The 288,358-nt window shown below is 39.3% G+C and overlaps 3 protein-coding genes across 4 annotated transcripts; 1 reads left to right on the top strand and 2 right to left on the bottom strand.

Annotated features, from left to right (window-relative positions):
• Window positions 1-26,638: 26,638 nt before the first annotated feature.
• On the bottom strand, window positions 26,639-29,934 carry LOC131721491 (E3 SUMO-protein ligase KIAA1586-like). The gene is made up of 2 exons (XM_059014738.1): window positions 27,776-29,934; window positions 26,639-27,333 (listed from the first exon to the last, which is right to left on the bottom strand). Exons 1-2 carry the CDS (start codon window positions 29,462-29,464, stop codon window positions 26,833-26,835), a joined length of 2,190 nt encoding a protein of 729 aa, XP_058870721.1. The 5' UTR covers window positions 29,465-29,934; the 3' UTR covers window positions 26,639-26,832.
• A 101,727-nt stretch (window positions 29,935-131,661) lies between these two features.
• LOC117394426 (thioredoxin domain-containing protein 5-like) lies at window positions 131,662-154,448 on the top strand. Its single transcript, XM_033992687.3, has 10 exons — window positions 131,662-132,164; window positions 135,813-135,962; window positions 137,197-137,302; window positions 141,284-141,380; window positions 141,825-141,940; window positions 142,719-142,805; window positions 144,404-144,559; window positions 149,347-149,429; window positions 150,378-150,507; window positions 151,342-154,448. The coding sequence occupies exons 1-10, from the start codon at window positions 131,977-131,979 to the stop codon at window positions 151,462-151,464; spliced, it is 1,236 nt and encodes a 411-aa protein (XP_033848578.3). The 5' UTR covers window positions 131,662-131,976; the 3' UTR covers window positions 151,465-154,448.
• A 47-nt stretch (window positions 154,449-154,495) lies between these two features.
• Window positions 154,496-242,221, bottom strand: LOC117394425 (bone morphogenetic protein 7-like). Of its 2 annotated transcripts, XM_033992685.3 has the most exons (9): window positions 241,856-242,221; window positions 241,418-241,499; window positions 240,766-241,227; window positions 179,732-179,924; window positions 174,503-174,651; window positions 173,829-174,026; window positions 165,442-165,518; window positions 157,409-157,519; window positions 154,496-156,060 (listed from the first exon to the last, which is right to left on the bottom strand). In XM_033992685.3, the coding sequence occupies exons 1-9, from the start codon at window positions 241,910-241,912 to the stop codon at window positions 155,911-155,913; spliced, it is 1,479 nt and encodes a 492-aa protein (XP_033848576.1). In that variant the 5' UTR covers window positions 241,913-242,221; the 3' UTR covers window positions 154,496-155,910. The 2 variants fall into 2 exon arrangements, with proteins under 2 accessions (XP_033848576.1, XP_058870720.1); XM_059014737.1 differs by lacking the exon at window positions 241,418-241,499 and having other exon boundaries at window positions 241,856-242,211.
• Window positions 242,222-288,358: the final 46,137 nt, after the last annotated feature.

Genomic DNA, 288,358 nt, shown 5'->3' with positions numbered 1-288,358 from the left:
TATTTATTTATTTATTTATTTATTTATTTATTTTAAACAGGTCCAATTCACCCAGCTGACTACTTGCACTTGGTTTTTGACAATTTCACCCTTGGTTCAATCTATTTGTTCAACTCCACCAAACTTTTATTTACCACTACACCACTGATAGTAATGTCTGATAAAAAGTGTAATGGGATACTGGCCTACTTTTCTGTCGTTAACAAGAAGCCTAAAAACAACTTTAACGGGTAAGTTCAATTTCCATATTTCCACATAAGTGTACAATACTGTATTTATTAACAATAAATACATAAAAACAGCAGGGGTGTAACTGTTGCAGTATGTACACTTTAGCGCTGTACGGTATGTGCATGTTTGTTATATAAATTCATGAAGACCTTTTATTTTTAGTTCATATATGTTTGAAACACTACTCTTACCATATATTAAAGTTAAGAAAAGTAACATTTATTTTGGGTTCGTGACCACTGATTTATATACACAATATTTAGAAAATTACAAAAGCAAATGTAAAAAGACATAAAATATTCATTTATTTAACTTTTATTCATTATATAGGCCTTATATACTGTGGGAAGAGAGATATGATTTTTTGTTTCTGTCCTAGCATATGCTGACTGTGATTTACACTTACAGTCGCTTCCACATATGCTTCAAGTTCAAGTTCTTAGTTGTCTGCTTCTGCCGTGTTTAGTAATTGTTGGTAGCTGCATGCAGATCTTTGCCAAGCCATGTTATACAATCATCAATTTTGACCAATACCAGGTCTCGTAATTTATGACGTCACAGAAACCCTAGATGGAATTATTTTCCTGTAACTCACTTAAGCCCATCTATTATATATATATATATATATATATATATGGTATATATTTACCACTTTTCCTCTCTATGAAACACACGTTTAAGAAATGTTAAAATCATGGGAATAGATTAACTCTGTTTTTGCAATTCTGTTTTTTTTTTGTATTTCAAACAGGATAAATGAACAAGCTATAAAACAAAATAATATATATACAGTGCCTTGCAAAAGTATTCAGACCCCTGACCAATTCTCTCATATTACTGAATTACAAATGGTACATTGAAATTTCGTTCTGTTTGATATTTTATTTTAAAACACTGAAACTCAAAATCAATTATTGTAAGGTGACATTGGTTTTATGTTGGGAAATATTTTTAAGAAAAATAAAAAAACTGAAATATCTTGCTTGCATAAGTATTCAACCCCTGTGCTGTGGAAGCTCCCATTTTACACCGATGAAAGAAATTGCCCTAACGAGGACACAATTACCTTATCATTGGCCTCCACCTGTGAACCATTAAAGTTGCTGTCACATTTTCTGGATAAAAACTCCTCTGTTGAAGGATCATTGGTCAGGTTGGGAATCTGAAGGAAAATGAAGACCAAAGAGCATTCTACAGAAGTTAGATAGGGAAAGGGTACAAAATAATATCCAAGTGTTTGGATATCCCAGTGAGCACAGTTGGATCAATAATCAGGAAGTGGAAGCTGCATCACACCACCCAGGCACTGCCAAGAAAAGGCCGTCCCTCAAAACTCAGCGCTCAGAAAAGGAGACTTGTGAGAAAAGCCACAGAGAGGCCAACAATCACTTTGAAGGAGCTACAGAGTTCAGTGGCTGGGAGTGGAGTAATGGTGCACCAGTCAACCATATCAAGAGCTCTGCATAACACTGGCCTGTATGGGAGGGTGGCAAGAAAGAAAGTACCATCTGAAAGCACGTCTGGAGTTTGCCAGTGAGAGTGACCCAACTGTGATGTGGAAAAAGGTTTTGTGGTCAGATGAGACCAAGATAGAGCTTTTTGGCCAAAACTCAAAGCGCTATGTGTGGCGCAAACCTAACACTGCCCATGCCTCAAGACACACCATCCCTACAGTGAAGTATGGTGGTGGCAGCATCATGCTGTGGGGATGCTTCTCATCAGCAGGGACTGGGCATCTTGTTAAAATTGAAGGAAGAATGGATGGAGCAAAATACAGGGCAATACTGCAAGAGAACCTGCTTCAGTCCGCTAAAAAACTGAAGCTTGGGAGGAAATTCACCTTTCAGCAGGACAATGATCCCAAGCACAAGGCCAAAGCAACATTGGAGTGGCTCAAGAACAAAAAGGTGAATGTTCTACAGTGGCCCAGTCAAAGTCCTGATCTCAATCCCATTGAGAATCTGTGGCACTATTTGAAAATTGCGGTCCACAAGCGTCATCCAACCAACCTGAACAACCTGGAGCAAATCTGCCAAGAAGAATGGGCCAAAATCACTCCGACACTGTGTGCAAAGCTGGTACATACTTACCCCAAAAGACTTAAAGCTGTTATTGCAGCGAAAGGTGGCTCTACCAAATATTAATGTGTGGGGGTTGAATACTTATGCAAGCAAGATATTTCAGTTTTTTATTTTTCTTAAAAATATTTCCCAACATAAAACCAATGTCACCTTACAATAATTGATTTTGAGTTTCAGTGTTTTAAAATAAAATATCAAACAGAATGAAATTTCAATGTACCATTTGTAATTCAGTAATATGAGAGAATTGGTCAGGGGTCTGAATACTTTTGCAAGGCACTGTATATATATATACAACTCAAAGCGCTATGTGTGGCGCAAACCTAACACTGCCCATGCCTCAAGACACACCATCCCTGGCTCTTTGAGCTAATATATATATATATATATATATAGCTAATATATATATATATATATATATATATATATATATATATATATATATATATATATATATATATATATATATATTGTGAGGAAGCAGGTGGAGTGAGACAGCAGGGAGGGGGTTAAAACCTCCCTGCAAGAGAGAAAACATGTGAGAATGCACTTGTTGTGTAATTGTTTTATTAGTAATGATTATCCGCACCTGAGCGTTATGGGGCAGTTTAAAAGGAGAGCAGTCAGTCTGCTCAGGGCTGCTGAGGAGAAGGAGGCAGACGAGGTGCTCTGCTTCCCAGCAGTCAGAGAGAACGAGCAAGAAAAGTTGAAAAGTAAGTGCGGTACTAAACTGTTGTTTTGTGAGGACAGGGAAACGGCTTAGCCGTCCTGTGTTAGTTAGGTTCCTGCGTGTGTAGTTAGTGCTCGATAAGAGCTAGGTATTTATTTGGTTTTGTGTGTTTTGATTTTGTGTTTATTAAAATTAGCGCAACCGCGCTGTGAAAATCCATTTCTGTGTGCTGGGTCAATTTTTAAAGGGGCAACGAACCCGAGAAGGTGAAGTCTTTCACATATGGTACCAGAAGTGTGGGTGCCCCTACGACCCAGTAAAAGAAAAATTGATTTTAAGGAATTGATCGAGGAGATCAAAAGAAACACAGCTGTTCAGGTAGAACAGACAAAGAAGTGGAGACAGGAGTTGGGGCTACCGGATCCGGAGCCGACGGAGCTGGACCTGCTGCTCCAAAGGTGGGAGCAGGCAGGGGGTGCCCCGCTGACTCAAGCCCCGGAGCCCAGAGGGGAGGAGCTGCCGCTGCTGGAGCCCAGAGAGGAGGAGCCGCCGCTTCCGGAGTCCAGAGGGGAGGAGCCGCCGCTTCCGGAGCCCAGAGGGGAGGAGCCGGAGCCCGGGGAGGAGGTGGAAAGCATACCTCCACTACAGCCCCGACCACCACCCCTACAGTCCAGTTCGGCGCCGCTGCGTCCAGTCCCTCACCCCTTGCTCCGGGACACCCTGCCGGTCTTCCTGGACCTCCCTGTGCTGGACCTGGAGCCCAGGGGTCTGCAGCACTGGCCACAGCTCTGCCCCTGGTTACCTGCTCCGCTCTCCCCGAGCACCCAGACGTCGCTGGGCTGCTGCCAGACGTCGCTGTCGCTCCCCCTGTTCGCTGCTTCGCTCCCCCTGGGTGGTCGGGCATCACTGCGCCAGTCCCCAGGGGAAGACCTGTGTTCACTGCGGCATCCTCCAGTGCCCCGGCCTACGCTTCGGTCGGCCCTGTTAGCCCGGTGGGGTCCCGTGTCGCCGGTTTGCGGTCCCTTCCTGGCAGCGCCGAAAGGACCGACCCATCCTCAAGCCCGCCCGTGGAAGAGGGCGGCAATGGACATTGCTGGACTTGAGGCTGGGTGGTTGTGTTTTAGGGGAGGAGGTGGCCGTCTCGTGGCCTGTGTCTTGAAAAGACAAGGGGGGGGATGTGTGAGGAAGCAGGTGGAGTGAGACAGCAGGGAGGGGGTTAAAACCTCCCTGCAAGAGAGAAAACATGTGAGAATGCACTTGTTGTGTAATTGTTTTATTAGTAATGATTATCCGCACCTGAGCGTTATGGGGCAGTTTAAAAGGAGAGCAGTCAGTCTGCTCAGGGCTGCTGAGGAGAAGGAGGCAGACGAGGTGCTCTGCTTCCCAGCAGTCAGAGAGAACGAGCAAGAAAAGTTGAAAAGTAAGTGCGGTACTAAACTGTTGTTTTGTGAGGACAGGGAAACGGCTTAGCCGTCCTGTGTTAGTTAGGTTCCTGCGTGTGTAGTTAGTGCTCGATAAGAGCTAGGTATTTATTTGGTTTTGTGTGTTTTGATTTTGTGTTTATTAAAATTAGCGCAACCGCGCTGTGAAAATCCATTTCTGTGTGCTGGGTCAATTTTTAAAGGGGCAACGAACCCGAGAAGGTGAAGTCTTTCACATATGGTACCAGAAGTGTGGGTGCCCCTACGACCCAGTAAAAGAAAAATTGATTTTAAGGAATTGATCGAGGAGATCAAAAGAAACACAGCTGTTCAGGTAGAACAGACAAAGAAGTGGAGACAGGAGTTGGGGCTACCGGATCCGGAGCCGACGGAGCTGGACCTGCTGCTCCAAAGGTGGGAGCAGGCAGGGGGTGCCCCGCTGACTCAAGCCCCGGAGCCCAGAGGGGAGGAGCTGCCGCTGCTGGAGCCCAGAGAGGAGGAGCCGCCGCTTCCGGAGTCCAGAGGGGAGGAGCCGCCGCTTCCGGAGCCCAGAGGGGAGGAGCCGGAGCCCGGGGAGGAGGTGGAAAGCATACCTCCACTACAGCCCCGACCACCACCCCTACAGTCCAGTTCGGCGCCGCTGCGTCCAGTCCCTCACCCCTTGCTCCGGGACACCCTGCCGGTCTTCCTGGACCTCCCTGTGCTGGACCTGGAGCCCAGGGGTCTGCAGCACTGGCCACAGCTCTGCCCCTGGTTACCTGCTCCGCTCTCCCCGAGCACCCAGACGTCGCTGTCGCTCCCCCTGTTCGCTGCTTCGCTCCCCCTGGGTGGTCGGGCATCACTGCGCCAGTCCCCAGGGGAAGACCTGTGTTCACTGCGGCATCCTCCAGTGCCCCGGCCTACGCTTCGGTCGGCCCTGTTAGCCCGGTGGGGTCCCGTGTCGCCGGTTTGCGGTCCCTTCCTGGCAGCGCCGAAAGGACCGACCCATCCTCAAGCCCGCCCGTGGAAGAGGGCGGCAATGGACATTGCTGGACTTGAGGCTGGGTGGTTGTGTTTTAGGGGAGGAGGTGGCCGTCTCGTGGCCTGTGTCTTGAAAAGACAAGGGGGGGGATGTGTGAGGAAGCAGGTGGAGTGAGACAGCAGGGAGGGGGTTAAAACCTCCCTGCAAGAGAGAAAACATGTGAGAATGCACTTGTTGTGTAATTGTTTTATTAGTAATGATTATCCGCACCTGAGCGTTATGGGGCAGTTTAAAAGGAGAGCAGTCAGTCTGCTCAGGGCTGCTGAGGAGAAGGAGGCAGACGAGGTGCTCTGCTTCCCAGCAGTCAGAGAGAACGAGCAAGAAAAGTTGAAAAGTAAGTGCGGTACTAAACTGTTGTTTTGTGAGGACAGGGAAACGGCTTAGCCGTCCTGTGTTAGTTAGGTTCCTGCGTGTGTAGTTAGTGCTCGATAAGAGCTAGGTGTTTATTTGGTTTTGTGTGTTTTGATTTTGTGTTTATTAAAATTAGCGCAACCGCGCTGTGAAAATCCATTTCTGTGTGCTGGGTCAATTTTTAAAGGGGCAACGAACCCGAGAAGTTGAAGTCTTTCACAATATATATATATATATATATATATATATATATATATATATATATATATATATATACAGTACTGTGCAAAAGTTTTAGGCAGGTGTGAAAAATGCTGTAAAGTAAGAATGCTTTCAAAAATAGACATGTTAATAGTTTATATTTATCAATTAACAAAATGCAAAGTGAGTGAACAGAAGAAAAATCTACATCAAATCTATATTTGGTGTGACCAGCCTTTGCCTTCAAAACAGCATCAATTCTTCTAGGTACACTTGCACACAGTTTTTGAAGGAACTCGGCAGGTAGGTTGGCCCAAACATCTTGGAGAACTAACCACAGTTCTTCTGTGGATTTAGGCAGCCTCAGTTGCTTCTCTCTCTTCATGTAATCCCAGACAGACTCGATGATGTTGAGATCAGGGCTCTGTGGGGGCCATACCATCACTTCCAGGATTCCTTGTTCTTCTTTACGCTGAAGATAGTTCTTAATGACTTTCGCTGTATGTTTGGGGTCGTTGTCATGCTGCAGAATAAATTTGGGGCCAATCAGATGCCTCCCTGATGGTATTGCATGATGGATAAGTATCTGCCTGTACTTCTCAGCATTGAGGAGACCATTAATTCTGACCAAATCCCCAACTCCATTTGCAGAAATGCAGCCCCAAACTTGCAAGGAACCTCCACCATGCTTCACTGTTGCCTGCAGACACTCATTCGTGTACCGCTCACCAGCCCTTCGGCGAACAAACTGCCTTCTGCTACAGCCAATTATTTCATATTTTGACTCATCAGTCCAGAGCACCTGCTGCCATTTTTCTGCACCCCAGTTCCTGTGTTTTCGTGCATTGTTGAGTCGCTTGGCCTTGTTTCCACGTCGGAGGTATGGCTTTTTGGCCGCAAGTCTTCCATGAAGGCCACTTCTGACCAGACTTCTCCAGACAGTAGATGGGTGTACCAGGGTCCCACTGTTTTCTGCCAATTCTGAGCTGATGGCACTGCTGGACATCTTCCGATTGCGAAGGGAAGTAAGCATGATGTGTCTTTCATCTGCTGCAGTAAGTTTCCTTGGCCGACCACTGCGTCTAGTCCTTAACGTTGCCCGTTTCTTTGTGCTTCTTCAAAAGAGCTTGGACAGCACATCTGGAAACCTCTGTCTGCCTTGAAATTTCTGCCTGGGAGAGACCTTGCTGATGCAGTATAAATACCTTGTGTCTTGTTGCTGTGCTCAGTCTTGCCATGGTGTATGACTTTTGACAGTAAACTGTCTTCAGCAACCTCACCTTGTTAGCTGAGTTTGGCTGTTCCCCAGTTACCCAGTTGTATTCCTCCTACACAGCTGTTTCAGTTAATGATTGTGTTTCAACCTACATATTGAATTGATGATCATTAGCACCTGTTTGGTATAATTGTTTAATCATACACCTGACTATATGCCTACAAAATCCCTGACTTTGTGCAAGTGTACCTAGAAGAACTGATGCTGTTTTGAAGGCAAAGGGTGGTCACAACAAATATGGATTTGATTTAGATTTTTCTTCTGTTCACTCACTTTGCATTTAGTTAATTGATAAATATAATCTATTAACATGTCTATTTTTGAAAGCATTCTTACTTTACAGCATTTTTTCACACCTGCCTAAAACTTTTGCACAGTACTGTATATATATATATATATATATATATATATATATATATATATATATATAATGTTATTTAAAATATCTGTCCTATTTAAATATGTTTTACAAACACTAATGTCCTTGTCCAGGTGCCTGCTTAACAGTGACAGTAATTCTTAAGCAGCCCTTGGCAATGTGTGTGTGTGTTTGTACAGTGATCACATCTACAAGTTCCAATAAAGGAGTATCCACTTTTTTCCACAGTTCCCTTAGTCTTTAGGGAAGAAAAATATATATATTAATTTTTGTAATATCCTACTCACAACGAGGGGCCAAATCTTTTCAGCATTTCCAGTCCTGTGAGCTAATCTGACAGCTCATCGTGATGTCTATTCCACTTCAAAGAGGCAGACACCCTAGGGCTAGCCAGCTGTATTGTGGATGCTGTTCCTGCTGGGTGTCATCTGTCTTCTTGGTCTTGCGGTGGATAATTTTTGTCCTCCTGACATCATCTGCCTGAGCAGTTTGTGCCTGCCAGGCCTTGTCTTTCCAGGTTGAGCATCAAGCCTAGCAACCGTGTACCTAATTTGACAAGGCACAACTCCAAACATGGCTGCCCCGGGCCCACTTTGACCAATTTCAAAATCCCGGCCCACAAACTTCTAACCATCAAGACTGTGGCCGTGGTCTTCCGTCACAGCTGCACCCAGGGGACTTATTTTGCTCACACAAAGAATGTCTCCACTTTCTCTCAAACCACTGTCACTTCCATTTCTTGCATCTTGGAGGAAGTCTGCCTCAACAGGTTTCGGCTTCCCTGCCTGTTGCCAACAGTTGACTTAGACACCACTCAATCCTTTAGTAGATTACCATCGCTAGACAGCCTGTGGGAAAAATGACAAGATTCAGCACATTAATCTTAGGATTCTGCAATCTGGAATGCTGTAAACGCTAATAGTAAACGACACAATGATTCCATAGAGAGAGGGCAGTTTATATTGCAAGACAAAACTGACAGGGTTTGTTTAGTGAAATTTTCCAAAAAAGCACATGATGACTACATATGTTGATTTTCAGGCTTTAAGCTACAGATCTTTCCATATCCTCGCTCAGACACATAACTACATAGTACAGAATGACAGCCGGGCAGTGTAATGCACTATTGTTTGTAGTTATCTTTATAATAAGTTACTGTAATCAGATTTTATATTTACCTTTTGCATTGTGTTTCTCTGCAAGCCTCTTAAGGCAAAAAACACATTAGTATGCATATATCAACCATAAGCAAGGCTCTGTGGTATATTGTAAAACTAAGGAAGAGGTTTTGTGGCAAGAAAATATATAGTTATTTTCCGATGATATCTCTTCCTAAATCATTTGACCATCTGTACAAAGTCAGTATTACTTCTGTTTTGTCTACTTTAAGTCCTCTGCTTTGTAAGTCTTAGCTCTAAGGTGTCTTGTGTAAAGATGCATAAGGAGTCATTTCCCTATAATGCCAAATAATTATACCCATTGGGTAATATGAAAGTATCATTGTTAACACAAAAAAACACACAAAATTGCCTTTGGAGAGTTTTGATAAATTGAAGTTAAGCAGATTCTAAAAAGAGCCTGTTAAGACAATCCCTAGTTTAAATGTTGTTGGATTTTATCCAAGTGGACCCCAGGTTAAGCAAGTGTTCTGTCACCATAGTGATGGGCAGAAGGTTCCCCAGCATTTCAATGGATTTTCAGTGATTTACAGGGCTGAACGAAGCATCCGTAGGACATGGACTTGGCCTTTGTTATCCAAAGATACTAGTGTTTGGAGGCTTTTCAGATCACATAACTCTGTTTTGGTCAAGTTACATGACTAGTCTTGGAGCATGTTATACATGTCAAAACTCTTATATTATGATAGCATATCTGTTAAGTCTTTTCTGGCAAATACATCAGTGAAATAGTCCTAAATATAGTTTGGTTTACAATAGTTACATCACATCAAGTTCACTTGAAGTACAACATATATGCAATACATATTTTACAGAGCAGTCAGTTTAAACACACACACACACACTTTACATGAAAGGATAGGATACTTTTGACATTCATGAAGCCAATGTTTGGTCTGTATTCTAAAACATTGTCTCTGTGTTTATTTTAAGGAAGGTAAGGAGGTGAAATAAACAGCTATTAATGCATGGAAGGTAACCATTGTCTTGCTTGTTATGTTAAGGTATCCCAGAAGTGCACAATTCAAACTTGTACTACTGTATTCTCTGAGCTATACACGATCTTCATTTAGATTTACCTTGTTTTACTTAAGTCAAATTGATTACTGCCATGCTAATTTGAATACATTTGCTTTGCTGTGAAATTGTATCATCAGCAAAACAAAAAACATTCACTTTTAAATTTCATGAGCATTAAATTACATTTATGCCATTCAATTGTTTGGTTTCTTGAATAATAAAATCACTGACCTCTGCCAACTGCTTCAGGCTGACCTGGAAGGAGACATGCAGAGAGCATACTGTTTGCCTGTAGCGCTAAGGGTAACCGCTGTACTAACATTTTATGCCACTGGCTCATTCCACTGTACGGTGGGTTACTGTAAGGCCATAAATATAAATATTTGGTGAATCACACCCATAAAACCTCTTTTGCTCCAGAAATGTTGGCTACCTGTTTCAATATGCAAATTATGTATTGTTAGTGGAATTTGATTTCGTGCCAAAAATGTTCACGTTTTTTTTCATACGCTAAAAACGCATAATAAAAAGGCTTGCAAATATTTATGGCTTTACAGTATACTGCAGACATGAGCCAGTCGGCTGTATCATGTGCAGCTTTAGTAAATCAGGCAGGAGAATTCATCCATTTCCCTGTCTCTCACGAGCTGCAACAAAATACAAAGCAGGGGTTTCTTGAGAGGTATGGGTTTCCTGGTGTCCTGGGAGCCATTGATTGCACACATGTGCAGCTACACGCACCAACACAGAATAAGCACCTCTACATAAATCGTAAGGGGACCTATTCTGTCAACGTGCAAGAAGTGTGTGATGCCAACAACTACATCACAAATGTGTATGCAAACTATCCTGGCTCCGCTCATGACTCGTTTATCTTCACTAATTCGAGGTTGCAGCTGTGTCTGAGAGACTTGCTGATAGGGGACAACGGGTATCCACTGAAGCAGTGGCTACTGAAACTGCTGCTCAACCCCACGACCCCTGCAGAACAGAGGTATAACCGTACCTTTAAATGTGCTCGTACTGTAATTGAGCAAACATTTGGAATCCTCAAAATGTGATTCCGATATTTGGATGTCTCTGGGGGAACCCTACTGTACACTGCTCAGAAGGTTAGCAATATCATCCTGGCTGGTTGTGTTTTACTTAATATAGCTCTCCGTAATGGATGTGATGTTGAAATTACAGATGAAAGATTACAGGGTTTGAGGGAAGCAGAAGCTGAACTTGAAGCCCTAGTGGTAGAGGCTGCAGATGCTGAAAGTGCCAGGCAAAGCCTTATACATTACTTTTTTTTTTTTATTTCGTAGCCTTGCTTGAGGGGATTGGTCATCATCCTCACTTAGGCTGCTGGAGATTTGTAATTTATTTGCGCTTGTGTTTCTTTCTTTTTTTTTTTGGTTTAAAAATGTCCTCTGTTCGCTATCGCAGATGCACAGGTCCTCTTAAAGGGAATGTTGAATCCTTATTTGTTGGAACCTTACTTCCCCCACTGTGCTCTGATTGGCTGGGCGCATGATTTGCTATTTGATGTGAGTTAGCCCACGCATGACACCCGACTTCTAAATCGCGGCAGTTTGCTAACGCTGTCATTTTTGCCCGAGCGGAAGCAGCTGTGCACATATTTGCTAAATAGGGCCTTATGTGTTTACTAATTAATATTATGTTTAACGTTCTGGACCATGGACCATATTGTGATATATTATCTTGGAAGTTCCACCATCCAAGTTAGCCTTTTAAGTTAGTCCCCGTTGTGTTTTGATTAACCTAGACATTTAAGTAACTGATTTAAAATATAGCCTATATATACACTGATGTTAATTTGTTTTATTATGATTGTGTTGTTATATACTTGTTTTAAGAAATCTGGCAATCCCATTCATGTCTTTTCTTATATTGATTCCACTTTGTTATTTTGCCAACAGCTTTTTGACCTAAAATTCTGACCCATTTAACTACTTTAGTTGTGTGTACTTCAGGGCTTGTTTATACCATATTAAGAAATTGTTCAATACTTAGGTTCACACAGCTGTATTCCAAGTGAAACCTGCATGAAACAAAGGGTTTGAATATTAATGCTTAGATAACCGTTAATATAGGTTTTACTGCAGGCTATTTTGAAAGCTGAATTTTAATAAATACAGTGCCGTGAAAAAGTATTTGCCCCCTGTCTGATTTTCTGCATTTTTGCATATTTTTGACACTGAATGTTGTCAGATCTTCAACCAAAACCTAATATTAGATAAAAGGGACTCTGAGTGAACAAATAACACAAAAATTTGATACATATTTCATTTATTTATTAAAGAAAGTTATGCAACACCCAATGCCCCTGTGTGAAAAAGTAATCGACCCCTTAGACTCAATAACTGGTTACGCCACCTTTAGCAGCAATAACTGCAACTAAATGCTTCATGTAGTTATTGATTAGTCTCTCACAGCGCCGTGGAGGAATTTTGGCCCACTCCTCCATGCAGAACTGCTTCAACTCAGTGACATTTGTGGGTTTTCGAGCATGAACTGCTCGTTTCAGGTCCTGCCAAAACATCTCAATGGGGTTTAGGTCTGGACTTTGACTAGGCCATTCCAAAACTTTAAATTTCTTGTTCTTTCAACCATTCTGATGTAGACTTGCTTGTGTGTTTTGGATCATTGTCTTGCTGCATGACCCAGCTGCGCTTCAGCTTCAGCTCACGGACGGATGGCCGGACATTCTCCTGTAGAGTTCTCTGATACAGAGCAGAATTCATGGTTTCTTCAATGATGGCAAGGCATCCAGGTCCTGATGCCGCAAAACATCCCCAAACCATGACACTACCACCACCATGCTTGACTGTTGGTATGAGGTTCTTACTGTGGAATGCAGTGTTTGGTTTTCGCATGACATAACAGGGCCCATGTCGGCCAAAAAGTTCCACATTGTTCCAGAACTCTTGAGGATCATCCAGGTGCTTTTTGGCAAACTTGAGATGAGCATTCATGTTCTTCTTAGTGAGCAATGGTTTCCGCCTTGCTACTCTGCCATGAATCCCATTTTTGCCCACTGTCTTTCTAATGGTGGAGTCATGAACACTGACCTTAGCCGAGGCGAGAGAGCCCTGCAGATTCCTGGATGTTGTTCTAGGGTTCTTTGTGACTTCCTGGATGATTTTACATCTTGTTCTTGGAGAGATTTTGGCAGGACGGCCACTCCTGGGAAGATTCACTACTGTCCCAAACTTTCTCCATTTGGACAATATGGCTCTGACTGTGGTTTGGTGGAGCCCCAGAGCCTTAGAAATGGCTTTGTAACACTTTCCAGACTGATAGGCATCAACAACTTTTTTTCCGGAGGTCTTCAGGAATTTCTTTTGTTCGTGGCATGATGTGCCTGTAGAACCTGTGTGCGGACAACTTCACTCTGATGGTAAGGGACAAAGTTAGTCAGATTTATATTGGGCAGGGCTGGCCCAAATCAGGCCTGGTTGTTAACCAAAGTACTCAAACAGCTGACCCTAATTATCCCTTTAATTGGGTTTAATTAACTAGGGGGGGCAATAACTTTTTCACACCTGAAGATTGCATGTTTGATTACCTTGCACACCAAACAAATGAAAGAAGCACCAAACATTGGTGTAATTTTTTCTCACAGACTCCCTCTATATACTACTACAACCCACAAAAAAATCTGACCAAATACAATGTGAAAAATGTGCAAAAATGCAGAAAGTCAGACAGGGGGCAAATACTTTTTCACGGCACTGTAAATCATAATGAAATTATTAAAAATAGATATGAACATAAGAACATAAGAAAGTTTACAAACGAGAGGAGGCCATTCGGCCCATCTTGCTCGTTTGGTTGATAGTAGCTTATTGATCCCAGAATCTCATCAAGAAGCTTCTTGAAGGATCCCAAGGTGTCAGCTTCAACAACATTACTGGGGTTCAGTTCTGAATGCCCCTTTATCTAATCTCCATTTGTGACCCCTGGTCCTTGTTTCTTTTTTCAGGTCGAATAAAAAGCCTCCTGGGTCGACATTGTCAACACCTTTTAGAATTTTGAATGCTTGCGTCAGATCACCGGGTAGTCTTCTTTGTTCAAGACTGAACAGATTCAGTTCTTTGAGCCTGTCTGCATACGGCATGCCTGTTAAACCCAGGATAATTGTGGTCCCTCTTTTTTCAACTCTTTCTAGAACAGCAATATCCTTTTTGTAGCAAGGTGACCAGAACTGAACACAATATTCTAGATGAGGTCTTGCTAATGCATTGTAAAGTTTTAACATTCAATACTTTTCACAATATATCCGAGCATCTTGTTGGCCTTTTTTATAGCTTCCCTACATTGTCTAGATGAAGACATTTCTGAGTCAACATAAACTCCTCTGTCTTTTTTATAGATTCCTTCTTCAATTTCAGTATCTCCCATATGATATTTATAATGCACATTTTTATTGCCTGCATGAAGTACCTTACACTTTTCATTGTATTGGTTAGGCTAATGGGACAATTAGATTAGGGTCTACGGTATAGTATTAAAATTTAGTTTTCTTTAATATTGCTTACAGATTTCTACATTATCATTATCATTATAACATGTTACACTCAAAATGGAGGCTGTGTGGTCCAGTGGTTAAAGAAAAGGGCTTGTAACCAGGAGGTCCCTGGTTCAAACTCTGGCTCACTGACTCACTGTGTGACCTTCTGCAAGTCACTTAACCTCGTTGTGATGTGTAGTTCACATACCCTAGTCTCTGTAAGTCACTTTGGATAAAAGCATCTGCTAAATAAACAAATAATAATTATAATATTATTTCAACAAAAGGGGTTAATGTCATCTGTTTACATAAAAATGTGTTTCATAACTATAATATATAAACAATAACTACTTCTGTTTTCATTTAACCAGTAAAAAAAAAAAAAAAAACTGTGCATACATTCCATCTGTCTTCAATGGCTTGGTTTACATGCACTTGAAAATCGACTCTACAGTCGTGAAACAGCAAAAGGATGTCCTTTTGGCGGCGTGACTTTAAGGGTAGGGTCAATCGCTTTCTCATGATAAAAATAGCTGTAAAAACCCATGTAAACCTGAGCAGGAATCGTGCTTGTGGCTCACGAGGTTTCAGCAGTCAAGATCCCGTTCTTCTGACTTAATGTCACATAATCGCCAGCAGAAAGGCCGTACAAAACACACACACACACACACACACACACACACACACACACACACACACAGACAAACACACACACACACTGTACATTTATGGACTACTTCAACACTAGAACAACCACGGTTATACTCATACCTACAACCACCGGTACATTTTAAACACCATCAATATTAAAATGAAAGACAAGCTATCGGATACAACTCAAGTTTTATTCAAGCACATCATATAAAACATCTGCAAAGCCGAAACGCTGTATTTAAATGAACAATTAAACATAAAAGGGTTTATTTTCCACATATAAAGCAGTACTTAAAAAAATGAAAAACTATAATAAAATAAACATTTCAAAAGAAACTAGTGTGTAAACAGGTATATCCACATACAAAACTGTAAAAACAAAAGTAGTTTTTAATCTAAAACGAAAGTAACATATGATTTCTCTTGCGTGTGTGTCACTGGAAGCACAGAATCCAGGTTGAGCTGCTGCAGCCTGCAGCTTTGCAGTTTTCTGATCGAAATGTTTCTGCTGAAGCACTGTGGTTAGCTTCAAGATGAAGTCTCTCCTACCTTGTACAAAATGAAGGAATTGATGGCTGCCAGATCCAGTAGAGATAACAACAGGATATATATATATATATATATATATATATATATATATATATATATATATATATATATATACAGTATATATAATAGAATATTGTAGGTATATTCAAAATAAAAACATGTATTGTAAAAGGCGGTTCTAGTGTTAATGAAATGTAACTTTTAGATGTTCCACAAACACGCACACATATAATTTTGTGTATGTGTGTGTTGAAAAGGTAACCAGACAAACAATTAGCTAATGCGTGGCGTAATTCAGAATTTGTATCTTGTTACATGTTTTTATATTTATGGCAACACATGAAGCTCTCCTCACGATATTCAGTCGTTCTTTTCATACTTAGTAAGCAGACACTTTTTCTTTTTCTATTTTATTTTTCCTTTTTATAAGAAACATTTCAAAATTTTTAATTTAGTATTTTTAAATTTTAATTTCTGTAATTCGCTTGGCATAAAAGTATGTACTAAGTAATTAAATAATAATAATAATAATAATAATAATAATAATAATAATAATAATAATAATAATAATAATATATTAATTCATCATATGTTTATGTGTGTCCATTAGCCCCTTTGAACCTGATAATTGGTAACAGTCTTGAAATAAATCCAAAATTCGGGTTGTGAGATGTTTTGTATGTATTGTACTTTACTAATAAACTGCAGTGCCAAGTGTCCATGTCTGTCTTGCTGTAGAACACTTAGAAAAGTGTCAGACATCTCTTGAAGTAATATTTTACCACACATACTGTAGGTCATCATGAATGTTTTTAATAAATAACTATATTAATATTGAAGAACACAACGCCAGTTCAGTTAACCACCAATCACTGATAAGTTACCACAGTAGTAACATCTTCTGTTTTGTCTTATCAATGTATAACAATGACTACTAACCAATACACACCAGTTGTCTATTCCTGCATAATTGTTCAGTACCAGTGCGCTACCCTTTCTAGACCCCTGCAATATGTGTTTCAAACTACTGGTTTTGCTGTGGCTTAATAATGGTTTTGATACTTTGCAGGTTAATACAGTTCACTAGTATTATAATGGGATCCCAGTAACAATTAGATAATCAAATTGACCTAAATAATCTAGGGGTCTATCTATTTTCTCTAAACAGTGACACCTCTATCTGTGCATATGTCTTTTAGTGTAGATGCCTAGGTTAGACCAGAACACATCCAGATGTCCCCTATAAAGCATTTAATCATTACTATAATTTACTTTTTTATAATTTAATAAATTGAGGCAACACTAGAATAATGCCACTCTCTGATAGTTATCATTAGCTAATTGCTTTGTATTTTATGTAACATGTCTGCTCTTCTTGAACTAAGATGGCCCTGGTTTTAAAATAGCCGACAAAGCTCCAAGGATTGAACAAGACTCGTTAGTAGATCTGGTTGTTCTGCAATGTCTTAAATGTTATATGTTAAATGGCGTAGCAACATATTCTGTTAAAACAAAGATTAGTAAGTTAATGATATATAGTGGCACTTGGCCTACACAGGGTTCTGAAGGGCATATGGGACTAGAGCTTTAAACAACATGGCATTTTTATTTATTTATTTTCTATAAAGACACTCACATTTGTATTGCTAATCTGACAAAAACATGTTGTCAGTGTATTACCACAGTATATTATTTTTATTCTCTGAGGGAGAAGATAGCCGGAGTAGTTAGGGGTTTGAATTGAATTACTAAATTTGTTTTTGTTATTAGTTGTAACATAAATGGCTGATTTCACAGACACTTGTTAGCGTTAATCTTGGACTCATTTACATATGGTAACATTAGGTAGTCTAAGATTAGGGCTAATCGGGGTCTGTGAAAGGTTTCATTTTTCTTGCTTTTGTTAAACCTAGCCAAGTCTGCTTTCCTTCTAAGAGGACAAACCCTGTTCACAAAAAGAACATCACAAGTTATTAAGGTATGTCTTCTTAATCATGATTAATCTAATTCTAAATCACACGCAGGGTGTTTTGCTGGGTTAAATCCCATACCATGTTCACGTTATGTTTTTCTTTTCTTACTTATCCAAAAATTGAACCTTCCTTCCAGCAGCTTACTATTTCTGCTTGAGATTAGTCTCAATGTGAATTAATTGTACTTGCATACAATACAGCAAATGCAGACTGAGTTTCAGTATCACCTTTAAACCACATCTCCTCTTTCGTCAGAGGTCAGTTCCATCAGAGCAGCTATTGGGTCATAAGACGGTCTTTGTTTCAAATGCTCCAAGGTGCGGTGTACAAGAAGTTTAAAGGATGACAGTCTTTGTATTTAATGGCACCAACATATCAGTGCAACCCAATTTCAGCCTTTCATCATACATTGGGCATACTGCTCTATCCAAGCTGTGAAGGGGGGGGGGGGGACATTTTGCGCTACTTTCACCCACTGTATCTGTTTAATGTTTAACAGGTGTGATTCGTTGATTGTCCAGCAGGTGGGTGTATTGTTTCATTTTTGGAGTGTACTGTGGGGTCTTTTGACCTCTAAACACCCTTCATTAACCCTTCACTGTTCTATGTCAGACCAGGTCCGACATTAACGTTTTTCCTTTCCAGTTCGATGTTGGACCCTGTCCGACATCATCAAAAAGGCGTCAATCACAGGTCCCTAGTCGGTTTTTCTCCGGAAAAAAACAAGAAAAGTTTTCAATGTCTGAGAGAGGCCGAGAGAAGCCAAGAGAAGACGGAAAAAAAAATGGAGGCGGATCTGAGCAATATGCATAGTCCCTTCACCACAGACATAACATGGACATAAACAAACAAGATAGCTGCTTCGGCATCCAGCGCTCAAAATTGCAGACATTTGCCAAGCTTTTTGAGATATTATAGTAATAAAATAATGACTTGGATAGCATTATTGAGGAGTTTGGTGATAAATCAAGTGATCAGGAGATGGTTTATCAGTATGCATGAAATAAGAGATATTCCATTTACAACCAATAAACACATTATTGTGTTATTTTTAATATATATACTGTATATAGTTTGAGAAAAAGGAAAACTGCTGCGTACCAAAATGATCAATAACAAAAAAGAAAAAAAAGGATATTTCAGGTACTTAAAAAGGTAGAATAATTGATTACAAATCAATTATCAGGATGTTTGGGACTACAAGTCCTTCATCGGCTGAATACAAAAAAACAGTGCTTTAAGAAGTTGATAAAAAAAACAAACAAGTAGTCTTTTAAACAACATTCCAGAATGTTGATGATGTTGATGAGGATGAGGATGACCTCAGAATAGAATGTTAATTCCAAATGGCTCCAAAGTGCCTAGTTTGAAAATAAGTTCACATTCCTTTTGTTTTTCTGACAGCATTAGTTCCATAGCATAGATAGATAGATAGATAGATAGATAGATAGATCTTTTTTTATATGTTTTATTTTTCAGGGTTGATGAACATGCTGTACAAAAACAAGTCATGCAACATTTTAGGCTTCCTGTAACTCCTTAACAGTGTAAGGCTGACATCTTCAGTTCAAACTTATATTTGCACCCAAGAACTGCATTTGTATGGTTCTGCACTAAGGGCCATGGTGGCACAAGGCCAGCTACTATGGTATGAGCTGGGTGGAATGGGGCCATATTTTAATATAGTGTATAGTATGGACCATTACACATTGGCAATGATCTGCAATATAAGTGTGAAACTGTATCAGATAACTGCAACATTTGTTCCAAATCCATGGTGTTACACTGGCAATGCAGTGGTCTTCTACTGTACATTAAATATGTATGAGATATGTGACAGTCATATTCCATACTCTGGTTGATAGTTAAAATATATGTAGTATTGGATAACACCTTAACTTTACCCATCATGTTTATACAAGCTTTCTGTGTATGATCACATACTGAAGCATAATACCAGGCTGAGTAATATGGGTTTAATGATACCACTTTGGCAGAACTACATGATATCTTTGGATAGCAGAAAAATTACAGCAGGCAGCTGACCCTCATATTTTATTCAGATAAATATGGCTTGCATGCATGTGCCTCAAACTTCTGTATTATTAAAATGTGTTAGTTTAAAATAAAGACATTTGTATACACGTGTTGTTACTTATTTATTAACATAAATAAACTGATTGTTTGCACAATCATATTTTTTTGTTTTGTTTGTTTATTTCTTTCTTTCTTAAATTGTCCAAGTACAGAACAAAATACACAATTCCCTTGATGGATTCTAATGAATTACCAGCAAACTTAACTTGGCCAAACAAATTCTATACGTTACTCGCACACTGTGCTTCTGCATTAAGCTATACCGGTATAGCAATTTCCAGTGAGCGCAAGTTCTGTGTTGTTTGTTGTTACTACCGCTGGTATTTCAGTCTTACAGTTGTATCCAAAAGTATTACAATGGACCTATTTTATACGAGGTGCCTTCAAGGCCTACTGACGTTAACAATAAATGACTACACAGGATGGCAAAGTCATCGTGTAGAGCCAACTTGGAGAACTTACGCCTCCAGCTGCCTCTGTGATTATGAAGTCTGGAAATGCCATTGCCGCTTGTCTTAAAAACAAACTGTTATACAATATAATCCACTTAAAAAAGTATGATTTTTTTTTTTTGTGCCGAATGTAATCTAGGTGCATTGTACAATCCAAATGATATATTGTGAGCTTTATATAATATTTTGAGAAATTATTATTATGATTAATACGACAGGTTTCATTGTCTTTTTCAATATGTAGTGACTTTAGAGCTCTGTAAACATAAAACTACTCAAACATACTTAAATATTTTAAGACAGACGTGTAGTGGACAAAAAGTTGTATTAAAAAATTATTTGTTTTCCAACTGATGATTACTGGGATAATCTTACATAGATTTCAAAACTGCTGCATTCACGAATCGCACACACTGTCCTTCTCATAGGGGCAGAACCTGATCACGCTCTGTTCACCCACCCTACTACAGTAATCCGTCGCATATCCGACTGTGGTGGGACCAGAGTAAGGGCAGATATGTAAAAATGCGAATAAATGAATACGGTTTAATACCATTATACACAACTGTAACAATTACTACAGTCACACAATTACTGTTTTGAGATGCAGCTTTTATTAGGGAGCTCCCCTAAATCCCTTGTTTAGAAAGATACAGGGTATTAATGCTTGTGACAGGGTAGCCGCTGCAGTATGGATGTTTGCATTCTCTGCTGAGTGACAGACAGGAGATCGAGATGGAGGTTGAAGTTGATACGCCCTGCAGGCGAGCAGGATTTATTTACATATCAAGTCAACACACTGAACAGCTCATGTGACACTACCAGCAATGACAGCACACTGAGCACATACAATACAGTGTACGAAAATGTTGGTAGGATCTACAATATCTGGACTAATCTTCTCTGTTTGACAATAAACTAACGTTGCTGAAGAGGTTGATCATGGAGGATAAACGGTTTGGGGCGGATACAAAACGGATTACTGTACTACCAGTAAAAACGGGAATAAAAGTATAAAAGAATAAAATCAATATTTATATTTCAGCTCCTCATGTTGGAGCTAATATACCAGGAAGCCAAGACATATCTACAGAACCTAAGAATATTGTGTTTCAGAATACACATAAACATAGGGGAGAGTGATAGTTTACTCCATGCCCCAGTTTTAATGGGAAGTTCGGTCATACTTGGTGCTATGTTAGATAGTGGATCCATGGCTTGTACACTGAATGAATTAGATGAACAAAAGCTTCTTGAAGTTGGGGTTATCGATGAGACAGATCGCTTGAATATTGAATTAGTACTGGTAGGCTGTGGTGGAAACCGTGTACAGCCTAAGGGAGCTTTCAATGCTGAGATGGAAGTTTATGATTACAAGCTGGTTGTACCAACAGTAGTTGTACTGGGACAACAACATGAGTAGGGAAGAGGGTGTGTTGGCTTTCCCTCTCTCTGGGTGGCTGAGAGGCGGGTCTTGGGGGATTGCTGACCCTGTAAGATAACGCTCTGTTGTTCCCTCGGCCTACCCCTCTAAGACGAAACGAGCCAGCTGGCAGAAGCTCTGCTGCCGGACCGAGCACGGCCGGAGAACGAGCACACCAAATAATTAATTAAAAAGGAAAAGAAAAGGAATTTTTAGGAGCGGGAAAAAATGGTGAGCATAGGAAGGAGACCAGGGCCGTAGGAATGGTGACGGTCGGGGTAACGCTGCTGAGTGCAGCACCTTTATTTTGTAGTTTTATTACTGTTTTATTTTCCCTTTTTCTTTTGCATTTTGTTTTCATTATTCTTTTGAGCACCTGTGAATGCGAAAGCATTGGACTGTACCTGTATTGGTATTACTGTGGACCTGACTACCGTTGTCGGTATTCAGGCCACAGACAACAATGCCCTCTGCGGGCTAAGGAGAAAATAACTCCAACTCAAAGAAAATAATAAAACTGGGCACCAGTGCGGTGCTGCAAATAAACCTTCTGCCTCCCGTGTGTTAGTGAATTGCCCCGAGACACCAACTTAATTGTGGTGAGGCAAAGGGATTCGTTCATTGAATTCACCTTACTGATGAGAGACCTTTCCAGGTGCCTTGCCGCTGAGTGCCCCCTGCTCAAAACCTGAACCTTCGACAGTGAGATGGAGGAGAAGGAGATTATTAGGAAATCGACCAGTGAATGCGCTTCACCACTCATTCTTGTCTGGAAAAAGAATGGAGATCTCTGTGTTTGTACTGACTTCAGGTGGCTAAATGCCAGAACATTGAAGGATGCTTACCCTCTGCCACACCAGTCTGATTGTTTAGCCGCGCTAGCAGGTAACTCATTTTTTCGTACCATGGACCGCACCTTAGGATTTTATAATATGTCTTTGCATAAACATGACAAAAAGTGCTCCACTTTAACAACACTGGGGTTGTATGACTACAATCGCCTTCCTCAGGGGCTTTGCAATAGTCCAGCCAGTTTTATGAGAATGATGACTAGTATATTTGGGGATCATAATTTCCTGAATCTGTTGTGCTATTTGGATGATCTGTTAGTTTTTTCTCCGACTGAAAATGTAGCCTTAGACCATTTAGAGGTTGTTTTCAGCAGATTGAGATTGCACAACTTGAAGCTGGCCCCCAAGAAGTGCTGGTTTCTGATGAGGTCTGTGAAATTTCCTGGTCACATAATCAATCAAAGTGGAGTTGCCACTGACAAGTAAAGTTGACAGCATCTCTCATATGTGCACTGAAGATCTTATGGAACAGGATGGTGTCATGCCCTCTCAAAAATGAGTAAGATCCTTCCTTGGAAAGATAAATTATTATCAACATTTTATAGAAAAGTATTCTGCTGTAGCTAATCCACTGCTTGCCTTGCTAGCAGACCAAAAGAGGAAGTTCAAGAGAGGTAAAGAACCCAAGCGCACACTATTTTTCAGAAAATTAAGTGCTGCTGATTGGACACCTGCACATCAACAAGCTTTTGAGTTTGAAGCTGGCTCAAGTGAACTGTGTTGTTCTAGCTCACCAAGACTTCACTCGTCCTTTCACACTGTCAACTGATGCATCCTTGGATGGTTTGGTTGCTGTTCTTTTGCAAATTCAGGAAGGTGAGAACAAGGCAAGACCGATTGCATTTGCAGTTAAATCCTTTACATTTAAAATGGTCTCATATTAGAAAAGTGTTAAAAAAAAAAATTCCCCGTTAGCAACACTGGTACCTCAGCAGAGTGTGTCTTTTATAACAGCAAAAAAAATAACATTTTTTGTGACATTTTCAACGGAGATACAAAATTGCATTGTAAATGCTGTTTAAGATTACATTTAATAGAATCAGTTTGTACCTGCAGTTTCACACCAAAAAAGCAGTAAAAAAAAAACACATTGCAACTGCAGTTTAACAGTAGCCTGTAATAGAATCACATTGTAACTACAGATTAACACTAGTCTATAATAAAATTACATTGTAACACTAAACTGCAGGAACAAAAATACACATTGGAACTGCAGTTTTACACCACACTGCAGTAAAATCACACTGTAACTGCAGTTTAACATTACATTTAATAGAACCACTTAAAACGTTAGTGAAGAGCAAGCAATATGTTAAATCCTAACTCTCAATTGTAAAAACAATGATTTACATGTATGTTTTATGTTCATTTTTTTACTGTTAATGAAGATTGCATTATTAATGTTTCATTAATAGATAATAATTAAACAGGTTTTTATGGACAAAACATAAGAGGCGTTTTGAGACCTTGAAATGAACCTTATGTCTTTTCCTTTCAAATCTGTTTAAATTGATATAAAGGGCTACTACATTACGTTGTCACTTATTTTTTCTAGTGTGATTCCACCTTAAGAGACAATTCATTTCTTATCTTACAAGTATGCATCATAGATTTCAAAAACTATGTAGATACAAACAATCAACATTGTTTTACTATCGCTAGAATTACTGAGTTTGCACTCTTTGCATTAACATGACTAATACAATGTGGTAAAATGCAGCCGTTATGTATGGAACACCTCCACATAAGTGGTGCAGTTTATAATGAAAATAAAAACAGTCTCCTCAAAAAGCAAGGAAATAAAATTATGATTATATTTAGGGTGTGAGACCTGGATCAATTACCAAAATGGTGATAAGAAAACCCAACCCCAATGGCCCATCTAAAGGAGGAATTAGGCAAGGATAAATAATATCAATGAATAAATACGTGATTCTACGGAAGCGTATTGCTGCCACGAAGTGCAAAATAAAATTCAGCACATATATCGTTAAAACGATATCATTATTTCGTTAAAACAATATAGTTATTTCGTTATAACGAAATAGTTATCTCGTAAAAACGGAAATAGAAAACAGTGTCAGTCAATAGCTATCTCGTGAAAACGGAAACAGAAATGAGATACGACACTTCCAACATCATGCATACAAATGCAACATCTCACTAAAATATCACAAAACCCCAGAAATTAGGAGAGACTGATCATTCATGGCGGATTTGGTGAACAAAATCAGATTTTATTTTGGATTAGGCCTTTACCATAAGGAGATTTTGGAATGTTTAGCGCACTTGGATGGAATTATTATAAGCATTAGAACACTTAGACGGTACTTGAAAAGTACAAGGCTGCATCGACGAAAACACCAATCTGATGTGCTAGACGTGGCACTGTATTTAATGCAAGAAATTGAACACTCTGGACAATTACATGGATACAGATTAATGCACTTGAAATGCATTCAAGAAGGATTTGTTGTCAGCCAGAATGACGTTAGACAGTTGCTTAATGTTATTGACTCCCAAGGAGTTCACTTTAGGGGTAGAAATCGATTGAGACGCAGAACATACCACAACTCAGGCCCTGATTTTCTATGGCACCTTGATTCCTGTGATAAACTGAAACCCTACGGAAGCTGCATTAACGGAGCAATCGATGGCTATTCTAGACATATTATTTGGTTAAAAGCATATACAACTAACAGTGATCCGGCCATAGTAGCAAGTTATTTTATGGAGGCTATGAAATCAAGAATGGGGTGTCCCAAGCGAATAAGTGCAGATTTGGGAACTGAAAACGGCCACATAGAGAACATGCAAAGATTTATGAGATCTGACCATGAAGACGAATTTGCACAGCGAAGTTTCCTGTATGGTTCAAGCAACCACAACCAAAGGACTGAGTGCTGGTGGGCTTTCCTGCGCAAGCAAAATTCACAGTTTTGGATGAATTTGTTCCAAGGTCTCAAAGGATAATGACAAATTTGCAGGAAATTTTTTAGATAAGAACTTGATACAGTTCTGTTTCCTACAAATAGTACAGGTAAGGTTCCCATTTAAACAGTGCTCAGAGTAGAGTATACCCTTGTCTCGCAATTTTTTAAACGATTTTAAAGCAACCTGGGTGCTGCGGTGCTCCTGTTAGTTGATTGAAAGCTAGCTTGAATTGGAGAAAGTAAATTACATTTATTTACTTTAATCTTTTCAATTATTGTCTAATTGCAATTCCATATATGCCCAATAAAAATACATCTATCTTTTAGGGATAAATAATGAATATATAGTACATATCTATTCCATTACACTGGAATCAACACATTGGCAAAATATGGTTTGCAGATTAAATTAAGATAGATGCTAGGTTACATGATTAGGACCACCGTGTTAAATAACTGTGTAGAATACCTGAATAACTAATTAGCAATGTTGACTTATATCTTATTAATCAAGTCGAAACCTTTGCCGTTTAGGATCTAGTTTATTGTTTTGCGTTTTATTTCTAGTACTACGTGTGTGTATGTGTGTGTATTATATATATATATATATATATAATACACACACACAAACTGCCAGCCCTGTATTTAGTTGACATAAGGCAGTTCTAACACTCTGGTTTATTATCTACAGGATGACCTCAACAGAATTGTTCACTTATGGAATAATCATCGTATTCGTCCTTGCCGGAATCAAGTTGCACCTTGTGGTCGCCCAATGATGATGTATAAATTGCCACATCTATACCCAAGCACATCTGTGTGAGGTCACTGCTGAGCATGCCCACATGTGCCTGGAAGAATGTGTAATGGAGGGTCCCCTTCCTTGTGACAAAACTGTATTTGAACTGTGCTGTTTGTTGATGCAGGAAAATGGTTGCAGCCCAGCAACCAACCCATCAGATGCAGTTCTGCTCTATGAGTTCTTTCGAAACACAATATACTCAGATTTATAAATAGAATAATGGCTGGTCCAGTGTGTTTTACCAGGGAGTATGTTGGGAAGTGTATATAGTTAGTGTTTTCTGTTTTACCGCTGAGTGCGTGTGGAGTCCCGGAGGGTGCGTGAATGGTTGAGTGTGGTACTGTTCTTTCACGCGCACTTTCTCTCTCTGTGTGTGTGTGTGTGTGATCACTTTGCCTGCGCGTGAAGTGGCCGCGCTGATTGGTGCGGCGTTTGAGAAGGAGGGGTTCCGAGCCCTGCTGTCAGGGATCAATTACAATAAAATGTAATTATTTCATGATAGCTATCAGATGTACTAACTAGCAGTGGTGTAGTGGTAAAAAAAAAAGAAGCGGAGCGGTCCCAATGAGAATCAATTAAATAGTTAACGAGGTATTAACAGTTACGCCCACTTTCCATTTAACGCGATTTAATCGGGGTTTTTTTAATAATAATATAACACATATTTTACTTAACAAATTTCTGTAAAATCTCCCCTCTCTATAGAAAATTAAAAGTTGCACTTACCAATCACAGGTTGTTTTTAGTCAACTATAGGAACTGCCACAGAGCGTCAGGGGAGTCGCTGGAAATTGGAGCTGCCACCCGTGTACGGCTGTCATCTGCGGATCGATGATTGTGTCGCAACCAAGTGGTCACATAAGGGCTTGGATTCCACTGTCTCAAAGGGGGTCCATGAAGCTTGATAAACATTAAGGCTGAAGCATGTTTGATTAAAATTTTGGAACGCTGATCAGTTATAATTAAGTTCATTTGGCTGAATCCCCTTTCACATTCAGCAGTACTGCACGGGATCACACGTGTGCAGTTAATAAGTGGAGCTAAATCATCTGGAATTCTTCCGTTGTTCTCCTTAAAATCTCGAAATGCATTTTTGATAATACGTTCATTTAGCTGAAAGCGCCGACACAATCTTTCAACTTCATTTTCGCCATAACCCTGGGGTAGTTCTGCAGGCCAGTGGTGTGGATCCAGGACCAAGAGCTCAGAAAGAAGACTTTCATATTTTTGGCAATTCACCTCGGAAGAAGCCTGAAAGAATAAGCTATTTGAAATTAATGGTAGCATTTCTAAAATGTATTTTCGAAACCTTAACTGTGTATATATATATATATATATATATATATATATATATATATATATATATATATATATATATATATATATATATATATATATATATGCGTTTTGTAGTTTTGAGTAGGATTAAATAAAGTAAATAATAAAAGTGAGATTTTGCAGAATACATATACTGTGCGGGAGTGTTTTTCTATTCTTATATTTACATTAGTCTATGCACCTGCGATGAGACTGACAGGAGTGCAGATGTTTATAATTTATTTGTATATACTTCTCAGTTGCAGTTTTATACTACACATGAAACTGAAATTAACGCCCCCCTCTGCTCGTTAATTGCAAACAATTAGGCTAGCTATTAAAATTAAAAAAATCTGTACAAGGTTTATGAACATACCTTCTCATTTGATGCAGTGGTTGTAAAAAGTCGTTCTTTCATATGATTGGCGAGTTTGGTAAGGAATTGTTTATGATTTATTTTTACATGTTTGGGATTCGACGTCAGCACTGTAGATTTAAATGTTCCTTCCATGGCAGCTATCTGCGCTTCAAGAGTCTTTGTACCTACATTCTCATTCATGGATTCAAAAATCCTTACTGTTCTACGTGCCATTTTATCTGCATAAACCAATGTAGTAGTCCGTTTCTGGAGAATCTCTGACAGCAGTGAAAGTTCGTATAAGGCATCGTACATAACTCCGAGGTCAATGAGAAATTCTGGCGAGCACAGCCTTTTCAGTAGACCGCTGTATGTCGCTCTTTCAGCAGAAGTCCGCTTAGAGCTTACGGCAGCTTTAAAATGAGTCGACAGAACTTCAAAACTTTCCCACACAGCGGAGACAGTCCTGAACGAACTGGAAACCCATCTCACATCCAGTACACGACCAATTTTCCTCAAGACAGCATCCAGTTCCTTCGCACAATTTCGGAGTTCTTGCTGATTTAGTGCTGATCTACTGTAGACTGAGTATAGCTTGTCCATGAAAGAATGAAAATGGTTCATGCCAGTAGTCTCAGAAACACTATCGGCAACTGCAAGTTCGAGTCTGTGATTTAGACAGTGCCAGACAACAATGTTGGGGTACATGTCTGAAATTCGTTTTGCCACACCAGATTTTTTCCCAAGCATTACACTTGCACCGTCACTTGCAAATGCAACAAGATTCTTCTGTAAGTATGCATGGTCAAACCCGTGTTTTTGAAGACACTTAGTAAGCGCTAACACTATGGACTCAGCTGACTGATCAAAAAGTTCAACTAACTCCAAAAACATGAAGTGAGGGTCACGTGTCTTGTCTGTCTCGCATTTGAGATGCACAATAAGTGCTGGGGAACCATTCAGAGCTGTTGATTCATCAATTAACACAGCAATTTTTCCATCGATGTGTATTATTCTCTCACAGGCCTTTTTGACCATTTCATCAGAAACGTGGTTGATAATTTGAGTGGCGCTGTATCTGGAATGAAGACCAGTTCCCACATTAACACCATTTATTTCTTGCAGTTCCAGTAAGGCCTGATGATCAGAATAGGGTCGATTTTGTTTTGCAAGGTAGTAAGCAGTAGAAAATATTTTACAGGTAGTTTCGTGATCTCGCCTTTTTGCACTGTCAACACATTTCCCAATAATGTCCTCTGTGTTCTGCTGTAACAATGCAGTGGCCTTGTTATGAGCGCTGGATTTCTTGTGTTCAGCTATCTTTTTTCTCAAAGATCGTAGCTGTTGCTCTCGAGTTTTTCCATTGTACCCAACACTGTAATTTTTCCACTCAGAAGACAGAGAAACACCCTGACTTTTCAAAACTGACAGCGCAGAAACACGTCTACAAACACGACAGCCCAGATTACCATCCGCACAGTCAAGGAAAGTGTAAAGTTGTTTCTTTTCTTCCCATACCTCAGAACTCCAGATGTTTGGCCATGGCTGTTTCTCCGCGCTTTTTTCTTCAACTGCTGTAGGTTCTGGTTCCACTGTAGGTTCTGCTTCTGCCGTACAACAAACGATCTTCTGTTTTTTACTACTATTGCCAAAATATTGTATCAAAGTCTCTTGACGAGTTCGTTTACTACCTCCGAGACCAGACATTTTTGATTTGCGAGTTGTTTTTTATTATTATTAATACCGTTACTAATATCATCACCTCAGTTACGGCCAAGGAACGAACCGCCTCCTTCTCTGATTGGTTGTCAGCAACATCACTTTCAAAATTGATTTGCTAAAAAAAAAAAACTGGAATGACAGCATATTTTAATGGCATAATAATGGACCAATCAAAAGCAGCAACTGTGCTGCTTATTGTGGTGACATCGTTTTTCAGATTACTTGATGTTTTAGCCGACAGCTTGTCTTTATTAAACGTATAGCTAGCTGTCTGTCTGTCGCAAATTCGCACAGCTGGCACAGAGCCGCAGGCAATGCTTACTACAAGTGTTTAGACAAAATTCGAACACGAAAATATTTTAAATATATGTATTTATAAATGTGAACATTTGCAATTGAAAAACATGGATTGAAAAAGTGCCGGAGCGCCGCTCCGCCCCGCTCCGGCTCCACTACACCCCTGCTAACTAGTGTGTTAAAGACAAACATGCACTGTTCCTCATAAATGTGTCTGAATGATTAAAATCTATATTTTTATTTTTTTTATCAGAAATAAAAATTACACGGAAATTCTATAACAATCCATAATAATAATTAAAGGTTGATGTAGGTGAGATGAAATAAAATACATTTTCATTTTTTTTTTTCATTATTTATTTTGAACAATATCAAGAACAACAACTTTTGTCAATGTTACATATTTCTCTGGGTATTTAACAGAAGCCCTTCAAAGACTAGGCTTTTTTCACTACATTGAAAAACAAAAGTACTGAATCCATCTTTCATGGTGTGACAGGGCAGAGCCCTGTCTGTGTATATAGTGTGTTGTTGTGAGATTGTGTCCATGTGATTAAAATCTGTGTGAGTGCGTGTGCGATTCAAATCCATGTGTGTGTGTGTGTTGTTTAGATAATTGTTTATTGTTCACTTGTGGTGGTTTGTTTGTGATTGTGTAATGCATGGAGGGAGAGAGAGAGAGAGAGAGAGAGGGGGGGGGCTAGGTGTGTGTGAGAGAGTTGTTGGAGTAGGAAAAAGAGTGGAGAGTGTGGGGTGGGGTGAGGGTGAGGGTGAGGGTGATAGTGTGTTCTGTGTTCTGTGTAAGCGCTTAATCTGCAATTCTGTCTCCCTGATTCTTATTACCGCCATCCCGCTTCTGACACTGTAACGTGGCAAGATGGGGACCCCGACCAGATGAACTTGGAACACCATGTCCCCAAAGCATCAGTGTCTAATGTGTGCAGTACTAGTTAAGTGTTGTAAGATTTTAAAAAAAGTTCTCAGTTGGTATCAAATAAGTAAAGTATGGGCTGCAAAAAAAGTTTTCTTTTTGTGTGTGTTAACTGGAGACATGTTTATAAAAGTAGAGACAACAAAAAATAGTATAAAAATAAAATGATCTGTAAATCACATACCATGTATCTATATTTTAACATTTCTGAAATGCTTCCTGAAAAGGAAAGCTGAAATTGTAGAAAACAGACTCAAAACTGCAACTCACACCATTTGTTGTGTTAGGAAATCCAAACTGTTAGTGCCTATTTTCAAGACTCCCCCCTTGATGTCATATAGAAGAGACAAGAATATAAGAGAATATGTGGTACACAGTGCTATTCGTCCTTCTAGGGAACCTTTGAAAGGCACATATCCATGTAATAGACCACGATGTAATACCTGTAAATACATTCATTCTGAAACAGAGATTAGAGGCATTAAATGTTCATTCAACATTCATGAACATTTTACATGTGCCTCTGCAAGAAATGCAACAAATTGTATATTGGGGAAACTAAAATGCGCAGACCGGTTTGTAGAACACTTAAGAAGCATTCGCATTAACAACACTTCATTTCCAGTAGCCCATCACTTCAACAGTGATGATCACACTGCTGAAGGCATCACAGTCTGTGGGATAAATCAGTGCTATGGAACAATTGTGCTCGGAAACAAAAGGAACGAGAGTTTATCTTCAAAATGGGAACTTTGGAACCTCTGGCAATGAACATTCTATTCTAATAATCATCAGCCACAGATTTTTTGTATAATTACAATTCTTGACTAACAACAAGTTTACTGCACTGTGTTTACTTTTCTTTTTAAACAGCTGAAGAAGGGCTTTTGCCCGAAACGTCCTGAAAATAAAAGATTTTTTAATCTTTTTTTTTTAAACCTTTTCTATGCCTTCAATTGTGTACACTGCCGTTTATATATATATATATATTGTAAGATAGCGGGTTGTGAGAGACAGCAGGGAGGGGGTTAAAACCTCCCTGCGAGAGAAATGCACCTTTTTGTTAATTGTTTGGATTGATTGCTTATTGTTTTGTTTAATTGCTTTATTAATGATCATCCGCACCTGGGCGTTATTGGGGAATTAGACCCAGGTGTGGGGTTTAAAAGGAGAGCAGGCAGTCTGCTCGAGGCTGCTGAGGAGAAGGAGGCAGAAAGGGGTGCTCTGCTTCCTGGCAGTCGTGAGATAAAGTGCTGTTTCAAACCAGTGTGTTTTGTGAGGACGGGGAAACAGCGTAGCTGTCCCGTGTTAGTCAGGGAGTTCCTGTGTGTTAGTTAGTGCTCGTACAGAGCTAGGTGTTTGTTTTGTATTTTGTTTATTTTTTTGTTTATTAAACATAGCGCACCAGTGCTTAAAAAATCAATTTCTCTCGTGTTGGGTCTATTTTTAAAGGGGCAATGAACCCGAGAGTGGTGCAATCCTTTACAATATATACACACACAGTGCTGTGAAAAAGTATTTGCCCCCTGTCTGATTTTCTGCATTTTTCACATTGTATTTGGTCAGATTTTTTTGTGGGTTGTAGTAGTATATAGAGGGAGTCTGAAGGAAAAAATGACACCAAAGTTTGGTGCTTCTTTCATTTGTTTGGTGTGCAAGGTAATCAAACATGCAATCTTCAAGTGTGAAAAAGTTATTGCCCCCCTAGTTAACTCAACCCAATTAAAGGGATAATTAGGGTCAGCTGTTTGAGTACTTTGGTTAACAGCCAGGCCTGATTTGGGCCAGCCCTGCCCAATATAAATCTAACTAACTTTGGCCCTTACCATCAGAGGGAAGTTGTCAGCACACAGGTTCTAGAGGCACATCATGCCACGAACAAAAGAAATTCCTGAAGACCTCCGGAAAAAAGTTGTTGATGCCTATTAGTCTGGAAACGGTTACAAAGGCATTTCTAAGGCTCTGGGGCTCCACCGAACCACAGTCAGAGCCATATTGTCCAAATGGAGACAGTACTGAATCTACCCTGGAGTGGCTGTCCTGCCAAAATCTCTCCAAGAGCAAGGCATAAAATGGTCCAGGAAGTCACAAAGAACCCTGGAATCAACACATTGGCAAAATATGGTTGTGATGGGGTGCCAGCTCGCCCCTATAAATTTGTGTTTTGTTATTGTTGTTATTTTTACTGTTTTCATTATGTTTTTGTGATTCTTGGTTTGTTTTGGATTGGCAGGGAGGGGGTTAAATTCCTCCCTGTAAAAATGCATGTGAGAATGTGGCTGGAGCCTTAAGTGTTTAATTGTTAATTATTAGTTAATTGGGCTCCAGCCACAGACTATAAAAGACAGCTGAAACCCTTTGTTAGGGAGAGGAGTTTTTGGGTGAGTTTGTTTGTTGCTGTGCTGTGCTGTGCTGTGCTGTGCTGTGCTGTGCTGTGCTGTGCTGTGCTGTGCAGTGCTGTGCAGTGCAGTGCAGTGCAGTTTTGGAGAAAGAAACTGTAGTGAAGGCTAATGCCCAGCCTACATTTCTGTATTTTGTTTGAACCTTTTTGTTTGGGCCCTTGTGCCTGTTTATTTGATTATTTTTTGTTGAATAAAGATCATTATTTTGCCCTTTCACTGTCTCTGAGCCTCAAACCTCTGTCATCCTGCCACAATGGTTTACAGATTAAATTAAGATAGATGTTAGGTTACATGATTAGGACCACCATGTTAAATAACTGTGTAGAATACCAGAATAACTAATTAGCAATGTTGACTTATATCTTATTAATCAAGTCGAAACCTTTGCCGTTTAGGATCTAGTTTATTGTTTTGCAATAAAAACAAAACAGTTATAGAATAATGCCTGGTTCAGTGTGTATTACCAGGGAGTATGTTGGGAAGTGTATATAGTGAGTGTTTTCTGTTGTACCGCTGAGTGTGTGTGGAGTCCCGGAGTGTCAGTGAATGGTTGAGTGTGTTACTGTTCTCTCTCTCTCTCTCTCTCTCTCTCTCTCTCTCTCTCTCTCTCTCTCTCTCTCTCTCTCTCTCTCTCTCTCTCTGTCAGGGATCAACTGCAATAAAATGTAATTACTTCATGATAGCTATCAGATGTACTAACTAGTCTGTTAAAGACAAACATGCACTGCAGCTCATAAATGTGTCTGAATGATTAATAGTTTTTTGGTTTGTTTTCAGAAATAAAAAAATACTTCACTCAGAAATTCTATAACAATGCATTAAACCTATTAAACATGAATAATAATAAAAGGTTGATGTAGGTGAGATTAAATAAAATACATTTTAAAATGTAGGGTTTTTTTTTCATTTTTTATTTTGAACAATATCAAACTAACAACTTTTGTCAGTGTTACATATTTCTCTGGATATTTAACAGAAGCTCTTCAAAGACTAGGCTTTTGTCACTACACTGAAAAACAAAAGTACTGAATCCATGTTTCATAGTGTGACAGGGCAGAGCCCTGTCTGTATATATAGTGTGCTGTTGTGAGATAGTTTGATTAAAACCTGTGCGAGTGCATGTGCGATTCAAATCCATGTGTGTGTGTTGTTTAGATAATTGTTTGGTTTATTGTTCACTTGCAGTGGTTTGTTTGTGATTGTTTAATGCACAGGGATATATATATATATATATATATATATATATATATATATATATATATATATACAGACGTGCTCAAATTTGTTGGTACCCCTCCACAAAAAACGAAGAATGCACAATTTTCTCTGAAATAACTTGAAACTGACAAAGGTAATTGGCATCCACCATTGTTTATTCCATATTTAATATAAATCAGACTTTGCTTTTGATTTTTTATTCAACATAATATTTTAAATAATAAAACAAATGAAAATGGCATGGACAAAAATGATGGGACCGCTAACCTAATATTTTGTTGCACAACCTTTAGAGGCAATCACTGCAATCAAACGTTTTCTGTAGCTCTCAATGAGACTTCTGCACCTGTTAACAGGTAGTTTGGCCCACTCTTCCTGAGCAAACTGCTCCAGCTGTCTCAGGTTTGATGGGTGCCTTCTCCAGACTGCAAGTTTCAGCTCTTTCCATAGATGTTCGATAGGATTCAGATCAGGACTCATAGAAGGCCACTTCAGAATAGTCCAATGTTTTGTTCTTATCCATTCTTGGGTGCTTTTAGCTGTGTGTTTTGGGTCATTATCCTGTTGGAGGACCCATGACCTGCAACTGAGACAGAGCTTTCTGACACTGGGCAGTACGTTTCGCTCCAGGATGCCTTGATAGTCTTGAGATTTCATTGTGCCCTGCACAGATTCAAGGCACCCTGTGCCAGGCGCAGCAAAGCAGCCCCAAAACATAACCGAGCCTCCTCCATGTTTCACTGTAGGTCTGGTGTTCTTTTCTTTGAAAGCTTCATTTTTTCGTCTGTGAACATAGAGCTGATGTGACTTGCCAAAAAGCTCCAGTTTTGACTCATCTGTCCAAAGGACATTCTCCCAGAAGGATTGTAGCTTGTCTATATGCATTTTAGCAAATTCCAGTCTGGCTTTTTTATGTTTTTCTTTCAAAAGTGGAGTCCTCCTGGGTTTTCTTCCATGGAGCCCACTTTCGCTCAAAAAGCGACGGATGGTGCGATCAGAAACTGACGTACCTTCACCTTGGAGTTCAGCTTGTATCTCTTTGGCAGTTATCCTTGGTTCTTTTTCTACCATTCGCACTATCCTTCTGTTCAATCTGGGGTCGATTTTCCTCTTGCGGCCGCGCCCAGGGAGGTTGGCTACAGTTCCATGGACCTTAAACTTCTTAATAATATTTGCAACTGTTGTCACAGGAACATCAAGCTGCTTGGAGATGGTCTTGTAGCCTTTACCTTTACCATGCTTGTCTATTATTTTCTTTCTGATCTCCTCAGACAACTCTCTCCTTTGCTTTCTCTGGTCCATGTTCAGTGTGGTGCACACAATGATACCAAACAGCACAGTGACTACTTTTCTCCATTTTAATAGGCTGAATGACTGATTACAAGATTGGAGACATGTGTGATACTAATTAAAGAAACTAATTAGTTTGAAATATCACTATAATCCAATTATTTATTATCTTTTCTAAGGGGTACCAACAAATGTGTCCAGGCCATTTTAGAATATCTTTGTAGAATAAGCAAGAATTCATCTCTTTTCACAGCTTCTTTGCTTTATTCTATGACATACCAAAGGCATGCAAGTATACATGATAAAATAGCTTTTAATTTCATCACTTTTCAGGAGGAATGAAGCATTATTTCAGTGAGCTGTAAGGGTACCAACAAATTTGAGCACGTCTGTATATATATATATATATATATATAGAGGGGGCTAGGTGTGTATGAGAGAGTTGTTGGAGTAGGGAGACGAGTGGAGGGTGTGGGGTGGGGTGAGGGTGAGGGTGATAGTGTGTTCTGTGTTCTGTGTAAATAAACATGTGCTGAAGTGCTTAATCTGCAATTCTGTCTCCCTGAGTCTTATTCCCACCATCCTACTTCTGACACAATAATGTGGCAGGGTGGAGGCCCCGACCATATGACCTTGGAACACCACAAACATGGCAAACCTGCCATAGCAGCCAACCCACCCATGTCACCAAAGCATCAGTGTCTAATGTGCGCAGTACTAGTTAAGTGTTGTAAGATTTTTAAAAAAAAGGTATCAAATAAGTGAAGTATGGGCTGCAAAAAAGTTTTCTTTTTTGTGTGTGTTAACAGGAGACATGTTTATAAAAGAAAGTAGAGACAACAAAATAGTATAAAAATAAAATGATCCATAAATCACATATAGTACCATGTGTCTATATTTTAACATTTCCAAAACGCTTCCCGAAAAGGAAAGCTGAAATTGTAGAAAACAGACTCAAAACTCGAAACTGCAACTCACACCATTTGTTGTGACAAGAAATCCAAACTGTTAATGTTACGTAACTCTGAACAAGAAATTTACATTACTGATTTATGGACTTAAATGCCATTTATCTTTTACTATATCTGTAACATGAACAGTTTATTTTCACTTTCACAAAAATGGTGTAGATAATTTGACAAATCCAGATTCTGAATGAACTGGGTGGTTATTTAGGTGCTAAATAACCAGAACTTCCAGAAACAAATGTTTAGACTTTTATCTTTTTTAGTTTCTACTAGTTCTAAATTGTAGTTACTGTGATTCTTCAAAATTAAATTGTACTTGACATTAAACAATGTCCGTCTTGAAACATTCCTTGCTTGACAAAATATTCTCCATTTCCCCCCTCAATTCTGGATAGCTCTGGTACGTTGAAGGAAGTTCAAACACAAGGCCACATGTATGTGAAACTGGACGTCTTGCTAGACCATCCAAACTGGTGAACATAATTTGGATTTTCTCCACTGCCATAACATCTGAGCCAGTCATAAAACAGAGCATCTTCCTTAACAACACATCATCTAGACCTCTGAGGTATTGCTGTAAATATTTGAAGCTCTGGCTTTCAGCTTTGCTTAATGGAGTTGCTTGCAACAGTTTCAGCACTTTTTTTTACAGTTGGCATCTTCTCTGTGTACATTTTCTCCACTTCTTGACTGTTTGGGAAAAACCCTTTCAGAATAACTCTGGAGACTTCCGACATTTTATCACGGGCGTATTTTGGTTTCTGGATAAGTTCTTTGTGGGCAATCTGTAGGAAGACTTGTTTCATGTTTTCCTTTGTTGGGATAGTGGTACACCCCATCCTGTCCAGAAAATCCAACAAGTCATCTGTGTCATCTTCTGTAAGAATGCCTTCAATTGCTGCATCAACCAAATCTCTTTCAGTTTGGCTTATATAGGAAAGAAATGACCCATGCAAAATAGCTGGATTAACAGAGTGTTCTCCATGAATGAGTGCTATTGTGAAAGCTGGGGCAAGCTGTAGTGGGAAGTAACTGTGGTCTGAATATCCCTTGGCTAAAATTCTGCCAACAGCCCTCCATTCTTCTTCTTGCCACCTAGGACATATGGAAGGAACTCTAACATTTTCCCTTCAGCAACAGAAGCAAAGAATTCTGTCCAAAAGGCAGAATAAGCATCTCTAGACAGTCCTGAAACATCAGCTCCTGCTTCATCTATGAAGAACATTTTTAGCTGTGCTGACAGTATATCTGGATTCTTCAAGTGTGCATTCATTTTTTGAAGGAGCTTAGATCTATGTAGTCTGATAGTTGTAGTTATGGGCTGGTCTTCAGGAGAAGGGGTCATTCTTCTTGCAGATGGTGGGACACTATAAGAAACACTGTCCACCTCTACTGAAGATAAATCTAGGTGCACAACACATTGTGAATTCTCTGGAGTGGAATGGGTCATGTTGTGAATTGACTGACTCTGTAGAGGTGGTGGTGTCTCATATGGGAGAGTGTCAGTCAACTGAGAAGTTGCTATGTCCTCAGACACTGGTCCAAACTGTATTTCATACAAGAAACTTTGGTTAACTGGCTCCATGTTGATTGCAGACAATCCTTCTACAACATGAAATGTTGGTTCATGCACAATGGGTTCTTCACTTACAGTATTTGTATTCAGTGCAATTTGTTCCACTATTATTTCTGACCTGTCTTCACTGTGTTCGTTGATGGTCTCTAAAACTGACTCTTGTTCCATGGCTAATGTGGAAAGATTAATTCCCTCATCTTTGGCCTCACCATGGATTTGAGCTAGGGATTGTCTAGAGTAATTTATGTCTGTAGTTAGATCAATCTGAGGCAAAATATCCTTTTGTGGTTGACTGTCTGAAACTAATGTACTCTCAGAAATTGGATAGGTTGCCAGGTAAAATCTTAAAATACCCAATTTTAGAGCATTGTACAATTCCCCCACATTTGAACTATATGACATTACTGTTTCCTGGAAATCCAGGATGTCATATTTGAAGTCTTCCAAGTAACCTTTCTTGGATTTTCCATTGGGAAAGAACAAATCCTTCGCCAACTGTATAAGTGCCTGTTTGTCTGCTGTTTTGGGAACATCTACCACACGTGTTCCTCCACCATTTCGCTTCCTGACTTGCTTCCCTTCATGCAACCATCCCAATTCAATCCTGTGACTTTCTTTTACTGCATGTCTATTGCCTTTTAAGTAACATCTTCTTTTACTGTTGATCTCACAGCCCTCTCCATCCCTTCCAGTGTTCACAACTTCTTTCCCATTGTTATGTAGCATCATTTTGTCTCTGTGCTTCTGCAATAGGTTCTGTTTCTTTGTTTCTGCTTTTTCCTTATATTCTGATTCTCTGCTTTTGCAAAGATTGCGTACTGCAATCCTGTCACCAAAGATCGGGACATATTTGGCCAGACTGTCATCATCCATTAGGCAGATTACTTCTCTGTCAATCTGTAAAGGTAAAAATATTGTTACATATCTACATAGAACATAGTAAATAAAATGTGACATTGTTACAATGCTTTGCAAGGAAATGTTTTAAAGGAACAAGAGGCATAGGCCATCACATACTATATATTTAAAATAAATTGATAGTTGGTTGGTACACTATTGAAACAGAGTGTTGCAGAAAATATTCAGATGCATAGATGCATATTAATATTTAACATTTATTAAATGTTTAGTAAATGTTTTGTTATTCTATACTGTACAACCTCCACAAATCACAAAAAAGTATGAAGCATTATTTGAAAAGGTGTTGTTTCTAAAGCCATTGTTCTAAGAGCATATAAAACATTTATATGCATTAATGAATGCATCTAAAAAGTATTTTATCTGCAATACTTCTTTTCAGTAGGGTTTTATGGATGTTAGGCCTTTGAAATATGTAGGATATAGTTCAACTTTATCTACCCCCCTACTTTTTATTTTGGCGTTCAAATTAAAAAGGAAAAAACATATTATGAAATGCTTCTTGGAATTTTCAAACTGTTTCAGTGTTTTTCAGGCACACTTTGACAATAATACTGAACTGAAATTGAAGCAGATTTCTGAAATGCAATTAAAGGAATGTGGATAATTACGCTGACGTTTGTAAATTCCCTTTTAAACAAATATGAGAATTGAAATAAGGGTACATATCCCCTGGCATATAAAAAAAGCCCACTGACCTAAAGAGGCAGTGATCCTGCTGATTTAATATAATATACGTTTAAACCTTTTGACTTATGTTTTAAAATAGCACAAAAAATCAGATAGAGACGTAATCATAATCATTTACTATTAACCATTAAAAAAACACAAAACAAATAAATAAACAATAAGGAACCATACACCATTAATGTCACCATTTACGTATCACTGTAAACATGAAAGAAATACACATAATTGATTCTTGATTTCAATAGTGCAAAACAGCAAAACAGACCTTAGGTAGTAAAATAATTTATAAAAACCCTTTTTAGGGTTGTAAAGGGTTACATAAAACCTGCTCACTTGCTAATAATCCCTTTACAAACATTTATAAAAAGATAAGGCCGCCTGAATCCGACTTTAAAAAAATAATTTCCAACCTACTCTTGAAAACAATGCGAGTGTATCAGTAAAATGCGCCAATATACACCAAACAGAAGACAATACTACACTAACAAATGACATACATACATCCAAGAGCTACCCACAAAAATGTTCATGCAAAAGTTTCCTTGAACCCAGACGAGTGGTTTGCAAGTTAAGACTGTAGACAGCGATCGTTTAATCTTTGTATGTAGGCCTACTGTATAAACATATTTTAAAACGTATATCGGGCTAAAAAAAAAAAAAAAAAAAAACACCTTTAAAATGAATGACAATGCATTATTTAACCGCAAAACGTAAACACTGCAGACACATTCAAGTATAAAAATAAATAAAAACACATGCATATACACACGTAGATAGATAGATAGATAGATAGATAGATAGATAGATGAACCAAGAAAGTTTATTTTCGATTCATATTCAGATCACACTTTTCTAATTTTTATTAAAAAATGTGTCACCTACTAAATGAAAGTTTCCAGGGCGTAATGTTATATTATGTCATTTGGGTGCAATGTGAAAGAGAATGAGATGCACTTAGATGTAAGAGCTGTATGTAATTTAGAAACACTTTACCTTGTCCTGCTCCATTTTTGCAAGCTGATCGTCAGGCATACCGCGATCTCTGAGAAATCTTACAGCATTGTCCTCCGGTTGCTCTTGTCAAGACGACACTTAACCTTTTGGAAAATAAGCTAAGTTATCTTCCGTTATAATGACTATTAAGTACAAATGTATAATTACACAATAAAGTTATAGTGGTATTTATCAAATGTATTTACCAGCTCTTTACAGGAGCAAGTGCCTCAATGGACTGAACAGGCTGGGCCTATAGCTCTAGACATTGTTTTTAATTAATTCACACAAACACATTCCACATTTACGGAAGTTTCCGTATATATTAACTACATCATTGTGTTAATAAAGTATTATAGAAATAAATAGGTCTACTTAAAAACAGACTGTGTGACTTACTTGCACAGATTGGGGGGCTGTACAGTAGAGATGTCTGCTGTTGGGGACGTTCTCAAGACTGACACTGATTTCTGTTTCCGTTTTTACGAGATAACTATTTCGTTTTAACGAAATAATGATATCGTTTTAACAAAATAGTTATATCGTTTTAACGATATATGTGCTGAATTTTATTTTGCTCTACGTGGCAGCAATACGCTTCCGTATGATTCATTAAACCTCAACATAAAAATATTTGAAATTATTTTGTCAGTTTGCAATGAGTGGCAGTGTATGTATGTAATGATATTTTTTTGTATTAAAAAAATAGAGACACAGAGTTTATTATCAATCTCAGTTACACTAAAATGATTTGTGTTTTTGTAAAAATTAAGCAAGCAAGCGATCATTAATTGTTTTACAGGACTTTACTATATAATGGACAGATTGGAGAACCTCCAGACCCATCATCGCTATACATATCTGAGGCATATAAAGATTTTGATCCTACATGAAAACCAGTAGTGACAAGTATGGGTATATCTGGTGAAAAGTGCAAGTAGGCAGTGTTCTTTCCTATGAGCATCCCCCTCTAGCAACTAAAAATACTACAAATCACCAAGATGCCCCATCTTACCCCTACCTCCAAATAGAAGGGTACAGGCTTGAAACAATCAGGCTTGAAAAAGCAGTTACATTTAAAGTAGCTTGAAATTACTTTTGACATGACCCACAAGATAGAAGAAAGCACCAGAGAACAGAGCTCAAAACCGAATTGGCATACACTTCGCAAGCCTAGACTTACTTCTTCACATTTTAGGGAAGTCTGCCATGTTAGAAGTCAAAGCTCAGCAAAAAATGTTGCAGAGAGAATTATTAGGGGAACACGGCAGACAACTTAAATGTCACAGGGTTTGGAAATGGAGTTGGGAGCAGTTAGGGAGTATGCCTGGGCTCAAAATGTTAATTTTTCACAGTGTGGACATGATTCACCCTGATGCTCCTTGGCTAGGAGCTTTTCCAGATGGTGTGGTTTATGATCCACTAGAGAAGCCTTCTTTTGGCTTGTTGAAATCAAATGCCCTAATGTGAGGAACTATGTTGACTGCAAATACTTAAAGTGGTGTGACTGTTGTTTGTGCCCAGGATGCCATTTTGGTGCACCATATTTACAGTGATACTGCTGTTATTAATGAGATAAAAGTTAAAACTGACCATTTTATGGACATTTCTGTTGTAAGTAATGGAATGATGCCAGATTGTTTGAAGATCTCCTTGTCACTAGCAGAACCAGCATACAAAGAGGACACAAATGTCACAGCACCATGTGGAGACATACCCAGCATACCTTTCATGGTACTGTGTGTAGTTTGAGTGCAGTCAATGGTGACCTGAGTATCTGGATATTTTATAAATACATCTGGTAATTTGGCTTTCACTTCTTCTGGAGACATCCATATGCTGATTGAACCCAACAGTGTGTACAGAAAGTTGGCCCTTATCCAACTTACTGTAAATGGATGGATGTTAAAATCGATGGCCCAAGTCTTTTTCTTTCAAACTCACAACAAGATGCATCATGAATAAAAAAAACAAAATCATTCAAGGGTTGCAGTGACTGCACTTGTAGATTTAAAGCAATTAAAAATGTAAAACTAAACAAAAAACAACAGTATTTTTTCTAAGAATCCAGACTTGGAGGATTTGTTTTAGTAATTGTACTGTAATGGCCAAGGGCCAGAGGTGGTGGTACAGAAAATAAGTTTGATAGTTTGGCAACAAAATAGGTGATTTTATTTACATATATACAATCCGGCCACTGTGAGGGCGGGTGGTGGTACACAAATCCAAATGAAAACCTGTGGTGTCCCGTGTGTGCAAAGGCTCCTTGGCTCTGTGCTTCCTGGCACTCCATCCGCCTTCCTCAGTCACGTTCTCTTTTTAGAAACAAGACCACGAACATGTAAAATGGCACCCCAGCTGTGTGCGTAATACACCACAAGTAATTGATTACAGGTGTGTTCGGTTGATTAGACAGTACGGTTGATCAAAGATCGGATTATTGAGAAGGTGGACAGGCTCCTAGAACGAACCCGATAGTAGTCGTCCACATCGGTTCAAACTACATTGGAAGAGACAGGTCAAAATACCTGCAAATCAAATTCAGAGAAATTAAAAGACAAGACCAAAACTGTGTTTTTTTTTTCTGGGATACTGCCAGGACCTTGCAAAGGACCATACAGACAGCTGGAAATCGTGGTGCACACAGGAAGGCTTCACCTTCCTTGAACATTGGACCACAATCCACAACACTTAAATAAAAAGGAAATCAATCTAGTCGGAAAAAGGGTCCTCGAGGAGGTTCTGAAGCATTTAAAATAGAAAGGAAGGGGGGAGAAATCAACAAAAAACAGACGGGAGTGCATCAAAACAAGGGCAACAACTCAAGATAGCCATTAAATGTATTTATCTAAATGCTAGGTGGAGGGGTAGCGCTATACATCAAAAATAGTCATGAGGCCCAAGTGATAAATCTGGAAGAAAAAAACAACGCAGAATCAATATGGGTCAGCATAATGGACACAAATTCAAAGGGCATAATAATAGGGGCATTCTATATACCGCCAAATTCAGATACAGAGCAAAATAATCTTATACAATGACATTAGAAATGCGTGTAGCAGAGAAGTCATTGTAAGGAAATGTGATAGTCCATATGCATATTGGAGTAGTGGTTAGGGCTCTGGACTCTTGACCGGAGGGTCGTGGGTTCAATCCCCAGTGGGGCACTGCTGTTGTACCCTTGAGCAAGGTACTTTACCTAGATTGCTCCAGTAAAAACCCAACTGTATAAATGGGTAATTGTATGTAAAAATAATGTGATACATGTATAATGTGATGTCTTGTAACAATTGTAAGTCGCTCTGGATAAGGGTGTCTGCTAAAAAAAAAAAAAAAAAATGCAGGGTCTGTCTCAATAAATTGCAGATTGACTAGAGGGAGAGCAAATATGACCATTTATGGGCAAGGGGGTTTTACAGCTCTGCTCTGTTTGGTTACATGGGGGGATGGGAGAATCTCAGGTATAGTGGGGAGGGGTCTTAAATGATGTTATTATAGGGGCTGTTCTATATTATTCAAAAGTGATTGCAGCCATTTTCTGTTGCACAGATTTCATCCGCTTTAACCCAGAGCATTTGTCTCTGCTTTCTTCAAATAGTTCTATTCTTGTATTACAGCAATAAACATATTTTTCATTTCACTAATATTGTTTTTCAGTTCTTTATCAATTATTCCATACACCATACTAATGGGGGATTTCAACTTCCCCCGTATAAATTGTGAAAACCCGGTGGGGAGCACGACAGATGAAATTGAAATGGTGGAAATGACAAATGACTGCTTTCTAATAGTCATAACGCAATTTGTCAAGGCAGCGACTAGAGGGGAGGCATGCCTTGATTTAGTCTTTTCAAATAACGAAGACAGAATAACTAAAACAGAGGTCAGAGAACCATTGGCAAACTCAGATCACAACATGGTCTCATCTGAAATGCTTTTTAAAACCACAAAAGTAACGACTAAAGCTAAGGTTTACAATTTTAAAAAGGCCAACTATGAGGGAATGAAGCAGAGACTAACAGAAGTAGACTGGAGCAAAATAGAGAACACATCCACAGAAAAAGCATGGCTATCTTTCAAAAATGTAGTACTAGAGGCGCAAAACAATTACATCCCAAAAATAGACAAATCAAAATCTAAAACAAAATGGCCAAAATGGTTTAATAGATCAATTTAAAAAAATTTCCAGAGAAAAAACTTTACAGAATGTTTAAAAGGGATCAAGAACAAAATACACAGAAAGAGTACTTGAAACTGCAAACGCAAGTCAAAAAGGAAGTTAGAAAGGCCAAGACAGAGATAGAAATTAACATTGCCAAGGGGGCTAAAACCAATTCCAAAAGGTTCTTCCAATATTACAACAGCAAAAGAACATTCAAGGAGGAAGTAAAATGCCTCAGAGATACAAATGGCACAATCATAGATGAATAGAAAAAATAGCAGATATATCAAATTATTACTTTTCATAAGTTTTTACAAAGGAGGATACGGACAACATGCCCCACATGCCGACCTGTTCCTATCCAGTTTTAAATAACTTTAGCATAACAGAGGCAGTTTTAAAGGGACTAGGAGCTCTCAAAATAAACAGATCCCCTGGGCCGGATGAGATCCTCCCAATAGCACTCAAAGAAATGAAAGAAGTTATTTATAAACCACTAACCAAGATCATGCAACAGTCTCTTGAGACGGGTTGTACTGACAGACTGGAGAATTGAAAACGTAATACCAATCCACAAAAAGGGAGACAAAACCGAACCAGGTAACTACAGACCAATAAGCCTGACTTCTATTATATGTAAACTTATGGAAACTATAATAAGATCCAAAATGGAAAATTACCTATATGGTAAAAGTATCCTGGGAGACAGTCAGCATTGTTTAAGGAAAGGGAGATCGTGTCTAACTAACCTGCTTGATTTTTTTGAGGATGCAACATCGACAATGGATAAATGCAAAGCATACAACATGGTTTATTTAGATTTCCAGAAAGCTTTTGACAAAGTCCTGCATAAAAAATTAATTCTCAAACTGAACACAGTAGGGATTCAAGGAATGCATGCACATGGATTAGGGAGTGGTTGCCATGTAGAGAACAGAAAGTACTGATGAGAGGAGAAGCCTCAAAATGGAGCAAGGTAACCAGTGGAATACCACAGGAATCAGTATTAGGTCCTCTGCTCTTCCTAGTCTACATTAATGACTTAGATTCTGGTATAGTAAGCAAACTTGTTACATCTGCAGACAACACAAAAATAGGAGGAGTAGCAAATACTGTTGCAGCAGCAAAGGTCATTCAAAATGATCTAGACAGCATTCAGAACTGGGCAGAGACAGGGCAAATGATAAGTAATATAGAAAAGTGTAAGGTACTGAACACAGGCAATAAAAATGTCCATTACAAATACCTTATGGGAGATACTGAAATTGAAGAAGGAATTTATGAAAAAGATCTAGGAGTTTATGTTGACTCAGAAATGTCTTAATCTAGACAATGTGGGGAAGCTATAAAAAAGGCCAACAAAATGCTCAGATATATACTGAAAAGTGTTGAATTTAAATCAAGGGAAGTAATGTTTAAACTTTACAATGCATTAGTAAGATCTCATCTAGAATATTGTTTTCAGTTCTGGTCACCCTGCTACAAAAAAGATATTGCTGTTCTAGAAAGAGTGCAAAGAATAGACCAGAATTGTTCTTGGTTTTAAAGGCATGTCATATGCAGACAGGCTAAAATAATTGAACCTATTCAGTCTTGAACAAAGAAGACTATGTGGTGATCTGATTCAAGCATTCAAAATTCTAAAAGGTATTGACAATGTCAACCCAGGGGACTTTTTCAACCTGAAAAAAGAAATAAGGACCAGGGGTCACAGACGGAGATTAGATAAAGGAGCATTAAGAACAGAAAATAGGAGGCACTTTTTTAAATAGAGAATTGTGGGAGTCTGGAACCAACTCCCCAGTCATGTTGTTGAAGCTGACACCCTGGGATCCTTCAAGAAGCTGCTTGATGATTCTGGGATCAATAAGCTACTACAGCCAAACAAGCAAGATGGGCCGAATGGCTTCCTCTTGTTTGTAAACTTTCTTATGTTCTTTTATATATATATATATATATATATATATATATATATATATATATATATATATATTGTGAAGAAAGAGCAGGGACGCCTTTAAGAAATGGCGTCTCTGAAGAAAAACTACACACCCCAGAAACCTCAGCACCAATTAGTGACGCGGGGTTAGACAGTTTAAAAGGGAGCAGGGGAGAACAATCGGGGGAAGTGTGATTGTGGGGAACACGGCCCGATTGTCTTGCCTGCGCAAACTTGTGGAGTCTGTAATATTCAGAGAAGCAATAGTAAGTGCTTTACATTTCAGTCGTAGTTATTTCGTGAAAGTTTAAGCGTTTTTCCTCTTGGTGAGGCAGCCTTTTGTTTTGACTTGTTTGGTTTTGTTTCGTTGTTACGATTTATTAAACCAGTGTGTAGTCGGCTGCCTGAGCCGTGACTAGTAGGTGACCCGCGGGGTTGGCTTGAATACCTACGTGGTTCAGTCACGGCGAATATACTGTTTTTGGTTCATAGCCGCAGGAGCGGCGATCTGTTCAACGAAGAGTATTTTTGTTATACCCAGGACTGGTTTAAACACTGCTTTGTTCCTAGCTGCAGGAGCAGCGGACTGTTCTACCCAGTGTTTTATTTCTATAACCAGGACTGTATAAAACGCTGTTTGGTTTCTAGCTGCTGGAGCAGCAACCTGCAAGGTAAAGTGAGAAGTGTTTATTAGTCAAGAAAGTGAAGCACAAGACATGGTATTGGAATATTCTTTATTACTGTTGGAAGGTGGCTTCTTAAGCAGTCGCCGCAGTGATAGCACAAGTGTGAAGTCATTCTGCTTCAAGGAATTCAATATTCATCCGTGTTTGTTCTGGAACCTGGTGGTAGTAAGGAGTACTGAATATCTTGGACTTCCCTTGCTTGTGGTCCGGGCCCACTCCACCCGAGGGCGCCATTGTTCTCTCTTTTGATGTGTTTCAGGAGATAACCAACAGAGGGAGCCCAACCTCTACTCACCTGTGTTCCTGGCTCACTCCACCAGAGGGAGCCCAACCGCAACTTACCTGTGTTCCTGGCTCACTCCACCAGAGGGAGCCCAACCTCGACTTACCTGTGTTCCTGGCTCTCTCCACCAGAGGGAGCCCAACCTTGACTTACCTGTGTTCCTGGCTCGCTCCACCAGGGGGAGCCCAACCTCGACTTACCGGTGTTCCGGGCTCACTCCACCAGAGGGAGCCCAACCAGAACCTTCCTGTTGTGCAGAATCAGGACATTCTACAGGCAAAGCCTGTTTCAGTTTGGTCATCTCGCAGTAGTATAGAGAGGGGAGAAGAAGTGAGGTAGTTAGCACCCCGTACAGGGCAAATAAACGCTTGGGATTGTTTATAATTTTGTATACATATTGTAAATAAAAGTATTCACCTGAAATACTTAACGAGTTCTCTCCAGTCTTTGGGAAGAAAATACCAGTGTATATATATATAGTGAACAAGATGCTGCCACACAGGTTCGTTCCCCTTTAAAAAGAAATACGACCCAACACACACAGGAATGGATTTTGGAGTGCTGACGTGCTATATTTTTAATAAACACAAAAATAAAACAAACACAAAACAAAACCTAACTCCGTTTTGGAGCGCTGACTGTACAGGTAAGTCCCTGACTAACTCGCAGGACGGCTAAGCCATTTACCTGACACCACAACACAAACAAAAACCACACAGGCTTAACACCGCACTTATGTCTTTTCAGACTGCTTGGAAGCAGAGCACCACTCTTCTGCCTCCTTCTAAACCAAAACAATTACACTTAACAAATGTACATTTTCACATATTTTTTTCTTCAGGGAGGCTTTAACCCCCTCCCTGCTGTCTCACAATATATATATATATATATATATATATATATATATATATATATATATATATATATATACACTGAGTGTACAAAACATTAGGAACACCTTCCTAATATTGAGTTGCACCCCCTTTTGCCCTCAGAACAGCCTCAATTCATCAGGGCATGGACTCTACAAGGTGTTGAAAGCATTCCACAGGGATGCTGGCCCATGTTGACTCCAATGCTTCCCACAGTTGTGTCAAGTTGGCTGGTAGTGGATCTCTACTCCAAATAGCTCGTTCCATCTCATCCCACAGATGCTCAATTGGATTGAGATTGGGCAGGCCACTGCTGTAAGCTGAATTCACTGTCATGTTCATGGAACCATTCCTGGACAATCCTAGCCTTGTGGCATGGGGCATTATCCTGCTGAAAAAATCCATTAGCAAATGGATACACTGCTGCCATGAAGGGATGCACCTGATTGGCAATGATGTTCAGATATCCTGTGGCATTCAAACATTGCTCCACTTTTATCATGGGGCCCAATGTGTGCCATGAAAACACACCCTACACCATCACACCACCATTCACCAGCCTGCAATGTTGACACGCGGCATGATGGATGCATGTACTCGTGGTTTTCGCCATACCCTAGTCCTCCCATCAGCGTGAAACAGCAGGAACCGGGATTCATCAGACCAGCCAATGTTTTTACAATGCTCCAGTGTCCAGTGTTTTCGTTCCTTAGCCCACTGCAACCACAGTTTCTTGTATTTTGCTGAAAGAAGTGGAACTCTGGTCGTCGGCTTTCATACCCCATTCGTGTCAAGGTTCGACAAGTTGTGCATTCTTTTATTGGTCTGTCGGCACCAATGTTGAACTGGACTGTCAGTTGACTAACTGTAGCCTGTCTGTTGCTCTGCACAATTTGTGTCAGCCTCCTTTGGCCTCTTTCCTCAATGAGCTGTTTTCGACCACTGGCCTGCCATTGGCTGGATGTCCTTTGGGTGGTGGACCAACCTTGATACACACGGGAAACTGTTGAGCGTGAAAAACCCAGCAGCATTGCTGTTCTTGACACACTCAAACCGGCGCGCCTGGCACCTACTACCATAACCCATTCAATGGCACTTAAATCTTTTGTCTTGCCCATTTACCCTCTGAATGGCACACATACATAATCCATGTCTCAATTGTGTCAAGGCTTAAAAAATCCTTCTTTAACCTGTCTCCCCTTCATCTACACTGATTGCAGTGGATTTAACAGGTTACATCAATAAGGGATCATAGCTTTCACCTGGATTCACCTCATCAGTCTATTTCATGGAAAGAGCAGGTGTTCCTAATGTTTTGTACACTCAGTGTATATCACCTTCTATCTCATCCTTGTAAGGGAAACATTCAGCTGGCTCAGTGCCCCCTACAGTCGGATGGCGGAATTGCAGACTGGACACCCTTTTAGCCCATCACAGAACCTTTAAAATTGGGGTATGGCCTTGTGACAGAGACAGAATGATTCTTGGTGACAAATCTCTCTCCCAACCCGTGAGGGCACTGGACTGGATGGCCAGACAATTCATTCCCAGGGTTAGGCGGGAGTTGGTCATCTTGAAAGGGGGCGGAGCTACCATACACTAAATCATCGACCCGGATGGGAAACGACGTGGCAGCCACAGATTGGAGGAGTGGTTGCACTAGTTAACCAAGGGGTCATGATTGACGGTACAAAAGGGGGAGTAGCGAAATGTGTGTTTAACCTGTTATGGTTAAAAGCTGAACCTGAAGGAGAACCTGTGTTGTAATCGTAAGTGTTGTGTTTGTCATGTCTAACAAATACTTGTTTCTTATTATTTGATGGCTAACACGATCCGGAGTTGTCGCTAAAGGCCAGCACTAAACCCGGACAACACTGCACTTTGTTTCACGATAAACTGTATTTGCATCACGAGCACTAGAGCACGTACTGTGGACTGGTGATTGTGCTTGTGTTACGTGTCGGTGTACTAAGAACAGGACTGTTATTATTTCGGGACCAACCCGTTGATTACAACAAAACAATACATGCCGCTTTATTATTTACTGTGTTTTGTGTCATCAGACCACTGAAATTACAAATAAAATATAATTGCACGTGGATTATCGTTGTCTGTCTGTTCATTGATCACTGCTGCATTCCTGCACCTGCACACAGTTAACCACTTTGCCACAGGCCTCCAGGAATGCAAAGACAGTTTCAGTAAGAAGAGGTACATTAAGCACATTTTAACACAAATCTACTATTGGTCTGCATCTTGGTAGTGTGAAGGCATCTGTCTTCAATGCCAGTGTAACCCGCACAATTTTTCCAGTAGCTGGTTCAATCAGCTTCCAAAAGGCCATCAGATGCTTGTAACTTGCAAATCTGTTTTGGAAATAATAATAATAATAATAATAATAATAATAATAATTATAATAATAATAATAATAATAATAATAATAATAATAAATGCAGACATTGTAGAGTTTCACGACATTATATTTTCAGCATTTGTAAATATTTGCATGCTTAAGATTTGTATAAATGTATACTAGTCAAAACAGCTGGTACACACATTTAAGTATATAACTAAGCATATGTAACCCCACTTCCTTCGTACTCTGCGTTGAAACTTTTTTTCATAAATCAACAGCTTTTATTGATCTGCACATGCAGCGTCGGGTCTGTAAGAAGCAAGCCCGGAGTGACTTCTGATAAAATAAGTGTAATACCAAAAAAAACAATAACATTTACATTGCTAGTGTACACAATATTAACACGTGCTAACCACGTTTCGCCGCACTCAGCAAACAAAAATTATTTTAACATTTTTTCACAACACATAATGCTCTATATGTGTATCTTATCACATAAACATATATATACCGATCAAATAGTTTAACAAAATACATGTAAAAATCAATATGATAATATTATAAATCAGAGCACCTCAAACACGCAGCCTCACCTGTAAGAAGCAAGCCCGGAGTGACTTGCTCCTGCGCAGATGGGCTCTTACCCTTGACCTCCAAACGAGGCACTATTGAACAAGCTATACAAATTTAAAGGAACAGTGCAAATTCAAATTGCACCTGTTACACATACTCGATCAAGCCCATGCACTTTATTATAATACTAACCTTGTAGAATCGGAGGAGCCCGAGAACCTTTATTTTGAGCTTTAAAGACTTGCTCTCATTTGTCAACTCCTCATTTTCAGGGCTGATTGCTCAGGCTTAAACAATAATCGTGAGACTGTATGGCAGAAGTACAATACATTTCTTCGTCAAGGATTTCATACCTTTCTCTCCGGTCCCACATACAAAGCCTTTGAGCAGGCAGAGAGTATTGATTCCAGTCCAAAAAAACTGGAACAGTGCCTTGATGCAGCCTCTGACGGCCTCCTGGGGTTGGTTCGATTAGACCATTCTTAACAAAATGTCTGCTGCAACTTGTGTTTCGTGACTGTGAATTTATCTCTGAATATTTTTCAGCCACATTTTTCTCATCTCTTCATGCACAGGAAATGAATGAAAACTTACAGTTGAATTGTACCGTGCTGAAGCTGAGGGTAACAGGACACAGCAGTGATCACTGCAGTTTCCTTCTCATCATTGATATTTAAATGCTTCTGTAGTTGTGCCTGAACAACAACTAATCCTTCTCTCACAAATTAAACAAACAAGCTGTACAATACAGGATTTCAAATAAACCGCTCATTTGCTGGAAATTGAGATACCTGAAATGTGACATCACTTGGTGCAACTAGCGTATTACACCAATAACAGACATTTTTGGAATGACATGCAGCATTATTTACTAAGAATGTTTGGTAAACAAATGAGATTTGATGGTGTTGATATTTTGTTTTATTTTTCAAAGGCGTATGACAAGAAGTAGGAAATACCATATTCATAAAATGAAATGGTTAAAATATAAACCAAACTTTACCTTAACTAAAAATAGAGGTGGAGAATTACATCAACACCATCAAGAAACAAAAAAGCAAAACAAAAAAATGTGCTTTTGTTTATTTGATTTATTTACTGTGCCTACTTCACAATATTATCGATTGTTTTTATACTGAGATGATATTGCAATGATTACGGTAAAGTTAAACGCACGGTGCAGAATCTAAAGCCTTTGTTTCAGCTTGCCTCTCAAAAAACTGAAAGCACAAAGCAAATTGATAAACAACTCTTATTTTAGTCAATCTATCCCAATATCTAGTAAAATGTTTTTAACTTTCACATGATTTTGAAAAACTGATTCATGGAGATTGTATATTTTTTTTACCACTATGTCACTATTTCATTGCTTACATATAATACTTCAAAGCAAAAGTAACCCCAAATTCAACTGAATATAATAAAAAATGAAGGGAATTTCACATTATTGTTGCAGGGGGATCCCATGTCTTATATGTGCATTCTGGGAATGATTATAGAATGATCTTTTTCAGGAAACAACTGTGTAAAAAAAAAAAAAAAAAGGTTGCATCTGTATGTTTATAATATGTTTTCTGTTGATATGGATATTGGGGGCATTCAATCCAGACTGCTGGATCACAGACCAGTGGTACAAGGAGAGATATGTTTCTTTAAGGCTTTCTCTTGTGCATATAAAGACCACTGTAACAAATGATTGTGTATTCACTTGTTGACTCCTAATTTTCAGTTATACAATAGCATAGAATCCTCTGCAGCAGTGCTTAACTGTAGGTAATTGACTGTCTCTTTTTGTTTAAGTGATTTTGGGTTGGTACAATTCATTTTAATTATCTACTGGTAATTACTGCTGTGTCGGACAAAATACAACCACCTGCCTCCTAAGGACTACAGACAGTATCTTGAAAAGTCACAATAAGAGTGTTTGACTGTATTTGGAAACAATACATTTTTGGTTCTGAAAGCTTTAATGATCCTGTTTGTATGGCTAGTATTTCTTTCCCCAGGAGATGCGGGGTTTGCGAGAGAAAAGATTACTGGAAAATGACTGGATAACATACAACGTCATGCACTGCAAATTGTTGCACTGCAAATCAGACATATTGCCTTGCTGTCAAAATTATTCATTGAACAAATAATCACCTGGCTAACGATTTTGGAATCTTCTGTGTTCCGCCTCCACCTTTCGCTTCCGTGACATCTCCAACTACTTTTTGGTTACTGATTTAAAATTTTACACAAAGTAAAATAAATAGTTTAAAACAAGCCTTCACGTTGCTATCCTAATCAAAATTATGTGTTAAATTAATTCAAGAAGAATTCCAAAACGATACAGTACATCAATTGATTGACACCCCTGCTTTAGAGTATCAACTATTTATTTTAAACTATGTCATTCAACTTTACTGCAACCTATTTAATAAACTGCAATTTACAACAAAAAAACACCCTGCTAAAGCTCACGTGTGCTATTGGTTGTACTAACATAGCACTGTGACGGCAATCAATGGAGCCTCTGATTGAGGCTACGTCAATCAATATTTCTCGAGTAAGGAGAACAAAAAAATATAAATGCCATTGCACAACATCACTTTTGTTGTATATGCATTGGAGAAAGGAAAAAGGCTTTTTATTTTATTTTTATTTTATTTTACACCAGACAAAGAATACATGTTAAAATTAAAAGGTAAGCAGTGCCGTTTCACTTGACGTTGCCTCTGCCTGTCCCCTGCTGAGTGCTGTGTCTGCTGATCGCTCATTTGTGGTCAATGTAAGTCACCTCCACCTTTACAATAAGCTACTGAGCAAAAGATATGCCTGGACTGCTGGGGCTTTTGATATCACGGTGGTCACGGGTAAGTCTCTGACATTATCGTTCACATTTAATTATTGTTCACAATACATGTGTGGAGTAGTGGTTAGGGCTGTGGACTTCTGACTGGAGGGTTGTGGGTTTAATCCCAGGTGGGGGACACTGCTGCTGTACCCTTGAGAAAGGTACTTTACCTAGATTGCTCCAGTAAAAACCCAACTGTATAAATGGGTAATTATATGTAAAAAATAATGTGTAAAAAATAATGTGTAAAAATAAAATGTAATTGTATGTAAAAATAATGTGATATCCTGTAACAATTGTAAGTCGCCCTGGATAAGGGCGTCTGCTAAGAAATAAATAATAATGTAGTGTGCATGGTATGGTATGGTATGTAAATTAGCCAAATACTATGCACATAAATTAATGTGTTCTCTATTAGTAAATGGGGCAGTAAATTTAGATTTAACGCACATGTTAGGCTCGCTACTTTACGTGCATGCTAACTCCAAATTTAGTGCCCTTTCGGAAATGGCCCAAAGAATCCACCTGAGGGAGCAAGAAGCACAACAGGTAACACTTCATGACGCTATTCCTATAGATGAACTATGCATCCTGATTCAGACCAGAAAAAAAATGAATTATTGACTAGTAGTTGAAGTACAAAAAGACATATCACTTTTATGTAAACATATTTACTAATGGGTCATTTGTGGGGCCCTGCAAAATTCACAGGAGAATTAAAATGACAGGACTAGCATGCAATTCAGTCCTAAACCTCCAGATGTCAGTGTAGCCCCACCAGCTAAACTGATCTAAAGAATAATTAAGGAATCAACACATTCTAATTAGAAAACACCCCCTAAATAAGGACAGAATAAGGACCAAGGCTGTTTGTGGTTGTGTGAAGCACTGGACCATACATTCAACAATCAGCTAAGAAGTTGGTAGTAGGCAAGCGGTTGAATGCCCAGGATACAGAGGAGACGGGAGCGAGAACCAGAACGAGCGAGGGGGGGAGGAGAAGAAGGAACAGGGTTACCACCACCAAAAGCTAAAAGCTAAGTCTATCTTCATTTAATTACTGTTTACTTATTTAATTACCCAGCGATTGGCTTGTGTGCATAATCCATCTACTGCATCGATTGTAACTGCAAGAACTACCGTCTACTGAGGGAATGTAAACAACACAAATCAATAGTCCAAACAGTAGCCCTAAGCTAACACAAAGTATTAAAACAAGTTATAAGTTAATATTATAGTGAATATTAAACTACTGTCACATTCTTATCTGGTATAGTAAGGCTTTATAGAACAGTCTTTTAGAGAGATGTGCAGTCATATAGAGGAAGGGAGTGAAGAACAGTCAGTACCAGGTAGGGACTGGGTTACAGTGGGACCGAATAGAAGAAAAAGGAGTGCACCCTCTGCTAAAACAGCCACTGCAGAACAGTGTTTCTCAATGGGGCGTAGCCTGTACAGGTGGGATGGGCTGCACCTGAACAGGAGGGGATCCAGTGCACTGGGGGAGGCAGTTAACAGAGTAATTGAGCAGAGTTTAAACTAGGGATCCAGAGGGCAAGGAGGATAGAGCCAGGGGGAGCTACACAACAAACTACACAGCAAACAACAAAGTGCAACCAAATTGTTGCTGAAGTTCATAAACTGAAATGCCTATAAATAAATGCAAGAAGCATTAGAAATACTAGAATTGGAAGTCGTAGTCAATATGGATAACTATAACATTATAGTGATAACGGAATCATTGTTAACTCCAAACAATGGAGACGAGTTTAACTTTGGAAGGATATGGGTTACTTAGGAAAGATAAAAGAGGGGGAGGGTTGCATTATACATTAAAACGACTTGGAATGGGAAATACTGGAAAGTAATGGTAACAACAATGAATTAATGTGGATTAAATTAAATGAAATCAAATCTAAAGGTCTAATAGTGGGAGTCTGTTATAGGCCCCCAAGTTTTGACGAATCACTAAATGAAAACTTATATGCAAGCATCAAAAAAATCGCAAAGGAAGGGGACACTCTAATTATGATCTTAGAGACCTTAAAAAGCAGACTAGGAGAGCAAAAAGGGAATTAGAGAGACAAGTAGCTGTAGATAGTAAACTTAACCCAAAAGGGTTTTTTCAATATGTTAATGCTAAAAGGAAACTAAGAGGAAGTCAGTAGTTTACGTGACAGCATTAGTAATCTAGTGACTAATGACCACCAAATCGCAATGTACTTAATCAATACTTTGTACAAGTATTTACAAAGGAGGATTTATACAATATATCACAGTTAACAAAATGTACACAAACATTACCAGAGTTTGTTATAAAAGAGAATGAAGTAGGGAGCTAGCAGCACTTAAAATAAACAAATCCCCAGGGCCCGATGGAATCTGTCCAGGAGTCCTCAGAGAAACTAGAGAACAGATTTTTAAACCAAAATGTTACATATTTAATAAATCTATAAATAAAGGAGCCATCCCACTGGTCTGGAAAATCGGCAATGTTGTTCCTATATTTAAAAAAGGAAGATACATTATTATATTGAATAGTATTGTATTGAATTGTCTAAAAACAATTTAAAAAAATTGTTCACAAAAAAAGGGAGATACATTTGACCCTGGGAACTACAGACCTATAAGTTTGACATCAATCATGTGTAAAATCATGGAAACTATAATAAGGAGCAAAATGGAGGAATATTAACAACATTAGGAAGGGTAGATTTCATTTAACTAATTTACTAGATTTCTTTCAGGAGACTACTAGAGTGGACAAGGATTGTGCGTATGACATTATCTACTTAGATTTTCAAAAAGCATTTGACAAAGTACTGCCTGAAAGACTGTATCTAAAGATGAAATCAGTAGGAATAAATTATTATTATTATTTGTTTATTTAACAGACGCCTTTATCCAAGGCGACTTACTAAGACTAAATGATAAAGTAGCAGCATGGATTCATAACTGGAGTAACGTAACAAGTGGGGTACCACAGGGATCAGTATTGGAACTATTGCTATTCTTAATCTATATAAATGACTTGGACCAAGACATAATCAGTAAACAATGCAAATGTGCAGATGACACAAAACTGGGGGGGGGGGGGGGGGATAGCCAATGTCCAATCAGCAACTTTAATAATACAAAGAGATGTAGACAAGATTCAAGCTTGGGCTGACACACGGCAGATACAATTGAATGTGATTAAATGCAAAGTCTTGCACATAGGGAACAAAAACATTAGAGGCAAGTGTAACCGAGCTGCACTCTCTCACGTTCGTTGCTCCTTTTAAATATGACCCAGGACACAGAGCAACTGAGTTTTCACACTTTCGTGTAATTTTAATATTTACAAAAATAAATAAAACAAAAATAAACACCTTGCTCTACTCGAGCAATAACTATAACACAGGAACCTAAACTACTTGCAGGATGGCTAAGCCGTTTACCTGAAAAACAAAACAAACCACACAGGTTGCATCCAGTATCCAGTATCCAGTAAAGGCACTCGCGTAGAGTGCAGGATGGGCACTATAGCCTGGACGTCACCAGTTCGAGTCCAGGCTATTCCTTTGCCGACCGAGGACGGGAGCTCCCAGGGAGCGGCGCACAATTGGCCAAGCACCGCCCGGGGGGAGGGAGGGCTAGCTTGGCCAGGGTGTCCTTGGCTCACCACTCACCAGTGACCCCTGTGGTCTGGCCAGGCATCTGCAGGCTTGCCTGTAAGCTGCCCAGGGCTGCGTTGTCCTCTGACGCTGTAGCTCTGGGTGGCTGCATGGTGAGTCTGCAGTGTATGAATAATTGGGTGGCTTCGGAGGACAGCATGTGTTCGTCTTCGCCACTCCCAAGCGCAGGGGTGGTAGCAGTGAGCTGAGCTAAAAAAAAAAAAAAAAACTAATTGGACACTACTAAATTGGGGAGAAAATAACAAAAAAAACTAATTGGTGACTACTAAATTAAAAAAAGGATACTGTGTCCAGTTCTGGTACTCGTATCATAAGAAAGACATTGAGGCATTGGAGAGAGTACAGTGGAAAGCAACACGATTAATTCCAGGATTGAAGGGTATGTCATATGAAGATAGCCTAGAAAGGAGAGCCAGAGGCGACTTAATAGAGGTATTTAAAATTGTCAAGGTTTAACAAAGTAACTTCTAAGCATTATTTTTCACAGGTCACAGAGAACAGAACCAGGGGCCACAGGTGGAAGCTGAAGAAGAGCATATTCAGAACCGAGGGGAGAAGGAGCTTTTTCATGGAAAGGGTGGTGAACCATTGGAACAGGCTTTGACCATAATAAGACCTTTAGCTGGCTGCCTGGAGGAAGGGCAGTCCGTTCCCAGAGGTTTTATTTCCCTTACTAACCTGGTTAGGGTTTTCTTGTTTTTCATCTCCTGAGTGCTAACGGACCAAATGGGCTTTTCTCGTTCTAGAATGTCTTATGTTCTTATGTTCTAATTACGAGGGACAATTATGACCATTCTAGAAATTGATGCATTTAAAAAAAAAATCTTACCTCGAAACTTACTGTTTTAGAAAAAAATGAATCCACCAACAAAATCAAAAAGCATTTCTTTGAGAGATCGCACGCAGCAATATCCACCTGGTGTCTCAACTCTCCCTGATTGCAACCCATGATAAGGGACTTGTGGATCTATACAGTAGTTTGAAAGCTGTACCGTGAGAGTTCATAAAACGTATAATAAAGTTGCAGAATTCATAAATACATACCGAGCATTGGCACAAGAGTTACACAGCACAGTGCCAGAATAAACAGTGTGTTAAAACTTTCCACAAAGTTTATGAAAAATTGATGAGCTACTACAACCTTGATCAATGCAGAATAAAACCACGTTTTATTCAGCCAGCAAGGATTTTCAACACCCAAATAAGTTTATAGTTTGGATAATGAAACTCTCCCGTTAGATTCTATTCCAGGGTTTGATGCTTACTGCAAATCAGAAATTGAGAGATATCAGCTTTCTGCAAAAGGAAACAGTAGTGGAATTTCTTTGACTGAATTTTGGAGAAATGCAGAATAACTATGTCCCAATTTAGCAAGAAAGGCTATTTGTCAGTTGTCTTAAGTTTAACAGCAAAATATAATGCACAAGAACTGAGAATGGATTTTTTTTCATGCAAACACAAGTGACACTTATTGGCTCCTTATGAACAACCTTTTTTACATTATATTCAAAGAACAAAACCAATAAAAAAACACAGCTTACTTATGTTACATCATCTATGAATGCCCAAATTCCAATACATTGTTATATTAACTATACTGTTCACTGATCGGTGCCAGGAACAGGAAATCCATTAAAAAATATCCCCTCTTCTGTTGACAAATTGCATATTTGTGCCTGTTGAGATCCAGATATCAAGGCATGTAATACATTTTTTTTTTTAAAAACAAATGATTTGCGTAAAAGTGTACCGGTAAATTAAAACCTTTAAATAATGTATTTCTATGAAATAATATTGAAAAAAACATCCTTATAAAATCCTGTTATACATATTCACTGGGGTATATGGGTTAAATAAATACCAGTAACAATCTACAGCGTTCTGTTTATTAATCTGCTAATACATACTTTGTAGTAATGGGATGAGCAATTGAAATGGTTCAAGTAATGTAATGGGATGATTGTTTAATGATTGCTCATTACATGGCTTACTGTGGAGGCTATATCGACATCATGTGGCTGGAGGACTAAATTACAGGTTAAAAAACAAGTCACGAAAAACACAGGGCCCTAATCATTTGAAATAAAATTTAGAACAGAAATACAGTATTTTTATTCCATAGCAAAAAGTAAGAACATGATGTTTTAAATTAAAATAATGATGTGATCATAAAGAAATGATGTTTTAAATTAAAATACATTGCTACAATGTGATAAAGAATTAAGCTTTTAGCAGTTAGCCTATATATTTGCAAAGCTGTTTCCAGTGTGTTCTGGACACATCCAGCACACATCAGATGTGCACGCTACCACACTTAAAAGTGGTATGTGTTTAAAAAATAAATTAGAAATGAAGGATTGCCGAAATCTAAATGGAAATACCCCATAAATGCAATTTTGTAACCTCTTTTTGACCCATTCTTTTGTATTTCTATGAGTTTGAGGATTGTACAGTATTATAATATTTTGAACGTCTTCTAATTATAATTACCAGCAAATTCATATGTTTTACTATCCTTACTTGTATTATAATAAAAGTATATAAACCCACAATTCAATTAAAATTTAAAAAAAAAAAAAAAAAAAAAAAAACCTGGGAGCTTTTGTTCTCCCACAAGATTTATGGTTGATATGGTTTATTGCTAATTCAAGTCTAACACTGAGGTGGACTCATTTGTTACTGATATCTTGACAACATACTTGAAATATAATATACCTCCCCAGACCTGTAAAATCCAGTCTAATTCTCACAGGAGAAAAAAATAAGCAGATTGACAGCTCTTATGAGAATAACACTATTGAGAACCGTACCGCTCTAAGGAAGCTGTATAAATCGCAGATGAAAAAAAAAGATTTGCATTGGTAAACTAATGGTAATGCAAATCCACTGTAGACAGATGTTAGGAAGCCTATATTTTATTCCTTGCCATTTCAATTACTAGTTTTTTTTTTTTCTTTTCTGCAAACTACCATTACAAATACAAATGCCAATGTGTTGTCACATATTAGCAGTGAAGCATTTAATAATCTTCAGAATTAATGGATGGATAGCAACAAGGCTGTTACTAGGAGGCATATATTTGGTTCATATACTGTACTATGTGGTGCACATCAGTGGTTTGAGAGTGTGGTAGATGTTTCATTATTTTGGGTGACATTTCAGGGACCTGTAATTTGCTGACAGACCACATGTGTCTGCAGACCACAGGTTTGGAACCACCTTCCTATGGTACTTCATTTAATTGAACCTTGCACAGGTAATGTACAGGTGCAAAAATGGGAACTACAGTGCATTCATTTGGCAGTTACTGTAGGATGTTAAAAAATAAATATTAAAATAAATATAAAAAAAAAACATAATCAAGATTATCTAATCGATTCAATGTCGGGATCATGACTGCTTGTATGGGTATGGTGAGAAGTGATTATGGACTATTTGCCACTGGTCCCGTCTGTTATGGGGAGAAGAAGAAGCCACCGCCCTCTGAAACAGAAACTGATCTGACGAATAAGTGTCCGTCACAGAGATGATATTGGATGTAACAAAAGAATCGTACCAAACACAGCATTGCCTGTTTTATACAGAATATTCTTCTCATTAGTGAAATTTGACTATTGTACTTTTTATTTATTTATTTATTTATTTATTTATTTATTTATTTTTATAAATACATATGTATATGGTTACATATCAGTGAATAAAAACATTTTTGGTGTATTATTGCTGACAGTCTATACATTACCGGGACCTGAAAACATCAATTCATCTCAACCTGACAAATACTGTGTCACCAAGAGAAATAATATAGTCATGTATAATAATTTACACTTGTGTTTTATATATATATATATATATATATATATATATATATATATATATATATATATATACAGTGCCGTAAAAAAGTATTTGCCCCTGTCTGATTTTCTGCATTTTTGCACATTTTTCACATTATTATTATTATTATTATTATTATTTATTTCTTAGCAGACGCCCTTATCCAGGGCGACTTACAATCGTAAGCAAATACATTTCAAGTGTTACAATACAAGTAATACAATAAGAGCAAGAAATACAAACCACAATTCAATAATACAGCAGATAATAGTGATAGTTACATCAGGATATGATTAAATAGTGATAGTTACATCAGGATATGATTAAATACAAAGTACTACAGGTTAAACACTTGGCAGATTACAGTATTCTGAAGTACAGGATTAAATGCAGTAAAATAGGGGGCAGATAAGAGCAAAATAAAGCACATTTACATGAAGGGTGATAGTGTCCCAGGATACAAACAGAGGAGTTCTACAGGTGCTGTTTGAAGAGGTGAGTCTTAAGGAGGCGCCGGAATGTGGTCAGGGACTGGGCAGTCCTGACATCTGTAGGAAGGTCATTCCACCACTGCGGAGCAAGGGTGGAGAAGGAGCGGGCTCGGGAGGCAGGGGAGCGTAGCGGAGGTAGAGCTAGTCTTCTAGTGCAGGCGGAGCGGAGAGGTCGAGTGGGGGTGTAGGGAGAGATGAGGGTCTGGAGGTAGCTGGGTGCAGTCTGGTCAAGGCATCTGTAGGCTAGTACAAGAGTCTTGAACTGGATGCGAGCGGTGATCGGGAGCCAGTGGAGCGAGCGGAGTAGTGGAGTAGCGTGGGCGAAGCGAGGCAGAGAGAACACCAAGCGGGCAGCAGAGTTCTGGATGAGCTGGAGCGGATGGGTGGCAGACGCAGGGAAGCCAGCCAGGAGGGAGTTGCAGTAGTGTTAGGCGGGAGAGTACCAGGGCCTGGACCAGGAGCTGGGTAGCATAGTTGGTGAGGAAGGGTCGGATTCTTCGGATGTTGCTCAGGAAGAATCGGCAAGTGCGTGCCAGAGTGGAGATGTGCTGGGAATAAGAGAGGCAGGGGTCCAGGGTGACTCCAAGGTTCTTAGCTGAGGAAGAGGGAGAGAGTGTGGTAGATTCCAGAACAGAGATAGAGAGATCAGAGGAGGGGGAGGAGGAGGGAAAGAAAAGGAGGTCAGATTTAGAGAGGTTGAGTTTTAGGTGATGCGAGTGCATCCAGGAGGAAATAGCAGACAGACAGGTAGAGATACGGGAGGAGATGGTGGAGTCAGAGGTGGGGAAGGAGAGGAAAATCTGAGCATCATCAGCATAGAAATGGTATGAGAAACCATAGGTAGCAATGAGGGGGCCCAGGGAGCGGGTGTAGAGAGAGAACAGGAGAGGACCCAAGACTGACCCTTGGGGGACTGCAGTTAAGAGAGGGTTAGGTGTGGAGGTTGCTCCACGCCAGGTTACCTGGTAAGTGCGGTTGGAGAGGTAGGTGGAGAACCAGGCCAGAGCAGTGCCAGAGATCCCCACATTGTATTTGGTCAGATTTATTTGTGGTTTGCAGTAGTATATAGAGGGAGTCTGAGAGAAAAAATGAAGCAAATGAAGTTTGGTGCTTCTTTCATTTGTTTGGTGTGCAAGGTAGTCAAACATGCAATCTTCAGGTGTGAAAAAGTTTTTGCCCCACCCCCCCACCAGTTACCTCAACCCAATTAAAGGCATAATTAGGGTCAGCTGTTTGAGTACTTTGGTTAACAACCAAGCCTGATTTGGGCCAGCCCTGCCCAATATAAATCTGACTAACTTTGGCCCTTACCATCAGAGTGAAGTTGTCAGCACACAGGTTCTAGAGGCACATCATGCCACGAACAAAAGAAATTCCTGAAGACCTCCGGAAAAAAGTTGTTGATGCCTATCAGTCTGGAAAGGGTTACAAAGCCATTTCTAAGGCTCTGGGGCTCCACCAAACCACAGTCAGAGCCATATTGTCCAAATCGAGAAAGTTTGGGACAGTAGTGAATCTTCCCAGTAGTGGCCGTCCTATATATATATATATATATATATATATATATATATATATATTGTAACAGAGCAAGCGCTCTGAATGTAAATAGTTTGAGTAATGTTTGTGTTTTGGTGGTGGTTGGCAGGGATGGGGTTAATTCCTCTCCCTGCCAAAACATGTGAGAATGTGGCTGTTCCCAAACAAGGTAATTGGTGTTAATTGGGAACAGCCACAGACTATAAAAAGAGAGTGTCCAGCTCCATTAAGGGGGAGAGCACCAGGGAGCTGGTTTAAGAAAAGTGTGGCTTTGAACCAACCAACCTACCTACCTACCTACCTACCTACCTACCTACCTACCTACCTACCTACCTGTTTGTTAGAGTGTTTGGCTTAACCATACTGTGTGTTAGTTAGGGAAGTTAAAGTGAAGTTAGGCTCTATGTTGAGCTAGGCTTTTTGTTAGTTTTGTTTGTGTTGTAAAAATTAAAAGTGCACAGAAGCGCTCAAAAATCAAAGTTTTGAGCCTGGGTCTATGTTTTAAGGGGCAAACAAACCGACAGCAAAGAGGCAATATATATATATATATATATATATATATATATATATATAGTTTTTAATGTGGTTTAAATTACATTAAAACACTGAATGCTCATACCTACAGATTGATTGTAATTGTATTAATTAAATATGTGTTTAAAACCAAGATTAAAAATTGTAATCGCAAGATTAATCACGATTCATTTTTAATTGCTTGACAGCTCTAGTTTAAAACAACAATATATGTATATTATATTTGTGCAGATAATTAACAGTTTAAGACTTATATTACAGATATCAACACGATCAGTATGAAAAATAAGTTTTACAGTATAGTCATGTATTATATGTATATAGAAAACCCCTGTAAATGGCCACCACAGGGACTGAATAAAATGGACTTCATAAAAAGCTGGTTCTTGTCGATGGAGATATGAAGGACCAAAGTACACTGACTGAGAGTGTTCCTGGTTATCAGGCGGAACGTCTCTTCGGTACCCATAAAAAACATTAATGCATTAAGAAATGTAACATATTTGCCATAATAGCAAATGCATTTAAGTTAATCCTGCAAAGACCAATATTCCATGAAATTCACAAAACTTGTAACCTTCATCTAAAGGTGTAACAACCAAGGTATTTGTCTTTGAATGGCATACCATCTTTCTGTTTTATCACTTCATCAATTGAACCCCTCCATGACAAAAATGGTATCTACACATGTCATGGTTTATTATCCAACAATATCAGGGCTTTGTAAAAACGGAACGTTAGGGTTCTAAAGTACAACAAAAAGATTTTTTCACTTGTTTTTGCATTGAGGGCTTCATTTTCAAAACATTGTGTGCACTAATCTGCATTCTCATAATTTCTCCTGTAGAGTACCAAGCTCCACGCCTGTCAGGAGAGACGCAAGGCTGAATGGGAAGCCTTCGTGAAGGAGCAGATTAAGCAAGAGGCTGTGGACGAGGAGCATGCAAAAGCAGTGGGTCAACTGAGCACACACTACTCTGACATGAAGAAAGATTTGACCAGATTTGCACCTTTCTGAATGATGCCGCTGTTCCTGTAGCTTATTATGTTCCAAATAAAAAAAAATGGAGGACTTCTATATATGAAACACACCTGTTTAATGACTGCGTGAAGAAGTGTAGCTTCCAGTTGTTGAACTTAGCTTATGAATGCAGTAAAATGACAAACAGCTTCGATTGTATAGCACCTATAGAAAGCTTACTGAGTGAAAGACATGTTGGCAAATACACACTTTTCACCTGAAGTTACCAAATATTTAAAATCAACAACTGCTTGAAAAAGCCCATTTTAGCTACAATATACTATATAATATATATATACTGGCAACAGCATAAATTAAGTCTTAAGTGATAGCTTTAGTGTATCAGTTAAAGAAAGAAAACAGGTTTGTCAAATAACTTTACAAATGAGGTGTCGAAAGAATGAAATGTATAGCGGTCTACATTGTGGACAATGCCTTTCAAATGATGTAACACGTGAGGGAAGCTAAAAGACTAGAGTGCCTGGAAGTGTTAAACTTCCCACACATCTTTGTGTTTGGGAGTACACCAGCCCTAAACAATGGCTGTCTGTTTGAACGGATGGCTGGGTATCAAGCCGCATTCCTGGCATCATGTTGGAAACGTGATTAACATTAGAAGAGGAGACAAAATAAATATTTGAGATTACTTTCAATAACATTGAACAGTGGCCAGTTATTTTTTTTTTCCACATTCTCATTCACAGTGGGGGTGATGGCCTCATCAATCATTGTGAGGGAAAAAAAAGAACACCAAACCACACTGCAGTTATGTGTAGAAAGATGCAGATGGCTGAAAACCATCTGTTTTGAGAAATCCCTATTGCCTTTGACAGTGGGTTTAAACTGAAAATCACATCCATCCTTACAATTTATTAGCACACGCCTCAGAAATGTCTCCACCAACTTCCCTATTCAGCTTGTAATCAAGTCAAAACTGGAGCTGCAACTTGCGAGTGGAGATGTCAAAAAGATCAGAATATCAGACAACCCTGAGCTTTGCGAAAAGACGTTTCAATTAAGCCCTAGTTAAACACACCCAGCACTTCTGGCCGTTAAATGCCAAGGCCTCCATCACATTTTAATCACATGTGACTGTATAGAAGAAACTACAGAAAAAATAAACAGTGCTTCATTTGTAATGCACATGTTGTTGAATAAACAGTATACTGAAGGAGTTACGTCTATCCAGATTTTTACCTATTTTATGTTTTTTTTTTTTTTATCTGTAAATGTTTTCTTGTGAAAGACGAAGGGCAACAGCGCTGATATTACTTTTGTTACATTAATTTATGCTGAAATCTTCAAACCAAAAGTGAAAGGCTTTTTTTATTTTTTTTATTTTCCCGTGCAGTTATTTTGGTTGGATGTTACATTTGCATCATCATCCCTATCACCAGCATTAGTAAAGTTTTAGGTAGACAATTACTAATGCAGGGGATTTTGGAGTCTGTCTGTTTAAACATGTCTATGTCATTCTTACAGTTGTAAAGGCCGGATTTTATTAAAATCGTATACAGTGTCAATATTGACCAAATGTTTTCACAATCTATGTAAAATCGACCAACCCTTTAGTTAATTTACCATATTCTTCCATTTCAGTTAGCTGTAAATACATGAAAATTAAGCTTAACACAAAAAATGGATGTGGTATTTTTTTCTTGTTGATATACAGTATTTCAATTAGTGTTTGTTTGAATATTTTCCTCAGCACTATTCTGAATACATGACAGTGTGTAACCTTTCCATTGTGTGCCAGTGGCCTTGAAGGAACCACTCTTGTTTTTGTCTCATCATTGTGTTCTTCCTGTTATGGAACAAGTTTGCTGATTCTGGGGTTGTTCAAGAAATGCACTTCTGTAACAACACTAATTGTGTATCAACAATACAACTAGGAAGCACTGATCTTTAAATTGCTTGTGGCGAGCTAGATGCCGTATGTACCTACCTAGCGCCTAAGAAAAAGGGTTAGTTTGTAAACAAAGTGCTTGATATGAATATTATGTTGACTGTTCTAGAGCATTTCACTAATGAAAGAGAGCTTATAAAATGCACTGTATTAATAGGTGGGTTTTTGAATAATATTGTAACATATTACTGTTTATTTTATTTGAGTACAGTCTCACACCCATTTAGTTGTTTGTACCATCATATCCAGTTACTTCTGTTCTTTCCACCAGTCAGGTTTTGCTCTGTAATCGTATTGTTATTGTGAAAGTTATCTGTTTTTAAATAATCTAAAAGTTCAATGTATGTAATTGCTAATTGTACATTTCAATGAAATACTGTATTGGTTGAGAACATATTGTAAATGAAAAAATACCACTGATGCTTTGTTTAAAAATAAAACACTTCTTTCTACCATGCCAGCTGTGTGTATGAAAAATATCAGTGAAAGATCTCAGATCAGCCTCTAGTAGCAATAAAATAATTAGCACCAGCTATACAATAAGAGCCTTCTAATATCCATAATGTGCAATATGTACTATACATATATAACTGTAGGTGTCAGTATTATATCACTAGCATTCCAACTTCCCAAGTATAATGACTACTCAAGATTTTATGTAAAGGGATCAAATTTTTTGAAGATGGTAATATTTAAAATTACTTATACAATTCATGGACAGTGAGGATTGTATACTAGCCAGGGAGACTGTAAACCAGATGCTACCTGTAAATACCTTGGACCCAACACTGCTACACCAAAACCAAATATTTACCTTATTCACTATCTTCTCATACTTTCCAGCCCTGGTGACCTTGGTTTGACTCCTACAGTAAATGGTTCACATGACAAAACCACCACACAGTCAGTCCTTAATCTGCTGTACATGATGTCTGTTTTATATTCATTTAGTAAAATGATGTTTCACTGTTCAACCTGCCTTCATCAAGATACACTCAAAGGGTTAAACTGATGGAACAAAGACTACTGAAACTCACAACACCTATCATTAGATGCCCATCGACTAACCAAATAATATAATACATAATATTGCCATATTATAGTGTAACCAGTGGTTACCATTCCCGTCCATAAATGCAGAAATATTGAGACAAAATAGATTTAATATCATGTTTGGTATACAACAATGCTTAACAGCAGTAAAATAGTGTAAAGAAATAAATTAATATTACAATCAGAGCAATCAGATTTGGTCAGAGAGCAATATAAAAGTTAATAGAACATTATCCTAGATCAAAAAGGAGCAACTAGGTAGAAAAAAGGGAAGAAGAACAATTAATCATTAAAACCACACCACTCCTAATTCTATGTAAATAAATTATACATACACACATTAATAATAATAATAATAATAATAATAATAATAATAATAATAATAATAATAATAATAATAACACAAACTAAAAAATAGATAAAGTCCATAAATCGGTAAAACAGCTGAAATACAGTAATTTGTTCAGTTTTGGGGGCAGCAAATGGTACAAACACGACTGACACCATCAGCTGACAGTGTCTCACGTGTGTTCTACGGCCTTATGATGGTGGAGGATGCCCTCTCACCTGCGCAGGGGTGTGTGGATGGGATTGGTGTTAATTCACCAAGTGGTGACGACAGATGCCTCCAATTTGGGTTGGGGGGCGGTCTGGGAAGGCAGAGGAGTCCGCGGCACCTGGTTGGGCCATTGGACAGCCCTGCACATAAATATTCTGGAGCTGCAGGCTGTTTTCCTGGCTCTCCAGCACTTGCTTCTAGTGTTGCACGGTGGTCCGACCGGACAAGACATCAGTGGTGCCGTATGTCAACCACCAGGGTGGCCTCTGGTCCTTGGGGTTGCATCGAATCACCTTCCAGCTCCTTTTTGGGCAAAACGGTACCTGCTGTCCCTACGGGCGACGCATCTTCCTGGAGTGACGAACTGGGTAGCGGACCTCCTGTCGACGGAGGGTGTGCATCAGTGAGAGTGGCAACTCCACCCGCAGGTGATGGAGCGCATTTAGGAACAGTTTGGGAAGGCACAGGTCGATCTCTTCGCCTCGGCAGAGACGACGCATTTCCCCCTCCACCTCTTCTGCGGTCCACTCGGCGTCGACGACCTAGCCCACGAGTGGCCCAGGTCGCTCCTTTACGTGTTCCCGCCTGTACCGTTGCTCCCGGCCTTCTTGTAGAAGGTCCGGTTAGAGAAAGCAACAGTTCTCCTAGTGGCCCCCACGATGGCCCAGGAGAATCTGGTTCTTGACCCTATGCCAGCTCATACAAGGCCAGCCCTGGGAGATCCCACTTCATCTGGATCTCCTCAGTCAGGCGAAAGGCACTCTCTGGCATCCGGAACCTGGTAGGTTCCAATTATGGGTCTGACCCCTGAATGGGACCGCTGGACAGCCTTTGGGCTATCAGACGTGGTTGTGGGTACTCTGCAGAACACTAGTACTAGGCCGCTGTATGCCTATAAGTGGAAGTATTTCCAGAATTGGTGTCTGACTAGAAGTCATGACCCAGTTTCTTGCCCGATGCCGGTTATCTTGCAGTTTCTGCAAGAACTGCTTGATGCTGGTAGGTCACTTTCCACATTGAAGGTGTATTTAGCGGCTATCTCTGCGTGCCATGCCCCCATAGATTCGGTATCTTCGGGTGCGCATTTTTTGGCAACCCTGTTTCTCAAGGCACTCGGCGGTTACATCCTCCCAGGAGGACCGTTCTCCCCGAGTAGAGCCTTGATGTTGTACTGGAGGCTCTCCCGAAGGCCCCGTTTGAGCCTATACACCCCATAGAGTTGACGCTTCTGTCTATGAAGACAGCCTTCCTCTTGGCTATCACCTTTGCTAAGCGGACCCTGCTTTCCTCCCCAAGGTGACATGAATCAGTCAGTGGAGTCTTTCCTTCCACATCCGTTTGCTTTGGAGGAGGATAGGAGATTGAACATCCTCTGCCCGGTGTGGGCATTGAGGTGTTACGTGGATAGGACAAGAGCTCTGCGTCATACTGACCAGCTCTTTGTCTGTCACGGAATACGGACCCTAGGACAGCCCCTCTCAAAGCAGCAACTTTCGCATTGGATTGCAGACACAGTCTCTGCAGCGTATGACACTTGGGAGAGTAGCTGCGCACTCTACTAGAGGGTTGGCTACATTTTGGGCCCTCTTCCGAGGGGCCTCACTGTCCGATATATGTATGGAGGCTAGCTGGGCTACGCCGCATACATTCTCCAGGTTCTACTGCTTAAATGTGGTAGATCCCTCCTTGCCTTCAATAGGCACAAGGGTCGTTGAGGTTGTACGCTCGCCCCATTAACCTTCGGTTATACGGTTCTGATGCGTCCCTCGTATGCTGCTGTTCCTTCTCCCTCGAGACGGCTCTGGTATACATTATCCCATACCTAATGTTGCTGGTGGTCGCCTTCGAATTGAAAGGGAAAGTTAGGTTACTTACCGTAACCCTGGTTCCATGAAAGAGAAGACGACCACCAACCACAAGGTTGCATCGGTTGCCCTCATGGGTTCGAAGCAAAAAAGAGAAATGGCTTCCTCAGTATGACTCAGTAGGCGGGACCAAGGGCATCATCCCAGGAAGGCGACTATCGGCAGCTCTGGTATAGAGAGCTCAGAAAATACCTACCAATAGGCAGGCATATCCCATACCTAATGTTGTTGTTGTTGGTGGTTGTCTTCTCTTTCAGGGAACCAGGGTTACAGTAAGTAACCTAATGCTTCTATAACAGGTCCCCATCATAAAAAAAAAAAAAAACAGTCAGCATTGTGTCATAGCATATGGCAATTTATACAAAATTTATACATGGCATAACAAAATATATTTCAGTAGCATTAAATGAAATTCAGCTGGATAAACTGCAACAAATACCAGTAAATACCTTATCACTTTATACATTTCAATGGAAAGACAGAGGTAAAGAAATGTGCTCTAGGCCTTATCTGAACTATAAAGCCAGGCCCTCGGAGCTTGTTTAAACAGTGTCTCTGGTAATAAAGAGTTACATATGAGTTATATATGGCCCTAAAACACAGCTGCCAATGTAGAAACAATGCAGTGTTCACATCATTTCCTCAAGACTTTACGTGGAATGCGATTAACTTTAGTTCCTAATATTCTTCTTGAATTTGTCAACTTCCCAGAAATCTGTGAAAAAATAATACATGAAGCTGTATTATGAATTATGTTTTGACACTTTGGTTTCCTTTATTTACCAGTGAGTTATAATGAATTTTTGACAAATATAGAGCCTGGTGGCTCAGGGTTTATGTTGTTTCTTAGGTGCTTTAAAATGTTTTATACTTCAGTGGAATAATTTCTTACACTCTGATTGGCTGAGCTACAGGGATATAATCCCTAGTATATGCCCTTAAATGTTTGTAACAGCTTCACAAAAACAAATCTAACAAAATCACTCCACCAGTTTTATTTGTAAAAAAAAATGTAATTTAAAGTAAATGTCAACCTTTTTAATAACATGTTAGTTGAAGAAAATAATAAATACGAGCACCTCAGAGTTGTAAAATCGGTCGGTCAACCTGAAAAACACATTTTTAGATTTGAACTGAAAAAAATCTAAATGGATTTTATTAATCAGTTTTACCCTAACTTAAAGATATCTGAAACAAACACTTAAAAAAAAAAAAAAAAGTTTTTTTTAAACTATTATAAAAGCCTTTTAATGAACAAAAATCGCTCATTATTGACCCAGAAGTCCATCTAGGATTCACTGTGCACGCTGAACCTAACTTTCAGTTTCATGAGTTTTATATTAAAATAGGATAACAATTCAAATAAAAAAAACAAAGTGTGCTGCATTGTTTTGTTAAAATAGCAAATCACTGACTTGGTTGTACAATATGTACCTCTAAAAACATAATCTCTCACTGTAAACTGTCTGTCGAAAGTGGAAGCCACCGATTGAGCAGCTGCCCCAGTGCATTCATTCTCTACTGCAATAAAACCTGTAGGCGTTGTTTAAAAGGGTGATGTTTTATTTACAGCATATCAAAATATGATCATTAAATGTATGAGTGCCGCAATGATCCAAACTGCCCCATCAAGTCACTGGAGAACTATATAATGAAATGTCTGCCAGCTTTCTATCTTTATCTAGACCCAAGCAATGTGAGTGATAAAAATATCTGATATACTTGCAGGCCACTAGAAACACTCATTTTATAGAGAAGCTCCTAGGCAATGTTGCTATAATGAAGGTCTATTTTGTAGAACGTTCATTTTAGAGTGCTTATGTGGAAGGATGTATCAAAAAACTAAAAGTAAAACTAATTGTGCTGTGACACTGAAGTATAAAAATAATAAGACCCTCCACATCAGGCATTAACAGGCATTATGGACTGTTTGGTTGTAATAACTCGGGCTTCATTACCCAAACGATCCATAATGGATAGTAAAGCCCTCTGTGCCAGGTTTTATTGCTTACATACATACAATAGAAGTTGTTTAACTGTATTATTATTATTATTATTATTATTATTATTATTATTATTATTATTATTATTATTATTATTATTATTTATTTCTTAGCAGACGCCCTTATCCAGGGCGACTTACAGTCGTAAACAAGTACATTTCAAGAATCACAGTACAAGTAATAATACAATTAAGAGCATGATAAATACAATGACTTTGTTTCTAGCAAGTACAAGTATATGACAAAATAAGATTCAATAACGGAGCAGATAACAGTGTCAGTGGTAGTTGCATCAGGATATAATTAAATACAAAATACTATAGATTAAATAACACTTGACAGATTACAGTACTCTAAAGTACAGGATTAAATGCAGTAAAATAGGGGGCAGATAAGAGCAAGTAAAGCACATTTAAAGAAGAGTGATAAGTGTCCAGGGGGAAAAAAAGAGGAGTTTTACAGGTGCTGTCTGAAGAGGTGAGTCTTGAGGAGGCACCGGAAGGTGGTCAGGGACTGGGCAGTAGCATCAAACAGGTCTTATCTATGCTCTAAAGTGATTGTTATCATAATTACAATTGTCACTCCTATCAGTATGTTATTCCTGTCTTTTTAGCTGTAAGTTTTCCATTAATGTATAAATGTTTTTGTTGTAATATTTTATAATGTTTCTTGTTTGTTTATGTATTCTATAGCTTGGTTACAAATGTGTTTGTACTCGAGGGGTTTTTTTTTTCTTTTTATAGATACAGAAAAAAATCAAGAACAATATTAAATTCATTAAATTCTACTTTAATATTTGACATGTTTCATTGAATGGGACATATTTTGTGTAATTTTTCAGAACTGAAGTACTGAATAGATTTTTACACATGGGATCATCTTATGTTGTTAAATATATTTTTTCCACTCATCCTCTTTAATTGCACAATTTTTTGTTGTTTATACCTTGCATCTATTTCTTTGTTGATTGTTTTTGTTTTTAATAAATGTGTATACTGTACTTGTTATACTGTGTTCCTTAGTTTCCTAACTAGACATGTTTTCAAATCTTTGTTTTTGGTGATGTACACTTTTAAATATATTAGTTTGCTAAGTGATTTTTTCATTTAATAGTATTTTATAGTATTGACAGCTATATCTTGTGAAACACTTCTGTTTCCTTTTAACATGTGTCTTTTGCATTACCAGTAATGAGTGAATGAGTTTAGTTGATGTAGCCTAGCTTGAGCCAAATTTCCTCTTGGCTCTTGGCTGCAAAGTCATTCTTGAATAAATCAAAGTTGATTTCTTCATAACTTTAGGTGCCTTATTAGTTGAAACCCAGGGCTCTAGAATGTGAAGACCTGTGTGGTTTTGTACTGTGTCAAAGCCTTTAAAAACAGCAGTATATGTCCTCTCAGGTAGGAAAGTGCTTTGATTGGCAGGGGCCACACTATTTTAACTAATGGCATTTGCGATGAATGCTGTTCATGGGAAAGCACTTATACTGAAACTTTAGTTTCACAGTGCTTGCATTATCAAGTGAAAAACGTTGGCTTAATGTGGGCCCCCGAGTGGCGCATCCAGTAAAGGTGCTCCGCGTGGAGTGCAAGATGCACCCTATAAGCTGGAGGTCGCATGTTCGATTCCAGGCTATTCCACTGCCGTCTGTGGACGGGAGTTGCCATGGGGCGGCACACAATTGGCCGAGCACCGCCTAGGTTGAGGAGGGCTTAGGTTTGGCAGGGTGTCCTCGGCTCACCGCGCACCAGCGACCCCTGTAGACTGGCCGAGTGCCTCCGGGCCTGCCTGCAAGCGGCCCAGAGCTGTGTGGTCCTTTGATACTGTAGCTCTGAAGGCAGCAAAATGGCGGGCCTGCAGAGTGAAAAAAAGTGGATGGCTGACGGCACACATTTTGGAGGACATGTGTGCTCATCTTTGTCTCTCCTGAGTCAGCGCGGAGGTTGCAGCGGTGTGCCAGGCTTCATAAAGAATTGGGCATTTCAAATTGGGGAGAAAATGGGGTAAAAAAAAACAATTGGCGATTCCAAATTAAAAATAAATAAATAAATAAATAAATAAATAAATAAATAAATAAAATGTTGGCTTAATTACTAAGCTTGTTTACTAAGCACAGAGCAGTCCAAGGCCATTTAATTGTTGCGTCTGGAACCTCTGCTTTGAACTAGACACCCTGCTATATGTGCACCATTGATTCACGCTCATGAGGTTTTATTGCTAAAAAAATGCTTGGAATTTAGAATAAATAAAGCAATGCCGAGGTTAATCACCCACCATCTCTGACTATTGCTTCTGTAGGAAGACTGTTAAAAAAGATAAAAATGGTGTCTCCTCGAAGATCGAAACTTAACAGGACACTTGCACATTTTTTATAATGATTCCAGGTTCCCCTACAAGCTGTGTTGTTTTGTTAATGAAGTTGACTCATTCAAAGAAATACAGTTTGCTTTTGTGTCTGTCAGCCAAACCTAGTTTGAGGTACATATAACAGCCAGTAACAACATCAGCCTTCCTCAGTCAATCAATAGAGAACAATAGCCAGAAAGAACATGAAGGATGACATATCATCACTACACTGAGAGACACAAGTAATATTGAAAGTATGTACTTGTTTTTTTCCTGGGTATGAGGAGTGTCTTGGTTGTCTGGGTCTCAAGCCAACACTACAGGGGTTTTCCCCTTTAATTAGTATCTGTTTCTAAATTCTTACATTGTAAAGACTGATGTGACTACTTCACCAGGTGATCCTCTATTTATAGATATCACCCAGCATGTTTTAGTCAGTCAGCTACTTTGCTATACAAAAATACTAGCTTGATTGTTGTTTTACCATGGATAAACCATTTTCTTTTTCTAATAAAAAAAAATTCCAAAAGGATGTGTGCCATTTATGCCTTCATATCCCTTTTTGTAATGGTACCAACACTGGGCTACAATTTAGATTTGCATTGAGTTATTCCTTCCGTAGGCTCAGGAAAAGGTTAAATACATTTAGTAAATACCCGAACAAACACACATATCTCATGGTTAGACATTACAGGCTGGTTTCACAGACCCGTTTAGCACTAATCTGGGACCAGCCAAAGTAACCTAAAATAAGGTAGTCTTTGAAACCAGGCATTAGAATGGCCTTTCACCTTGTCCTGGGTTTTTAGAACTACACCTATTTAAGAAAAAAAAACATATCCACTACTCCCTACAAGCAGAATGTGTGGAAGTTCTTGCATGGCTGGTAAATGGGCAGCCAATACTGACTGCTTGGGTAGATTGTTATTTCTTACAAGATGGTGATTTCTGCAAAGCCCCATTCACACTGCTTTGGGATTTGATGCAAAAGAACAGAATGGAAATTACACAGACAAAAACAGAACAGATATTGGTTGTTTTTATGACCATTTCATCCCTTCCATGAAAATAGGGATCAATTACAAAAGCTGAGAATTGCTGTGTCAGCCTGAAAGATAAAGTTTAACACAGTTTGTCACCCTTCCGCAGGGCAATGCAATTATAGCTGCATGACAATGATGAAAATCCGGGCTCTTTTTATTATTAGACCAACAGTAAGAACACATTTAAAACCGTCAATAGGTCATTTTCATGATCCAGCTGGTCTGATGTACACATATATTTGTTTATGTTTCATTTAACTACTGTGTATTTACCATACATATTTAAAATGGGCTTCTCTCAGCAGGTGGCTACAATATTGATAATCTAAACCACCCAAAGACGACTGAACAGATTCCTACTTCTTGCAGGCCTGCTATTCCTTACCTTAGCTTGCTGAGACAACAACGTGTCTTGTTTTAATTCCTTATATCTTTACCTTGTCATTCTGTAATGATGTTTTTACTGTTAAAGTACATGTTCTCTTATCTGCTTTGATAACAAGACTGTCAGTGTGAATTCAGGACAAGTTGTTGGCATATTCCGGAAGAACCTCAAATGATATATTTATATTGAAGAGATTACAATTTTGATATAAGCGTGATCTTAAAGTCAGTTGGCAACAGTGCTGTGTGGAACAGAGCAATTAAACTTCTGAACTTCAATCCACTAACCAGGAAGCTCCATTCTAGCACACGGAACATGACAGCGGAACATTACGGTAGAATGTCTAGCTTTAAAAATGGAACGAAAGCAACAAAAAAAAATTCTGAAATGTTTAAAAACAATAAATGGACTGTTTACTGGTTTATAATTGCAATAAAACTCTGATTATCGGGCATTACCTAGGTAGTTACCAGATAATAACCCCATCTAGTCAGGCTTAACACCATTCTAGGACCTACCACAGATCATAAAGACTCTTGTAGTTGATAGCTGTAAGTGATTTTTCAGTAGTTGTTTTTTTATTGGCAGAATTTGTCTCATGGATTCTACTGTTGATTTAAAATAGCAAAAGGCAACACTATCTCAATACCTTGCAGAGTATCACCATTTTCACTACTATCATGATACTACAGAAGTTATGCCACCCCTCACCTTCTAAATAGCTGCCAAAAATGTGTTATTGCAAGTACAAAATACACAACACCCTACCACACAGTACCACCGCAGTAGGTCAATAACTATTGAGTACACTCTAGTGACAGGGTGGCTCCAAGGAGGGAGCAAGTTTATGTGCTTGCCAATGAAACTACCCTTAAGGAAAGTAAACAAATGGGTAAGCCAACAAGCAGAAATGAAAAAGTCAGGAATCATATTTTTCTATGACAACATAATTGTGGGACACGGCAGCTTTGAAATATAAATTAAACTAATAACACATGCCATGTGGCTAAATGAGACAGTTTACCAAAATTGTGTAGTCCCTGATGAATATGATCATTCTAGCAAAGAACTACCTCTGGAAACACATGTAATGTGCCATAAAAATATATGCTGACTATTTTTTTTTAATAACGCAGAGCTAATTTGACATTTATGATTACAAAGCAGGCTCCATTCACATTTTCCACTAGCTCCATTTACCGCTAGTGTAGTGGGTGTCAGAGATGCACAAGAGTACTGCACATTAAATTATACCCATAATGAACAGAAATGAAAAGCTTGATCCCCAGCTAGTACACATACTAATGTATTTTACTCAGTAAACGTTACCGTCATGGCCGTAACTAGCTATGAGGACACCAAGGTTGTGTCCTCGGTTGTTTTTTTGCATCATCAATGTTGATCCTCATTTAAAAATTCTGGTAAAGTACAAAAGACTTAATTTCCTCTGTTGGTTTGCCGTGTAACGTAGATTTGAAGATTGAATAGTAAATACCAAACAGTCTTATAAATACTGCAGCTATAGCCTGAAACCTATTTTGTTTGACCTCGGTAGAATGTCAGCTCTGGTTATGATGCTGGTTACCATATTCCTTCTAATTTAAGATGCCCTCGAATTTAAGATGCAGCCCAAATTTTCCACCTTCAATTTGAGGAAAATGTTGGAGGCAGTTACAGCTGTTTGGTGTGACACAAAGCATTACAATAGGGTGGTCAAATTAAATTTTAGATTTCAACAAACAAAATTCAAAACAGATTATTACATTTAGTTTTTCCTTAATTTAAACATATATGAAATCAAAATGCTAAAATAATGTGTTTTAACCATGTAAATTCAGCTACTTTTTCTACCAGGCAGCCATCTTGGAGTTATGCCCTCTACTGATTTTGAGCCTTCGTAATTAAAAAAAAAAAAAAAAATATATATATATATATATATATATATATATATATATATATATATATATATACACAAAAATATCAACACCTTACCAATAAAAAAAATATTCTAAGCTAGATTGTTGTTTTAAATTAAAAGGCCAAATCTTTCAGTGTACAAGCAAGCCTTCCAAAAACACACCTCTCACTGTGGGCAGTGGACTGGCAAGGATGGCATGTCACAGGCACAGTAGTTCTGCCAGTGCACTGCCCATACTGCAGATAAATGTGTATGTGTCACTTTTTAAAGGCATGGGTTTTGTTTACTATATATCAAAACACAATTATTGCTCTTGTTTAAAATGTGATGGATTAGTCTATCAAGAAAATAGTATTACCCCTGTGTTGCAATCATTTTTACAATATATCACAGAGGCAGCACTGGGTGAAGCTCGCTCTGCCCACCGGCTACATCACAGTTGTAAAATGACACGCTTGCCAATTTTGCAAGTGTGGGTCCCATTTCCGCCCAAATATCAAAAAGCCAGAGCAGGGTTGATCTTGGTTTAAATGGCAGTGCATTATAGACACATTCAACAGCAAATAGTGTAAATCTTACATCAGCCGTGATTGTTTAGGTTTTTACATCTCAGAGCAAATGAACAAAATGTGTGTTTTTCACCTTTCTATATTTCCTACATACTGGGGCCTACACTGGCAGAAAGTTTAGACTGTCTACTTTTCATTTATTATCACGGCTGTCAAGCAATTAAAAAAAAATTATCGTGATTAATCTTGAGATTAAAGAAAATGGATCTCAGTTAAACTTGGTTTTAATCGCATATTTAATTGATACAATCACTGTATCCATCTCATTTAAGTTTGTTTTATTATTATCATCATCATCATCATCATCCAAATAACAACCCAGCATAAAAACCCTGTTTTCCTATTTCTGGATTTTCTTTATAGTTTTATATTTATTTACAATCCAGCATTGTTGTAAAATTGTTTGAACCAACTGTTAAATCACAATGGAGTCAGTTTATTACCCACCTTACTGCATTTACAATGATCAGTTTCCTTTACTCATAAACTGATGTTTTTCATTTCCATTTAAATACTAAGAAGAAGAAGAAGAAGAAGAAGAAGAAGAAGAAGAAGAAGAAGAAGAATAGTTTTAAATGATCTTTTATTAATAACTTGAAATTGGCTAAATAAAACAAAACATTCACTTATTCTCCATAATTGTAAAAAAGAAATGTGGTTATTGAAATAAAACAAAGCTACAATGTTAACGGGCTACAATGTTAATGTAGTCAGTACCTATCCAACAGCTGGTTTTACTTCTAGTGTCCTACTTAGCTTAATTCATGGGTATGAAGAGATCATGAATTTCTAAAACAGTACTCTGTCGAAACTGACGGGTTTCATTTGTTGTGTTGTTGTTGTCTGTAGAAGAAAAACTACTAGAGTGTATTTTGAGAAATGAAAGCATGTTTAGCACGCAGGTGGTACAGCAGACTAGATGCAGTTCTGTGATACTGGAACTCACTTTGACAGTAGATACAAGTAACCCTCTTTCTATCCAATGAACTGTCAAGAAAGTTTTTAAAAAATAAACATCCCATTCACAAGTCCTTCAGTTTGAGTGCTTTGCTACATAATGTTGTTCCATTAATAATTTTATATTCAAATGATGACTACTGCAATCATTCAGTCACTAAAATAGTGCAGCAGGAAATGAATAATTTTATGCTAAAGAGGGACAGGAGTATGATTAATATGTGTTAAAAATATTAATCTCCCCAAAAATGTATGCATTAATCGCAGAAGTTAACTGCTATTAATTGGCAGCCCTATTCATTATACAACCATGGCTCGGTCAACAAAGAAGGCTAGATATGGAGCTTGAATAATAGTAGCAACTAAAAACATGGTGCCATGGAACCACAGCAAACACCTATTTCACACTGTCATCACAACACATTTTACTGGCAGTGTTTTGAGCTCAATATGGAAGATACTACAAGCAAAAAAAAAAAAAATTCCACGATATGTCTTCTTCAATTGCTATACTATACTTAAATGTGTATTTTTGACTCTAAATATTGGTATGCAATTTTTACCAGTTTCAAAATAAAACAAAAACTATCAAAGTATGAGTATTGTGATTATTATGTATGTTTACCGGAGCATTTATACTTCTAAAAAATGCAAAAAATATTGCTTGGAATGTCGAAAAATACGGGGGTCTGATCAGAATTTCCGATCTGTCCAAGCTGGTACTGTTTGTCAGAACGAACCTGTTGGAAAACATGGAACAAGTATTGAATAGCAGTTTGCTACGCATGAGGAATGACGGCTGTATTCATGTTATTTTTCTGAAAAGTGATTTAACATTGGATAGAAAAAACTGTTAGTTCCAAAAATGCAAGCACTGCTGTGATAGATGAAAGCTGGCTATATACTCTGGGTATATAGATACTTGCACTGCATTGCAAGCAAGAAATAACAGCAGCTTCATTGAGCAATGGATGGTAGCAGAGAGCTGAGAAAAACACCAAGTTAACGTATATTTAACTATATTTAAACAACCGCACATTAGAAGTAAATTGAAGGCAATATGGTAGAGAAGTTACCCCAAATGGCTGGCCAGCAGCACAAGGCTGTACAAACAAGTCCTTTGACCTCCAGCCCTGACATGAAAGACGTTTGGGGAGTCCACTGGGGTATAAAACTAGTTAAACAGGTTTTTGCTTAGAATATACAGCTGGTTTATGAGGGGGTCATAAAGCTAGTCTTCAAGGGGACCAGAAGAGACCAGGCTCTAAGACTTCAGAGAGATCCAAAGAGATAATGCCACTGGACTCAAAAGGTCTCAGGCAAATCGGAGAGATAGGAACAAGGAAGATGACAAAAACCAGATGTATGGACCTTTGTGGCACCAGGGGTCTGAAGAATGCACTGAGTTCAGAGGTCTTCACACTAGATCACACACACACACACACACACACACACACACACACACACACACACACACTAAATGAAATATATGGTAACAGGATAATGAGTTGTACCTTTTCTATTGGTTAAGTGTCAGAGAAAGAGGAGGAGAGAGACACCTATGCAGAAGGGTATTTAATGTCATGCAACAATTGTAAGAACGAGTATTCTGTTTGTCCTGTACCTGGGACCAGACTCCCTGCATATTTCAATAAACCTAACAACTGAGTGAAGAAAAGGACTCTGTGCATTTTCTTGAATCTACTTACTCACCATCCTTTTTTTAAGTTACATCAGAACCTAATAACAAAACGCTTCGAATTCCTCAGAAACCAGAAATAATAATACCTGGCTCTACACAACAATATGTATCACGCAGGTAAACCACGGGGTTCAGTCCCGAAATAATAATAGACACTAAACAAGACACACAGAAAAACAACACGGTCACAAGTTCCGAGTAGTGCTCTTAGTGAAAGTGGTGATTTACAGGTTTATACGTGCACAATGGTGAAGTATAGTCCGGATTTAATTGTTTAGCTACAGCTCCCGGAAAATAGCCTTCTATAAAAGACAAACGTAACAGTTTAATAAAGAAACAAAATGACATACAAAAACTCACGGTTTCTTTATAACACAGTACTCCTTCACTGGTCCTTGCGTAACCATAACAAAGGATTGTTTTGCCACCTCCCCTGATATACCCTCAGTCACTCCCCCTTCGGTAATGAGTACAATCACATATCCTGCAATCCATGACTGACACATTGCCTACCACATTAAGGCAATGACTTCTGGTATTGTGACTCCGCCCCGTTTCTGGATGGCCGACTTCCAACTGACCCTGGAATGAACTGCCAAGCCATCCAGTCTGGAGCACACTGTTCCTGTTATACAGCGCACTCACAGGTCGGAAGGGAGATTGTTGACTAGGATTCACTCACTCTCTGTCATATACACGCATCACTATACTCGAATTTAAGACGTAAGCCATTTTTGAGAAAACAAAAATTGTTTAAAAAGTGCATCTTAAATTTGAAAGAATATGGTAACGTTAGGTTATGGATGTAACCCTGGTTCCCTGAAAGAGAATACGACCACCAACAATACTTTTGGGATATGTCTGCCAGGTATTCACTGAGAATTTTATGTCAGAGCTGCTGATAAACCCCTGCGGGGATTGACGTCCTCAGTCCCGCCTCCCGAGGGATCAAACAGTCACTCCACAGAGCTCACTTCCTCTTTAGCATCGAACCCGCGAAAGTGACCAATGCAACCTCGCAGTTTGGTGGTAGTCTTCTCTTTCGGGGAACCAGGGTTTCATCCGTAACCTAACGTTCCCTTTCAATTCAAAGCCTTCAGTTCCGCGCAGTTCCCGAGGGAGTGCGAGCAGAGACAGCAGACAAGGAATGTCTGAAGACCGCAAAACCACAGTTAGCGGTGTGAGCATGCAACCTCAAGGACCCTTGTGCCTAATGAAGGCATAGAGGGATCTACCACATTAAGTCGGTAGAACCTGGTGAAAGTATGTGGAGTAGCCCAGCTAGCCGCAGCACATATGTTAGTCAATGAGGCTCCTCTAAGAGGGCCCATGATGTAACCACTCCTCTGGTAGAGTGCCCGCCTGAGACCTGGAGAGGGTCGCTCACGGATGTAACCGTGATCCCTCAAAAGGGAGGGGGACCTGCACGGAACTGAAGCATTAACCGGTGTGTATGGTGGCAAGCACCCAATTGTCTGAGGTGCGAGGCACTACAAGGCTTGCCAGGCTCCGGCCCAGAGCTTGCCCTTGGAAGCCGGAGATCTGGAGCAGTGTGCTTGAAACCAGGCGCAGCTCCGAAGCCACCAATTCAGGGAGAGGCACCGACTACAGTATGCCATCAAAGTCCGCCGTAAAGAGGCCTGCCGTGTTGGCCAGGTGTGTGACTTGCACTTCTGCCACATAGGCCTTTTTTAAGTGGGTCTCCGTTACCCTGCATTGACCATTAGAACATGCAGGGTCTTTAGGTAAACCCCCTACTGGAGGGGCTCACACCAGTGCTTTCAAGAAGTCAGGGGAAACTGGGAATGGCTCGGGCGGGGAATAAGAGCCTGTATATTAAAGACCGATCTGCGCGGTTTGGGTGCTGCCATCCAAGGTACTTAAAGGAACTTGGAGACCCACTCCATAAGCGCTGGGATCGGGCTTGCATGCCAAAACATGACCCTTTGCGCATTAACATGACCCTTCACTTGCTGTATGTGACACACAATTTCCCGGTTAAAGATATTGAAAAACAGCACCGATTGCAATCTCTGTTGAATAATAGTAAAACCTGTCTAATGCAACCCATCTACAAACCAACATTCTATATAATTCTGCATGATTTTAGGGTCCCGAACAAATCCCTATTGAAATGAACAAACCGGATCTATTCTGGAATCCGCCGTGCTTTTTAAATCTCTTCTGCCCAAAACTAATGTAAATCTGACTGTGAAATCCGGCGCCAGGTCATGTGATTTTTCTTTTCTAAGTATACAACAAGATGTTGCATATATAGAAAATAATATATGGGTCAGAATATATTACCACACAATAATATGTCTCAAGTTGGTTTTGAGCTGTGATGATAGCCACGAGTGCATTGCCAGCTCCACTAACGAGGTTATATATTTCTTATATATTCTATGTTTCTTACCTTCTTTTTTAAACTGTTTTTGTTGGCTGAGAGAGTTTTGTTTTGTTTGTGTAAACTGTGACACGCTGTTGTAGAAAATGCTCAAGTTTAGCACCTGAGAGCCTACTGGTGCTAAATTATCAACCACCCCCCCCAGCTCTTCAATTAGTTTTTTAGTGATAGACGGTAGCAGACACAATCGTGTGCTGTATATTTATAAGTATAAGCGCTTAAGACCAAAATTGTAATATTAAGAAACCGAAGACGGCAGACCTGAGCCCAAACGTTCAACATAGTAACAAAACAACGCTACGCTCAATAGTTAGAAGGAAAACTGTGCACATTGTTAATGAATTTTATTGATGGATTAGATTTACAATTAGCTGCAACAACTGATTTGGTTTTAACTTAAATCCGTGATTATATGAATCTATTGAACCCATGATGTTTTTTTAATCAACAAAATATGTTTAACTTTTGAGGTAAAATGAAAAGGCTTGCGAACACAAAACATTATTTTACAATATTAGCCCACATACCTTTTTGGCTTGCTGATTTAATTGATAATTGGGTAACAGTGAGCTGCAAAGACGTGTTTGTGACCAGTTTCTGCAGTTACATTTCCGACACTACACAAATGTGTATAATGATGGGTGTGGGTGGGTCATTGGGTCATGTGAGTAGTCCAGACCCAATGAGAAACTATCATCATCTATGTTGCTGGCGCTATATGAGGTACCCTGGTGTTAGAATCTAGCACCATAGCGCCAAGTTTGCACCCAACGAGAGCCATTTTTGTGTGCTAATATATTCTGACCCTTATTATTTGATATAGTCTATGTTTCTACCTTCTTTCTTAAGCTGTTTTTATTTGGCTGACATAGTTTAATTTTGTTTGTGTAAACTGCTATGCACTGTTGTATAAAATGTTTAATTTATAGTTATGACTGTGCAGGTTACACTGCTAAGTCGTCCCCATTTTTTATTTTATTTTTACTGACAAGATGAAATTCAAAAGGCATGTCTAGGTCTTTTCAGGTAGCTGGTGAAATTCTTTTGTTTCTTCCACTGAACGCAAATACGACATTTTGAGGTTTATGTCAGTAAGTGTTTTTCTTGTATTTTCATTTTCTTGCTCTTTTAAAAACATTTGTTTAAATTCTTCTGTTATTGGTGTGAAGCTTGTTTCTTTTTTAAATGGTCCATATCTTTGTTTTGAATGTAGCCTATTATTGTCCGCTTTACAGTGCTTGTTTTATTATTATTATTATTATTATTTATTTCTTAGCAGACGCCCTTATCCAGGGCGACTTACAATCGTAAGCAAATACATTTCAAGTGTTACAATACAAGTAATACAATAAGAGCAAGAAATACAATAACTTTTGTTCAAGCAAAGTACAAGTGTGACAAACCACAATTCAATAATACAGCAGATAATAGTGATAGTTACATCAGGATATGATTGTTTTAATTAGTGATAAATATGGCGGATGTTGACACAAAGCGGCCCAGGCAGGCACTCCACATTGAAGGTGATGACATAGGAAGGAGTCTAATATGAAAAATATTAGTCACGTTCATACGTATGAACATAACTAATACCAGGATTTATTTTTTCCAGTTATGGGGTCTGTTGCCATGGTAACATAGAATATGTATATACCATTATTTATTTAACATAATTTTCTACAAATGTAACATACTAATCACTATAGACAGCTTTGCATTTTATTACTATCGAATGATAGGTTACAATTATCAAACAGCTAGAAGAAACTAAACAATTGCTCAGACACCAACAGCAGCTATTTAATTTAAAAGACTTCACCAAGCAAGAATGCAGCATTAAATCAAAATTTGTGACACTCTGTCTGGCCTCATTTGAGTTTTGGGTCGCGGTGAAGGCTTGTGTCACTGAACCAATCCAAGTTAGAATCAATTTGGCTGAGTTTGCAGTTTCAGAATCAAGCTAGTAAAGGAATATGCATGAAGACGGATTATCCCCTATAGCCAGGAGAGGAAGGGAGAGTCAAATTGGCTGAGCTGTGTCTGAGAGCCCTGTTTGCTAAACCTGTTTGGTCTGTACCTTGCCTGTGCATACATCACTCGTAGGGTGCTTGCTAGTGCCAGTTCTTGTAAAGATTCCTGCCATTTGGCTGTTGGCACACATTACCTTGTCTGAACTGGCCTTCTCTCTGAATAACATTGGCATCAGAATTGTTTGTGGAAAATAACAAAACTCCAGACTTCTGCGTATTGATTCTGCTTTATTAAAAGGGGTTGTAAGATATATCAATAAACAGATGTACATACATTGTACAGGTTTCCAAGCAGAATAGATCATTTACCTTTCAAGTCTAATTTAGATTAATCTTACCTGAATTCTGCTCCCCTTTTTACCTAGTCACATTTCTTTCTTTCTTGGTACTGTATAGCCCTCTCATTTTGAGCATTTCCATTGAAAAAAAAAAACTATATGACTGCTGAAAGCAGATACATGAGTACACACGCCGATACATTTTTTGGTCTGCAAAGTTTAGGAATCATTCTTTAAACTGCACCTGTAGCACATGTATTTCCTTGTGTACAGTTCTTAATGTCAATGGCATTGTGATCTTTGTATAAACATGAGATGTAGTCTCTATACTTTAATTGTATAATGCTCGTCATTAGGCATTAGGGAAAGCAGCTGATTTGTTCACAAGCATCAATATGAAATCAAGGTAGACTGGGAATAATTTTTTAGGGTTTGATGGAGGTCTTCGTCATTCAGGGTGACATTCCGAATTGAATTGTAATAGTGCTGCAGAATTGCTTTCCCAAACAAAGTGAAGCAAATAGGTTAGAAACCTAAGAACTTCACATCATCCAATCAGAAAGTTCCATTGCAGGGCACTACTTGTAAGGCATTGAAAAGGTAAATAAACTTGGGAATTAGAGACTTGACTGTCTTACCAATGCGTACCACCTGGAACATTCAGATAGAATATCTAGCTTTAAAAATAAAATAAACATAACTAAGAATATACATTGAAAAGGTAAATAATTGTAGCATTTAAAGCTAAAGGCATGGTTCAATGGTTTCTAATTTTAATAAAACTGTGAGGGCATTACCTTGGTAGTTGACTTTATCTGTACAGTAAGTTCACCTTCATAACAAAGTCAGCTACCAGTTGGTAATGCCCTCTAATCAGCAGTTCCATTGCTTAATACATTTCAGTTCTTTTTATTAATTTGTATAAAATTAGTTCACGAACAGGGTTTGTAGTGCACTAGAATATATATTAACGGCTGCTGAAATTTAATGCCACCTAATTTTTTATATTTTATTTGAAGTATGGCCATTCTCCAATAAACAATTATCGCCTAGAACTCACTTGCACCAAGGTGAATCAATAATCACTAACTTCATTAAAAAATACTGTATATATGAAAGCATGATACATGAGTGTACACACTAAGCCAATTTTTAGGTACCGGTATGTATTGTATTGCCTCAAAAATGGGCTAAAGTGCTATACATTTAGCATTTAGTCTATATTAATTTCTCTGACAAGGTACAATAAGTTAAATTAACTTGAAAGTTAAGAATCAGTCGGTGATTATGATGTTTGAAAAGGCACTCAGCACATAAGGCTTCTGAGGGCTAGTGACAGAGAGAGAAAGGATTTGAACTGGTAAGCTTCCTCCTAGATGGACCGCTTTGACGGTAGGCGGAAACCGGAAGGTGACCATATTAGGGGGAGCGTGTAGTTGCACGTACCTGAAAGGACTCAATTGCAATCAGCTGTGGGGCGGCCTTCCAGTGGAGAAACCAGAGCACATCCCTCACAGCACAGCACAGCACAGCACAGCACCAAGCACTCACCATGATCCCTGGAAGGAAGGAGCACATTTTCATGCACGGAGGATTGTGGTTGAGGAGTGTTTATTATTATTATTTATCAGGACTGAAACCTGCTGTGTTTCTCCCCGATACCATAGCTGGTAGAGGGGCGGCTTATTATTGTTTTCGTTTTAAAATAAAACACTGACATTTTTGGGAGAATCCTGTCTGGACATTGGGTTTATTGCACCGCACCACTCACATCCTGTCACAAGTGGTGTCAGAAACGGGATTTGAAAGATGGACCCAGGGATTTTGAACATGATGTTGGAGGCACAGGCACGGAGGCATGAGGAGACCTTGGCAGTGGTGATGGAGAGGATGAATGCCATGTTCCTCGTGGCCAACCAGATGAGGGAACCGGTGGCCGAACCAGCAGTGGCTCCTCCAAAACTGAAGGTGGTGAAGATGTCACTGGAAGATGATCCCGGGGCTTACCTTACATCTTTCGAGAGGCAGGCGACAGCAGCCTTATGGCCTCCAGACTGGTGGGCTACCCAGCTGGGACCCAATCTGATTGGGGAATCCCAGGCAGCCTACCACGCTTTAACCGAGGAACAGGCCCTGGATTATGACCTAGTGAAGAAAACCATACTCCAGCGACTGGATATCACAGAGGAGACACACCGCCGCCGGTTCCAGGAGTACCAACGCCCCGAAGGAGTCGGACCCAGAGTGATGGCCCAGCAGTTGGTGGACCAGGTGACCCAGTGGCTCTGCCCCCTCACCCATGCACACCCATCACTCCTGGATCAGCACCCTCTTGTTCCCCCGATGGGCGGCCTAGATCCACAGCAATGGAGGCCGAGGTTGATCCCCCAGCTGGGGTAGAGCAGGGGCCCCCTCCCCACTGTCAGGTCAGCAGCGGGACAATCAAGCTCAGTGGGCGCGCTCTACCTTGGAGTTTTACCGGTGCCATGGGGTCGGCCACCTCGCCCAAAACTGCCTCTCAGCAATGGAGTGTGGTGCGGTCTTGCATTGCTTTTCACCAGTGACCGGTAAGTCCAAGGGTAATGATTGGGAGGGACCTTGTAATGTGAGTACCCATGCATTAGTGGATTAACCCTTTGAGTAGTAAGTTCTAAAATGCACTGCCGGTCCTACGGCAGAGGATCGGCCAGAAGCATACCTAGAGGTATTTGAGGCTATGGCGATCTCTGCCGGGTGGGCCCGAGAGCAGTGGGCTAGCTACCTCCTGCCACAGCTGACGGGGGAGGCGCAGGCGGCGGCGAGGATCCTGGATCTGGCAGCAATGATGGAGTACCCCACGCTGAAAGCTATCATCCTCAACCGTGTGGGTGCGACTCTGGAGGCCTACCGCCACAAATTCCGGGAGGAGAGCTTCTCTGTGGAGGAACACCCCAGGGCCATCGTGCACCGCTTGCAGGATTACGCCCGGGGATGGTTGAACCTGGGAGCCACCACCACTGCCAGTCTGGTGGAGGTAGTCGAGCGGTTCCTGCAGTGCTTGGCTCCGGGGCTGCGTGAACCAACTGGCAGAGCAGTACCACGCATGCGCCAGATAGTCAGCACAGATCTCTCCCCGTTACAGGCGGGTAAAGCCTCTAAAGCCCAGGCTCTAGTGGAGACGGCGATCCCGAGAACCAAGCCACAGGTGAGCTCACTATTGGGGTTTGCAGGCTATTATCACCGCTTTATCCCTAAGTATGCCACCATAGTTAACCCCTTGGTAGAACTCACCAGGAAAACAGCTCCAAAAATAGTTAGATGGACAGGGGAGTGTCAGGGGGGCTTTGATACGATTAAGAGGAGACTATGCTAGGCCCCAGCGCTTATTTCACCAGATTTCAGTAAGGAGTTCATCCTCCAGACCGATGCCTCCCAGATTGGTCTGGGGCGGTCCTGTCCCAACAAGTTGACGGGGTAGAACACCCGATTATTTATTTGAGCAAGAAAATGGCTCCACGGGAGATTAACTACTCCGTCATTGAGAAGGAGTGTTTGGCCATCAAATGGGCCACTCATGCCCTTCGATATTACTTGCTGGGGTGTTCTTTCAATCTTGTCACGGATCACACTCCTTTAACCCTTTGCGGTCCATTGTCGGACCTGGTCCGACATTGTAATTATTCCTATCAGGTCCATTGTCGGACCCTGTCCGACATCATTATAGGAATGCAAAAAACGGGTTTCTAATCGTTTTTTCTCCGGAAAAAGCCGAGAAAACCATTCAATGGCCAAGTGGGAGCGACAGGAGCCGAGACAAGTCAAAAAAAAAAAAAAAAAGGCGTATCTCATGAATAGTCATACATGGCCCTGGTATCAGATAACGGGGCGGTCATAAGTAAACAAGCTGGCTGATCAGTGCATCAGCACACAGAGAACATGGATATTTGCAGAGCTTTTTTGTGATGTTATAGTAATAAAATAATGACTTGGATCGCATTATTGAGGAGTTTGGTGATAAAACGAGTGATCAGGTAATTGATCGTTCGTTATGTACGACTATTATTATTATTATTATTATTATTTATTAGCATATGTGAAACCTATAGCGAACGAAAGGGTGGGGCGGAGCTGGAGATGCCTAGTGAGTGCTTTGTTGATATGCAGGGCCTTTTAAACCCGTTTGACTGTGAAAAAAAATACTTTTAAGCAGCGCGTCTAAAATTAACTGCGCGTGTGAAAATAAATTAGACCTGGCGTGCCTGACGCACATTTAATAAATGGACCGCAAAGGGTTAAGGTGGTTACACACGATGAAGGACAATAACGCCAGGATAACTCTGTGGTATCTGGCGCTGCAACCCTTCCACTACACTGTGAAACATCGTGCGGGTAAGGAGCATCAAAATGCAGATTTTTTTTCAAGGGAGGGGGGCCCATTGGGGAACTTAGAGTTGACCGAGTGTTCCTTCGGCATCACTCTGAGGGGTGAAATGTGTGACAGAGATTGAACAAGGATTCGAACTGTAAATCTCCCTCCTGATCAGAAAGGGCGCTGTGTAAGGTTGGTGGTAAGCTTCCTCCTAGATGGACCGTTTTGACGGTTCAACGTACCTGAAAGGACTTCAGCTGCAGGGCAGCCCTCCAGTGGAGAAACCATGGCGATGGGTTGATTGCAGGGAGGAGTTTCTGGGTACAAAGGGGAAGCAGCTACTTCAGTATTCCGCTTTGCGCTGAATAAACACAGCCGGAGTACATGTGCGTTTGTTATTGTCTGTCTTGTGTCTTTTGTAGAGGAGGAGTGAGTCAGGAGCTGCAGCCATGGAGCCAGCACAAACTCCGGAGCACGTGCCTCACAGCACAGCACCAAGCACTCACCACGATCCCTGGAAGGAAGGAGCACAGTTTCATGCACGGAGGATTGTGGTTGAGGAGTGTTTATTATTATTATTTATCAGGACTGAAACCTGCTGTGTTTCTCCCCGATACCATAGCTGGTAGAGGGGCGGCTTGTTATTGTTTTCATTTTAAAATAAAACACGGACATTTTTGGGAGAATCCTGTCTGGACATTGGGTTTATTGCACCGCACCACTCACATCCTGTCACAGGGCTGTGTTATGTTAAGTAAACATTAGTATATGATATCAATCAGTTTACATATGAATGTTTCTAAGGGAACTGCGCCCTTTATATTGTACTGTATATTTGCAGAACTCTTACCAATAGTATTACAGTGATTGCTAGTTGAGATCCGGGAGCACTAGTCTATGTAGCCGGGGACCATTACTTTATGACCAGGGTGGATCATGCTATTTTCCTTTTCTAAGGTGGGACATCAGCATCATACCAAATTAAATACTTACACAAATGACAATAAGCTGCTGTTACATATGCAACTCATATGCTGGGGGTATTATTATGTAGATGCTTATAATTAAATATAAACAGGACCTAGCCAGAGGTTCTATTGATTACATCTTTTTTTAAATTAATGACATTATTAGTACAAAGACCTGAGTGGAAGATTACCTATCCCAAGTTACAGCCCAGAATAAACAACTTAAAAGTGTTGAATCTACAGGTTTGAAAGTGCTGAATCTACAGTTTTGAAAGTGTTGAATCTACAGTTTTGGGTGCCAGGCTTGAAGAGTGCAGGTTATTTCAGCACAGAATGGCTTTTAACAAAATAATGGTTGTTTTGCTTGCTCTAATTTTTATGGCGCATATTAGATTGGATTGGAATTCAACAGCTCTGATCATATTTCTTGGTAAGTGCTTGTTCTGAAGGTATTGTTGGATAAGTAGAATTACTGCAACTTCTAAATTGCAGATTTTGGAATGTTTTAAAATTAACACACTAAAGCCAGACAAGAAAACAAAAAAAGCATCAAATAACACAACAAATAAATAATTTGACGTAAACCTGTGATTGACCCAGTATACTCATTTTAAAATTAAACATATTTCCATATATTATATAAAAATAACAATAAACAATGCTGCTGAGAATTGCTCAAGCTTTAGATTGTGAGATTTATAAGTACCTTAAGTTTGAAACAAATAAATAATGATCTATTTGTGTGCATATGCATTCCATATAACTGTGATGATATCTTATAATTACCTGATTAAAATATAATTGAACTCACAGTGTGTATACTGTAATAATTAGTTAACAATTAATAATTCATTTTTTTGGATATTTAAAATAAAATATTTTAAGTATACCTAATTGTACAGTGAACCAACCTCTTGGTCACAGAACAAAGCTTATAAATAAATAAAATATATCAGTATACAGTTGAGTATAAATTGAGATAATCCCAGAAAGTGATGGACATAGACACAGGGAAAAACAAAAGTCTAAATAAAGGAAAAAAATATGCTACAGTGCAAAAAAAAAGAAAAATATCTTACTTTATTTTGCCCAAAACAAAGTATAAAGCATATCACAGCATTGAAAAAAGACACGTGAAGACAGTATATACATGAGAAAAGCAAGGCAAACTACAATATTACTGCAAATCTGTACTTAAAGCCCACCGTGCTTGATTTATTACCAAAGAGTGGATAGTAGCAAGACATGTTTAAATGAATTTACTTAAATCGGATCTGTAATAAAATATTTCATAAAATAATCGAGATACAACATAGTATATGAATTATGCTGAAACCAAATGTTGAATGGTTGCTGAAGAGATTGGGTAGGCAGTGATAACGATTGCATTTCTTTTAGTTTATTGGAATTGCATTAGCATTAAGCATTACAAATATCATAGCATGTGATGGTACCGTATTGGTAGGTAAGGCTTTATTACAGACCACCCAAGTGATCCGGAATTTGTAGTTCAGACTCACAAATTGACATTAAAACCTGAAGACCCGTGACAACTCGCTAAATAAAACTTATATGTAAGATCTGATTTAAGGTCCATCTTAGCTGGTTCTCGGCCTCAGTGTGCAGCACAAGAATAGTGTCTGAATAAGCATATGAATGTAGAAAGTGCATTAAACTGCTTGGGTGATGTAAAAAAAAACGAAGTTTCTCATTATCAGCATATGATTGTATGCACACTCAATTCATTGATGGGATCTTAATTCAAGTTGAAAATTATATCATTTTAAATTAACCAATCTTGTTGTTTTCTTTTTCTTCAGCTCGGTACGCATAACTCCAGTCGCAGTCAACTACCACACAGTAGAGCCTTCATCAACAGGCACAATAGCTTAAATACTTTATCAAGCTGGACACCCCAACCTCAGGATTGCTATAGTCAGATATATGATACGTTTTGTCTCACAGCTTAAATTACATAGGGCGCTATGTGCAAAGATAAACATAAATTAAGCACATCCCTATGGACAGAGTCACTCATTTGACATCATGTGATTACCTAGCTCATTAACTGTCAGAGATAACAAATAGAACCCTGAGGCAGAGCAATTATTTCGGTACCCTTTAATAAAACAGGTCCTAGCATGAGGAACAGAACAGCTTCTATTTATGTAAATTGACTCTTCAGCTCCTTCTGCCTCACAGTTGTTCAATAATTTTCTCTATACATCAAACAATCGTCCCATTCTCTGTTTTTAATAACTACTTAAAGGTAGCAGAAACTGAAACTGAAACTCCATGACTCATATCCAGCACACCCAAGCAACACTAACTTAAGTAATTTGTGTCATTTGTAAAAGAACCAGCCTCACCATTCAACTGTGGCCAGGAGTCAACAGAGCTGTTATGTGGCTTGAGCGGCATCCTTTTGATACTTTGCCTGATGTAACGTCTGGACCGACCGATGATATTAGCCGGTGACCTATACGAATATTAACAGATATTATAAACTTCATAGCTTGGCTGGCTCATAATATGGTAATTGACAGTATGCCCCAACAAATGATCATGTTTTTGTACAGTACTTTTGTTACAGACTTTTTTTAATGCTTAGGTGTCAATTTGATTAACCTATACCTTGCCCAGATAAGTCACAGCTGAACTCTATTGGAGCATTTTTTAGCACTGGGGAATCACCTTGGGTAATGCAATCCAGTGTAATTCACCAGTGCTGTCAAATGGCTTTGTATTCACAATAAAAGTTAGTGAAAGTACTTTTTTTTCAAGCAACAACATTACCTGCCTTGACTGGTGACCCTTTCACATTCACTTATTCTGTGACTGAAACTGGTAAAACAGTTTGACGTCTCCTCTGAAAAACTGTTTTTGTGGAACATGGAAGAGAGGGCTGCTCTTTAGTGTTATACCTTTAGAGGTGTTTTTAAAAAGTTAGGGCAACTTGTCAGAAATGAAAAGTTAAACTAAACACTGAAAATGATGCTCATTAAGTACAAAAAATGCAATTATTATACTGCAGTTAATCAGTGCCTTCACATGAGCAAAAGAATTCCAATATTTTTCGGAAAACTAAGTTTTCCGAAAACTAATTCCGATATCAAAAGTCATGTAAACACAGTTTTCGGAAAATGTATCGGAATATTCCGAAAGTCAGTTTTCGGAAAACAGCACCTAGAAATTTCCGAAAACTAATCAAATGTATATCATGTAAACACACTTTTTGGAAAACTTATTCCGATAGCGTACTGCACATGTGCAAACTTTGACCTTCATTCCTGTACGTGGTTTTAGAAAACAGAGAAAATAATAATAATCTGTAGTCAGTCTGCATCCATCCATTTGTCTAGTTAGGGATAAAGTAATACATTTGTTAAAGTCTGTATGTATTTGTTAATAGCCCATACTGAAGCAGCAAATGTTTTCCAGCTTTAAAATGACGTGATAATTTAAAATAATGTCTGCAAAAGAAACTGGTAATATAGAACAGGATGAGTTGTTGGAAAGGCTGATTGCACATTGTGGGGAATCTGAATAGAGGTATAGGATAGTAATCTTTGAATAAGACCTGACACTTCGATAAAGCACTATATTGGATTGGTCTCCGTTCTATCGCAGGAATGTCCGGTCTGTTCAAATCGTACTCAGGCTACTACAGTACTTTGCATGCGAAAATATCCTGCGTTTTCCGAAAACTTCAATCCATGTATACAGTTGAATTCTAATTAGACTTTCTATCGTTAATCATGTAAACACAGAAAAGTGACGTTTTAAGAAAATCAGTTTTCTGATTTAGTTTTCGGAAAACGCTTTGTCATGAAAACGTACTGACTGATAAAGAAAGTCTTCAACACAGTACCTCAATCAAGACTGTTGATTCATGTTTCTCAGAAACACATTCCAGATGAGATACATCTATAACATAAAATATTGCATTTTTTATTTGAACTCAGTCCTAACTGACATTCTTATGCAAACAGTTATGAATTTATTGTAAAAACAAAGGAAGGACAAGTAAATATTTATAGGATGTGTTGAAGTTTATCCAGTTTGGTAGGAACAAATAATACATACACAAACCTGCGAAAGAGTTTGAACATTTTTGTAGCTTGTTTTTTTAGCTTTTGATTGTCAAACTATTTATGGCACATAAATCTTTTACACCTAGAAGAGTCCATGGTTTAACACAGTGTTCCAGTTCAAAAAATGGTTGCACTAAGGTGTAATGCTGAAATCATCAGCATGTACAAACGTCAATTTTTTTTTTATATTCCATTAAAACTCTTTGATTATGAGCACATCGATGTTTAATACGACCATTGTATAATAAATGACTTATTATTGTACTGAATTCACACAAGCAAGCATGTGGAAACGTGGCTTTAGAAAATGCACAGGAAAGCTTTGTTATTAAATTCCTTTAAAAACGTTTACCAGATCATTGTGGTTTATTTCTGACATAAGAAAGCGCGGTGTTACACTTAGGAACCAAAATAATACTTAACCAGGGCATTCATGTCAGAAGACTTTTAAATCTCAGCACTAGGAGGTCTGTAGATGTACTGCACTGATAAGGAAGCAGGAAAACATTTTATAACCACGTACTCCGGTCATAAAGGAGCTTTTTGAAACTAAAAAAGAATAAACAGGTTTTGTTGGCTACAGAAACATATACATCTACCCTTTTTAGGAAATGAAAGTAAGTAAATAAATTGCTGTGGGACTGAGACATCTCTCAATGACAGCTATGATAAAGATTTTTCGAGACAAACTTCATCCATTACAGCAGAAGCTCAACGCAGGCCAGCTATGTTAACAATGGAAAGCTGTGAAGCGGTATACCTTGGTGCCAAGTTAGATGAAAGATTAAAACAGTTGATTAATACAGGGCTGGGACAGTGTTTAACATCACCTGCTTCTGATGAAAGCCAAAGTAAACACACTACTTTAAACAAGCTTCAGTATCACATGGCTGTTTGGAACAGAAGAACTGCTGGAGGGGAGTTTTCTTTTATACAAATTAATAGTGCGTCAAAGAGAAGGGAGGATATATGTGACTCTTTACACGGATGCACATAGCCCACTACCATAAACACATGTACACACACTCCCGGTGCTACATTCTTGTATTTCAGTGTTATTCTGAAGTGCGTTCTTTCAGAATAAAGGAGTAACTTTCAAGTGGGTATTTCTCACAGACTGAAGATGCCTGTTTCAGAACAGAAACATTGCTTTTCTAAGTAGCTAGCAGTGCCAGAGCTCCCCTTGCTTGGACAGCCAAACATATGGTTCCCTGGCAAGACCTTTGGAATTTAATCTACATTTACACAGGGCCTTAGCCCATATCCAGCCCATTGATTTTTTTACAATAGCGAATTGGAGACAAAAGTGAATCAGAAATATTTGAAAGAGAAAGTTGGTGAAATTCTTTTGAACAGTTGCCATGCTCTGTACTACCCATTAGTTTGACTATAGTTATTTCAGAAAGAACAAAATCTGTACATTTCTTTACAACACTCTGAGAGTTATTTATTTCTCACACAATGTTCTAATACTTTTTCTTTCCTTTTTTTTTTTTTTACATATTGTTACATTTCAGGGGCACCTACAGTAACCCAGAACATACACATGTGCTTACAGGACACAGCTTAAAACAATAGCACAGGCCTGGTTGCCTGTTCTATTCCTATAACCCGTCCTGACTGATGTTATACTACAAACGCTGCCAGCTGAGTGAGATATAGCTTTTCAATACTGTTGTTGAATGGGCATAGAAAATGATACACAGAAGGTGTACCAATAATAAGGGAGTATACCATGTAAGATAGAGCTGATATTTTCCACAAACCGTATGCTGTGATAAATGTATTAATGTAATGTGACATTCAAAAGTATTCAAATAAATGTAAGGTTTGTATAGGTGATCCTGAAGGCATGGGTGTCCCACGAACATTCCTCACCAGCTGATTCAACAACCTGACTCATGGTGATGCTGCTACTAAGGATTCAGTGCTGCCCAGTCCAGTAGCTCTGTTCTCCCAGTTACACAGGGATCATGAAAAAGCTTACAGTACATGCATGCACTCTTTGTAGTAATTTCATGAATTTAAACCAATCTAGATCAAATGAGTTTTAAAAAGTCATGTTCAGGCTTATCCTTAGTTTAGATAATACAGATAAATATGTAATAATGATATGTGACCCCACTACCTGACTTGTTAAGGAATCTAAACTGAGCAGTTACTCAGCAGGTGTTTTTGTCACAAATTGATCCTAGTTTCAGCCACTGCTGGAAACGAGAGGTAGTTTTTATGGAACATTTTTGCTATTATTTGTCAGTGTGGAGTAGTGGTTAAGGCTCTGGACACTTGACCGGAGGGTCGTGGGTTCAATCCCAGGTGGTGGACACTGCTGCTGTACCCTTGAGCAAGGTACTTTACCTAGATTGCTCCAGTAAAAACCCAACTGTATAAATGGGGAATTGTATGTAAAAATAATGTGATATCCTGTAACAATTGTAAGTCGCCCTGGATAAGGGCATCTGCTAATAAATAAATAAATAAATAATAATAATAATAATAATAATAATAATAATAATAATAATAATAATAATAATAATAATAATAATAATTAATACTGAGCCTCTAACATGACACCACAGGCTGTAATTCTGTAATGTTACATTTTCAGTAATCTAATATTATAACAGAACACCTGTCTGCATTCTTCAGTTTGATGTAAGAGAATGAAAATTGACTTCATGTGCCTTGTGTGAGCCAAAGTATAGTAATCTATTAAGTGACTTTCACGCACCACTGCCCATGCATCTTAACATCAGCCTTTTGCTCTTGCACCTGGGTAAAGCAATTGAAACTGAAATATATATACAAGCTTAACTATGTTACAGGAACGTGACTCTCATGAGCCAGCTCCTGCAGCTACAGCCAGCTGTGGAAAGCAGTCCTCCTAATTCTGTTAATATAAAATAAGCCAGCCACTACATTCAGTGAAGTGTATCATTACAAGTATGTGTCGCTATCCAACAGGTTATTAAAAAAAGAACAATGTATCCGAGTGTCTTTAGTGTATTTCCACCTGCAAAATTCCAGACAGGCGGATTTACACTGTGATTTAATGGAGGCTGTCTGTGTGGGTGTGTATATGCCTGGCCACTTTGTTAGGACCTCTCTAGCTGATTGAATTTGTGTAACATGTGATCCCTGCAGAGCTGTAAAGTTGTGGAGCAGCAGAATTGCAGTCTATCATAAATGGGCATTCAAAAGAGGCTTGGTAGAGGGTGTACATTGAGCAGGTGCCACAGAAGCAAAGGCAGTCATGTTGGAAGGCTGCTCCAAGACATAGGTCATCAGATTGTAATAAAGGGAAATGAAAGGATCATGCTTACCAAATGAGACAGATGTGGCCACAAACTGTTGGTTTTATCAAATCTGTAATATTCATGATGAATGCATTAACATCCTTCGAGATACCTTCGAGTCACACATTTTGTCAAGGCTCTGACAGTGGCCCGCCCCAATATCAGTGGCCAAGCAGTGAATCTATATTTTCAGACTATGTACTGCAATATATTATGTATGTATGTAATTAAATTGTAATATATTCAGACAATATGATCGATTTTGTTATTTTAAATTCCTTTAGGCACCACTGTATGTATATCAATGACACAGGTTAGCCTTTAGGAATGCTGATGGTGAAAAACCTGCTGGAATGTTTGTTCTCCAGAGTAGCCCACAGGGTAATCACTTTTGAGACTGTTGCTCATGAAATTTCTGCAGCCGGTAGGGATACATCTCAAGCCCTCTATCTGATTTGATGCCCATTTTCACTGAAATGGACATTAGGATAACATAAAGCTTTATTCTGAAGTCATGGATACCTTTTGTATAACAATATAAGAGACAGTCCATTTACCATCCCAGGTGTTTCCTATAGTTTTATCCAATAAGCTAATGTAATAGTACTATTAGCTATATGACGCAGGAATGTATGACCCGCATCAGTGCTAGGGGTAATTTGCTGTAATTAAAAATGTTTCAGATTCTAGCAGTGTCTCTACTACAAGGTGAAACTCATTAATATTTTAGTGTGAGTTCCGCCAGAGCCCCAGCTGTTGCTAAATCAGGTATCTGAGAGTTCTCAAAATAGAAATGTGAATGAAAACATACAGTAAAATGGTACCAAACTATTTGGTGTTCTTAAAGGAGCAAAGGGAAGATGTATTAACCATTGTAGTGACACCAATGCATAGGAGGATATGTGCCATATTTTCAGAAATATCACGTTTGCTTTGTCATTTATTTATGAAGCAGAACAGCATACACAGTTACATTTTCCCCTTTGATATTTTTTTCAATTGGGCCAAGAAAGGGGTACAGGTTTGGACACAAACTGTATCCTACTCTGCCAATGACAGATTTTCATGACACCAAGTCACCTAATCTAAAAAGAAAATAAACATTTCTAGTTAAATCTGCTACTGGACATTACACAAAAGTTAAGAGTTAGGTATCAAGTTGATAGAGATTACCTAAAGCCGTGGGGACACAAGTCTACATGTTGCCAGAAAACTGTAGAAAGGGAAATATTTTTTAGAAAGTGACACGCAAACTACAACTTTCGGCAACTTTGTTGCAGGCAACTTTATCAAAGGAAAGTTGATTTTGTAGAAGCAACATTACATCATAGGATTAGTTGGCGAAAGGCTGAGAATATATGGCGGTGAAGCAAGTGTGGGATGTCATCAGGGAAAGTCTCACAATCGATTTCTGGGCATTGTCTTATATATATATTTACGGATATATAGTTATAGTTAACTAGTATACAGTTTGCTGGTCTCCATTAATAATAACATGAAACAACTTAAAGACATTTATATTTTAACCGTAAATGCACTGCGATTCAAATAATGGAAGGTAAACAAAAGAAACCAGATAAGACAAGAGTCAATAAGGTAAAACGTGAAATCGGTAAAAACTAACACAGATGGAGAATACGGTTTCTTCAGCTTAACATGTGCTTCATAACTACAACTATGTTTGAGTTAAATATAATTAATATGAAAGTGAATTGATTGACTTCACAATTTCTTTCTACAAGTTGTAGAATGAAGTAGAAATGTGTTCCATGAAAGGACTCATTGTGTGACCCTGAGCAAGTCACTTAACCTCCTTGTGCTCCGTCTTTCAGGTGAGACGTAGTTGTAAGTGACTCTGCAGCTGATGCATAGTTCAAACACCCTAGTCTCTGTAAATCACCTTGGATAAAGGTGTCTGCTACATAAACAAATAATAATAATAATAATAATAATAATAATAATAATAATAATAATAGAATCAACATTGTAGAAGCAACAGATTTCGTTCTATATTTTCTAGCAACATGTAGACTCGTATCTCCTCGGCTTTATATGGGTTTTTTGCGAAGGGAGCGATAGGTGGGTTTATGTAGTGGCAGAACATGAGGGCTGTCATTTATAAATAGCAATTATACAAAAACATGATCCATAAGGTGATCTTTGAATGTTGTGCAATGTCCAGTTGCAGATTGGATTGTAAACTGGAGATGGAACCAGTTTGATATTCAAAATAGACTGCTTTCATGGATCAGATGGAAATTCGGACAGGAGAGCAATTGTCATTTGAATTCCCTGTGAATTGCACAAGGCCCTAATCATGGCTATCACTCTCTGCACTTGTTGTGGAATGTCCTTAAGACTCACCTCTTCAAACAGCACCTGTAGAACTCCTCTGTTTGTATCCTGGGACACTATCACCCTTCATGTAAATGTGCTTTATTTTGCTCTTATCTGCCCCCTATTTTACTGCATTTAATCCTGTACTTCAGAATACTGTAATCTGCCAAGTGTTTAACCTGTAGTACTTTGTATTTAATCATATCCTGATGTAACTATCACTTATCTGCTGTATTATTGAATTGTGGTTTGTCAAACTTGTACTTTGCTTGAACAAAAGTTATTGTATTTCTTGCTCTTATTGTATTACTTGTATTGTAACACTTGAAATGTATTTGCTTACGATTGTAAGTCGCCCTGGATAAGGGCGTCTGCTAAGAAATAAATAATAATAATAATAATAATAATGTCCAGTCCCTTTGTTTAACACTTGATGAATCTCATTTCCTGCTTGCCTCACAATTCCAAAATGTGGGTTTTATTCCAGATCAACAGTTGACTTTTCTACTATGTACATATTTTTGTTTTATTATCTTATAAATATCACCAAATTCTGTGCAGAACATGTACTTACAAATGCCAAGCAGCTTATCTCTCCACCAAGTGCTTGCTTCTCAATATTGGATGAAAGTACTGTTGATGGCTGTCACTGCCCTAAAGGGTAATGCCCCAGCCTTTACAACTGAACTTCTGGCCCTTATGCCTTAGGCTCTATTTACAGTACTCTCAAAGAATGCAGGAACTTAGAGCCTGGTTACACCCTCAAGATGACAAAGCCTTCTGTTGGTATGCTTCCAGGTTCTGGACTTATCTGTATTCCTTCTGAAATCAAAATACATAAAACCTTTTTAACCAGGCTTTTGATTAATCCTTTCTCTTCGGTTTTATGATAACTTGTCATTATTTGTTTTGGTTTTCAGTTTGATCATTTGTTGTTCAGCATGAAAACAGTTTTATAAATTGTGCATTATTGTTGAAGCATTGGAGTCTCCACTGACCATAAAATTGAACACCTAAAGAATACTATGCCAAAGAAAGCAAGAACTACAGTAGCATACACTTGGGTGGACTTATACAAACCATTCTTCATCAGCACCTTGCTAATATAGAATGTCACTTGATGGATTACCGTAATAATCCACTACTTTGCCTCAGTGTTTGATTTAAGGCAGAAGAAATTATAATTAAGCCTAAAACTTTGAAATTGTCTGGTTGGCTGTGTTTCTAAACCTGGCACCTGCTGGCTACATCACTTTTTATAAGTGAACTTCAAGCAGTTAACAAAATAAATAGCATGTTTGATCTGGTTTTCCTATTACAGCACATTTGCTGTAATGCAGTACACATTAAAAGCTGCCCAGATTAAACATGGGGTGTCAAGAAGAAACAGAAGTTACAACTAAAACATGCTGGCAGTTTATCAAAATGTCATATATAAGCTTGTCAGCTGCCATTTCAGTGCAATTGCCACCCATATATAAGATTAAATGATACAAAGCCAATAAGAATCTTTTGCTCATTTTTCTTACTAAATGTGATTTGTGGGTGTTTCATGCTGGTCATGTGGTGGTGTGATGGAGCAGATTCCATTGTCCATCACTACCACGGAACACCTAACCTGTTATGTGAGGCGATGTATTTATTGAGAAATGGGATTTTATATTGTCAGACCGCACAGGGAGAGCAGCTCATTGTTCCTCAGGGGGAGCGTAACTGCATACTTGCACTGGGACATACTGTACCATGGGCGGGACATCTAGGACAGGCTAAGACGTTTGCTAGAATAGCCGGCAGGTTCCATTGGCCAGGCATGTACAGCGATGTATTAGGTTATTGCAAAAGTTGCCCAGAGTGTCAGTCTACTTCGAATAGGAAGGTAGCCCGTTCTCCTCTGGTACTATTACCAATTATAGATGTTACATTCCAACGAATAGCCATGGCTATTATGGGACCCCTAGACAAAAGTCAGGCAGGCAATAAATATAGTGATATGTGATTATGCGACCAGGTACCCAGAAGCATTCCCATTACGAGATATTAAGGCCAGGCAAATAGCAGCAGCACTGATGCAGTTATTCTCAAGGGTAGACAAACCACAGGAAATATTAACTGATCAGGGCACCAATTTTTTTTATCAAACACACTTGCTAGGGTTAACGGGCATAAAGACCACCCCTTACCATCCCCAGACAGATGGCCTTGTAGAAAGGTGTAATCAAACATTGAAGAATATGCTGCGCAGATACGTGGCTGAGAACAGGAAGGATTGGGACCGGTGGCTACCCTATCTACTGTTTGCATACCGGGAGGTGACACAAGCTTTTATTTGGAAGGCAGGTGAGAGGACCGCTTGATGTTCTCAAAGAAACATGGGAAGCAAATCAAACTGAGAACTTGAGTGTGGTGTCCTATGTGCTTCGCATGTGGGATAAGTTGGAGGAGATGTCCGCACTGGAACATGACAACCTGGATAAGGCCCAGCCGTCCGATCACACAACCCAACAGGTGGCACAACAAAATACTTAAATCTCAACTCCAAGGTATAATATTTCAGTCTTTGGCTTTGGAGAAGAGATATTCAAAAAGAAACTCTAACTACAGTACTTCAAGTGTTGCCACACATTCCAAAAATGAACTGTATTTGGTGTGTTCCTATCTTGCTTAAAAGTTTGTATCATAACTTAACCTTTGTAGAGTTGTTTTGCTTTTCTTTCTCTTGTTTTCCCAGCAAGGCTACATCTATGATAGAAGTGTATTTTATCATAGGTGTAACAATAAAAGAGAAGTTATATAATTTTAAAAATAAATATTTTTTATCAATTACTTTTATTTAATGTATAAATATATATACATACAGTACACCCTCGCTATAACGAACCCGTTGAGGTCCAAGCCTTTTGTTCATTATATCGAAGGGTTCGTTTTAGTGAAAGAACCATCAAAATGAACGATAAACTGTTGGAGTAAGTTAATGAGATGAGATTGTGAATACAAGTAGAATTACATGTACCTGTTCGTCTCATGTATGCAGTATTATGCCTTTGCTTTATCCTATTTGTTAAAGAATTAAAACAAAGTACAAAAAGCAAAAATCCAAAATTGAAGCTAAACTTTTATTCAACATGTATTGTTTCAAAGTGCAAGTGCAGTATTTGCAGCGACGATCAAGATTTCTTCGCCAAAAGCGAGGAAATGTGTGTGTTTTTTGGAAATTGTGGCTTTCCGAACAAGATCATCACTAAAGCTAAATCCTGCATTTCAAATATAAATAGAAAAATGCTTTATATAATAACAATATACAACACACCGATGATAGAATCCCTCTGGTCCTCACTTACCACCCTACCAACAGAAAGATACAGACAACTGTGCCAAGAAACTTTAAAATTTTACAAGAAGACCCATCTGCAGTGACTCCCCCCTTGATGTCATATAGAAGAGAGAAGAATATAAGCGAATATGTGGTACACAGTGCTATTCGTTCTACTGGGGAACTATGGCATTGTGGCTAAGTGCAGGTGCAGGGGTGATGCAGTGCGGTAATGAAACACACAGATATTTGTAATCCTGTTTGGAAAGGACTTTATTTTTATTCAGGTGTGGTGACCAAACAAAAATCTCCTGGCAATACACAACAATGTGTACTGCACGGGGTAGACAATAACGGGATTGCAGTCCCAAATAATAAAAACAATATTCGCCCCACAATAATATTAACACGGTCACCAGTCCTGGGTGTGTGCAGTAGTGCTCGTGGTGGGTGATAAAAGTTTATTTAGTGACAGTGGTGAAGTGATGTTCTGGCTTAGTGCTGGCCCTTGGCGACAGCTCCAGAAATATGTTTAGCCGTATAGTAATTTAACAAACAAGACAATTACAAACAAACAAAACACAACACTCGCAATACTATTTCTCACAGGGTCTCTCTCAGTCCTTCTCGGTTCTATTCAAACCAAACCAATGCAAAGGAACAGATTACGAATCTCCGTCCCCTTTTATGCCGTCACACATGACCCCTTGGTAAGCGAGTGCAACCGCCTCTCCAATCTGCGGCTGCCGCGTCGTTTCCCTTCCGGGTCAATCCGTTATTGCAACAGAGTCTCGCCGACTTCCCTTGAACCCTGGGAAAGAACTGTCAGACCAGCCTGTCCAAGAAACTCTGTTCTCATTGCTTAGCGCCCTCACAGGTCAGGAGGGAGATTTACAATCAAGAATCATTGTATTTCTATCACAGGAACCTTTGAAAGGCATATATTCATGTAATAGACCATGATGTAATACCTGTAAATACATTCATTCTGAAACAGAGATTAGAGGCATTAAATCTTCATTCAACATTCATGAACATTTTACATGTGCCTGTAAAGGAATAGTCTACTGCATTATCTGCAAGAAATGCAACAAATTGTATATTGGGGAAACTAAAGGGCGTTTAGCAGACCAGTTTGTAGAACTCTTAAGAAGCATTCGCATTAAAGAAAAATTATTTTAGAACCTCAGCAACAACACCTTTAACAAGGAAAAGTTCCACTAAACAACAACAGGGGAGCAGTGAAAATCTTTTTGAAATCTTTAGCAGCACAATGAAAAGTTCAACTAAGCGATGAAGACCAGGTATCCCTATCAAGCATGTAAATAACATGCGTGGCTTCAAGCTTAAACTATAACTTATTAACAGTTTTTTGGAAATGAATAACTTGCATAGATGTGACAAATGCTTTCTAAGGCACCACTCTCTCTTTCTTTATATTTATTTTCAAAAACATCTAATTAGATATGTGTGTTTGTGTTTTTCCATTGAGTTAGCAGAGAAGGTACTTGGCATATGTTAGCTATATGAGGTAATCCTTACTAGGGTGGGATGAGGATGTCTGTGTTTAGCAGCCATGTGAAATATTTTCCTTCAGGCTGAAGAATTGCCAGTTTGGACCCTGTTTCTTTGGGACTATGAGAAAAGAGTGATTTATGAGGTTTGATAGACATTTTGAGATAACAGGCACTCAACACTCATGCTGTTACATGTTGAGTTTAGTTATGTTGGCAGGAATTTCCCTCAGAGATGTATGTGGTGGCACATTAAATTGTTGTGATTCAGAATGAATTACCTGAAACAAAATATATGTGACTGGGTGGTTTAAAATATGTCAGTTTGTGCTTGCATGTAGAATTGAGGGCAGACTAAGGACAATATTAATACTAAGAGGTGTGGGTTAAGTTAGGGGAAATGTCAAGGAGATTGCCATTGATGAGGTAGACTGGTTACGTCCACTTGTTGATTTCTACAAGAGATGACATGATTTCATTTATTGATTCAGTTCTAGGAATGACTGTGCAAGGGATTTTTGCTCACTTTTAAACACAATCAAAGAGAAAGTTCTGTGTTTTTGTTAACAATTTGCCAATGTTGAATGGGAACAGGGAACATTGCATTTATGTTTGCAGTCCTGCAGGGTTAGGAAGGAAAGTTGGCTGGGGCTATATTGCCTCATTAAGCTATGGCGACTATTAGTCAGGTGCCCAACAAGATCTGGAGGTCCAGGGTTCAGTATCTTTGTAATCAATACCCTTGACTGTGAGAATGGTAGAAGTATTGCAGGGGTGATGCATCATTCAAATTAGGTATTTCAACTTGGGTAGAAAAACGGGTAAAATAAATAGAAAAAGGAGACATGGGTTTTTAGAATAATTTCCTTTTCATTTGTTATATTTTTTAAAGTTCAACAATGTAATATTTATTTAGCAAGAATAATTTTTCTCATGGAAATCAAAAAGCATGTTTTATATTTTAGAATTTTAATGTTATTCTCCAGCTAAAAAAAATACCCTGTCGTATTCTTTTAATTCAGCAACAAATGTCCCTCCATTGTCTTTCTTTTTTTCCTAAAGAATACCAATTGCTTGTCTAAAAATATAAATAACAGGAGGGTTCATTAGTAGACAGTCTCAATGTGTTGGTTTGTAAAGTATTTTTTACTGGGCCAATATGCTGAGTTTTACTTTTCACTGAAATTTAAACATTTTCTATAGCTAAATTAGAAGCACTATTTCAAGACAAGTCTACTCTATAATCTCTTCTAGTGTAAGGGCCAACTTTAAAGAGAAAGTAGCGGGGTTCTGAAAAATATAGTTTTACACCCACGTGTTGCTGCAACTGTTGTAATAACGTACCTGTCATTTTTCTTGACACATTTGTACACTTATAACTTTAAAGTCTGTTTCAAAGCTCTTTTTATGGTTGCTTTAGTGTACTGATAGTGTAAGGATTATTGCCCACATTATCAAACAGGTAACACAGCAATAACGATCCATGATGTGGTACGGAACAGAAAAGCCAGACCACTTGTTGCAGTGATGTAATGGACAGATCTCAAACCTCAGTGCACTAGAGTGGCCATTTTGAAAAAAGCTTTGAAACAGATATAAGTTATATAGTGTAAAAAGTTGTCAGGCTGTTAACAATGAAAAGAGAAATTCCAGGTACATTATTTAAACAGTTGTAGCAACATGTGGGGACGTATAACTCTATTTTCTTTTTTTTTTTGGAACCCCGCTACTTACTTTTTAAAGGCTCACTGGCAGTACGTATTGGAAAGATGTGCCCAAAATCCCTAATCTAAATAGCTTTTACAAAACACAACTTTACAACCAAATCAATGTGAAGTGAACCTTCCAGTACCCAATGAACCATCTTGAAATTCCAAAGCTCTGTCCAATCAGGATGCTATATCCAACTGGTCCTGCCTCCTGGCTTCCTTGTGTGTGGTCGCAATAGTAATAGTTCAAATAGTTAGCATGTTTCAATGTTAATGTTGTAAGCTAGAGTAAGCTGTCAGTGTGCATTAGTCAGCAAGTTTAGGCCCCCACAAAAGAGTCCATGTTACTTTGTTTTATTTTAAAAATCAGCCCACATTTAAATTTTTGTTTGTTTCTTTTTAATATGCTTAATGCAGTCTCAGAAAGAACCAGATTTTGAAATGAATGGTTGTTAAAATCTGAATTTGAATGATAAAACATTAATTTCTTCCCTCATTGATTTAATTTCAAAGATTAATAATAATGGAAATATTTAAAATATGGAGCCAGGTGGTGCATGTAAACTGTGTCAGTGTTTTTGGTTGTACACTGTAACACAGCAGGGAGGGGGTTAATGCCTCCCTGCATGGAAAACATGTGCAAATGCACATTTGTTTTAGTTTGTTTGTTTTGCTTTATTGTTTAATTTATTTTTGTTAATTGTTTTATTGCTTAATTATCCCCTGCACCTGGAGATTATTATTAAACTAGAGCCAGGTGCAGGGTATAAAGAGAGAGCAGTCAGTTTGCTGGGGGCTGCTGAGGAGAGGGAGGTAGAAGAGGTGCTCTGCGTCCGAGCAGCCGCGAGAAGAGCGTGCAATGTGAACCTGTGTGGTTTGTTTAAAGTTGTTTTTTCAGTGACGGATAAACAGCTTAGCCGTCCTGCAAGTTAGTCAGGGAATAACCTGTGTAGTCAGTGCTCCAAAAATGGAGTTAGGCATTTATTTGGTGTGTTGTTTTTGTTTGTGTGAATTAAAAATAGCACGTCAAGCATGAGAAAATCCATTCTTGTTTGTGTTGGGTCGTGTTTTTAAAGGTGCAACAAACCCGTAAGTGGTAGCAGTCTTTCCACAACACATAATCCAAACTACTGTAGTGCTGAGCTCCTAACCTGCTGTTATGGTAATGCTCAATTGTTCACAGATTTGATACTGCAAATTACAAGTTATATTGAAATAAACTGGCCTACTTTAAATATGTTTTTATTTCCTATATTTTAAAACATAGATGTTCAACACATTTACAGATTGTTGCTGTGTTGCTCTGTTGGGTACCCAGGTGGCATTATATTAAAGTGTTATATTGGTAATCAAAAACTTGCCATAGTTTTATGGGATATCATTTTTACAGGGGTAGATTAATGGCATTATATACAACATGCCTCAAAAGATGGTGGATTAACCCCTTTTAGAAAATGTGTTTTTTTATTCCCTGGCATCTTATTGGCTAGTATCCTTGGTGGGGGGTACATTCATTTTCAATAGATGACCAGGAAATAAAAAGTACCAGCATAAGTGCCTTTTCACCTGGACAGATATCCTTGAGCCACCTACTCATCAGGATTACAAATAAATAAAACTTCTCTATTCAAGCTTTAAACCACAGAATATTTTTTTTCGTAACAGTTGCCCATTTTCTAAGTGCGATAAGACCCTCCAGGGTGGGCGGTATTGGGAAACATCGGACCTTCCGGGGGCTATAAGGCCTCATTACGCCCTTGGGTGGTCCAGTATTGCCCAATACCGCCCATCCTGTCGGGTCTTATTGCTTATTTCCATTCCATTTCTATTGTTTTCTGTTTTCTGAATGAACATTTAAAGTATAATGAATAGGTGTGTGCAGTGTAAAAAGTACAAACAAATATTTGTAATGATGATCTGTTTTTTAGGACAATTACGGCTTTTGTTTTCCCCCACTTTTCGTCCGAGAAAAACAAAGAAAGAGAGACAGACTGACAAGTGGGAGGGAGCATCAATAAGATGAGGCTGGGGTCTGGTGGGAGAATGCTCAGATGGTAACAAATGGCAATCAAAGGGAGTTGGTACGCAATGTGACTGAGAGGGTGAGGTTACTGGGCCATCCAGGGCAGAGGCTACTCCAGCCAATATACCGGACATGTAGGCCTCAAGCGCGGACCCAGTGTAGGGCCAAAGTAAGGACCCTACACTGGTGCACGCGTGGGAACAGGTATGGTCTTTTGAAGGTAAAGATGTTGAAGGCACTGGGGCGCTAGTATTTCCGCACTTCATTATCAAGGGGCATTTACTATATAGGGTAAACCTTGCCACGGGCACAGGACAGCCTGTAACACAATTGACGGTTCCTCCGTCTTGTTGGCTCGAGGTCATGGGTCTGGTGCATAATATCCCTTTTGCAGGGCACCTTGGAGCTGACAAGACAAGGGCATGTATATTGGCTCGATTTTATTGGGTAGGGCTTCAAAATGAAGAGTCGAAATATGTAGCCACATGCCTAGACTGCCGGAGAGTAGTGCCGGGTTGAGTTCGCCCCGCCCCTTTGGTCCCACTGCCAATCATTTCCACTCCCTTTGCAATGGACATAGTAGGCCCTTTGCTACCTTTTGATTCCGGGTATATGCATATATTAGTGGTGGTAGATTATGCAACATGATACCCGGAGACAGTTCCATTGAGGTCTACTAGTGCAGCTGCAATAGCCAAGGAATTAGTGCAGATTATGTCTAGAGTAGGGATTCCCAAAGAGATACTGACTGATCATGGAACTAACTTCTTGTCTCAAACGTTACAGCAGGTGTATAAAATATAAAAAATACGTCCCATCCGGACATCTGTTTATCATCCACAGACGGATGGTTTGGTGGAACGTTTTAATCAGAAATTAAAGCAGATGCTGAGATGGTTTGTGAACCAAAGAGCAGAAACATTGGGCATCGCTTCTTCCCTACCTCCTTTTTGCAGTGAGAGAGGTGCTGGAGAGTTTGACAGGGTTCTCCCCTTTCGAGCTCTTGCATGACTGACAGCTTCGCGGCATCCTCGATCTGTTGAGAGAGGGGTGGGAAGAGCACAAAGGCGCGTCCAAAAATGTAGTGCAGCATGTGCTCCTGCTTCGAGGTCACCTGGATTTGGTCGGTCGTTTGGCCCAGGACTATGTCAAATTGGCTCAGCACTGGCAACAGCAGCATTACAATAAAAACGCACAAATTCTAACCTTTTGACCAGGAGACAAAGTAATACTGCTTCTTCCCTTATTGGAGTGTGTGCTAAATGACAGGGGCCATATGAGGTGATTCGTGCTATAGGAAAGGTAAATTATGAAATTAAACAGCCCGATCGCTGTAATGAACGCAAAGGGAGGCAGGCAAGGGAGACCTTATTTATAGCCCCAGGTGAAGTAGGCTTCTAGCACCAGAGACATTCCAATGGGGGAACAGTTACTCTCAGATCAGCAAAGAGAGCTGCGTAAGTTAATTGAGAAGTTCAATGATTTTTTTCTGACTTGCCCAGTAGAACTAACCTTGTTGAATATGCTATTATCACTCCCCCAGGTGTCACGGTGTGAGAGAGACCTTACCGGATCCCAGAAAATCAACGAGGTGGCGTTAGCAAAGAGGTACTGGCGATTCTCGAACTTGGGGTGATTGAACCTTTCAAGAGCGAGTGGTGCAGTCCAATTGTGATAGTCGACAAAAAGGACAGCACCAACCGTTTCTGCGTTGATTTCCGTAAGGTAAACGCTGTTGCCAAGTTCAATGCCTACCCCATGCCTCGGGTCGACAAGCTTTTCAACAGACTGGGAATGGCTAGGTTCATCTCCACTTCGGACCTGACGAAGGGATACTGGCAGATCCCATTAACCTGCAGCTCGAGAGAGAAAACTGCATTTTCAACTCCTGATGATCTGTTCCATTTTATAACCATGCCATTTGGTCTACATGGTGCACCAGCTGCCTTTCAGAGACTGATGGACCAGGTCTTACACCCACATCGTGAGTATGCGGCAGCGTATATTGACGATGTGGTTATTTACAGCTCCACCTGGCGAGAGCATTTGGCTAGGATTAGAGCCGTCCTTCAGTCTCTAAGAGTAGCCCAGCTGACAGAAACTCAATATTTGGGATTTATAATGGGGAATGGAAGGGTGAAACCTGTTGTCACCAAGTCCAGGCTTTGGTGGACACGGCAATCCCCAAAACCAAGGCTCAGGTGAGGTCTCTACTGGGGTTAGCCGGTTATTACCGTAGATTCATCCCCGAGTATGCCACAGTGGTCAATCCCTTAGTTGACCTCACCAAAAAGAGCACACCAAATTTGATTAAGTGGTCAGGAGAATGTCAGGGGGCATCTGATACTATCAAGCAGAGACTTTGCCAGGCCCCCACCCTCATCACACCAGATTTCACCAAGAGATTCATCCACCACACCGACGCTTTCGATGTAGGTTTGGGTGCGGTTTTGTCCCAAATGGTAGACAGAGTAGAACACCCCGTCATGTACCTCAGTAAAAAGATGCTCCCCTGGGAGCGCAACTACTCTGTAGTCGAACAGGAGTGCTTGGCCATTAAATGGGCTACTCACTCTTTACGATACTACCTGCTGGGACATTCATTTGATCTCGTCACAGACCATGCACCACTCAAGTGGAAGGACAGCAATGCCCGGACAACTCGTGGTATCTGGCATTGCAGCCCTTCATGTACCACATGGTACACAGTGCGAGGAAAGACCACCAAAATGCGGATTATTTTTCCTGGGAGGGGGGAGTAATGGGAAAAGTAGATTTAGCTGAGTGTTCCTTTGGCTCCATTCTGAGCGGTGGGATATGTGACAGAGATCAAATGATTCTTGGTGTTAGATCTCCCTCCCGACCTGCGAGGCCCCTGTATAAAGGGAACAGAGTACCCTGGACTGGATGGCCCAACAGTTAATTCCCAGGGTTAGGCGGAAGTCGGTCATCTAGAAAGGGGGCAGAACTAGGATACACTAAATCATCGACCCGGAAGAGAAACGATGTGGCATCCACGGATTGGAGGAGCGGCTGCACTCGTTGACCAAGGGGTCATGGTTGACGTTATTTAAGGGGACGAAGTGACGTGATCTGTTCCTTTGTGAATGGTTAAAAACTGGTAACTAAAAAGGAGAACTGTGCTGTGATAATCTCATGAGTGTTTGTTTTGTTTTGTCGTTATTAAGTACTGTTTGTTGTTATTTAGGCGGCTAACATGATCCGGAGCTATCGCCAAAGGCTAGCACTAAACCTGGATCAACATCACGGCACTTTGTTGGCACTAAAGAACTGTATTCACTACGAACACTAGAGCACGCACTGTGGACTGGTGTTTGTGTTTGTGTATGTGTTACATGTGGGTGAATTGAAATGGGACTGTTATTATTTCAGGACCAACCCGCGGATTATAAATAAGCAATATACGCCGCTGTATTGCTTCATCAACATTGTTATTATTTACTGTTGTTTGCCATCAGGCCATTGGATTTAAATCCATTAAACAACATTGCACCTGGATTATCGTTGTCTGTCTGTTTCTTGATCACTGCTGCATTACCTTCACCTGCACACAGTTAACCACTTTGCCACAGGGACCCGCTACCTTTTCTATGACTCCAAGCTCTTCAAGATATTGCAGGTCTTGTTCCACATTTTTGCAAATGTGGAATGGTATCCAACGGTGAGATTGGACAACTGGTTGTACATTGGCATTAATGTGGAAATGCACTTCGAAATCTTTCAGTTTCCATTGTAGAGGTCTGGGTATTGTTGCATCAGCTGATCTGCAGTAGACATGATAGAATTGGGTATGTTTGGTGTAACCGTGTTGATAATGTGTATCAGTTTAAGTGCTGAAGCTGTCTGGTAGCTGAACAGAGAGCCATAGGTACCTTTCACTACATAGAATGTAGCTGTGGCGTTGCTGCGAGACTTCACAGTTGTGTTCACCTTACCAATCACATTATGTGATGTGTGTGAGCCATATGGAGAAATCTTAATTGTTGTTTTTTGTAGTACAATGTATGGCCTGATTTTGCTATATGCTCCTTCGTCTAGAAGTTCGACACTGGCTCCTGAGTCAATCATAACTTCAATATGTGTGTTTCAGATCAGGATGCTGATTAAAGGTTGTTTGTCTTAAGTTGTGCCATGTGTTACGTACACATAATCTTCATCTGTGCTGGAGGATGTTGAAGTCAGGCGATTTCAGACTGCATAGTGTTTACACCAGGCTGCTGTTTATGATGTTGTGTATGAAGGATCTTTGTTGTTGTTGCTGAGGTCTGCTAGGATAGACAGCAGCGAGCAAAATGACTGAGTTTACCACAGGACTTGCAGGATAAGCCTTTGGCTGGGCAGGCTGAGTGTCCGGCTTGATGGGGCAATGTACCTCCACAGTTCCAGCAGATTTGTTTTCTTTCTGGCGGGGTTTTGGGGTGTTGAACATACTTGTTGCTGCTCAGGTGTTGAATGACAGCAACACTGTTAGGTTATTGCTTATTTTCAATGCCAGATGCTTGTAGCTCAGAAATTTCAAAAGCTAGGGCTGTGTCTAGCAAGTCTTTCAGCATTGTTGTTGAATCCCTTAGTGCTCTACGCCGTAGTCTTGAGGAAGTGCAGCTTAAAACAATCTGGGATTTAATTTATATGTCTGTACTGGTGAACTCACTGGTGGATGCTAGCTGTCGAAGCTGGGTGTGATAAGCATCAAGTGTTTCTCCTGGTTGTTGTCTGGACTGGCGAAATACATGTACTTCATATTCTATATTTTTCTTTGGATTGAAATAGTAGCATCTCCTCTTTCAGGGAGTTTTAAAAATGTCATGAATCTGTCCACCAGCATAATACAGTAACATGGTACGTTTCCTTGCATCTTCCTTAATATGAGTAGATATTAGAAAAAATGGTTTATCCACTTTTTCCATTTCATTCCTAAAGATGTAGGTTCTGCATTCACATCAAACTGGGGGAAAAGGCAGAAATGTTGTTGTTGCCATGCTTTTGCGGTTTTTTTCAATGCAGTTTATGCAGTGCTTTGCTTAAAAACTTTTTTTTTTCAATGCAGTTTTTTTTTTTACAGTTTGTTTGATCTCTTTCTTTATTTAGGAATTGGAGTTACTGTCTGAAAAGTAAATCACTTAAAAAGCACAGCTTTACTCACCGCCAGATCTCTGTTTGCAGGCTTTGCTGGGTCAAGTTTACAGCAGTGCTTCCAAGTTTCGTTTGCTTTCTCTTTTATGTTTTTGTTGGTTTTTTTTTTTGGTTTTTTTTGCGTGATTTGTTGCCAATGTATACAGAAAGTAAATGTCTGTAGTTTATATGATGCTCGTTGCTTACATCTTACTAGGAGTCATCTCTTACTGTTTTACATCATCACTATGCTTCCTTTTACTAAAGTCAACTAGCATGTAGTATACAGACGTGCTCAAATTTGTTGGTACCCCTCCACAAAAAATGAATGACCAATTTTCTCTGAAATAACTTGAAACTGACAAAAGTAATTGGCATCCACCATTGTTTATTCCATATTTTATAGAAATCAGACTTTGCTTTTGATTTTTTATTCAACATAATATTGTAAATAATAAAACAAATGAAAATGGCATGGACAAAAAATGATGGGACCGCTAACCTAATATTTTGTTGCACAACCTTTAGAGGCAATTACTGCAATCAAACGTTTTCTGTAGCTCTCAATGAGACTTCTGCACCTGTTAACAGGTAGTTTGACCCACTCTTCCTGAGCAAACTGCTCCAGCTGTCTCAGGTTTGATGGGTGCCTTCTCCAGACTGCAAGTTTCAGCTCTTTCCATAGATGTTCGATAGGATTCAGATCAGGACTCAAAGAAGGCCACTTCAAAATAGTCCAATGTTTTGTTCTTATCCATTCTTGGGTGCTTTTAGCTGTGTGTTTTGGGTCATTATCCTGTTGGAGGACCCATGACCTGCGACTGAGACAGAGCTTTCTGACACTGGGCAGTACGTTTCGCTCCAGAATGCCTTGATAGGCTTGAGATTTCATTGTGCCCTGCACAGATTCAAGGCACCCTGTGCCAGGCGCAGCAAAGCAGCCCCAAAACATAACCAAGCCTCCTCCATGTTTCACTGTAGTTATGGTGTTCTTTTCTTTGAAAGCTTCATTTTTTCGTCTGTGAACATAGAGCTGATGTGACTTGCTAAAAAGCTCCAGTTTTGACTCATCTGTCCAAAGGACATTCTCCCAGAAGGATTGTGGCTTGTCAATATTCATTTTAGCAAATTCCAGTCTGGCTTTTTTATGTTTTTCTTTCAAAAGTGGAGTCCTCCTGGGTCTTCTTCCATGGAGCCCACTTTCACTCAAAATGCGACGGATGGTGCGATCAGAAACTGACGTACCTTCACCTTCGAGTTCAGCTTGTATCTCTTTGGCAGTTATCCTTGGTTCTTTTTCTACCATTCGCACTATCCTTCTGTTCAATCTGGGGTCGATTTTCCTCTTGCGGCCGCGCCCAGGGAGGTTGGCTACAGTTCCATGGACCTTAAACTTCTTAATAATATTTGCAACTGTTGTCACAGGAACATCAAGCTGCTTGGAGATGGTCTTGTAGCCTTTACCTTTACCATGCTTGTCTATTATTTTCTTTCTGATCTCCTCAGACAACTCTCTCCTTTGCTTTCTCTGGTCCATGTTCAGTGTGGTGCACACAATGATACCAAACAGCACAGTGACTACTTTTCTCCATTTAAATAGGCTGAATGACTGATTACAAGATTGGAGACATGTGTGATACTAATTAAATAAACTAATTAGTTTGAAATATCACTATAATCCAATTATTTATTATCTTTTCTAAGGGAATGGGACTACACTACACTACAATCGTTACAATCGTTATTACTGTTGCAATACTCGCCATCTATGTTTATAAGAATTTGTCGTGATGTTACGGCTTTTCCTAAATTGCCACACGTTTGCCCTCCCCCCAAGTATCCAATCAGTGAGCAAGGAGGAGTCACATGACAACATCTACGGCGACATCAGGAAGGAACTTGACAAGTGCAGGAGAAAACAAAAAATCAAGTTTCCGCTGCGTGTGTACTCAGTCATACACATGAAACTGGTAAATTAGTAAAAAAAGCTATATAGGCTACATTTAAATGCATTTTGTCAATGTACACGTTTACAAGAACTTGGTAAATTTAAAAATAAATAAATAAATAATGGAAGGGGAAATAAAACTACAAAGTAGGCTATTATCAATGAATTAAAAAAGATATTAGCAAATTATTCCGACAGTTTTTAGTGATAACTATCTTCGGTTTTAAACATTCAACACGTTAGGCTATCTAGGCTACTTTATTAAACCCCACAAATATTTCACCTTTCGTAAGTTAATGTTTTAAATAACGATGCAAAATAATAATAGGACTATTTCTCCCGTTTAAGGAGTACAAATACAGTAACCTAATGTTTATTTTTATGATAATTACCTAAACACAGTCCTAATCGACGACATGCAAATCCTTAATTCTGTAAAATAAACACATTCAGACATGTGTTTAAGCGATACTTTACAAACACAAATGCAATATAATATGTAGCCTAATACAAGACTGTATAATGATACGTGTTCCCGAGTCTGCCAGCACAACGCACAAGTGGAAAATACAAGCTCTCCAGTTTAGATCAGAAACTCAGAACAACAGGTAAGGCTCAGTAAATAGGGCTATGTAAAATTACAAACTCACGCAGGATTTCAGGTTAAATCCATCTATTTAATACTGCACTTTTAAAATGAATCATGAGAAATGGAAGCTTCAATAGGTGTATGCAGTATTTACACTCTCGGTCTTCTCAATGTCTTTTGCTTTTCTACTTTCTGCTCAAAACCAGGGCTGCCAGACACTCCTCTCAAAATCGCCCTACTGGTGAATACCATTTTCAGCTGTTTCCAACAATTTTCCCCCATAAACATGTGGATGACCTATTCTTCAAGAAAGTGAATATAATTAGGTGTACTTTGCATGGATATAAAATATGAGTGAATAAATAAAATGATCAATGCAAATGTATTTAATATATGTAGATCTTACCAGGGCTTAGGCTTCCATAGTGGAGCTTCCAGGCAGTCCTGTTTCTTGGTGATATTATACATGTTGCTGTTGAACTTCTGCAGTATTTGTGGAGTTGGATGAAAGCTCCTGCAGTCCTGTCCCCTCCACTCCAAGCAGTATTTAACCTGTAGCAGGCTTTCCAAAGTTTTGCACTGAAGTCGATTTCTTAGTTTTGTTTTTATAATTGTAACAGTGCTGACAGTTCGTTCCACTGCTGCATTTGATACTGGCAGTGCTAACGTGGTGAGAGCAAGCTGAGCCACATGACCAAACCGGCTGTCCCCTGCAGCGTCCCTATCTTCATAGACCTCAAACCACAAGGATGACTCATTACCTGTTTTGCCCCAGGTCTTGTTGGTTAAATTGGACCATTGCTTTTCAGTTTCCCCTATGTCTTGACAAACCACCTGGAATTCCTGAGCAATAGTTGTGATGGATATCTTGAGTTGTGATAATGCCTCTTTTGGGTGCAGCATGTCCAGTTTCTCCAATATGCTTATATTGGCTGGTAGTCGAGCCCGCGATTGATGTGCCATCTGCACCAGCATCCCCTTGCACTTCTCCTTCACTGACTCTACAGCCTTTTTGTCTTTAAGGCCATCTGCATAGGAAGTAAAATCATAATCCAGGTACACGGTTGCTGTAGGCATGATATACATCTCAAAATGAAAAGTGACTAGTTTCAGAGTAGGGAATTTTCTCTAGCTGATTTGGATTAACTTGAAGTTTCAACACTGACTGGTAGTATAGCATGAGATCATGAAAAAACTTGGAGGGGCTCCCTGTCTCCAACTGAAATAATTGGTTAATTCTGTTCAGCTCACCAAGGGTATTTTTAAGAAAGATGAGTGTCACAAAGACGGCCGGAGTGGGTGGCGTCAGACCAGAGCCAGGAAATAAATAAACATAGAGATGTGGTTTGGTGGAGCTGAGCGAATGGTTATGCTCAGCATTTAATAAACAGAACAGAAAATAAAAGGTTTTAAACACAAAAAACACAGGACACGGCACTTCACGCCAAAATAAAGAGACAAACAAAACTGACTATATAGTAAACAGACAGACACACAAACACGGTGAGTTTTAAATAAACAAGTATCGTGCTGGTCCTACCAGCACGTAATAGCAATTGATATTTAAACTAACTTTAACTTTATTTCTCCTTCTCTCTCTCCCGTTCACTACTCACCGAACACCCAACCCCGAGTGAAAGAAACGTGCATCTATATATACTGTTGTGCTGGGTTTCAATTACTAATTAATTATTCACTTGAATCCCAGCACGTGAATTAATTCTGTGCAATCCCGTGCCTAAATATAATTATACAATTTTAACTCACACGTGAAACCAGCAGGCCTGCTTCCTCTGCTGGTGGAGACGGGGACAGCAGGTACTCCACTGCTGTTGGACCTGTTACCTGGGCTGTTGTTGTGGTTATGACCGCCTCCAGGTAGCTGAGGACCAACTCCACACCTTCCTCCCAGGTGCTTAAGGTCTGTTCCCTCTCGTAAGCCTCCCATCGCTCCCTGTCCATCGACCGCAGGAACCTGATGGCTACTGGTATAGACTGGGCCTCCAGCCCAGCATTTTCCAGGATCCAGTCCCGCACTTTGATGGCGTCTTCTGCCATTTTTTTTTTTTTTCCTCTTTTTTTTTTTTTTTTAAATCCAAAAATGCGGTTCCTGCTCTGGCCTGAGTCCTGGCGGCGCTGTATATCCCATGCAGGACACCACGTGTCACAAAGACGGCCGGAGTGGGTGGCGTCAGACCAGAGCCAGAAAATAAATAAACAGAGAGATGTGGTTTGGTGGAGTTGAGCGAATGGTTTCGCTCAGCATTTAATAAACAGAACAGAAAATAAAAGGTTTTAAACACAAAAAACACAGGACACTACACTTCACGCCAAAATAAAGAGACAAACAAAACGGACTATACAGTAAACAGACGGACAGACACACAAACACGGTGAGTTTTAAATAAACAAGTATCGTGCTGGTCCCACCAGCACGTAATAGCAATTGATATTTAAACTAACTTTAACTTTATTTCTCCTTCTCTCTCTCCCGTTCACTACTCACCGAACACCCAACCCCGAGTGAAAGAAACGTGCATCTATATATACTGTTGTGCTGGGATTCAATTACTAATTAATTATTCACTTGAATCCCAGCACGTGAATTAATTCTGTGCAACCCTGTGCTCACATATTATTACATACTTTAAATGCACGTGAAGTGATAGTGCAATCCTGTGCCTAAATATAATTATACAATTTTAACTCACACGTGAAACACAGACCCGTTTATATCCCGTGTACCAATGACTATACACCAGCATTTACACACGCAACACGCAACACATAACACACAAATGCACACAGGGGCAGGGCACATTGCCACAATGAGATACAGTTTATTGTATGGGTCTGTCATCATTTCACAGAGGAGACTTGCTGTATAGCACCTTTCTGTGTCCTTTGACATGCCAAAATGCAACCTGAGAGCATCCCATTGATCCAACACCCTGGAATTGCTTTCTCCTCTACTGAGCCACCTGGTTGCTGCTGGCTGAGTCATCCTTCTGGGGTCAACACCTTCAAGTGTTTTACAATTCCTTGTATAAGTTTCTTCGTAGTTATAGATCTCACATAAATCCAAATGCCTTGGCAATACTTCAGAGGCTTTGCTGCCAACTAGGTTTAATGAATGGCAGATGCACTTCACCAGGGCTAAATGAGGGACCTTTTCCTTTAGCAGGGTATACACTGAATGGCTGCATCCTATCATTACACTTGCCCCATCAACACCAATGCCAACGCACTTTTGCAGACCCAGGCCATCTTCTTCCAGTGCAGTACACAGAGCGTGTACAAGGGATTCTGCATCGGTCTCAACCACTGGAATTAATTTAAAGAAGGTTGACACAATCTTCTTTTTTGAAGAACTAGAGTATCTAATCACAACAGAGTATCTGTGTGAATGTTATATCGGTGCTCTCATCAATGATAAGTGAATAAAAACTGTTATCAATATCTGCCAGCAGCTCTTTGTGTAACTCAGGACCCAAAATGTTAACAATCAAATTAGTACACTTGGTGCGATGAAGTGCAGGTGTCTTCAGAACAGAAGATTGGGGATCTAGGGATGGTAGTAGTTCAGATAAATGATCTAATCGAACAATGTTCTGTTGTGTAACACGCTAATTTTAATTCTGCCTCTTTGTGTGCTCTAGGAATGTTGACAGTAAAATATTGATTAATTGGCTGAAGTTAACCTGTTGCTTTTTCATTCCGGGCATTTGAAAGATGCTTCTGAGACTTAGAATGCGTGATAAGATCTTTCTTGTGAGCCTGCAGAGTGCAGCGACACACAGCACAGTAAGCAGCAGTATCACTGCCTTGCAATGGCCGTATCCATCCTGTAAAACAGAAATATAAATAAGTCAACAACAATAGTATGAAACTGTATTTTAAGAATATATATATAAAATGATAATAATAATAATAATAATTACGCTAACATTACTAAGGCATAGGCCTGCTGCTTAAGTAGGGTGATCAAACGTAATTTTAGATTTCAACTAACAAAAAACAAAATAGGTTATTAAATGTAGTTTGTACCTAACTTAAACATACATGAAGTCAAAAAAATATGTTTTAATCACGTAAAAATAAGTTTTAAGACACCAAATTCACAAGCTTTTTCTACCGGCAGCCATCTTAAGTTTTGCATTCTATGGACTTTGAGCCTTTATAATTTAAAAAAATAAAATATGTATACAAAAATAGTAACACTTTATCAATAAAATAAATTCCAAGCTAAATGGTGATATTAAATTGAAATCTAAAAGGTTTAAGCGTACAAACAATCCTCCTAAAAACATTGTGCGGAGCCGCCCGACACCATTTTGAGCTGTCATCGCTATGCATTTTGATCAACATATACGATACTACAAGCAAAATTAAAAGTAAATTGCACATGAAATGTTTTCTTCAATTAGTATACTATACTTAATTGTATGTTTTGGAATATAAATTAAAATTTTAATTCAATTTTTACAAGCTTCAAAATGCTTGCAATGGTGAAACTGTGTATTGTGATTAATATTTATTTAGTACCGGTATTTAAACTTATAATAACTACAGACGTATTGTGTTTCAATGATTTGCACTCAATTATACAGCGAGTTAAAAAAACTGCAAAGTTGATGACCAGCACTTTGTGCTCTGAGCAGAGCTCTCCATAAAGGCAGAATAGCCAGACACCTGTTTTGCCCACCCTAATTAAGCACATTTAAATCATAATTAAACTAGACAAATACCTTAAGCTAAAAAATCGTTAATTAAATTTTACTTGTATAGAAAATAATAAAGCCAAAAATGTAACAGACCTACTAACACTGCAGTCAGAATGTTCATGTATTTCTAGTACTACGCGTGTTTCCATTGTGCAGTGAAAAACTAAGATGTAATAACTAATAACATCTACACGTACCTTTCAATTCTGGTTCTGCCTCCCATTTTTTTGTGTATCGCTGTCGAGAAGATGTTTTTGTTGACATCATTAAGATATATGTCAAAATATTTCTAAGAATTTCTCACCTCTGGTACTTCGTCTGCTCGCTCAGCAGCTATGGTGTCAGACTCAGCACGGACACACACAGACAGACAGCAATGCATAAGAATTTTGGGCATACCTCAAGGGCTCGAAGAGTGTAAGTATGATTGATCAAAACATATGTCCATCACTTGGAGGCGGAATAAAGCAATATGATTTGTAAATTCGATCAGTTGCCTGTCGTTAACAACTGATTCAGGCGGGAGTTGAGAGACTATGTATGATTGGTCATTTCAAGTGGGAGGGTAGGGGGTGTTATTGTGACACATCAATATGCGGGATTGGTTAAAACTATAGCCTGTGCTGCAATTGGTACACTACTGCATCAGTCACTCACTTAGAAAGTAGGACAGCTATCATTGAAAGAGCTCTAAGAAACTAATTACAGAGAATATAAATGTTCCCCATTTTTATTTGAATTCCACCATTTAAAAAATATTTTCCCCCACACATTTCCCCATGAAACCTATCCCCCTATTTTTCCCCCCATGGCTTTGATTTTCCCCAATTTTTTGCCCAATCTGGCAACCCTGCTCAAAACACCCTTCCCACTCCCCAGCCCTGCTTCCAAACACCTGTCATGACGTGGATGAGATCGCATTGCACTCGATTGCATCCTCTGCGATCAGCCGCGATTGCATTGAAGCACACATTCGGATTGCATGAGATCGGATTGCACCAAAATTGCATAGTGTATCATGGCCTTTAGGCACACTGGGCGGGGTGCTTCTAGCCCGCGAAATGACAGAACTGAGGGGGGGGGGGTTGGCTGACGGCCAATAATAATGTCAGGTTTGTACGGTCATGGAAATCATGGAAAAGTCATGGAATTTTAAAATAGTGATTTCCAGGCTTGGAAAAAGTATTGTAAAAGTCATGAAAAAATTGCTTAGAAAAGGATTAATATTATTTACTATACTATACAATAAATCTCACCCTACACGAACATTGGTTTGACTCAAGTCCGTACTGCACTGTTTACAGCTGACGTTAGTCACAGCGTGTCTGCAATTGAAGAAGGAATCTATGAAAAAGACCTAGGAGTTTATGTTGGTTTTACTTTAGTGAAGTATGATAGAGTGGTTTTATTATTAAAAACGTGTCGTTCTTTATAACAATCCATTTTAGATTTTATATTAAGCTTTTTGTGCTCATTCAATCAAACAAAGTAAGAATTTGCTTGCACCGTTTAAGGCGTTTTTCAAGTCAAGTAAGACTGGCTAAAGTAAACCAAAATGATTATTTATTATTATTATTATTATTATTATTATTATTATTATTATTATTATTATTGTTAACTTCGTATAACATGCACGTCGTAAACCTGACAGGTTATTTTATTTTATTTTTTTTTCCAGTTAAGTTTCAGACGGACTTGCCTAGCCCCACCCAAAAAAATGTAATGCTGGGTAGCCACTGCTCAGGACATACACAAAACACGGAACAGCGACACAAAACGATACAACACATAACGTTAGGTTACCTACCGTAACCCTGGTTCCCTGAAAGAGAAGACGACCACCAACATTAAGTATGGGATATTCCCTGCCCTAGAGGTAGGTAATACTGAGCTCTCTATATCAGAGCTGCCGAAGGCCCCTTCCTGTGATGACGCAGTCGGTCCAGACATCGAAGCGCCCTTAAAAATGGCCCAAGATGTAGCCAACCCTCTAGTTGAATGCGCAGCTACTCTACCAGGTGGGGGTAAACCAGCACCATTATATGCAGTCGACACCGTGTCCGCAATCCAGTGTGACAGACGCTGCTTAGAGAGGGGCTGTCCAATAGTCAGTGTACCATAACAAACAAAAAGCTGGTCCGATTTACACAAAGCTTTTGTCTTAAGTACATAATACCTCAATGCCTGCACTGGGCAGAGGAAGTTTAGCCTCTCATCCTCCGATGAAGTAAATGGAGGCGGATGAAAAGACTCCAGTTCCACAGATTGGTTAATATGGAAAGCTGTGATCACCTTGGGGAGGAAAGCGGGGTTGGTGCGCAGTGAAACTCTGCTTCCATCCTCCCACGCACGGACAGCGCCTGCAGCTCACTGATCCATTTAGCAGAAGTGATAGCTAAAAGGAAGGCTGTCTTCATAGACAGGTACTTCAGCTCTATGGAGTCTAAGGGCTCAAACGGGGCTTTTGTATGAGCCTCCAGTATGATGTTAAGGCTCCACTTGGGAAGAACAGTCCTCCTAGGAGGATGTAATCTCCGTGCGCCTTTAAGAAAGCGCGTAGCCAAAAATTGCACATCTGGGGACATAGAATCCACGGGGGCATGACAAGCAGATATAGCTGCCAGATACACTTTTAACGTGGAAGGGGACTTCCAGCGTCAAGCAATTCCTGCAGGAACTGCAATATAACTGGCATCGGGCAAGTAACGGGGTCATGGCTCCTAGCCAGGCACCAGGCTTGAAAACACTTCCACTTGTAGGTATACACCGACCTAGTGGAGTCTGCCCTAGCATTCTGCATGGTGCTCACAACCGCGTCCGACAGCCCTAGGGCTAACCAGCGGTCCCTTTCAGGGGCCAGACACACAACTGGAACCTGCCTGGATCCGGGTGCCAAAGGGAGCCCTGTGCCTGAGTGAGGAGATCCAGACGAAGCGGGATCTCCCAAGGCTGGCCGTACAGCAGCTGGCACAGGGTCGCAAACCATATTCTCCTGGGCCACCTGGGGGCCACTAGGAGAACTGATGCTTTCTCTGACAGGACTTTCTCCAGAAAAGCCGGGAGTAATGGTATAGGAGGAAAAGCGTACAAAAACGCTTTGGGCCAAACGTGTGCTGGGGCGTCTATGCCGAGTGGACTGCCTAAGCGATGGACGGAGTACCATAGGGGGCAATGTGTCGTCTCTGCCGAAGCGAACAGATCGACCTGTGCCTTCCCGAACCGTTCCCAAATGCGCTCCACCGTCTGAGGGTGGAGACGCCACTCTGACGGATGCGGACCTCTCCTGGAGAGGAGATCCGCTGCCAAGTTTGCCACTCCCGGAATGTGCGTCGCACACAGGGACAGCAGGTTGGCCTGGGCCCATACTAATAGCCTGAAAGCTATGCGATGCAACCCCGGAGACCGAAGGCCTCCCTGGTGGTTGATATACGCTACTACTGTTGTGCTGTCCGTCCGGATCAACACATGTGTGCCGCTCAGCACTGGAAGAAAGTGCTGGAGAGCAAGGAACACCGCCTGCAATTCCAGCATGTTAACGTGCAGGGGTGCCCAGCGGTCCGACCAGGATCCGCGGACTCCCCTGCCCTCCCAGACTGCTCCCCAACCCTGGTTGGAGGCATCTGCTGTCACCACTTGGCGATTTAATACTACTCCCATTTGCACCCCTCTGCACAGGTGAGAGGTAACCCTCCACCAGCATAGGGCTGCTGAGCATGTGTTAGACACAGTCAACCTGCAGTATCTGTCGCGTTTGGCGTTGAGATGAAACACATTGAGCCACGCTTGCAGCGGGCGCATGCGAAGCAGAGCCAGTTGGATCACTACTGTGGCTGCGGCCATCAGACCCAGTAGTTTCTGGCACACCCTGAGGGTTACCTGCGATCCCTGTCGAACAGGGAGAGGCAATCCTGAATAGCTGCTACCCTGTCGTCCGACAGGTATACGTGCATTGCATTGGAGTCCAGCCGGAGCCCCAAATACGTGGTACATTGCACTGGTGCGAGCCTGACCAGATGCTCCGTCACAACTGCTGTGTGGGCTAGAGCTCCCTCTCGAGACTGGGAACAGATCAACCAGTCGTCTAGATAGTTTAAAACTCTGATCCCCTGCAGCCGCTGGGGAGCCAGTATAGCGTCTACGCACTTTGAAAACGTACGCAGAGCTAGGGAGAGACCGAACGGCAGCACAGCAAACTCGTACGCGCTTCCTTGAAAGGAAAAGCGCAGATACTTCCTGTGTTCTGGACGAATGGGAATATGAAAGTATGCGTCCCGTAAGTCCACAGTCCACAGTGAACCAGTCGCCCGGCTGGACAGACTGGAGGATGTGACGGTGTGTCAGCATTTGGAACCTCCTTTCTTTCAGAAACCCGTTCAGGAGCCTCAGATCTAAGATGGGGCGAACCCCTCCATCTCTTTTGGGTACCAGAAAGTATCATGAGTAGTACCTCTCCTCCTGGGAGAAGGGGTCTACTCGACGAATGGCTTGCTTGCGCAGCAAGGCAGCCACTTCTTCCTGAAGTACCAAGGACTGCAAGGGGTCTGTCACGAAGGTGCTTATGACACCTCGAAAGGGAGGAGGTCCCGAGCAAAACTGAAGCACATAGCCGGTTTGCACGGTAGTGAGCACCAAGGTATCTGTGGTGCAAGGATGCCAGTACTGCAGCTGTTGTGCCAAAAAGGGGGTCTGAGGCCGCCAGCCTTCAGGGGCCTTGCTGGGGCTGCTGAGGCTGGGGCTGAGCAGTTTGGGGTGAGCGTGTAGCGTGCTGGCCCTGAAAACGACCCCTGAGACGCTGGTATGTGGATCGACCACGACCTGCGTTTCCTCTACCTGCTGGTTGGGCTTTGTTACCTTGAAGGCGATGCCTTAGGTCACCCCGCGGGGCTGTGGGGACTGGAACTGTTCTGGTGACAGGTCGAGTCTAGGGAGCCCGCCAACGACCCGAACTACTCCACGCCGGAGCGCAGGGAGGGAGCAGCGCAGCCACCTGATGGGAAGCCTCCCGTTCCCGAAGAGATTTCTGCAGAATCTCTTCCACAGCTGGCCCAAACGTAAGTCCCGGGGATATAGGCGCATCCAACAGTGCAGCTTTATCTTCGTCAGGGACCCTGGCTTGTGACAGCCACAGCTGTCTACGCGCCACAATTAAGCCTGCGAGGCTTCGGCCCAGGGCTTGCCCCTACAGACCGGAGATCTGCAGCAGTGTATCGGACAGGAGATGTAGCTCTGAGGCCACCGGCTCCGGGAGCGGGACCTCGCGCAGCACTCCATCCAAATACTCAGTCAGCACACTCGCTGTGTTAGCCAAGGGGGTTGCCTGCGCCTCTGCTGTGTACGCTCGCTTTAAATGCATCTCTGTCACCCTGCACTGAGGGTTAGGACACATCGGGTCTCTAGCGAGCCCCCCCCACCGGCGGGGCCCTCACCAGGGCCGCGATGGTGGATTCTACCGGGGGAAACCCCGCCAGGCCAAGCTTATCTGCGCCCCCCATGAGGAGAGCGGTGTAGCCTGCTTGGAGACGCTGGGAGCCGAAGCTGGTCTATCCCAGGAGGAGCGTACTTCCTCCAAAAAGTCTGGGAAGGCTGGGAAACACTGCGGGCGGGGAGCCAGCACCTGTGTCCAGAACACAGAATGGCGCGACTGTGCCGCCGGTGTCCAGAGAACCTGCAGGAACGCTGCAGCACGTTCCATGAGAGCCGAGACCGAGCTTGGCAACGGGGTGGAATTGGCTTCTGACACACACTCAGAGCCAGGTTCCTCCTCTGTAAGGGTGTCCCCCACCTGCATGTCGGAGGAGAACGAAGCTGCATCACCGGAGGCAGCTATGGACAGTGCGTCCTCCTGTGCCAGCTGAGGCGAGCCTTCCCACCCTCCTTGCACTCTCTGCGGGGAGGGGGGATATGGTGCCTGAGGCTGCAGTGGGGCCTGGACAGGGGCCGCTGCTGTGGTCTGTTTTGATAATAGCTCCAGGACTTGGGCCATCTGGGCCTTCAGGTCCATAATGTCCCTCGCCTGCTTCGAACACTTTACCCGCTTCGCGGCTGGAGATGGGGAGCGGTTACGCTGCGCATTCGGAATGCTAAGCGGGGAGTCCAGGGGCATGGCGTCAGGGGAACCTAAGGCCGCTGACGACCCTGTCGTGTAGGACGCGGAGCTCTCCTTTCTGGCTCTCTCCAGACAAGCCTCTTTCATCCTAGGCTGCAAGGCCTCGCAGATGCTACAAGCCACGTCCCTCTCGAGGGGCATGGTGGCATGCGGGACACCCAAGCACCGCACGCAGAGGGTATGATTATCCTCTTGTGGGATGCTGCCGTTACAGGCCATACAGGCATGGAACCCCGGCATGGGTCTTTTCATGTGCATAGTCCCCCTTTTTTTATTTATGGGGACTAGTGCGCAACAGACTACGTCTGCACTGTTTACCGTGCGGCACCACGAGGTATGCGCTAGTGGTGCAGTGCCTACGCAACGAGAGCAACGTGCACAGCACTGCTTGCCTCCTCAAACGTTCCAGACACCTTGCGCAGTGGGAGCGTAGACTGCGTACCCTGCGCTCTGTGCGTAACTTGACTAGGAAGGAGTAACGAGCACCTGCGCGCTATGTGCGCTGTGAATATTGCTCTGTGTACACTGCGTACTGGGGACACCAAGTACCGTGTTACGCTATACTCCTACGCTGGCGTTGGATAACACGCAGCGTGCATCCAAAAGAGAATCAGGCTATGCGTGCGCCGCAGTACTGCAGCACCGGAGAGGACGCTACGCAAAGTGCGTACCCAGACCGCGTGGTCAACACACACAACTGGTCAGCGCAGAGCGTATACCAGGGGGGCACAGAGGCCGAATCCGCAGTGGGTGAAGTTTTTCAGCAAAAATTTAACACTTTTTATAAGAAGAAAGGAAAGTGAGAGAGAGTACACCAAACGCACACGAACCAACTCACCACAGTGGTCAGGTTCGGCCGGCGGCTCCGCTCGGACGGGGATACGGCAGTACCTAGCCCCGAGGAGGGGAGCGCGGCTGGGTCACTCGACAGCAGGGATACGGCCAGGCCTGGCCCCGAGGAGGATACTTGTGTAACTCTCAGGAAAAGACAACTCACTCGCGGGTGACTGCACAGACAGCTGCTCACATACGACAGACAGTAAAAAAGAGAGCGGCCCACCAAGGGGGGCCGCTGAAAGACAGAAAGATAAAAGAACTCAGCCTTTTTTCAAGAGTCGTTGATTCCAGGAAAGCGGCAAGCCAGCTTTCAGCACGAATGCTAGGGAAATACAACTGACCCGAATCGACTCGAGGGCTCTTCCTATCAACACGCTCAGTCTAGACACAGAGGTCCTACCTTACCATCTTGAGAAGGAAAAAGAGGGAGATTTTCCGGTGCGTGACGGTTTTGTACCCTCGGTAGGCAGGACCGAGTGCGTCATCACAGGAAGGGGCCTTCGGCAGCTCTGATATAGAGAGCTCAGTATTACCTACCTCTAGGGCAGGGAATATCCCATACTTAATGTTGGTGGTCATCTTCGACTTGAAGAACACTTATTACAGATCGCTACATTATCAATATATATTTGGGGGGCATAGTAATGGCTGAAGGGGTTTCATGTTCAAGAGCTCATCAAAAATATCCACGTTTTTTCACACTTTTCAGAATGATCAGAAGTTATGTGATTAATGTATATGTTATGGTTAAGTCCAAATCTGATCAATCTTAAGGTTTACAAATGTCAACATTTACCAAACACGGTGGTAAATATCCGAAATTATGACTAGATTGTTTTTCAGACATTTAATGGTTAATCTTATGATTTTTCAAAGCTTATTGTTAAAAGTCAGAAATTGTGAATAAATAGATTGCTTTTCAGACAATTACCGGTTAATCTTATGACTTACAGAAGCACATTTGTACATGCAGGTATATCATCAAAGAATGTATTTATTCATGCATATAAATGGTCAATTAACAAAATAATTATTAATGTCAAAGAATGTATTTATTTCTGCATAGGCCTACACATTTTCCATTAACAAAACAATCATCAATGAGCTTACAGTAATGTACAATTGAGCAATTCAACATGGTACTGAACAATACTGTGATCCACTTATGTAGAACAACCAACATTCTGGTGAATTTGCGTATAAAACAATTCACAATGGTGTTGAAGGATATTGTACTTCAAATATATAGTAGCTTGATGAAAAATAACATTCTGTTAAATGCAAATTAAATCATTAGGACCTTCATTTTTTCAACAGAATCACACTTTTGTTATGATGACAGACAAATGCTGGCACTGAACAGATAGATTTACTTCCTTATTGCATCATGACTTGTGGCACTTGAGTTACACAGGACTCCCGAAGCCTAATACAATGCGCGAAAGCGAGACATTCGGTAATTAGTCAAAGGCACTTATCATGTTTATTTCAAACATTTACCGTTTTGCTTGGTGAATGTCGACATTTACCAGTAAATCTTAAGATTTGCCAGTATTCAGACTTTTACCCACATACACAATTTCAAACAAATACTGTGCTGTTCATGTTTCAATCAGTAACAATTGATTAGAGTGCAGCATTTGACCCTGAATATATAAAACAATTAATTAATGACCATCAATACTCACGGCTAAAATGTATCCGTTTGTTTTAATACTGCAACCCTGCTTTTCACACATTTGTCATTTTTAACTGTAAATACACAGATGATTATCAATTTTGTCACGTTACATTTTACACATGGTTTGTATGCATGTGAGGCATTTGTGTTGTATATGGTTATTTATAATTGCTTATTTATAAATGCTTTGGCAACATTGGATCACTCCTGTCATGCTAATAAAGCCAGTTTGAATTTGAATTTATAATTGTAACCATATTTTTGTTTACAATATGTCGTGTTGTGTAAAAACGACTTATTTAATTTTGCTATAAAATCTTGTACAGGTCTATGAAGAATAGTTTAATCATGTCTCTAAAAGTGTCTAAAGTAATGGCAGGCGATTCAGTTTGTCTGATAAGACCATCTGTCATAACGGAAATCTTAAATTTGCGCATTGCTGTTCTGAAATGGACTTGAGCTGCCAGAAACGGCTGCATTGATACACCTGTTGAATCCTTTGAGTTTCGTTAAATAAGTTAATGATAACAGGTAACGTCTGCAATCATATCATTGCTGAACCTGTCCTTCCTTCCTTGCCCTGCAGTACTACTAGTGGCGGCCAGCAAGTTCAGCTTTACGGCAGCAGTAAAGAAGAATACTTTAAAACCTTACTCAGGCACAAAGGCAAGCCGGCAGCACTGAATGCGAACGACAGAGGCTTGGGTTGAGAAGCAGCATCAGCAGAGAGAAATAAGTTACACTTGATTCCAGTATCTCTCTCGGAAAGCAACATGGCCTTACAAACAAACCACAGCGGTGTTCTGCTGCTTAGCCTAGTCTGCTCTGCTCTGCTGTTCAGTCGGGTGTTCTGCGGAAACGAAGCCGAAGAAGATGAACACTCGAAACATTTGTACACGGCTGAGATGTTCACTAACGCCATTGCGGCCAGCCCGCACTTCGTCATGTTCTTCGCTCCTTGGTAATGCTTTTAAAGTGTTAATCCCTAATTTATGGTAGCCTTTTAGTTTTTGTTTTCATGGTTGTTTGTACATTACAGTATATTCTGTATAGTGTTGCCTAGGCCTTGTGACTAGTAGCACAGTTGTTATATGTTCCATTGTGGCATTATCCCTGGGTATTTCAGGTTTTGTCAGACCATCATTAGACACCTTGTATAATATTAGTTAGTTAAGATAACAGATGAGGGTTGGGAATTAGTGTGATTAGTGTGCATGTCGACCTGTTGGGTGGAGCATTACAGTTCTAACTCAGTCTCACTGACTCTGAGCCGTAGGGTACCGCAGTGCTAAAGTGTTTGCAAAGTCAATATCTTTTTTGGGTGCGAGGGTCAAAATCATCAATAACTAGGGATTACATTTAAAGGGGTATTTAAGTATAGCTTAAAGCCGTGTCGTGCAGTTATTGGTTTTCGATATGTTTATAGAAAATTGAAAACAAAATTTAAATCACGCTTTTGAAACACAACTTCTCAGTGAATGCAATGGTTAATCGTTTTGAGCCCCCGGGGTTGCTTCGTCGGCTACGTGGCAAGCGCATTGACGCAGTACGACTGTATATACAGTATGTATTTGTTATTACTTTACTTTAATAGTGCATTCAATATTACTTATTGAAAGCAATTTAACCCATTGTTGTGCACTTTGTTACATTCTCGAAGCACAATTACACAGCAGCGAATTAGTAAATGTTTAACTGGCTCATGCTGAAATGTATCTATATATGCAAGAGTTGCTTTCCTTGCATGCTGTCATGAAAAGATAATGCCGGAAACATTAATGTTTTCACCTTTATAAAAAAAGTACTGCCACTGCCGGCATTGGTATTGCATCGACGTAAACATTTTAAAGTTTAGTAAAGACCCAATGGGTAGCCAACGTTTAAAGAACTGCATCATTTTGCCGGGTTTCTGAATGATTGACATTTGACTTGGAGATTACAGCTGCAATTATTCAGAATGTGTGTTAGGAGTAATGAACCACACATATATATATATATATATATATATATATATATATATATATATATATATATATATATATATATATATATATGTATATATATATGTATGTATGTATTTTAATTTGAGTGACCAATTATTTATTTTCCTCCAATTTGGAATGCCCATTTGTTTTTTTTTCTCCTCACCGCAGCGATTCGCCTGAGGGTGTGTGAGTGTCCTCCGATCTCACAAGCCTAAAGCCAGAATCGCTTTTACTCCGAGCAATCCAGAGCAGAGGTGAGCGGGCTACCGATCCCGGAGATCAGAGAGCAGCCCTGCTTTTTATCCACTCGGTGTCTGTCCAATAGGATTTGTAGCTGTCGGTTTCCCATCCCCCACCCCGGGAGCGTCAGAGCCAATGTGACGCCCCCCTCAGGGTGCCCAGCAAAGTTCGGCCTCTTTGCTCAGCCTGGACGCGTACTGGTGCCGTCCAAGCTGTGTGACTCATCCTGCGCTCCCAGCAGCAGCGCTTTAACTGGATGAGCTACTCGGGGGAAATGTCTGTCTCTCCTCCCACTTCCATGCTGAATCATGAAACGGGAACTTTATTCAGAAGCACCTGCATCATTTTATTATTCAATACCATTGAAAAACATGAATTAAATCTGACAAGCTGCAATGAAAATACTGTATAGTATGATGATAATGTCAAAACAAAAGTGCTTTAAAGTACACCTTATCTTCCCTCTTATTAACATCATTACAGATCCATCTTTTATTGTGCAGAGAACCTTTTGGTTCTTCACATTTCAAATATAACACTGTTGTTAACCGAGCATCCAGCTGGCAGATCTGATTGCCCCTAGAACACTGAAGTGTATTTGAACTGTACTGTACAATGCAACTTTACATGTATACAGTAACTTTGTCTTTGAAATATATATTTTCCAAATTAAAGTATAACACACAAATAACCAAGCAATCTGCTGCTAGGACTAAGAAGTGGAAAAAAATTATTTTAAAATCTTGCTGAGCGCTATTTAAATAGTCTAAAATAAAATTAACAATTCACTGCTTAAATGTGACTGTCTTGCTGGTGGGGCACTGTTGGAATAGAACAGGGCATGGTTCTTGTTTCTGGGCTGAAGGGTAAATGGTTCAATATCTTCTACTTAGGTCATTCATTAGTGTAAGAAACAAAAAGATAATTCCAGTTTCCTTTCCATAGAGTGGAACAGTTTTAAAACACACCCCTGAAAAATGTATAATATTTAATACTTTTAAAAATGACTAAAGGAAAATAAGGAAATGCATAGTCCATGTATTTATAAAGCCTGATTCATGCAGGACTAAAAAATCACCACATAAGCAGGTAGAATCGGAAATTTTTACCAACATCAGTGATATTTAGTCCTCTGCGAACCGTCCATTTATTTTTAACCTAGATCATTTTCTCAGAGGTCCTCTGATTTATTTTTTTAATTTTATTTTTTTATATTTATTTTTGGACTTAAAATTGGTATAATCTGTCCTGAGATTCTATAGTTCAGTAAAACGCAACGATTGGGCATAATCAAATTGGGGATGGGCGAAAATACAAAACATAATTGGCGACTGTAAAAAAATGCTTTGAATGATGCATTTGAAGATATGTATGCGGTCACTCGAGGGACAAAATGGTTGTCCTAGCCTTTGGGAAAAGAAGGTTCTTTACACTGGGTGTAGTGTTATTTTCATGTACACGCTAAAAAGTGGTACGCTGCCCTCTGCACTTGCTTGTACACGCCTAAACAACTTCTGCAGTATGTTATGCTGTTTTAAATTGAATGGATCATATTTTCCAGTCTTTCACATAGTTTTTATTTTAATGTCATATTTTTCCACCATTAAGAAAATACTATGCAAATATTAACTTTCTAACACACGTTCATTGTTTACAAATCATACACAAAAACGACTTCTCTGGCCACAACATCACATTTAATTTACCAACTTTCCTTGATGAAAACGAATCCACGTCTTGGAGGTTACTAGACGTCCTCTGCTTTTGACCAACTCTTGAGGACACCTGGTTTTTAGTCCTGTGCATGCTTAAGATGGCTATTTTCTGCCAAGTTATGATGGAGTGTTTCTATAGCTGACAGGGCTTGTGGACTAGAACAGGAGTGCATAATTGAATTCCTCAAGGTCCAGAGGCCTCCTGGTCTGTTTTATCTACAGTATACCAGGTTTTAATTGGCTGTTAATTACCCATTTCAGTTGTTTACCAGTATAGTACAGTAAGAAAGACACCCTGTCAGTTGAACTGCAATACATAGTGGGAAATGCTACATACCCATGAACCAATAGACCCTGTTAAGCATTTATTTATCAATGTTGTATTTATTTAATACTTGATTAATTTTACCTGCTTTGCAGTGTTGCTATACAGGGACCATGGACTGGACCTTTAACAGCCATTTCGCAGTTTGTTTGCAGGCATACTGTATGTGAAACATCTGAAAGAAATTGATTTGCACCAATCTTGCAAACTATCTTGGTGTATTTGCCATGTTAAGCCAATCACAATTCTAGTTCCTTTGCAAGTGGACTGTACCAGGGAAGTTTATCAACAATTTACTTTAATTCTATCGATACAAAAATGATCTTCTGTTATTTCATTTCCAGGTGTGGCCACTGTCAGAGGCTACAGGGAACATGGAATGAGATGGGGGACAAATACAATAATATGGAAAACCCCCCAGCCTATGTAGTCAAGGTGGACTGCACTCAGCATACCTCACTCTGCTCTGAGCAGGGAGTCCGTGGATACCCCACGTAAGCACGGTCAGATGAAGACAGTGACCAGCCACCATCCCCAAAACAGATTTTTTAAAAGATCTATAGTAGTAAAAATATTTTAACAGATTTACATGCTTTTGTTTTTTATGATTGTTGTATGTTTTTTAAACTTCGAGTAAGTAGCGGGGTTCTGAGAAATATAACATTACACGTTGCTACAACTGTTTAAATAACGTACCTGTAATTTCTTTTCATTGCTAGCATCCTGACAGCTTTTTACGCTTAACTTTAAAGTCAGTTTCAAAGCTCTTTCCAAAATGTCCGCTCTAGTGCACTGATAGTGTAAGGATTGTTGCCCACATTGTCAAACATGTAACACAGCAATATCGATCAATGCTGTGGTACAGAACAGAAAAGCTAGAGCACTTGTTATTTTTTTGTTTTTTTTATCACTCTTCCTGCAGTGATTTAGAGGACAGATCTCAAACCCCAGTGCACTAGAGTGGCCGTTTTTAAATAAGCCTTGAAACGGGCTTTAAAGTTTGTGTAAAAAGTTGTCTGGATGTTCACAATGAAAATAAATGACAGGTACGTTATTTAAACAGTTGTAGCAACACGTTGGCACGTATAACTATTTTTGAGAACCCTGCTACTTACTCTTTAGCAAGCACGTGTTTCAGATATACATGTTTAATATATATTGTGATCTAGTGGTATATGAAAATGTCCTATCTGTCTTCCTGTCCATCCGTATGTTACACTTTCATTTTTTTTTTCATTTTAGAGAACCTCCATGCTTAGCAAAAGTTATTTAGGGCTCTAAATTTGTAAAATTACATCTGTGGCAGGGGATGGATTACAGCTGCTGTTGGGAGTAGATGTCACTAATGTTTGATTAACAGCTCTTGGTCAGGAAAATGTAGCAATCCACATAAACAACTTTGTATAATGTTGTAATATATTTTAGATATTGATCTCTGATGCAGCCATCTGAAATGTCTTTGTATCAGATTGGAAAGATGTCACATTAAGATTAGCGATACTGTTTAATTGTTCTTGTTTAAATATTATACAAACATATGTAGCGTAGGGTTCTGAAAGAACTGATTCATCCCACTCAATCACTTGTAAGCTTGCTGTAATATGAGGAGGAAAGCAGAGCACATAACCAAAAACTGGTTTTGCTTTGCAAATGCAGTTGCAAAGCTTTGTTGCTTCCTGGTATGATGCATGGTCTGTAAAATGTGACCTAACCTTGTTTTGTATGCAGACTAAAGCTGTTCAAGCCTGACCAGGAAGCAGTAAAGTACCAGGGTGCTCGTGATTTGCAGACACTTGAGAACTGGATGCTGAAGACTCTGGATGAGGAGCCTGCTGTAAGTCTACAGCAGGGGTGGTCAAAGTTGGTCATTTCTGCTCCTGGTCTTTGTTCCAACCCTGTCCTAAATTGTTTAGTTGAACCAATTAAACCTGCATCCAGACCATGAAGTAGTTAATTGCATAATTGTATCTTTTAAACCTGGATTGGAATGGCCCCTCCAGGACTGTGATTGGACACCTCTGGTCTACAGAGTAGTCCTTATCCTGATAGCAGGGGTTTAATGACATGCATAATTAGGTGATCCAGACAACTGTATTTCTTTGATCTTTCTCTTGGGAGAAAAAGGAATGAAAATTAGAAACTCACTGGCTCTTCGTGCACTATTTGAGTGAATTTCTTTCTGCTTCTTCCTTTATTTTCCAATGACAAGCTTTTGCTACGAGTCACCCCTCCTGGCAGTGTGACAGGAATTGCTACAGTACCTTGGATGCAAATAAAGCAGTAAATATCTATTCTGATAGGTCCTTTGCTGACAGGAATTCTGTGTAATTTATACAGTGCTGAGATATCAGCACACTGCAGTAGAAATTTTGTATAGGGTAAAATAAAGTGAGTGCTTTCTGCCCCTGTCTTCCTGAAAATGGTTAGGCCGCTTGTTCTAATACATAATTATCTTTCTATTTGCATAAGTGAGTTGAATTATTTTACTTTAAGTAGGACACATTAAAATGCTACAGGTTTTATTTTTAAACCATTGCTTATTAAAGACGGGTAGCTTTTTATAATTCCATTAAACCCAATGTTTCCTTGAAACCTGCACAAGTGTAACCCATGTCAAATTGGAACATTATATAAATTATTTTGGCATTTGCTTCTTAATCCTCAGATTAAAAATCTGTATTTTATTCTGGAAGAGACTGACCACATAATAGATATCAGTGCTTTACTTGCTACTGCATATAAGTGATACATTAAAAGACAGTGACTTTATTGGCCTCAGCATCTTTCTTCAGGGACTGGCAGTTCTAAAGATTTAGATTGATTTAGCAAAGTTACTAGCTCTGGAAGGACATAGCCTACCATGGCTGTTGGATTGGTGGCTAAACTGCGTGAAAGGTGGTGGATTGGAAGGTGACAATAAAATGGAGTAAAGGGGGAGTTAGACAGCAGATGAAAGACTGAAAGATGAGCCCCCTTTCAGTAAATAAGCCCTACAGCTATGGCTAAAAGTTCTGCATCACCCTATAGAATTAACGAATTTAGCTTCATAAAGTCTAATGAAACCTGCTGAATAATGTTACGTTAACATATTGAATTGCGTACCGCTTTGTACTTTTCCATGTACTTAACGAAAAACTGATAAATTTGAAAAATGTGACATTTAGAAATCTAACATGAAATACTGTACTTCTATTATGACTTCTGGTAGACTTTTGAGATATTATTTTGTATCTTATTTGATTACATGATGTAAAATAAAAGATCTAAATTGTTTATATATAAATAGATAGATAGATAGATATGATATATAGATATGACATATAGATATGTAGGTATGTAGATATATAGGGGTGGGCAATGATATGAAAATTGTATATAGATAAGTTTATAACTTTATAACTTTAACTTGGTGGTGCTTTGCTTCACAATATCCATGGAGAAAAACTTAAGTCTTCGTATACAGTGCTTATAGAAAGTCTACACCCCTTTTGAACTTTTTTCACATTTTGTTGTGTCAGTGCCTCGGAGTTTCATGCATTTAAATGAGGATGTTTTCCACTTATCTACACACACTGTTCAGGGGAAAAAAGTTTTTATTGAGCAAAAGATTTTGTCACATGCATACTTTGACCAGTCTTGGCCATAAAAGCCTGTAGCTCTTGCAAAGTTACCATTGGCCTCTTAGTATCTTCTGTGATCAGTATTCTTCTTGCTCGGTCATCCAGTTTGGAGGGATGGCCTGATCTAGGCAGGGTCTTGGTGGTGCCGTACACCTTCCACTTCTTAATAATCGTCCTGACCGTGCTCCAAGGGATATTCAAGGCCTTTAATATTTTTTTTTACCCATCCCCTGATCTGTGCCTTTCAACAACTTTGTCCCGGAGTTCTTTTGAAAGTGCCTTGGTGCTCATGGTTGAGTCTTTGCTTTGAAATGCACTACCCAGCAGAGGGAACCTACAAGAACTGCTGAATTAATCCTCAAATCATGTGAATCACTACAATTTAACATAGCTGGAGGCCACTTAACTTGGTGTGTGATTTTGAAGGCGATTGGTTACACCTGAGCTAATTTAGGATTGCTATTACAAGGGGGGTGGACATTTATCCAACCAAGCTATTTCAGTTTTTATTTTTAATTAATTTTCTACAAATTTCTAGAATGTGTTTTCTTCACTTGGAAGTTATGGGGTAGGAAGTTGTGTAGATCAGTGAAAAAAAAAAAACTATTTTAATGCATTTTAATTCCAGGCTATAAGGCAACAAAAGGTGAACATTTTGAAAGGGGGTGTAGACCTTCTATAGGCACTATATAGATAGATAGATAGATAGATATCTCTCTCTATATATATCTCTATATATAAAAAAAATATTTTAAATCACAGCTACCGGAAGGCACAGATACCTTTCATAATTGGAATGTTGGAAGTGGCGAGTATATCCCTTCCTTTCCTGTGTCAGTTTGGGTATTTGTGGTGTATACCTCCATTTTTTAACAATCTCCAATTTTTCTGGGAAAGTTCTTCTTAAATGGATTCGGCCAAATAGCGAACCGAATACCAAATCTACAAAAACTGTCAAGAAAATTGAAGGAAACTGTTGAATGAAAAACAGACTGGCAGCTACCAACAAGGGATGCGCTCAATCTATAGTTTTGAGCCTTTTAGTTAATAGTATTTTTATTACCGAATGGAAATATATCACTGAATAAGGTTTCAGTTTGAAACATACACAATTTACCGCTAGCCCCCTCCCCCCACAACAGAAATGTAAAAATACAGAACCGTTTACTTTACCTTTACAAGAAAGGAGAGCTGCATCTTTGCCATAACCCACTATTTTCTTTAATGACGTTTCAACCTGTGTCACCTGATCTGAAAGCAGGGTTGCCTAGAGGCTCCAGAATATATATATATATATATATATATATATATATATATATATAATGGCTGCTGTGAATTTTATTTATTTTTTTCTCTCCGTATGATCTCTAGAACACGTTAGACAAAGCAACAAAGCACAAAAGTCTACAACAGTTTGCCGTTGCTATATATTACATGTTTACTGCATAACTTTACTCCATGAAAAGTGTGATGTGATGTGCTGTTGCATATGGGGGTATGTTTGCATTCAGCAGCTGTGTGACATGTTTATTGCGTGCGCCACCAGTAATTTAGGGAGTTGAGAGCTGCGACAGAGTTCATCAAACGTTATTAAATGCAACAGTTATATTCAATACCGGATTTGTGTCTTATTTAAAGAACTGCACACATTGGATGGATGTATTAAAATGGATGTGCGTCTGGGCGGATATATAGGATTCAGATTCGGTTCAACAAATCCTTCGTATTTGGCCGAATCCGAACCCTGCTCAAAAAGTAGGTATTCGAATCCTGGATTTGGCGCATCCTTAATAATATATAACTTTTTTTTAATATATATAAATTTTCTCAATCCTTCATTGTAGTTGATGCAAAACTTTTGTCCACAGCTGTAGCTTCCCATGCACATTAGCTATTTTCTTCCATGACTTTTGAAAATCTTCAAGGGATGGAGATCTGGTCATTGCTTTGATTTTTTTAACTATAAGAGTTACATACTTGAAGTTAAATTAAGATGGTGACGGACTGACATGAAATTCAAGACTAGGTAGAGCATGGTTGCAACCTAAGGTTTGTTTGGTTGTTTGTTTGTTTTTTGTAACATTATTATCGTTATTATTATTATTTTGCAAAGTGTTAGTCTGCCGACATTTTAGAAATAACAAGGTTCCTCATGACTCGTTTTCACTGAGCTGTTATGTCTTTGCCATCTACAGCAGCCAGAGTCTGAACCTGAGCCAACCAAAGCCCCTGAACCAAAGCAGGGCATGTATGATCTCACAGCTTCTAACTTCAAGGCACATGTTGATCAAGGTACAGTACTAAGAGTTTTAAAAATGTGGACAATATCTTTAAAGAAAATGCAGAAAAGGGGCCAGATGTTGCTGACAGTGGTCTGGAGGCTCCAGGTTCTATCTCAAGTTCAGCTGTTCTCGAATTGATTACTATAATTGTGTTTTTGTGTTGTTGATATTATTTATTTGTATTAAATGAAACACTAAAACATTTGAACACAAATATTTTATACTGGGGTATACTTTTTTTTTTAGATAAGATGAATTTAGGATTTTATAATGAACTGTTTTTTCATTACAACTGGTAATAAATAGAAAAGTATTGATACTGAAAGTTTAAACTTTTCAGTGATCCAGAACAATTCATAACCATGGAAAATCAGTCAAAGGTGGGTATAAATCTGTTGAATGAAGCATCTTTGCTTTAACACCTGACCAGATGAACCATTTTTTTCTCCCCTAGGATATCACTTAATTAAATTCTTTGCACCTTGGTGTGGACATTGCAAAGCCCTTGCCCCAACCTGGGAGCAGCTGGCTTTTGTCTTTCAGCACTCTGAAACAGTCAAAATAGGCAAGGTAGGTTACAAATATAAATAGAACATGGTTTACATTTTGCTTTGAGTAAAGAAATTGGGCCAGTAAAATAAAGCTTCTCATCTTACCAAACCAGTGTCAAACTGTTCTGAAGGTTCCTTAATGGGCTAATAAGCTTGTTTTAGTTTGCTTTCACAAACAAAAAAAATAGTACAAATTGCATTTTGTTGTAAAGATCTTAAAGACTCTGTCCCATTTGTTATATTCCTGGACCCTTAATGCAATAATAGGATACCTAAACATAGCTGACTATATTAATAACAATATATTATTAATTTCCACATCTTAGGTTTTGGAGATTTAAGTGGTTGATAAAGACAATTGCGCAGTTCAACAGGATAAACATGTTGAAAGTGGAATAACAACAGCACCCCCAGACTAACGACAAGCTTAAATAGAAGTTGCAGGTCAAGTGGATGAAGTAAAAGGGTGTTGCAAAGCTCATTTGTGATAATTGTACTCGTTAATATGAATCACAACACAGTCCTACCCAGAATATTTGGAATGGCTTTAAATTATCGCAAGGCATACACACTTGACCAGACAAGAGGATGCAAACTGTTGAAAACATTTACCTCGCAAAAATGATCCCATTAAGCATAGTGATTCTGCCATTTACACTCTACCTCTACCCAAAACCATGTGTAGAGTGATGTTTTTTTAGCGGTTAAGTTTATGTATTCCTTAAACAGGGTGTTTAGTTTAAGCTGGTTACTAAAGTCTCTTTTTAATTACAGTATGATTTTTTATTTTTTTTTAGGTTGACTGTACTCAACATTATGAGATTTGCTCGCAGAATCAAGTGCGTGGATATCCTACTCTCTTATGGTTTAAGAATGGAGAAAAGGTACTGTGCACAGTTTACTAGAATTGTATACATTTAATTATAAACCTAATTTCAGAAGGCTTTAAGCCGATCCAGCCCTTCAGGCTATGATCTTAAAATTTTTCTTGGCACGGATTATGTGTTGGTAATCAAGGTTTTACTTATTTGTGACCAAAAAAAAAATGTTTTAGGTAGCTGAATAGGTCAAACATATTTTTTTTGGTCATTCTGTGACAAATAAGGACACAAGAGTCACTTCAGCATGGCACAGTCTCAGATATAACTATACCTAGGCTTGCTACTTTTCGATATTAATCGCTAAAGCTCGTTAAACGTCGAATTCCCAAAAAATATGAGTTTGACTGAAATAGATTTATATAGGATAAACGTCAGTAAAACCACTCTGTATTTTTTATTTTCTTACCAAAAATAATCATTTAGAAATCATCTCCTAGTTTGTGTAGTTTTTATAATTGCAGTCTGTCCTGTCTCCGTTCCGCTCTGAATGGCTGGGGGTCGCTGTCAGTCATCTCAGTGGTCCGTTAGTACTGTAGTTTTACCCTGTTCTGACAGATCTTGTTAACTGAAGCAGTGGTAGAATGCTCTCATTTGCTAACTACAGCGCTTGTCATTCAAAGCGCCTACTTTGAAATTAGCAGGTTAAGGTGTATGTAAGCTTTTGCTTTATACAGTTAGTAACTAGTTTGATTTGAAAATGGGGTACAAGAGAAAAACACTTAATGAATATTGTGCAGAATACCCTGCCCGACGGCTGAAGTCTCCGCGGCAGGACGAATCGGGCCTGTCTGCCTTGCCTGTGACTCTGAGTCCGGCTATGCTAAAGCAGAAGAGCGGGAGCACAGACTCCAAATAATAAGTTAGTTCTGTTCACCTATCTAATGTTTTGTTCTGTGCATATTATTTTTACTCGTAAATTTATGCTATAATTTATGCTATGTCTATGTAAGACACTTTTATATGCTGCGTTTACTATGGTTTATTTGAGACAATTTTTAAATGTATAGCTCAGCTGGGACCAAACGTTATTTCAATTAGAATGTTGGTAACCATGGTTTTGTTGCGTGTTGAATATGATAAAGGAGTTTTGCTAAATCGGACATTTTTCAATGGCATAAAAAGCTTTTTTTTTTTTTTTTTTTTTTTCTTTTTTTTTTTTTAAAGCATAAAGGTCGATTTCACCCATTCTCTGCTTGAATTGAAAAATAAAGATCGAAAAACCTGATAAATTCTTTCTAAAATAAATGTTGATATTAATCGTCAATTTGGCAAAAAAAAAAAAGAATAGTAGCAAGCCTAAATATAACCGCGTGTTGATTTGGATTCACCCAACTATTACCATGAAAATGACACCCAGTTGAGTCTTTAGCTCAAATAGATCTAGCAATACAGCAATTTGAATGTGAGTGGGTCTGTTCAACAAAGCCACAATCTTAAATTTGGAGTGGGTCTGTGTATTAAATGCTTAATTGCTGTGGCAGAATAATCAAAACTGCTCATAGCTTACCACTTGTTTACATTACAAACACTGACAGTGGGGCTTTGTTGCTTCTTCTCTAATACAGAAGTTATTACGACACACTTGCGTTTTTCTTCCACAGGTTGATCAGTACAGAGGGAAGAGGGACCTGGATTCCTTGAAGGAGTTTGTGGACTCCCAGCTAAAGGTTGCCTCGGAGCCTACTGAGGACGCTTCAGACAATGAGGTGCAACAGCAAGCTGAAGAAGCTGCAAAGGAGGAGCACGAGGAGCAGGAGGTAAACATCGGGGAGCATAAAGAAAAAAAAGACGTCCAGTTCATTATAAAATATATACATTTTTAAAACAAATGTATAGAGTTAACCTGTCTCCGTCTTCAGCTGTTTTCAGTGGCTTTCATCAACATAAAAATCTAGTTGAATGAAGCAATGAAAGGTGAGGTGCAGTGTACTAAAATGATGGTTTATAGCCATTCATGCTTTGTGGTCTGTAGCTCACAAAGTCATGGACATCAATGACACACACTTTTGACCTCCAAGTTAAGAAACACCAGTCCACTCCTTTGTTTATGAATAGGATAGAACAGATGATCATATATATATACAGTGCCTTGCAAAAGTATTCAGACCCCTGACCAATTCTCTCATATTACTGAATTACAAATGGTACATTGAAATTTCGTTCTGTTTAATATTTTATTTTAAAACACTGAAACTCAAAATCAGTTATTGTAAGGTGACATTGGTTTTATGTTGGGAAATATTTTTAAGAAAAATAAAAAACTGAAATATCTTGCTTGCATAAGTATTCAACTCCCACACATGAATATTTGGTAGAGTCACCTTAATACCAGCTTTGCACACAGTGTAGGAGTGCTTTTGGCCCATTCTTCTTGGCAGATTTGCTCCAGGTTGTTCAGGTTGGTTGGACGACACTTGTGGACCGCAATTTTCAAATAGTGCCACAGATTCTCAATGGGATTGAGATCAGGATTTTGACTGGGCCACTGTAGGACATTCACCTTTTTGTTCTTGAGCCACTCCAATGTTGCTTTGGCCTTGTGCTTGGGATAATTGTCCTGCTGAAAGGTGAATTTCCTCCCAAGCTTCAGTTTTTTAGCGGACTGAAGCAGGTTCTCTTGCAGTATGTCCCTGTATTTTGCTCCATCCATTCTTCCTTCAATTTTAACAAGATGCCCAGTCCCTGCTGATGAGAAGCATCCCCACAGCATGATACTGCCACCACCATACTTCACTGTAGGGATAGTGTGTCTTGAGGCATGGGCAGTGTTAGGTTTGCGCCACACATAGCGCTTTGAGTTTTGGCCAAAAAGCTCTATCTTGGTCTCATCTGACCACAAAACCTTTTCCCACATCGCAGCTGGGTCACTCTCATGCTTTCTGGCAAACTCCAGACGTGCTTTCAGATGGTACTTTTTGAGTAACGGCTTCTTTTTTGCCACCCTCCCATACAGGCCAGTGTTATGCAGAGCTCTTGATATGGTTGACTGGTGCACCACTACTCTACTCCCAGCCACTGAACTCTGTAGCTCCTTGTGTTTTTGTGTAAAAACACAAACAATTACAACACAGACAAACGCAACACAAAAACACGTAACACGTCTTTCTCTTTTTCTTTTATTATTGAGAGCTCCTCTCTCAGTCCTTCTCTCTACCGAGCTTTACCCGAACGAAGGAAAAGAACAGCGTTACCCTGGCCTCTATATGTAATCCTGCATGATATCTAGGTAAACGGTTGCAGCTGCCTTATTACTTGCAGCTGCCCCTCGTTTACCTGTCAAATCAATACGGTCTTACAACAGAGTCTCGCTTCTTTCCAGGCTGACCCACTTCCCGGTCCCGGAAACGAACTGTCAGGCCAGCCCTTCCAGATACTTCTCCTCCCGTTCTTTAGCACCCTCACAGGTCGGGGGGAAGATTTATCACCAGAACTCATTGTATTTCTGTCACATATCCCACCGCTCAGAGTGGAGCTGAAGGATCACTCGGCTAAATCTACCTTTCCCATTACTCCCCCCTCCCGGGAAAAATAATCTGCATTTTGGTGGTCTTTCCCCGCACAGTGTACCATATGGTACATGAAGGGCTGCAATGCCCTTTTTACGCCCACATGGGCGTAAAACCTGGTCCATCAGTCTCTGAAAGGCAGCGGGCACACCATGTAGCCCAAATGGCATGGTTTTAAAGTGGAACAGCCCTTCTGGTGTTGAAAATGCGGTTTTCTCTCTGGAGCTGCGGGTTAAAGGGATTTGCCAGTATCCCTTCGTCAGGTCCAGAGTGGAAATAAACCTTGCTTTTCCCAGTCTGTCTAAAAGTTCGTCGACCCGAGGCATGGGACACGCATCGAACTTAGCAATAGCATTTACCTTTCTGAAATCCACGCAGAAGCGGTTGGTGCCGTCTTTCTTGGCCACTATGACAATAGGACTGCACCACTCGCTCCTGGAAGGTTCAATCACCCCAAGCTCGAGCATATCCCATACCTCTTTGCGAACGCCACTCCGTCGACTTTCCGGGATCCGGTATGGTCTCTCTCGCACTGTGACACCTGGTGGAGAGATAATGTCATATTCAACTAAGTTTGTTCTGCCGGGCACGTCAGAAAAAACATCGCTGAACTCCTCAATAAGTTTACGCAGCTCTCTTTGCTGATCCGGAACCAATTGTTCCCCCATTGAAATCGCTCTTGTGCTCGGGGTCTCTGGACAGGGGCCTAAATCATCCTCCATATTGCCTGGGGCTATAAATAAGACCTCCCTTGCCTGCCAGGGCTTTAACAAATTAACATGGTAAATTTCACGTTCATTCCGGCGATCGGGCTGTCTAATTTCATAATTTACTTTCCCTATGGCCCGAATCACCTCATACGGCCCCTGCCATTTAGCACACAGTTTTGATTCTGATGAGGGAAGCAGCAGCATTACCTTGTCCCCTGGTCGAAAGGTTCGAATCCATGCATTTTTGTTGTAATGCTGCTGCTGTCGGTGCTGAGCCGATCTGAGGTTGTCTTGGGCCAAACGACCGACCAAATCCAGTAGGAGCACATACTTCGCTACATTTTTGGACGAGCCTTTGTGCTCCTCCCACCCCTCCCTCAGCAGGTCGAGAATGCCGCGAGGCTGCCGGCCGTACAGGAGCTCAAAGGGGGAGAACCCCGTTGAACTCTGCGGCACTTCTCTCACCGCAAAAAGGAGGTAGGGAAGAAGCGATGCCCAATGTTTCTGCTCCTGTGTTACGAATCACCTCAGCATCGACTAAGGTCTGATTAAAACGTTCAACCAGACCGTCCGATTGTGGATGATAAACGGACGTCCTGATGGGACGTATTTTCAATATTTTGTACACCTGCTGTAACGTATTGGACAAAAAATTGGTCCCGTGATCGGTCAGAATCTCCTTGGGGATCCCTACTCTAGCCATAATCTGCGCTAACTCGGTGGCTATTGCAGCGGCACTAGTGGACCTCAATGGAACTGCCTCCGGGTATCGCGTTGCATAATCCACCACCACTAATATATGCGTATCCCCGGAGTCAGAAGGTAGCAAAGGGCCCACTATGTCCATTGCAATGCGCTCGAAAGGAGTGGAAATAATCGGCAGTGGGACCAAAGGGGCGGGGTGCACTCGACCCGGCGCTACTCGCTGGCAGTCTGGGCATGTGGCTACATATCTCGACACATCAGTATGAAGACCGAGCCAATAGAATCGAGCCAATATCCGTTCCCTCGTCTTCTCGGCTCCGAGGTGCCCCGCAAAAGGGATATCATGCGTCTTTCTCTTTTTCTTTTATTATTGAGAGCTCCTCTCTCAGTCCTTCTCTCTACCGAGCTTTACCCGAACGAAGGAAAAGAACAGCGTTACCCTGGCCCCTATATGTAATCCTGCATGATATCTAGGTAAACGGTTGCGGCTGCCTTATTACTTGCAGCTGCCCCTCGTTTACCTGTCAAATCAATACAGTCTTACAACAGAGTCTCGCTTCTTTCCAGGCTGACCCACTTCCCGGTCCCGGAAACGAACTGTCAGGCCAGCCCTTCCAGATACTTCTCCTCCCGTTCTTTAGCGTCCTCACAGGTCGGGAGGAAGATTTATCACCAGAACTCATTGTATTTCTGTCACACTCCTTTAAAGTGATTGTTGGCCTCTCTGTGGCTTCTCTCACAAGTCTCCTTCTTGTTTGAGCGCTGAGTTTTGAGGGACGGCCTTTTCTTGGCAGTGCCTCGGTGGTGTGATGCAGCTTCCACTTCCTGATTATTGATCCAACTGTGCTCACTGGGCTATCCAAACACTTGGATATTATTTTGTACCCTTTCCCTAATCTATGCATTTGTATTACTTCATCTCTAACTTCTGTAGAACAGTGGGGTTTTTATCCAGAAAATGTGACAGCAACTTTATTGGTTCACAGGTGGAGGCCAATGGTAAAGTAATTGTGTCCTCGTTAGGGCAATTTCTTTCACAGGGATTGAATACTTGTGCAAGCATGATATTTCAGTTTTTTATTTTTCATAAAAATATTTCCCAACATAAAACCAATGTCACCTTACAATAATTGATTTTGAGTTTCAGTGTTTTAAAATAAAATATCAAACAGAACGAAATTTCAATGTACCATTTGTAATTCAGTAATATGAGAGAATTGGTCAGGGGTCTGAATACTTTTGCAAGGCATTGTATATATGTGTGTAGACATGTAAATTCTTGAAACAGGAATAGGTCATAACGGCCATGCCTCCTTTCTCAGAATAAGGGTAGAATCGATGATCCCATCTAAATTAAGTATGAACTTTTGTTAATTTGATTTGTAAGAAGTTTTTGAACGGAAGTGGTTAATGCTTGCAACCTTGCACATGCTATGATGTCTGTAAGGTAATTGTAGCAGATACTAGAATATAGGATTCTGTTCTTGGAATCAAATAAAATATGCTGAGGGCGATTGAGTTGGCACAGAACAGATTAGAATTTTGACAGCTTTTCAAATTGGATAGTTGACAATATTTGACCTGATATTTTAACCCGGCGATATATTTCTTTTCTCTCCTCAGTCCACTGTCCTTACCCTGGGTGAAAGTAACTTTGATGAGACAGTTGCCAAAGGTCTTACTTTTATCAAGTTTTATGCCCCATGGTAAGGAAACAACTTTCTTTAAAGAAGTACAACATTTCTCTTTATTGTTTCTTACTGATTTCGATATGCATACAGTTATCCCCTATCTTACAATTCTGTAATTCTGCGTTTTCAATTTTTGATGAAAAGCATAATACGAGAGAGCACTGCATTTCTATTTGGATGTGAATTAAAAATTGTTTCATTAGATTGAGTTGCTATGCAAGTGTGCAGATGACTAAGTATAAACACATTCATTTTAGCTTTTTATTCCTAATAGCAATTACCCAAACAGCCACGTAAAGGTAAAGGCTTTCATAAAAATAAAAAATAAACGTCCTGATTTATACTCTACAGTTGTATTAGGTGTAGTATTCATACATTACAGAATTCTTCTCTACTACCAGGTATAAACACATTCTGCAACCCGGAAATAGTAAATACTGGTTTGTCAATGTCGTTTTTTTTTTTTTGTTTGTTTTTTTAAAAAGAGATTTTTGCAGCTATGAGAACCAGAACTCCACATAGATATTATGAATTGTTTGCTACAGACCCTGACAGTGGGGCTCTGTTGCTTCTTTTGTAGCACAGGTGCTACAGTACATAATGGCTGTTTTGCTATAAACAGCATTTAGTAATTAATCTGTTTTTAGTGTTGTATTGAAAATAGTCTTCTCATAGATGTCAGTTGCCTAATTCTGTATATGGCTATCTCACATAGAGCGTTGTTGTTTTTTTTTTTTTTTTTTTTTAATTATTCATATTTTGCTTTGAGATTAATAGCAGGCTAGACGAAGAGGAAGGATTAATTTTGTTGTCTACTGTTCTGATCGACCAAAACATTTCCTAAGTAGCTAATTATGCTTGTCTGCTTGAGGACACCAGGGTAATAATTACGTATGGCTTGCATCTTATTGCGTGCAGCAAAGGAATATAAACTAATGTTTTTTGTTTGTTTGTTTTTTAAAGGTGTGGTCACTGTAAAAATCTTGTTCCTACTTGGGAAGATCTCTCTAAGAAGGAGTTCCCTGGTCTGACAGATGTGAAGATTGCCAAAGTGGACTGCACTGTTGAGCGGACGCTGTGCAATCGCTTCTCTGTAAGGATCTTTCTGTTTTGGAATAAGAATAATGTTCTCTGCCCAACCATAAATATAGATGCTTCCTTTTTTTTTTTTTTTTTTTTTGCTTAAGCACAGTCAACACCATAGCATTCTCTTCCCACATCAGGAAGTGTTTTAAGTAAGCATCAGGCTTGCAAAAAAACAAAGTATTATAACATGCACCAGTACAGTACAGGGCTCCAGACTGCGACTAAAATGGTCGCCAATGCGACTAGAATTTTTTTTTTTTTTTTTTTTTTTTTTTGGGGGGGGGAGTTAGGTGCCATTGGCACCAGTAACACAAAAAATGTTGCCTTGCCCTTTAAAAACCTGTGTCCGTATGTATGAATGTGCTAAGACATCGATCTGTAAAGGAAAACAAAGGCAGCATATCGCATATTTTTAACTGAAGTGTGAGAGGGACGATAAAAAGCCATTAGCTCTAAGGAAAGAAGTTATCTAAGGGAAGAAATTAGCCTGTATTCCTGACTGGCTTATATGGAACTACTGAACTTATTTTATATTTGTATTCCTTGTCTCACAGTCTGTATTTCAAAAACATGTGCAGGAATGTTGAATGCACACCCATTTTTCTGTGGTCTTTCTTTGTTTTGTCTTTTTTTCTTTCACAAGAGTTAACTGATCATAGGACTAAGCCCACGAGCAACTTTGAGAAACTACAGTTCCAATGCACATTAACTCACAATTTTTGACTAACCTCTGTGAATAGTGCCCTATATTTGTTTTTGTGGTTCCGATATAAAATGTGTCTGTCATGAAACCTAATACAACCTACATGAAACCCCACTAACACTGTATTTTTCTTTGTAGGTCAGAGGCTACCCAACTCTACTGCTGTTCCGTGCTGGTCAACAAGGTGACGAACATAATGGAGGCAGAGATCTTGAAAGTTTGCATAGCTTTGTGATGCGCCAGGCCAGAGATGAACTGTAGCACACAGTTGCCCCTTCCAGCTTTCTTTTACTACCATTCTTTGCTTTCAGACCTTGGTTCTGTTACTGTTTTGTTACTGAAGGTATAGGAGAAGATGTGGTTATCTGGACTGATCTTTCAGTCATTTACGTGGGTGAGAGATGGAACTGATTTAATGAGTAGATGAGTGTGTGTTTTTATTTCTTAACTTTCATCAGCAAGTCTACAACTGCCCGTTCTTCTCATAGCGCCAATATAGTTTTATTTCCTGGGTTCTTTTTTTTTTTTTAATATAAATTCATTGTTTGCTTGACTGTGAAGCTTAAAAGTGAAGGTAGATAGTGCAGTACAGTTTCCTGCACGTGAGCATTTTGGGTTGACTTTCCAGAACTGTTGATTGATTTGCTACATTGTAATGGCACTGTCTTACTTACTTTAACTCTTCAATCATCAATGTAGATTCTGAACTCTTTTTATATATGCAGATACATTTTGACACACCATACTTGACTACTGTATTTTATTTTTCTGGTATGAAGTTAGAACAGACTTCTTGCCTAGCAAAGGCTTTGGTTTGTTCAACATGCAGGTAACCAGATTTCACTGTATCATATCATGCATTATTATCTCCTCAACATGAGTAAAAGCACAACTATGGATTTTGTACTGTGAGCATTGGGCCTTAATGACCCAGGAAGTAGCTTATTATAAACTTCTGTGTTTTTAGTTGTTGATTCGATGATATGGTTTAATTTATGTAGCTTCTAATTATTTTGCATCTGGTGGGGCTTGGCTGTAAAGAGGTGGTACCTGTTTAGAATATGTTCTGTTCATGGTATGGAACTTCACTGTCATTGGCCATCTGTGCTTGGAAAAACTGACATTCAACCCTTCTGTTTTAAAAGTGTACTTCTTCTGACCAGGGTTTGATGTGTGTAAACTTTAATTGCTTTTAAAACTGTCACCATTTTACCACCAGAACTACGAAGTTTGACACATGACACATGCCTTAACCCCCATCAGCGGCAATAATTATGCTCACACGGAGGGCGGAAATGGGATGCCAATGCACCTCACATACAGTACATAAAAGTGGTTAACTTATAATTTAACGCAAAAGAACGAACGATAAATAATAATAAAAAGTTACATTGTACTTGCAAACTTAACATGTACAAAATGTTGTAAAACAAAAATCAAACTTGCATACATAACAAAAAAAGAGATAGGCTCTGTCTATTCCCAGAATAAAATCGTACTTTTTCAATAATGTACTGTAGGAGATAAGCAGGCTACTTAAAAAAAAATAAAAAAAATATGCAGCAACCAAATAGTGCTGGAAAACATGTGTATTATATACACATACATCATTCTAAGAGGAAATTGAGTACATATAACTAATATAAATCGATCATTTGTCTACATCTATCCCAGCTCCCCTACAACTCTGTATTATGTAAGTAAACAGGAGCTACATTTGGTAGCCTATACAATATATTTTTGACTGGGGATGGAAAAAATAATAATCATAGTTGTTCAATACTGTGCTGTATCAATAAAGAATGCAATTATCAAACACAGTACTGGAAACTAATGTATTCTAAATACTGTATATGCAGTTTCATGAAAATGACTATTGGCTAAACAAAAATATTTAGGGCTAATTCACTGCATTTGAAGATGCACCATTTCTACATCCCCTTCAGCTCTCCTGCAACTCTCAACAATCTGTTCTGCCAGTAAGCAGGAGCTGTGATTGTGGTATGTGAAAAATGTATCTTTTTAGTATCCCTTGGAAGGCAGAGAAACTATCGTGTACTTTTTGATTAAGTATTACTCCAATTTCCCCAGAGTCAGACAAGTCTGTAGAAGGTCTGTAGAATCTGCTTTCTTAGAATGACCTTAACGAAGGTGTAGGCAATATGTGCATATTATTTAATGCTTGGAAAAGAAACTGTGACAAGTGTTTGATTATTAAAGATAGCGTTATCTCCGTCACCAGAAGTGCCCTCGCACAGCTCCTTTAATATTAACTCTGCCAGCTATATGGAGCGTCTTGCTCACATTGATGTCTTGTATGTCTATAATCTAAACGGAACTTAAGCTGTCATCCATATAAGACTTAAAATCGGTTTACTCATTGGCCATTATATTATTAGTGTATTTGGTGATATTAATAAGGCAATCAGTAAATCACTCCAGGGGGAATACCCCATCAGGGTTGAGTTTTAAAGAGCAATTAGAGCCACCTCTGTATTTAGATGATTAAAACACACCCTGTTATTTGTACTTTTATAATAAGTAAATAAAATAAGAGTGATCTAACATTTGCTGCCCCTTGTATGTACAGTATATTGATTGGTTCTAGGGCACATCAGTTGTGTTCAGATTTGTGTCTCAATGTTCCTATTACAGTATATTGTTATGTGAATGATCTTTTCCTATATGCTAAGGATTGTCTCCTGCATGTATTTTTCTTTTGTTTTCTCCTGTATACTTTTTCTTTTTTCTTTTCCCCCTGCCTGAGGCACACACTTCTGCCCATGTGGTACTGAAGTGAAAAGCTCTGCAGGCCAAAAGTTAAATAGGAAGTGTAACAAAATGCTTTCTATTCTTTACCATTGACTAACGCAACTGTAAAACTGCCTGGCTTAAAGTTCCTTATAAAAATACAGTAACAGTCCAAAAATTTCCAGGGCTTTCCTACAAATGTCATTGTTTTATGTGTGTGTGACAGTATTTTTTAAAGTTAGATTTATGCCCATTCAATTAGGGAAACAAATGACTGGACAGGAAAACACTTAATGTCAGTAAAAATCTTTATGCATAGCACATGGTGTAAAAGACATATAAAAGTCTCCAGTGAAGGAAAGCTGTTTTTTTTTTTTTTGTTTGTTTGTTTTCTTTTTGTTTTTACATTGCCCCAAGTACAAAAACAAAATTGATTGTAAAATTGTTTACATGACTTTCTGACAATTTCATAATAAATTTTTTCCAAAAAACTGTTTTCTTGTTGGAGTAGTAGTGTTTCTTATAACAGATGTATAAATGCTTCAGTGCACTAAATAAGTACAAAATGTACAAGTATTGAAAATCAAAATATTTTGTATTGAAATGTAAACATCACTTCACTGAGATTTTTCTGTTTTGTCATGGTCTATAGTCAACACATATATAAATGAAATTGAAATAGCAGTTTCCACTATGTACTTAATTTGTTCTCTATTGGCTGATGCCTGAAGTTATCAATGGACAATTGCATTCAGACCCAAAGTTAATGATGTCATTGTTGCTTGTGATGCACTTAAAGGGTAATCACAAAGTTGTAAAAAATGATTTATTCAAAGAGTTTAGAAAAACAAACATGATTACAGTAAATGTATATGAGAATGGAAAACTTACAATAATCAAGATGTGGTAAACCTTAGTAATCAATTTGTGACACTTGTTTCTTAATATAATGTATAATAAGTATAATGTTCAAGAGATTTAGGACTTTATTAGTTGCTGAAAACAATATATGGTATTTGCTAATCTAAGCCCACCGCTTTTTAGCCGGCATTAATTTGAGTACTTTCTTGGGTGATAGCCTACATATTTATGACACAAGATTAAAATAAATATTCACAATGTATTTACTGTTATGCATTAATGAAATCTTGTTTAAAAGAAAACAGAACGTTGATGTTTAAAATAAGTAACCCAGGAAGTTCATTTACGGGCTCTTCCATGCACTTTTGTTGCAGCTACGAATGTTGCAAGCTCAGCATAGTGTTAAATTATTTGTGAATATGGCCAGTGCAGTGAATACATATAAAAAAGTTTCCTGCTTGACAGTGATTTAGCATTTGTTTGCATCCCAGTAAACCCTTTTTTTTGTTCTTGGACTGGAATATTTGTACCAAACCTAGAGACCCTCTTTTAAAATTGCAGCCCGTTGTAGAACAGTAAATGCACATTAGAAACCATTCTTTGCAAGATTCCAAAATATGAACTGAATAGTAGAATATCAAAAGTATTTTGCCTATTGTCTGGGGATGAATATAACAAGTAAACTATAATAAATACAGACATTAGACAAGACAGCCTCACTGAAAATATTACAATGATAACTTTGGCAAAAAGTAAAATACATACAACGTTTTCCATTTTAAATGAATCAACATTCATCTTGCCCCTTAGTTCTACGTTTAGGAGTTGCAGTTAATGATCATTCTGTCTGGACCATTCCTGTATTGTAACTCATTTGGAAGTATGCCATCTTAGAATAACAGGATCTGTACGTGGGCTTTTTTTTTCCTGTGAAGAAGAAACATCCCAGTTACTGGCTCACATGACTCCTGTAAAATTAAAGGGTAAAGTAGATCAAGCTTGTTTTCCCAAAAGCAGTGCTGCAGCAGAAGTCTACAAAATTGGATAAACAACATGTGATACAATTCCAATGAGCTCCTGACACTGGCTTCTTTGTCAATGACAACCACAAGCTCTGACTACCATGTTCTTGTATTTCTTCAGAATCACATTTGAATTATCGTCAAAGTAGAGTACAGAAATGGCATTTAGTTTGGTGGGGGCGCAGCAAGGCTTAGGGACATTCTCTGGATTCATGAGGTGGACCTGTTTTGGAGGCAAAATGAAGTAGAAAGTTACAGATCACAATATTCAGTGGTTTATACACCTGTAAACATTGACTGTAGCAGCTGTCCTAAGGGTACTCTCTTCTAACACAAGCTAAGTTAGAAGAAACCAATGGGTCAACATTGGCCAGCACCAAGGAAATAGGTACAACTGTAGAAGCGGTGGGGGTCAAAAAATCTCCAAAATGTAGTGTCTCAGAAATTCTCAGCTGGCTGACTTCATCTTTCAAAACACTGCTTGTTTTCTTAATCGTGTAGCACTGGCAGTAACACAACACGCTTGCAAACTGAAGGTTATAGTTTCAAATCCCACGTGTGCTAGACCTTTTTTTATATTTCTATTATATAAAAAAAATAATAATAAATTGCAGGCAAATGTTCCATTTTAAAAACAGAAATAAATAATTTAATATAAATGATATAAACATCCAAATAAGTGCATTCCCTAGTATATTTCCATGTTGACAAAACAAGGTAATTGTCATTAAACTCGGATGTCCTGTAATATACATATACATGGATAAAAGTTCCTGGGGTCTGCAAAAATCTGCAAAAAAACAGGAGAAAAGGGAGAAGGACATTTTGACCTTACTGTGGTGACTAATATCTCTTACTGTATGACAGGTATTGACTTTTTTCTACATTTCACCTAAGAGTGTTGGGAACTACAAATTAAAAGTGAAATGGTGCTTTTGGCTGATTTGCTTTTGCTGCGCCAATACCCTGAAAACATGTAAACTATCCTTGCTGTATAGTCTCTGGCAGTTCTTGCTGATAACTTGGCGCAAGGAACATCCTCTCAATGTTTTTAGGTCCACACATTAAAATATAAAATTATTCAAATGGTTACAAACATTAATCTTTACATTTTTCTCAATCAGTAAAATAAAATTTAAATAAACATGACAAATGTCCACTTCATGTACGTAAACAAATTTAAAAGTTACATATCTATGTATGAATGGACAGTGACTCCAGATTCTGAAACTCGAACTAATAATGGCCTTACCAACTGTTGCTCTCCACCTTCATGAAATGTGGCTCAAATTTTATTACATTTGAGAGGATTTAATACTGTAAACTGCCAGGTGGCACAGCAAGCAGTTATTTTAGGAATGATGCTCTGACGACTGAGAATTGAAAATCTGTATTCATACTGTATTTAATTGAGAAGTTACATTTCAGAATTTTGAAAACAAATGGAGCAACTTAAATTAGCAATATTAAGTTCAAACATTGAATCAGTGCTAAAAATATGTTCACTCCCAGGTTCCCCCAGAATTAACTTTGACAAACTAGAAACTGCTGCTATTTTCTATTGTGCTTACCAGTGTCTGCACAATTGCATGGTTTGTGGCATTCATGTGCGCATTGAGGGGAAATGAGCATTCTCCAGCACAGTAGTTTGCTGCATATCCTTCTGGTGCAATGATCCAATCCTGTAACACAGAGAAAATTAGAATGAAATATATTTTCATTCTAATTTTAAAATAAGTAACCCAGGAAGTGGGTTGCTTATTTTTTAATTTAGTAATCGGCAATTATTTTTTATTATTTTCTCCCAATTCGGCATGTCCAATTATTTTTAGGCTCAGCTCACTGCTACCACCCCCGCACTGACTCGGGAGTGGTGAAGACGAACCCACACTGTCCTCTGAAGCGTGTGCAGCCACATCAGAGCTACAGCATCGGAGGACAACGCAGCTCTGGGCAGCTTACAGACAAGCCTGCAGGTGCCCGGCCAGACTACAGGGGTCGCTGGTGCGCGGTGAGCCGAGGACACCCTGGCCTACCTAAGCCCTCCCTCCCCTTTGCTTTTATTACAGCTTTCAGACACTTTCTTATCCTCCACTCCTCCTTCCTTCTCTCTTCCCTCTATACATTTCTCTTCTCCCTCCTTCCCTTTCTCTTACGCTACTCCTTTCAAACTCCAGATAAGGTTTTGGGTCATTGAGTAATTTACTCTCCAATTTAGACACTATGGGGGTTATTTTCAAAGGAGATCCGCTGGAGGATAGTGTTATACACCATTATTTCGACCATTTTTTCTGTACCTCTGTTTTTCCCACAGATTCTGTATTTTCTAAAGCTGCAGAAAAAACATCGGGAATCTATCCGCTACTTTCGTTCACTTGTTATTCTGACGCTTTCTTTTTGGCGGAATATATAATGATCTAAGAATCCATGCCTATCAAAGTGGTAGATCATTTAAACTTGCACCAGCTCGCTTCCTGCCTGCTTCAGAATGGTCAATAGTCTGTTTGCCAGTAAAAAGAGTGACAGCACTTCAGCTCATAGGTGCAACTACCGTGCCCCCCTTAACTTTCTCAGGAAGCCTTTATATCCCCCTCAAAATTCAGGATGCCTCATTTTCATGGGAAAGCTGATCCGTGTTGATTATTATTATTATTATTATTATTATTATTATTATTATTTTTATAAACTGTACATAAAAAAGCCCAGGCTGTGAAAAACGACTTAATTCAGATCACATCCTAGTTTTTATCCAACTATATGAATAAGTGGTTAACCTGTCAGTTTTACACTGCTTGTGACCCCACTATTCATAGTAAGTACTGTTAACACTGACTTTCAAAAAGCACTTTAATTACATTGGGGAAAAAGACTGTATTTTGTGGTTACGCTTCATGTGGGCATTTGTACTTTACATCGGGAAGAAGTTTTAAAAAAGAGGCTACCGTTTGCTATTGGACACACCTTGGATTATAACTTTGATTCTCATGAGGAAAAAGTTGCAAAGCAATGCTAAATATATTATTATTATAATTCAAGTAACTGATATAGCTGTGCTACCTTAAATACGGGGGGGGGGGGGGGGGGGTTGCTACGATGTTTACAAGGTGCTTACCATAAAACATTTAGAGCAAACAAATCGTATCCTATTATGATCCATTTAAATACTGCAATTTATAAATGTTTACTTGTAAAAACAGGTTGAACAGTTGTATTTTATTTACAGTGGTCATTGACAAGGACAACCAGAAGCTCCAAAGATTGACTTGCGCTCTGATGTCATGCTGATATCTTTTTGTTGAGGGACACCTAGCGTGTCCAGAATGACACTGTGTATGTGTGTTAGGAGCTTGTATAGAACAGTTAGTGAAAATGTCCTAAAAAAAAGAATATCTGTAAATTCTCAGCGGCACAACTTGTTAAAATCAGTTTGTCACAAATCCTGCAAGCTGCTTTGTTATTAAAAGAACGTAGGCATACTGTACATACACTGTTTCTCATATGAGGAGCCGTTTCAGACAAAAATGAGAGACTGATACGGGAATTAATTGAAATCATTTTAATATGCATTTGGTATTTCTTAGCCTATAAAGTTACTGATGCATATCCACGGGAGAACATATAGCGCCTTTAAATAAATGTTTCGGATGCTCTATCACCCACAGAGTCGGAGCCAAGTATATATGTGTAGACAGTCTTCCTACATATTTTATATATTTGTATTTAGTGGATAAATTAAAACATTACTTTTTGGTTCTTGGTGCATCTAAATAAATAATAATTTCTTGAACAAGATGTAATTTTGATAGGAGCAGCTGCTTTAAGATCGCACTTTTAATTTAAAGTATTGCACAGTTAACAACCAAAATCTTTTATACATAGACAAATATTGCTTCCTGGTGTATTTGTACCCTTTAATTTGATCAAAATACTGTAACTTTATTGTAATTGTTAATGTGGACAGCGACATTGCTTTTGACAATCTGTTAATATGACACTGTTGCACAGATTTTCTTAACAGTGTAACCTACATACAAAAATAATAATAAAAAGATTAATACAAAAATAAAATAATAAAATATATATGTTTGCGTTTGCGTTTTGGGACAGGTTTCGATTGTGCTTATATAACATTGCTAACACATTTGAACCAGAACCATTTTTTGGCAGATTACGCTGTTTAAATTCTCATTATTTATTAATTTAAAGTTCCTAAGAATCACAGAAGATGAAGCATGAAATGCGATCTGCTGGCGGGTAAAACGGAGGTCCACTTTAGAAAATAGGATATTTTTTATCGGATTAAAAGGTGGAAAAATTCTGCAGATTTTGCCGTTTCCACCGAAAATGAAACTCCTTTCCAACATCGGGCCCTATGTGAGTAAATTGTATTTTGGCCGAGTAAGGGGCAGCTTGTTTCCAGTTCAAAAGTATGAGACGCCTTGCCAATAGGGACACAAAAGCTATGGAATTAGATTAAATTTTCTGCAGGGCTGTACTTACAGGTAAATTTCAATAAGTGGGTTGGGGTCAATAAGTAAGTGGACAATTTCAGAAAAAGATTCAAAAATAGAAGTCCAAAATGTAGTCAGTCTGGGACAGGACCAAAACATATGGATTAAAGAGGCATCTATACATTTTAGCTAGTTTTTCTTTAGTCAGGTGAATACGATGTGAAATTTGAAATTGGATAAGCCCATGTCTAGCACAAGATGAAGAAGAATGTACACAAGCTAGAACAGCCTCCCACTGGTCATGTGAAAAAGTGATGCTGAGATCCTGCTTCCAGAGTGTCTTCAGTGTTGCTAATGACTGAGGACTCAAATTGGAAATTATGTTGTAGATTTTAGTTTGCAAACCTCTACCATTGGGGTTCAGCTCTAGCAAGCTAGGAGTTGGAGGAGGCAAATCTGGAAATTGACAAATACATTTTGTGTAAAATGCCTAGAGAAAAAAGTGTGATTGTGGGTAAATTAAATTTCAGGGAGCTGTTCAAACGAGGCAAACACATTATCAAAATATACGTCTCTAACTGTAGTGGACCCATTTCTACACCATATTTGAAAAGGTGAATCTATCTGAGAGGGGATGAATAATTGGTTCAGAGTGGTTGGGGTAAATATGGAGGCTCTCTGTAGGCCAAAGTGTCGCCTAAATTGAGACCAGATTTTAAGGGTGTGCTGGACTATAGGATTAGTGCTAAATTGAGACCAGGTTTTAAGGGTGTGCTGGACTATAGGATTAGTGCTAAATTGAGACCAGGTTTTAAGGGTGTGCTGGACATAGGATTAGTGCTAAATTGAGACCAGATTTTAAGGGTGTGCTGGACTATAGGATTAGCGCTAAATTGACTTGTGTATACCAGGATGGAAAAGCAAGCCAGAGCAGATAAGGAGGATGATTGACAGAAAGAGGCTTCCAGATCCACCCAGACTGGGCTTCTGTTATCAGAGTTGTGTTGTGTCCAATACGTGATTTTATGAATATTGGCTGACCAATAATAAAATGGAAAATTTGGTAGAGCCATACCACCCAGATGCTTCGGTCTCTGAAGAAAAGTCTTCAGAATATGAGGGCCTGTATTTCCGCACAGAAGTGAAGAGAGAATTTTGTCAAGCGAATTAAAGAAACTTTTAGTAATAAAAATTGGGATATTCTGGAAAAGATGCCAAAATCTGGGGAGCACACTCATTTTAACCAGGTTAATACGACCAGCAAGTGACAGGGGTAGAGCAGACCAGCGGGCAAAGTCTTGTCTGCTGCGTTCAAGCAGTGGTGTGAAATTAGCCTTAAAGAGGGAGGAAAAAGTAGGAGTAACTGATATGCCCAAGTACTTGAAACTACCAGACACCTTCTTAAAGGGGACGAGTGTAGATGGTAGATGTGAAGCCATTGTATTAATAGGGAATAATTCACTTTTATGTAAGTTCAGTTTGTAATCAGAGAGTCTCCCAAATTGGTCCAAAATTGACAAAACATGTGGAAGGGAGGAGATTGGGTGATTCCCTCAAATACTTGAGAGTGACGCAGAGAGACAGACAGAGGTTCAATAGCAACAGCAAACAGTAATGGGGAAAGAGGGCAGCCTTGCCTTGTCCCCTGGTGGAATGGGGAGTACTCAGACTGTATATTGTTAGTACAGACAGAAGCCAGTGGAGTGGCATACAACAGCTTGATCCATGAAATAAAATTAGGTCCAAAGCCGAAGTTGTTAAGTGTGGCAGAAAGATAATTCCATTTGATGCGGTCAAATGTCTTTTCTGCATCAATAAATACAAGGATCTCTGGGGGAAAGTTAGTTGAGCAGGTGTAAATAATATTAAATAGTCTATGTAAATTGAAGAAAGAGTTTCTTCCCTGTATAAAGCCAGTTTGCTCCAATTAAATTAAAGAGGGAAGAACCTGTTCGAGACGCTGGGCCAGAACCTTGGAAAGGATTTTAAAATCAGCATTGAGGAGAGAGATCGGTCTACATGATCCACAGTGGAGGGGGTCCTTGTCTTTCTTTAAAAGGAGAGCTATAGAAGCTTGTGAAAGTGTAGGTGGAAGGAGTCTGATTCCCTGAAAACAGAATAAATCAGTAGAGAAAGTGAAACAGATATTTTTTGTAAAATTAGACGGAATCCATCTGGGCCTGGGGATTTTCCATTTTGCATAGATCTAATGGCTTGTTCTATCTCTGGGAGAGAGATTGGTTCCTCCAGAGCAGTTTTTGATTGTTGATCTAAAGTAGGAAAGTCGAGGTTGACCATTGAGGGGCCTGCAGATCAGTCCAGTCTGTAAGAGAAGACACTCCTTGTAAAGGTCAGGCATAGGGGATGAAGCATAACGCTTGTCAAGTTGTAAAATAAGGTCAGCAATAAGGGCTTCCCATAAAGTGGAATTAGAGATCTCTGGGGTGGAATTCGTTTCAATGAAAAATTCTATTTCAGAAGAGATAAACTGGACAAATCAGAAAGCAAAAGGGGATTAAGTCACCAGGTCTTATGCGAAAAAGAACAGTCAGGGAACTATAGCTCCATTGATACAGGAGCATGATCAGAAATCACAATGCTGTGGTAGGAGCAAGTTTTGACCAATGGAAGAAGCCAATTATCCAACAGAAAGTAGTCTATACAGGAGAAAAAGTGGTGGACAGGAGAAAAGAAAGAATAGTTCCTAGCAGTAGGAAACATAAATCTTCACAGATCCGATACCCTACACTGGTCAAAGAAGGAACGTACGGCTAACACCGATTTAGAAAGGGAAGCTGGTTTTGTAGATGAGTGATCCAAACTAGGATTAAGCACACAATTAAAATCGCCTCCAAAAACTAAGTGGTGGGTGTGAATGTTTGGCAAAGATGAAAGTAATTTGGAAATAAACTGACTGTCATCCCAATTGGGAGCATACACATTGGTCAGAATCACCGGACTATTAAAGAGATTACCTGTCACTATCACATACCTTCCATTAGAGTCAGCCATGACTTGATTAACAGTAAAAGGGATATCTTTATGAATCAATATTGCTGCCCCTCTGGATTTGGAATGAAATTTAGTGTGGAACAGCTGCCCCACCCATCCCCTACGAATTCGAAATTGATCAGTAGTGCGAAACTGAGTTTCTTGGAGGAAAGCTATTCCTACTTTTAGATGTAAAAGATGGCTTAGTACTTTATTTATTTTAACTGGGTGGTTAAGCCCTTTGACATTCCAGGTGATAAAGTTAAGGGCTCTCGCCTGCCAAAACTCTTCTATTTACCTTTCACTGATAGGGGTAAACATAAATACTATACATACTTTAATGCTAACTTATGGGGTATGCATTAACTACAGCCTTATGTTTTTACTGTGATTTTTCTCTGAACTACTGTACAAAATCTTCATCTGACCACAAACAATAACTGATCTTAAGAAATCTCTTTGACTGATCATCTAAGAAAGTTGATAGGCCCAGGAATGTGCTTAAAGTGTTTTTATTTTTGTTTGTTTAGCTGAACAGAGTTCATTCTAAAAATGGACTAATAGTATAATTCAATGTTAAATACTTTATAACGTGTAATATTTTTGCAGTGTAATAAGTCTTGTTTTGTTACATTGTGCATTTTATTTAGTTACATTGTGCATTTTATTTACAGCTAATTTACCTGTATACAAATGCTATGCCGTGAGATAGGTTTTAGTTGATGCATTTTAATTTAGCATATCTTGTTTTATAAAAAAAAAAAAATAAACCTATACTTTAACCATATCGTCCTAGTGTTACTACTTTGATGCGCAGGACATCATCCTCAAAACTATGTAAATGACTGCACATTATACTCTGAAAACTACGGTAATTCATACAGCTAGGAAGATTTACAGTGTAACTATAAATTGTTTCCTCACTGTTGCAATAACCTGAAGTCACTCTTACAGAAAACACTTTTGGGATACCATTATAATGATAATGTCTTACCCGGAAGAAACCCAAAAATGTATTTGGAACATGTTTTGCACAGTGGTACTGAGGCAAATCATGGTACAGCAATGGATTACCAATACCATTGTGTAATCGTTCACACCATTGCGATATAACTGGTGTGTCAAAATATAAAAATGTTACAACTGCTGTATTTTTCAGCTAATACCTTGATCAGTGTACAGACAAAGAAAATTGTGCAAGTTGGTGTAACCTTGTTAAATCTGTCCCCTGGTAGGTGACCAATATGATTATATGTGGGTGAGCCCACTGTATAAACAGAGTACAGCAGATCCAAATGACTACAGACGTCTTATTGAATCAAACAGGATCAACAAAAACAGTGTTTCAGTGCAGCCTCGAAGCGTTTATCAAATAAGAAAAACCCTTTTACTGGAAATCTGGCTCTTCCCACAGGCTGTTAGAAGCAATGGCATCACATACTGTATACACTTGGAAGGGCCTTGTATTCTGTTTACTACTCTTTTGACTGGTTTCATTGACCCCAATAACACAGATCCTGGATTACCTGTACCTAAATTAGGTAGTCCAAGATTAGTGCTTAAACGGGGTCTGTGAAATCAGCCCTTTGAGTTTATGGAACCTCAGATCTTAGAATAAATGAAGACCACCAAAAAAAAAAATCATTGTTTGCAATCCTTTAAAACACAAATGTGGCTTTACAATACACTGTATATTACATTTGGGGTGGAACATGCTATAGTGATTGAGCCTACTGCCAGACACATGCTTCATTTTAATCCTTTCAACTACTCAGAGAAGTTCTGGATCTCCTGTGAGAGTTCAAGTTAGATGAAGGAATGAGTGAAACAATATACCATCAAATTAAAGTACATATTTGTATTAAAATGAGCACATGACTGGGTGTGTTTTTAACTCAAACTTGAATGCCTTAGAAATGTTATTCTGTAGTTTCCGTATGTTAACTCCTCAATTTGAGCACTTTAAAGGAAGGACAATTTATAGCTGTCAATATGTACATACATCTGTCCAAATAATCAGTGAAAAGGCCACCACTATTGTTAAGTTCCCCAAACACCTCTTTTCAACATGTTTTGAAGGAATGTTTAACGTTTCCTTTTTCCTTGGTGTGTTTTTAATGGCAATAAGTTCAAACCCAAACTCAGTGCAATTGTATCCTTACCTGCCACCCAAGTTGTCCAAAACTGACATACAACTCATGTTTTTTACAAGCTGTCTTCTGGTCACTGCTATTGTAACCTGTCAGAGAAAAAAAACAGACATTGTGATGATAGATACAGAACAATAGCAGCTACTTCAGTATAAAATGACAACATCTTTTCTTATATATACTCTTAGAAATCTGTTATTCTGCATGCCTTACCTTCAAGTAGCCTGTTACACTGGAGAGTCAAATTCATTGTGATCAACCAACCAGCTTGCCTAATGACTGACAAGCTTTGAGCCATTTTAAGACATTGCTGAACTACCTGAAACTATACACAATGAGAGCTTCTTTTAACCTAGTATGGTACCAGATAATATGTTTTAAAATGAAAATACATGTTTGCTATACACAGTTCTTTCAAAACTGCAATGGATTTTTCAAAACTGCAATGGATTAGCTATAACCATTTTCAATCAGGATAATTATCTGCAGCCTGCAAAATGGGAGGCAAAATACTAAAATTATTTTTTCCGTCTGTCTGTCTGTCTGTCTGTCTTTTACACTCCAACTCACAAACTAAGTAGGTTATGGAGGATATTGTCAAACAGGTAGATTAAGGCATATACAATGATTGTGGGAAACCTTTGACATTTGACCTACAACTCAAGGTCACAGAACACCAAGCCGATTCTCTGTTTCCGAGGTTCTCACCGATGATTCAATTTGGTTAAAATTTGGTAGAATTAATGAGTAAGGTACGATCTTGGTTCCTATTTTGTTTGAAGTAAATCCGTGAATCTCAAGTAGGTCAATATAGCTTCTGTCTTCGCCTTTCTTAAATTACCATTTACCAAGAACTAAAACCACTGATCCACTGGTTTCTGTAGATTTGTGAGATAAAATATTGTAATTACTCTTTGCAACCACCAGAGGCCCTCATATAATATGATAGCCTACTTTACTAAAATGGAACTAAGATTAAAAAACTGCAAGAAAAAGTAATGGCCACCTTTAAGAGCTTTATTGTAAGTTAATTCATTATTTTCTGGTCTAACTTTTCTGTACAGCATTTTCAACATTTGGGACCTGTTTTTCTGGTTTATATGCAAAACACATTATTTAAATACAGGTGTTTGTTTTTCATTGATTGTTTATATATTTCTCTACCTAATATGCGTAATAATTCAAGGAAGGTTGTAACATTTTGAGACCTGTAGTCTATTATTATTATTATTATTATTATTATTATTATAATACATGGTGAACAACAATTTTCCTATAAATGTTGGTGTGTTACAGTTTTATTACACGTGGTGGTGGCGCGAGACTTCTGTATAATTAGATTAGGTGATGGCACGAGAACTGTGTATAAAGTTGATGATAATATGTCTAACCTTAATTTGTAGAAAAGCAGAATAATGCGAGTGCTCTTGGAAAAAACAATAAATGACATACATTTTGTAAGGAATTACCTCAGCCACATGCCCTGCGTGGGATGTTAGGCCTTCTAGACATGATGGCCCCCAGAAAGCAGATGCTCTTGAGTGATGAGGAAAACATCAACTCCACCCTCCAAAAAAACCAAGCACATTTTCGACGCTGGTTCTTAGTAATAATACATGGCGTTTTCATGCAACCCTCCCACGAAATGTTACTAAAATGTATTATAACAAATAATATACACCGAAACTGCACATATAAGGCAGTCATTCTGGTGACATTGATAAATCACTTAACAATTGGTTGTATATTATTATTATTATTATTATTATTATTATTATTACAGCGCTTATGGTGAATTTTCTCAGTTGTCGTGTAATAATAATATACATTGAAGTTAACTATATTAACTTTCAATGACGAAAAAATATATTTCATAATTAGAAAATAATAGTAGAATGCATCTAAATTAAAAGTGTTTCATGGATAGATTCAATGTTCAATAAAGTACAGTATCTAGTATGACTTATGTTAAGTATTACTATAGCCTGCTCTATATGTTTTGGGTTGCATTTGACTATAATTGTTCACTTACTGTGTGCTTATTACACAATTATAAGGACCCTCTGTATGTGCCAGCACTGGTTTTAATATACGTTAATGGCTGCAGATACCAAAATACTATGTGTTATTTTATGTGCTACGTAACAATGACATCACACTTGCAGGGCGCTTTTAGCAAAGCACTGCAAGCAAAAGGGTAGGAAATACATAGCAAGTGGTATAACATAATGATTTTGTAGTTTAAATTCATTAATATCATATGATCTGATTCCTATATGTTTGAAATATTGGGTAACCCTTCAATAACATACTTGGTATTAGTACAGACAGTTTATATCTGCATATAGTCTAAAAAGTTCTCAGCCCTAACACATGCTGTTCAAAATAATCTCAATAATTTAAGATCAAAGCAAAGATTAAGCAAATCAGACAACCATCCCACATTTTATCAAATGTTATGCGTAAATGTCTTCTGCTCTTTGTATTATTGCTTGGAAAGCTATCAGTTTACATGATTTACTAGTTAGAGCTGTGGTTTAGGCATTTCTGAGTAAACATTCGATTCACTCAGCTCCTCACAGCAGTCAGTATGAATGCTGTGCCGTGCGACAGACTGGTGTTCTGGCATTCTGGGACACGAGGGACAGGGTCAGTCGACTGCCCTGCTAAATACAAAGACATATTGGTTTCAGGTGTTTCCTTGTTCCCTTTTGCTCTTTCCTGTTAGATTATGAGTGGGATATGCCCTGAATTCTGCAAGCGGATCAGTTTGCAAGGAAAGTGCAGCAGTGCAGTAAATCGGGGAACACCTACTGCTGATCCTGCAGGGGATCTGTTTCAGCTGAAGCCGCTAAGACCCATCTTATGTTTCCTCCCTCTCTTCTAAAGCAGCCCTCTGGCTTTGGATGGATAAATATTTACAGAGATAAATCCTTTCGAAAAGTGTTGGAGTGGTTCCAAGTCACCAATTCAGTGAGTTCCCTCAGCATCATTAAACAAAGCTGCAACTGAAGTGACCTGGAGGTTTCGCCAACAACTCTCTCTGAAATGGCCTGTTCTTTCCCACTTCAATTTCGCAAACCTGACCCTCTCAACCAGGTGTAAACTCCTCAAGGGCATGACCTCTAAAACTGTACAATGGGCTGCCTGAGTCAGGATGGGAAGGAAGAGTGAGCACCCCCTTTCCGAGCAGCTCTGTGGCCCACCACTCCTTGATAAATGGAGAACTAAATCAGTCCCTCACTGACAAAGATAGCAAGGTTTGAGCATATATCAAACAGAGACAGAGGTTTTGTGTTTACTAAGGTCAACATGTTTTAGGAGCACTCATGCATAGCACCCAGTTTGCATACCAACCTGACACAGACATTCACTGCTGTCCATGGGGGCCCTTATTGAAAGTGTTATAGCTGTTGGTGGTGTTTTATACCCCTATATAATGTACAATTTTGATCAATGACTCTCTCTCTGTCCCATTAAATGCTATATTTAAACAGAATTGCATATGTTTGCTGTTACTCTTTGCGTCTCTTGGTGTTGCTGCTCCAATATTGAGTTATCATCATTGGCCTTTGCCTTTTCTTTGAGCTTGTCTGCAAGCCATTGCGTGTGGATTCTGGGATTTTGAGTTATTTTAAAGAAAATACAGTAGAACCTGTCATATCTGATTTAATTGGTTCCTGGGGTCCATCAGATATGTAAAAATATCGTATCTCAGGAGTCGTTATACTACATTGTAGTTTCTTTATAATGTCCGGGCACTATAAATTAACAATGTCCGGTACATGAGTGTGTCTAAAACACCAAAGTATGGTACTGAATGTTTACAATACAAAGACAATCTGTGAAAATGATTGCAAAACAATGTACTGTAATACAGTATTTGGCAATTTCAAAAACAGTTCTTACCGTGCTTTCTCAGTCTATGCTAAACTGTGCTTGTTAAACCATAACAGAAAAAAAAACCTTGCATACAAACACCAACTGGCTTTGAAGGTGGGCAAAAAAAATCTTGTTTTTAGCTTTTAAATGGTAATAATTATATGAATCCCTGGCTTTCTTTTCTTTTATTGAACATGGTTAAAGTGGGCACGTGAAATGTGAAACTGAATTTCCAATCTCTTTTTTCTTTGTTGTCTGCAACGTAATCCATTCTGTCCTGCTAAGAGCTGAATTTACTGAATTAGATCTATATTAAAATGAGCATTGATCAGTTCCCATCTGTACCCTTCAGTTGGTAGCAGGATGTGTAAATAACACATACCAGAGATCCATCGGTTAATAGAGGGTACAATATCTTACAGGATCGGAAATGGCAGGTTCTACCGTTAATGGCAAACGTTTAGAATATATTTTTAAAAAAGGAAGGAAGAGTATTTTTTTTTTTTAAATGAAGCGTTCTGAATAGTTTTTGCTACAAGGACTCAAACTCCCAAAAGCAACTGGCATGTGTCGGCTCTGTTCCTTCAACAGGAAGCGCAGCAAGGAAAAGAGTGCGAAAGGCATTTGATAATTTATTATTAAAATATTACTACAAATCAAAAACATTTTTTTAAAACTCTTAAAACAAATTATACATACATCATTTCGAAGATGCTTTAAATGTATATATTATTTTTTGTCAATTCACTTGCTATGGGGAGCCATATTAAAGTAAATTAAAAGCTTTATTGTGTGATTTCACTGAGTGTAAATACCAGATCAGTGGTGCCTATAAACATTTTCCCTGCTGTACTTTCTGATTGTAAAATTGTATGCCATGCATTAACTTCTAAGTTGACCGTGGATTCAGTGTTGATTATTCAGCACTGTGATACCTACTCACAAACTCCTCTGTGAAACGTTAGCTAATTACAGCTAATTACTCATTTGTACTGGACAGGTACCAAGGTTCCCCCTTTTCTTATGGAAACTCTTCCTACAAAAGAGGTATTTTCCGATTACTAATTAAAGTTTTGAGAAAATGCCTCAGAGGATGCTTTGTAGAAGGTTTATTAGATCATGCACTGGAGACTGCGTTTTGATCTTTAAGTCATTTTAAGGGCGAATAGTTAGTATAACGACATTATAATTTTGTGTTGTGTTATGGCAAAACTATAAATACCACTTAGTTAAAAAATGTAATTAGTTATGAAAAGTGAGTTCCAATAGCACTGGATACAGCCTGACACAGTGCTGACAGCAACATGAGAGCCCCATGCAGATATTCAGTCCTGGTCCACTCTCAAGCAGAGACAGATGATTGTGCTTGATGTTGTGGTGTTTTTTTTTATGTGGACATATCCAGTGGGGACTAGGACACCACTAAACTCATGTCTTTGGAAGGATCCGAATGCATCCTCCAGAGATCAAAGACAGGGGCAACATAGAAATACAGACATGGGCAGGCTGTTGTCATATTCTACCTCTCAGTACAGGGCAAAGAAAAAATCATGGCCCTTGCACAAGGTGAAACCTATTCTCTGATACAATTTGATAAAATGAAAACAATGTTCTTCAAATGCACTGCCAGCAATGGCTTGATGCAGGTATATAATAAGTGACATACTCAACCTGCCTGGAGGTCACAGAGATGTTATTCAGCTTTAAAGAACTTAGTGTAGGAACCTGTGGTATAGCAAGCTGGTCATCACCAGTTAAAAGCCAGGAACTCTTGTTAATTTGCATATGTGTGCCGCTGGAGTTTATCTCTGTCCTTCATCACAGAGGTTATTAAACCTCTTCTTGAAAGTTGCAACGTCTAATTATACTAACAATAAACAAAAGAGCATTTAAAAAAGGATGAAAAAACACAGCTGTACAATTCTGTGTTATTATTCTCTAAGCAATAATGTTAAGTGGGTCATTCCTTTACCAAACAGTTAATGACTGGCTACAGTAATAACAGGGCCTGGGGGAGGGGCAAAACTGTTGTATAGTACTTCTGGTGTGAACCAAACCCTGAATTGTGTTGAAAGCTTTTTTAGGCTATAACATGTTTTTTCACACCAGTATTCTTCAGGGACTGGTGTACAAGTCCACAAAGTACACTGTGAGACAGTTTGCAAGTTTTTTTTTTAATATAAACTGAATTCACCTGTGAATAAAGGACAATGAGAAAGTATGATCATACAGTCATAAGGGAGAACTATGCACTTTTCAATTAATCCCTGTGCTGCTCTCTTGATGCTAGGTTTGGGTGAAGTTTTGTCAGGGGAATGAGAGTTATTCCTTGTTACAAAGGGCTGCTGTTGTCTTGTAATAAATTAATAGGATTATCAAATGAAATAAAACTGGGGACACGTTAAGGTGTTTTTAAGAGAGACCAGGTCAAGCAAGTTGTGTGAGGCAGCAGCACTAAGTTACAACAACATATGAGCACCCTGTACATCCTGTGCACTTTCAACACCTCATATCTCAGAAACCATTTGAAATACAGGCTTTATAATATAAACAAGCTGGTAACATCTGCAGGTACCCCTGACACTCAACATGGCTGCCATTATATTTTTCTGCTACAATAAATTAAATTGGAACATACTTTGTAGTTTGTAGGTAACAACGTGTGGTTAGTATTTTGGCTTGAAGGTTAGTCAGTTGAATGAACTGTTTTTGAGATAATGCTTTATAATTGTTGTTGTGTACAGGTTTTATTTTCATTTAAGGAATGAGAATCCTTGTAATATATAGAAGACCACATCAACCTTTGTATAAGCAGCCATTCATGAATCAGATCCAGGTGTTTTAAAAAAAAAAAACTAAAGCATGAAAAATTAACACGGTGGTCTTTACCAGAGCCAAAAAGCAAAGTAGAACCATATTTCAAACAATAGTGTATTGTACGTTGTGTTACATGAAACTATAAGGCTGCCAATCACAATTCTAGTGTTGGTTTGAAACCCAGTTCCGTAAACTGGTATCCAATTTGGAAAACGTGTGGCATATTATCAGAAACATCTGTCCTACAATAAGTTCAACCCTTATACTGTTCTAATGGCTATGAAGGGACCTCTGTCACAAAATCTTGGAACTTCCTCAGCTAAGTCTAAATATTTAGAATTCAGATGTCTTGGTCAGGAAGGTTGAGAGAGTACATGTTTGAGATATGCACGTCCATTGCAGAGAAAAGTAAAACAATGTGTTATTTGCAACATGTCGAGTGCAAAATGTCCTTATTTGGAAAAATGCCCTCTTGCTCAAAAAATGGAAACATTGAGAAGCACGTGACAATCCAATTTCAAACCACAGTTGTAGGCAAAGTATTTCAGGAAAGTTAATCTAAAACAATCTAAGAAAAGTTCCAGCCTAGAAGACCAATTATAAGGCATTAAGTTACAGCACTATTAATAAAAAAAAAAAAAAAAAAAAAAAAACACACGCCTTGGGGGCCGGGACACTGAATTTCTACTGGTTTTGTTCAAAAGGAAAAATGAACTATCAAAAAATATATTGTAAATTGTAGGGGAAAAAATTGCCTCATACAGTCCCTGTGCAAAAATACGATTGTGTAAATAATATGTGTGGGAATGTAAGGTTGGCAGGGATGGTGTTAATTCTGCCCCTGCCAGCAATCACAGGTGTGGCCATTCCCCAATTAGGTAATTGAGTGCTAATTGTGGAGTGGCCACCTGTATATACAGAAGAGAAAAAGCCTTTGTTTGTTGGAGGTGTTTGAGAAAGAGATTATGATGTGTTTGAACTGTGGTTTTTTTGTGGTTTGAAAGTCCAGTGAAGGTCTGGTGAAGGCTCTGCCCAGCCTGGACAATATGAAGTATTTATTTGTGAACAAAGGTGATTATTGTGTTTTGTTTGAACCTTTTATTTTGGCCCCTGTTTGTTTCTATTTTTGTTAATAAATGTGCGCAACAGCGCTTCACTGTAGCTTCTGTCTCTGAGTCTCTAATTCCTGCCTTTAACATTGTGGGCCTCGACGCCACCCTGCCACAATGATGCAGAACAGCAAGAGTCCAGTTAGCACAAGGCAATACAATTAAAAGGCACAGTTTAAAGTAATCGGTACAGATGTCCCTGTAACCATTGGAAATATCACACATCTTTACCTTGCCAAATGCATGTGGCACCCCTACTTTAACTGGTCTTGGCATGTCCAGCCCTATGACTTAAAGTGCAAACTAATGTGTTAATTGCCAGAGGGTAGGGTGGCTCACTTGGACCTAAGTCTAATTTTAGTAAGTCTAATTTTAGTGGGGAAAGTTACATACATACTGCTGTGGAGAAGGTCTAGTTGTACAATGAGCTTATCCTGGCAAATTTGGACATTATTAGAAAACGCCTGTCCTACAGTGCATTCAACCTTTGGTATATAACATTGATATTTGCTGTTGCTGTATCCCAGTTCTTGGGAGCAGGACAGTATGAGTGAGATATTAAAGGTCTGCCAGTCCAGTGATTTTAGTTACCTGACATGTTTGGGTTCCTGGGCATGTCCTGTGGCTGTGCGGACCTGTTGCGGCTCTGTTGCCTGCGCTTGTTAGGTGCTGAGCGGGTGGTCCGGATGTGAACCTTGGTCACCTTGAAGAATGCCACCATGAAAGGCTGTTTGTCGTGAGGGCCGTCTCGCCCAATCAAACCTGCCTCCTTTGGGTTAATGCTGTTGCCTTTTCATATAAAGGAAAACAACAAGTGGCAAACAATGAGGGTAGTGATTCACATAGTGATGCACATACACTCAATTCCAGTGGTTTGTGTGTGCACATCTGTTACCAAAAATGTGTTCTTACAACATATTAATCAACACTGGGTGACTGCTTCTGAAGATACTACAAACATAAACCACTGACAGCTTTGAGTAAGAAGGCTTTGAAAGAAACTTCTCTACCCGTATAAATTAAGGAAAACAAATTTGGAGAAGCTATTCTCCTACTGTACCTAGTTTAAAACACAAATGACGGCAAAAAGATTTCAATATTGTACAATTGTCTAATCGTATGCCGTTGTTTCCCAAAGTGACATTAAGTGCAGTGGAAATAATCTATATGATAATATTTATTATTTTCTGACTGGAACATTTCAATATAATGATAATTAACTTAGGGTGATATTAACTGGAGTGTATTAAGTATCTTAGACTTACCATTGCTGGTCTCCACACTGAGTTGAAGGCCTAAATTGTGTCTGGGGCTCATCACCCAAAGGTTACTGGTGGCAGTGATATCGAACTCCAGCCAACCCTCCTCTGTAGCCCACAGTGTCCGTGTGTCCAGCAGGAACATACCTGTCTCTCTGTAAGAGTGAGATATCTATTAAAATCCCCTTTTCTGAGAACTCCACAGCAAATAGGGGTTGTAGATTGGTCAGTCAGTAAACATTTAGAAATCCCTTCAAAAGAATGTTTTAGCAATGACACCCTTGATAGAACTGTTATTGAAGACACCAAAAACATCTTTGAGGTTTTGTTGTTTTGACTAAATTGTTACAGTTGTAGATGCAGACCTGAAACAGCAGTGCAGAGTTTCTTTCTAAAACTTTGCATTGGATCCATGCATAAATACACATCATTGTTTCGGTTTTATATGTTGGAAACAACAATCAAATGATGGAAGTAGTGTGTTATGTGTGTAGCCTGTATAATAAACAATGAGGTTTACTGTAGACCCCAACTTAACACAGTGTGTGTTGTGCACGTGCATTAGGTGGATAAAACGTAAAGTGATGATTGACTGCTTAATGTAAGAAAGAGAATAAGTGCTGTACAGGTAAACGTTAAAAATATTCATATAAAATCTAAGGTTTATCGGATTATACCCACATAGGAGGCTAGGAGTGCAAAATGAAGGCTGTTATTGTGGTCAGCCTGTATAGTGTGTCAGACAGACAGTGTACAAACATGGCCATAACTAGCTATGAGGACACTGAGGTCGTGTCCTCGGTTGTTTTTTTGCATCATCAATGTTGATGCTCATGTAAAGATTCTGGTTAATTTGCTCTGTTTGTTTGCCGCCTAACATAGATTTGGTGGTTGAACAGTAAATACCAAGCAGTTATATAAATACTGCCAGCGATAGCTTGAAACCTAAGTTTGACCTTGGTTTAATGTCAGCTCTGGTTATGGCCCTGTGTATAAGGTTCCCAATAAGGGTCCCCATCTTTTGAATGAGGGCCCGACAACATTTTCTGTGATAGAACTTTGCTGTTCCAAACATGTGAATTCACAAACCCATATTAAAACACTCCAATGATCTTTTATTTGTTTTTTGAAAGTTAGCCTTTTCTAAAATTTGATGCAGAATAAAATGGCTTTTTGGCCCTAGAAACAAAAATGAAAAATAAAAAAAATGATTTAGCTTCTGAAATAAATCCCTGAATAAGTATCTGAGGAGTATTGTGTTGGTCATTGGGTTTAACTCCTTCACAATTCTGAAATGATCTGTGACTAACACAGTTAATATAGTACCCCAGGAACAGCAGCACTTAATGACTGTGACTAATTTTCATTATTCACAGTCCTCTCATTGCTGGGACAGCTAATATACCTGGGAAGTCCATTGCCTTATTAGACAAACACTGTATGCACTTCTATCGCCTTTTAGAATGTAGCCTCATACTACACACACACACACACACACACACACACACACACATTACTGTTTAACACTGCACCCACACCTCTAAACAGTACAGTAGAATTGCATGTTTGTTTGCTTTTTACAAGCTTTCAATAACACTGGTCATTTTAATGCTTCCTCTACAACTATAAAGCACTGTTTTATTTTTTTAGTACAGACATTTAATAAAAAGGCAAAGCGTATTAATCACATGCAACACGGCTGTGAACCTCCCCTCCGCTAGACTTCAAAGTCTGCAATTAACCAGGTGTTCCGGGAATTTCATCTTGTTACGCATCAGCAGCCCTTTACTGTTTCATTAGGCATTCATTAAGGCATTTCTAAAGCTTCCATATGACCTTTTTCCCCAAGTCAGCCTACCCTCTGGTAATTAACACATCAGTCTGCACTTTAAGTGGCTCATAGGGCTGGACGTGTCAAGACCAATTTAAGTAGGGGTGCCACAGGAGTTTGGGCTGGTGCTGTATTTGAGAAATTAAAGATAAAGGGTTATAAATAATGATGACGGTACTCGCTGGATTACCAGAGCTAATTGCTATTTAAGACTGTTCTATTGTAAACACTGTTGTGTCCTTTACTGATTTAAAGGTCTGGCCATGCTGTGTTTTGAACACTTTCTTACAAGTGTTGGATTTGATGTGCTTCATTGAAAATTTAGGAAACTCTGCACATAAAGTATGGTTCTTTATAATTGGTTCCATTTAGTTTTCCAGACCTAGACCAGTTCATCAACCAATAATAGCTGCTTACATTATACAAAGTAAAAGAAAAAAAAAAGAACAGTGAATAAGAGGCATAACCATCTGGTTATAGTCCAATTTTATAGTCGAAAATTAGATTTTGAGGTCCACACTAAAAGAGAAGTCAGTACCTATCTTTATAATGTATTTTTAAATTACAAAATGCCTAAAACGTGAAGCTACATGCCACTGTACTCAATCCAATTTACATAAAACACTATCAAAATCAAACACGCAATCAGAATGACTGCATGCTGTTGAATAGTTGCATTTCTGGAAACAGAACTCACATTCAGCTGGTGACACAAAAAAATTAAAACCTGCAGGTGAGGCAGGCAACTAGTGAGAAAAACGAAGCAAGAGATTAGACAAGAAACCTAACTGCACATTAATTGTAGTTATCAATCAACAGTAGCTTGGTAAATGTAAAGCCTTCACCTCATGTTGCCTGTGCATTTACCACCTCCTGCCCAAACTCCTCCTCACCTTTGGCCTCGCAAGAGGGGGGTTAGCAGTCTTAACGTCAGCCACGAGATTCAATGTTCAAGCAATATGTAAAAGTCGAAGCCGAATGCCAAACAAGCAAGTAAATGACGAATGTTGAAAATATAAAATGTCATCTGTCATCATAATCTGTTAATAAAACATTTTATATTGCAAGAGCTGTCCTGTCTGAAACATTAATCAGACTGCTGTAATTATATGCTGTGTGCCCTTAACTGATCAAATGACTGGCAGTAGGAAAAAGTATTTGCAAAGCACATAAATGTCTAAAGCACACTGTCTTTTACCACAGCATTAAATGAATACTTCCCTTCTTGGTTGTCTAACAGGATTTTGCCATTTAAAAACATTGAGAATGAGAGATAATACCTAAGGAAAATATTATATAATCCACCTGGTTAGCTGAATTAAACTAACCAGGTTAGCTTCAATAACCACTTAGTACATTATAATCTTTTGTGTGAGATCCATGTGCTAAGTGGCTTTTTCTTACTCAATGTGCTTATTATTAATTCTGAGCTATAATCAACTAATTATATTTAGAATTCCCAAAGTATACAATTAATACCTTCATCAACAGCTCTGGGTCACATCAGTGTTGTGTGTGTGTGTTGTTTCTAAAATAAGTAATTTCTCATCCTTGTTAAAGATAGGGCTGTGCACAGTCTTATCGGGAGGTATTACGCTACAAACATTTTACTTGACTTAGAGCAAATTACAGACACTCCCAGGATTCTACCAGTCTTTAAACGACTACAATAACAGAACTTCAAAAAGATGAAAGGAATGATCACGCTCCATTAGTGGTGTAAAATGTATGCTCAACAACCTGCGTCATACGTGCTGCATTATACTTTCTGTATTTGAAAGTTCTAGGATAATTTTACTGTAATGCTCTTTATCATATCTAGTCGGAAAGGGACTACCGGTATGTTGTAAATTGATATTGTATTACACTGCATTGTAAGGACATTTTGCATTCTTTGTTTGTTTGTTGGTTTTTGTTTCCCATTGCTGAAACAAGAAGAACTAATGTCTAACATTATGGGTACACAAGGAGAGTAAACAGTACAAACTACTGTGTCTTGAATCTTATACTCATAACAATCCAATAAAAAAAATACTATTTAGGAACATTAGAGTTTTGACTTAAAACAAACATGTAACACCAATCGCTGTTTCTGCAACCCAAAGTAACAACACAGACCTATTCTTAATTAGAGCTGAGTTGAGAAAGGGCGTTTTAGGTTGTCTGAGGATTGTGTAATTGTCATTAACCAATGCAAAATAAAGAATTTTTGCTTAACTGGGATTTTTTGTCCCAATCCAACATTACAGATGTGAGTTGCCAGAGCCATCAGTTAGTGTTAATATAGTTAAAGGAAGCTTGATGAAGGAAGCCATATAAATGTCCTCATGGTGTATAATATAGAAACAAAAACATCCTTGCATTTAAACACCAAAGATGAAATACATGCTGGCTATACTGGTACCCCACTCCCCCATACACAACATATTTAATTACTTATTTGGGTGGGTGGAAGAGAAAACTGAAATTGTACATATTGTACATAAAAAAAGTATTAACAAGGACAAGTACAATTTAAAATATCATATTCCCATATTCATCCCATTCTAAATGGTACCATCCTCAGAGGTAATTTACAAGGGAAAGAGAAAGAGAAAATAAGAGTGAATATGGAGAGATGTATTGCAGCTCACTTTCCGGATATTTTCATGCCCTCTCCAATGCTAGTTTTAACCAGACTAACAGAGCAAACTTCAACTTGTGTTTTATAGCATGCAGTAAATTTTAATGGGGTATTCGAAAACTTTAATCTCCAATCACTATACATGTTTTTTTTAAAACCACCTACCACCAGAATACACAACAATGTTCCTCACAGTCAAGCCATAGCTAATCTTAATAACTGCATGGCTGGAAAATCTGACAGGAGTTAAGGTTTGTTATTTGTTTATTTAGCAGATGCCTTTATCCCAGGCGACTTACAGAGACTACGGTGTGTGAACTATGCATCAACTGCAGAGTCACTTACAATTACGTCTCACCCGAAAGACGGAGCACAAGGAGGTTGAGTGACTTGCTCAGGGTCACACACAGTGAGTCAGTGGCTGAGGTGGGATTTGAACCGGGGACTGCCTGGTTACAAGCCCTTTTCTTCAATCACTGGACCACACAGCCTCCACAGAAAAGAAAAGGTGATCATTTCTAAATAATATTTTCTAAATAGGTATTGATAGATGCATACAAAATTTACCATGCCATGCTATTTGGGAACATACAGTGAATGCTGGTGGTTTCTGCCCATCTTACATAAAATAAGATACTACTGGTAAGGGATTCATGATTGGGGAATCTGGCATTGAGGATTCCCTTGCCATAACTGCTATGTAGATTTTGGTATTCAATCTTCACAGGTTTTATACTGCGCAAACACTAAGCAAAGTCTGTTTGTTCAAAAGACATCCTACCTGCCCTTGTGTTCCTGTACCACTTGATAGATGCTGATGAGGAAGGTTTCATTTTTGAAGGCATTGCTAACACAGTCCTTGTAGATGCGAAATTCTGAGGCTGTGACAGCCTCCCCCTCTGGAATCTGAGACAGGTTGAATTTAAACTCCTTGTGATGCCGTCGGCGAGGTGAGAACTCCCTGTCGTACTCCACTGGTAAAAAAACAAACAAACACAGAAAACAAAAACAGTAACAGTCAATCAGAGTGCAAGGCTCTTCTACCCCGTTGTCATAGCAAATACTCTTGCTACCCCTCTATCACTGGTATTTACAGTACAGTGTAATACTGTATGTTTTTATTTCTCAATGTACAGGAGTTGTATTATAACTCTGATAGAAATAATTTTACAGTTTTAGAGTAATTATCCATCAATTTCACAAATACCCCCTGTTCCCAGTTAGTTTAGATAATATAGGTTTCACTGTACTGTACTCAAAAAGAAGACATTGAAAGGACTTCTCGTCAAAATGTCTGTCATTTAATTTACTACGTTTATTTTAGTATTTCTAAAGAGATTCAAACAATGTATTATTTTACAACAGGGTAGCTGATGAATAGATTCAAGACCAACTTGAAATACATTTAATACCTTTCCAAATCGCACTGATGGAGGACGTTTCCAAATGAATATCTGATGCAAAGGACACAAGAGGCCGGTTTTAAACCTTGGACTGCAGAAAAAAAAAGTCTGGGAACTATTTACATTATCAGGGACATATTGGAGGTAGATTTATTTATAAATGGCAGCTACTGTATACAAAAAATGAGATGCTAGCTTTGACTTGTGTAGCGTCCAGTTGCAGATTGGATCATAGACTGTAGATTGAACTGGCCTTAGCCCCATTTTGATATTAGAATTAGATTTTGGTTTAATGGAGCAGCTGGAAATGTGGCATATGTGACCTTGATAAATAAAGCCTTCTGTCTGTGAAATGATGTACTTGTACTTGATGATTTTGGTCACATGTTCGTGAGACCAATACTGTTTCTCATGGGCAATACAACTGAGAAATGTTGTATACCTACAGATGTTTTTTGACCTAAGTTGTTTGAATAAAAATATAAAAATATTCATGATTGTGTTGAAAAATATAATGCCACAATAAATACAACACTGGACACAGCAAATGTAAAGCCACACAATTCTTGTAAACACTATAAAGGAAGACCAAAGGCTCAGGAAAAATATCACAAAGAAAAATATGCAGTTACATTTAAACATTGAACCTTATTGCATTATCTAATAGCTGCTTCCTCAAGAGGCACAGTCCAGCCACAGTTCAGTCAAGCTGGTAGGAGTTAAATACCCAGGTCATTAGCAGGGATTCGAATCAGTCACCTATTGGTTCTAATGCTCCACCAACCCCCAGTTGTGAAAACAGTGATAAGCATCCATTTGTCTGACGCAACAAAATAACCTTAAATACATTTTAATAAACCTGCAAGTCAATTTCAAAATGAAGGTAATCATAGCCCAACACTATTTTATTTTATAGGAAACACTTTCATATGGGTAGTAGCACACTTAAAGCGAACTGAGTAGCTATAAAAAACAAAAAAAGGCTTGCAAAAAAAAACAGCCTTTCAAGCAGGGAGATCTTCCTTCCATGGCTCATCTTTCAGAATTTATGAATCAAATGTTTGGCGGTCGGTGGCTATGGTCAGTGGTCAGCTGTGGCACTTACAGTCAATGTTTTCCATAGTATCCCGAGAGGAGACCAGTGGCCGTCTGAATTTAACTCCTAAACCACATTTCGTCTTTTCCGCCCACCCGCAACCACAAAGAAAAACAGCTCTGAACAAATGCATTTTTCTCCACTGATCCATGGAAGTATGAGCATTGCAGAAAGCGAGAAGGGAAAACACTGCACAGCAGTACAAGGCCACTAAACACTGACTGACACTAAATTGGATAATCTACTATTTCAAAAGCAATACACATGTCATCCCAAACTAACAGCAGAAATATCAATGTCATGCTTTATTTCCTGTATATACCTTTGAGGTATAACACTCTTTCCATACAATAATAAATAAATACTTAAATCAGGTATCTGTTTCCCACAGCCATTATCTTATACTACACCATCATCTGCGTTGTGACTATAGTGGGTCAATATCATGTTGCAGACACATTTAACCTGCCTCAAAAGGTTTTAAATGTGAAGCTAGCATCTCAAATCATTTGGTTAAAAACCAGCCTTGTATAAATCTAGACCATACTCCACCCCTTTGACTGATGTCACTTGTCCAGCAGCCTATAGCGCTCAGTCCTAAATTAATTCCATATGTGCAACACCAGTAATTGATACAGAAGGTAACACTATAATAAAGCAAACCGCAGGGCTTCAATTTATAAAAAGGGCTTCACCTGAATGCAGTCCAACAAACATCCCAGCCAGGGGAGTATAGCTCCATGAACTGCCAGAAGCTCTTATTGTATTACTTGTATTGTAACACTTGAAATGTATTTGCTTACGATTGTAAGTCGCCCTGGATAAGTGCCGATGTTATGGGGAAAGGTGCAGGATATCACCTCTGAGATTATGACCCCAGCACCACTACAATATATACAACATTTCTCTATGTTGTACCACATGTTTCTGTTCAGTACAGTTTCCTATACTCTATGATATCAATGTGAATTGTGTTTTTAAGGAGCAGGTATAAAATGATGGTGATGTAGGGACAGACAAAAGTGGTAGTCATGGGCAGCAGTGTGGAGTAGTGGTTAGGGCTCTGGACTCTTGACCGGAGGGTTGTGGGTTCAATCCCCAGTGGGGGACACTGCTGTTGTACCCTTGAGCAAGGTACTTTACCTAGATTGCTCCATTAAAAACCCAACTGTATAAATGGGTAATTGTATGTAAAATAATGTGATATGTGAAATAATGTATAATGTGATATCTTGTAACAATTGTAAGTCGCCCTGGATAAGGGCGTCTGCTAAGAAATAAATAATAATAATAATAATGTCAGTGTTTTCTATATTTCAGTTTGGGCTAAATAAATTACTTTTAATATCAGCAAGTACCTCAAAAAAAGCATGCTATGTTCTAAACAGTATCATGTTTGTCTTTACAATTTGGAGCAGTTATGAATAACTGAAATTAATAATATATGATTGTCAACATAAACATATTGAATTACAGTATATCCAAAGCTTATCAATGACCTGCTCACATTTTCAATACTGAGAGCTTGCTCAATATACCAATATATCATTTAAGGTGGACTGACAGTGAACAAAAGGGTTGGGGCTTCAGTCTGAAGTGGAAAGGTGAAAAGCAGCTTTACCTCCCCATAGGACGTGTTCTTACTCCTTTAGTAACTTACATTTATTCTGGCATCAGCCTCCGTGAACCAAAGCTGTTAAAATGCTTACAAAGCTGTTACTATGTTTATAAAGAAATGCAGCCAGCACTTTATACAGCCAGTTAAATATCCACTTAGATATCCCGACACCCCATGCAACAGTTGGACGGGCAGATTTGAAAGCAGTCTCCAATGGTTACACCAATAAAAGCTGGTGCCTAAGGCATTTTAAGAATTCAGATGTGTTTATGTAATTATACTTCAACGCTCATTGGTTTTTTGCACATTTTTTATAGCTCCTAAGGGAACCAAATAACACATGCAAATCACTCCCCTCGGTCACTAATTGCACAAGGACTTATAATTAAAGGCTATGCTTAACTTTTATTTTTAGGGATGTAATTAAGGTCCACAGGTCCAGGACTTAATATATATCTGCTTGAGATTTAGTGTTTTCCAGCACAGTTTGATTGCACATTCAAAATATAATTTTTCAATGAGTACATTCAGGTTTAAAACCAGATGGTATACAATATATTGTATTGCACAGTGCTGCCCTTTTTAGTGTGATGCGCTTCAGGCTTCCTAGTGCTAAAAGTTTAAGACTTGGCTGGAGACCAAATTGCTAGTTTCCACCAATATCAAAAACAGAAATGTGACCTGATATAACTTGGTTCTGTATACACAGTAGGTCATTTCCATGCTTTAACCCTTTCTACACTGCATGCAAGTTCACTTTTTACTATTGTATAACCCTTTGCAAAAAGTTTGCAGTACAGCCAAAATTGTATATTGTTATTCAATTTGATGTTACAGTACCACAAAGGAAATATAATTTGACTCCTCTCTGATTACTGTAAGTGCCATCTAATTTTTACTGTAAATCCTTTTCAAAATGTAAACAGAGTTAAAAATACAGAAATAAAGTAACCAGTAGTACTGTACTGCCTGGTCAGCCAGTACATATAACAACATTTTCGCCACACTGAACTTATACCCTTATATGTTTTTTGCAGCTCATAGAACTTTGCTCTTTAAAATTTTTTTGAGCAACTGTTTTCCTGTACTGATCTCGGTGTTTGACCAAGAAGCAAGATCAAAAGTAATGCACAAAGGAACGATTGGGTCATTTATGGAAGAATTCCAGTTATCCAGTATAAATAAGCCCTTACAGTAAAACTGGCTTTAAAAGGACCCACAAGTATCTCACTAGATTTTTCAGGCATGAAAAACATGTCTGTAAAGCCCCAAAAGATTACTTAACTGAATACATAAGACCACGTTTAAAATAAATAAATAAATAAATGATTGACTTTAGAACGTACTGCTTATACTGAAATTATTTTAGAATTAATGTCCAACATATTGGTCATTGTCCCCTACACAGCATTGATGAAAGACAAGGTAATTTATATATATATATATATATATATATATATATATATATATATATATATATATATATATATATTCACTGCATAATTACAATTACAAACTATTGATCCCGATCAAATACATCTTACTTGTCTGAGCCACAGATATAGTTCAGTGAAGCACCACCATTATTATTACAGGTGCAGCTGTGGGCAATGGGACTGTGAAAATATCATCTGAGCTTATAAACCATGTAAGAGTTTGAGAATGCATAACCCAAAAGGCATGTACACGAAGCTTATTATTAGGGTAGCAACACAACAAAAAAAGAAAGGAAGCATTGTTTAAACTTAACGATTTCTACTGTATCAGGAACAGAATCAGCTGGGAGTGGAACTGCCCATACCTGTATGTCAGTAACTGCCCATACCTGTATGTCAGTAGGAGATTTCATTTTCATTCCTTTGCAGAACACAAGCATGCTGGGCATGAAAAGTATGTGGTTGAAAATAACTGTTTCAAGCTACCAAGATTCATAGATGCAGAACAAGGCAAGTATTCAGATTCTGAACATAGGTAGGTAACATATGATATAACATAACTTGTAAGTAACATATTTAGTCTTATAACAATACAAAATGACCCACATTTTTAAAACAGTATATAAAAAAGGAAACCACAAACTATACTTTAGAGTACAGCCTCGTTATCTATAGTATACAGTCGGGTTGTACATTTTTGTTGCATAGTACGCATTGCCTTTGTTGTGCAGAAGATGACCACTCTACACTGAATTGAGTTTAACCATTATATAGAGTATATGTAATAGATGCATTATATTTTGGTGAGTTTCAGAGACTGGAGTGGTCAATTACAACAAACTAATTAGTGCGGTACTATCTGCAGAGCATTCCCAGCTCTGTACTATTTTAGTCAGGGCGGGCCTTAGGTCAAGGTGAGCAAGGCAGCGGCCCATGGCCCCACATCTAAGGGGGAACCGCTTCGCGTCACAAATTGTACGACGTCTTCAGAGTCGAAACAGTCTCACCAGTATTATGTCGGCCCCTCGCAAGTACGAGTCAGGCCATTGTAAAAGGAAAATAAAAAATAAAAAGAAATTAAAGTCAAGCAGTAACAAGGAAATCATCCGCAATCTTGTCTGTGTTCAATTTTCTTGCGTGTTCTTGTTCTATGCTCAACAAGGCTAGACCCGATAGTCTTTCTTGATACTTGGTACTTCTGGTGTGTATTCTGATCAGCTTAAGTTTAGAAAATGATCTCTCGGCAGTGGCAACAGTGACAGGAATAGTTAAAAACAAAAACCATGCTGTGCAGACGTCAGGCGAAGAAGACAACAAGGCAGTGTTTTCAACAATGAAAAGATGGGTTATCTCTGATTGAAGTAAGTTTCTGAATGTTATCCTTTAGTGATGCTTGGAAACATGGAATTTGACTTGGAAATGATGGCTATCTGTCACTGCTGTACGTTTGGAGGAACTCTTCTGCTTTGGCAAAGAGCTCATCATCTGGCATAGAAACCAGGGAATGTGGTTGTAGAATCTTTGAACAATCACGTCCATGCCACGGAATTGGTTTACCAGCTGCTGCGTTACAATGTCCAAACAAGAATAAAACACTATAACTTAAAAATGTTCCTCTGGATCTGTTAGACTCTGATCCTCACTTAAATCGTGAAATTGTCGTTTCACTTTTCAGACTCTCTTTTGTTCGAGTTTGCAGTCAATGCCCCATTTTAATGCAAGGGAAACCACAGTCTCCCATGCATTCTCAAAGTTGTTGCTATAGGCTGTCAGTGTTTCAGCGGCACTTTGAATCAGTTCTGCAGCTTTCATTAGATCAAATTTTTCTTGCTGTAACATTTTAGACACAATTCAATTTCTAAAATGTTACACTGCAGGACTACAGGAAAAACAAACTGGAAACACTCAAGCTTCTTTTTAAGCCTCAGTGTTTCAGATTCATCTTTCTCTCTTGACATAAGAATGATCCTCATCAGTGCTTTCAGTATGTCGACTTAGCAAAAACGCAAGGCTATCAGAGACTCATAACGGGATGACCAACGCTTTGGACAGGTGCACCCCTGACTCACTCGTGAAAGAGGAAAGAATTACCCAGCGTTTAACACTGTCAGCAAAAAACGTAAAGTCTTTGCGCCACATCAAAAAAACATGACACTTCATGAATGTTCACAACTGCATCATTTAGCACCAAATTCAGATTCTGTGCTGCACAATGTACATAAAGCACATTTGGCTCTTTTGCAGTGATTCAAGCTTGTACATCTCTGTAAACGCCGCTCATTACTGCTGCTCAATCAAAGCCTTGTCCCCAGCATTTATTTAATTCCAAACCTTTGCTCTCTATGTACTTTAGAATTTCAGATTCAATCCCTGAAGCACTTTGAACCTGAATTTCAACAAAACCTAAAAAACATTAATTTATCTTTACAGCAGTTGGTGTGTCATTTTCATATTCAACACTGACGTACTAATGTCTTTAGTTGTATCCATTACAATTGAAAATAATGGTGCTTGTTTTATTTCATTGACAATATCATTTTCAATACTTTTAGACATAATCTCGATAACTTTGTTTTGAATTCTGGGTCTTAGGTATTTCATTGTGTTGCTTGGTAATTGTATGAGCTGTTTCAGCATTGGATCGTACTCAGTTAAGAGCTCAATTACAGACAGGAAATCACCTGAATTTCCACTTCTGAGAGTCTCTCCGTGTCCTCTAAAAGGTAAGCTGCACGTAGCTAAAGTTAAGGTCACATAAACTACTTGCTTCAGAACTTGCCTCCAAAAGTTCAGTTCTTTCTGTATTTCTGCTTCATTGTGTGCATCCACTGTCCAATGAAGTCTCCAGTGATCGTATACAACACATGCATCTTTATAAGAACATAAGAAAGTTTACAAACGAGAGGAGATCCCAGAATCTCATCAAGCAGCTTCTTGAAGAATCCCAGGGTGTCAGCTTCAACAACATTACTGGTGAGTTGGTTCCAGACCCTCACAATTCTCTGTGTAAAAAAGTGCCTCCTATTTTCTGTTCTGAATGCCCCTTTATCTAATCTCCATTTGTGACCCCTGGTCCTTTTTTCTTTTTTCAGGTCGAAAAAGTCCACTGGGTCGACATTGACAATACCTTTTAGAATTCGGAATGCTTGAATCAGATCACCGCGTAGTCTTCTTTGTTCAAGACTGAATAGATTCAATTCTTTTAGCCTGTCTGCATACGACATGCCTTTTAAACCCGGGATAATTCTGGTCGCTCTTCTTTGCACTTTTTCTAGAGCAGCAATATACTTTTTGTAACGAGGTGACCAGAACAGAACACAATATTCTAGATGAAGTCTTACAAATGCATTGTAAATTGTATTGTATGCATTGTCACAATATATCCGAGCTTCTTGTTGGCCTTTTTTATAGCACATTGTTTAGATGAAGACGAGTCAACATAAACTCCTAGGTCTTTTTCATAGATTCCTTCTTCAATTTCAGTATCTCTGATATGATATTTATAATGCACATTTTTATGTACACTTTTCTCTATTAAATGTCATTTGTCATGTGTCTGCCCAGTACTGAATGCTGTTTAGATCATTTTGAATGACCTTTGCTGCTGCAGCAGTGTTTGCCACTCCTCCTTTTTTTTATGTCGTCTGCATATTTAACAAGTTTGCTTACTATACCAGAATCTAAATCATTAATGTAGATTAGGAATGGCAGAGGACATAATACTGATCCCTGTGGTCACCACTGGTTACATCGCTCCATTTTGATGCTTTTCAGAAGTTTTTGAGAGGTTTTGTGTGCCTGTATTTTGGTTGATAAACCTTTCCAATTACAGATTCCTTTTGCCCAAGGAGGCTCAAATCCTAATTTGCTATGGTCCCCAAAAAATCAACAGGACTCACAGTATACATAATCAAGTTCAGGTGAATAGCAGTCATGTTATACGCAATCGGACACCTGCTTTTGTTGTACGATTATAATAATGTTCTGAAAAGCATCTCCCACCTTGCTCTTCCTTAGGAAAGGTCCTTTTGGTTGGCATGATCCACGATCTATTATAAACCGCTTCACTTGGTGATCGCTAACATCAATAGGAAAGTTAGCCCTATCTGTTGGATATTCCGCTCCTTTAGGTAAGTTATCAATCACAACTTCAGCACTGTCATTTTCTACTAGTACTCTTTCAACTTTTGCTTGTTCGTCATTCTTTGTTTGCACGTCGTTTTTTTTTCGCTGCTACTTGCAGTTGTATCGGGCTTAGACTGTTCCGTAACCTGCCCCCCAACGTTCCCGTACTTCCAGATTTAGGACTACACCACTGCTCATGATATGGTTCCGTAACATCAGCAATACGTTTTGCAGAACAAAAAACAGTAATCTAAGATGTTGAACATTTTACGACTAAAGAAATGTGCCACCCTAGACGACCACCTGTTCTGCCTATATGGTTCAGCTGGCCCTGATCAGCTGGTCTCCAACTTTAGCACAGACCTCAGAGTTGAACTGACCATTTCTACTTTGTGTATGGATTATGACAATAAATGAGGTGGGAACAGGAGAGTAAGAGGAGTGATGCACTCTTGTACTGCATATTTCAACTATGATAAAGCGCTATTATTGTAGGTGTTTTCTTACATGTTTCTATATTTCTGATTAATTATAATAGTACATTTCATGTTAATTTTATAACTATGTTGCTTTTTAGTAATAGTCAAAGAAATCCAGCAGACAGTTTTTTTTGCAAAAAAAACATTTAAGTGTAACCTTAAAGTGTTTAATTATTGTTCTTTTCATTTTTTAAAGTATCAGCAATTACAATGGATGATATCTATATAAATGGATGATTAATACTTTCAAAATACAAATGAAACGGTTCTACTCATATGAGTGACAAGTTAGTAGAGCTCCAAGGGAATATTTACAGTTTTCCCTCGCAAAGTAAACACATTCATCTCTTATAAAGGAGTGATTGCTGTATGTTTCCCACAAGTATCAATGGCTGGGTTTCCATGCAGTTTAGAAACTCCAAATTCTCTCTCCACTGTCATGACTTATGTGACGTAGCAAGCACATTCCTCACGCTATAGGAAGTGCGTGTCTAAAACATTGTACGACTTTAAAGGGGGAGTAAATTACCTTCTCACACCAAAAATCTGTACAACTGACCAAAAGGTTTTTTTGGCATGGAAACATGTCAGGTTTTTTTGGCATGGAAACATGTCAGAAAGCCTAACCTTATTCTTACGAGATTTAAGCAATGAAAATCCAGTTTGTGACATAACCTCACACAACTTTATACTATAACTAAAGGACGTACCATGCAATCCTTTATTATCTGCTGGAAGTAGCCCAGGCAAGCTCTTTGTCCAAATAGGAAAAAATAAGCATACAGTACAAGGGGTTTAGAGTATTCAGTATTTTTTTATGTTACACCATTTATTCAACGGTTAAAAATATTGCCATTTGACTCATAAAATGATAGTGATTTATAGTTTAGTTTTTTATAAGCAAGATTATAAAAAAATACTGCAGCTACTACAAATTTAAAACAATGCAGCCCTTCGAAACAAATAAATACATAAATAACGAAGCCCTTTGCAAAGCACAGCAAAACATTTTTTCATCCTTTACACTTTTGTTATCTAGAATTTTCTGTCCCTTAGCAATAAGATGCAATGTATTGTACACTAGCCTTATGTAGCATCTACCATGGGTACCTACCAAGGGGGAATAAAGTCACGTTTGTACCCCAAAATGAATTAAATTAGCAATAGCTGGGAATTCATTGCAATGGCTTTATTATTGCTGCAGGCTACCAACAGCACCAGGCTTGAGCGACCACCTAGAGTTGAAATAAAATCTCTTAAGCTTGTAGCACTCCCGTTGCTACCTATGTGGGTAGAATTGCTCACCCACCTGTTTCTTTAGTTAGGGACAGCAACCTGGCCAGGTGAAAGTACAATTCACAAAATCCTTACTAATCAACTCTCATCCCATTGGCTAAATTCAATAGTTTTTTCACCAATCATTCCTCTATATATATATGCAGAAGAACCTGTATATAAACCAGTGGTGGGCAACTGAAATGAATGAAAGGGCCACAAACCGCCAATAGAAATTAAAATTTAAAATAGAAATTAAACCATAACCTTCAAGATCGCTGCGTCCATGAATGCAGCAGGCTTGAAGGAAAAATGACGCTGAAATCTGCGAGCACAGTCCTTTTCATCCCTCTGGGCAGGGTCCTGACTGCGTCACAGGTTAAAAGAGCAGCTTTGGTATACAATATTCAGGATTCTGAATTACAGGCTTCATGTGACCAGCACTTACACAGCCTTTACTTCAATATTTCTCGTCAGCTGCCTTCCATCTTCAAACCAAAGCCATGTCAAACTGCAACGGTTTCAATGACCATATCATCAAGTGAGGATGGGAAGTGTCAGTCACAACTGGAGATGCTCCAGGAGAAGTGGTTGTCGATTTGCACTGACCAATTGGGAAAGACGATGGTCATTCGGCACTCGATCACTACTGAAGATGAGCTTCCCATCAGAGGGGAGTGATAGAGCCATCAATCTCCACATGGTCTTCCCCGGTGGTGCTCATTGAGAAGAAAGGCGGCGGGTACCAATTCTGTGTTGACTACAGGAAACTGAATGCCAAGACCATCTTTGATGCATAGCCTATGCCACTCACCCATGACATATTCAGCTCACTGGACTTGCGCTCTGGATACCAGCAAGTGGCGATGGAACAAGAAAGTAAAATAAAGACAGCTTTCACCACACCCTTTGGTTTTTACCAGTTTAAGGTAATGCCATTTGGCCTGAAAACTGCTGCTGCCACATTTCAACGGCTAGGAGACCTCAGAGGGAAAGTATGTTTCGTGCACATTGATGTCATTGTTTTGTATTGACTAAACCTGGAAAAACACCTCAAAGACCTTGAAGCTGTCTTCTATAAACTACATCTTGCACCCCTTACACTCAAAAAGTCTGAAAAAGTGCAATTTATTTTTAAACAAACTCTATTTCCTAAGACATGTGGTGTCTTGTGAGGGTATAACTGCTGATCCCAGCAAGCTAAAAGCCATCCAAGATTATCCAGTACTTACTACTTTGAAGGAGGATCAACAGTTCCTAGGTTTGGCAGGGTGGTACCACAAGTACATCCCCAGATTTGCGGACACTACTGCTCCTCTTAATCACCTTAAAATTACTCACATGGGAGTGGAATAAAAAGTGTCAGATAAGCATCAAACTTCTTAAAGAAGCTTTGGCCAACCCTCCAGTCCTCGCTCACCTAGATGTTAACAAGACATTCAGAGTCTATACCGACGTCAGTGATGTAAGCCTGGGAGCAGTTCTGACAGCCTGGCGACAAAGGGGAGAAGGTAAGGATCGGCACCAGGTTTTTGTGGGCCCTGGGCAATGGACCTCCAGTGGACCCCCCCACCCTCACCCCCAAATCAAAAACCGGATATGTCTGGAGACATGAGTTGTCCGATTAAAAAAAAAATAAAACAATTGTAATAAATCTGTACAGTAGGCCTATACAAAAATCAAATGAATACCTGTAGCACACTTTCTTTTTTACTTCAGCCTACCGGTAACACAAAATTCATTATGCTGCTGCATTTTACACATTATTATTTTTAATTAAAACTAAATGAATTTAGCACATTTTCTTTTTTAATGTAGCTTACGTAGTACACAATTAACAGAAAACAGAACACACACTTTACAGAAATAGTATTTTTTTTTAATTTAAATAGAAAATCTGACCATATACTTGAGTTATTTTATTTAATTTTTTTGTAGTCTTTTCCTTCAGTTTTTGACATCCAGATTTGTGTTTCTTTTTATTTGGAGGTTCCAGAAGTTGGGCAGGTTTCAATTTTTGATGGTTTAAAATTGTATATTTATAATAGGCGTTTAGGCATTATGATAATAATAGATGCTATGATAATGAGGCTTGATAAAACGCTTGTCTAATGAAAGTCTTGATTGTTGGAAAGTATGACGGAAATGTGCCAATTTGTATAATTGTATGTCGAGATCAGTCAATAGTTTTTGGCTTTACAAAGAACTGGGGAGGATGGAAGCCAATAGGGAGTGAGAAGAGGCAGGACCAAGGGAACAGGACGTAAGCAGTAAAAGAGAAAAGGTAAAAGGGGCGATCTGGAAAGTTTCACTGCACTGCACGCATACATTTTTGTTTAGTTCAGTGCAAACTAAACGTTTCTAGCCCTAATGGCTGCTTGAGTAGGATAGCTGGCACAAAAATAGTACATACTCATATTTGCAATTTTATTTCTGAATGTGTGTGAACCCCCCTCTGGCGTCGGGGCTTGGGTGCTTGTCCGGCTTGCCCAGGTGCTGACGCCGGCCCTCGAGAAGGTGATTGTATACGCTGATAGAAACTATTACATATCTGAAAAGGAGTGTCTCGCTGTCATATGAGCAGTGGAGAAATGGCTGCATTATCTGGTGAGGGTGGAGTTTGAGGTAGTTACCAACCACAATGCAATCTCATGGGTATTCAATAATCTCAAAACATCCTCCACACTGACCTGCTGGACTACAACAATTCACATTTACCGTCCGTTACAGCAAATATATACAGAAACTCACCAACAGCTACCACCCATAGACCAATCTGACAGAAGGGGTGAACCACACCTTAAAGACCATGGTTGCGTCTTTTGTCTGCCAAAACCATCAGCTGTGGAATCAGTGGCTACCAGAGTTCCGGTTTCAACGCCGCCAAACGTGACACCACTGGATTCACCCCTGCGGAACTAGCCTTTGGCCGAAACATCAAAGGCCCATTGGACTGACTGATTGCAGTTGCTCCATCTCCATCAACCAATCCCTACCAACTCCTAGACTGCCAACAGAAAATTGAAAGAGAGGTAAGGGATTGTATCTCAAAAGCTCATAAACCCAATGTGTGCGTACCTAAATTCAACGGTATTGTTGAGTGTTGACTCAACAAAAATGTCACTATTGTCACAACACTTCCGGGTATTTAGGAACGCTTCGTTGCATTCCTAAACTAAACGGTAAAATTAAAAATGCGCGATTCTGCATATCGGCCTGCAGCATCAGAATCTAAAAGGAATATTACAAAATCTTAAATACAAGTTTTTATTAAATATGCTGCATTACTTCTTAATATACAGTGTGTATATTATATATATATATATATATATATATATATATATATATATATATATATATATATATATATATATATATAAAATCTGTGTATGTGTGTATTAACAATTACCGTATTGATGGCGGATTGCGGTATATATATATATATATATATATATATATACAGACGTGCTCAAATTTGTTGGTACCCCTCCACAAAAAACGAAGAATGCACAATTTTCTCTGAAATAACTTGAAACTGACAAAAGTAATTGGCATCCACCATTGTTTAGTCCATATTTAATAGAAATCAGACTTTGCTTTTGATTTTTTATTCAACATAATATTGTAAATAATAAAACAAATGAAAATGGCGTGGACAAAAATGATGGGACCGCTAACCTAATATTTTGTTGCACAACCTTTAGAGGCAATCACTGCAATCAAACGTTTTCTGTAACTCTCAATGAGACTTCTGCACCTGTTAACAGGTAGTTTGGCCCACTCTTCCTGAGCAAACTGCTCCAGCTGTCTCAGGTTTGATGGGTGCCTTCTCCAGACTGCAAGTTTCAGCTCTTTCCATAGATATTCGATAGGATTCAGATCAGGACTTATAGAAGGCCACTTCAGAATAGTCCAATGTTTTGTTCTTATCCATTCTTGGGTGCTTTTAGCTGTGTGTTTTGGGTCATTATCCTGTTGGAGGACCCATGACCTGCGACTGAGACAGAGCTTTCTGACACTGGGCAGTACGTTTCGCTCCAGAATGCCTTGATAGTCTTGAGATTTCATTGTGCCCTGCACAGATTCAAGGCACCCTGTGCCAGGCGCAGCAAAGCACTCCCAAAACATAACCGAGCCTCCTCCATGTTTCACTGTAGGTATGGTGTTCTTTTCTTTGAAAGCTTCATTTTTTCGTCTGTGAACATAGTGCTGATGTGACTTGCCAAAAAGCTCCAGTTTTGACTCATCTGTCCAAAGGACATTCTCCCAGAAGGATTGTGGCTTGTCAATATGCATTTTAGTAAATTCCAGTCTGGCTTTTTTATGTTTTTCTTTCAAAAGTGGAGTCCTCCTGGGTCTTCATCCATGGAGCCCACTTTCGCTTAAAAAGCGACAGATGGTGCGATCAGAAACTGACATACCTTCACCTTGGAGTTCAGCTTGTATCTCTTTGGCAGTTATACTTGGTTCTTTTTCTACCATTCACACTATCCTTCTGTTCAATCTGGGGTCGATTTTCCTCTTGCGGCCGCGCCCAGGGAGGTTGGCTACAGTTCCATGGACCTTAAACTTCTTAATAATATTTGCAACTGTTGTCACAGGAACATCAAGCTGCTTGGAGATGGTCTTGTAGCCTTTACCTTTACTATGCTTGTCTATTATTTTCTTTCTGATCTCCTCAGACAACTCTCTCCTTTGAGTCCTCTGGTCCATGTTCAGTGTGGTGCACACAATGATACCAAACAGCACACTGACTACTTTTCTCCATTTAAATAGGCTGAATAACTGATTACAAGAGTGGTGACATGTGTGATACTAATTAAAGAAACTAATTAGTTTGAAATATCACTATAATCCAATTATTTATTATCTTTTCTAAGGGGTACCAACAAATCTGTCCAGGCCATTTTAAAATATCTTTGTAGAATAAGCAATAATTAATCTCCTTTCACAGCTTCTTTGCTTTATTCTATGACATACCAAAGGCATGAAAGTATACATGATAAAATAGCTTTTAATGTCATCACTTTTCACGAGGAATGAAGCATTATTTCAATGAGCTGTAAGGGTACCAACAAATTTGAGCACGTCTGTATATATATATATATATATATATATATATATATATATATATATATATATATATATATATATATATATATATATAGTCAAGTGGGGGAAGCCCGATTTATTAAAGAAGGACATCTACACAGTACTATATTTTCCCATATTTTAATATTAATTAGGTTATTTCCATTTGGAAGGAAAACTACATGGAAACCCACACTATACGAAAGGTAGCGTGAGAAAAAGGTGAGATTTCTTTTTCCACGGAAACCCAGCCAATGACAGATTAGCAAAATCTTTCCAGAAATGTGATGTTTTTGTCCAGTTGTTTGTCTATCTGAAACAAGCAAGATACAGTCACATGATGCCCCTACAAACAGCAACTAATACCACACAATAGAAATCAAACCCATACAAACTAGAACTAAGCCCATATCTTAACCAGACAACCATTAATGAATCCAAGAAAAGGAACTTTGACTGAATTTAAACCTAGTCTTATAGAGTTATTCTCAAGCTACTGGATGCAATCCTAAGAAACTATTGAACCCCAAAGTATTGGACTCATACTCAGACTACCTGGATTTAAAATCCAGCCTACAGGAATATACACTAAATAAAAATAGCAAATGTCTTTATGTCCAGTACTTTCACTATAATTTGTCCGTTTGCTGTTCTTCTTGTTTTTCTAAGCTCTACCAAGCCTATTTTTATTATTTTAAAAAGCCCTTTTATATCCATTTTATTTTTTGGAATTGCATTTGAGAGCTAGTCCCAGGGGCATCCCAGTTAAACAACCTGCTATATCAATCGAGCATCTGCCGAAGCAGGTGTGTGTCTGACATGACTCCGAGCAGTATTAGCAGGCCGATTTAGAAAAGGAAGTTGGTGTCAGACTAAGGAGATGAATTCTTCCTGAGGGATACGATAAATAAGGAAAGAAAATCTTTGAAAAAGAAAATGCAGCTGTTTCCAAAAGAGAAGGCAAAATAGTGGCTGTGTACCTTCCTGAGCCTAATAGAAGAAGCCAGTTTCTGTCTGTAGTAAAACTTAATAGAACTCAAGATCATTGCAGAGCTTTGTTAAAACAATCCTTTTCAATGGTGTCTTTCATTGTACACTTTTCTAGTTATTGCTTGTGCTATCCTCAATGTCTCTACCAAAATAGTGGACATTAAAGAAAGCTACATGGCAACAATGCGAAAGAATCCCCACACAGCCACTGAATCACTTGGCATCACTGGATCTCAAAGAGATGTGTGCGTGCATACGAGCCATACAGAACTTGCATGCCTTGTGTGCTGCCACCTATGACTGAGCAGAAACACTATTGCACTGTAAACACGATGTTGTATTTGGATAAACAAATTCTATAAACCCATTTGTTTAACTAAACACACATCAGTTTATGATTAAATAACAAAAAAAAGCAACACAAAATATTTGTTACTCACTAAAAGAAGTCAAAAGTAAGGTCAAATCCTGGAATAGGATTAGAAAAATCTTTTGCCAGCCAATATGATGAAACATTTGGCCCTATATGAGGGCTGTCCAATAGATGGTTCATGGAGCTCCACAATACAGCTCTTTTGATTAAGAGGTTTCCCATTTAAAGATGATTCCTGACGTATTTTATATACAGTCTAACTTCATTATAACGAACCCTCCTGGGACCTGGAGAAAAGTTTGTTATATCAGGTTGTTCACTATAACAGGGTTTAGCAATTTGCTGTATCAGAATAATGAAGAAACGCCCAAATTCAATTGAAGTACATCTTTATACAGTATACAGTAGTTCTTTCAAGACAACTGCACATTGATCAACATTTAAACTGTATATTTAAAAGAAAACAGTAATGAAATGAAAAAATAAAAAGTACACTTACATGCTGAACACAGTAATTACATGCCCTTTCTCTTGAAAAATGTATCCATCGTAGATTGCGTCATATTTTTCGTGATTTTCTCAATTCACGCTGTTTCAACCTTGTTACCTCCTCACGCCTGTTGTCATGGTTGCAGTTTGTGTGAAGATGGCAACAGTTGCATACATCACACTACACTACAATAGAATATCTATGAAATCAGCCTACCAAGGTCTTTGTTTTCACTGAGAGAATAACACATTCACACTGGAGAAAGTTCAGTGTCAGTCACTACCGAGATCATTTTATCCGGGTATGTTCTGTAAAAGTGATCTTTCTAATAGGGCTAATTTCCATTGAAAAAAATGCCTCTTGCTGCATGGATTGTTAAAAAAGGGGGATTGATTATAGTGAAGATAGACTGTATAACATAACTATTTATTTTCAAAATACTGATCCTAGCTGCTGTCTTCTTTCTGGATGCACACATCAATAAGTGATAGAAAAGGAGATCCCTGAGGTATGAGGGTCACAGCAAGCCTAAGTGGCATGTTAAACATGATCACTACAAATGGAATTGTGTTATTTAGTTCTGTAAATTCAGAGATTGCTTTATTGTGAAAGATGAACTAGATATTGTATTGTTGTTTGTAGTGTTAAAGTGAAAACTATTGCTTAAAGACTATTTCCTGTTGAAACTCAAATAAAGCAAACACAGAGCATCATCTTAATATTTTATGTGGGCTTGTATGAAAAACTTTTAAAAACTTTTTCAAATACTGGTTTACTTGCATTTTCATTTGTTTCATTAGGGCAGCAGTGTGGAGTAGTGGTTAGTGCTCTGGACTCTTGACCGGAGGGTTGTGGGTTCAATCCCCAATGGGGGACACTGCTGTTGTACCTTTGAGCAAGGTACTTTACCTAGATTGCTCCAGTAAAAACCCAACTGTATAAATGGGTAATTGTATGTAAAAATAATGTGATATCTGTATAATGTGAAATAATGTATAATGTGATATCTTGTAACAATTGTAAGTCGCCCTGGATAAGGGCGTCTGCTAAGAAATAAATAATAATAATAATAATAATTTGTGGCTCCAGCTCCTTCAATATTTTTAAGTGCAAATATAACAGCCATTTGCTTGTGGAACTTGGTTGTCACAGGATTACACAGGATTGCAGGTTCATTAACAAAGGACACATAAACAGTAAAGGGCCACTGTCTGCAGTGGACCACGCCAAAGTAAAACAAAAGAATAAAAATAAAATAAAAACAAGTCCAAAGCACACTGTCGCGGCCGTGTGCTCCAGCCACTACATGCAATCTGGTCCTTGTAGTCCTGCTTCTCTTTTGCTCTCCTTGGCTCTGTCTCTGCAGCACTCTCTGTCTCAGAAGCACTTTCAGTCTCCGCTGAAGCAGCATTCAGTCTCCGCTCTGCTAATTTCGGTGTCGAGGGCACACCCCTGGTGCACCAGCCACCAATCCCAAGCAGACACGGCTTCCCGCTCTCGATCTCGTGAAGTTGCAAAATTCCATCCCTTGATTCTGCCATCAATGTTGCAACTGGGGAGAGAAGCCGAGCACCTGATTGGCGGTGGTTCTCCCGCCTATAACCTCACTGAACACCTGCTGCACTGAACTGTTGATCCCGGCCAGAACCTTCCCGAACATCGTTACAGTAGACCCAGGGTCGTTACAATACTATGAACTTAGAACATTTATTTTTATACCACTTGATTGTGGACTACTGAGTTAAAAACTGAAATCTGGATGTCTGTTGTTTTTGTGGTAGCAACTGTCTTTCACTGCACTCCCCTGAACAGCATATATAAAGGCTGCTGAGGGTGGCATGGATCTAAGAACAATGGCAGCTCCTCCCCCTCTGGTTCTCAGGATGGCAGCTCCTTAGTCAATGCTGGCATGACTGGCACTGACCAAGTCTGTGGCAGTGGATTGGCTCCCACTGTTATTGTATTCAGCATCCTGGTGGCTGCTAACTGGCCCTCTGTTGACAATGGGCATACACATTCAACAATGAGATGGCCGGAGCGGACTGCAGGTCTTTAAGTAGTGTGGATCCTCCAACCACTGCTGCAACCGATACAGGGCTAATGAATACCAGTACTGGGGTTAGTGGATAATCAACCACCTCCATCTCACCCCAGTCCAGGTCCTGGCTCCGCCATGGGTCCTCTTCACTACCCAACCCATGCCAGAGCGCTGCGTCATGGTCCTCTGTAGGATGCTCTTCTTCCAGGTCTGCAGCCAGGTAATCCAAAGTGTGCAGGGCCACTTCCTTGCCCAGAAGACCCAATGCTTGCCATCTCTTTTCAACAGGGTCCTGATTACAATGGGGGTTGTTTCCTCTGGCTCCCCACTGTTTTCCAGTGGATAGTCCCATAAAATCTGTGAATCAATTTTTTATTTTATTTTTAAGGCGTAGTTCCCCCTTGATCGCTAGGGGGTGCTATTCCATCACTAACAACATATATGGTAGAGCAGCATTGAGGTCAAAGCTGGCTAGCTGCAGGAATAGCAGACAGAGGTGGAAGACAAACAGATTTAAACAAACAAACAAACAATCAAAATACAAATCAAAAACGCATCCTAGCTATACTATCACAGTGCCGAGCCAGGGAGTACAACCTGCTGCTCCCAGTCACTTCCCTAACCTAACCAACAACCTAGAATAAAAGATCTGGCTCCTCTTATATACCATGTGGCCAGGGCTGATTGACAATCAGTCAATCAACACCTGGCCACATTCTGCACATGGATTTGGCAGGGGGTGGGATTTTAAACCCATCCCTGCCAAATGTACATTTAAAATAAACAAGCTTTATTTATAACAACAACAACAACAACAACAACAACAACAACAACAACAACAACAACAACAACAAAAAATAAAATAAATACAAACACACACTCTTTACAAGTACGTGGCTTCAGTTCTGACACAATGCCATACCTGACGCAAAAAAGTATGGCATTAAATGTATGTTTATTATTACGGAAATATTTTTATAAATAACGGTCACAATGATTGTCATGGCAAAGAGGACCAAAATGTGTGTGCATGAATACCAGAATACATGAACACCAGGTAAGGCAATAAGCCTTTGCTTTTTCTTGCTTTAGAGGAAACACACAGTTAACCATTGACAATGGTTCATTTGTTTATCCATTGATAAGAGTGCGTGTGTGTGTTGCCAGAGATAAAACAGCACATTTTCAAGGGTCCCAAAAAAACAAAAAACAGCAAAGTTGTAGCCTAGTTAGACTGTACTATTACTATATTGATCAAAAATAGCAAATACAATATGGTTTACTAATATATACTAATATTATACAGTAGTTTATTTTATCAGCATTTTTGTCATAAATTGACTCTACAGCTATAGCCAAAAGCTTAGCATCACCTAGGATTGAGACATTATTAAAAAAAAAACAACTATATATATATATATATATATATATATATATATATATATATATATATATATATATATATATATATTATTTAACATCAAGTAATCAAATAAACTACAAAATGCAAAAGTCTACTGGAAGCCATAATAGTAGTACAGTGTTCCAAGTTAGATTTTGAAATGTCACGTTTTTCTATTTAGGATGATTCCAAACTTTTGGCCATAGCTGTACAGTACATATTTATCTTTATCAATAACTGCTGTAGTAAAGAATGTAGGCCCTTGAGATAAAAATGGAAGTGCTTTGTTCACATAATATGAGAAAAGACTCATAATTAACTTTGCTTACCTCTAAAACAATTACCGACTCCAAGTTATCCCTCACTGTTGATGCTTCCCTCAAAATGAAATTAGTACATGTTTAAAATGTTAATAACTGCTTTGAACTTGCTTATGTTACTATTTTTGCTGTGAACGAGAGGCTAGCATGAGTGCAGTACTGTACCTGTACGTTGCAATTAATTTTAATATAAATACAATCAATAAGAGAGGGCCCACTAGTGCACACAACAACAGTTATATCGGTAACACACTACCTCAAAGGCGTCTCTCCCAAATTCTGCCAAAGCAGAAACTCTTTTGGCTTCTTTGCAAAGCCCCACCAGTGTACTGCAATCCTGGCCTCAATGAGACACTTTATACGGCATAAAACAGTTGTGCCTGTTTCAAATTGTGTGGTGGTTTTTTGATTGATCACCAAATTAAATTGTTGTGATTGAATTGCTGAGGTGTGCTACCTAGTTCCCACAGCAGTAGTATTTTTTATGCATGTAGGCAGTTGTTAATTCAACCACAAAATGTTGAGATGACTCAGTGTTCTGTCTGAGTTCATTTAGACAGAACGCTCTCAATCAGTTCACTGCCTCAGCAACTCAAATAAAATTAGTTTTTAGAACGGTTAAAAAAATAATCTGTGAAATACGAGAACGGAAGTGTCGAATGGCGAGATGAATCTAAGCCCCAATCTCTGCTTGTTTTACATGCAGCATATTTAGAAAGCCACCCATATGCATTTGAGGGCTCGTAAACTTGTCAGCAGAAAAGCCTTTAAAACCTAATAGCCCTATTACACCATTCTGAGTGGGTCTGTGTGTTATGAAAGAGCCACCTCACAGCAGTTGTTTTTTCAGGCATGTCCTCCTCCACGTCATTCTCATAAACTGGCACAGGGAAGATGGAAAGGGAGGCACAACAAACCCCATTTTGCTCCCTCCATCTTCCTGTAAGGACAGTAGGGTTATGATTTATGTTTTGCCTTTCCTGTAACCAAAACATTGTTATTTGTCAGTTTGTTAGTTAGTTTGTTAGTTAGTTAGACTATCCCTTAAAAGTTTACCATCTACATGTATTAACTTTTTGTCTCACCTGTAGTGCAGTGTAGTTACCATGGACATATAACATCTGAGGTCATGAGTTCAGGGGTTACACAGGTTCAGAACTGGTTTTGAGTCCAATACAAGTGTAAACAAGTGGCCCAAATTGTAAGAACCTTTTCAGGTAAGGGTTGTAGTGTAAGTGTAAATGCACTTATAGATGCTAAGCAGTAGGAGGAGCCTAAGCAGTGAAAGGGGCATTTACTGAACTGGTACATAATTTCAAATAATTTACACCAAATGAAGCTGAATTTGGTGAGGTGAAGTGAGGTGGTTTGAACAGTAACTTCTGCCCCCCTCCCCCCCCACAACTATGAATTACAAAATGGAAATTCCTCAATGTAAAACCACAGGAGACAAACATTACAGTTGTACAGCCCTAGGGATAACTTTTCAAACAATCTCACTTCAGAAATATAGTGGATCAGATGATAAAAAGGACACTAGTTACAACAGACAATGACAGAGAACACACATACTGAAAATTAAATAATGTAAACATGTAGATGTATAATGCATTCCTTTAAGTGAATTTGAATGTTATTACTTAAGTTGTCTGGTTCCAGCTTTGTACAATTACCAGGTGGTTTTTCTCCTTTTAGAAATAGGAGCTCATTAAGGACTGGGGCAAATGCCAACAAACTAACAATTTAATAACCACTCATAAGGTGATTTTTTCCATTTTACTTTTATGAAAAATGACATGTTGGTTACAGTTGTGGTTGAAGTTCTAGATAATAGTGAGAGCACCTGCGTGCATGAGAGCGTGAGGTTTTACAAATGGAGGTTTAATAGCAGGCTATTATTGAGCAGGCTTATGGTTTTCATCTGAATGTTTCAGCAGTCAGTTATTGTGGGTTAGGACTCACTGAGCAGTCTGATAGAATAGGGTTGCTAGGTTACTGTTATACCTCGTTTCCATAGTCAAGCCAACTCGAGTACACGCCCTAATTGCCTGCCCCCCCCCCCCCCCCCCCACCCATGCTGCGTTTCCATGTTTTTGTAAAACTCGAGTTGGCCTCCAATTCGGGCGTGTACCTGAGTTCTTTGGTACCATTTCACTATGTAGGCTGGCCCGCATTAATTGGAGCTGAGCAGAAAATACGTCACTAATCACAGAATCCCGGGTCTTAGCAACAATCTCTATGAAAGCCAGTATCAAATTACGGTTAGAAAAAACCCCCGAAATAATAGCTTACCTGTAATTTAACATGACAGCAGATTATGCAACGTGGAATCATGATGAAACGTTATCACTGATTACTGTTTGGGGAGATCGGGTCATTCAAAGTCAGCTTCAAGGATCTTTTCGAAATCAAAAGCTGTTTCAAACTATAAGTCAAGTTCTACTTTCTATTGGTGTGAGTAGGAATGCGCTCCAATGTAGGGAAAAAATCAAGCAACACAATAACAAAAGCGGAAACAATCTCAAAACATTCCGCTATTATGACAGATTAGATGTGATTTTAGGACACCGTCCAATATCACAAGACAGTCTGCAGAGAATTTTCTGGAAAAGTATCCATTGCCGTGTTTGGTGATAACAATGTTACAATGTCAATAACGATGATACAGTAATCTGGTTACCTGGTTACTATTTGGCCACCTTTTGCGATAACATGAGTGAGGCTTGTCCAGCTCACGTAATAACTCGATAAACTCAGGAAACCCTGGAAACGCTATTTTTTTAGCCAACTCGCCTTGCGCCTCAACACGAGTTTTGGAAGATTCAGGCTAACCGGGGGAACTTGAGTGCACTCGAGTTGGCTTGACTATGGAAACAAGCTATTAGTCTACAATAACCCCAAAAGTCTAAAATAAAGCTTTATATAAAGTTCACTTAGTTAATGGATACACTGTATAGAAGGTACCATTATGTTAGTTTGAGCTATTAAAGGGTATGTCTCTATTAAAGGGTATGTCATCTAGGTTTAGGGCTGCACTGTACGCTTGGTTAAGTACAGTACTCCCATTTAGTTCAGACAGGTGCAGTATAGTGCAGGATCAATTCAAGCTTTATAGAGGAGATGTGTGGGGTCCCAAGGCAGGTTGCTTCTCCAGAAAAATGTCAAGCAGCTGCCATGGATGCTGAAGCTGTACCTGTATCAGGTGAGTTTGTGTACTCGTTATATGCAAGCCACACATATTCAAGTCCGTTTAAGTGGCAGATTAAGTTGAAGATCAAACCAGACTTTACGCACCAATCCACCCGTGGTGTCAGGGGACAGTGCATCAGTTTCCCGCAGATGCTTAAAATCCAGGCCGGTAATTCGGGGGGTGGTGTCTGGCCTTATCTTTACCTGCTTTTCTAAAGGTTTTCATGACTGACAGGAATAAATTCTTGTTGGTTTTAAACTCGCTGTCAGCAGAGATGTTAAAACTTCTACTGTTAAAACATCTATTTAGTCCAGCTCAGTGTTATAAAACTGGAGACTGAATACTGGTACCCAGCTGAACTTTTTGCACTGTCATAAAATTCCCTTATGACATTGAGATTTTTTTTCACTTATTTCCTTAAATGAATGTCCATATTTTTTTATTTAAACCAGTCTTTTAGTACATTAACACCCCATGAAGCAGGTTCTTTTTTGTGTTTTTTTTAATCTTTGTTTTCTTCTATTTAATTTAGCTGTTCCTCATCTGCTGCTATGTGTCTACTCTTGACAGTTGCTGGTGCACTTATTTTATTATAAGACCAAAACTGTGGTATTTTCTGATGACCATATGGACAGCTGGAAATAGAAAATCTAAATGCATGGCTGAAATCGTGGTGCACACGGGAAGGCTTCACCTTCCTTGAACATTGGACCACATTCTACAATGACTATCTATATAGGCGGGATGGACTGCACTCAAATAAAAAGGGAACCAATACTCGAAGAAAAGGTCCTCGAGGAGGTTCAGGAGGTTTAAACTAGAAAGGAAGGGGGGAGAAATCAACAAAAAAACAGAAGGGAGACTACATCAAAACAAGGGCAACAACTCAGGTAAGACAACCATTAAATGTATTTATCTAAATGCTGTAAGTCTCAAAAACAAAATGTTAGAACTTGAAGCTACTGCACTAAGAAGTAACTACGATGTGATAGGTGTTACAGAAACTTGGCTATCTGAGAGGGATGGAGACGAATATAATGTTAGTGGGTATACACTGTATAGGAAAGACAGGCAGGATAGATGAAGCAGAGGAGTAGCGCTATGCATAAAAAATAGTCTTGAAGCCCAGGTGTTATATCTGGAAGAAAAAAACAATGCAGAATCAATATGGGTCAGAACAATGGAAAATTCAATGAGCATAATAATAAGGGCATGCTATAAACCGCCAAATTCAGACACTGAGCAAAATAATCTGTTATACAATGACATTAGAAATGCGTGTAGCAAAGGAGAAGCCATACTAATGGGGAATTTCAACTTCCCCCATATAAAATGGGAAAACCCGGTGGGAAGCACAACAGACGAAATTGAAATGGTGGAAATGACAAATGACTGCTTCCTAAAGCAATTTGTCAAGGCAGCGACTAGAGGGGAGGCATGCCTTGATTTAGTCTTTTCAAATAACGAAGACAGAATAACTAAAACAGAGGTTAGAGAACCATTGGCAAACTCAGATCACAACATGGTCTCATCTGAAGTGCTTTTTAAAACCATAAAAGTAACGACAAAAGCTAAGGTTTACAATTTTAAAAAGGCCAACTATGAGGGAATGAAGCAGAGACTAACAGAAGTAGACTGGAGCAAAATAGAGAACACATCCACAGAAAAAGCATGGCTATCTTTCAAAAATATAGTACTAGAGACACAAAACAATTACATCCCAAAAGTAGACAAATCAAAATCTAAAACAAAATGGCCAAAATGGTTTAATAGATCAATTAAAAAAAATTCCAGAGAAAAAAACTTTACAGAATGTTTAAAAGGGATCAAGAACAAAATACACAGAAAGAGTACTTGGAACTGCAAATGCAAGTCAAAAAGGAAGTTAGAAAGGCCAAGAGAGACATAGAAATAAACATTGCCAAGGGGGCTAAAACCAATTCCAAAAGGTTCTTCCAATACTACAACAGCAAAAGAACATTCAAGGAGGAAGTAAAATGCATCAGAGATACAAATGGCAAAATCATAGATGAAGAGAAAAAAATAGCAGATATATCAAATGATTACTTTTCACAAGTTTTTACAAAGGAGGATACGGACAACATGCCCCACATGCCGACCTGTTCCTATCCAGTTTTAAATAACTTTAGCATAACTGAGGCAGAAGTGTTAAAGGGACTAGGAGCTCTCAAAATGATCAGATACCCTGGGCCTGGATGAGATCCTCCCAATAGCACTCAAAGAAATGAAAGAAGTTATTTACAAACCGCTAACCAAGATCATGCAACACTCTCTTGAGACAGGGGTTCTAGTAAGCAAACTTGTTAAATTTGCAGACGACACAAAAATAGGAGGAGTGGCAAACACTGTTGCAGCAGCAAAGATCATTCATAGTTATCTAGACAGCATTCAGAACTAGTAAATGGCATTCAATAGAGTAAAGTGTAAGGTACTGCATGCAGGCAATACAAATGTGCATTATAAATACCATATGGGAGATACTGAATTGAAGAGGAATCTATGAAAAAGATCTAGAAGTTTATGTTTACCCAGACATATCTTCGTCTAGGCAATGTGGGGAATCTATAAAAAAGGCCAAAGTGAAAAGTGTCGAATTTAAATCAAAGAAAGTAATGTTAAAACTTTACAATGCATTAGTAAGACCTCATCTAGAATATTTGTTCAGTTCTGGTCACCTCGCTACAAAAAGAATATTGCTGCTCTAGAAAGAGTGCAAAGAAGAGCAACCAGAATTATTCCGGGTTTAAAAGGCACGGCATATGCACAGGCTAAAATAATTTAATCTGTTCAGTCTTGAACAAAGAAGACTATGAGGTGATCTGATTCAAGCTTTCAAAATTCTAAAAAGTATTGACAATGTCGACCCAGGGGACTTTTTCGACCTAAAAAAAGAAACAAGGACAAGAGGTCACAAATGGAGATTAGATAAAGGGGCATTCAGAACAGAAAATAGGAGGAATTTTTCACAGAGAATTGTTGGAGTCTAGAACCAACTCCCCAGTAATGTTGTTGAATCTGACATCCTCGGATCCTTCAAGACGCTGCTTGATGAGATTCTGGGAACAATAAGCTACTAACAACCAAATGAGCAAGATGGGCAGAATTACTGTACCTCCTTCATTTGTAAACTTTCTTATATTCTTATTTGTGGACTGCTGTCTTCACTCAGAAAGTTGGTGTTGTACCAGTTATCTGGAGTTTCATCCCCAAATATATTAAAGGAAATAGGTGGAATATCACTCATTTTTTGGCAGTGGTTTTGTAACCAATAACAAATAAAATGGCAGTTTGTCATGGAATTTAGAATGCAGTGGTGCGTAATGATTTATTCAGTGTGAAGCGGCTCATTAGTATGCAAGCCATGGTATACGCTATCACGTGATCATACGGTGCTGTTTAAACAATCAGAGGATGTTATTATTCCAAGCTGTGTTTTATATATATATATATATATATATGCACTGAGTGTACAAAACATTAGGAACACCTTCCTAATATTGAGTTGCACCCGCTTTTGCCCTCAGAACAGCCTCAATTCGTCGGGGCATGAACTCTACAAGGTGTCGAAAGCGTTCCACAGGGATGCTGGCCCATGTTGACTCCAATGCTTCCCACAGTTGTGTCAAGTTGGCTGGTAGTGGATCTCTACTCCGAATAGCTCGTTCCATCTCATCCCAGAGATGCTCAATTGGATTGAGATCTGGTGACTGGGCAGGCCACTGCAGTAAGCTGAATTCACTGTCATGTCCGTGGAACCAATCCTGGACAATCCTAGCCTTGTGGCATGGGGCATTATCCTGCTGAAAAAATCCATTAGCAGATGGATACACTGCTGCCTTGAAGGGATGCACCTGATTGGAAATGATGTTCAGATATCCTGTGGAATTCAAACGTTGCTCCACTTTTATCAAGGGGCCCAATGTGTGCCATGAAAACACACCCCACACCATCACACCACCACCACCAGCCTGAAATGTTGACACGCGGCATGATGGATGCATGTACTCATGTGGTTTTCTCCATACCCTAGTCCTCCCATCAGCGTGAAACAGCAGGAAAACCGGGATTCATCAGACCAGGCAATGTTTTTCCAATCCTACAGTGTCCAGTGTTTTCATTCCTTAGCCCACTGCAACCGTAGTTTCTTGTGTTTTGCTGAAAGAAGTGGAACTCTGTTAGGTCGTCGGCTGCCATACCCCATTCGTGTCAAGGTACGACGAGTTGTGCATTCTTTTATGGGTCTTTCGGCACCAATGTTGTACTGGACTGTCAGTTGACTAACTGTAGCCCGTCTGTTGCTCTGCACAATTTGTGTCAGCCTCCTTTGGCCTCTTTCATCAATGAGCCGTTTTCGACCACTGGCCTGCCGTTGGCTGGATGTCCTTTGAGTGGTAGACCATCCTTGATACACACGGGAAACTGTTGAGCGTGAAAAACCCAGCAGCATTGCAGTTCTTGACACACTCAAACCGGCGCGCCTGGCACCTACTACCATACCCCGTTCAAAGGCACTTACTGTAAATCTTTTGTCTTGCCCATTTACCCTCTGAATGGCACACATACACAATCCATGTCTCAATTGTGTCAAGGCTTTAACCTGTCTCCCCTTTATCTACACTGATTGAAGTGGATTTAACAGGTTACATCAATAAGGGATCATAGCTTTCACCTGGATTCACCTTGTCAGTCTATTTCATGGAAAGAGCAGGTGTTCCTAATGTTTTGTACACTCAGTGTATATATGCACAATGAAAACTTTTACATAAATAACACACACAAATTACGGGAATGGCAAAATTGTTCAACCTATATTGAGGCAATGTATTGTCGTTTGGATTTGGTAAATGTAAATAGTAGCCTAGTCTGGTGAAAGGGTTAAGATGTGAATCTGTGTAGGATAGCGGTTATGTAGTTGGAGTGAAAGTATGACTATTTAGGGCTCAAATCCTGCCATATATATCTATACATACAATCAAACCTGTATTAAGAGCCCACTCAACGGACAGTCTAATCGTGACCTCTTAACACAGGTGGTCTCTTTAAAAAGGGCCTATAACTTATGAATTTTCTATTTGTCTCTGATATGCTTTCTTGTAATTATGTATGTATGTATGTCTTACATACACTGTAAAAGCCAGAAGATGTAATATGAACAAAAGGAAGTATGTAATTTAATAACATTAATTTAGATAATGCATTTAGAAAACACATTATTTTGTGAAAGTAATGAATGCTTGCCTGTCTCAAGTCACACAAAATGTTTTAAATCCTTTGCAAATTTCAATGCCTGTGTCTGCCTTTCAGGTACGTGTTGATTCATTGCCTCCATAAAACCAACGCCAGCATAAGCATAAGATCTTTTTGGATTACGCGCACATTGTTTTCATACTCTTATAAGTATGGCTTGAATTTTTCAGTGTTTATTTACCTTTAAAAGGTTTGCCATTTAAGTCTTAAGCCCCTAATTATGAGAACATTCTGTTAAATTAGCAGGAAAGAACAACATAACACAAAACTGACACATTGGAAGCTACCTAGTTCCCATGCAAGTGCGGAAACGCAATGCAAGTTAAAGTAGCATCTGGGGGAAGTGATTAATGTCTTTGCTTGCTCTTGTGTTCGAAGAGCATCAAGGACATCAAGGTAAAAAGAAGCGACTTTGTGTAGCAATTAAGTTTAATTAAGATACTGAATCGCCTCAAAACACAGTCACGTGAACAAAAATAAAAGCCTAAAACTTCAAGACCCAGTTTCCTTCAAATGCTGTATCTGCGTCTTTCTAGAGCCACATTTTTCAGCAGTTTTTTTTGGCACGTAATGTCTTTACAAGTTTAATAACTTTAATTCTGTTATCTAGGTAGGACCTTTTGTTTCTCCACGTTTTCTCTCTTCCTTTACAAGAGAGCGCTGTTATTATTTATTTCTTCTTCTTCTTATTATTTATTTCTTAGCAGACGCCCTTATCCAGTGCGACTTACAATCGAAAGCAAATACATTTCAAGTATCACAGTACAAGTAATAATACAATTAAGAGCAAGATAAATACAATGACTTTGGTTCAAGCAAGTACAAGTGTGACAAAATACAATTCAATGATACAGCAGATAAGTGTTAGTGATAGTTACATCAGGATATGATTAAATACAAAATACTACAGATTAAACACTTGGCAGATTACAGTACTCTGACGTACAGGATTAAATGCAGTAAAATAGGGGGCAGATAAGAGCAAGTAAAGCACATTTAAGGAAGGGTGATAAGTGTCCCAGGCGAAGAACAGAGGAGTTCTACAGGTGCTTTCTGAAGAGGTGAGTCTCGAGGAGGCGCCGGAATGTGGTCAGAGACTGGGCAGTCCTGACATCTGTAGGAAGGTCATTCCACCACTGCGGGGCGAGGGTGGAAAAGGAGCGGGCTCTGGAGGCAGGGGAGCATAGAGGAGGTAGAGCCAGTCTTCTAGTGCAGGCGGAGCGGAGAGGTCGAGTGGGGGTGTAGGGAGAGATGAGGGTCTGGAGATAGCTGGGTGCAGTCTGGTCAAGGCATCTGTAAGCTAGTAGAAGAGTCTTGAACTGGATGCGAGCGGTGATCGGGAGCCAGTGGAGTGAGCGGAGCAGTGGAGTTGCGTGGGAGATTCTTCGGATGTTGCTCAGGAAGAATCGGCAAGTGCGTGCCAGAGTGGAAATGAGCTCGGAATAAGAGAGGCAGGGGTCCAGGGTGACTCCGAGGTTCTTAGCGGAGGAACAGGGAGAGAGTGTGGTAGATTCCAGAGGAACAGAGATACAGAGATCAGAGGAGGGGGAGGAAGAGGGAAAGAAAAGGAGGTCAGATTTAGAGAGGTTGAGTTTGAGATGATGCGAGTGCATCCAGGAGGAGATAGCAGACAGACAGGTAGAGATACGGGAGAGGATGGTGGAGTCAGAGGTGGGGAAGGAGAGGAAAATGTGAGCATCATCAGCATAGAAATGGTATGAGAAACCATAGGATGCGATGAGGGGGCCCAGGGAGCGGGTGTAGAGAGAGAACAGGAGAGGACCCAAGACTGACCCTTGGGGGACTCCTGTTGAGAGAGGGCGAGTTGTGGAGGTTGCTCCACGCCAGGTTACCTGATAAGTGCGGTTGGAGAGGTAGGAGGAGAACCAGGTCAGAGCAGTTCCAAAGATTCCCAGGTCAGCAAGAGAGGATAGTAGGATAGAGTGATCGACAGTGTCAAAGGCAGCAGAGAGGTCGAGGAGAATTAGGACAGAGGAGAGAGAGGCAGCTCGGGCAGACTTTAGTGAGTTGGTGACAGACAGAAGGGCAGTTTCAGTGGAGTGAGCAGAGCGGAAGCCAGATTGGAGAGGGTCGAGCAGAGAGTGGTTGGACAGGAAAGCAGAGAGCTGGCGGTGTACAGTCCGCTCGAGGGTTTTGGAGAGGAAGGGTAGGAGGGAGACAGGACGGTAGCTCTGGAGGGAGGTGGGGTCGAGGGTAGGTTTTTTGAGGAGGGGAGTGATAGAGGCTTTTTTGAAGGCAGAGGGAAAGAGACCAGAAAGGAGAGAGGTGTTGAGAATGGAGGAGATGAAGGGAAGTAGAGCAGGAGCAGCAGCTTGAAAGAGGTGAGTGGGGAGGGGGTCCAGGGCACACGTGGTAGGTTTGTGACCCTGGAGCAGGGAGGAGAGGTCAGAGTCTGAGAGGGGTGAGAAGGTGGAGAAGGAGGGTGAGTTAGTAGGGGGTGCAGTGGGTGTAGGGGTTGGAGCAGGAGTGGGTGTGGGGGATGGAGAGGTGTTAAAGAGTTTGCGGATATCTGAGATTTTAGAAGAGAAGAAGGAGGCAAAGTCATCAGGGGAGATAGAGGAGGGAGGAGGAGGGGGGGTTAAGAGGGAGGAGAAGGTAGAGAATAGTTTACGTGGGTTGTTAGTGGATGCTTGGATTATAGATTGGAAATAAGTACATTTAGCAGAGGAGAGAGTAGAGGAGAAGGAGGAGAGGAGAGTGCGGTAAAGGTCTAGGGCAGCAGGGAGTTTGGTTCTCTTCCATTTCTTTTCAGCAGATCGCAGTGTGATTCTTGCCGAGCATAGCGCAGAGGAGAGCCAGGGTTGGGGAGGGGAGGGGCGAGCAGGTCGGGAGGTGAGGGGACAGAGGGAGTCGAGGGAGGAGGTGAGGGAGGAGAAGAGGGTGGAGGTAACAGAGTCTACGGAGAGTTGTGAGAATGAGTCGATAGGAGGGAGGTGAGAGAGAGCAGTGGAGGCAAGGACAGAGGGGGAGAGAGATCGGAGGTTACGACGAGAGGTGACAGTGGGGGTAGGAGGAGCCGGGAGAGAGGGGAGAGACAGAGTAAAAGAGATGAAATAGTGATCAGAGAGGTCCAGGGGGGTGACAGAGAGGGTGGAGGGGCAGCAGGCTCTGGAGAAGGTGAGGTCCAGTTGACGGCCAGCTTTGTGGGTAGGAGGGGATGGAGAGAGACAGAAGTCGAAGGAGTGAAGGAGAGGGAGGAATCCAGCAGAGTGGCTGGGGTTGGAGAGATGGATACTGAAGTCACCTAACAGGACAGTTGGGGTAGACAGAGAGGGGAGGGAGGAGAGTAGATAGTCGAGTTGTTTTATTGATTATGGATAAAAGACTGCTAAAATGGTTACCGTATTCCTTTGAATTTAGGACGTACCATTTAAAACCATATTTTTCTTATAACAATAGCCCTATGTAAGGGTGCTTAATACAGGTTTTAGTCTGTTGCTGGGTAAGAGAATTGTGGTTGCTGGTCGCGTTAGACAGGTGGTTGCTTAACCACTTCAACACCATGACGTACGCACGTACGTCAAATGAAAACCCACTTACAGTACCATGCCGTACCTGCGTACGTCAAGTTTCCCAATCTATTCTATGATCGGTTTCTCAGTCTAGCGTTTCAGGTTTCATTCTCTAAGGCAGTGCTAGTACTGTGGAATGTGCAATGAAAGTCGAGGAGGGTCAGGTGACATTTGTATCCAATTGCATGTCATGTAGCGATTCCAGTCTACCTGTGGTAGACTGAGATATATTGCTGGAGACCATTCAATTTTTACAAGTATATATACATATATACAGTACTGTGCAAAAGTTTTAGGCAGGTGTGAAAAAATGCTGTAAAGTAAGAATGCTTTCAAAAATAGACATGTTAATAGATTATATTTATCAACTAACTAAATGCAAAGTGAGTGAACAGAAGAAAAATCTAAATCAAATCCATATTTGGTGTTACCACCCTTTGCCTTCAAAACAGCATCAATTCTTCTAGGTACACTTGCACAAAGTCAGGGATTTTGTAGGCATATAGTCAGGTGTATGATTAAACAATTATACCAAACAGGTGCTAATGATCATCAATTCAATATGTAGGTTGAAACACAATCATTAACTGAAACAGAAACAGCTGTGTAGGAGGAATAAAACTGGGTGAGGAACAGCCAAACCCAGCTAACAAGGTGAGGTTGCTGAAGACAGTTTACTGTCAAAAGTCATACACCATGGCAAGACTGAGCACAGCAACAAGACACAAGGTAGTTATACTGCATCAGCAAGGTCTCTCCCAGGCAGAAATTTCAAGGCAGACAGGGGTTTCCAGATGTGCCGTCCAAGCTCTTTTGAAGAAGCACAAAGAAACGGGCAACGTTGAGGACCGTAGACGCAGTGGTCGGCCAAGGAAACTTACTGCAGCAGATGAAAGACACATCATGCTTACTTCCCTTCGCAATCGGAAGATGTCCAGCAGTGCCATCAGCTCAGAATTGGCAGAAAACAGTGGGACCCTGGTACACCCATCTACTGTCTGGAGAAGTCTGGTCAGAAGTGGCCTTCATGGAAGACTTGCGGCCAAAAAACCATACCTCTGACGTGGAAACAAGGCTGTAGCAGAAGGCAGTTTGTTCGCCGAAGGGCTGGAGAGCGGTACACGAATGAGTGTCTGCAGGCAACAGTGAAGCATGGTGGAGGTTCCTTGCAAGTGTGGGGCTGCATTTCTGCAAATGGAGTTGGGGATTTGGTCAGAATTAATGGTCTCCTCAATGCTGAGAAGTACAGGCAGATACTTATCCATCATGCAATACCATCAGGGAGGCATCTGATTGGCCCCAAATTTATTCTGCAGCATGACAACGACCCCAAACATACAGCGAAAGTCATTAAGAACTATCTTCAGCGTAAAGAAGAACAAGGAGTCCTGGAAGTGATGGTATTGTCCCCACAGAGCCCTGATCTCAACATCATCGAGTTTGTCTGGGATTACATGAAGAGAGAGAAGCAACTGAGGCTGCCTAAATCCACAGAAGAACTGTGGTTAGTTCTCCAAGATGTTTGGGCCAACCTACCTGCCGAGTTCCTTCAAAAACTGTGTGCAAGTGTACCTAGAAGAATTGATGCTGTTTTGAAGGCAAAGGGTAGTCACACCAAATATTGATTTGATGTAGATTTTTCTTCTGTTCACTCACTTTGCATTTTGTTAATTGATAAATATAAACTATTAACATGTCTATTTTTGAAAGCATTCTTACTTTACAGCATTTTTTCACACCTGCCTAAAACTTTTGCACAGTACTGTATGTGTGTGTATATATATATATATATATATATATATATATATATATATATATATATATATATATATATAAATTATTATTTTATTCAAATAGTTTTATTATTAGTTTTACTTGTTTAGTTGTAGTTTATATAGTTTTTAGTGAAAGCTAAACATGGCAACGTACGTGGTCTTTCTATAATTAGCTACTTTATTTTGACAGTGTGTCACATTTTATACTGAAACTTATCATAATTCTTTGATCTGTATTTTTGTTAACATTTTCCTGTGATTTTGTTTGAAACCTCTGTTTAAAATATTTGATTAAATCCATTAGACCTGAGTGTTGTGTTTCCTTTGTGCATCAGTATACTGTATATCTATCTATCTATCTATCTATCTATCTATATATACATATATACTATATTAGTAAAGTTACAGGGAGAGGTGGGTGGAACCCAACAAAAGCGATCTTGTTTTACAATCAACACTTCTACAAGAGTTTAATTAAGAAATTATATCAGCTCAAAACAAACTTAAAGGGACATACGTCATCCAAAATAAAAACCGAAAACGAAGAGCCCTAACTATAAACAATGGAACCACAATAACCACCAACAACAGAGTGTAATGAAAGAAAGATAATGCACAATGGTGATTTTTTTTATCGTTTGTGCTATTTTAAATTGAACAATAATGAAAATAGATATCCAATATTTTTAAGGCTTGTGGTCTGACAACAGTTATCTTCATGTGCAATCATTTCCACAAATGCATTGTTCACACGTGCAAACCAATATCTCTGCATGCGTACAAGCAAAATTCACAATAATATATATATATATATATATATATATATATATATATATATATATATATATATATATATACTTAACTGTGCATTTCTGTACACATTTTACTGCACATTTCTACAAAGATCTAATAAAAACAATGGAACTATCTACAGTAACCATTAACAACAACAACGTGGAATGAACGTTAATGTATTTTTTTGGTCAAACGATTACAATGCAATGCAGAGAAAGCAGCATATCAAACAAAAGATGCAATCAAGACTATTTATTATACACCACTAAAAGAACTACAGTATTAGAACATCGTAACAAATTAGTTTAACTTATTATTTACAATAGTCTTATCTCACAATCAGACAGCTAGTGAAACGTAGCAAGCAAAACGTAGCAAGCAAAACGATTTAAGAAAAAACTGCAATGAATTTACTGAGGCAAGCACAGGCAAAGCAGAGAAACACTGCCTTTTTAATAAATATAAATAATTGTGATTGTGGGGTAGAAAAAACAGCACTGTGAGCTACACTTTGCTAAAAATAATACCACATTGGGGCTCCCGAGTGGCGCATCCAGTAAAGGCGCTCCGCGTGGAATGCAGGATGCGCCCCGTAGTCTGGACGTCGCAAGTTCGAGTCCAGGATATTCCTTTGCAGACCGAGGATGGTAGTTCCCAGGGGGTGGCACTCAATTGGCCAAGTGCCGCCCGGAGGGATGGAGGGCTGGGTCGGCCAGGGTGTCCTCAGCTCAGACCCTTGTGGTCTGGCAGGGCGCCTGCGGGCTTGCCTGTAAGCTGCCCAGGGCTGTATTGTCCTCCGACACTGTAACTGCGTGGTGACTCTGCAGTGTGTAAAAAAGCTTCGGAGGACAGCGTGTGTTCGTCTTTGCCGCTCCCGAGCCTGCGCGGGGGTGGTAGCGGTGGGCTGAGCCTAAAAATAATTGGACATTACTAAATTGGGGAGAAAATAATGAAATAATTGGTGACCACTAAATTTATATAAAAAAAAGAAATACCACATGGAGTGACTGCAAGCTCTAAACACAGGCAGTCATGGAGCTGTCATAACTGTATTAAACAAAAACAAGGGTTTTAAAATCGAATAAACGCTTTTCTAATATCCCAACCCTGAGTGAGACAGCGTTTTTCCTCTTTCACACAGCCTGCAGTGCAGCTCCTAACTGGAGCCTAGTGCTGCAACCGTGTACGATACATGGAGACGGCGTCTTGCTAAGCTGTTTACAAAAATATTCAATTATATTTTCACAACGTTTAAAAAAACTTCAAAATTCCTAACCCCTCCAAAAAAATTATTTTATTTAAATTATGACAACACAAGTCCTTTTTCTTGACACTGAAACAAATTTAAGCACAATTCCGCTTTACCTCTCCCTATACAGTTCATATTATTTCATCAACAGTATACCACAAACGTATTCTGATCCATTGGTTTATTGAATACAGTAGTTTGTAAGGTTCTGTTCTTACCTTTAGATATTTCTAAGTCTAAAAAATGTATTCTATCTAGATCAGATTCATATATACATTTTAAATGACTATTTGCAGAATTAATATAATCCACAAAATGAGTCTTTTATCCCAACCACATTAATAAGACATCATCAATGTACCTAAGCCATAGAGAGATACATAGTAAAAAGATGTTATCATTATTGTAGATGAATTTCTCCCCCAATATCCCATGTAAAAATTGGTATAATTGGGAGCAAATGCTGCACCCATTGCTTTAAGCACAAATCAAGTAAATCTATAATTAATTGAGAGGGTGGAATAACCTCAGTGGGTCTGGAATTTAAATAGAAAGTGACATCATCAATACCCCTTGTATGTGGGATGTTAGTGTACAAACTAGTGACATCAAGTGACACAAGAATATTATCGGGGAACAGCCTAATTTCATTAATACGGTTAAGAACATCACATGTATCAGAAACAAATGAAGGGAGTTTACAGGCAAAGGGTTGTAAATAAAAGTCTATATACTGACATAGTGGTTCAATAACTGAACCTATACCTGCGACAATAGGTCTTTCAGGAGGATCAGTGTAATATTACAATTGCATGCTGCTGAATCAACAATAATGTTTAATAAGATTGTTAAGTATATGCAATGTGAAGTGAATGCATGGCAACATCTAAGAAGTGTTTCCTATATATATAGATAGATAGATAGATAGATAGATGCACTTTAAAGTTATGTGTGCAAAAGTATGTATGTTCAATGAAAGTGTCATTCATATCAACTACATTTTTTACACAATAAAAATATGTTTGTTACACATAAATAAAATATATGTATATATATTTTTTTTAAGTTTGCAATATAAACCCCGTGTGGGAATCGAACCCAAGACATGCTTCTAATGTAGCTTGCAATGCAGACACCATAGCTTTCACGCTACAAAAATTTCACAACATTTGCAAGTAGTATAGCAGTAAAGTTACAGATTTTACATATATGTCAACCCCTAAGTGTTCGTACCAGCTATGCCACTGACCTAGACTTATGGGCATGCACACCGGGAGCAAAGCAAACGACATGAATAGAGCACGAGTACATTAAAAAAAAAAGTCATGAAAAGAAAATACTGTCTGCTTTTGCTCATTTTATGGAGACTAAATAAAATAAACAAAACAAAGAAATAGTCTGGGTACACCACACACTAAAAAAATGACATTTAACTGTGCACGTTTATATGTGATCTGGTTTAACATGTAAATCATTAAAAAAGAATACATCTACACATATTTCTTTGTAAACACTGAGAAAATTAGATTAATATATATATATTTTTTTATTGATTTTCAGTTTTAAGAAAATCGTCAGTTAGTTTGTGAATGTGATTATTATTATTGGTCAACATAAACCGTCAGATTGAGACAACAAGGCAATTCTACCTTTGGAGTAAGGGGGGGAGTTTGCGTAGCAGTTACAGGAATATAGAATGGTAATATACACCTCTTCATGGTGACCCCCCCCCCGAAAATGAAATAATACACTTGGACAGTTGTATTGGATTTACCGCTGTATCATGTATAAAGGGTTTCACAGCATCACAAACAATAACAAATTTATGCACAAACATGAGAATCCATTGCACGGCCGTGAGACTCTCAAAATTGGGAAAAAATGTGAGTTTCACGGGTAAACCTTGAGACTTGACATCCATGGTTTTTATAACAAGTAACAAGATGAACAAGATTTTGTAAATAATGATTATGTATTATCCAGATTGTATTGAAAGTTTTCATCTAATTTTGCAAACTATCATAATAAGCTTGATCTGTTATTTTAGTATATTGTAATGTGATCATGTTTAGGAAGTAGTACTCAGACCAAACCCGGACATATTTCTCAGTCAGCCTTGGTCTATCAAAACAGCAGATAACGTAATACAGTTTAACACAATTAAGCAAGTTGGTGACTCCCAGTCCTTTGCCTTTACCGTTAACAGAATGCATTATGCTAAATTTATTATTTTACTGAACTAATATGAAATTACAGAAACATCATCACTTATAACATATTTAAAAGCACAATAATTGCAAATAGCATCCATCTACCTGCAAAGGTCAGGCAACTTGAAAACTGAACAGAAATCATTTTGCATGTACCTTACATATTGTTCACGCTGTGCCCCTTTTTGCACAGCACAGTCCTTTAGTACAGTCTCCTTAGCTTAACCGTTTAGTTGTCACTCGCTGAAGCTGATTTTACCGGAAATATACAGATTCTAGTTACTAATGCTTTGTAGAAAAAAAATTTTTATCCCCATACAAAGTTATGATACTCTTATACCAAACATGTCATATACATTGTTTTAATTGTGAGTCTATTTAATGAAACATGTTATACGTACAACATAGAAATACTGTATATAATTGATATTACTACTGTATTTTGTAACAAACTATTGAAAATGTATTTTTTCTTAATAACATACCGTTAAGTACGTTTTCTTAAAAGGAAAAAAGAAACTTGGTCAAATCCCGTCAAAGTGCGCTCGCTCACCGGGGGTGCACAGAAGTCACAAATTCCAAGTATCTGGCACATCATAAATTATATCTTTCTAATTCTTGTTACTGGAGGAAAGAAGAATGCTGAGTGATTGCAAATACCAAAAGTATGGGCCTGCTGGGGTCACGTGACTGCAACCCCTCACTTGGATTGTTTACATCATGTGGATATGTTCGTTGTCTTCAGCATTATTCAAATTCAATATTTACAGTGTCGAGAAAAAGTTTGTGAACTCCAATGATAATTATGGAAATTCCATAGTTTTAGCCTTCTTGAATCAAAACTTTTCTTAAATATCCAATAGGGTTTATATTAACCAATTCCATGTCTTTTGAAACAAAATGACATATGAATTAGGCAAACAATGAGTAATTAAGATTCAAGGTATGTGAAAAATTAAGTGAACCCCTGGTTTTATCAGCTTAATTAAGGGGATAAATAGAATCAGGTGTTTAAATAATTAGGTAGATCTTCGGGGGTGAGTTTGGGAGGCCCCACCCTATATACAAAGATCAGAAACTTTGTGAGTTTGGTCTTCACCATACAGGTTTGTGGAAACATGTCATGCCACGATCAAAAGAAATCTCTGAGAACCTCAGAAAAACAGTTATTGATGCTCATCAGTCAAGAAAGGGTTACAAAACCATTTCTAAGTATTTGGGTCTCCACCAATCCATTGTCAGACAGTCTACAAATAGAGAAAGTTCAAGACCACAGAACAAAATCTCTCCAAGAACAAACTGGAAAATCATCAAGGAAGTCACAAAGAACCCAAGTGTAATATCCAAGGATCTGCAGGCCACTCTTGCCTTGGCTAATGTGAGTGTTCATGACAACTATCAGAAAAAGACTGGTGTTCATGGAAGGATAGCCAGGAGGAAACCACTGCTCTCTAAAAAGAACATTGCTGCCCATCTGAAGTTCATCAAAGGTAGAACTTTTTGGCCTCAATGAGAAACATTTTGTTTGGCGAAAACCAAACACTGCGTTCGAACAGAAGAACCTCATCCCAAACGTCAAGCATGGTGGTGGGAGTGTGATGGTTTGGGGCTGCTTTGCTGCCTCAGGACCTGAACGGCTTGCCATCACTGACACAACCATGAATTCTGCATTGTATCAGAAGATTCTAGAGGAGAATGTCAGGCCATCCGTCCATGAGCTGAAGATGAACCAAAAGTGGGTCATGCAGTAAGACAATCATCCTAAACATACAAGCAGATCTACAAAAGAATGGCTGCAGAAGAAGAAATTCCACGTTTTAGAATGGCCTAGTCAAAGTCTGGACCTAAACCCGATCGAAATGTTGTGGCAGGACCTGAAGTGAGCTGTCCATGCAAGGAAGCCCTCAAATGTCACCAAGTTGAAGCAGTTCTGTAAGGACGAATGGGCCAAAATTCCTCAAAACCGATGTGAGAGACTGACCGACAGTTACAGGAAACGCTTAGTTGAAGTCATTGCTGCTCAAGGGGGAGCCACCAGTTACTGAATCTAAAGGTTCACATACTTTTTCATACATGGATATTGAGTGTTGACTCATTTGTGGATAAATAAATGTTTTTGTGTTATTTGTTTAATCAGGTTATCTTTATCTATTATTAGGACTTAAGGGGTTCACACACTTTTTCTTGGCACTGTATATTAATGTATTTATTTATTTATTTATTTATGTTTTACTTTTACCAAATATATAGGCTATCCTTCAGCATAGCTAATTCTCAGAAATGAATGTCCCTTTTTTGTCCAGTGGGGACCACAAATAGACTTACTCTCATCAACCAGTATAGAGAGAGGAAACCGTACTTCCTTGACCAATAGGGACCACAATGCTCATTACAATGACTGGAAACCAAAAATGTACAGAGCTCAAGATCAAAATCTGAGAATGAGGATGATGATGATGAATGATGGCTTGAAAAATCTCGAAAATATAATTCTCAGCTGGCTGACTTCATCTTTCAAAATACTGCTTGTCTCAACTAATCGTGTGGCACTGACAGTGATTAATACAACACAATTGCAAACTGAAGGTTATAGGTTCAAATCCCACGTACACCAGACCTTTTTTTATTTATATAAAGAAACATTTTTTTTGCAGGCAAAAATTCCATTTTAAAACAGAAATAAATCATTTAATATAAATGATATAGACATCACAACAAGTGAGTTCCCTTATTTCTCTTACTGTATGACCTAAGAGTGTTGGGAACTACAAATCAAATGTGGAATGGTGCTTTTGGCTGATTTACTTTTGCTGCACCAATACCCTGAAAACACATAAAAGTATCCGTGCTGTATAGATAGTCACTGGTAGTTCTCGCACTTCACTGTAACTTGGCGCGAGGAGCTACCATTCCTCTCGATTACAGTATACAGTACTGTACAAACTCAGTACAACTCATAGTTTGATTGAAATAAGAACTAATAAAAGTAAAAGCTAACAAATGTACATTATACAGAATTAACTCTGTGAACAAAAACAATAATAAACAACTTAGTTTCACACAGAAATCAAACAATGTCGATTGTTTCACATGTAAAAACACGCACTTTGAAAGTTCTGCTGACAATGAATGAATGAATGAACGACCCATTTCCAGCCAGAGGTCAGTCACGTGAAACAAGAGTGTCAAGTAGATCAGTCACGTGAAACGACAATGTCGAGTTATCCACCAGTCTTTTTAATAGTTTTTATCCCTTCAGTACCGGTAATATTTGTTGAGTTATGAGTAAAGCATGGTGTCGAATTAAAAACTGAAAATTATTATTAGTTTATTTAGCAGATGCCTTTATCCAAGGCAACTTACAGAGACTAGGGTGTGTGAACTATGCATGAGCTGCAGAGTCACTTACAATTACGTCTCCCCCGAAAGACGGAGCACAAGGAGGTTAAGTGACTTGCTCAGGGTCACACAATGAGTCAGTGGTTGAGGTGGGATTTGAACCGGGGACCTTCTAGTTACAAGCCCTTTTCTTTAACCACTGGACCACACAGCCTCTCAAAAGAGGCAGGATGCATATATTTTATTAAGAGAAAATTCGGGACCAAGACTGTCTTGAATTAAGTGAAGGTGTCGAGTTATCCACCAGTCGAGTTAACCGAGATTGACTGTAAAGTATTTTTTTTTCACAAAAACAACATTTATTTCCACTCCAGACCAAAAGTGACCAGAGATATGTGGAAATGCTATCAGAATCTGTTCCCCCATCTTATATAAGTACATAACCAGTAAATAACCACCACAGTAGACAGATATATGACAATATACGACAATATGGACAGATACTGTAGCATACAGAGATGTGAGTATGCAATACTAAGCCCAATGTTCCTACGAAAGCAATAACACATGACAGGGTGTTCAAATATAGTCCAACATCTGCACGCTTAGGGGTGTTCAGCAAGAGAAAGCTAGGTATCAATTTAGGTGTGCTGTATTTTGAAACACTTGAGGTTAATTATTTGTGTCTTAACCCAGTACAAAAACCAAAATGCATCATGAAGCAGTAAAAGTGAGCTCATGAAATTTGATTTCTAATTAAAATGCCGTCCATGATCTACATCTGTAGTATACAAAAGCTGCACCTCTCTGTTGCAAGTCAACTCAAAGCCATTACTCTGGAAAACAGATTTCAACACCCTTCTTTCCTCACAGAGTTAGTGGTGGTTATCATTAAGCATCATCTCGTATCCCTCTACCTTGCACCCCTTCGTATTGATTCAGGGTTGACCATCACTTTTAATGTTAAGTCAGGTGTTTTTATTTTTTTTCCCCCAGATAGCATATATTGTGTACTTAAGGCAGCACAAATTACAAATGACCTTTCCAGGACCAGACACATTCTATGATGCTGCCACAGCTGCTCTGGAAGAGCACAGCACAATGCTTCTCTCTGAACTAAATTAATAAAAACGCTTATCTGGAGTTTCAATGAATGCAGGAACCTTCTGTCTTTGATCTCCTTGCTCTTCAACAACACTGCATAGTAGTTGTCATTGTGTTGCGGGTGTATAAAGAACTGTTTAATGGGTAATGAACTGATAAGAAAATCTCAGAATGCAAAAACACAACTGGTTCCGAGCCATATGGCAACATTTCAAACTGATCATGAATTTACAGACTAGTTTAATCCCAACCATTTCAGTGCCCCTATCATTTCTTATGTTAACATTCACCATATATCATATAGCTATGTAAACAAGTGCACATGTCTGTACAATATTTGATACATGGAAGGAGACATAATCACACTGTACACTATCCATTAAGCAATTATATGTGCAACAATATATAACTAAAACAGAAACCAATTCAGACGATAGATGATACATAATAGTACATTGCATTCTATCACTGTTTAATTGTTTAGCACACTCCCACTCTTAGTCTGAGGCACAGATTGTCCCAATGCTTTTCCAGTTATTGTTGGAGGGCAGTGTATATGTTAAAAACATCAACTCCATAATGAATATGCAAGCATGCTTTCAGAAGATACAAAGGTCTTCAGTGTAGAGGGATACGGAAATGATTCTACATCTTGACTATGGTATTCAAAGCTTCTGAGTCGTGTCTTTTTTAACAATTATTAAGGTAGTGGTTATCAAGCATCTAAACAGAACAAAAATGAGAAAGAGTAGGATTCACCAGGAGGAAGCTATTCCTATTAATACAGTTGTTGTAAGTAAGCTTTCTTGCTGAAAATACCTGTAACTGGAATGAAATTGCATCCTTGAATCGCCAGTCCATATACAACCTGGTAAACTCCTCAAAACCTTTTTAGATTTGTGTCTGTGATAAAAGTGTGAATACAGTGCATCCTAGATATTTTACAAAGCCTGTGAAACATTTTAAAAGCGTGTTCAGTACATGCTGGCAGACAGTGGCTTTATTTTATATACATATAACTGAATCCCATCAGAAGCAGTGCACACAGTAGACTGTTTAAACAACAAATCTTTGATCACGTTCGCTATCAGTAATTGGTTACATCATTTACAACTCTGAGTTAAAGTAACCAAGTCAAGTTCTCAAAATAAGCTTAAGTACAAGTCCATGCAGATTTACCTAACCATTAAAAAACACTCCTATTTTAAATCTCAATTTATCACCACTAAAGTATTATAACAATGCTGGTTGATACCAGTATGTGGGTGGTGTTGCCTCATTTAAGAAGACAAAAACAGACCATTCATTTTGTTCCACAGATGTTTTACAAATATTTAAAAAAACATGAAACTACAAGAAGTTACAGGGGATTGGTATCCTGTCCACAACTGTATTTATTAATCATAGGTACAAAGGTGGAGGAAACCACAGGCATTTAGCTGCTTGTATCTGCTGGAATGGAAAACCGTTTAAGCTTCTTAGAGAGTAATGACGCCTCTGTATATATCTTTTATTTACTGGAGGTTTTGAGAATATGTTATATAACAGTGTTCCTCATTATATGTACTGCGGGCTAAAAGTGTCCATTGGAGACCCAAGAAATGCCCCCCCCCCCCCAGCTGCCTCCATATAACCTGAACACTCTGTGTTTTGTAAATTTTTATTATTTACATTACTTTGTTTTTTGTTTGTTTGTTTAATTCCCTTTTCACCAACTCCACTGTCACTTTAATCATTTAACCCGCCTAATTAAAAAAAAAAAAAATCGAAATCATAAGCTTACTTTTCTTATTGGTTGTTGCTCAACAGAGCCGCGCCAGTTCCTGCATTAGAGTACAGCGGTTTAGTTGGATCTACTGCAGTTTGAAATAAGGAGGCCAGTTTGTGCCAGGCTGCAAGCCCTCCTCAAATTCAACCAACAACAGTAAGGCCTAAACAGATGCTCTTAAGAAAGACTGAAGAAAATGTAACTCACTGGGAAGATGAGTTTCTCTTTACAGAGTTAGCAAACAAAGTCATCTGTCTGATTTGCCAGCAAGCTGAGTCAGTCATGAAACACAGCAATCTGAAAAGACATTTTACAACAGTGCACAACGATTATTCAGTCCTTTTTCTGATGTAATCTATAATTAGAAAAGAACCTGAAAGTAAAGAAACTGAAAGCTTCCCTGAATTGCCAGGAGCAGTTGTTAACTCAAGCAACTGAGCTGGAATCTGTAGTTACTGAAGCATCTTTTCGAATTATATAGATTTTACTTAAACATAAGAAGGCTTTGAGTGGCGCGGAAATTGTAAAGGAGTGCTTCAGTAACTCTGCGAGGCTCTTGGTTGTGATGTATTTGGACAGCTGACAACTGACTTGAACGAGGCGCCTTGCTTCAGTATAGCACTGGATGAAACAATCGATGTCCCAAATATTGCACAGCTACTTGTAAGGGTGCATTTTCCAAAACAGTCACATGGTGTGTTTCGAGAGCAGATGTTCTGTTTACTGCCTCTTGAAGGCCATACTCGGGGGCGAGACATATGTGAGAAGTTGACAAATTTCTTTGATCTTCACAATGTACAGTGCGAGAAGCTTGTTTCAGTTTGTTCATACCATTGTATAATTCACCAGGAGGCTCGGGTTGCAAAAATAAAAGAAGGGGAACTGTCTCAGGTCATGGATCTTGTAAAAATAGTAAACTACCTGCATGCACAAGCCTTAAATCACCACCTCTTCTACAAGTTTCTCAGTCATGTGTACTTGAGCGTTTTTTGTCTTTGCTTCCAGTAATTTGGGAATTTCTAATTGAGCAAGGCAAAAATTAAGTATGTTTTTCCGACCCTGACTGGATATTAAAACTTGCCTTTCTCATAGGTATGACTGGACATTTAAACACCCTGAATCTCTCCCTGCAGGCAAATGTAAGATGGTGATTGACATGCTTTAGTCTGTGCTTTCCTTCCAAAGCAAAGTGGGGCTTCTGATCAGCGACTTGCAAAGCGAGTTCACACACCATTTCCCAAAACTTGTATGCATCACCACTGACAGACCTGAGCTGATGGATCACTACAGACTTGATATATTTGTGCTCTACATGACTCAACTGCAATAGGAAGGTGTTGTTCCATTTTTTTGCAAAATCTTTTTGTCATACCTGTGAGAGCCACCTTTACTGAACTCACACAGGGGGGCAGAAACTTTTGGAACTTCAAGCTGACTTTGACATGCAAGCAATACATGAAACATACTCCGTGCCTGAATTCTGGTTTAAAGTACCCCAGGAAAAATATCCCACATTGGTATCCTGTATTTTTAAGGGACTGTCCATGTTTGGTAGCACATATGTGTGCGAAGCCAGCTTTTCGGCAATTAACTTAATAAAGGACAAGCAGTGTAACAGACACGACCGCCTGCGAAGTTCCAATGAATAAGGGTAATTTAAAAACACATTCAGTTTTTAATTAGGGGGTTATAATATTTATATGTGGCCCGCCAACGATCGCAGAGTTACTTATGTGGCCCATCACAATATTTTAGTGGGGAACTGTGGCAAAGTGGTTAACAGTGTGCAGGTGCAGGTGATCAATACAATGTCAACAATGTCAATGAGAAGCAATACAGCGGTGTGTATTGCTTATCTGTAATCCGCGGGTTGGCCCCGAAATAATAACAGTCCTGTTTTAATTCACCCATACGTAACACATACACAAACACAAACACCAGTCCACAATGCGTGCTCTAGTGCTCGTGGTGAAAATACAGTACTTTAGTGCAAACAAAGTGAAGTGTTGTCCAGGTTTGTGCTGGCCTTTAGCAACAGCTCCTGGGTCGTGTTTAGCCATCTAAATAATTACAAACAGTATTATTCCGACACGACAATAAACAAACAAAACACTCATGATTTTCTCTACACAAAACACAGGTCCTTCCAGGTTGTTCTCTAACCAAAACAAAGGAACAGATTATGTTGCTTCGTCCCCTACTTATACCGTCACTCATGACCCCTTGGTAAACGATTGCAGCCGCTCCACCAATCCGCGGCTGCCACATAATTTCCCTTCCGGGTCGATGAGTTAGTGCACCGAAGCTCTGCCCCCTTTCTAAATGACCAACTTCCTTTTAACCCTAGAAATGAAGTGTCAGGCCAAACAGTCAAGGGTACTATGTTCCCGTTACTTCGCACCCTCACAGGTCGGGAGGGAGATTTACCACCAAGAATCATTGTCTTTCTGTCACAGGAACATCTGTCTTTACTGCTCCTTTAATTAATTTTTTTTTAAAGTGTGGTAAAAGCTTGAGGAGTCTTCCTAAAAAAAACTTTTAAATGTTCAATGGGGAGCAAAAACATTTTGTGAGGTGTTAACTATTATCAATAATGTATATTATGTATTCATTAAAATTACAATTGTACTGTATTATATTCTTTAAAACTTAACTTAGTTCAACTTTCTTATATACTCACATACTCACTTTGTGTTGGCCCACAGTTGATGTAAATGCAGCATCAGCCAATAGTAAATGTAAGTGCAGCATCAGCCTATTGTCTCCTAGCTTCTCTAAAGCTGTAAATCTAACGAGACACACCACAAGTGTAATATTTGTCGTGGTACAGACTGTTAGATGACTGATTACCATATGGAGTTTTCCCACTTTTTTAATGTCACATTTTCCAGTTCTTCCAGTTTGGCAGGGATAGGGTTAATACTATCTCTGCCAAATACATGTGCAGACTGTGGCTGGGACTTATGATTAATTAACAATCAATTAAGCCCAGCCACAGGTGTATAAAAGGAGCAGTCTCTCCACTTGTGAGGTTGATGAACCTGGGGCAAGAAGCACAGCACAGCAGCCAAACCAAAAAGGAAAGTCTACAATTCTCCTTTATATCTCCCCAGACTGAAAGCAAGTAACTACCTCTAGAACATCCAGAGATGATTACCTGCCAGTCCAGCATCTACAGCTGTCCCTGTTAACAATTATACAAATTGTTTATTTACTTGCTCTGCCTGGGCTCTAGTGCTATATTTGTAAAATATTGACGTTGCACTGACGTTGCACTTTGTAAAGAAACACGCAAGAGTGCTTAACCTGCCTTATTTAGCCTCTGCCTGCTATTTTACAGCCATTAAAGGCTGCATCACAATGCTGCCCGTTCACACATGAATAACTCTGTTAAATGTTCTCATTTTAAAATGTTATGCCTTGAGTTTGTTTTGCGTTAGTGTTTACTCAGTGGCTGTGCATCGTCTAGGTTTGATTTTAGTAAGTCTGAACTTTTATTGCACCACACAGATTAAACATCTAATATAGGACATGTTCTAACAAGCAGCATGTCAGAGAGTGGAGGTTATGTATTATACTTGCTTGCCACACAGATGCCAGATTATGATGTTTTCAGACAGTGAGAAAACAACACAGATGGGTGCAGAGGGTTATAGGGTTTCAGCTGTCCAATTAGCTGGTCTTGCTACAAATAGGTGAGTCAGGAGTGATTTCACATAAACATTATGCTAATACTAAGCTGACTCATAACCTCCAGCATAGAAAATAACATGTCTCAGAAAACATCTGTGCCAGGAAAGCATACTGAATCTGCAGTCACCTTCTTAGAGCACTGAATACTATAAAAACACAGGTCACCTTGTCAACTCAGGGAAAGAAGAAATGCAGCAAAACAGGCATACATAACTAAGTCTGTTTATAGACACCGGAATTACAAGCCTATTTTGTGTTTGGTGTATCTTTTCTTTGTGAAGGTGTACAGTGGACCTTCTTGTAGATTCTGTTTTCATTGCCTGCTGTTTACCTAGGAGCTTAAATCATTGCTGAAGCAGTAACCCTTTTAATAATGCTGGCTTTAGACTGCAGGTGAGGTCTTCTGAGTGGATTAATATAACCTATCTTTTTCTTTTTTTAAAATTTTGAATCTAGACTATTAATTTTGTTTATGACAAACCAAGACTATTAAAAAAAGAAAGAAAAAGAAATCAGAAATGTAACATTTCTTAAATGAATACAAATACAGGAAATACAGTAGTTGCATAGCAGATGTACACATGAAAAAAAACACTTAATGGCATTTGTGACCGAGCGGGACACTCCGCCACACATTTCTTTTGAGAAAATCAATGTTTACAAAGTAATACATGATGTACCATTTTGGTATATGCCAGTCAAGATACATATAAGCTTGAAACTAGTGAAATCAGAAAGGATATGTGGCAGGGCAGAGGCCCGGCACATGCAGTGTATCTTGTTTGTTCTTGAATGTAGTTTTTTGTAAAAGCTATTTGTTAAATATGGCAGGGCTGGGGTTAGAATCCACTCCTGGTTAAAACATCTGTGCAATGTGGCCAGTTGCTAATTGGTTTATTTACTATCAATTAGACCTAGCAACCTACTGTATAAAGGAGCTGGAAAGCCAGTTCAGCTGCTTGGATGAGTGAGTTTTGTTAAACGGACAGGCTTTTACCAAAAGGAGAAGCTGGGCAAAGTAAAAACATTTAGTTTAGTTCAGTTCAGTTCAGTTCCATTTCACATAGTACATCTGCAAACTAAAACTTGTTTGATTTAGAGGGAAGAGTCCTCCTCTGTACAGGATTCTCCCCATGAAGCATGGAACACCTGGAGGGTTAGGCAGTGCAAATTCGATACAATTACCATCCTTCAACATGCATCAAACTCAAGAGACAAATTGAAGGGGGGGATCACGTGACCTTTGTGAGCGATGGCTGCGTAGAAGCTTTTCTAATCGCCTCCCCTCATTTATTTTGTTATTTAAAAATAGTAAATCTCAGTTTTCTTACATACTTTCTCTATTTTTGGCTGTCTGACATACCCCAGGATGTTGAACTCGTTGAAGCGTGCATGTCTCAGACATGTCAGTATTTTGAGCATATATTATCCCGTATTGAAAACACGGGTCTCGAGACTGCTTCCAAGATCACCACCACACAAAGGGAGTTCTCGACCTTTACCAAAGAATTCAAGACTTAAGACGGAACTGACCGCTCTCCATACATCTGTGATCTGTAACAAGAGAGCTATTACAGCATGTGAGGCCAGGATCAACCAGATAGAGGCTAAGATGGCGGACTTGGAGGACGGAAACCGACACAATAATCTTCGTCTGGTTGGCCTGAAGGAGGGAGTTGAGGGTCTAACCCTGTTGCTTTTCTATCTAAATCTCTCCCACTATGGTTCTCGAACTTGTCCAGTAAGACCATGAAGATTATGCGTGCACATCGTATATATTCTGACCAGTCGAAATCAAGGGACAGGCCCCGCACTCTTATTTTTAAACTGTTGAGATACTCAGATCATCAGGCCGTGTTGCAGGCAGCCAGAAAGGATGTCTCTCAGTCTACGACCTGCAAAATCAGGGTTTACCCAGAATACAGCAACATCACAGCTCTGCACCGCAGGGCCTTTTCCCACCCCATTGCCTTCGCTCGTGCCAGAGGCCTGCAGGTGTTCCTCCTTTATCCAGCGCCTCTTAAGATTCATCATGGCTCTCAATAAAACCACTGCTGTGTTTTTTTTGTTATAACCTGACTGATCTATTCTTGTTTCATGGGATCTTGTAGGACATTATATTTTTTGTCTTTGATATGAAGGAGTTGTCTTGGAATGTGCGGGGGCTTAATTCTCCCAAAAAACGGGTCAGCTGTCTTGATCTCTTGCGTAGAAAAAAACAGATGTTGCCATGGTGTAGGAGTCTCACCTTAAACAACAAGACGTTCCTAGATTTGCTAACAGACACTTTTATGTGGCTGCTTCCTCTTCTGCAGACAATAAAACAAAGGGCTTGCTGATTTTATTGCACCATAGTTTTCAGATCTCTCTCTTGGGTACAGGGGGAGACGGGGAGGTGCAAGCAACTTATCTAAAAGCCTGCATCTCAGGTAAAACAATTGCTTTTGTCTGTTTACGATCCAATGACGTTTGATCCAGACTTCTTTAAGTCATTGACCAAATTATGGCGCACACGATGGCGCTTCAATACTACTTTATTACAGAACTAATCATTTTGTATCTCATTCCAGTCTAAACTAGATGAGTTTATTGATTTTAACCGTGATTCAGTGAATGATCCTCATATTTTATGGGATGCAATAAAGGGCTTTATCAGAGATTCTGCTTCACTGTTTGCCTGTAATCTCAATAAAAAACCATTTGAGCAAAATTAAAGAGCTGGAAGCTAAATTAGCTCTTTTAGAACATACTGTACATAGCTCTTTTTCTGAAAGCATTGCACTCGAATTGGATATTACTAGGAAAGATCTCAATCTGTTACTCAGACAGCTTGCTGAGTTTCTCATTCATAGGGCTAGGCAGAATTATTATTTTCATGGTAGCAGAGCGAGTCACCTCCTAGCTTTAAGGCTTCGTAATAACGAACGTTTCGCAGACATTACAGTTATCAAGATCACGCAAGGTAATATAGTGTCTGATCCACTCTTGACAAATACTGAATTCCGCTTTTATTATTCTAATTTATATAGTTCTGATACTCCATATGATAGTGACAATGATGTGAGCAGTTCTTCAGAGCCTTCAATTGCCACACCTCACGGATGACGAATCAATTGCATTGGGAGCTCCAGTCTCTCTGGAGGAGATGAGAGAGGCAGTGCAGGATATGAGGAAGGGCAAATCTCCCGGTTTTGATGGCATACCCCCTGAGTTTTTTCTTACTCTCTGGAATGAACTTTGGCCCTTGCTGCTGGAGATGGTGCAGGCGGCTATAGAGAAGGGTTCTTTTCGCAGAGAGGTTAATACTGCTATTATATCTTTATTGCTGAAGAAAGCAAAGAACCCCTCTCTCTGTGCTAGTTATCGCCCCCTATCTTTGATAAACGTGGACGTTAAATTGGATGCAAAGGTGCTCTCTTGTAGACTTGAAACCTTTATGACTAAATTAATTCATCATGATCAAACGTGATTTGTTAAGACTCGGTTGGCAACAGATAATGTTCGCCTTCTCCTTCATGTTATCCATACGGCCATGGACATTGAAGCCCTGTGTGCAGTCCTTTCACTAGACGCTGAAAAAGCTTTTGACCATCTGGAATGGAACTATCTGTGGTCGGTTCTAGAATACATGGGATTGGGGGCAGAGTTTATCAAAATGATAAAACATATTGTATATGCTAATCCTTCGGTGATGGTGCTCACAGGTTTCAAATGCTCTCCACAGCTGGCCATTTCCAGAGGCACTCGTCAGGGCTGCCCTCTCTCTCCATTGCTGTTCGCTCTACTGTTACTCCTATCAGTATCAAGAACACGCTGATGATGTGTTACTATTTATTAAACGTCTCTCAATCACTCCCTCACTTACTTGCTCTTTTTAATGATTTCAGGCTCTTTCAGGATTTAAAATCAACTGGTCTAAGTCTACCCTGTTGCCTCTGAATACTACAATGACTGATATAGTTTTGCCTGCAAACATACATGTAGTCAAGCATTTTAAATATCTTGGTGTGGAAATTCACCCATCTTTACACTCGACTGTACTCACCAAATTTAATTGTTTCAGGCAGGTTGAGGGCGACGTAAACAGATGGATGCAGCTGCCTAACTCGCTCCAAGCCTGTATATCTATAATAAAAATGAATGTACTCCCACGTATCAGTTTTTTCAGTCCGATGCTTCCACTCCCTCCTCCTGTTGGATACTGGGATAAAGTGCACTCGGCAATCTCTAAGTTTGAGTGGAGAGGAAAGCAGGCACGTCTCAAATTCTATACATTACATCATGAGAGATCCTCAGGAGGATTGTCCTTACCAAATTTAAAATTTTATTTTTGGTCATTTGTGTTGCGACCGATCACAGTGTGATTTGATGCTGACACTCCTGTTTCATGGCGACAGCTAGAAGAAAATGTAGTGTCTCCACGCAGACTTCAAGATTTGGTTTATTCTGGTATTTCCCTTAAACAATGCAAATTACGTTTTCGTTCTATAATCTCTTATTTGATCACAATATGGCGACTGGTGGAAAAGCACACTAAACTTTGAACAAAATGGTATTACCACTCGCCTGTTTTTCACAATACTGCGCTCTTGTCAGGAGGCCGCCCCTTTGTTTTCCTTCAGTGGGGTGATATGGGTGTTCACACTTTGGCGGACTTCGCACATTCCAAGACCTTTAATTGCAGTATCATTTACCAGGTACTTCTTTCTTCTTCTATTTACGTCTTTGCTCTGCAATGTGTGCCTATGGTGTTCCCTGGGGGACAGAGTTACCATCTCATGCTTTACATGATATGCTGAACACAGGGGGTAAAACAAAGGGGCTGGTGTCCACACTTTATACTCACCTATTAAGAGCCTCTTATAAACCATTGGTGAATGATGCTATTTGGAATAAGGACATAACTTCTGCAAATGCAGACATTTGCTGGGATACTGTTTGGGATAATCTATGCTGTGCTTCCAAAAACCCTAATCACCAGCTGATCCATTTCAATCTTATTCACAGAATATATCTAACCCCTCAGAGACGATTTCAAATGAAACTGATACCCCGTTGTGTACACTTTGTCCCCAGGGAGCCATGGGCACCTTTTTTTCACATGATTTGGGAATGTCCAGAGGTGGCTATATTCTGGGATCAGATTTGTTCAACTTTATCCACTATACTCAGGAAAATCATTCCTTGTTCCCCTTTAGTCCTTTTGCTGAATGGTGATTCATTACTGGATCTGTCTCTACAGCAAAAGCGGATTTGGCTGGATGGCCTTACTGCTGCTAAGAAAATGATAGCCCTGCACTGGCAGCCTCTGCATTCCCTGCCCTGGCGTCAGTGGACCCTTGCATTCCTTGACATTATTTATATGGAGCTTTCTATCGCTCGGGTTCATGGGGGCACAGAGGGGACTGTACAGGCCTGGGAAGTGGCATGCCATTAAATCACTGATAAACCAGTCCTCAGCTCTCAATGTCTGATGTGGATTCATAATGCAGGTTAGTTCTGTTCAACTATCTAATGTTTTGTTCTGTGCATATTATTTTTACTCGTAAATGTATGCTTGTGACGACGCGAATGAATCCTAGTCAGCAATCTCCCTCCCGATCTGTGAGGGCGCTGTATAACAGGAAGAGTGTGCCTCGTACTGGATGGTCTGGCAGTTCATTCCAGGGTCAGTCGGAAGCCAGCCATCCAGGAAGGGGGCGGAGTCACAATGCCCAAAGTCATCGCCCTAATGCGGTACACGATGTGTCAGTCATGGATTGGAGGAGACGTGATTGAACTAGCTATCGCAGGGGGGCGTGACTATGGGTATATCTGAGGATGTGATGCTGTAATCTGTTCCTTTGTTATGGTTATCGCAAGGACCGAGTAAGGAAACAGACCGTTACTATACGTATCGTGAGTGTTAAGTGTTTTGTTTGTCTGTAGGCTAACTGTCTGCATTTGTCATTGCTAGACAGCTAACATGAACCCAGGAGCTGTCGCTATGAGCCAGCACCAAACCCGGACTACACTGCACCTGTAAAATATACTTGTTGTCTTACACCACACCTGCACCAAGAGCACTCACTATTGGGAGAAGTGTCTGTATCTGTGTTGTATGTCTGTGTGTTACTTTTATTTCGGGACTGAATCCCGTGGTTTATACGCTGGCAATACACATTGCCAGAGCCAGTTTCCTGGTTTCTCTGGACTAGTCTACTGATTTGTTGAAGCAGAACGTTGCATTCTCTAGGCAACTTCTCCCACAGACAGGCCGCCTTCAATCATGCCAATAGCAACCAGGCGATCTTCATTACTCAAGCGGGGCATGGTCGTATCTATCACTGTTTTTGCGTTAATTAAAATCGAATGGCTATTTATACAGATTCTTAATCAACTAATTTTGGCAATTTTAACTCATTTCAAATACCAAACACTGAGCACCTGTCGTTTTTATGAAATCACGTGACTTGAGGTCAGTATTTTGTTATCCCAAGGATCAATACTACTCAAACAATTAACAAACCTATCTGCTCACTATTTAAAATGTAACTAACATTATGTATGTGCCCAATGAGCTATTGATGTAAAACTTGGACTGCTGCGTTTTCATTGTGCATCAGTATATAAGCCGTCTTAAATAAAGAAAATGCATTTCAAAATGTTTTACCTGTGATTTTATTCTGTACAGCACAATTCTAGAGAATTAATGACCTACGCAATGAGATTGCTTGTTTTAGTTTCCAGTGTCAGTCAGATCTATTTAAGATAAGTGTTTGTAATTTCAGCAATTCTGTCTTTATTACCAGAATGAAAGAATTTGGGGTAGAAAAGCTGTCCTGATTTATATATATATATATATATATATATATATATATATATATATATATATATCAGAAAAAAATTAAATAACTATCTAATCTGTTTCTGTTTAATGATATTAGGGCTTCTGTTTTTCGGTTTTTATTAATTTAATTGTATTTTTCTGTGCTTATTTTAGCTATTTTCGAGTTATGTAAATTGTTTTTTTTCAGGGCTTTCATTTTTGATATACTGTATGAAATTAGTGTTTTTGGTGACTTTCCAAAATGCTTGAGCGTTTTTTTTTTCTGTCAAAATATGTATAGTAGTAACTCGACAGTACTTGCACACTTAAGTTGTACCTTCTTTCCTTTGCTGTCTTCCACAACGAAACACTATGGTCACGGGCACATTCTTCTGAGGTTTCTGTGTGTAAGCGTTCTGTTTTAAATCCTCCGTATCTTAACTGTAATACAGCTTTAAATCCTGCAAAAAATCCTCCATTCCTGACTGTAATCTTGTTTTAAATCTCGCAAGCGGAGTCGCCAATAGAAATGTAGGAATGTGCTGTCACTCAGTAGTTGGGGTGGGTTTAAAGTATAAAGAATGAATCAATGATAGATACAAGTCAGTAAGGCGGGACATTGCCCAATAGGACTGGGAAATGTATTTATTATTATTTTTGTAGTAGGTTTTATTTTTTAATTGGAAAAGGGTAAAGTCAACATGAATTGATTAACCATTTCCACATGATCTAGACTTGACATAATTACTGTATCTGAATAAAAATTATTAAACTTGTGACCAACTGCAATGTCCAAACAACATTCTGTGAATTAATGAATTAGTGATGAAAGTATGAAAGAGATCAGTTAGTTAAGTATACGAATCGGAATAATGCATTCTGTAATATTATAGCTATTAATAATTCAGCATGTGTTTTGCTAAAAAAAAATCCCTCTACTGCTGCAGTAAAGCATGGTGGCCTTTAACAGCAGAAAAGGAATGGAGAAACCAACCATCCAAGGTTTGTGGCAGATGCAGTGGTAATTCTGTGCCTGTGTGGTAGTTGACCACGACTGGAGTTATGCGTCACGAGCTGAAGCGAGGTCAACTGCCACATGGTAGGGCCTTCGTCAAGAGGGCAATGTCACTTTCTGTTCTTTAAAACAACACTTTAAAGTGCAGATTTACCTTGAACTTGTAATGATTCATCGGGTACCCTTCTGTTGAGAAACGTTTTAGGAAAATTGCCTTGAAAATGATCATAAAGGATTAAATACATAATTAGAGAGAAAAAAACTTTATTAAACAAATAACTTTTTACTTATAAGTGTTGCCTACCGTTTATCTGGACAGTGCAAGATAATCTTAATGATGGGCTACTGTTTATTTTTTCTGTTGGCTAGTGGAGAAAATGCGTTTAACAGCCAGATTGAGGTCAAATGTTAAGAAGAGAGGACAAGTGTTACCAGCCAGAATATAATACAGTAATCCATCGCATACCTGACTGTGGTGGGTCCAGAGTAAGGGTGGATATGTAAAAATACGGATAAATGAATCCTGCTTTAAATATCATTATACACAGCTGTAACAATTACTATATTCACACAGTTATTGTTTTGAGATTCAGCTTTTATTAGGGTGCTCCCCTAAATCCCTTGTTTAGAATGACACAGGGTATTAATGCTTGTGACAGGGTGGCAGTCTGCCGTGTAGGCGCGTGCATTCGCTGCTGAGTGACAGGCAGGAGATCGGAATGGAGGTTGAAGTTGATACGCCCCGCTGGCGAGCAGGATTTATTTACATATCAAGTCAACACACTGAACAGCTCACGTGACACTACCAGCAATGGCAGTGCACGGAGTACATACAACACAGTGTATGAAAATCTACAATATCTGAACTAATCTTCTCTGTTCAATAATAAACTGACGTTGCTGAAGAGGTTGATCATGGTGGATAAACAGTTAGGGCGGATATGTGACGGGCGAATACAAAACGGATTACTGTAATAAGATTCTACAGCGGATGAGCCCTCTGCCTTTTTTCTGCCCCCATCTTTTGGGCCACCAGCCACCACTGCTGTAGTTTCTGCTGAAATAAATTGGGTACAGGGTAGTAAATTTGCCCCAATTATTTATACAGTGAACACTTTTGAAGATATCACATCTTAACATGGCTGGTACTTTAATTCTAAGTTTTTGTGGACTGTAGCCTACATGTGACATTTTTTTGGTCCAATAAATCTATAAAAAATATGTTTCCTTATGGAACAAACACATATTTTTAATATATGGTAGAAAAGTATGATCCTTATACTTTTCATATATAGAAATTGGCCCCTTTATATATATATATATATATATATATATATATATATATATATACATATATATATATATATATATATATATATATATATATATATATATATATACCCTGTATCATTCTAAACAAGGGATTTAGGGGAGCAATATATATATATATTTAAAATTTATGGGATATATTTAAAATATATTTTAGTCTTTAATCCTTATGTTTATTTTATATGGATTACAGACTAAAATATATTTTAAATATATCCCAAAATGAGCCATTTTATATATATATATATATATATATATATATATATATATATATATATATATATATATATATGAAAAATATAAGGATCATACTTTTCTACCATATATTAAAAATATGTGTTTGTTCCATAAGGGCTTTTCTACTGTCAACAGCATACAATATCTTCAAAGATAATATTACCACTTAATATCACTCCTACACTTTTCTAATTCAATTGAATAATGTGATATGTTTTTAAATATCCCATCAGACTAATCTTTAAAAAAAAAACATACAAAATATACAGTACACAACACGAATGCATTCCAGTGCTTACTTCAAGCTATATTTTTCCAACTCACACCTCTTAGACCCGCAAAATGTGGTCACTTTTGGATGTATACAGTATGCAGCATGTTGTCACACAAGCGTAACATTTCCGAAATGTCCTCTACTGAGTGATGTTTTGCAGCAACAGGCAGCATGGATATCAATTAAAGCTCTGTGTAATTTAGACCAATGTCTCTGGCATGCAATGTTGTGTTTATCTTCTTATGATATGTTTATATTGCTTCTGTAAACACTTGCACAACAAATGGAAGGACTTCTTGTGCTCTTTTAATGTTGAACTTTTCCTGATTAAAGTGCATCATCAACATGTAAGACCTCATTTCAGCAAACCAAAACCATGCAGCACATCTTACTACAAATCCAGCAACTGCATAATGGCATCAGTAAACGTAACTCTTTGTTTCCTGATAAGACACATCACTAGGATCACTTAGAATAGCTTACCATCTGTAGCACACACTTATTTGCAAATGCGCTCTCCCTCACATGACTAATTAATTTATTATGTAAATGGAATGTATGCTGTACTACATAGAATCTTCATCTCCCTGTTGTAAGACAGTTTCAGTCAAGATGGGTAAGACCACATTTCTGACGGACTTTAGAGAGCTGTCATTAAGAGCTTGGGTCTCAAGTGCTTCCAAAAAGTTTGTAAAATATAATTGCTACCCATGGTGGCCCTATACGACAATAAAAAAAGACTAACTTAAGGTCCAAAAACAAATATTGGCGTAAATGGATTCGTTTGTGTTTGACAGATATAACTGGAAATACTAACAATACAGAACAACAAACATCTGGTCTTCATTTTGCCCACAGAAACTGGATTCTGCAATACTGGCTGGCTTCAAAGACTAGTATAAGGTGGAATTCTATGCCAAATTAGGTAAGGGTTTTTTTTTTGTTTTTTTTGTTGTTTTTTTTTTTTGCCTTTTAGAGTTAAGTCAAACGTTTACCCACATTTTCCTCTATTACAGAATACATTACGTTAGCATTCTCTGAAGTGACAAATCACTTTTCTTCTTAGTAACAGGCTGAGCTGGTGGAACTGGCAAAGCTGCTGGCTATCTGTGTTGGTCCCTATCCATGATCTGTGATCACACAGCAGTGTCACGTCATTCAACTGCTTGGTAGCAAATCCTGTCATGTTAAAATTATTTTAGGACATGCTAGATGAAATGGTAGCCTTATCAGTCCAGAGATGATAGACAAAGAGAAGGAGATGTGATACCTTTTATTGGACTAACTAAACAATAATTAATCACCAGCTTTCAAGACCTCAAAGGTCTCTTCTTCAGGTGAAAGTAGGAAAACATGAATCTCTCTTTGAGGTCTTGAAAGCTGGTGATTAATTATTGCTTAGTTAGTCCAATAAAAGGTATCACATCTCCTTCTCTTTGTCTATAAGTAGGATACAAACAACCGTTCACTTTAATACAATAATGCAGCCTGGTTTTCTTTTGAAACTCAGCAAGAACTGACAAATGAGGAATGCGGTACTGTGCTTTAAGCACAGTTTATATATATATATATATATATATATATATATATATATATATATATATACAATTTCCTCAGTATTTTTGTTCAACTCAAGACGAGTACGGCTACAAGCAGAATGGAGTGTTATAATCGTTCTTGATGAACAGAATGTCAGTACATTTGTAATTACCATCTATCTATATTCCATTTTGCTTAATTATACAAAATCTTTTTTTTTTTTTACTTGCCAGTTGCACCCTATTGTGAGACATGGTAATAATTGTATTTTTAAAATGTATAATCGCATCACAGATAGAATGAAACAGTGCACCCTAAAAATCGAATTAAACAAAATAACAATATTGAGTAAGACTTAAGAGATGGTGTCTTTGCATTCTTCTATAATAATAGGTTAACTTGGGTAAAACTGAATTTTGGAGACATCGCCAACATGAGTAGTTTTCTAAATCTTACCGCTGATCAAACTTCTATGTGGAAAAAGCACAATATACAAATAGCAGAGTGACAGTATTGTATTTGACCTGTACAGTTAACAACAGCAGTGACTTACCCAAGTTAACGAAGCTCATCACCATGTCAGCATCGTTTAAGAAGGCACTGTCTTGTAAACTGGCAAGAGGTGGACTTTGTGTCGTGAAGATGGATTTGTACTGATCCAAAAAACCCTCTACTTCGTTCTTCTCTTCGTTTGAAATGGTATTGTATAGATCCAACATGAACAGCGGGGCTGAATTGTACTTGCCAGATGACAGATGCGGTTTGGGTCTATGTGGCAGTCCCAGGATTGAGAGGATCTCTCTCTGCATCTCTCTCTTTTCGTCAGTCCTCAACCTCCTATGAATGAAACCTGAATGGATTTCGATACTGCTATCAAATAAAGCACTGCTTCCAGCAGCATAGAAAACACAGCACGAACTCCACCACAGTCCCCAAAAAGCTGACCAGTAGCTTATCATGGCTTTATATTTGGTTTTTTTCTTCCGTTTTTCTGACTGTTTAGCTCGACTGTAATCTGTTAAATAAAAAGAAAATCAAACTTGCGGTTTTTCTTGATGTTTAACTTTCTTTACACAGCTGTATGTTGTGTTCAGAGCTGATGGTACATAACGTTTGCTTAGCATCTGCATTTAGAAATTCTTATTTTTATAATGTAAATTCATTGAAATATCATCCAAATGTAACGTGTATAAAAGTGGTCGTACTTTTTCTTTCAGCATGTTGCTTCATGAAGGTAAGTCCAATAGTGTTCGATATTTGTCCCCCTAAAAAAATATTAATCTTGCCCTGAAATAAAAATAAAAAAGTTGATACATGTATGTGTGTAAAATATATATATATATATATATATATATATATATATATATATATATATATATATATATATATATATATATACTAATTGATTAGTGTGTGTGTGTGTGTATATGTATATGTATATATATATATATATATATATATATATATATATATATATATATATATATATATATATATATATATATAATCAATTAACTGTCTTCAAAATCCACTCGTAGAATAAATACCATGGACTATCTGAGGTTTCAGTTTCATAAGCTAATACCCCATAAAGTAAATTTTCATGTCAGTTTATCCCTCTCGAGAAATGTTTCAATACCTACATATAGCGCACCAGTCCTCACTTTTAAGTGATGTTGCTCTTGCAGGTACCCCAGCATTTCTAGCTCGGTTGATCCCGCCCAGTCACCGAGGGACTCTCCAATGAGATATATCAGGAACTTCAAAAGAAACTTCAATCTCCCCTTATATCCAATGGTGGCTCAGCGAGATGGCAGCCAAAAAAGTAACAGGTTGCTTGAATGTAACAGTGGAAAATAATTACATAATTATGATGACTAAAGAAAAGTTGCAATTGCGCTTTTCAGAGGTACTTCTGTATGGTATGGGTAAAGCACGGTTCTGGTAAAGATATATACTTCTATCACTGACACGTTTTAATACGTCGATCCTATTATTATACGTACACGGTACTTGATAATTCGAAATTTAAAGTATAGCCTAATGCAAATATTTCCATTCTGAGGTATTTCTAAAAGTTCAGTCATTCAAATGTAATTCAGGACTGGTTTGCTCGCAGTCTTGAGAATTGAGACTGGTCAAATGCTGCGGGTTCTTTTTTTTTCCCAGTAAAGTTATTCTGCCTTTGGAGACCCCTGGAGTTTAAGTAAGGAATGGCATTAATGTTGTTTTTTTTTTTTGAAGGGGGTGCTTATTTACTGTAACTATGTTTATTTCCTTATGAAAACGACTTAAAAAAATCATGTTAATAAAATCCTTTAAAATTATTTAACATACCCATTTGTAAAATAAATTTAAAAAAAAATAGTTTAAAAATGCGATCACTCATGCACACATTCATTTATTTGACGATGCCATCTTTTAAAAAAAAAAAAATCAAATTCTGCTCTCTGGCTGGATAAAAAAGAATCCATTGTCCCATTGCAGGTGTGCTATAAACTGCTTTGAAACATGAAACAGGAGCTGTAAGTTAATTCCCTAATGCACTGGTTTTAATTTTTTTTTTCTTTTTCTTTTTTTTCTTTTTTTTTAACTATACCCCTTCTGTTTGGAGGTTTCAGCTGAAGTACCCCTTTACAATTTTCAATGAATGGTACCAGTCGCAATAAAAGGCAGAGTAATCTGATTAACACATTTGATTTTTCTCCCTAGCATTTATTTAATATATAGTTTATGTCACAAGAGTTTGGAACTGACAAACTTTTAGGACAGAATACCAAACAGTAATTACAACCTTTAATTGCACGTCTTTGGATGCACAGAATCAAAAGACTGTATTTTGAAACACACATATTCTCTTTTTATTTGGCAAAGTTAGCCAATCAGACCTTCTTGTAGCCGAGGTTATGTTGCACTAAACCAGGTCAGGATTGGTGGATGGATCTTCAGAGCGGGTATTGGCAGGTAGCCCTGACCCTGGAGGCAAGACCCAAGACTGCCTTCTCCACTGGGCGAGGCCTGTGGCAGTTCACAGCCATGCCATTCAGCCTCTGTAATGCCCCAGCGACGTTCGAACATCCGATGGAGAAAGTCCTCACCGGAGTACCCCCCACGCGCTGCCTGGTCTATCTAGATGACCTGCTGGTCCATGGGAGTAGCTTCGCAGATGCCATCGCCGCCCTGAGGGAGGTCCTGGGGAGGGTGACCGAGGCTGGGCTGAAGCTTCACCTGGAGAAGTGCCACCTGCTGCAGAGGGAGGTGTCCTTCCTGGGCCACAGGGTGAGCGGGGAAGGGATCACCACTGAGGCGGACAAGATCAAGGCTGTTAGGGACTGGCCCCAGCCCACCAACCTGAGGCAGCTGAGGGCATTCTTGGGACTTGCCTCTTACTACCATCACTTCGTGCCCCACTTTGCCACCATCACCGCCCCACTCAATTGCCTGACCCGCAAGGACGTGGCCTTTTCCTGGTCCCGGGAGAGGCAGGAGGCTTTTGATGCGCTCAAGAGAGCCCTCTGCCGCGCACCTGTGCTGGCCACTCCGGATCCGCAGCGGCCGTTCATCCTGGACACTAATACCAGCGACAAGGGGATCGGCGCAGTCTTGGCTCAGCAGACCACTGAAGGTGAGGCAGTCATCGCCAACTTCAGCAGGACTCTGGACAAGGCTGAGCGCAATTATTGTGTGACCAAAAAGGAGCTGCTGGCCATTGTGGAATCAGTGCAGCACTTTAAACACTACCTGTGTGGTTTCCCCTTCACCGTCCGTACAGACCACGCTGCATTGCGGTGTCTGATGTCTTTCCGGGAGCCGGAGGGTCAGGTGGCCCGGTGGATCGAGCAGCTGCAGGCCTTCCACTACACCATCCAGCACCGTCCGGGCGAGAAGCACCGGAACGTGGACGCCTTGTCTCGAAGACCCTGTGCAGACGATGGATGCCGGTATTGTAGTCACTGCAATCAGAGGGAGGCCGAGTTATGGGGGTACACCCACCTGTCGAGCGGTGTTGCCAGTGAACTTTCCCGACTGGCGGACGCACCAGGAAGATGACCCCAAGCTGGAGGAGGTGCTGCGCTGGGTGGAGGAGCAACAGAGGCCCCTGTGGGAGGAGGTGGCCGCACAGTCACCCGCTGTGAAGGGTCTGTGGGCACAGTGGCCCGGATTGGAGGTCAGAGACGGTGTGCTGATGAGGCGGTTCCTGGAGGCAGCCACAGGGGAGGAGCGATGGCAGGTGGTGGTCCCACGGGCGCTGAAGGAGGTGCTGTTGGTGCAGCACCATGGCGCACTTGGCACTGAGGCCTGCATCAGCGCTTCTACTGGGGGCAGTGCCGACGGGGCGTGGAAGACTTCTGCCACCGTTGCGAGGCCTGCACCACCCGCAAAGGTCCCCAGGGGCAGTCCCGAGCCCCCCTGCAGCAGTACCTGGTCAGTGCGCCGATGGAGAGGGTTGCGGTGGACATCCTGGACATCCTTTCCCCGCTCTGCCAGAGGGAACCGGTTCGTCTTGGTGGCCGCGGACTACTTCACCAAGTGGCTGGAGGCATACTTTCTGCCGGACCAGGAGGGGGTGACGGTATGCAAGGCTTTGGTGGACGGATTCTTCAGTCGGTTCGGCGTCCCAGAGGAGCTGCACTCCAACCAGGGGCGGAACTTTGAGACGCAGGGGTGTTCCAGGAAATGTGCAACCGTCTGGGAATCCCGAAGACCCGCACCAGCCCACTGCATCCCCAAAGCAACGGTCTGGTGGAGCGATTTAATCGGACCTTGGCTGCTCAGCTTGCCCTCTCCACAGCTGAAGACCAGATGGACTGGGACGTCTATCTGCCCCTGGTGCTGCTGGCCTGCCACACTGCCGTACAAGAATCCACCGGCTGTATTCCGGTGCTCCTCATGTTCGGACGGGAGCTTCACACCCCCCCAGAGATTACCTACGGCCGACCACCCGATGCACTAGCTGCCCCTGCCGGACCAGAGTATGCTCGGCAGCTGTAGGATCACTTGGAGGAGGCACATCGCTTCGCCTGGCAGCAGATCCAAGCCGCCGGTAACCAGTAGAAGAGGAACTATGACAACCGGGCCCGGGGATGTCACTTTGCCGGCGGAGAGAAGGTATGGGTTTACAGCCCAAAGAGGACAAAGGGCTACTGCCCCAAGCTGGAGAGCAAGTGGGTGGGTCCCTGTGAGGTGGTGAAGCGGGTGGGCGAGGTGGTCTACTGCATCCCTGGGGTCGCCATGTCGTCCTCCACCGTGACCGGATGGCCCCCTACCTGGGAAGAGCCCCCTCTACCCCGACACCCCTTGTCCCTGCCCTGGTCCCCTCATCTCCCTATTTTGCTCCTGAGACCCGGCCCAGACCCCGTCTCTGTCCACAGACTCCCTGTCGATCCCCCAGTCCTCCCCTTCACCTGCCCCTGTCCAATCCCCACCCTTGTCCACTGAGACTCCTATCCGGCCTCGGAGACTCAGTCGGAGACCAGGTCGCTTCCAGGACTATGTGCTCAGGGGGGGGGACTTGTGTATAGTTAGCCAATCAGACCTCCTCGTAGCCGAGGTTAGGTTGCGCTACGCCAGGTTAGGATGGCATGCAGGCTGGTGGAGCGCAAGGATTGATGGGTGTGCATGACGGGGGTGTGTGTTGGGGAGGGGAGAAGAGTAGTGTGTGGTTCAGGGAGACAGAGCTGGAAGCGGCAGTGTGAGCAGAGAGATAGAGAAACCGAAAGGGAGATAAAAGAAACAGGGGGTTTTCATTTTTCTTGGCGTGGGTCTTAGCCGATAGGGACCTTTAGAGTTCGTTTAGGATTTGTTTAGGATAAATAAATTCAGGTTGTGAAATCAACTCGTCTGCTGTCTGTTCGTTTGAGAGGAAACGGAGACCACCGCTGAAACATTTATGCATAGTTGTTTTGAGATTATATATAATATCATTAAAAAAGTTCAAGATAATTATTTTCTTTTACTTTTTTTATTTTGCATTGCTGAGTCGTCGTGCATACCCCTATGACATTTTGAAGTACCCCCGGTTGAAAACCCCTGCCCTAATAGAAATACTGAACGGTATGTGCTTCTACTATTTTTTAAAATGTAAAGATATTGTAATGAGCACGGCCAACCGGTCAGCCGTGAGCCTGTGAGCATGAGGTAAATGAGTTGCACAAAGGATGCTGGGATGGATGGGTTTCTCTGGGGGCATGTTAATTGTTGCTGTTGTCTTGTTGTTTATTATTGTTTAGCACTGTCCTTCGGAGTACCAGGAGAAGCGCTGCTGGAAATGCGGGAGACCTGGCCACCTCCAAGCTCAATACCAGAGCTTTGCACTGGACACCATTGAGGGACCCTGGTAGACACCAGCTCCACTATCTCCATCGTACAGTTCAGGGTCCTTCCTGATAGCCAAGGCAGATGACAGCGACACTGGGCACCTACCAAGGTCAGCCTCTGCACCGTCACCAGGCAGGTCGCTCCCATGCTAGGACGACGGTGCCTGGGGAACTAGCTCGGTAGCCGCACAGTGAAGTATGAGTTCCAGATGGCGTAAATCATGTTCGACTGCATCCTGGGGCTGGATCCTGCACCTCGGCCAAGACTGCCTTCGACTCACCCTGGAGGAGGAGGGGAGCCGGTGCCATCCGGAGACGAGGAGGGCCCGTCAGACACGGAGATGATGTTGCAGAACCTGGAGCCAACGAGGGCCTTGACCTCCCACTGCTCTGTGGCCCAAGGTACCTCCACTGCCAGAAGGCACTCTCGGGCAGGGTGAAGGACTCAATTAAGCCCCCAGCTGCTTCGGCAGCAGAAGATGCAGCAGAGGCCCTATGGCAGCGGAGTCGGGAGGGCCTCTTTCAGGGCCAATAGGACCAGCTAATTGTTGAGTGGTACTGGGAAATCTTTGCTGTCAAAGTAGGGGACTGTAGACGCTAGCTTAGTCCAGCACAGCATCGACACGGGTAACAAAACCCTGATCCAGAAACTGCTCTGGCTAAAAGGGAGGCAGCTGAAGCTCTCGTCCAGGAGATGGCCGCCGACAGATTGATCGAGCCGTCAGCCAGCCCACGAGCCACACCTGCTGTTCTGGTGAAGAAAAAAGGATGGGTCACTGCACTTCTGTGTCATCTACAGGAAGCCAACGCAGTGACTCGTAAATACTCGTACCCCCTCCCCAGAATCAAAGAGGCCCTGGACAGCATTACGGGCTCTCAGAGCAGCTACTGGCAGGTCGAGCTGGCCCCCGAGGCGTGCCACAAGACTGCCTTCTCCATTGGTCAGGGTCTGTAGCAGTTCTCCATCATGCCATTTGAACTGTGTAATGCCCCAGCTTCGATCAAACGACTGATGGAGCTAGCCGGGGTTCCACGGACTGCCTGTGTCGTGCACACACTCGAGAACTTGCAGGGTGTGTTTGAGCTCCATCCGGGGAAGTGCAACCTGTTATGGAAAGAAGCGCACTTCCTCTGACACGTCGTTGGCTTTGTCCAGGACTTTGCACAAATCACCAGGCCCTTGCACCACCTGACAGAGAAGGGGGCCAGTTTTCCTGGGACTCGGACTATGCTGCTGCCTTTGGAGAAGTGCGGAAGGCTGCCGGCAGAAGAAAGGATTGTGCCCTAAGCTGGCCAGCCATTGGGAGGGCCCTTGTGTTGTACTCAAGCGGCTCTCTGAGGTGACTTACCGGGTAAGGCTCTGGACAAGGGGTCGGGCAGTCATCCTCCACCAGGACCATCTGGCCCCTACCATCCTGGGTGAGACTGGGGGACCCCCAGGGCCAATGGGCAGCCCAACCCCGAGGCCCCGGGGAGCTAGGCATAGGAGTCCAGGATGGAGTCGACTCCCAGCTGCCGCAGCCCTTGCCTCCACACGGTCACGTCCCCCGTCTGTTGCCCAAGACTCGTGGACTTTGTGTTGCTCTATGGCAGGCACCTCCGACCTGGAAGCATTATGTAAATGAGTTGCGCAAAAGGACGCAGGGACTGTTGGGTTTCTCTGGGGAAATATTAATTGTTACTGTTGTCTTCTTGTTTTTTATTGTTGCCTTTTATTACACTTATATTCTAATCAATTGCACGTTTGTTTGTTCACTGCTATTATTACTTTCTGTTTTGATGTTTGTCACCACAAGATGTGGTTGCTCAATGTAGTGGGGTAATGGCTTCTTTCGCTGTTTAAGTGTGGAGCGGTGCTTGTACTGCTTGGTTCTACTGACGGGAGCTGGGAGCTACAAAAGTGCTTTATCTGGTGTGCCTGTAAAAAGTGATCTGATGTTCCAAGGTTGATTTTTGTTAAAAGACAAGGTGTTTTGTTTTTTTGTCAATGTATTTAATATTATTTGGAACATAGTTGGCAATAACTTGTCAAATGCAACCATAACTGTACTATTGTCTGAATAAAGAATGGTACTAGACATGGTTAACTTAATGTATTCAGAGTAGGTTGCATACTGTACTTTACTGATCAAGTTCAAGAGATGTATAGAGATCCGGGATCAAACTGTGTAGTTTATTGTTTGTATTTTATAATTTGCCAACCCCATTAGACAAACCTGCACTATTGAATGACACAGTATATATTTTCCTGTAATGGGACAGAAAATAAGTTGTTAAATATCTTCACAATAATTAGTATTTACTTATTGACTTACTTTTAAATGGCTTAAATGCTTAAGAGTAATATTTTTTAAAGGTGTGAAATACATTCTGAAAAAAAAGCAATTGTGAGAAGAAAAAAAGTCTGCAAGACCCAACGTGACAGCACAATAGTCCAATCCCTGTCACATTTTAGTTCTTTGACCGATGGCTTGTTTGGAAAGTGTTTTCATATTCCAGGCTTCAGAAGTTACTGCGAGGAACAGTCTGTGCCAAGCTTACAATTCTAGCTAAAAAATGTGAATGAAAAGATTTGATTGTGTGGAAGCATAATGGAGTTGCTCTGTGCACTGCAGCCTGTGCAACACTGTGATACTTCCAGCCTTCAGAAGTATTTTTTTGCTGGAACAGTAGACACTGCAAATAATTATCTAATCAGAACCAACCACAGAGAACCATACAGAACACACATAACAGGATATTAAAGTGGTTGAAGATAAAACAATTCCCTAAATCTTACCTGTCATTCGCTTCCTTTCACTATACAAGTCTCAAATGTGCAGTTTGGAAAGAAACACATAATGTTAAATGTGTTTTTATTTAAAAACATGATTTTATTTTGCTTGCACTTTCTTGGTCAATTCACCTGGAGAGTAAAATTATCCCCACCCCTTCAAATGATAAAAGACCTGTGTCAAAGTTGTTTTATTAATTATTGTTAAATGCTTAAAGGGTAATTTAAAATAATGAGCTTCCTTAGCAACTCTTTTGAAAATAAACCATACGCTATTATAGTTTGTATTACTTATATTTGGATCCTCCTAAATATCCTACTGATTTGTTCTGGTTGGCCACCATGGTGGTAACGTGGCAAGAATTCAGCTATCTTGCTGCCAGGACTCAGTTTCAATGCATGTTTAGTTACTGGTTTGCTTTTTATACATTTATTATACATACATTTGGTTAAGAGGTTTGTTTTAATAAGGAGAAGGCTAAATTACTGAGGAGAAACAACAAGATTTGAGAGTACTTTGAAACCTATGTTATCCCAACAAATCGGGGCTATGGGGGTGTTTGAAAAATAAAATACAAATGTTATCATAACACCGTGTAACAATTTTTTTTTTTTTTTTGGTTCCTGGGTAGTAAGTGTTATTTCCTAATTGCTTATGCCTCAAAAGTATAGAAAATGGCTAGTATTCCCCACAAACTTTGCTTTTGTGACCAGGACAGTGGTATTTTGAAATTTACCTATTTTCCAGAACATTCCAGGTAGATTCAGTGCTGAGTAAACTTAGAGTAACTTCTAGAACTTTCTAGAACTTTCCAGTAATATAAATAGTAGTATAAATACAGGGGCCTTAAGCCCACCAGTTCAGTTTAGTTCCAGCTGCCTAAGTGGATACATATCTGCATTTTTCTGAGATGGCATCAAGAGGCTGTAAGCATCCGGCAGACGCATTTTGAGACTTCAAAATGGTGGCATTCCTGATGGGTCTCCAAGGCGGTTTTACCAAGTTTCCCTGCTATCTTTGCCTTTGGGACAGCAGGGACACCAAGGCGCACTGCCACAGGCGGGACTGGCCACAGCGGACCGAGTTCTCTGTGGGGAGGAACAACGTCAAGTGGGAGCCACTGGTGGACCCCCGGAAGGTGCTGATGCCACCACTGCACATCAAATTGGGCCTTATGAAACAATTTGTCAGAGCTCTAGATAAGGAGTCGGCAGCCTTCAAGTACCTTCAAGACTTCTTCCCTAAGCTGTCTGAGGCAAAGGTCAAAGCCGGTGTCTTCGTCGGACCACAGATAAAGAAGATCCTGGAGTGCAATGAATTCCCCAAGAAGCTCACTAGTAAGGAGAAAGCGGCTTGGAACAGCTTTGTCGCAGTGGTTCGGGGCTTCCTGGGCAATCACAAGGCCGAAAACTATGTGGAGCTGGTTGAGACTCTGGTGAAGAACTACGGCACAATGGGCTGTAGGATGTCCCTCAAAGTCCATATCCTTGATGCTCATCTTGATAAATTCAAGAACATGGGAGCGTACTCGGAGGAGCAAGGCGAGCGCTTCCACCAGGATATACTGGACTTTGAACGCCGCTACCAAGGACAGTATAACGAGAACATGATGGGAGACTACATTTGGGGGCTGATTCGTGAAAGTGATTTACAGCATAATCGTAAATCTAGAAAAACTACTCACTTCTAAATCTTTTGTAGTCATTTTTGTATTACTTTAGTATAAATACATGTTAATTTGGATTCATATGTTGTTTTTTTCTGACTTTATGTGAACGAAAAGACACAAATTTGCCCGTTTTCTCATTGGAAATAGGTAAATTTCAAAATATCACTGTCCTGGTCACAAAAGCAAAGTTTGTGGGGAATAATAGCCATTTTCTATACTTTTGAGGCATAAGCAATTAGGAAATAACACTTACTACCCTATCCTAAAGTAGTAAATGTTGTGTTACTTTGAAAGGTACTGAAATATAAATCATTCACCTGCTGAAGTGTATGTTTTATTAAAATTATCATGACAAATTGTCTGATCTGCATTTACTTTATACATTCTTATGAAGGATGTTGGCCTTTTATAATGAGCCAGCGCTTTAATCAGCAGAATAAAGATAAATATAGCAGACATGTCTATCTTACAGTTTAGGGTAATTTTGACATTTGTTGCACTTACCCTTTGAAAAAATAGCAACCCGCCCCACTGAGAATAGATTGTTGTGTCTGCTCATTTTTAGATTTTATGATAGGCAGAGATTATTTTCATCATGCAAGGAAGCTTATCTGCAGAAATACAGCTCCTAAATAGAAACAAAGACCTTACATAGTTTCAGAAAGTTTTTGGTCAGTGAAACATTCATAAAAAGGGCATTTAAGTCAGACTGCGGAGCTTATTAAACATTCTGGTTTTAGCATATATAATATTTACAAACAGCTGTAAGGATTATTTTAGGTCTAGCACTAGGTTTCAATAGGAGAATGCACACAAAACTCATTTCGTATTATTATGTAGATTTTTTTTTTTTTTGCTGACAAATGGTTAATTACAAACTACACTTTAAATTAGATATGCAGGGATAAATGAACTTCTTTATAGAATCCTAAATATTAAGAAAACTCCCCCCCCCCCCCCCCTCCCTGTGCCAGAGCTGAATTTGTGAGCAGCAGGGACAGCCTCCTTTAGAATCACATGCTTGCTGTGGTCAAATTTAAACTGCATGGCCTCAGAGAAAGAAGAAGCATCAAATATGCTGTGGTAAGCTGACAATTGGTCAGCTTGCAGGCACTGCTGCGAGAAAGCAGAGATTTGTTCAGCCAGTTCCATGGCACACTGGAAAGCTATAGGGAGTAGAGTAAAACCACAATAAATGCAGGAACGAGAATTGCTAACAAAATCACTTTTGAAATATTGAACAACAGATTAGTTCCTTACCATCCAGTTTCTGACCAGCTAGAATTGGGCACATGCTGAATTTTCACAAAGTAGCTTCAAATGTCACTTTATGTTTACCTTTGTCTTACCTCTTACAATAATTCTGAGTGGTTCTAAGTTCATTGCTCTAATACAGTATATCATTTTAATTATGTTTCTCTGTGTCAGAATCCACCAGAACTGATTTGCCATATCCCTTTCAGTAATTCCTGATTCCAAACAAATCACATGATAGCATGACCTTTCAACTATGCTGTCTTCATACTATGGGCGTGTTGTTTTCTTCACCGTTTCCTCACCCGGTCACACTTTGTGGTCACCGAGCTATTGTTAAAATCAACAGGTGATGCTGAACAAACTACTGTTAAACTCATCGATAAGCCACCAGACTCACTGGGTTAGAAAGCTGGTGAGATTCACCAAAGCAACATGGACACCGCCAAAGCGGCGTAGCTAGGAATGGAAATTTGGGTGGGCCCCAACTTCGGGTGGACGGGCAAGTACCAAAGGTCTGACGTCACAGGAAATAGTTTACATTACAAACATGATTTAAATCAATTAAGACTCTGAATACATCAAATATCTCCTCGGGGTTTGAGCAGAGCAAAGTATGGTGCCGAGTGAAGCAAGGCGAACATGTTTTGCAGTTTATAACAGTAGTTGCACATATACACTACAAATACAAAACACATAAGCATACATACAACCTATAGAAACAAACACACTATGCACAATAACTTCAAAAAACGTTTCATTTGACAAAGTGCAAAGTTTCCAGCTAAATATGACTGCTTTCGGTTTCACTGCATTTTCTCAAGTACAGCTAAAGAAAGATATTGCGTTGGCTGAAAAAACGTAACAAGCAGACAAAAAATGATTTTTTTAAAATAAACTTGAGTGACACATTGAGCAACATGTTCAAGTTTTGTAAACCTTTTAAAATTATGTTAACACATAAGTTTACAAAACCCAAGTTTTTGTATTTCTTTACATTTCTAATACTACGTAGAAATAATTCTGAAGTTTTAAAATCACAGATACCTTCAAATTATTAATAAATTGTATATTTTTTATTATTCAAGAAAACATAATAAACATATATATATATATATATATATATATATATATATATATATATATATATATATATAATTACAGGCAGATAGAGATAAAGTTACAAAGTTACAAGCTAAAGTATAACAAAATTATATATATATATATATATATATATATATATATATATATATATATATACACACACACATACATACAAAATTGTGAAAACAACGTCATTATTTACAAAAACATAAAAGGCTTTTTTCACATTACCCTACTGCATAGCATGACTTCAAAAAATGAAAAACTATAATAAAATAAGCACTTCAAAACAAAATATTGTGTAACCAACTGTAAACTGGTTATAAGTAGGCCTACATACACAATTGTAAAATCGAAATAAAGTGAAATGTAGATACTTTGCTGGCGCATTTGTTGATTCGTCGGTTCGTTTTCTTTTTACAAAATTTGTCGGGACATTGCCTATGCGTAAGACACAATATAGCTATAGTTTACTGCACAGTTGGCTAAACATTCTGTATTATACTTCTTAGCATACGCCCTTATCCAGGGCGACTTACAATTGTTACAAGATATCACATTTTTTACATACAATTACCGATTTATACAGTTGGGTTTGTACTTGCTCAAGTGTACAACTGCAGTGTCCCCCACCTGGGACTGAACCCACGACCCTCCAATAAGGAGTCCAGAGCCCTAACCACTACTCCACACTGTTGCCCTGTGTAGGTAATTAGATAGCTAATTACAAATGTAAAAAATAATTAAACAGCAGCTGCACAAGCTAGCTGGTTGCGTGCCTTGCAATGAAAGAAAAGTTCCTGTATGTATGCTGCCGATGCCCTGTAATTTCGATACTATAGTATTGAAGACGTAAGATCTCATATCTCAGCCGTCCAATCACCAATCTTTTTTTTTCATAACCATGACAACGGTGCTGAGGTGGGTGGGACGGATATATTTTTTGAACCACAAGGATCAGCTAGACTCACCGCAGCGGATTACAGTCTGATACGGTCTGGCATGAAATGTTTTTAATTGTCAATCGCTCCATAACTGGGTGGGCCCATGAGCAAAATGGGTGGGCCCAGGCCCCTCAGGCCCAAGCGTGACGCTGCCCCTGCACCGCCATGGAGCCTCTCAATGTTGAGTGTGGGGAACCCAAATTAAACATTTTACTCGACTCTGATGGCAAATCGTTTAGGAAATGGTAAATAATAGAAGTCCTACCAAAACACATTCATTTATGAACTTTTCCCTTCCACTTAAGTAGTCAAATCCAAATGCATTTGAATTTTAAGTTGATGGAGTTTGTAAAGATGACACTATTTGTATCATCTAACCTAGGCATTTAAAATCAGCAATTAAGTCATAAAAAAGAGTACTGCTTAGCTAATAAGAAATTCATTAAAAAAAAAAAAAAAACACGTCAAAAATGTATGAATTTAGTATTAATCTCCACAAAAACTATTAAATAGTTTTTAATAGAAGAAGTTCATAAACATCCACTTTTATATAACCCCTCACTTAGTTAAAAGATACAGAGATGCTCAAATAATAGAAACAGCGTTGGTGTGTATTACTCAGAAAATATTAAAAAAGGACTGGAGAGAATGTAAAACCTGATGGAGAAAACTGTGTGATGGATTTGTGAAGAGCAAGAAAACCCTGAAGTAAAGAGTGGAGTCGGAAGCTCGTGGCCACACTGCTGGGAATTGCCAGTTGCTATGTGCAGTGTGAATGCAAGTCTTTCTGCAGGTGTCACTGGCATCGCGTGTGTATTTTTGCGATGGTCCCCATCGGTTTAACAGATCGTCAAACCTTTCTCCTGTCATTCTAAAAATGTATTTCTTTCTGACAACAGCAAGTCTGTTAAAGCCCCAGCACGTTTTCTCCTACTTCAAGTCGCCATATTGATGTCACCAAACTGTTGTTTTAATCCAGTCACTGGTGCATGTATTTCCGCCTCACCAGTTTCTTTGCAGTGGTGAATAAAACAACGCATCCTACAACTATAGACCAGGTGGTACTTAAAATGAACTGGAAAGCAACTGTTATAGGATCCAGGTGTATATAACATCATAACATTATAATGGAAAGGTCATTTTTTTAAATGATATTGCCAAGTCTTGGCTGGTTTGAGTCACACTGTCCTTGGAGGTTGTATTGGATGCTCTCAAATAAATAAATAAATAAATAAATAAAATCGTATTTCATCATTCTTACCCACTGGTGAAGTAACACAATGGTTGCCAAAGTAGACACACCACCATTTGCTACCAGTACACAACAGGCTGGATCAAACTGCTACATCTATATTATTAAAGACTTGGAGCAGTTCAAATAAATACTACCTTTCCTTTGCAAGTGAGAACAGTTCCAGGATGCCACCAAGCCTGCTAGTGATATTGTCCAGCAAAGGCATTATGGCAATCAAGCCCATTGAGTGCTGTGCCAGATTGCAAACACTTTGTAAAAACAGCTACTTATATATTTTACAAAGATGTATATTCAATGGCTGTAATCAATTATTAATTTAAACATGAATGCATTGTTCACAGTTGTAATGTTATCAAATCAACCAATAAACAAACCTCAACAATGCAAATGATCCCATTATGATTTTGAAAAAAAATAACAAAAAAATGAACAAAAAACAAAAAAACTTTAAATCATTTAAATAACTTATCCTCAGTGGTGCCAAACAAAGGCTACAGAAAATATTCTGAAGAAACCCTGGTGGTAAGATAATATTGCTTAAAAATTGTGAAACTGAAACCCATAGTAGGGGTGCTTTACACTTGTGTGCTACATCTGCCTTGCATTATGAAACATAAACTCCATTCAGTGCTTCAAAAACAAACAAAAAAGTATCATATTTTGGTTTGCTTGGTCTTTTTTTTTGCTGACCTACACTATTTTGGTCCACTTCATTGTTTAAAATATCTACAAGAATTATTGGGTAATCTTTAGAGGTGATTACATCCATACCTTGTGGGACACACCTCTATTGGCAATTCCAAACGCAAGAGCTTTCTGTGTGAAATAAAGTTGCTGTTGATTTCTTCAACTCGTCATTCAAACTGGAGACTAGTTGCTATTGTGTTGTCGCTGACAGCAAACACTATTGTGTTTTTTGTTTGTTTGTAGTTTTTTTAACTTTATTTGCTATACTAAATTAAAATAGATAGATTGAACGTATAGGACAACGAGGAAGTAGACACTGACAGACATTCAGAGGGTGTGTACAAGAACAGAGATTTTCTTTCACCAAGCAGAAAAAAGGTAAAATACACAAATACTGTATTTATGTATTTTCCTGTGGGCTGATTTGGAAACATAGTTTGAAAGATAACATTTGAGGTTCTTTATCAGAGATTAAGGCCCTCATATTGACCAATCAGGTTAAAGGAAATCTCAGATCCATTTTCTAATAATATAATCTAATATTATCAATAACTAGAACTAAATATACATATAGTTATTCTATTACACCCATAAGGTATGGTTCAGTACACACTGGGAAATTAGCCAGACACAAGAACCAAGTAGCAGATATTTGTGTAGAAAGAAAGGAATAAGTGTGTGTGTAATGTAGATACTGGTTCACATTACTTTTACTCTGCTGTAATTTGTTAGCAAAACTACCTCTACCATGGACTAGGATTGCTTCATACTGGAGTTAGCTCAATTTAAGCCAGGGGGATTTGTTTTTTTGCACAGTGAGCTAGCCACGCACAAGCAATGTTTGACTGACAGACAATAATGAATGTGGCGTGCTCTATATCATGTAAGAAAAAAAGATGACCATTTATATTCCAGTAAAATTGATTGAGAATTAAAGATTAATCTACAAAACAAATAATTCTGTACCATAAATAACTATGACTGGTCTTCCATAACTACTGATCGAGGGCTGCATAGAGGAAGAAACCTCAGGAATTGATAATAGATGATAAGTGTTTATAACTTGGAGAAGACTAAGGAGATTCCCCATGGCTCACCGAGTTGAGACCAAACCATTTGGACTTCAAGACTGGGAAGCAACCGATACTTCCCCCAAGGGGGATCTAGAGCAGAGAAATGGGAGATGATAGTGATAGATAAATTTGGCCGGGGGTCCCCCTTGACTCACGGAGAACCTTCTTCGCAGAGGACGAAGCTAGCGGTGGCTGGGCTTCTAAGGTTGGGTAGTGAGCTTCACTTAACCCCAAGAGAGAGACCATTGCAGAGGTGGTGTATCCGAATGAAGAGGAAGCTTAGTGGGAGAGGAGGGGAGAATGGAGGAAACATAAAACGCACGACAGAGAGCAACTCAAAGTTTGGGGTTTAAATAGGGGATTTAGCAGATGTTATTGGTAGGAAGGAAGTAGTGGGAGGAGCCCTCGCTCATGCCCCCCGAATATCACACAAGTTTACGATAAAACACTCCCTCCTCACATACGTAAATATATTAAATGATTACTTTTCACAGGTTTTTACAAAGGAGGACACGGACAACATGCCCCACATGTCGACCTGTTCCTATCCAGTTTTAAATAACTTTAGCATAACAGAGGCAGAAGTGTTAAAGGGACTAGGAGCTCTTAAAATAAACAAATCCCCTGGGCCGGATGAGATCCTCCCAATAGTACTCAAAGAAATGAAAGAAGTTATTTACAACCACTAACCAAGATCATTCAACAGTCTCTTCACACAGGGGTTGTACCTACAGACTGGAAAATTGCAAACGTAATACCAATCCACAAAAAGGGAGACAAAACCGAACCAGGTAACTACAGACCAATGAGCCTGACTTCTATTCTATGTAAACTTATGGAAACTATAATAAGATCTAAAATGGAAAATTACCTATATGGTAACAATATCCTGGGAGACAGTCAGCATGGTTTTAGGAAAGGGAGATCGTGTCTAACTAACCTGCTTGACTTTTTTAAGGATGCAACATTGACAATGGATAATTGCAAAGCATACGACATGGTTTATTTAGATTTCCAGAAAGCTTTTGACAAAGTCCCGCATAAAAGATTAATTCTCAAACTGAACGCAGTAGGGATTCAAGGATTAGGGAGTGGTTAACATGTAGAAAACAGAAAGTACTGATTAGAGGAGAAACCTCAAAATGGAGTGAGGTAACCAGTGGTGTACCACAGAGATCAGTATTATGTCCTCTGCTATTCATAATCTATATTAATGATTTAGATTCTGGTATAGTAAGCAAACTTGTTAAATTTGCAGACGACACAAAAATAGGAGGAGTGGCAAACACTGTTGCAGCAGCAAAGGTCATTCAAAATGATCTAGACAGCATTCAGAACTGGGCAGACACATGGCAAATGACATTTAATAGAGAAAAGTGTAAAGTATTGCATGCAGGCAATAAAAATGTGCATTATAAATATCATATGGGAGATACTGAAATTGAAGAAGGGAACTATGAAAAAGACCTAGGAGTTTATGTTGACTCAGAAATGTCTTCATCTAGACAATGTGGGGAAGCTATAAAAAAGGCCAACAAGATGCTCAGATATATTGTGAGAAGTGCTGAATTTAAATCAAGGGAAGTAATGTTAAAACTTTACAATGCATTAGTAAGACCTCACCTAGAATATTGTGTTCAGTTCTGGTCACCTGGTTACAAAAAGGATATTGCTGCTCTTGAAAATGTGCCAAGAAGAGCAACCATAATTATCACGGGTTTAAAAGGCATGTCGTATGCAGACAGGCTAAAAGAATTGAATCTATTCAGTCTTGAACAAAGAAGACTACGCGGCGATCTGATTCAAACATTCAAAATCCTAAAAGGTATAGACAATGTCGACCCAGGGGACTTTTTTGACCTGAAAAAACAAACATGGACCAGGGGTTAAAAATTGGAGATTAGATAAAGGGGCATTCAGAACAGAAAATAGGAGGCACTTTTTTTACACAGAGAATTGTGAGGGTCTGGAACCAACCCCCCAGTAATGTTGTTGAAGCTGACACCCTGGGATCCTTCAAGAAGCTGCTTGATGAGATTCTGGGATCAATAAGCTTCTAACAACCAAACAAGCAAGATGGACTGAATGGCCTCCTCTCGTTTGTAAACTTTCTTATGTTCTTATGTTCTAATACCAAAAGAAACCAATGACAAACATTTCAACTTGAGGTCTATTTTTGAAGACATATAAAGACTTCCAGTCGAAATGTTTGTCAAAGAAGAACTTGTTTCTTTTAATTTCTCTACACTATGACTGGTCCATAGATGAATCACTAAGTTTCAGTTTCAATTGACTTTTGCTCGACTTATGCTTTTTAACTTTTATCAAGACTGATTGATCCTCAACCCACAATATTAACTTCAAGGTCAATATGTATTTTCTTAATTAAAATACTTGGGTAGCATTGTGAATAGGATGGCTTTGTTATAATGTATTGTATTGGTACAAGGGGTTCTGTCACTTCAGATCTCTGCTTCATGCAGCTATTTCTACACCAGTTCTTTTTTTAAAATTTATTTATTTGTTTTTTCTGGAGCTGAGACCTTTCATTTGCTACTCCTACCACAACCAACACTTTAATAGGGAGATTCAAACCTTAATTTGTGAGTCAACACTGCAGACTCAGAATACTTCCTCTGGAATCCACAGGGTTGGCAAGCACCTTACATTGCACAGTATTTATGTTATTAATTAGGTCGCTTTGTTCCTTTGAATTTCAATTGAATATTTCCACCCACCAATTTCTAGTGGCGCTGTGGTTAAAACAGTTAAGCTCTGGCCAACTGCCATAATTTAACGTGGCAGTAATCATTTTTGGAGCTGCCAGGGCATCCTTTTTTTTTTTTTAACCCTCCTGGCTCATTTAATGGGCCTATTTCCTTTCAGAAATGCACAAAGGATGGAAAATAATGACATCAGTGATTGGCTGACATACAGCAGTGCAGTAGTCTTGGCACTCTGTTAAAGACTGAATTGGTTATGGGTGAGATAGACAGCATCTCCATTAGCACAGTGTTCATAGTGCTGGGGAAAGTGTCTTCACTGAGCTTTTTGTGTTCCCTGGAGATCTAGTACCTTGCTGGCCTAACCCTGTCACAATCCAAGAAGGTACAGTATATTACCGGTATGTCTGCAGAAAAGTTGTTTTTGTGTGCACATGTAAATAGTGTGTTTTTGTTTCTTTTTAGTTTTACAAATACATTTTGTTCAAATTTAAGTATGTGTAAGAAATGCCTGAGTTGATTATTATTATTATTATTATTATTATTATTATTATTATTATTATTATTATTATTATTATTATCAAGTAACACCGGCCACATGCTTTAAAAAGGAGCAGCAAGCTGAAGGTCAAAGTGAATGGATCATCTGTGAACCCTTATGACTGTGTGTATATCCAGGGTGCGTGAACCAAGCATTCAACCACGTGTGTCTAACCAAGGTCGTGAGCGCAACTGAGGCTCACCGTTTGTCTAACCAGGACCCTTAGTATTCATCAATAGGGATTAGTTTAGGGAAATGTAATCCCAACCAGTCTATTTGAGTTGTGTGTCAGAGAGAATGTCCCTGGAGCAGGACGTCCCTTATAACGGGAGCAGTGATCGGCCGCTGTTTTGGCCAACTTTTGTTTCTTTAGCTGTGTTTTTACCCATTGTGTTTTTTTTTTTAAAACAAATCTTGCGTGCCTGAGTGGCGTGTCAATGTCAATTACCTTGTCTCTCTCCTGTCTATCAGCAGATAACCCACACCCCTCGTTGGGATGCATGTATATGTTAAAAACTGTACTGTAGTGTACATGGATTGGATTCTTCTAAACATAGACAGTGGCTCCCGTGGAAATCCAATGGCAGTCTGCTAACAAGTAAAGTTTCATGTCAAGTTGAGTGAAAAATAACTTTTGCGTTCGGAGTGGACTTCACCCTGTGTGAATGTACTGTATATATCTGCACACATTGCATTGCTATGTTCAGCTAGAGTTTCATGTTTCAGAAAGTAGAGAAGCATATCTGCACATCATCTTATTTCTAGTTCTCTGCAGTTATCAAGACTCCACCCATAAACTTCTCACCTCAAGCTAAAGTACATTTATTTGCATAATGCTTACCACATGCTGGCAGAATTCTCCCCCACCCCAAAATGTATGCAACTTTCAATACGGCTTGGCACAAATCTAAAAGCTTCTAAAAATATAGTTTAAAGATGACATAGTATATAAAAATCACAATCTTTAACCTCTTCATTCCCTTTGAAAGTTCTAGTCATTTTACTGTCACTCCTAATGTGTCAACGATGAGTGGTCTCATCATTAATCTATTGTTAATATCATGGGTTTTATTAATGTGTGGTCTCACTGCCTCTTTGTTGCCACATGGGGTCAGTTTTGATTGGAAATTTGATGTTCAGATATCCGTTCAAGTTTCAGACAAGTACTCCAATATTTGTTTATTTACAGAATGCTATCAAAGCTTTTGGGGGTGGGGGGTCTTCAAAAAGAGCATGCTGTGTACAGTTTGCTGTAATTCATGACCATTTTGGAAGACCCCTTATCAAATGGGTGTAATAAAACACTCAGAGAAAGACCTTTGTGTTGTAATAGACTCATCACTGTCAGCAAGTGGGAAGCAAATAAAAACAACAGGTGGTTTAATATAGTCAAAAGTGTAGTATAAATTAGGGGTGTGCCAAAACTGTTGTTTTCCAAGTAATTACCTTTTAATAAATTTGAAATTGTTAGGGATAAATTAAATTTAATAAAACAATATGGTCCATTGGTTTCCCTTGTTTACACAATTATTGAATATCACTTAATAACAATCTGACAGTGTTATTTAATATAAAACCTGTTGTGATCAAACTAACTGAAACTCATTTATATTTTATAAGTGGTTATTTGTCTTTTATCTTTTTCATATGAAATAATATTTTTTTTTCACTTTCCTTAAGTTTCCTTAGAAATGTTACATCTGTGCAGTGACTTGTGGGATTGTAGTCCTTGGAAAGGTGTTATCTCTGATTAAACTCAACAAAGAAGTACATATTACAGAGTTAGGTTTAACGAAAGATCACGTTTACGTCACAAATGAGTTGCATGTGCTAGTTTTGCAACATATATTTTCATTGTCAGCTTACGGCCTCTGTACGACAGTAGGCAATCAAAATGTCAGAAAATTTCCTTTCGATTGTCTTTTAAAACACTCAATGTGGAAATGAACTGCCATCGTTTAGTACTCAGTTGTAAAGGTGAGGGAAGGGCTGTTTTTCTTGTTTTGAAATCATCACATTATAAATATCTGTTTTGATTTAGATAATACCAGCTAACAAGTACTTCTTACAGGTAATTACTTGGAATATATGAGAATCAGCACACCCCTAGTATAAATCAAAGAAGATTATAACAAGGTTGTACAATGCACTTATGATATGCCACTTAGAACACTGTGTCCAATTCTGGTCACAACATTACAAAAGGATATTGTGGCCTTGGAGACAGCACAGCACTTTAAGCACAGCACAGAAACCAGAAGCAGAGGACACAGTTGGAAATTAGGTAGACAGTGACACATACAGATGGACACATGTACGGACAGACAAACCACCAAATATCCCCATAATCTTATACACTACAAAAAAAATCTGCCAAATAATGTTAATACCCAGTTTCATCACAATTGGATATATGTAAAGTACGACATAAGTGTTTTTGTATGACTGCCTTCACTATATCCCCATCTCAGGAATTTCATCCCCTGCAGGGGATAAAAAAAACTATGGACTGAAGAAAGTGTTTATGAAACATACCGAATCGCCTGCTGAAGACAGACGGTCTTCGCTGGGGACTCTGAGGACGGCGCAGCATTGGCTTTGGCACTCCCGAGGTTGGGGAGGTGGGATCTGGCTGAGACTGTTTCTCCTCACCGCTCTGCAGTGACCCCTACAGGCCAGGCATCGAGTGAGCTTGGGGGTGGAGATTTGCTGGACTGGTCTTTGTCTTCCAGAGGCCGGTAGCTGGCAGACATCCTTTGTCAAGTTCCTGGGTGTAAAAAGACGCTGATTGGCCCGTGAGACTGGAGGACGCCCACTGAGCCTCGGCTCCCTGAGCTGTGTGGGGAATCGCCGCGGTGAAAGAGAAATAATAATAATAATAATTGGGCATTCCAAATTGGGAGAAAATCGGTGGTAAAAATAATTGGAGATTCTAAATTTAAAAAAAAATACTTCACAATTCACAATTACATGGAGAAAGAATGCATTCCTCAGTTTTCTATAATTTGTCTTTTCTTCTAGGAAATAATACTCTGAACCACCTACGTAGGTAGTCAAAAGATAGAGTACTTGCAGTACCATGCCATACCTGCATACGTCAAGGTGTGTTTTCTATTCAGTGGGGTTTGCTATCTATTCTATAGGGTTTCTTTCAGCCTGGTCTGTCAGTGTGAATGCTGTAGAGGCTATGTTGGTGCTGTGGAATGTTTGTTCTGCAGTTGGTGGGGGGGTTGGGAGTTTGTATGGTGACATTTTTATCCAATCGCATTTCATGCAAAGATCCCTTTCATCTGTGAGTGCATTGAGAAGAATGGAAGATACAGCAGCAAACTACCAGGGATCTAAAAGTGTGTGTATATATATATATATATATATATATATATATATATATATATATATAATTTATTTCGGTACCGTTTATTTGCAGTATTACTGGTTTACTTTTATGTTATATTGGTATAACTTGCTTGTTATTGCAAATGAAATACATCAACATACAAGGTTGATTCAGACACTGGAAGTAAAGAAGAGTTTAATGCATGATCGGGGGGTTCTGAAAACAATAACTTTGAAAGAAGGTTCTATTTTGTGAAAAAGATGATGATGATGAAGATCTGGAGCTGAAACCATCCTTTGATTTTGCACTGGAGTGTACAGCAACAGAGCAATACATCTCGCCGTTCATCTCTGCATGCTTTAAATAGAGCAATACACGCTGCCGTTCATCTCTGCATGCTTTCAATAGAGCAATACACCCTGCCGTTTATCTCTGCATGCTTTCAATAGAGCAATACACCCTGCCGTTCATCTCTGCATGCTTTCAATAGAGCAATACACCCTGCCGTTCATCTCTGCATGCTTTCAATAGAGCAATACACCCTGCCATTCATCTCTGCATGCTTTTAATAGAGCAATACACCCTGCCGTTCATCTCTGCATGCTTTCAATAGAGCAATACACCCTGCCGTTTACCTCTGCATACTTTCAATAAAGCCGAGGCTGTGTGGTCCAATGGTTAAAGAAAAGGGCTTGTAACCAGGAGGTCCCCGGTTCAAATCCCACCTCAGCCACTGACTCATTGTGTGACCCTGAGCAAGTCACTTAACCTCCTTGTGCTCCGCCTTTCGGGTGAGATGTAATTGTAAGTGACTCTGCAGCTGATGCATAGTTCACACACCTTAGTCTCTGTAAGTCGCTTTGGATAAAGGCGTCTGCTAAATAAATAAATAATAATAATAATAAAAAGCAATACACCCTGCCGTTCATCTCTGCATGCTTTCAATAGAGCAGTACACCTCACCATTCATCTCTGCATACTTTCAATACAGCAATGCACCCCGCCGTTCATCTCTGCATGCTTTCAATAGAGCAATACACCCTGCCGTTCATTTCTGCATGCTTTCAATAGAACAGTACACCTCACCATTCATCTCTGCATGCTTTCAATACAGTAATGCACCCCGCCGTTCATCTCTGCATGCTTTCAATAGAGCAATACACCCTGCCGTTCATCTCTGCATGCTTTCAATAGAGCAATACACCCTGCCATTCATCTCTGCATGCTTTCAATAGAGCAATACACCCTGCCGTTCATCTCTGCATGCTTTCAATAGAGCAGTACACCTCACCATTCATCTCTGCATACTTTCAATACAGCAATGCACCCCGCCGTTCATCTCTGCATGCTTTCAATAGAGCAATACACCCTGCCGTTCATCTCTGCATGCTTTCAATAGAGCAGTACACCTCACCATTCATCTCTGCATGCTTTCAATACAGCAATGCACCCCGCCGTTCATCTCTGCATGCTTTCAATAGAGCAATACACCCTGCCGTTCATCTCTGCATGCTTTCAATAGAGCAATACACCCTGCCGTTCATCTCTGCATGCTTTCAATAGAGCAATACACCCTGCCGTTCATCTCTGCATGCTTTCAATAGAGCAGTACACCTCACCATTCATCTCTGCATGCTTTCAATACAGCAATGCACCGCGCCGTTCATCTCTGCATGCTTTTAAGGTGTTCCCATTCCTGTGTGCGCTCACACCAACAACAAACAAGTGAATACCTGTCATATAGCAGTGGTACTCAACTCTGGCCCTCGAGAATTAATCCAGTCCAGGTTTTTACTCCAAGCAGGTTCTAATGTAGTTAATTGAAGCTCCTAAGAGACAGTTAACTAATTTAGGACCTGACTGGAATAAAGACCAGGACTAGAATGTATCTCGAGGGCCAGAGTTGAGTACCACTGTCACATAGTAATATTGTGCATGTTACTGTTTACAGAAAGCACAAATCTTCCATATGTATGTTTTTCTGTTTATAAAAACTTTATTTGTATTCTTCAGAAATATTGTGTTTTGTATGTATTATACTGTTTACAAATAATAAATGGTTTATTTTATTGTCCATTGCATGCGTTGCTATTTACAAAATCATAATAAAAATGTATCATAATACCTTTTTAATATATATATATATATATATATATATATATATATATATATATATATATATATATATATATATATATATATATACACAGTGCCTTGTAAAAGTATTCAGACCCCTGACCAATTCTCTCATATTACTGAATTACAAATGGTACATTGAAATTTAGTTCTGTTTGATATTTTATTTTAAAACAATGAAACTCAAAATCAATTATTGTAAGGTGACATTGGTTTTATGTTGGGAAATATTTTGAAGAAAAATAAAAAACTGAAATATCTTGCTTGCATAAGTATTCAACTCCCACACATTAATATTTGGTACAGCCATCTTAATACCAGCTTTGCACACAGTGTAGGAGTGATTTTGGCCCATTCTTCTTGGCAGATTTGCTCCAGGTTGTTCAGGTTGGTTGGACGATGGTTGTGGACCGCAATTTTCAAATAGTGCCACAGATTCTCAATGGGACTGAGATCAGGACTTTGCCTGGGCCACTGTAGGACATTCACCTTTTTGTTCTTGAGCAACTCCAATGTTGCTTTGGCCTTGTGCTTGGGATCATTGTCCTGCTGAAAGGTGAATTTCCTCCCAAGCTTCAGTTTTTTAGCGGACTGAAGCAGGTTCTCTTGCAGTATTTCCCTGTATTTTGCTCCATCCATTTTTCCTTCAATTTTAACAAGATGCCCAGTCCCTGCTAATGAGAAGCATCCCCACAGCATGATGCTGCCACCACCATACTTCACTGTAGGGATGGCTCTTTGGTCTTCATTTTCCTTCAGATTCACAGCCTGACCTGATCCTTCAACAGTGGGGTTTTTATCCAGAAAATGTGACAGCAACTTTAATGGTTCACAGGTGGAGGCCAATGGTAAGGTAATTGTGTCCTCATTAGGGCAATTTCTTTCATCGGTGTAAACTGGGAGCTTCCACAGCACAGGGGTTGAATACTTATGCAAGTAAGATATTTCAGTTTTTTATTTTTCTTAAAAATATTTCCCAACATAAAACGTTTGCAAGGCACTGTATATATATATATATATATATATATATATATATATATATATATATATATATATATATATATATATATATATGCCTAAATTACAAGCAGGTGGTCCTCATTATTGGCTTAATAGCCCCGAGGCTACTCTGCCACAAATAAATATATATATATATATTTTTTTTTTGAAGGATGCCCATTGGTACCACTATCTGTGAAGTCCTTTAGCACCAAGTCTACCATCATCCACATAATGTCTTTTATCAATGACAAAATATTATATCGGTACACAAATGCAGAATTCAAATATGCCATTTTAATAGGAACATCAAATACCTCTAACAAAGGATGTCTGGGTTGTTCATCCAATTCAGTATAATATAATATTGAGCCACATGAAGTGAACATTTGGTTTTATGAAATTCTTACTTTAATTAATGCATGAGAGAATGATGACTTATTCTAATTTTTTTTTTTTTTTTCAATTAACCCCAGTCAGCCATAGACAGAATCTTTACAGGAGTCAAGGGAGATCATAAAGATGTCAGTGTACTAAATGCTAACTGTAATATTAATTAACTGGCAATGGTAAAGTCATTCAGACTATATAAGTTTCGCACATCCGTTCACTAAAAGTGAGGGGAAACCTAGCTTCTTATTACTGGCAGCTGCTTTTTGAAACGACCTTACAGATGTTGTAAAAACACCACCAAATTAAAATGTCTTAAAGAAATGGTTACTGACCACCTTAGCTGAAACTCCAAAGTGTTCAAAGTTGCTTTGATGTTTTACAACTGCTTATTACAGAAAGCATTTGAGATTTTGACTGTAATTTGGAAAAGTGTAAGAATTGAATGTCATGTAATTAATACCCATACTTGTTTTGTATTATTGACCCCGCGATTGTATTCTTAATCTACACTGTAAAAGATTATTATGTAACCTGCAAGGTAATATGTACTCTGGATCTTTACTATAACAAGTACAACTGTATTTAAAGACTCCCTTAAAAAGCAGTGTTGGAGAAGTTACTGTAACAAGACAGGTTTCTGTAACAAAACTGTTATAGTTCTTGTTTTTTAAAATCTCTCATAACCATTTATAAGGTGGTTCACATTTGCCCCTTAATGTCACTCCACTAGCACACGCACTCGTGTCATAAGGAATAAAACAAATCGTCTCCTGACTACAGTTAATAAGGAGGAGCCATGTAGGTGCAGTAGTTTATCACTTTGAAAACAATGACTAGTTACAGTTACTAATAGTTACTTCTCGAATGGGCAATTTAAAGAAGTTGTACTTTACAATGTGTATTGTAGCCTAGTATGCACAGAGTAGCCACTGTGGTCTATTCAACTGATCTAAACAGAGGCTGCCACCGTTTAAATATAAATATGGGACCAAACCTTGGATTTTACTTACTTTTAAATAAACATTTTCTAAAGACCCAAAGACCCTGCTATAGATGGTTTTCAACAAGTTTCCCACCACCATTTTGATCGATTGAAAAGACTCCACTGACTGTTTTTATGGCGCACAGCGCACTTACAGTAAAAGACATATTTACAAACATACTGCCAGGTCTTCATTAATATCAAAGGACCTGAATCCATTTGCTGGTTTCATAAAAATCACCAACCTATTCCATGAAATAAAGTGGGCGTCAATGAAGGGTCCTTCTCAAAGGAAGTGAACGTCTCAAGCAGCTGCTGGGCTGTTTCCTGATTTACTGCATTCCTCAAATGGAGACAGGATTTCCTACAATAGTAAGAATGAGTCAGAAATGCTGCTAATACAGCAGAAATGCTGTGAATACAAAGATTTTATTTGTGATAAGATGTATAGTTCCATAAATGTTTTTGGTATATCAATGCACCCTACAAGGAGTTTTAAATTACCCAGAAAAGCTATTCAACTTGACACTACACTGTACATATTCTTTTTAATCTTCTTTTAATTTAGAGTGCCCAATTATTTTCTCTATAATTTAGAATGCCCACGTTCTCTCACCACACCAATTCCCACAATAGCTCAGGAGAACTGAAGGTCAGTGGGTGTCCTCCAATCCCTTGATCAAGCCAATTGCCTCATCACTCTTTACCCAGAAACCGAAGAGTTAATGTCAGTGAGCTACCAGTCCCTGTCTCTTTTGCCTCCCTACCCTGTGGAAGCACCATATACAATGTGATGCTCCCTCGGGAATCCCCAATGAAGACCGGCAACTTCACACAGCCAGGACGTGAACATGCGCTCTCCTGACTATGACTCATCCTCCACACCACACGGCCCTGCTTTTACCAGTTAAGCCACTTGGAGACCTCTTTGTTATTATTTTTTGATGAAGATATTTGTAAAGATGAACCAAAAAGATGCAACATATTGCTTTACATTCTGTACTGTAAGTGTTTTACTAAACACCAATTACAATGTACGAATTGCAAGGGCATGGAGAATTTTTCATTCAGGACATAAAGGTTCATACAAAATGTGTCATGGGATCTTTGCTCAGTAGTAAGAAAACCTTGGTTTGTCCTACAATCAAAGAACACTACTTTTGTTCAAAGAACTCAGCACAGTGACACCTCGCTGCCCTATTCACTGGCACCACGTTTTACAGCACTCTAAGCAGTAAAAAATAGCACAATCAAAGGGGTCTACATTCAAACCACAGCAAAATAGATTTTGTTTTTTATTACAGTGCACTTTAGAGTTAAATATGAACCAGCTGTACTGCCTTAACTGAAGTAGCATCAATAAACGTACAATTGCATGAGAGAGCTGCACAGCAAAGTGAAGCAAGTTTACGTGAACCACTTCTATCATGATTGATTCCCCCCCCCCCCCCCCCACTTATTAAGAAACAGCAATTAAAAGTGAACTAGAAGAATTGTAATGAATTACAATATGTGCATGTTAATTATCATATGCCTTTTCCCTTTCCTGAAGTTGTACTATATTTAACACAAGGTCATCATAACACCACAAAGTAGAACATTTTAGCATTGAATAACATGTTCATATTCAATGCTGCTGAGTGATTTTCGTGTATTTGTTTTAACAAGATCTGATTTTGGAGTCTGTCATTCATTCATTCGAATCCATTGCTTTGTTGCTAAGCATTGGATTTGATTAAGCAGATAAGGTACTTTGTTAGTTCTCAATTCAGTTGTTTAATTTAGGTTTAAACATACTTTGTTTTCAACAGATTGTACTATAACTGAATACTCCAGGAACATGCTGTGGTGATTTCACTGATGATGATAGCTGGTAAGTCACCAGTCCTTATTTGTGGAAACCCCAGATTACTCCGTGGGTATCGTCTATTTAATCACTTTAAATGAGCATGTTCATTTTTTGCTCAAAAGTTTTTGACAAGCACATTTTTTACAGCTTTACAGCCTTTCGCCCTGCTTGCCACTCGGTAAGCCAAGACCTTTGACTAACCAATAGAGCAGATCACAGTTAAAGAGCAATAAGCTTCAGATACATTTTTCATAGGTTCTGTTTTACCATCCTCTAAGCGTTTTGATGTTGTCTGCAATCGTTCACATTGAATTTGCTCAAATATTGTGTTTTTTTGTGTTTACTTTTTGATAAGTCTGTGCTAAATTGCTGTACTATAGTTGTATGTAACATAGGCATGATCAGCCAAAGTATCATCACAATCTAGTGAATACCTATTCTGCATTGCTGGCAATACAAAAGGAAACAAAGCAGGTGTTCACTACATGCCACTGTTGAATATAACATAAAGACTTTGGTTGATTTAGCCTGTAATATGTAACATATGTTTATGGCTGGAAGCTTTCTAACTTAATCAAAGCACCTTAAACACAGGATTATCCCAAAAATATATATGATATGACAAATGGAACAGTAAAACAAATTTTACTTGAAGCTAATTACTATTTAATTATTAAATGGATGTATTTGTTGTACATATTGCATTAATTCTTGTAGCTAAGTAAATTAATTAATAAACCGTGACCAACACCTTCAGTGACTCACATTGCTAAAATGCGTTTATAATTTAACTATAATAAGTGTTACTAATTCAGTATAGCATTGAAACTCAATAGATCCTTGCCAGAATATACACTATTAATAAACTCCATTTTATATTTCTTGGGTTTAGCTTTGTTTTTTAATGCCTGAAGCTGTCTGAGCATGTAATGGACCAGGGTCAGTATCATAACAAGGTCTTTTAACAGATAGCAGGGCATGCATCCCCCTCTATTGTTGTAAAATTCATTGTCTCGCCAGTTGGATTAATCTAAAAAATGACTTGCCCTTCTCTGAATCTCAGTGCAGTATTCACATAACTAGACTTGGTTAACCTTTCCTTCCTGCTTGATTATGCAGCAATATAAGACCTATCAGCAGATGTAAATATTCTTGCCTTCAAATAAACCCGACTTTTATTTTACCAAATAGGGGCAATATGTTAATATGAAGACTAGGACCAGTACCACCACCACATCATACAGGCATATTAGGATTATCCCTTTTTAAATATCACTGTAAAAGGTTACATGTGACACTAGCTACTAGGCTACAGCGAGAAGGTATGGTGACATGAGATTAACGGATTAGAGAAAGCATTCACATGAAAACTTGCTGTGCAAATTTGGTAAACTTTTACAAGACCACAGCAAGCTGTGTTCTATCTTTTTGTTACATTTGAATTGGTAAGTGGAATAAATCATTTCAAATGTGAAAAAAAAAACAATGTATTATTGTTGTTTTCACTGGACCAGTAGAATTTTTATAGACCATAAAATGTGTTGCTTTTATATATATATATATATATATATATATATTTGAAGCGCTACTTTGTTGTATGTATAATGCACTTTACTTGTTTGTTTGTGCAACTTGTTGAACTTCTATCATGCTTACTTTTGGCGAAGTAAACAGTGAATGAGTTTCTTGGTATTTGCTGCCCTCTAGTGCGTAACGGAACGCTACTACAGTAAGAAAAAAAGAAAAAAACCTCATACTGCCCTGTACCTTTTCTTATTTGGGTCGATGTACTGAAAGCAGAAACTGAAAACTCACGTGGTTTCCTTCGGAAAATACACATAAACAAGCCTGGCTTTCTACAAATAAGTTATAATGTCTTGGTACATGGTATACGACCTAACAGCAGCAATAAAAAAAATGTATTTATGAAAATAAATTATGTATTTATGAAAATAAATATTATTTGTTGAAAGCTCGAGATTAAAAATGCATTCATGTTTATATCGATTTTTTTCTAACATTTTCCTTATAAAATAATGCAATTCTAATTAACAAGCAACGTACTTTTTGAGATGAGTCACTTTCTGTTTTACATGTGGCAATGTTACTCGAAAATAATTCCCACCAGTAACAAAGGTTCCTCAGTTATTAAGGTCCTTTTCAGATTTTTTTCTCATGTTTCTTGTTGGACGACAACCCAAAGATATTCAGAATATCTTTGTGCCAGCCTTAACAGTAGGGGCAGAACTAAATGCCTAAACAATTTAGCTACAGATGTAATATTTTAATTCATTAAAGAACAAAAGTATTACAACTTAAGAAAATAATATAGTTTGAATCTCAAACCTTCAGAATCATTTTTTTACTTATTATTATTATTATTATTATTATTATTATTAAGTTAATTATTATTATTATTATTATTATTATTATTATTAAGTTAATTATTATTATTATTATTATTATTATTATTATTATTATCATAGTAGTAGTCGTTTACAGCCATATTCTATTACATAGCATGGGGTAGTGTGTGATATGATTATTCAGTGCTCACACGAGGGGTGGGATGATACATAAACCATTTATTATTATTATTATTATTTATTTCTTAGCAGACGCCCTTATCCAGGGCGACTTACAATTGTTACAAGATTTCACATTATACAGATATCACATTATTTTTACATACAATTACCCATTTATACAGTTGGGTTTTACTGGAGCAATCTAGGTAAAGTACCTTGCTCAAGGGTACAACAGCAGTGCCCCCCACTGGGGATTGAACCCACAACCCTCCGGTCAAGAGTCCAGAGCCCTAACCACTACTCCACACTGCTGCCCTGAGGCATGAGGGTGAAGCCTGAGGGGTTTATCCAAACATCCCACCCCGAGGGTGGGCATTCAATTAAGCAATAGAACCCGAAGAAGAGGGCTTGATCGCCTGGTATCGTCTCCTGCATCGTGTCGGTAAATGTCCCCATCTGAAGGCGAGGGCATTTAACATAACAAGGCTCTTACTATACGATAAAGCCCTCTTATGAGGGTTCTATTGCTTAGAATATAAATATGTTAATATATATATATATATATATATATATATATATATATACCATTTTTCTTTTAGTTTTTTTGTGATTTTATGCAGCACTAGTTTTTGTTGCTAATGAATACAAACTTTTTCCTCATTATTCTGTGAGTAATGAGGTTTGCTCAGAATTCCATCTGAGGTCTCCCAGCCTTCACCTGGACCGTGGTAAAGTTAGTTTGACGTTCGATATTCAAAACTGCATCACCTAGGCTTTCCAAACCAACTTTAATGTATAGCTGGACAGTTGTGAATCTATACACGTCTTTTGCTTCGACTGTGAATTCTATAAATAATTTGTGAAAATCAATACAATATATGAAATGCATACATCTTGGAAGTTTAGGAAAAAGAGGAATTTACTCCTGCAAACAACCCAATATATATGTAACTGATTAAAACCCTTATTGTATACAGTATATTCAATACAGTGTGCCACTCTTTATTTTCTATTCCTCTTATGTCTCTGCTTTGCGTTCCACCCGGCTTTCATTGATGCACAATCTTTAGTTTTTTCAGGAATGAGGTTTGACTGTGCCCATTAACCGAGAATCATCAGGGGGAAAACTGCTGATTAAGCCAGTTGCCTCTCATACAAAGTGTTTTTGCTCTTACAATGCGCTTAATCTGATATGAAAAACACTGTTTTCTATTCCTCCTGTGTCTCTACATGGCATTTCACCCCCTTTCATTGAGGCACAATCTGTATCTTTCATATTAAACTGCTGCATATGTGTCCTTAAGAGTGTAAGAGTGAAACAATACAATTCACATTTCTATTTCTAAAATTTGAAAAAACTGAGATAAAAATCCTATTTGTAAAAATAGAACAATTAAAATTAGTATAATAAATATATAAATAAAATATTTTAAAGAAACGTGTAGTTTTTTTTTTTACTTATTTATTTTTATACTGCTTAGCATTGTCCTGTCCTTGTGGCTCTGTCACAGCTCGATGTCTGAGAGTCGTGATAAGAAACATTTGTTTTATGGCTCAAAGAGCAGTTGTGACCTGCATAAGTTGTTGCTACTTAAAAAGCTGATTTTAATCAATAGGTGTGAACCACAATCAACCCAACTAAAGCTGGTTAGAATCCATAAACTTCTGCTAACAGTGACACACTGTGCTTTTGGTGCCACGTCAGGGGGCACCTGCTAGCGTGCCTCCACTAGGGGCACTGACTCTGTTCCTTGGTGAAGGTATGAGGTTTCCACTCACTCTAGGTGGAGTTCCACTTCCAGTGGGCAGTAACCCACCCAGTATATTAATGTCTGTAACTATTGTTTTGGGGCTTGAATAGCACCTGTTGAGACCTGTAGGTCTACCTGCGGCTTTGTTGTATTCTCCTGCTGAGACCCGTAACTGTGCTTACAGTATTATCCTGTGATTGCGTCCTGTACCATCTTTGGATTTGCTTTGTTCCTCTTTTGATTGAAGTTACCTGAAGAAGACCATCTTATTATTGTTAAGAAGAAAGTGAACCTTACAAACGTGGAGTTTCTACAAAAATATAAATGTGAAATTGGTAAAGTGAGTTAAAATGCAAAATTATAGGACATACATGCACAAAATATGATAAAAATCAATAACCTATTGTTTGTGTGTAAAATATGGGACTTTTATTTTGATACTTTGCCAAAGTCAGTGCTGTTTTCAACACCAGAAGTAGTGGTCTTATTGTTTAGTGTTGCTAGCTTCACACTATTGCTGCTATCTTGGTCCCTTCGCCATTTAGCTAAAATGTGTGAGACTTGTGTTAGTAAAGTGGAAAAGTGGAGAGGATAAAAACACTTACAGTGTAATCCTGACAAATGTTATCTCCTTTAGTGAATTTGATGAAATGAAATCCAAATTTTCCGTGGAATGGAAAGAAGGTAACAAGGCCCCTAAAGGAGGATGGCCGGTATATGACGCTGAATTCATTAGTACTGGTAAGTTAAACCAAGTTTATATTATAAATTGTGTAGTATTCTAAACCCCTGTTCATTTTGCTACTTTTTAAAAATGTATTATTATTTTGTAGTGGGTGTTTAATATACTTTAATAACAGTTCAGCTTGTACTCATTAAAAATGTTACCTTTTTTAAATCCATGACATCTGATTTTTTTTCCAAGGAAAAAGAGAGTGACCTCCAGAGGCAGCTCTTTGGAGGAGGCAGGGGAGGCACTGCCTACTTGATCATTTTAAAATAAATAATATATAATATGCAACATATTTATTTTACACAGAGGCAGCCACCTGGTCCAAATTCTCCACTCAGTCAGCGCTGTATATTCGGAGGAGACAGACACAGACAGACACACTCTTGCCTCCTCTATAGTTATGATTATCATGTCTATTAGCCAATCATATTCTTCCATTTCTTCAGATGGTTAGCATGGAACACATGAGTAAAGCCGTTTAAAATAATAGCCAAAAGCAGCATGCTTAACATACACTTTTACCTGTTTTAGCCAATCACTGGACGAGTGCCATCCCACATTGATGACCTCAGATGCTAACACTGACAAGAGTGAAAGGAAAGAGGCACGGATTGTAACGAAGGATGTAGTATTAGAGAATACAAATACAGTAGTTTGATTTATTTAATTTTCAATAAATGTTATATAATTCAAATAAACTGTCATTCGAGTGTCAGCTAGAAGTAAAAAGAAATGGTCATCCTACTCCAAAACCTAATCTGATAAACGTTGAAGGCTTACGGAAAGATGTAAAAAGATATTTTTCTGATGAGTGTTATTCTAAAATGGAGTGGTTCACGGGTTCATAGAAGAAGAATCAGCTGTTCTGCTGGCCATATCTGCTATTTGACAATAGGGAAACAAGTGATAGTGCCGCATCTACTTGCAATCTTTGTGGTAGCATGAACAAAAAGAGATTCTGAAAGAAGAGCAGCTCTGGATCCATTGAAAGTAAAAACCACATATGGTTCGAACCTTCATTCAGTAATGTGTTACAAACCTTGAAGGTCAAAATGTACCGTCCGTTACAGCTCTAATATTATATACCTATAATATTAATGCTATTGGGATCCTCTATATTTCACAAAAAAAAAAGTAAAATGTGAATACCCAAAGCTACATTCCACTGCCAACTGATAGCACTGGTATTTAAATTAAAATAATCTTTGAATTAATCTAGCACCCTCTTGGATCCATTATAACTGTGCATGTCAGTAAGGGTCAGTAGAGATCCTGGAGCAGAATCATCCCACCAGGCTCCTCCAGTTATACTGCTTGTGCCCAGATCTTCATGGTCCACACTGCCAGGTGGTGTGTCAATCATTCAAGCTAAAGATTGAGGGGTAGATGTACTAAAGCCATATTCCCACAGAAAATGCAGGATCAGTGCTGGCACTGATGCCGCATTTTGTTTTTTAAATTCATCATTTACACACAACAATATTGCCGGTTCAGTGTCAGCAATTTGTCGGCAATTCGGCAGCCTCATCACCAAAGGACTGGTAGTCTAAACTGTGGTAGTCCAAACGAGAACAGACCAACGTGGACCTGCTGCAAAATTTTCTATCCAAGCATCGAACTGAAGGCTCCAACTCCAGACCAGGTTTGCATAAATGTATTTCTTTTCCTTTTCTTAATTAATGCTGTCGCTCCTCCTGTACCTGTCTGTTTTCATCTCCCTCGGCACCACCCTCTCCCATAGCCATTAGCCTTTCCTCTACTGCTCCCTACTATGACTAACTTTAATATCCCTGTAATCCTCTCCTGTCGTTCCTGTCCTCTGGCTTCTACCTGCGTTACAAATCTAACTCCTCTAACCTCATCTCCCTGCCTCTCTCCCTTTCCTCTGCTCACCCCACCCCCACCCCCTGTGCTCTCTCTGGCACCCTCTGAATTGTCGCTAGGCTTCCAACAAAGCTGACTTCATCTCTGCCTTCGCCTCTCATCTCTCTCTTGACTTCTCAGTGAAACCTGGATCTCCCCTGATAACATTACCACTCTGGCTGCCCTTTCCTCTTTCTATGTCCTGTCCCACTGTCCTCGACCCTCTGGATGGGGTGGGGAAACAGGACTTCTGCTCTTTTCTGTCCCCACTCCTCTCTCCTCTCTCTCTATTAGCACCTTCGAGTTTCACGCTGTTGAAATCACCTCCCCTTGTTGCCTCATCCTCATTGTTCTCTACCGCCCTCCTGGACCCCTTACTCACTTTCTTAATAAGCTCGACTTCCTCCTCTCCTCCCTCCCCTCTCCCTCCACCCCTGTTGTTCTATTAGGTGACTTCAACATCTACCTCTCCAACCCTAACCACTGCTGGATTTCTTCCCCTTCTTCACTCCTTCGTCTCTCCTCGCCCACCCCCTTCCCCACTCACAAAGCGGGCCACTAACTGGACCTCGTCTTGACCAGGGAATGCTTTCCCCCCACCCTCTCGGTCACTCCTCTTGATATCTCTGATCACTACTTTATCTCCTTCTCTCTGTCACTCCCATCCCTTCCTACTCCGTTGACCCCCTCTGTCACCTTCTGTTGAAATCTCTGGTCCTTCTCCCCCTGTCTTCTCCTCTGCTGCTCTCTCGTACCTCCCCTCTATTGACTTCTTCTCCCAACTCTCTGTAGACTCGGCTACCTCCACCCTTTTCTCGTCCCTCAACTCCTGCCTCGACTCCCTTTGCCCTCTCACCCCTCGACCTGCCCGCCCCTCCCTGCTCCAGCCCTGGCTCACCTCCGGGCTCAGCTCAGCTCTTACCAAACTGCGCTCTGCTTAAAAGAAATGGTAGAAAACCAATCACCCTGCTGCCTTAGATCTCTATCGCTTGCTCCTCTCTTCCTTCTCTTCTACACTCACCTCTTACTTCCACTCTATCATTCAGTCTTCCATTAACAATCCCCGTAAACTTTTCTCTACCTTCTCCTCCCTCCTTAGCCCCCCTCCCTTCCACCTTCCTCTATCTCGGCTGATGACTTTGCCTCCTTCTTCTCCTCCAAAATCACTGACATCTACAAACTCTTCAATACCTCGCCTCCTTCCCCACCCACCCTCTGTCCTCTGCTCACTCACTCCCCATCACCCTCTGCAACCCCTACTATTCTACCCTCCTTCTCCTCCTTTTCGCCCCTCTCAGACTCCGATCTTTGCTCCCTCCCCTTCTCTACTCCCTTTCATTTCCTCTCTTATCAACACCTATCTGCTCTCTGGCTGTTTCCCCTCTGCCTTCAAACAGGCCTGCATAACTCCCATCTTAAAAAAACCCCTCCCTTGATCCCTCATCCCTCCAGAACTACTATCCTGTCTCCCTCTCCCTCCTCCTCTCTAAAACCCTTGAGCGAGCGGTACATCGCCAGCTCTCTGCTTTCCTGTCAACACATTCTCTGCTCAACCCCCTCCAATCTGTTTTTTGCCCGGCATATTCCACTGAAACTGCTCTTCTCTCCGTCACTAACTCTCTACTCTGCCCGTGCCAACTCCCTCTCCTCTGTCCTAATTCTCCTCGACCTCTCTGCAGCCTTTGACACTGGCTGGTACTCTCCGGCACTGCTCTTGCCTGGTTCTCCTCCTACCTCACTGATTGCATGTACCGGGTGTCCTGACATGGCTCACCCTCTGCCTCTTACACTTCCTACTATTACCGGGATAAGGGGTGCTAGGATCAGTTTATTAGTTTTAAAGAAATATGTCATTCCATTTTGTCCATTGTTTTCTATGGGCATTCCTTTTTTTTGTCATTTGTTTTGGTACGTCCCTAATTGAGCTGATGATTTAAAGTAATGATATACCGAACAGTGTAAGAAATATCTGAGTATTGGGTTTAAGTAAGGTACAACCATTAATCTGTTTTACCTTATTTTTCTTTTCTGTTATCTGCATATATAAAACAAAAATAACAATAAACAGCAATAGTTATTTTAAATGCAAGATAACAGTGTCAGTGATAGTTACATCAGGATATAATTAAATACAAAATACTACAGATTAAATAACACAGATTTCAGTACTCTGTAAAGTCCAGGATTAAATGCAGTAAAATAGGGAGCAGATAAGAGCAAGTAAAGCGCATTAAGGAAGAGTGATAAAGAGCAGAACCATGCACTCTGAATCTAAAAAACTTTCCCAACACAGGATGTATCTGCAGTAGGTGTTGTTAGGTAGCACTGGAGATTTTTCTCTTCCACAATCAGACAGATCTGCAGGTTTTGTGCAGATCAGAATAGGAAGATGTAGCTATTCTTTTTTTCATAGTGCACAATGCTCACAATGCTCCTATAGCTCTGCAATAACTGAAAATGCATTTAAAATGGTGTTAGAAAGATAATGGTTGGGATACCATTAGAATAGCATGTAAACCCTAGACCATTCATAAGCAGACAAAGCATTATCAGAAATGACAAAAAATAATAATGTTGCAAAGTGGTAGCACATTACTTTTGATATGGTACTGTTCTGATTACCAGTGTGGATTGATTTAATCCATGGTTATATAATTAGTATGTAAAAACTACCACTGTGGTATCGTTCCAACAACGACCCCTACAATTGTAGCTGCCTGTCAGTACTAGACCATTATATTCATATTTTAATGCCAAAGCCTTGACAATGAAGATTGTTTGGTAACAGAATTTTTTGTTTGTTTTTTGTAACCAAGCATAGAAAGTAGAAGGAGTGCAAAATAATGTGACACAAAAAGAAACATCTCACATATAAAAAAAAACATGAATAAGTGAAATGCCTTTATACAGTATAGTATAATTTACTGAAAATATTATCAAACTGAATGAACTACTTTGCTGAATTATTGTATTGTAACATAAGGAGGCAGCACTGTACTTAAGTTGAATCTATTTATTTTGTTTCTGTGTGTTTTTATTGAGCTGGAGATTAGTCATCTTCTTAGTGCTGCTTAGTACAGTGATAAATGTCAATGTTTTGACAGATGAAAAAATAAAGCTGGGCAATAGTCTGCAATACCCTCACAAATCTGGGTTTTGTGTCTATAAATCCCTCAACATTCCCACTAGTAGTCTCTCTAACAATCGCCTAGAGCAGCTCAGATTTGGATTAAGCATCTTTAAGCTTTCTCAGTACAATTGGCAACTCCTTGCACACTACTGGCTGAGCAAAGCATATAGCTCAAAGATCTGACATCAAGTGGTTACATATCTCCTGTTTATTCTGAGTTGGTGGTCTAATTCATTTATCTTCCAATTGTGAGTGTGTGTGTTTACATTTTTTTTTATTCCAGTTTAAAGGCAACTGGTTGCAGCAGTGTGAAGTAGTGGTTAGGGCTCTGGACTCTTGACCGGAGGGTCGTGGGTTCGTTCTCAGGTGGGGGACACTGCTGCTGTACCCTTGAGCAAGGTACTTTACCTAGATTGCTCCAGTAAAAACCCAACTGTATAAATGGTTAATTGTATGTAAAAATAATATGTAAAAAAAGAAGAAAAAAAAAAGAAATTGTATGTAAATAAAAATAATGTGATATCTTTTAACAATTGTAAGTCGCCCTGGATAATGGTGTCTGCTAAGAAATAAATAATAATAATAATATTTGCAGAAAGTGGCATATCAGTAAGCAATAACCCATGACAGGGTGCATTGTGAGGTGCAAGGCCATAGGCCGAGTGCCTTCAACCACCCACAACTTAAGTGCAGTAAGATATGTCACCTTGGAGTGGATTATTACGCTTATAAAATGTCTCTATGTTTATTTTATAAAAAGAAAACAAAAAACAATCACATTTTAAACTTTAAATTAAGTTTTATGTAATGTATCCTTCTGCCAGTGCAAAGTAGTTCCTGTGCTACAAATGTGTTGGAAAAACATATTATTGCCGAGTACATTTTTCTTTCTTTTTTTTTTTTTTTTTAGATATTCAAGGTATTTTTTTAAAGTGCAGTTCGAAAAACTAAAAATATAACTGCTTATTTACATGTTGTATACAATCATAATTGTTTCCCTAGTACAATAATCGGGCTCATTATCTTTATTTTTATTCCTCCAATCGCACTGCCTGCCTCTCTTCTCAACACGAGCTCTTCTCCAGTCTCCCAGACAGTCAGTGAGGCAGTTTTACGGAATGTCATATCAGTCAGCATGAACAAAACTGGTAATTGCATTACAATACGCATTGATCTTTACTATTACTGTAATGTATTTAAACCTGGGGTTTTACAGTAACTATCACTGTGACCACAGAGATCGAGATTTTGAGATTGTAAAGAAAATAAATTAATGACAATTGATTATCCTTTTTTTATTTATTTTTTACAATTGTATTTAATTTATGTTAGTGTTCAACTGAAAAATAAATATAAAAATGTTGAGTATCTATTATGCCCGAAGTCAGTAACTGCCAATGTGGCGCTGCAAGAAGTGTTTTTTAAGATGCTGACTCAAACGCACTTTGATCTTCAGAGGTAATTCGTGTTTTAAAATGGTATGAATAGATGTGCATGGCAGAAAACTATTTTGTTAGCTACAAGTATTTTAAGATATCAGAATTAATAAACAACATAACCTATTTTGGTAAAATAAGTGGAAACATTGTTCCTAAAAAATACATATATGAATAACATCTAAATAATGTGTTTGATTTATACAAATGTGCATGTCATTTTAACAAGCGAATTATCAAAATGGGTATAGTGTAAAGCTGCACTTTATTATATAGTTGTTTTCCTTATTATTGTTTGCACATTTATTTATTTAATCACGTTTTCTTTTGAGCACTTGCATGTTTTGATTTATTCTATTATGTAGAGGACACGTTTTTTTTATTTTTCACGTTTGCTTTGTTGCACTGTTTTGTTTTGCTTTTGATTATTCACACGCTAATCATCCCCCGATTATTAACCAGCTACTTACTAATGATGTACATTATCTGGGACGGCTTTAAAAGCCAGACTCGTGAATACAGCAGCAGCGATACACAGGTGTTTGTGTTGGTGTGAGTGTGAGAGCGATACACAGATACTGCTGCTGCTGCTGCTGTTGGTCTCTTGATTTTAAGGAAATAAACGAAACTACCAGGTTTTGTAGGCTGCGTCGGCGTTCCAGTCCTCCATATCTCCTTCTCCTTTGTATAAGTTAGTGATCAGCAGATGTGTCAGCCGCACGAAGAGGACAGCGTGTGGTTTTTACTAACTCTACTGTGCAGAATATATATTTTTTCTATTGGTAAATTTCGGGACTTTCTTACTATGCATCGGCACGTGGGACATTTGCCAGGAAATCGGGACTGTCCCGACCATATAGCGACTGTAGGCATGTATGCTTTCATAACGCCTTCATAAAGACTGCATAACACAGTGTAACTACGTGCATAATTCATTATCATTTTAAAAAACTGACAAGACATGCGTATACGTATTCAGAATATTTTAGCAAATGTGTTGTCATAACATTTTTTACATTATGCAACTAAATTATGTTATTTATTTTCCTCAATAATTACAGTAAAAGTGTGCATGGCTGTGGCTGAGGCTATGAGTCACCGACATGCACTTGGAACACTCAATTCTATGAATACTTGCATATGTGGTTTTTCAAAGTGATTCTGATGGATTATGCACGTAGTTATTCAGTGCTATGTAGCCTTTATTCAAGTGTTGTTAATGCTACGTACAGTTGTGTCCAATTCAAATAATGCACAACCACGCTTCCCTTCTTATGGTCGCTGCATTAATTGATCACCACCCAAAAGATAGTGGCAAAAACATGACTGGGGATCTACCAGTGACCTGGATTATATGTACTGGGCCATATACCGAAGTCTAGGGCTCTGCATTTGCTAGGAATTTGAAGGGAAGTTGCTGCGTTGCTGGTCCTGCCTTCTCCACTAGGTGTCACTGTTCATATGTCTTTAAACACTTTGTAGACCTTCATAGGGAAAATAAAAGAACCTAAACCAGCAGATTTGCAGTCCAGGAAGCATAACTCCCATCACTGCAGAAGACTGGTAAACTGGTCTTTGTCTTGGGCATGCTACTGTATAATGTTTCTCATGCATTTTCAGTCAAGTAGAATAGTTTTCTTAGCGGTTTCCTTCTGTATAATTACTTGAGATGATGCCCCACAGAAATGCTAACTCTGTGTGTGCTTTTAAAAAGGACTAATTTTGAGGATTACACAATAGCCTTCCAGAACAAGATTAAATCACACTTCCTTTACCTTGAAGTATTTACTGGTTTTATTAGTTTATCTAGTTTTCAATATAATTTGTACAACTGCTGGTATTTTTAGGTATTTTCTGTTTATTTTTACATTCGATAAAAATGCTTTCCATATAATGGAATTGATAGTTATTGGACTGAGTATTTTTAAAAATGACTGTTAGGATCATTTTCAAAATGCATTATGTCATGTGATTTTAATGTGCACGTATGCTGTTGCCTCCTAAAAGGTCCTCTATTGTAGATACACATTTCAATGAATACATAAATGGTTCTATAAATAAATACATCCGTGGCTCTAGGCAAAAATGTGTAAAGCTGGATTACGTTTGAATAAGCACACCCATTTCTGGTGATGTAAATGTATTTAGCCTGTGGTATTATGATTGTTTGAAGAGTACATGAAACAAAATCAAAGATGCACAATAACATGATAGCAATAAAAAAGACATTCCTACAAAAACATAAGACATCCATTTTTAACTGCATCAAAATAATTCCAGGTTGGCCTTAATCAGCTCTGATTTAATTCTAAGCAGTGTGGGGTCCCAAAGACTAGGGGAGGGGCAGTGATTTGAATGAGAGCCAGGTGAATTGTCGTACTAATGATATTCCTTAGCTTAGCTTGCTGCTGTGGCAGCCTTGGTGTGCGGTGCAGAGTGTGCAGATGTATATACCGATGTGTTGTTTATTGCACAATTAATCGTTTATGAGAATGTATAATGTAAATACAATGACTTAAGTCAGTTCTCCTTTTTTCCTGCACTGGATAATCCCTTTAAAGGATCTATGTGTTTGACTGACTGTGTGTTTTTTGTCTAATATATATATATATATATATATATATATATATATATATATATATATATATAGATAGATAGATAGATATTAAAAACTAAGAATATCATTCTAGTAAATCTTACCTTTATGTTTTACCGTTCAGTTTATAGGTCTCACATTTTCTATATGAAAGTCACACACATTATGGTAAGTATGTATTCATTTTTAAATCGTATTTTCCTGTAGCAATTAGTTTAGAAAAATGGTCTGCGTCTTCTTGCGCATAGTCCAATCCCATATATCTGAGTTCAGTTTATATTTCAATCTTCCTAGAGGAGGTAAATGAACTTGCCTATTGCAGACCTTGAAAGCACAAGTCAATAGTTTACTGAAAAAGTGTGGAGCAATTCACTCTGGGAGGTCTGTGAATCCCACAAAAACTCTGAAAAGCACTCTGAAATAGCAACAGAAACTAGTTTGATAGACTAATGATATAGTACACATAACATTGATCAAAGTAGCATGGACCTTTCAAGTAACAAAAAATGATCTGGGAGGTCCACTGAATGAAAGGTCAGTTAATTTAAAAAAAAATCAAAGAAGTTAATTCAGAAATGAGAAAAAGCTGTGGGATCAGTACATCAGACCATACAGTAACGAAGCAGGCACAAGAAGCTGTTCTAATAGGTAAAGTTGTAGTCAGTAAACCATTTATATCCAACTTAAGCAAGCAGAAGTGGCTGGAGCAAACAGGAATGGAACCATGTGTCAGTAAAACCGGAGGAGAGAAGTTCCAATCTATCACTGGTACTCCTAAACAAAGAGGAAGTTCTGTTATGGTTTGTGGCTATTTTCAACTACTACAAGCAGGCCCGGAGGAAGGCCTAGGCAAATTAGGCAGATGCCTAGGACGGCCGATTTAGTTGCGCAGCTAAATAAATAAATAAATAAACGAAAGCAAGGAATCTACATTATGTGCGAAGCACTGCTCCTGTGACGTTTAGCGCCACAGTAACTGGTATCACACTGAAAAATCCTTTCCAAACATGTTCTTTCTCATGGTATGGAGTGATTGATAGTAAATTGCATTCGTTCTTTAAGTTGTTCTATAGAGAAAATATCTTTATGGAGACGCAAAGTTTCAAGAAGTAAGCCACTAGACAGGCAGTGATTTTCACCTGTAGAACAAGAATTTGAGTTAATAATTGAATTCCAATTCCGATCTCTTAAGTCCCGAATCAATCGATAAAAAAAATAAATCAGAATGTTGCTTATCACATGAGCTCTGTGTAACCGGTGAGACACTTCTCTTACACTTTTGGTGTAACACTGGGACAGGCTGAAACAGTTCAGCTTTATAGACTCCCATCATCACCAGTGCTGCATTTAACAGACAGGCGTGTAGGGTTATTCAATGAATACATACCATTCGTCTCAGTTACAACTGAGAAATGTATTATTAATAATAATAATAATAATAATAATAATAATAATAATAATAATAATAATAATAATAATAATAATAATAAACTTGTTAAGTACTGTACTTTGTGTTTGTGGATTTGCTGCGCATACAGACGCCGTTGCTGCCTTCGTGTTTAAAGCCTACGTGCTTACCTTTAAGAAAAAAGAAAAAACGGTTTGCATTGGGACATATGCAAGTATTCTAAAACCATGAAGTTAGTTTAATTACATATCCATTTATAAGAATATTGAGACCTTGTTGAAGAGGCTCTAACATTCTGCAGTGTGGCTATAACTGAGTTCATTCCGTACCTTCTCCAGGAAGGACAGGATTAGCGCTAGAGGGGGGAAGGCGTACAGCAAGCCCTGAGGCCATCTGTGGGCTAGGGCATTGATTCCCAGAAGGCCCCTGCCTCTCTGAATTGAGAACCACAGAGGGCAATGTGTGGCTCCTCTGAGGCAAACAGGTTGACTGCTGCGCTGCGCTGCCGAACCTGTGCCAAATCATGGCTACCACCTGGTGTGCTGAGGAGCCCCCCTCGACAGTAGGTCTGCTGGGAGAGAAAAAGTGGTTGTGCCCAGGTGAGCAAGTTGCAGCACTGATTGAAAATGGTGCATGGCCAGGTATACTGCCCTCAGTTCCAGTGCATTGATGTGGGCGGACTGCCAGCTGTTAGACTAGAAGTTGGAGGCGTCCGTGGTCAGCACCTCCTTCCGGTAAACTACACCCATAGTTACTCCTTCGCTGAGGTGGTGAGAATTTTTCCACCAGCGCAGGGCATGCCAGCATGACCAAGACACCGTCAGCCAGCGGTGTCTGTCTCAGGCTGGGTAAACTACTTGGGCATTGAGCCATGCCTGCAAGGGGCACATATGGAGGAGACTGAGGGAGGACAGAGGAGGCTGCGGCCAGCAGACCTAGCAACCGTTGGCACAGCACCACCTGCACCGACTGTCTGAGATGGAACAGGGACAGACAGGCTTGCAATGTGCTTACCCTGTCGGTCGACAAGGAAGCGAGCATGGAGCAGGAATCCAGTTGGATCCGCAGGAAAACTGTCACTTGCGTCGGCTGCAGGGAGCTCTTCTCCAGAGCGTGAGCCCCAGCCGGGTAAGATGCTCCGTCACTAGAGCCGTGTGAGACATGGCTTGCTCCCGTGACTGGCCACAGATGAGCCAGTCGTCCAAGTAACTGAGGACCCTGACCCCCGGCAGCCGCAGGGGTGCCAGAACTGCGTCCATGCACTTGGAGAAAGTCCTGGGAGCCAGAGACAGACCGAATGGCAGAACACAGAACTCGTACAGCAATGGTAGCGCATAGAGGACAATACAAGACTGTAAAAACACTCAAAATAAAACACAATATGACAAACTATAAATCAAAGGTGCCGTGAAAGCGGTAGGCCTTGCAGCAACCCCGATCACAGTGATCGCTATGTTTTTATACTGACACTCCACTGAGACACGGCCACCTGCCTGCTGGAACAGCTGATTGCTTTCAGCTGCTGCTGCACGCAGACAGGCAATGTTTGGCCTTAGGAAGACAAGTGCAGCATGACCAACATGTTGCCACCAATTCCAGCAATATATGACACACAAAGAACAACATTCCTCCATCCAGGGGAGCAACCACCAAGAAAAGGTATTAAAACCAAAACTCATCTAGGACAACTGGAAGCTGCTAGAGACTGGAAAATACTGTCAGATGTTGGTCACCTGAGATTGCCACCACTAACCTTCGACCTGATATTGTCTTGTGGTCTGGATCAGCACGCCTTGTTCATCTGGTAGAGTTAACAATGCCATGGCAGGATGCTGTGGATGAGGTGTATGAAAGGAAGAAACTTCGGTATGCTCAACTAGCTTCTGAAGTGGAACAGCGAGGATGGAGAGTCCAGGTTTACCCAGTGGAGGTGGGTTGTCGAGGATTTGTGGCACACTCCACAACCTGGTTTCTCAGAGGCATCGGATTCAGTGGTCAAGAGTTGCGATGCATAGTGAAGAACTTATCTGAAGCAGCAGAGAGGAGCAGCAACTGGCTCTGGTTGAGATGAAAAGATTCTGATTGGGGACTCAAGCATTGTAGAAAGAAAGCAACGTCAACGTAAAGGAAGGTAAGTAAGCTGGGCTTAGCTGAGTGGGGGACGGAGGGGGCTCACTGTCGAGACCTCTTAAGGTGTTGTGGGCTAGTTGACAAAACACTAAGGATGGAAGGTGCACACTTGTAGACCCCAGAGAAGTACCCTACTCAGCTCAGTCCAGACGGATGTCATGCTGATGCGCTAGGTAGGCCGCACAGTGGTTGATCCCTGGAGCCAGCATTGCAGCCGTTGTGTGTGCTGATGCGCCAGGGAGGCAAAATAGGCTGATCTCTGGAGAACAGCATTACACTTCAGCCATCAACACCAGACAGAAGGATATCTGCATCATCATATGGAAGGAAATGCAGATGGATCACATTCGTTTACAGTAAAAGAAGCTATGTCTTAGTTGGTGCTTATCTTGGCAAGAGCTGAGTCCAACACCTACTCTCATGTAATGGAAATCATCTTTGTCAGTGTATTCTTAAAGTATAATGAGGTTTGTGAATATTTATGCACAAACATCTCATTAACTAATCACTACTTTCCTAAGACACATATGCTTG

Source organism: Acipenser ruthenus, chromosome 3, assembly GCF_902713425.1.
Source record: "Acipenser ruthenus chromosome 3, fAciRut3.2 maternal haplotype, whole genome shotgun sequence".
Classification (NCBI taxonomy): Eukaryota; Metazoa; Chordata; class Actinopteri; order Acipenseriformes; family Acipenseridae; genus Acipenser; species Acipenser ruthenus.
Note: the sequence above shows the minus strand (reverse complement) of the source record. Positions and strands in the feature narration are given on the sequence as shown.

What these genes read in the sequence shown, in the direction of transcription:
- LOC131721491 (XM_059014738.1), bottom strand. Translation starts at nt 29,464, where the DNA reads ATGTCTGGTCTCGGAGGTAGTAAACGAACTCGTCAAGAGACTTTGATA. An exon ending in CCACTGCATCAAATGAGAAG is followed by an intron (nt 27,334 to 27,775) that starts GTATGTTCATAA and finishes TTATTCTTTCAG; the next exon opens with GCTTCTTCCGAGGTGAATTG.
- LOC117394425 (XM_033992685.3), bottom strand. Translation starts at nt 241,912, where the DNA reads ATGCTGGGGTACCTGCAAGAGCAACATCACTTAAAAGTGAGGACTGGT. An exon ending in GATGAGCTTCGTTAACTTGG is followed by an intron (nt 179,925 to 240,765) that starts GTAAGTCACTGC and finishes TTTTTTTACCAG; the next exon opens with TGGAGTACGACAGGGAGTTC. An exon ending in CAGTGTGGAGACCAGCAATG is followed by an intron (nt 174,027 to 174,502) that starts GTAAGTCTAAGA and finishes TTATATGAAAAG; the next exon opens with GCAACAGCATTAACCCAAAG.
- LOC117394426 (XM_033992687.3), top strand. Translation starts at nt 131,977, where the DNA reads ATGGCCTTACAAACAAACCACAGCGGTGTTCTGCTGCTTAGCCTAGTC. An exon ending in GGTTTAAGAATGGAGAAAAG is followed by an intron (nt 142,806 to 144,403) that starts GTACTGTGCACA and finishes TTTCTTCCACAG; the next exon opens with GTTGATCAGTACAGAGGGAA. An exon ending in CGCTGTGCAATCGCTTCTCT is followed by an intron (nt 150,508 to 151,341) that starts GTAAGGATCTTT and finishes TTTTCTTTGTAG; the next exon opens with GTCAGAGGCTACCCAACTCT.